Source organism: Sylvia atricapilla, chromosome 5, assembly GCF_009819655.1.
Source record: "Sylvia atricapilla isolate bSylAtr1 chromosome 5, bSylAtr1.pri, whole genome shotgun sequence".
In the NCBI taxonomy this organism is placed as follows: Eukaryota; Metazoa; Chordata; class Aves; order Passeriformes; family Sylviidae; genus Sylvia; species Sylvia atricapilla.
The window spans coordinates 29,313,228-29,601,585 of NC_089144.1; the positions used below are offsets into that span (position 1 = coordinate 29,313,228).

The 288,358-nt window shown below is 37.9% G+C and overlaps 3 protein-coding genes across 4 annotated transcripts in view; 1 reads left to right on the forward strand and 2 right to left on the reverse strand.

Moving 5' to 3' along the window:
- Positions 1–2,573: 2,573 nt before the first annotated feature.
- Positions 2,574–177,855, forward strand: TMEM117 (transmembrane protein 117). Of its 2 annotated transcripts, none has more exons than XM_066319056.1 (8): positions 2,574–2,621; positions 4,536–4,840; positions 27,639–27,771; positions 73,017–73,116; positions 110,692–110,789; positions 143,144–143,303; positions 168,025–168,154; positions 176,199–177,855. In XM_066319056.1, exons 2-8 carry the CDS (start codon positions 4,564–4,566, stop codon positions 176,834–176,836), a joined length of 1,536 nt encoding a protein of 511 aa, XP_066175153.1. In that variant the 5' UTR covers positions 2,574–2,621; positions 4,536–4,563; the 3' UTR covers positions 176,837–177,855. The 2 variants fall into 2 exon arrangements, with proteins under 2 accessions (XP_066175153.1, XP_066175154.1); XM_066319057.1 differs by lacking the exon at positions 2,574–2,621 and adding an exon at positions 2,747–2,817.
- Positions 20,359–25,889, reverse strand: LOC136360867 (P2Y purinoceptor 1-like). Its single transcript, XM_066318477.1, has 2 exons — positions 25,820–25,889; positions 20,359–21,335 (listed from the first exon to the last, which is right to left on the reverse strand). Exons 1-2 carry the CDS (start codon positions 25,887–25,889, stop codon positions 20,359–20,361), a joined length of 1,047 nt encoding a protein of 348 aa, XP_066174574.1.
- Positions 177,856–207,954: 30,099 nt separating the features above from the next.
- Positions 207,955–288,358, reverse strand: part of NELL2 (neural EGFL like 2) — a 136,951-nt gene continuing 56,547 nt past the window's right edge. The window contains exons 11-20 of the mRNA XM_066319061.1: positions 287,369–287,471; positions 284,310–284,438; positions 270,205–270,330; positions 248,094–248,216; positions 245,780–245,875; positions 225,194–225,334; positions 214,935–215,128; positions 213,778–213,954; positions 211,444–211,668; positions 207,955–208,751 (exon numbers count right to left, since the gene is read on the reverse strand). Coding sequence (XP_066175158.1) covers positions 208,701–208,751; positions 211,444–211,668; positions 213,778–213,954; positions 214,935–215,128; positions 225,194–225,334; positions 245,780–245,875; positions 248,094–248,216; positions 270,205–270,330; positions 284,310–284,438; positions 287,369–287,471 — 1,365 coding nt within the window. The 3' untranslated portion in view covers positions 207,955–208,700. The remainder of the gene's footprint in view (positions 208,752–211,443; positions 211,669–213,777; positions 213,955–214,934; positions 215,129–225,193; positions 225,335–245,779; positions 245,876–248,093; positions 248,217–270,204; positions 270,331–284,309; positions 284,439–287,368; positions 287,472–288,358) is intronic.

Sequence of the window (288,358 nt, forward strand, 5' to 3'; positions counted from 1 at the left end):
GTACTTTTAATGAGACACAAGCCAGGGAAGAGGCATTTGTGCATCCACGGATGAAAGGAGGAGGACAGCATGAGAAAACTGCGACTGTTTAACCTTGAGAGGAGGAGGCTCAAGGTAGAGGATCTTACTGATGTGTCTGGAAGCCTGATAGGAAGAATAAAGACGAAGACAGACTCCTTGTGAAGTTCAGTGAGGGATGAGAGGCAATGGGCACAAACTGAAATATGTGAGATTTCATATAATTTATGACAAAAAGAGAACATTCCAGTTACAGACTAATGTGCTGAAGACTGATTCCTCGTATCTGAGTGTAAAATGACACTACAAAAATTGATACTGTAATATCAGTTAGTTGTATCAATATATGGTTAGTTGAATACTCACAGCTCTGCTGGAAACCGGGTGTAAAACCAGCCTTTACAAAAAGTGTAAAAAAGGTAAAAAATTGCCTTTACAGAAGTGGTATTTCGTAGTAGAAGTGTTGATAGGTAAGTTTCCTTCACAAGTATCAAAACTAACATTTCAAGATGACTCATTGTCCTGATTCAGCCTGCTTTTTAGCTTCCACTTCTGGTTTTACTTCTGGCTTTTTCATATGCTGACAGTTTTGTAGGTAGGAGTTTGTTTATATTCTGTTGCAGGCAGTCCCTGGCTTTCAAGGGAGCAGGCCTGATTAGTCTTGTCTACTGAGATAATTTGTTAATTGTTGCTATTCAGGTATGTATTTCATCAAGGAAATCTTGATTGCTTGGTTAAAAAGAAAAAATAGGAGCAGTCCATTTTTAAAAATATGAGTGAAACACTACACTTCTAAAATATATATTAGCTTCCTCTTAAGACAGCAAATGCAACATGAAATTTGGGGGAGATATATGGAGCATTACTCTTTTGGTTATTTTAATAGAAAAGCAGATGATTTTCATTTGACTTCAAAAACTTGCTCACTGATTTATTATCTGAAAGAAATATTCATGGATGCTTCGTAGTATAGTATGGGTTTCAATCTAAATTGAAGAGAATATTTTTTGGTGTGTAGGTGCATGGAGGAGTGTGATCTCTTTGTAGTGCATGCTGCCTCCCTCTCTGTGGATTCTCATTAGCTGAACATAAGGAGACAGAGTTCTGCAAGAGTGGCAGTACACACAGAACTGTTGCATGAACAGGCAGTGCTTTTCACTGTATTTCTGTACTCTCACATTGCACATGATGATTTTTCATCTGTGAATATTTGAATTTTCTTTTCACTGTAAAGATAGCTTGGGGTGTGTTCGTGTGAAATACTGAATACTGCATCTTTCTACACAAAATTGAGGGTGTCAGACTCTTCCACTGAGGAAGGTAACCTGGTGATTATGTTAGACATCTTCAATAGCAGTTACATTTATTTACAGAAATACATAAAACTGTATTGCCTGAAGTACAGAAGGGGTTCACAAGTCTTCTGCTGCTTGTTCTGGTTTTGCTGGTCTTTTGCAACATGACTCTCCTAAAGAGGCTTCCGCATTCCTCAGTGGATCTCAGCCACATTCCTTTCTACCTGGGCCTGAAGCAGCCAGATGTCTGATGCCAAATTTCAGATTCCTGCTCCAGTGGAGTTACCTGATTTTTCCCAACAATATATTGAGGCTGTGTCTAGCAACTTCAAGTTTGTTTTATCTGTCTTCAGCAATGACCAGAACTAGTACACACTGCATTAAAACCCAGTCATAATGCAATGCTAAAAGCATCCTGTAAACGTTTTCCTGGGATGTCAGCAATACCACCACACTGACACTAGGGACCACATCCCACTTTAAAAGGCTTTGGTTGACAATTCGGCTGAAGTGCAATGTCAACAACTCTGGCAGGCTGCACAGGGACATTTAGCCCGACACAGTGACCATACCGACTGTGTGTGCACCCTGGAGCCTCTGCATAGCCCCTTCCCAAGTAAGTAAATTGGGTGTAGACCTCCTTTCCCTCCCGAATACGAGGGTTTTCATAGCTCGTCCTGAGTGATCTCACTGTTATTGCTAGCCCTGTCCTTTTGCTTTGGGATATTAAATATCCAGATTTGACCGCCTGTTTCCCGTGTTTGTAAATTTGCATAATACTGGAGTCTGACCTATGGGAATTGAGTGCTGCTCGGGTTTCGTTCACCTCGCCGGCTGGATAAGCCCCCGTAGCACCCCGGCCACCCTTTTCCAGGGTGAATAAAGACCCCCGCGGCACACCGCGCACGTTTCGGGTCCTTGCGGGCAGGCTCCGGGGGAGGGGCGGGCACGGACGGGCACGGGCGCCGGGGGCGTCGGGACCCTGCCGCAGCGGCGCCGCCCGCTGCCGCCGCGGCTGCGGCACTGCCGGGGCCGCTCGCCCGCGCCCGGGAGCGGAGCGGAGCCGAGAGGAGGAGCGCAGCCACCGACCGCCGCCGCCGCCGCCGCCGCAGCCGCTCCCTCCCCGCGGCGGCCGGGGGGCGGGACGCCGCGGCAGCCAGCGCCGCTGTCAGCGCCCGAGGGGCTGGGGGCCCTGCCGGCCGCGGGGGGCAGCGGAGCGGGGCCGCCCGCCGCCCGGAGCCGCACCGGGCCCCGCCGCAGCGGCAGCAGCAGCGGCACCGCGCCCGCGGCGCCGGATCCCCCGTCGCGGTGAGTGCAGCGGGCGGCCCGGGGCTGCGGGGGCCCGTGGCCCTGCGCCCGGCCGGGCGGTGGCGGCCGCCGCCGGCTGAGGCGGCCGCGGGTGCCCGGGTCCGCGCCGCGGGCAGGGGGGACGTGGGCCGATTTAACAGGTTGCGACGGGCGTGTGGTCCGCGGCGCTCTTGGCGCCCGCGTTTTTGGCGTTGAGGTAGGTAGGAGCAGGATTTTTTTAGCAATTTGTCGCTGCCGCTGTTGCTAATATTGCCTTCTGATGCTATAAAACGCTTCCTAGGAAGCCGCATCTTCAGCTGGGTGTTTGATAACTCTCGGGGGTCCGGCAGCTGTCAAAAATACCAGGACATGTAGTTGTTTATCTCCATCCCCATACGGGCTTTAAGATGGTTCATACACGTAAGGAAATACCAAAACTTTTCTTAATGGTAACCGAACCAAAAGAGAACAAGAAATAGCTTTGGGCATCCTTATGGATCTAAAGGCAGTTTAATCTCCCCTGAGTGGTATTTTCTTCGGCAACGACCCTTACTTTAAATCACTTTTTTTTTTTTTTTCATAAAGTTTTTGAAGGACTGACACTTCCTCATGCTAACTTTTTAACTCGGTAATGTGGTATTTTTTTTCTTTTTCATCTATAATTTATGCATAATGGGTCATTATTCCTTTTTGTTATTTATTGAATGCGTTGTCTGAATCTGTCGAGAGGTTCTTTTACCCTTCTCATTTAATAGGTACAGAATTTCTTGCAATTTTACTAATATAAATTTGGTTATGGAATTAAATAGTTTTGGGACTATCTAAAGGGAGACACTGAAAGTCGTGCCAATTCTAAGTTTGCAAGTCCTAAGTTAGAAGTCCAGGAAGGGATGAGTAAGTGATCTGTGCTTTAGGTCTTTTGTGGGGTGTTTTTTGTTTGTTTGTTTTGGTATTTTTGCTGTAGGGCATATGACATTTGCAAAAATTTGTCACTGTATCCTTCAAGGATCATGCTGTAATAAACAAGCAATATTACTAGACATATTTTTTTTCTTCCTACACACTGTGTCGCTTGAATAATTTTTGTGCTCTACAACACAAAGGCCTTGTATCTTTGTGCATACAAAGTGGTCCAGGAGGATGAAACAACGAATTGTTTGTGAATAAAAGAAAAAATAAATCAAATGGCAAACAACTATAATGTTAACCATGCATTTTTCTATAGAAGTCCTTAGTAAGTACACAGGTTTCAAAATACAGTTTTTGTATTCATACAGAACAGTCTTTTTTCAGGGTGTCTTATTTTATGGTTTTGAAAACATGCTTAGCTATAGGTGTACTCCCTGAAGTCAATGAAAAGATTTATACAGGCTTGCCTGACTTCAGGAATTAATTCTAGAAAATTTTCCAATATGTTATTCTTTTGTATGAGCACACGTTTCTGATGTTTCTGGGTCATATGCATTTAAGCTTCCAGTAGAAGACCCCTGGACTTCTGAGCTGCTTCCATCCTTCTCCTACATGGAGAAAGATTCCATTTAGGCTTAGCACGAACCTTTGTGAAATCTGTGTTGTATTTTTTGTGTGGCTGGAAAGGCAGGCTGAGTTTTAGGTAGCCTGCCATGTTCTTATATCCATTCTTTTCGTGCCTCATTTTGGGGGAGGCATGAAAACAATAGTATATTTGAGCCTGAAAATCCTGGCTACAATGTTTGGTTGTTGTTTTTACATTGGAATAGGGAGAAATTTCAGGTTTTCTCTGCCTGGGTCTAACAATATCTTTAGATTGAAATTTTCGTTTTTACACCAGTCTGAAATGTTAAAAATTACTGACAACAAGGTAGCAATGATTTGATTCTTGTAATGTGTGAGTCTCTCCTAAGCTCTGAGAATTTGGGTATATGTAACATTATGCATTTGTGTCTTTACATACAGGCAAAACCAAGTTCTTCAGTATCTGAGGATGGATAAAGACTTCCGCTACTACTTCCAGCACCCGTGGTCTCGCTTAGTTGTGGCTTACTTAGTGATCTTCTTTAACTTCTTAATATTTGCTGAGGACCCAGTATCTCACAGCCAGACAGAAGCCAATGTTATTGTTGTTGGTAATTGTTTCTCCTTTGTAACAAATAAATACCCTGAAGGAGGAGGCTGGAGATTTTTGAAGGTGTTTCTGTGGCTCCTTGCCATTCTCACGGGACTGATAGCTGGGAAATTTCTCTTCCATCAGCGCTTGTTTGGTAAGTTAAAAGATGCATCTGCTGACTTCCTGGTAATGGGTTTCTGACTTTTCCTTTTAGCTTTTTATTCGTGGCAGTTTTGTAAACTTTGCTTTTAATCTCTTCTACTGTTTAGAGCTGTATAGAGCTCAGTACATCAAAGCTTACGCCATCATGAAAACTAATACTATAGCATAATTCTCAATGATTTCAGTCAAAAAAGGATAAAAACAGTGAAAGCTGACAATTTTTAAATACTTCGGACATCAGTATTTTTAAATTTTTCCGTGTTACATATGTACTTCTTTGCACCTTCAGACAAGTTTTTAGGTCTTATTATGTAACTTTCTCAGCAGTTTGAAGAAAATGAATTCTTCCTTGGGGCAGCAACTCTGCATGTCTTGTCAAAAGACACTTAACTGGAAGCAGAGGCTCTTGTAATTATTAGCAGAGCTGTGCTGAAGAGCTCCCATGTGAATATGGGAATTCTAGGGAGGTAGGGCTTGTCTCTGTTTTAGTACAAGAGCAAATCAGTAAAATGGAGAGGCGGGAAATGACAATGAATGTTTCCATACACAAGATACGACTTAACTGAGGAACTGATGACATACTGTACATGGACCAACTGAAAGGAATGAAATGGCCCTGGAATAAATTCTGAGACTGAGAACTTAGATGCAAATATATAGACATGCAAAACTATCCATTTGTTGTCTTAATTTACATGTAGAGAATGTTGCATCTGAAGGCCCAAGGCTGTCTCTATGTTCTTGAGATAACTAGAAATCTTCAGTAGAAAAGATTTCTTTGTTCCTGCCATTTGCATTTTCTTTGAAACATCTGATTCTGGGTGTGCTGCTGCTGGTCTAGATGGACAACCCCCATATTCTTATACTGGTAGCACTGCAGGATGGATGATTACTGGAACACCTCGAAGCACATGAGCGATAGGCCATTTCCTTAGTCTGTCTCATTTTATTAAGATCAAGAGAGAGCCACTATTGTTCCAGTAAATCAAATGTAAAGCTATTGTGTTGAGGAATGAACAAGCAAAGCCACATTAAGAGACTTCTTTTAATACAAACTTCTCTTGAAAGACATATTCTGGAAAATAATTAAGCATCGTGAAGCCTATTTGGCTATTATGCCACAAGGTAGTGGTAAATATAAAATGTTCCCATAAAGAGGACATTTTACCTGGAACAAGGTCTATCACAAGAATGTTTTCAATTCTGGCTTCCCCAGCTGAGAAATTATTTTGTTAAACTGAAGACATTTAAGGAAGAATGATGAAACTGATAATAAATTTAAAAAATTAGTCTAATCGTGAGAGGATTGAGAGGATAAAGGGAAGATTAGAGAGTGACTTGCTCAAATTTGAAGGACAGAACTTTCAGTTCAGCATATGTAATGCAAGGTCCAGTGCTTGGAAATGGCAAATAGCCAGCTTGTTTTTTTTATCTGAAAGGCTAGACAATCAGTGGATCAAGTTTTTATAGGATATGACCTCATCAAGACATGAATTTTTCTCTTTGAGAACACATTTTTCTGACTACAGAGTAATTATCTTCTATCTAGGTAGGTTATTATGATAATTCCTTCTGGATTTGTAAGTTAATATCATATGTAGCTAAACATAAATTTTAAAGTGGCTTGATTCAGTCTTTCTGCCAAATGGAGAAGGTCTGTCCAGCCTTCAGTGTCTGCTGCTTTGTGCCTTTGTGCAGTTGCTCAGTGAAACAGGATAGGGAACTTACCCATATTAGCAGTACCCACCTTTTATTTCTGTAAGGATCACATGTCTGACCTGACCACACTGATGTTTGTGGCAGCACTAAGATGGGGTCAGCATTCAGAGGAAACCAGTGGGCAAGAAATTCCTAACCCTGAAGGCCATGCTGGTTTGTGGATATTTGTAGCTGTGCTCTGGGTAAGCAGCATGGGTGTGGGTACAATCTGATTTGAGGGTAGCTACTGCGTATTGAGTTTCATGGCAATCTGAGCCAATGTAGATCTGTCACAACTCCACCCTCCTAATGCCAGCCACATCATTTTGGTGCCTCCCTTGAGCCAATGCTGCTGTGGATGTGACAGTGCAGCAACCAGCTCAGGCAGCCAGTCTCATGGAAAATCAGTTCCTTCTGCTCTTGTCTACAGCAGCTCCTTGAACTGATGTGATCACTCGAGTGCCAGTGCTGATGAAGTGGCCAAGGACTGTGCAGCCAAGACAGCTGGGGCTGTGGCAGCCATACCTGGTGTTGGCTCGAGTGCTGTGGGACTGCACCCACACAGTGTGAATGGAAATGTGCTGCTGCTCGTGATACACTGCGAGCAGATGGCAGGCAGTGTGACTGAGGAGCTGACTGTATTGCTGACTGATGTGGCTGTGTAGCTGGTGTGGATAGAGATTGCTTTGATGAGAATGAAGTTTACAGCTTCAGTCATCTCTGTGTCTCCAGAAGATTTGTACAGCCCATCCTGAAATATTTTCTTCCTGTTACTTGCTACTGCTTTAATGACTTCATTGCCTAGAAATCACTTTTTCTTGAGATCCTCATCATATATGTCCTCTGGATCTTCTGGCATCAAGCAGTTCATGAATTCAGCCCTTTACTGTTTTGAGTCTATTTTTCTAAGCAGTTGCTACTTCTGTGATTTTTTTTTTCTATTCAACCTCTTTTTTTTTTTTTTTTTTTTTTTTAATGTAGAATTGCTTGGGACAACTGTGGGTTTAAGTCCATGTTTATTTATATTGTTTTTTGCTCTGCTACGCTCTGTTTGCAGGGGAAATTGTGACTGGTTGTTTCTTGTGGCCTGTGTATAACTTCCTGCAGTCATGAAACCAAATAGCACCAGTCAATCTCCCCCTCCCTGTCAGATCTTGGCTCACAGTGGAGGCTGCAAATTGAAAATGAAAAGGATTAGTCTGCACATCTTACTTTAAAGGAAGAGGAAAGGATTTTCTTTCTCTATGCCCTTTCTGCTTTTTTGTCTTCTGTATTTCTTGATGCTGAGTTTGCATAGGAACTAGAAAAATAGTGTAGCTAGAACTGTGTCAGAATACATTTTACTGTCTATGACAGTCACTGCTTGATAGCCTGATAACCATGGCTGTCACAGACTGAAAAAAAAAAAAAGTTCAAGCATCTTATGTCTAAAAAGGGAAGGAGACAGTTGCTGGAAACCTGATTTAGGCTTCACCACTGAGTTTACAGAGATATAAGGAAGTAGGTAAACTGTATTGATGAGGAGTAGAAATCTCCACTGGGGGACATAGTGGGATGTTTTTTGTTGCAACCTTTGAGCGGTATCATCTTCAGGGAATCCGTCAAGACACTCCTCATGACTTAAGATTAGAAAACAATTACTTTTCTTGTTATTTGGTCAAGAAATAGCTTAATTCATTTGATAAACATCTCCCATGATAAATATTTCAGTGGAAAATAGCCCTTATCTAGTACATTCTTTATATCTTCCCGACATGTGGTCAGAACAAGTAGAATTTAACATTGTCTTTTGGCTGTTATCCACTGTATTATTTTGATCCATCACTAAACATATCGTCTATTTGGTTAGCTGTTGTGTTCTGCTGTGCTTCTTACTTTGCAGTGGAAAGTGAAAGGTCATAGAAGAATATTGGAAATTTGGGGAAATGAAAAATAAAGATATATACCCCTGGCTTTTGTTTTTTTTTTCTGTATGAGAGAATTACTTGACAAAAAGGAAAATGGTATTTTCTTGATTAATCTTCTGCTTTATTTAAACCAGAGGGAGCTTACAAAATGACCCATTTGATGACACTATGTATTCAAAAAATGCATTCAAATTTTGACTTAAAAGATATTCCTGAATAAGCATTTGCCTACTTTTCATCTTGCTCTAGGGCATTGTATAGAAAATAACACAGTGTTTAAGGTGTAGAAAGAGTATGTTTTAATTGGCATCTGCTCAGAATATGCACAGTTGATCTTCTACACTACTTTATACCTAAATTCTGAGTTCAGTTGGGTTTTTTTTGGCCTAAAGTTCAGGCTGTACATTTTGCATCAATATAGATAAATATGATCTATCATGTAAATCTAAAATAGTCTTCAATTTGAATAGACTTTTAGCAGTATGCATAAATTGGCAGTATACTTGGAAATATATGTTACTTTTCTCAGTCCAGCATTTTTGCTTTGACTGGCCTTTTTGTTGCTAATCCTTATCTTATGCTGCATATTAGATACATCGGTTTTTAAAAGCTTACTTACTACAAAACATACATGTTTCTATCTTCCCATTTTTCTGATTCCAAAGATGTGTTATAATCTGGTGAAAAGGCTGATTACAGAGACCATATTGTATTTCTATTGTACTTGTATTTGAATCAATTGTCAATGAGTGTGCTTAGATTTATACTTGTAAGTTCCTTTCCAAATAGTGTGGATGGAAAAACCAAATACTTAATTTAAAACAAGATATATATAACTAAATCTGTATTTCTTAAAATGGAGGAATCATAATACAGCAAGTAAATTAGAGCTGTTGTATAAATGTTGAATTTAATGGGTTGCTGTCTTACAAATGTTCACAGTTTGTTTAAAAGTAAATTATAATCCCAGCTTTGCAGACACAGGAGTAAATGAATAAGTAACTCATAGAACTAATTAGTAAACAAATAACCCACTGAACTATGGGTGCACACAAATGTTGCAAATTTTTTAATGGGTAGTAGTGCCATGCTGTTAGCAATTTCATGATACATGGTTTCAAACAAAACACCCACCAAGGTTATGCTGTCTGAAAACATTACTCTTTTTGTCAAACATCTGATCTGGAAGGCTTTAAAAGATCATACAAATGTCTTAAAAGCAGACTCTTCAGTGTCTGCTTTTATGCTGAAATTTAAGGGATGTAATAACGGATTGAAGATTGCAAGGGGAAATTAGGCAGACTGGGATTTAGTCAGGATGATGTTGCACTATATAGGAAAAGTGGACGTTAGGTAACAAGATAAATTCATACAATATTACATATATGATTAGTTAGTATCTTGATATATTTGGGATCATGTTAGTGTAAAATCTGGGCAGTGTTATTGCTGCTAGTGTTGGCATATCACTTTCATAGTGGTGCTTGTGAAATAGCTAATGAACCGTGTGATCTGCTTTGCCAGAGAAGCTTCCCATAGATCTGTTAAGATTTTCTCATGCTTGTTTTTCAGCCAGATTGTTTCCCATTCTTGTTTGATGGTAGTGATAGGAACAGTTATACCACCATCTGTAGAAACAAGTGGTGTGTGTACAGCAATACTTGCATAAAATTTGAAGCTGATTGATAGAGCATATTCTTCTCTGTTGTCAGCTCTGTGTCTTACATTACAGTAAGGACTGTCACTTAATACCCAGCAACTTTGTTCCTGCCCTTTCTTTTCCATTGATGACTTCAGCCTAATAGAAAACAATTAATTTGACAGCTGGTGAAAAATATTCTTTTCAAGAGCCTGTTCAGTATTTTAATGACAATGACCAAGTTAATACTGTTGAAGGTATTCAAGGTCTGCAGTGATTGCCTCACGGCCAATTCACCTCTTTTGTACCAGTAAAATGTTGAAGCAATACAGTAAAATTATTTTGGTGCTACAAAATGTGTGCCAAGGGGCCAGTCTAACAGTTTGCTAATAATAACGCACAAGTGACTGTGAGCAAGCAATTCTGAGAGCCAGAACCCTCAAATTAAAAAAAAAGAAAAAAAAAAAAAAAGGTAGCATAAAAAGAAGAAGCTCTCAGCCAGCCACTGAATGAGTTGCAGGCTCATCAGATTCCAGCTCTGGCAAGCTGACAGTAATTCAGATATCAGTTTATTTAAACCTTTGCATTATTCATGAGGGAGACCACAAATGACCTTTCAAATATAAATGAAAAGCATGGAAGTAACCTCCTAATTTCTTCTCTTATGCCTATTTTTACAGGAGCCATAACATCTCACTGCTTCCTCTTTTCACACTCAATAAGAAGGCTGTTGCTGTCTGCACTTAGCCTTAGTTGTGGAATCAGTCTTTGGGTAGTAAATTATAGAGTTTAATTGGAGAGATTCAAGCAATAGCTACAAAAGATTATTCTCTCTTCGATGAAAGCTTTGGTTCTACTGGCGGTGCATATCCCACTCCCCAGGCAGTAGCTTAAGGGCGTGAGAAGAGCTACGTGTGTCAGATTTTCCAAAATGGGAAAGCTCTAGATAATATTTAGCATCCAGTGACTGAAAACTAAAAATAGGTTCATTGCTACTTTGTATTGATGTGTCAAATCTGTGTTTTGATCTTTTTGACATGACTTTCAGATTTTTCTTTCTGTTTGAAGCCAGGAGTGATTTTGGAATGATGCCTGCCACTTATGGGAATGATATGTCTCCATTGCCCAATTTCCAGAAATAGAAGTGAGCTTATTCTTAGTAGATGCGTCCTGATGGGCATAGTGCAGGTGCAACCTAGTGCAGGGGCAAATTTCATGTGTCATTATCCCATACAAGGAGGAGATGGAGGAGATATTACTGTGGAACATCACCCTGCCATGTGCCTGCTGCAGAGTCCCTAGGAGAACATGATTTCCTTGGTCATGCTGTGTCCTTTCGAAGGTCCCCTGAGGCTGTCAGAGTGGCATGAAGGTCCTTCACATACAAACCAACATTCCTCTCTGTGTGATTCTGCAGAATCCAGCCTGTGCACTCCCCCAGCCTGTGCACCTGCCTTATAAAGTTAAAAATATGTATACATACACACACACACACACACACACACACAAATACACATATATATGTATATTTAATTCCAGAATGAACAAAACTCCTCAACATATTCTGGTCCTTAAAAAACTTTAAATACATTACCTATGTAAGAACTATTTAGCAAATAGTAGGTGTGGTGTATACATTTCTCATAGATATTTTACATATGGCAAAAGTCAAAAGAATTTATAAATGTATTCACTAACCAGAGTGACTTTCAAGGAGGAGAGAGTAATTGTTCTCTATGACACAGGTAGGGCAGAAATGCAGGGTTTCTAAATATTACTGCTGAGATATGAGAGGCACATGCCCTAATTTCAAATATCGGAAAACAGAATTTTCTGCATTTTTCTCTTTTCATCAGAAGGGGTAATGTCCCTTTTCCCATTGAGTAACTCATGCCCAGGGATGGCAGGAACAGCAGAAACTCCCCTACATTGAGCATTCACACTCTCCTTGGTGCCTTTATGTGGGAGTCTCCCAGGAGCAGGCTGGACATCTGAGTAGAGGTAGCAGCAGAGCCTTGAATTCAGCTTTCATCTGCAGCACTGGGGTATGATCTTTCAAAGTGGCCAGCTGTTTAGCGCTTTTTAGGCTCACTTAAATACATGCTAAATAATGTCTTCTATTTCTGGGACACTGATGCAATGTCTGTCTGCTATGAAGCATACTTTCGTTTAATTGTAAAGCAAATAAGAAATTAAATCTGTGCAAGATTCAGGTAAAGTCAAACATGCTAAACAAATAATGAAAAAAATAATTAGGACAGTGGGGGAGTAAAGAGATGAGGCAAGACAGAGCAAAATATTCCTAGAGAAGGACAGCAACAATAATATTTAATTTTAGCTTACTTGAGTAAAAGGCCTAAAAATTGAGAGACCACAGTTTTAAATAACAAAACCCCACAAATATCCTAGCTCTTTTGCTAATCGATGCTAATAGATGTAAGTGACAAAAAATATGGATCTTAATTCACACCTAATGGTGTAACATGCTAGAGGTATAGAAAAGAGAGGAGGAACTGAAAACTAGTATTTTATGTGGAATATCAGTGGAATTCCTGATCCGGGAAATTCAGGGCTTAGCAAAACATTCAATTTTGTGTCACTTCCATGCAGCAAGTAAAAAGTATTTACAAACACTTTTCTCCATACCTACCACTTTGCTTCATGTTATCCTTGATAGGTTCCAACTGAGATTACTTTGAAGTGGTTTGAGGTTTATGTCCCATGAGCCTTGTCTCTGTGGCAGCCAAAGGTAGAGTAATTTTTATATAAATTAGAGGTCACTTTTGTATGACTTGTCTAAATTCAGAGAGTAAAACAGGAGTGCTACTCTCTTGGGGATGTCTACAGATTTCCATCTCCTAGGCTGTAGATAAAAAGCCAAATTCTCTTGAGGCTGTGTTTCTGCTTGCCTTGCTAGGGCACACATCAGAGCAAATGCAGGCAGTCAGGGGTCTCTGCAGAGGTGAGGGCTGCACTGCCTGTGCAAAGAGCTGACCATGGCAGCCTGGGTGTACCCTGAGGTCATCAGAATGCCACTCTGGGTGTCAAACTAAACCAGAACTTGGTTCAGGCTCATATAAGTTTGTGTATAAAAGAAGAATTATCGATCCTTGTACTTCTAGATGCAGTTTGATATCACAGTACTGTTGGTGGTGTGGAATTGGTGCAGATCATGTATTTGTATGTTTGTCTTAGTTTCGTTCTGGGGGTGGTTTTTTTGTCTGTTTAATGTTGGACTCTCCTTCAGACAGGGTGCAAATTCTCATGAGGGATGCATTCTGCCTTAATTTAGTCCAGGAATGGGTTTGGTGGTGTTAGGTGTATGATTGAGCGCAGTTATCATATTTTCCAACTTAATGATTCTGTGATTCCTAACTTTACAAAACGTGTGGTTTCTTAGTTCCTCCACAATTTTCATACCTCACCTTCCAGCTAAACTAACTAGAGTCCTGCTCAGATGGGATTTTGATTTATCAGAAAATGAGTGATAACAGATCTGTTATTTTCATGCTGTGATAATGGCTAGAGCAGACGAGCTCCAGCTGTTTTATAGCTGGGTAGTGGCTGCAATTACAGTCTGTGTAAACAACTGGCCAGAGCCACAGTTATCGGAGTAAAATTAGCTTTTAACAGCAATTCAGACAGAAATAATTATCTTTCAACAGAGGAGCACCTTCTAGTGGTCTCGAGTGAACATGGCAGGTAGTTAAACGGAGAGGTAAATATGCTAGATAAAGAGTCGCAATGCATATTTCTATAGACTATTTCTATGATTAAATTCAAAATTCATTTAAAAACAAAGGGAAAAACCCAAGCGTATATTGGAAAAAATTAACACATTTTTCAATTATATTATTTTCTGCTATTCCCATTCTCCCTGCTGACCTAATGGTTTACTAGGTTTTTATACAGTTACCTCGAAAGAGTATTTTTGTATGTTCTACTTGTAACCTACCCACCCTTTTGCTTTCTTAGTAACAGAAATTTGTCTTCATTATACAGCAGCTCCAAAGGAAATTTGCCATGGAAATATTACTTTGTTCAGTTTCACTGATTATTATAATACAGTTTCTCCAGCCAGAGTGTTTCTAGTGAACAGATTTTGCAATGTATTATTTGCCCTGGTTAGTTTTGAAAATAACATAGTAGTAAATGATTTAAAATACAGTTTTTCCTAAGTTACTACTTAATATAGTGGCTATGACAGTTTGGTCTAGTTTGTGGTGTCTTTCAATCTGTATGTAGTAGATAATCCTTTTTGGACACGATTATATAGTGTACATAATACAAATGAAGGATGTACTATTTCTAGAAAGGCAAATTAAGATTCATAAGCAGTACTTAATATTATGTCATTGCAGGATATTTGTGCATTAGTGGAAGCTAACTGAAACATATTCATACTTAGATTTTCATTACATTTCTCTGAACTTTGCAATTGAGTGAAAAATGTCAAGTGCAAAAACTCGGATTTTCTTGTGCTTAAAAGAAGACATAGCTATTCAATTTTTGACTCTATAAACATCATAAATGTATTCCTGAGTTTTCAAAGTAGAGAACTTGACCCTTTTATTTCTGAAGAATTTTTTCAGCATTTTGAAAAATTCAGCCCAAAACTGAAATAAAGTCTTGTAAAGATTTAACCCATGAAAGAGAATTTTGTATAATTTGTTTTAGTGGTGCCATTAAAAAAAATTATTGAAATAGTAGTTTAGCCTCCTCCATTCTCTGCTAGAAGGGTAAAGGGGTAGTAAGACAAAGTTAATGGAGTTTTGGTGTTGTCAACCACTTTTGTAATCACAGGGACAATATTCTGGAAAATACTGCAAGTGGTACACAGTGACTTGTTATAAGTACACCTGCTGACTTTAAGACTGGTCCAAGTCTGGCAGAATAATAATCAGCCTTCCCATGTAAGATCTGTGCAGATGGCAGCACATACTAGTTCTGACATGGGACTGGATTAACTGATTGTATCCTTTTGGTGTTCAGACAGGTGTTGATCAGGATGCATACACAGGTGCCAGTTGAGAAGTGTATAGCTTACAAAAAACCAGTTTTCACTGAGTCTGGAAGGGCTCAGGTCTGTGTGCTTACCCCTGTATTCCACAGTGAGCTAGAGAGTGTCTCTTTTGTCACTGGAATTTGCTTTCTTTTTGGCCCACAAGACCAGTTCTTGACTTTGCTTTACACTGGAAATACAGACATGCTCAGTAACCCCTGGGGTGCCGTACTTTCAAATCTAGTCACAGTCTCCATAATAGACAGCAGAGTTACAAATGTTTATTGAAGACAAAAAATAACACTAATGCTTAATCTACTTGGTTTTCAAAATTCTTTATAAATGTTTATTTTGAAGGCCTCTGTAGTAGATATATAGTAAGCAATTCTATTTACTATTAAAAATAAGCTTGTGAATTGGCTTCAGGAGAAAAGAACAAACAGTATAGAAAAACCCTGATTATTTTGACAAATTGTTGCAGAGCACCATTAAACTGGTATTGAAGAGCAGAGATTTTAGCACTTCCCTTCAGAGTTCAGCATCAGCATTATACAGGCTAAAAATACTGCTGTGTTTCTTATATCTGCTATGAAGTTTGGATTCCGAAGAATTCAGAGAAGGAAAATGTAATTTCTGGAGGCATGACATATATGGTGATAAAAAATCTTAGCTCTAAAATTAAAAAAATAAAGAGGATCATGAAATCGCTTACATAGGTTTGGCAGTTAAAACCCCAGGTTTCTTAAAAATTCTAAAGGAATAAAGAGTGCAAAAATATTATTGAATACTTACATGCCATCAAACTAACTTTTTTATTATTATTCAGTGACGCCATTTAAGAAGGGAATTATTTTTTCACATTAGTTTTGTAACCTGTGATTGAGTCACATAGGATTAAAAAATCTATACCTCAGGAACAAATGCGTTAGCATTTTCTTTTGCTAATGCAAGGTTTTCAGTTACTTCCCCACTAAAAAATGTTCTAAAACATTACAAGAAATCAATATCTATTTTTACAGGTTTCCTTTTATCTGCATCAGCACAATTGTCTAAATCTGAAGTAATAACGTCAGTAATAGTAAAATCTAAAATTAAAATTATAGGCTGAATCTCTATAATAGAAAGTGAGAGGCCCAGAAAAATTCAGAATTAAGCCTGCCTACACACTAATTCTGGCATGGCTTTAAGTCTTTCCACATTATCTGCATTTTACAACTCTTCCAAATCAGCAGCCTGAAGTATTGCTTCTAGATAATAACAATGACATCAATGTAAAGCAGAGATGGGGTACCTTCAGGACCCCCCCTGCAACGTGTGATATGGTAGATGGCACTGACCATCACCACCTGCCTCTTTCTCGCCTTTGGGTTATCCATAAGATAAGAAAATGTCAGCTCTTTCCTTGCAGCAGCTAAAGTCCATCCTCCTGTTCTTGTTTTGGTATTAAAAGATGAATATAAATTCTTTTGAACAATTCTATTATTTACTTCTTTGAGAAATAGCAAAAAATCTTAAAAGGTTATGTGCCATTTCTAAAGTGGCATTTCTTTTTCTAAGGAAGGCAGAGTGCTGTGCATTTCACCTGTGTGAATTCACCTGCAGTCTCTAGTTCAGATAAGGCACTTCAGACCATGAAAATCAGTAAGACAGGCTGCACAAGAAGGCCGGTGGAAAGACACCTGGCTGTGGACATCAGTCTTTTGACCAGTGTTGGCTGAACTGGTGGGAAACCGGAGATCCTGAGCTCCTCTTGTCTTAGCACACGATGTTTTGTGTGAGGACATCAGTTTTTGAGCTGGGTCAGTAGCTGAGACCTTGACTGTTACCTTTTGTCACATTAGGCTGCATTTTACCTTAGACTGCAGAAGCTGAGAACTGCAGTGCTCCTTGATCAGGGTTCACCTTTCCCAGCTGAAGGAAGCCCCATTTGTGCTGACTCAGGTGAAGTGGAAGGGACCGAGCTGGTATGTGCCAAGCTGGGAGAACTCCTGAAAAGAGAACTTGGGAGAGCTGTAGGTTTGATAGGTCCCTGCAGGAGGTCAGCACGTCCCATCATCTCTTGGTTACAGGCTCCAGGCAGAGCACAGGGGGACTTGGGCCACTCAGAATCTTGGATGTCTCTCTAAAGCAGGAGCAGAGAAGCCATATTTCTTTACAAAGCAGATGATGGACTTAGCCATATCACCTGCTTCTGCTGTGGTTCCTCCAGCTGTAGAATCACTTTAGGCAATTTTTTTTCCTCCTGCCTAAAGAGATTTGGCTACCACAGATGAAAGCAGTGTATGATAGCAAAATATTTTAATAGCATTGTGGTATTGTTTGTTATAGTTTTTTGCGAAGTGAGGTGATTCTGAGGCAGGACAAAGAAAAACTTTGATATCAAAATACATTAATTTATGTATATTGAAGAGAAAACCAAACTTTTAGGCACATCTGAACATTTTTATTTAAAAGAGGAAGTAAACATTTCAGTAGTTTCTCTGTGAGATGAAAGTATTACAAAGAAAAATACAGACTATAAAGATTGCTTTTCTTAGCAACTTCAGGAAATTTATAGCAAAATTTCAACTTAGAGATTTTTGGTTTAACAATTTTTGCTTACAAAACATTGCTGAATGTACAATAGTAAATGGGAAAGTTGTTTTTTTGACAACAGCTGAGCACATAAAAGGTCAAATATTTCAGGCTACAGTCTACCCTGTGTCCATTGAATGTGTTATGAAGATGTTAACATATCTAGATAAAAAAGCTACCTAGACCTTGCAGTCAGTTTTGTAGGCTAATACATTATTACAATATACTATAATGTGTTCAAACTCATAATAGTTAGGTATTTAACTGGATAGCATGCCCTCAGATTTAATACAAAGATCTGTGAGAAACCAGTATTGCAACATACTTCTCATAGTAGAATAAGTTTACTTCGGCTCTTGGCTGTTTAGTTTATTGTTCACTTATTATAGCAAAATGGAATAATTTAATTTTATTTGTTTATGTCATTGTACCCAAGTAATATTATAATAAAACATTTTAGGACCATGTATTTCAAAGTAAAAATATAAGTAAGTAAATATGAACAGATGTCTTGTGCCTTTTACTACGCAGAAAATACTTGGTTTCAATCAGGGCAACATTAGCATAAGATCAGCCTAGTTGAACAAAAATGCTTTTTAAAAGTGTGTTTAATTGATTATATAACCATTTATTATCAGGAAAACAAATGTCTAGAACCCTTATCAGCTACTAGAGTATATTCACTGCTAAGTATAATGAGAAACAGGAATAGCTTAGGCTAAGAGATGGAAGGATGTTTTTTAAAAGAGTATCTAAAAGCAGTGCCTTTAGACTCAGTCCAGGACAAAGGCATGTTGTGTGAGAGGTGTCCAGGCCGGGAGAACAGCCAGCAGAGGCACTGTGCACAGATGTGTTTTGTAGCAATGCCCTTATCTGTTTTTTTTCCCTTCTGTTCTTCATTATTCATGGTTGGTTGAGACTAAACTTTTTAGAAGCATGAGGTTGATTCTTATCTTTTTTTCCCCCCTTTTCTTCTATGTGTGTGAGCATCTTGGGACCTCTGTTATAGATGGCTTTGTTGATAGATAATGAATGAACTTTGTAGAACTTGTGGACACAGACAGTGGAAGCAAGCAGACATGGAGGCATGTTTCCAACAGACAATTAAATTAAAAAAAGAATATTTTTCTTTTAATGTAAGTAAAATTGAAGTAACTGGAAATATCAAAGGAAAGAAGCAGTACTTAGAATGACGTAAGTACACATAGGCATGTAATTTTTCCATGGGATTTTGTGAGTGTAGCAGTACATCCCAACACTTGTAAAGTGTTTCAGATTATCAGGACCAGATTATTTTCTTGTCACCGTTACAATTTAAAAAAAACAACTGTATTTTATATCTATATATTTAGTAAATACAATTGAAACATAACACAAGAGAGATTGAATATCCATGTAGAATAGAATAATTTTCTAATATATACAAGGAGAAAATTATATTTAAACTGTGGAAATTAAAGAATTAAGACCGTACAAAGTATATTAAAATCTACTTCATCATTAGTAACTTTGAAAGTAAAGTTAACGTGCTCACTGTTGCATGTGGAACTTGGCAAGAAAACAAGTCAGCAGGTGGCTGATTATTAGAACATGATTATTTTGCCCATACAGTGTGATGAATGAACACATGTTTAATGACTCTTGAAGGTGGTGGTTGTTCTGATGACTGTTGGCCTGGTTGAATGACTAAAATGTATTGTAGCCTAATTATCTTGGACTATCCTGAAACTGTGATGCTGAGACCTGAAAGGAACAGAAGAAGAAGCGTTCTCTGTAGTGGCATCTCTTACCCTTCTTGCAGCTCAGCCACCGTTTTATTTCAGGGCTTTCCAAGGGCAGACTTCTGCCTGTAGGGGAGTTCTGAGTTCGTGCAGAACGCAGGCTCCCCTGGAGCAGAGCACTAATAACAAACATCTGTAATTGCCGGGGGTTTGGGGGAACCCCTGCTGTCTGGGAGAAGACTTAGCACAGCTCTGCAATCCACGCTTATTTATTTCATGAGCAGATTCACTGTGTCTCTGAATATCCTCAGGGACTTTATCTTACTATTTATTATTTGTTTGTTTGTTTTTGGAAATGGGCTGCGCTTTCCTGGGTTAATGAGGTTCCACTGCCAGTGGAACTCTAGTGCAAGCAGCATTAAAATGAAGTACTTGTAGAAAGCCTCTCTGCAAATGCTCGAGCAGTTCAGCTGTAAGCATTCTGACAGTTATTAATTGCACGATCACAATCTGAGCAGCACTTACAAACAGATGAAGAAATAATTAACAGAAACTAAGGAGGCTCCTCAACACTGTCTGCTGTTAATCTCTATTTTTCCCGCCCAGAATTAAAGGAGAGCTTATAACTTTTACTCAGAACTTTTCATCATTTTATATTCTGTGTTTCATGTACGTGTACAGATAGAAGTATTATTTCACAATAAATTAGGGTATTTAACAACAATATTCGAAATGCCAATTCTGTAAAGCTGGGAGCTGCTAGTGTTCCTTGTCTTGTTAAGTTTTACTCTGCATTTCTGTGTGTTCTTGCTTATTGGAGAGATATCTGTATAATACAGGACACTAAACATGAAATGGGTCTGATGACACCAAGCCAAAGGAGCAGTTGGGAATGCAGGTCTTAAACAACAATCTTTGTTGTTTAAGTTATTGTTCTCAGGGACACACTGATGTCCCTTACCCTTTCTGTCAGACAGCAGCAGTACTGGCATTTGGGATGACATTTCTTACATCTAATTTTTGACAGAATGTCTTGTTTGCTATTGTAAAAATGATTGGGTCAAGGCAACTGTTGATGCTGCAGATGATCTCTGTGACTTTGTAAATGGCACTTAATGTGCTTATGTTCCCACAGGGTGGTTGACAATTAATTCTGTAAATTACTACCACCATCATCATAACATGGAAAGGCATGAAAGAAACAGCAAACACTATCATAGCAGCTGAAATCATTAACAGAGGCCTAACAAGTCTGTTCCTTCTTTGCTGACGTTTACTCAATTTTAGTAATGCTTTGAGAGTCAACACATAGCACGTAAAGATGACTGTGACTGGAATTAGGAATCTCAGTACAAGTTTGGAGAATGTGAATGGCACAGCAAATTGTAGTGGTTCATCAGTGCTGTCCAGGTAATTTATAATGTTGTGATATCTTCTAGCTGCAACCATGGTGTAGTAAATCTCAGGCAGCGATGCAATCACTATGAAGATCCACACCCCAATGGTGCAAAATACAGCCTTTTCTTTGTCCCACCATGTTAATGAGCTGATGGGATGAACAGCACCTATGTATCTGTCAAAACTGATGAGTGTCAGGGAATATACACTTCCATAGATATTAATACTAAAAAATAGTCCTATGATCTGATAAAACGCTTGGCTGAAATAGGCATCAAACTTCTGGATATTATAATATACTGAAAAAGGTGCCAAGAGAGTCCAAGTAAAGTCACACAGTGCCAAATTAAAGAGAAATACGGTATTGGTAGTCCATGTCTTCATGCAGTAAACATAATGTCGTAGTGCAAGTATGTTGCCTAAAAATCCTGTCAATAAAGTGAGAAGGCAAACCAGAACCAGCAAATAACAGTACCACTCCAGGTTAGGATTTCTGTTGCAAATGAAAATAATGCATGTACCATTCATCATCAGTCCATGGAGTACGCCTGAAGGGAAAAGAGAGACCAACAGCCTTTAAAATAAAAATTGAGTGTGATACATTACATTTAAAATTCAAATATTAGCAGTTAAATTCAGTGTGTTTGAACTGGTAAAAGAATTCAGAACATAGTATAATGTACAAACTCTCTCCTCTATCTGAAAAAAAAAAAGCAAACTCCATATAGGTACCACAGCTTATTCTCCAGCACCCACACGAGCAGATCTTCATGAACTTATATGCAAAGCTTTATATATATGTATATATATGCTTTATATATATATATATATATGCTTTATATACTTTCCTCCCTGGCATTTACTGCAGTGTATGATGGATGCAAGAAATGAAGTGTGCACTCCTAAGTGAGGGCAGTGTCCCTTGGCTGCTAATGTATCTGTATCTATCTTTAGAAAAAGCAGAGGAGGTGACAGAAGGACAGTAATTGCCCGTGCTCGTTCCATCATTGCTTTGATTGCCCTGAGCATCCATATGGGGCCCAGGGGCAAGTTTCATATGGGCAGCTGTGCAGTGAGCTGTGACTGAGATCAAGAAAACAGCATCAAAACAAATGATGATGAATTTCTGCTTTTGGCGAGGGCTGCAGAAACTTTTCAATCTAAAGTGCTAGACAAAGTGCTTTTTTGAACCCTTTTATTTTTTTTTCTTCTGTAAATATTTGCCCTAGGATTGAAAGATTGTGCTTTAGTAGGGTTAGAGAATATTCTTTTTGTCTAACTTTATGGCCTACTTTGTATCAATTCTTACAGAATATAGATCTGCAATGTATTTTTCAGAACAAGTTTTTAATGCTTGTAAAGTCTTATGCTTAATTCTAATGGATTTTTTACTCCTAATGAGTAATGATCCGTCACCAATTGCAGTTTGTTATGTTTCTAGAAAATTTCCAAGTGATGATGAACTGTGAGGTCTGTCCAAGTAGAAACTTTGTAGGGAGATCATCCAAACATCAGTTTATAGATCAGAGTCCACTACGGTGCTTGCTAGGATGACAGAAGAAAATTTTCATCAGTACAGGCCACACTTTGAGTGGAAGAAAGAACCTTTTCAGAATGTTATTGATTCATGGAAAATTTTGAAACATCTTCAACCATTAGGTTGGCAATACTGGTTTTTTCCCCTAACGTAATGCTTTGCTTTCATGTCAAACTTAATACAATAGGATAATACCTTTTCCAAAGGTATGTTCATGTACATGGGTCAAAATATAACAAACAGAAGCTGCAGTGAAGACCTGTTAAATAAAGACTGCATTATTGTGCTTTGCAAATTTATAGTCCACTCAGTTACCTGACAAAAAGCTAGTTTAGAATGTACTCAAAAAAATTAGGAAGGAAGGTGGTTTCTCTAGAAGCTCAGCAACAAAGGCAAATGACTTTCCAGGAAATTATGTAGATAGAAAACCATCTGTTCTACTTACAGCGTATTTCACAGGTGGGGAGTGTTTGTTCTATAAATGTATTTTTTAAAGCATTGTAGCACTGGACTTTAGCCTAGAGTAGCTATACTTTCCCTGCTCTGTAGCCTTTATGAATATAAAAAATTATGCAAACTGTGTAATTGTTTTCTTCTGCTGAAATTTATAAGATATCCCTGTAAATTCTTTAAAATGTGAAAGATAGTTAAGTAACATTTTCTCATATATATATTCAATTAAAAGTAGTTTGAAGAGGTATAGGAAATTTATATTTTCCTAAAATCCTCTTAGCTATAGTTTGTGTTTCTTGGAATGAAATGGCATTTCCTGCCTCTCTGCCTTCTTTTTCAATACTTACAAATGAAGGCACCAGACACTTGATTCCAAGTTTTGTTTGCAGCATAAATAAATCCTAAACTGGCTACAAACAGTATGGCCATAGCTGCATGAGGGAATTGTAATGCCAGGTTCCTGATCTTATTAATCTTCAAGGGGTCAAGGGCTATAGGTAGGTCTAAATGGAGGGAGGCAAACAGCTGGGCCACCTACTCTGCTTTAAGTTGGCTGGATAAAGCCTGGATGTGCAGCCTTATAACTGTGTTAGCACAGTCACAGACTTGAAGAAAACAAAATCCCCTCTCCTTCATCACCTTCAGTTTGCTGGGCTGCACTCAGGGCTGAGCTGTATGAAATTGGTTTTGTAACTGGAGGGGATGGAGCTGTCCAGCTGTGTAAGGTGCATTTGGGGCTCAGAGAGTCATTAGAAAATATGTCTGTTTGTGTCAGCATTTCCCACATCTACCTTGGGATTCCTGTTTGAATTTTCCAAATAGCTTTTCCTGTCTCCTGTTAATTCTTTGTTTTGTTGTAGAGCTTAGAGACCATAAATAAGACTAGATTCTTGAAGCTGTGCTTTGCAATTGAAGTGAGTGACTTACAGGGTGGACACAGGGGAACAGGTGCAGAGATAAGAAGAACCTTTCCTGGGGTTAACTTAATAAGCAAGAGGAAAACACAAGGGGTTTGACTGCCAGCTTGGTGCTATTCCAGGATCTCCTGGTCTTCCATCAGAAGAATTTAAAGCCTTATACAATCAAGGATGCAATCTGTCTGCATGCAGGAAGACAGGCAGCATGCCTTGCTCTATGGTGAAGCCATTGGAGCTACTTGATGTCCGGAAGATATGTGCTGTAATAATTTTCAGAAATTACATTTTTTTATATCAAAAAATAGCAGGTTTTCTGTCTACTGTCTTAGCACCAACAGAATAACTCAAGCTGCAGGATATGACTAGATTGTCTTCACAGTTTGAATCCAAAATTTTGCATCTGTATTTCAAGAAAACTTTTTCTGAACATTGCAGCATTCACTGCTAAGTCCATATATTCTTAAGCAAAGCCAGCCAACACACATATGCACATTGTATTGGAGCAGAATGAACAGCAGCACCATGACATTACAGTGTGCATATATTGTTACTATGGGCTAAAATAAGACCTGCCAAACTTCGATAAAAGTAGGTTTTCAAGGTTAAAAAATACTTCCCATTTACTGAGGTTAATTTTTCAGTTGAACAGTTTCAGTCATTGGTGGAGATGACCTTGAGCACTAAGTGGGCAGAAAGAGCAATCCCTTGATGGGGCACCCAGAATTAAAGGAATACACCTGATTCAGTGGAGAGCCTGGCATTAGAATATTACAGCTATTCCCGGGGGATGGTTGACATTTATGGTTTCCATGACTCATAATTAAGACAAGAGAGCATGCTAAATGCATAGGTAAGAACTACTGTTTCTCTTGTTTCTGCTTCTGCTGTTTAATCAGTGCAACCATCTTATGGGCTGTGCATCTAGAGATACTAGAAAAGCTTTAGTTTTTAAGAAACTGACCTGTTTAACTCAAGGTTTTGTGTCTGCCTATTGAGTTCTTTTCTCTTGGACTGGAAAAAAAATACTGTTTAGCTACTGCCTTGTTTGTTGCAGGATCTTAAACGCTGAAACCTCTGCTATGCTGTGTTCCTTTAATAAATTATGTGCTCTCCAAAGCCTTGGAGCAGATAAAAAGACATTTTTCCAGTAAAAAAATTACATTTTGAGGAAACATCTGGTGGAGCTAGGAAACATTATGATAGGAGAATCTTGATTTTTGTAAATAGTTAATTCACAGCTTATTACTGGCAGTCATTCATATGGCATTTAATTTGCATTTGCAAAGGTCCATTAGGCTTAACATATTTGGAGTTTTTTAAGTATATCTTTTTTATGTGTAAATATATCCTAATAACCATGTTCTTCTCTGTCATACCTGTCAGGGTTTATTTTACATAAGCTTATTTTGTGTAATATTATTCTTTATCTACTGTCTTTTCCCCTTGCTACTTTTTGTTTGCTGTTCTTTATAGTAAAAGCCATAATTTTTCATGAACTGTTTTATTTTTCTGGAATTACTCTGAGAATTTTGTCGGGCTGTTTGGAATTGTACTTTAATATACTTTAATCTTAAATTTAATTTAAGTAGAACGTAATTTTTACTTTAACAACTTACTTGCTATGTAATCATCTGATGTAACCCATTTTTGTTTCAACTGAATTGATATGAAAGGATATATAAAGCAATGTGATTATTAGGTGGATCATTCAACATGTGTTAGTTTAACTGCATTTAGCATGCTATATGTACTGGTATGGTGGAAACAATAAGTAATATCTGCAACATTTGTATGCAGTTAGGTAAGAAGATTGTGCTAACATCCAATTCCTTTTGTTTTTGTGATTCAGTATTGTGATTAAAGTACTATTCTTTCATTAAAAAGTTATGTTGATGAGCCATACTTGAGAGTGAATGAAGTCCTATATGGCAAACACAAGCTACAGTAGAAGGAAAGTTGAAGTGGAAAAATTTGCCTACCAAAGACAGTATTTATGAAAATATTCTTTTAAAAGTATGACATTTATACATATTTTTAGGTATTAATCAGAGTGTAGTAACTAAATAGGGAAAAAGCATTGCTTTGGACAGTACAGGTGCAAATATTTATTAAATCTTTCTCTTACCTGTTTTAGTAAAGTTGGAGTTATCTGTTTTACAGAAGTCTAGATTCCAGGCTGTGTTTTTTCTCTCCATTAATCTGGACCTCCTGAAATCACAACTCTATTTTGCAAGCACTGGTTATTATCCAAGGTGTTGGTAATATTCCATATGCAATGGCAGCTGTTCAGAGGGCAGGTATCAAACTGCAAGGGAAATGTCTTTTATCATTAAGCCCCTCCTCTCAGTAAGTCAGGATAATATGCCATTGCCATAGCAGCCTCCACTTGCTCTTTAGGGAAGGACAGACTTATGGGACATCCTCGGTCTAGCTAGGCCATGGCTGCCATGGTTTACAGCAGTGAAAGCATAGAAGAGTACAGGGGCTTAGGGCATGTGTATGTGTGTTTGCACTTTCCCTTTCTTCACCTTCCTTCACTCACTGAATCCTTGTTGCTGCCCTACTATTGGACTGTACTGCGGACCTATGTTGCTCTTGTCCCATCACACAGCTTCATTCGGCCCCTCTGTGCCTGCCTGTCACTTCTACTGCTTCATAGTTCCTGCATCATTCCAAAGTCTCAGCTTTGTCAAAGAACTCTCATGCTCCAGCTGCTTAATCCAGAGGTCACATAGCCCATAGCCTGTGTCTGCTCCAGGTCCTCAAGCCTTCCTCCCCTAAACCTGCATCTCCATCTTCAGTAGCAAACGCCAGTCCTAGGATCCTCCTGTCTGCCTGAATGAACACTTCAAATTTTTTATTATTTTCTCACACTTTATGCATTTCCCCTGTGTCCAGCCCTAATCAATGCTAAATGTGGACTTGGTAATTCAACAACCAGCTCAGAGAAATCACCTCCATCCCAGACCATTTTATGTCTCAGTCTGCTATATCACTTCTCTTTACACCTCCTCTCCAGCTCCTCATATTACTTCCTGTTCTCCCTGTTTTGACATCTTGTAGCACCAAACTGCACTGTCTCCTTGTTAGATGCTGTCCTTCACCTTGTTGATTGAATTATCCATTGTCTTCCTTTGCCCACTCTTGGCTCTGGTATAGTAGTTTCAGCCCTGCTAAAGCGAATTTCCATCTCTTGTACTGGTGAGGTTTTCAATATTCTAAACAAGTCTTTAAAGGTAAGAGATGACAGAGAAGAAAAGCTAGTCCAGGAAAAACATGTTTGCAACAAAAATATCATAGAAGTTTCACCTAACAGCAGTGGTGAGAGCAAGCAGAGCTTCATTTGGAGTGGCAAGACACACCAGTGTTCTTTGAAAAAAGGTATTCTTTGCAGAATAAAGTATAATGCCATATCATGTGATTAAAGTGATTAGGTCTAAGAAAAACATACAGTACAGGATTCTACACAGACTCATAATTTGATTTCCAAATGAAATTAGGGAAGCGAATAATGTTTGTCAATGGACAAACCTCAAATAGTTCACACTGTCTTAGACATGAAAAGCTGTCTTAGACACGAAAAAGGAAAATTATGTATGAGTCAGTAACCTTTTTTAGCATTTGAAATGCGTTGTTATGGCCTGTGGTCTTTCTCGTAATCTCCTAACAATACTGCTATTAATGAAGTAATTGTTGCATTCTTCCCTCCCCCCCTCCCTTTGTATTGTAAGTAATCTATAATTTTGTAGCAGTAATATCTGTTCATGCTGAACTCCAGAAGGGTAGATCATCTGCATGATGGTAAGTCTGTCCTCCTCACACACAATGGAATAATTAGATATATGAAGAAATACAGTTTTGTACTTTATTTTGGTTTTATTACAATGTAAACGTGTATTTACTGACTGACTAAAATACACCTTCTCATCATTTTTGTACCACAGGTCAGTTGCTCCGTCTGAAAATGTTTCGTGAGGACCATGGGTCTTGGATGACAATGTTCTTCAGTACCATCCTCTTCCTCTTCATCTTTTCTCACATTTATAACCTGTTCCTCATTATGGCAGGGAATATGAGGTAGGTTCCAGAACTTATTTTTGTCTCTTTTGCTCTAGGATATACTTTACAGTAAACTTTTTTATTCCTCTGCTTTTTGAATTTAGGTAGAATAGTAATTTAATTGGTTGATTAGCCAAGAGGATAAAAGTATAGAGTCCTAGACTAATGTTAACAACTGTTAAATCATGGTACTAATAAACATTATATTTTTTTTCTTTAATTTAAAATTACAGCTAAACAAATTTGATTCGAAGTTAGGGCTGAGTGGTTTACAAGATTAAGCATTACTGTGTCTGGAGAGGAAGTTCAGAGTTAAAAGTAATTGAAATATCTAAATTTTAGGAAGCTCATGGATATTAAATGGGTAGTATAGTTCTGTTTTGGTTATGTACAATAATATTTGCTGATCCAGTTTGTGTAGAATATTCTTAATTTTTTTTCCCATAAGGTACTCTGACAGCAAAATTGTGTTTGACTGAGGGATGAACAGCCATCTATTAGATATGAATTTATTTTAAATGGACATCTTTATATTATTTTTCTGATTTAAGACCTGCTTTCTCCTATTATCTCAAAATTAACACCACTTTCATGTGTTGATTTTCCTGAGAAAATCTATATTTTTAGTCATCTAATATGTACAAAATTAGTTAATTGGACAAAAAACCCACAGCAATATTGTTTGTGAAAGGCAAGATAGCATCTGAAGACTTCCCAGCAGGGAATATTAAATCCAAAGTATTTATGAGTTGAAGAATAATGCAAATAATGAAATTCGTTGTTCCTCCTGGAATATCAGAGCCATACCAACAGACTGATGATGAGTTACTTAATGGGCTGTGGTGTGTTACAGATCTCAAGTCAACAAAAATGTACAGCGTTCAAAGTCCTTAAACAATGGGACATAAAGCAAAAGGTGAGTAGGAGGCAGAGTGTCTGTCACTGAATGAACACAAGCACAGACCAGCTGGGATAATGGTGAGATTGTGGCATGAGAACCAAATGTATTGGTTTGAGCCAGGGAGGTAAAGCAGCATACTCATCAAATGTTTTATGAAATGATCACACTAATGACGTGGTAAATTTGAATAGGTGCTCAATAACTGGTGCATAACTAGGATGAGGAAGCAGGGAGCATTGCAGGGTTCTGGCTTCCCTATTTACCTAATCATACTACTACTGGTATTATGTTAAGAGTTATATTTGGTATTTCTAATGTTCCACAAACTAAAACCAGCTAGCTGTTAGACAAAGCATTAAGAATTTTGAAAGCCTGACTCATGTCTGGAAATCAGATTTCATTTGTCCTTGTCCACATTCCTGCTTCCTGTGTCTGTGACAAGCTTCCATTAGCTGCACTGAAGAGATTGTGTGGCCATCAGCATCCACGTCCATGGAAATAGGCACAGCCTAGTACTAAAATAGCTGTGTCAGACAATGTGCCCTTCTCCTTTCTGTGGGGTAAAGGCTCTCCTTTCCTGGAGCTTATGCCCCAGCTCTGGATTGGTTGTGATTCTTTTGGGAAGTTAACCATAATGTGCTCATGTAATTGCATGGCTTTTTTCAAAGTGGGCTGAGGGCTCATTACAGACATGTCAGCTCTCCATTCCAGCAAGAAAGGATATGGAACAAACAGTTTCAGTTTCAAACAATGGAACTTAAATCATCAGTAAAACAGAGCTCTTGGAGCAGTCCTCTCAAAGTTGGGGTAGAACAAAGTGTAGTACTTCTGAAAAGAGAGTTTCTACAGTAAGCATTGTCAAAGCCAACTGCTCCATGTTGCCTTAATGAAGTGTTTCAAGGAGTGCATTAATTTTTACTGAGTAAATGTAATGTTTATGAAAGCTATTTGCTTCATGGTTTGTACTTCTGTGCAAAAGAACAGCTCTGTCTATATCTTTTACCACAGTGCCTTACAGCAATGACTGTCGCCAGAGAGACTGGTTTCCAGGATGAAGGTCAGAATTTGCCTGCATGAAGGTTATGGTGTTTGTGGAGAGGAATTGACCTTTGAGCCTGTGGGCTCCTAGGAAACACAGGCAACCTAGATTATACATCTTTCAATACAAGGGCTATGAAGCCTTCCTGTCTACAAGACTAAGTGAAAAACATTCTTTTTCTGTTTTTTTTTTCTCCTTAAAATGTCTCTGGATCACCTTTCCCTGGGTGCTGGCACCAGAGGGATTCTCACAAGTTTCTTTATGTCAGATGTTTGATCTCTTCAATGAAAATCCCTTTCTGGCACACAAGTAGGAAAGTCATACATCCTGCATTATGCCAGCATGGATGGTTACAGCATAAGCCCTTTTAACGGCTTGGGAACCCTGTGATTGAAAGCTCTGTCATATAACCATATCTAAAAAAAGGTGTATTTTACAGTTGCCAAAATTTGAGATTTTTTAAAAAGTATTTTTAAGGACACTTCACATGTGTCTTAGTGCTACAAACCTAAAAAAGTGTGAATATATCCCTTAAAAAAGGGGAGCAGTAGGGACTGTAGTTTGCAGGGAAGAGCACAAGCTGAATATTGTGTTCAGTTTTGGGCCCCTCACTACAAGAAAGACATTGAAGTGCTGGAGCATGGCCAGAGAAGGGCAGTGAGGCTGGTGAGGGGTCTAGAGAGTAAGTCATAAGAGAAGTGGCTGAGGATGCTGGGGTTGTTTAGCCTGGAATAAAGGAGATTTAGGGGAGACCCCGTCACCATCTACAATGACCTGAAAGGAACCTGTAGTGAGGTGAGGTCCATCTCTTCTCCCAGGCATCTACTGACAGGATGAGAGGGAATGGCCTCAAATTGTGCCAGGCTGGTGTGTATTGGATATTAGGAAAAAGTACTTCACAGAAAGGGTTGTTGAGCATTGGAACAGACTGTCCAGGGAACTGGGGGAATCACAGTCTCTGAAGTGTTCAAAAGACGTGTGGCTCTTGGGGATATGGTTCAGTGGTAAATACACTGGTTCTCAGTTAACAGTTGGATTTGATGATCATGGAGGTCTTTTCCAATGTTAAAAATTCTATAATTTTATGAACAGGTTGCTGGTATTTGAATATATATTATACAGCTGTCTGCTGGGTGAAAGTGTGACTATTTGAAATAAACATTTTGGGCCAAACTGGAATGTGTCTTTTTAAATTTAAAGTCACTATTTTTATTTCAGTGGTGTTTTCTTTTAGGTAATTCGCATTGTAGAGCACTGATCCACCATACATACATAAGGTCACTGTTCTTGTAGTCAGAGCTGAGTATCTGGTGACTCTATCAAAATACCACTGAATAATTTTTTAAAAGGTGAGGCACTTGGGTGTCTTAGGTCATTTAAATTCTTGAAATTAAGCAGAGATTTTGAGCTGTGTTACAGATAAGCAGCATGCCTTATTTATTAAAGGCTCTATTTGAAACATAAATGAAAGGAGGAAACTGAATTTTACTTTTCTGTATCAAAGTGTCTTGAGGCAAGGCCACGTGGTGGCAGCAAAGGGCACCGTTTAAGAAGCTAAATCCCGTGAAAGTATGCGGCATCCTTGCTATCAAAGATTTTTTTCTGGGTTTTTCTGTGCCAGAAGCAAATTCAGAGGCCTTTATTTATTTTCTCTTTCTTTAAAGAAATTGCAGGTCTGGAGCTGTCCAGGGAATGTCCCATGTTTTTGTCATTTATATGTGACTTTTGTACCCTTGACTTAGTGAGGTATTCCAAGTCTGTACCTACACACATTGAAGTTTCCTGAACTGTATTCCTTCAAGTAGAGAATGTATCACCAAAAGGGAATCAATTTTTCTCTTTTGGGAGCCTACGTCAGTAAATAATGCTTTGATGTTTAACATTGCAACAAAGTGATGTATTTCTCACATGACATCTAAAAGTCAAAGTTACAGCTGCTTGTCTCACAAATGTCAGCTGTCTTGTCTTAGATGAAGAGATTTTCAGTTGTCCGAAAGACGTTCAGCTGCATCATTATTTAACACTGTAAAGTGTCACTGAGGTAACAGACACAAACCCATTTTCTCTTCAGCTGCAAATTGTCACATTACTGTAGAAATAATACAGTTTGTTGGGATGGTCTTCTTTGAGTGTTGCATGTGTCAGGAGACAGTCTGGTGTGAATTTATTACCTGTGCTGTCAAAAGGTCTTGGTTATTCTTATTAAGCACTAGGAGAGAGGACATCTTTTTTTGGCGTAGTTTTATCTTGCTGCTCATTTCTTTTGTAGAAAAAGTGTGAAGTTTCAATATAGTTTACATTACTTGCAGAAATTCCTTAGGAGTAAAGACACAACTTTAATTAATTCTAGTTAGGGTGATTTATTGAATTTGGACCAAGTTACAGTCTGCAGCTAACAAATGCTTGTAAAGAGGGCTTGCATTTTGTTTAACAAGCTGAAACAAGGAAACAGCTATTTATATATTTAAAAGCCACAATAATAGCTTTCTATTAAATACTTTACCCTTATCCAAATTAATTACTGCTCCTTTTCCTTTTTCCCAAGATGCAGATTATTGTGTCCCTGGAAATGTGTATTTTGCTCAGAGCTTTAAAAATACATGTTGTTCAGGATTCTGAGCTTTAGTTTGTTTGATTGCTCATTAGAGTCAAGGATTAGTCATCATTAGCATAATTTCAGAGCAAGATTTAGGGACGACAAAGACTTTGTTTAACTAACCATGGTTACTGTTATTCAGAACTGTGAGGCCCACAGTGGATCTATATTAAGCCTCTAGTGTACTTTCATAGCTGTGTCTACCTGGCCATATGTGGGCTTTATGTTGATGTATCCTCTGTGTATATTTGGTGTAGCTGTGTATTTATACCATAGTCATGCTTAATATTTGGCAAAGATTACAGTGTTATACTGTGAGCTTCAGAAAGTTCTAGCTTTTGTGAACTGCTGGAGGGAAGGGTTCCAAATCTGTGAGGCCTCTATGCTTTTCTCAGACACTAATCCTTTGGGGACATCATTCTTAAAATGTATGTGGAAATCAGGAACTCCCTTAGAATGTTTATAACTTCTTAACAGCATAAACTGTCACAAGTTTACATTATGTAAACATATTTAGAGGCAGAAAGTTGATTATGGTTATACAAATTATGGATGTAAAATATTGGTCTAAGAATGTAGTCTGTAAGAAGTTTTGAAGTTAGCCTTTTTACTGCAGGTTGTCCTCTCAGCTGCAATCTTAAGGCACAGGTGAGATCACAGCAGCAGTAGAAACCGTATTTTCCAAGTCACTGTGATTGGAAAATGTCTTGAGCCAGAATTAATACTTGAAAATCAAAGTAATTGAAAATTCCAAGCTAGTTCATGGTGTTTCAACTTTTATTGCTAAACTTACTCCCAGCTGGTCAAAAAGTACGTCTCCATGTGCTAAATCTGCCACATTGCTTCTGTCTTCTGTGAAATAGACTTCATCAAGATTTTCCTTCTTCTAAGCCAGGAAATGGCAAAGAACAGAAAATGCTTAATTTAGGTGTAATTACAAGGTGATGATTCTGAAAACCCAAACCTTTTAACAATCAAGAAATTCGTTCCCCAAACCACACTCTCTGCAGAGAAAGGACAAAGGAGGTCTTGCACATCACAAAGCAGTTGGCATAGAAACATCATAGATCCCAGGGAGGATGGCATCCCAGGACACCAAAGGGCTCTCTTATCCTTAGAGCTATCCCTGAGTACCTGCTGGTTGTTGGTATCAAAGGCTGCCAAAACTCCTGTGGCTTAATTGGCTCTCTCATAATGCAGGTCAGTCAGGGTGAGAGCAATGTTAATCACTTTGATAGAATGACTGAAATTAATAGGAATTTGTGTAGAACACCAAACAGTGAGAAAAAAATTAAAATCAAAGCCAAATCATTTCCCTGTAAACTCCTTTAGATAGCTTACAGGCAAAGGCCAAACCACAGAATTTCAAGTGACACATATCAGTTTTGGAAGGAACTCTTTGTCAAGAGACAGGCAGAAGACAGCTTGGGGCTTAAGTACATGCCATGTGGGCTGACTGAATTAGTCTCAGGTACTTGTGAGTGTTTAGGTAAGAATTACAGTTGTAACACAGTTGTGAAGCCCCCTTCCTCTAAGAGCTTTCTTCCTATTGCCCAAAATCAATGACTCTGGTTTCAAGAAGGTTGTCACTGATAAGAGATGTCAGAGGGAGGAACTGCAAGTGCTGAGCACAGCCAGACCTGTTAGCTATGAGCAGCAAGCACAAAGGATGCTGGAGGCTGCAGTGGGAGAAGCATGGGAAAGACGAAGGCATATCCAGCACCAGGGGGTCTTGCTCAAACCAAAGACAGAGGGACGAGTAGCCATGTGGCTGTGTCCTAGCTGTCCTGTGGTGTTGCCATGGTGAGGCTGAGCACTTGTTCCTCATTTTCTTTGCCCATGACACACATGAATTGAGTCCCCTGAAGACTGAAAAATATTTTCCCTAACCCAGACTATTGGGTTCCAAAGAGAAGAACAATCTGGGGAACAAGTTAGTGGGTTGCCCTGCATTTGCAGCTCATGAGGTGAGGCCACATGTCTGAGGATGATATCTCTGTGTTGGAGGCTGGACTCCAGAGACACCTCCTGAGGCCTATTAAGATATAGTCCTTTCAGAATGCTCTGAGTAAAAATAGTTTTCTCATCTATAGGATGTCCTGTCTTTAGGTCATCTCACCTTGAACTAGAAAAACTGTAAAGCTGTGATCTGCACTTCTAAGAGATTTTTCCTTTGCCAGGGAAACCAAAAATTGAGATTTATGTTCTGAGAGGACCTACTGCCAATTTCCATTAGCTGAGGAGCTGGTCCATTACTGTCTTGTTTGCTCTTAGCTTACAGGAGGACATTGAGATAAACATTGTTTTAAAAATAGAAATTCAATAATGAAAAATTACATAAAAATCAGTTCTTGAAGAAAAAAAGGCTTCTTGACACTTTTTATCCTTCTTCATTTTGGCTGAAAACTCTAAAGATACCAAGTACCTGGAATAGAAAAATCTGTAGCCCAGCTGCCACCCTAGTGAGACATTTGCTTGCTCTCAGTACTGCTGCTGTATTCTTTTTTTTTTTGTCACTAGAACAGAAGTGGGGAGAAGAGCCCACCTGTCCCCAGCACGCCTGCCAGCAGCGAGGTAGGTGATGGCAGCAGATGGGCAGGCAGCCTGTTTCCCTGTTGGGCTGATGGAGGGGAGGCTGCAGTTATGATGGAGGCTGTTGAACATGAAAGCCAGGGCAGGGAAGAGAAAGAACTGAAACGTGCAGGAAGAGACTTTGCAGGAGTTTGGTCTCCCTTGGCAGCAGCTGATGGGATTCAGACAAATCTGGCCCACGTTGTGCTTTCAGCCCCCATGGGCAACAGAGCATGGTTGGTGGTCTCTGCCCTTCTGACAGTCCTGGGTACATCAGCTGCCTGGTGTGGGGAGGTGACTGCTTGAATTAAATTGAGCATTTGAAGTAATTCTTGCCAGATTATGGCCCTAATGCTGGTAGTTAACCTGCTCTTGCTGGAGAGGGCAATTTAAAGTATATTTCATCACTCTTTAGTAGCATAAGGGATAATGGAAGAAAATAGGAAACCAGGTTTGCTTTCTGAGAAAGTATGACTTGAGTTTAGTTAAAACGTTTAAGACTGTAGTCTCTCCCAAAAATACATGCATTTGTATGACACGTTTTATTGTCATCTTGAAAAATCACTGCACAGACATTTCTATAGAAATGTCTGAATTTTGCAAGTAAAAATGCATGGCTCCCTATTGCTTTATCTGATGGTGTAACCATCAGTCACCCTAAAAACACAACTGTAACAAAAACAAGTAGTCAATTTAAAAAATATTTACCTGCCTTTTTCAGCAATCGCCTGTTTTCTGTGACTTCTTAAAGAAAATCTCTGAGTGTGATGTAAATAAAGCAATGCTTTAGTGCTTAACCTGCACGATTAATGCAGTGTTTTTAAAACAGGATATGACTTGTAGGTCACACCTCTTCATTAATATGTTCATACCTCTATGAATCAGCAGACTAAGAAATGTGCTTGTACATATGAAATGATTAATGTTTGATGGCAGTTAAAAGTAACTTTTTCCAAACTAGAAAATATCTATTTTCTTAATGAAAGTCTTATGGGTTTTTTTTTCACCCAGACTTATGAATTCTAACATTTTGGTTATAAAATGGAAGCTACAAACAGTTTTTGAGTTTCTAGAAAACCCCTGGCTATATTCTTGTGAGAGAAAAAAGGTTAAAAATATCCAAGTGTTTTAATCTCCATGAATGACATAGACAGATTGGAAATAGTTACCAGATAATAAAGGACAAAAGTTAAGATGGTAAAACAATACTGCATCTCATTCCTGCTTCTTGCGTTATTTTATCTGATGCTTACCTAAGTTAATCTAAAACTAATCTAGCAGTATTTTCACTATGGAACTGAACTTGTATCCTTAGTCTTCTCTTTGCAGTACTCATAGCATGGAGAAACCTTCATACTAGGCCCCTAAAAGGGAAAAAACCAGTAAATTTGTGGAGAGAGGAGAAATTTACAAGATTTGATAGAGAAAATTTAGTCTACAAAAATAGTCAAGACCCTAAAGACCGTCTTGCTTTATTTATTTTTTTGCTGTTGATTACTCAGATTGCTGTTTTTTTCTCTCTGTGAGTCTTTGTGCCAAATCTTGAGTTCTTTAGTCAGAATACCCTCTAGATGATCCAGGATTTTTTTGCTTGGTAGTAGCTGCAGCCCTTCTACTTTCTTTTGCACATTAACAATAAATAGTGTCTTAGTATGTCTTCAGTATTTTTCACAGCATTACACATTTTAAGCATTTTCCTACTACACTTATCTATAGGTTTTGAAGTAAATGTTTTTATTTGCTGTGCAGTAACAGTGTACAAAGTTTCAAGGCAGGAATCACTCCCATTCTTTTTTTTTTTTTTTTTTTTTTTCCTTTGTGCCAGAACTGCTTATTCTGCAGTTTCAGTACCCAAAGGAACTTCACATTCAAATAGGTAACCAAAGCACCAGTTACAGCAAATTGAAGCAGATATTTTCAATAAAATGTTGAACGTTTACTGTAAAAAAGTTAACAAGCAGTCTAAAAGTCAAGAATTCAAAAATCATTTTGAATAATGTACAAATAAGTGGTACCAGATGGCACAAAAAATTGCTAAATTAAAGAGCTTTTTTATAATTAATGTGCCAAAAGTGTTCTCCATGTTATCATTCTTCAATTAAATTTAGTGTTAAAGCTTTAAAATTAGCATGAAAGTTTCAGTATTATTTAGACAAAATGCAGTTACATCCATTCTTGTCCATTCTGCAGGAATATTCTTTGAAAGAAGGAATGGACAGTATATTTTAGTATGTAAGTGTTTGTTTTTGTATTGGTACCTATATATATATATCTGTATATATGTAGATTCAGAGGAATTGTGATATACTACTGTTTCTGAAAAACATTAAAAGATACTCTTCTAGTTCTATAGGCGTATAGCTTTCCTTAAACAAATTACTGGCTTTAGTTATTTAAAGATTTTTTTCACCTTTTTTAAGTATGTAAAACTTTTAATGCAATTCACCATTTTAGGAATGAAAGAGCTTAAAAATAGCTGAGTACGAGTATTCTGAATTTGCATACACTAGTGGTATTCGTATAGGCATGCAAAAAAGTTAATGTAACTTAGGATACAAACATTTTCCAATCCAAAATTCTCCATGGAAAGGGTTTTTACAGAAAATCGCTAAATATAGGTTAGAAATGTTTTGCCACTTACCAATGCTTACCAAGGAAAGCGTAGGTTAGTAATTTATTTTTAGAGACATTTTTACTGTAAGAGAATCAGCATGACTGTGATGGAGAGCACTGCTAGTTGTAAAAGTTATAATGAAACGTTGAAAATGACATGGTTAGAACCTATCTAAATGCAATCAACCTGTAAAATACATTGTGAAAAAATGACTTTCAGTGACATAGGCTCTGAAAAGTAGAGTCAAGATGCACAGTAGGTTCTGCTTCTTTCAGGTGACCCATTTTAAGACCTCAGGTCTATCTAACACATAATGGTAATTGAGAAAATAAATTTGTGCTAGGTAACAGCATAATTTGACATGTACAGTTAGTCCTACAGAGATGAATAAATGATAACAGAATCAAAAGAACCTTTTTCAACCTTAAAATGCTTATGAGGCTAAGAAAGGGAATATTCCTTTTGTACTCTGCAGTAGCAGGAGGATGATGCCTTGCTCTGCACAAAGTACCATGAGGGAACTTGCAGAGGGCTTTTGTTCTTGTCCTAGAGGAGTGAAGGCTGGTCCTGTGTGCACTTCCTGGGCCTCCCTGGGTGGCAAGTCCAGCCCTGAGCAGTGTGACAGCAGAGGCAGAAACCTGCAGTTGTGACTGTGACACCAGCTATGAGCCACCTGCCTGTGCTGTGTGTCCTGGGCTTAGTACTGAGGCTTGCAAGACTGTCTTGGGGCTAAACAAAAACAACAACAACAAAAAAGAAATGCCAAATTAGAGACTTCAGAAGTAAATCACAAAAGTCTGAAATTTTCCAGGGCTGAAAGTATTCTTCTTAACCTCTGGTCTTATGTAGCATCATGTAGCACTTGGTGACAAAGATATCTCCTAGTCTTTTTCAGAATGGTTTACTCACAGCATTTACCTACTAGAAGCATTCCATGCTGAAATGATTTCCATATATGCATACAGAAAGTTGAGTGGAATAAGGATAGGAAAAATGAAGTGAAAAAAAACCCTGCCAGTAAGGTGATGCCAAAATTCTAAGCTGGAGCATAACACCATCACAAAACCTATGGTCAGTTCTTGTGACTCAGAAACACTGATCTTTTTAGATATTTCAGTTTTGGACTTTTTCAGATAAGAACTGTCTACCTTCTCAAGGAACTGTAGAGTAGATGCTCAGTTCTCATATTAGCAGGGTTGAGGAAGACCTTGTTTTTAATCTATTGCTGAAAGCATCCTGTGTCCAGGAGACAGGGCTTACCCCAGGGTATTTCCACACAGTGAATGTTAAGATCCAGGTTCTCCTAGTTTTGCTTTGCCTTATGTTGCAGCTCCATAAATGCAGCATAAGCATTAAATAAGCAGAGTGCACACAGTGTCAGAGATATTTCTTGAATTCTGTAGCTCTGAACATTGCAAAGAATTTAATGTTCTCATCTAGTATTACTAGTTCCAGCTGCTTTTCATTTAAAATGAGAATGGAGGGAAAATGGCAATTGAAAAAAAAAATTGTTTACCACAAAGTTATTCTCAGGATTTATACATTAAAATTACAGCAGGCTGGGATAGAGAAATTGAAATGTTCTTAGGACCTCTGTGCTTGTTGACCTAAGATTTTTCAATTTCACCCCTTCTTCTCTCACCTTTCCTGGAAAAAAAGAAAGCTAAGGAAGGAACTTTGCTGTGTCCAAAGCACAGGTCAGCCTTCAGGATTACAGAGGGACTGGAAGCACACTGCTGAAGATGATTCATTGCAAAATCGTTTAAATAGATCCTTATTTTGTGAAGGACTGCAATTTCCTGGTGTTTTTTTGAAACAAAAGTGACTGTGGTTTAAAAATTCCTCTATGTAAGTCATCTTGTCCATTGAAGGTTAAGAAAGAAGCTGAGTGCATCTTGTTACAGAGAATAAAGTTGTGAAAGTGTATTTAAGACACTGAGTATATCAGGTTTTAGTTGAATCAGGTTTTAGTATGATTTAAGAGGTCTGAAATAGGCAAAGTCTAATCTCAAGAGAAGGGAGAAGGAAGAGAATATCAAGTGTCCCATCAGAGAGTGTTTCTGGAAGACACAGCCTTTGGATGTGATCCACTTCCCTAAGCCAGGTGGATTAGAAAAATACATTCTAAACTGCCCCTTATCTGTTTGCAAGTGACTGGTGTCATGTGAGAAGGAAGCCTGGCCTTCATTATTTTATTCATTATTGGCATTGATTATTATATGTAACCCACCTTTCTAACCACCCATAAAAGGTGGGCTTTTATCTAGCCCACCTTTCCAGGTGTGCCCAGCTGTGCTGCTCTGTACTGGTTCTTTGAATTCAAAACAAAGAGAACACATTTCACACAGAATTGAAAAGCAGTGAAAGGCAGAAAACCACTCTTTTTGTTGAGGGTTTTTTTGGTCCCAATGAAAATTTCGTATCAGCTTCTATTTTCTTCAGGCTGGTTTCCTGATCTGTACTTTTCAGGCTGGGAAATTCAATAAGAAAAATATATTTTGTTCATTGGATGTTAGAGAAAGGGTTTTTTGGGAGTGGGGTGGGTGGTCTTCATAATAAGGAAAACTGGGCAGATGGAGAACCCATGGCAATATCTGTACCTCTATAGCTGGTGGTTCATGCAGAGATTTTTTGATTCCATGAAAACTACATTGAAATTGTAAAATAAGAATTAAGTCAGCTAGAGGGCACTGTGGCTAAACATTTGTAATCTGCTGTTTAGGACCTGATTTATTTGCCAGACATAAACTGTAATTTGGAATTAACAATACCTGTAAGTTACCCTTCATGTATTTTGTCATCTGTAGAATGCATCAAAATTACTGTAAAAATGCTATTTCTGTCTTTCATGAAATTTTCAATGAAGAGACAAAAATACACTGAACCGAGTATTATTGAAGTCCCACAAAAGAATATATTAACTATAAGCTATATGGTTATTTACAGTACATCTGCATATTTTCAGATGCTGAAATCTTCTATCCATTACTCACAACTGTCTAATTGATAGATAATTTTTAAGGAAGTGGGTATCCATATGTTATGCTAAAATCTTTATGTATGTAAAGAAGTGACAGATGAGATATTGCTATGAGATGAGATGTGTCCAAAGTTGCTTCCCTGAGGAGGAATTTAGTGCAGTACATGAAACATTGCATTTTGAGTTTGTTTGGCCATTAGTCTAAATGTTTGGGAAACTGAGTAAAACAGTAATAATTTTCTGTAACTGGCTCAGATCCTTCACACAGAACTACCAATATTTCAGCTGTGAGATGTATTTCTTGGAAATATTAACAAAGAAGGGTTCCAGACTTTGACTTACTGAGAATGGGAATTACTGCACCCACAAGGCTGGATTCAAAGTCAGATTTTGTTGTATTGATTTCCTTGAGGAATGCCTTAGCTCTCCTGTGATCTCATTTAAAACAGTAGAACAACCAAATGTGACTTGGGTTCTCATCCGAGTAAAGTACACCAAGCCTGTCCATAGCTAAACTGCTATGAATTAATCATTCAGGGGCCAGATAATCCACTCTAAATCACAAGGTAATCTCTGCTGCATGAGTGATACATGCACAACTGATGGAGAAAATACGTAATCTTTACAAAATGTGTTTTTAAATATATACAGAAAACTTTATTGAGATACATAAGGCTGTGATGAAATTTAAAATTAGTGTTTCAGAGCACTAACTTTTGTTTCCTGGATCAAAATGTTGAAAATCAAAGGATGTATAACATTATTTTTCACAGTTCCAGAGTTCTTGGCTTAATACTTCATCAGGATGCAAAATGGCTATGTATAAGGTTCATTAATGCAAGGTTTACATCTGACATGTCTGAATGTTTTTATCTACATAAATCACGTACCAGTTAACTGCTGTTATTTAATTGCACCATCTATTTGATGGAGTCATTTATTAATCCCACCTAATTGGGTGTGTGCTGGTAACTGTTATCAATTGTGCAGTTCAGCTGGGATTAGTTTCATGCTGGGTGTTGCAGCTGCACCATGACTCAACTCTTCTCTTTTGTCTCTGTTTTATTCAGGGAGATGACAGTATAGGTAACAGCTGAGCCAGTTATTGGTCTTGGGTTTATTGGTGACTTGAATGCATGCTCAAGGCAAAGATAAAGTGATTCTGTCCTTAGGGAGTAAGTTTTTTTCCTTTTGGGCTGCTTATGGTTGAGTTTATTCCTGATTTTTTGACTTGTTTTTTCCAGTGTCATTGAAAAATGTGTGTCTGCTCCTTTACAGCAGCACTAAACATATCCTGTAGAACATCTGAATTTCCACTAGGCTTGCAAACATTAAATATCAGTATTGAATTTATGTCACCCTACCAATAGTTATTCTACTTCTCTGACTATTGCAGAAAGCATGCTTTAAAAATGTTAATTGGAACCCACTGTGCTGACTTAAACAAATGGTTGCACTAAGTATTAAATTCATGATTTGTAAGGTTTTATACCACCTTAACCTTCAGTAGCTTTAATTGAAGCTAATTTTTATGAGTTTGGTTGTTCTTTACTTTCAATGAGAAAATTGCATAATAAACCATGAAAAAGAAATCAACATTTATTGAGATAGGTATGAAAAAATCAGATTGACCTGCTCAAACCCTTAGATTACAGGGAAATTACCCTAATAATTGATGAGGATAAATTGATTTCTCTCATTAAAATCCAGAGTCTTCAGGTAAAAATAAACTCTCTGTATTAATGCTTTGCCAATTCTAAGCTATATTTGAGACAATTTAACATACAATGGATTGATTTTCTCTCTTGTACCTTCCTCTGTCCAACAGGAAACTTGTTAGGCTCTCCTCTGTATTGTGGCATAGAGATCAAAACAAGAGTAACTCAGGGATTCAGTACAGTGCATGTTTTAGATAAAAGTCCTCCTAGCAGTTCATTCTGCAAAACGTGTATTTCATAAGTGTAATTTTGTATAATCCCAGAAGTCCAAACGAATTTGTTTTCCTTTATTATTTAGGAAAATTAGTGTGAACCAGGAGAGTTATTTCTCTGCAGATATTTTTTGTGACTACCTAAACCATGATTTCATGTACATGTAATGAAACTTGGAAATTGCTTTTATTCTGCTATTTGATAATCTTTTAACCCAGCAAGCAGTTTTTGTCCCTGTAATAATTCTGTGCCATTGCTGCCAATGAACTTTACATCTGGGTATTATAAGACCAAATGTAGAGAAATGCCTTCTCTTGCATCTGTTCTTTCCTTGTTTGGGCATCATCGTCAAATCGATGGCTTGAAAGGTCTGATTTATACTGATAAAAGTCTTTCCCAGGTAAATGAGGACACACAGAGATTGATTGTCGGGCCATATTTTTAATAATAAATTGTCAGAAGAGAAGAGTGTGTATTCAGTTTCCTGTCTTGTGTGTAGGTGGTATTTATGTAGGTATGAGTGCCCCGTCACAGAGTTCTCATTACACTGCAGCCATTGATTCTGGTGAAAGACCTCCCTTCACCACTCCTAGCAACGAGCCTGCTTCTCAGTCCACTGAGCTTTTTCTGGGAAATGTTGTTTACCCCTTATCCAGTCCTACTGCCTATATATTGAGGCTATTAGATATCACCTTGTTCTGAAGAATAATGAGTTTGGCAGAGCTCAAATATCCTCCACCAGAGACACCTGTTCTCTGTTGGTAGCACACACTAGGACTGAAAGATGTACTGAAAGAGGAGGTGCTTGGGGCACCTGGCACTCTCAGTGTTTCAGTTGCTTCCATCATTGCTCATCAAACAGTTGATGCATAGTGCTATGCATAGTTGATGCATAGCACCTTCCACTGCTCAACTTCATTAATTTCTTCTGGGTTTTTTTGATGGCCAGAAGGACTTCTAGATTAAACCTGTACTGATGTCTGTAACGAAAGTGCCTGTGTTTTGAAGAAGAATGAGTGTCAGCTGTGCACTGCGTTGTATGTTGTGTGGTTACTCCTGGAGCTACAGAAGGAGTTGGAAGGTAGGAGAATAATGAAACTTGTAGACTCCATAGATGAGTGTCTTGGAGGTGGAGCACAGTAGTTGGCTTCCTATAACTTGCTTTAATATATGATAAACAAATACTGAAACTAGTGCAAGTCAAATGCCTTCAGTGCCCAGCAGTTGACTGTGTTGCAAGAGCATAGGAAAGAGATAGCAATAAGATTTATGCAGAAGGGGCACAAAGCTCAGGCAGGATGTTTGAATCCCCTATACTGGCACTCCCCATGCCAGTAAAGAAATTTGGGGGTAGTAGTTTCTTTTGGATTGAATGTATTCCTGTTTGATAAGGGGGTTTTTCTATGCAGAATTGTGTTTCCTTCATCCATGAGTTTCTCACAGTGTTTACAGTTACAGGCCTTTTGAAGCTGTTTACAGTTATGGGAGATTATTTTGTTCCCTTCTGCAGGCATTTGGTGTTCAATAGGAACTGTTTGTTTTAGTTATTCTCCCTCCTGGTTTACTGTATAAAATAGGGGGGTTTTTTTCTGTTTCCTGCACTATAATAATGAAAAGTGGCCTAAGTTACTAAAGTCAGTAAAAATCCAGTATCCTGACAGGTTCCAGATAGTTGTAAAATGAAAATATATTATTAGGAATGTCTTAAAGGGATCTGCGTTGATGTTTTCATTGCTTGGTGTCTGGAGAAGTGTACTGGAAAGTAGCAGAATGGCAATGGTTTTGATGGTCCCAAGTTACTCAGTGTAGCAAAAATGAAAGCTCACTGCAGAGATACAGAAAGATTTCACAATACTAAGTTAATAGATGACAAAATGGCAGGTGACAAGCTGTTCCTTCTCAGAGCTAATATAGGTAGTTCTATAAAAACTGTCTGTGTGAAGGTGAGCAGAGGGCAAGGAAGTGAATGTAAAGAATTACTAGAAAAAGAGCATAGAGGTAAGAATTGCATTGAGAACAAAATAGAAATTATTGGGCAGCTCCTCATACCACTAATGCTCTGGCATCTTGGATGATATACATGGTTCTGCTCCCCCTTCAGAAAATAGTACAAAGAGCTCAAGAATGCATAAAGAAGTGCAGCAAGGATGGTCAAAGGAAATGCCTTCTATATTACAAGCTGTGAAGTAGACTAAAGTCTATGTAAAGGTCTGTAAATTCATGGATGGCACAGAGAGAATTAATTAATGACACTGTTTGTCCTGCTATAAAATTTAGACTATATCAAATTATATCAAAAACATGCTGTGGAACTCATTGCCACAGAAAACTTCAGATGTCTGTGGAGATGCAAAAGCAATTAATAAACTCATGGAACAAGAATAAGCTAGAGTTTTACACACAATATTATCTCCTTGGACAGAGAAAGCCCTTGAAAGTCCTTCCATCTGGGAGTGTTTAATGGGTAGGTATCACCTATAGGGTTTCTTTATTCTAATACTTTACTTGGTCGTCTTACAGGGGTGAGATACTGGGACAGACAGATGTTTGGCAAAGTAGAGCCATTATTGTTACATCCTACAGCTTTGATTGTCTGTGTCTCTCAAATGTTTGATCATAATAAAAGAGGTATTAAAAAAAGTAATGTTTGCATTAAGCTGTGTAAAAAACCACTGAAGACTGTTACAGATCACATCTCCAACATGCCCTTTCTACCATTCTCTGAACACAAAATTGATGCTTTTTGAGGTTTCTTCTAAGTAATCTCATGAAGGATAGAAATTGTCTTCTACATACCATCATGAAAGATCTCATGAAAAATCTCATGAAGAAATCTCATGAAAGATAGAAATTCTCTTCCAGGTACTATAAAGAGTGATGACCTTGAAATTGGGAAATGCTTTGGCACTGAAAGGAAATTTAGGAAGAAAGTGGGGAATGAAGTATATTTAGATTTAGAAATAGGAAAATTGGTGAAAAATGCTGGCCTGTGTTTATTTACCCATCTGAGATTCTGGTTGTGTGTCTAATTCTATTTCAGATTCTGTTTCTGTGCTGTTCTATTTGGAATAGTAGCTTTTGATTTAGTATATATTATTTAAGAGTTGCATCAAGTACAGGGCTGGTGTATCGAACTTAACTAAATATCCATCAGAGATGGAATGAATATTTCGTCATTCACAATGCTGCTAATCACTTAGGAAGGATGATATGCAAAAATGTAACAAAGGTGCAAAAGAGTAAGTGAGATTGTGAATGGCTAAAGCGTGATGTGAGAGTGAGATCAGAGAGTGGTCAATGCTTCATAAAGATATTTTAGTTTTGTCAGCAAACTTATGAATTGACTTCTGTCAGACTGCTTACTACTATTTTTGTATAAAATCTTGTTCTTTCCTTTAAAAGACACTACTAGTGAAAGAAACATGCAAAACATGTATGTAAGAAAGTGAAAAGAGAAGCATGTTGTGAAGGTGTTTTTGTAGCACAACAGAGATAACATTGTACATTCCTTGGGGTACACTGTATTCTAGTTCTGTCTGAATTCTCCTTTCAACAAGTCTGTACTAAAGAAAAGGTGCCAGTTTCATTTAGTCTGTCTTCATTCATTCACTCGTACAGCACCTAATGGACACTGGACTGAATATTTTCAATCAAATGTTTTCTCTGTAATCATAAATTTTTAGCTAAACAAGCCATCAGTACCCTGACCCTAAGGAGAGACATCATGTTATAAATATCCAAGGAAGGAAACATTAGAAAGCTTGACAGTATAAATCAGCTCCTCTTAGTTTCTCTGACATGCACACATACACAGGCGCATGTGTTGTGGAACACATTAAACATTCAAATCCTTAAATTACTTCAGTATCCATCCTTATATTTGCAATTTTTATACTGTTTATCACCATGACTGTACACATATTATGGCTTTGTTTTTCCAAATCCTGTACGTAACACATTTTTGTCACATGTCACTAGTATAATTTTGGTTTTGTTGTCAGACTTCTAAATGACAGTGAAGTGTCTGCAGTATGCATAAAGCAGAATCTTGCAGGTCCCATGTGAGAACTGAAGATGAATACATTTAAAGTTGCAACAGTATAGCCTGAAAAATTGTCATCAATAATCTGTTTGTGATGTGTGCATGTACTACTTTTTGACATGCCTGTATGCATGTTGATGTAAGTCTTCCATGAAGACTGGTGACAGTATTATGACCTCCATTTAGCAGCCCTGGCTGTTACTTAACTAAATTATATTAGCTCACAAAAAGAGTATCAACAGTTCTGCTCCTACTGGAGAAGATGTAGAAAACTGGAGGTCTTGAAACCTCAATCTCACTATTGCTAGTAATGTGTAATTGTGTTTTCAGGAACATGTGCCTGAGTCCCAAGGATTAGCTGAGCAGGAATAGGAGGCAGGACAATAAATTAAATTTTAGCTACACTTGTGTAATATAAACACAGAGGATTAGTAAAATATGACAGAAGTGCAGATGAAATTAAGGTCTTCTAGATTTTTGTTCGCTTATACCAAAATGTCAGAAAGCTTTTTGACTGATACTATTCTTAAAAAAAAATGCAGGTTTGAGATCTTGGGAGGCATCTCTCTTTGCCATCATAAATTCTATCAGTTTATATTATATATAATTCATAGACTTACAGAGTCAGGACATTTCCAAGATTAATGATTTTAAGAGTAAAAGATTGCTACCTTTATTCTATTTTGGTATTTAACTTAATCTTTCCATCATTTAATGATGTTACTTGCATTTTGACTGGATTAAAGAGCTCTCTACTATCAATAATCTCCCATGTAAGTACTTGTATAGTGTAATCAAGTCCCCTCTTAATCTTCACTTTGATCAGATAGACACAAATTCTTAAGTCTGTCATTGTAAGGCAGGATTTACAGCCCCTCTGATTATGTAGTAGTTCCACTATATGTGGTGGTTGTTTTTTTTTCTTTTTTCTTTTTTTTTTCTTCTTCTGGTATTTTCCTTCAGAGCATCAGAACCCAAAACAGCACTCTGAAAATACACATGCTGCCCAAAAATACTTCCATACTGACAAGGAACACCATGATTGAACTCTTGATAGGTATTCCTTTGCTTATATTCCCAGGGATGTTGTTATCCACTGGCTGTAATACTGCATTGGGACCTTGTATTTTGTTAGCAGTAATGATGCTCATAGCGTGTTTTTTCAGATGACATCCGTCTTGTTTTACAGATTAGGATTATTTTATTGAATATTAAAATGTTATTTGAATGAATGCAATGTAATGTGTAACGAATGAACACATCTGTAAATCATACAGATGATATAATTGCACCTCTGCTTTTCAGTATAGCTCTATGTCATCCGCAATTTTTTAAACAATAAACTTGTAGTGTTGCTGGGTCAATGATAGCTGATCTTGTAGGACCCCAGATCAAAATGTACACCACTGCATCTTATAATGCAAAATAATTCACTGCACATTCTTATAGATATCACTTGTGAAAAATTGATTTGGTTTTGCATTCAGATGTGATCGTATTTAAAGGGTCATATTCTGTTGCTGCTGAGCAGGATGTATGTTTTTGCTAGATGGCTGCTGGTTGATGGGGCTCTTGAATCAGAATTTTTGAAATGACTCACTTGCATGAATATGTTGAGAATACTTACCTACTTACATACCTATCATATGCTGAAATGGTCTTTTTCACGTTGTTAGTGATGACTGGTAGAGTGAAATAGTGATGACTAGAAAGTCATTGGGAGCGTTTTCAAAATATGGATGGTGTTTTGTTTCAGTTTTGTTGGTTGTTTTGGGGTTTTTCTTTGTTAAAAATTTTACCCAGCTGTTTATGCATAAGGTACCTTTTTAAAAGGAATCAAATTCATAGGAAGTATTGTTGAGAAAGGTGCTGTCTTGACTCCTTGAGAGCTCACTTCCTCTGTTGCTGAAATCACTGGAGCTAAATAAACTTTTATCAACTAAGGATCTGGCTCAGCTCCTGTAATAACTTTTCCGTTCACTGGTTAAACTGACAATCAGATGTTTTGGAGTCAATCTTTTGAGAGAAAAAAGAAGTTTCTCTGGAGATATCTGTCTCTCCTTTATCCTTCTTCCTCCCACTACCTCCAAAAATACTCCACTTGCTCTCCCAGAGCGGGTGAAGTTTCAGAGAACATGAGGAGGAAAACAGAGCTGTCCTTTGCAAGGCACCACACTGATGAAGATACCCTTTTCCTGAGTGATGTATTCCACTTCTCTAGGCTTTCTTCTCTCAGTCTGTTTTTTAAAACTCAGATGCCCTTATTGCAAAAGAATATTTTTTCCCCTGAAGAACCATTAGACTTCTTTTTAGACATGTATTTTTAGCAGTTTGGGATTAGGTACCTGGCAACCTGTGGTTGTGGATGAAGTTCTGCATGATGTTAGGCCAAACTCACAATGGCAATTAAGTGATTTGACTGATACTGTGGTACAAGAAAAACTGTATTGGGAATTTTGTTTTCCTTTCAGTGGAATACCAGTGACTGCTAAAGACTGCAGGCATGAAATACTTGTCTTTTAAGAGTGTTTTCTCCTTGCTACCATCTGTGAAAATTTGAAGCTTTAAACATTTGTCTCATGCATTTCTGTGTGGGAGGTGTGATACTTTCAGTTTAATAAATGAGTCTTAGCTTGTTTACAATATATCAGAATTGACTATAATTTGGACAGTGTGCATCTGTTCTGGAAAATGTCTAGTGTACTTACTTCATAATGGAGTGTGATTATGTTTAATTTGATTTCTTCTGCACAATGAAGCATAATTAATATTTAATTTGTAATCCTTCGGTAATACAGTATGAGGCTGCTGTCAATTAATTGGAAGCAATTAATTCATTAAGTAGAAGGGATAGTATTACAGGAACAATGAGCATACATAGCTGGGCAGTGAAAATATCCGTGGGAGACCAACAAGTGTAGCGCAAGCCTCCAGGCCACAGATTTTCTTCAGTAGTAAGCAATTTGCTGCAAAGAGATGTGCCTGTACTAGTTTTAAAATCTGTTTTTGCATTGTTAGCTTCTCCTTGGAGTCTGACTTTATGTGTGAGTTGTCATTTGTATCGGAGATTTCCTTCAGAGTGCTGAGCATTTGGTTTGGCCACTGCCCTGCCTGTCAGGAGACAAGTACTTGAGGGAAGGTTCAGGGAAGGAGCAGGGACAGGCACGCTGCTGAGGGTTGCTTGATATCTTGGTTAATTGAGGAAACTTTTTTTTTCATTTCTGGCTAGAGGTGAGCTTTCCCACCTGAAAAATGGAAAAAGAGATTGAAAGAGGAAGGAGTAGAGCCTGAGAAGCAGAGCCCTCTACTACCAGCTCCTAACCATTAGGCAAGAAATTTGAATGAAATATCCAGGTTACAGAGCTGCACACAGACCACACAAGGTACCAGTTTTTCAGACAGATCAATTTACTCATCACCTCAAGAGAAGAAGGGTTTAAAAATGTTTCTTATGTACTCAAATAATTAAAGGACTTCATAAGACTCACCTGGTGCCTTAAATCTAGCTGAATTCTTAAATATAGACATGATAGACTCTTTTCCTATGGTCTGACTTCTCTTCTGAGACCACCTCAGGGCCACCAGATTGATTGTCTTCTCCTCATCAATATTGCAACAAAAAAGAAATATCTAATACTCTCTATAGGTGTTTCACATGAATATCCCAATTTATTGATGTGCTCTGGCCTATATTATCTTCACAGGACCTTTTTAATTGGCACAGTCAAGAAGTACTGTGATTGTCTTGTTCCTCACTGTTACTTATTTGATGGAGGCTTTCTTTCTGCTTCCCCACATCTGTTTGCATCTTCCAGAAGACCAGATCTTAGGCTGGTCCTGCTGTGCTTATGCATCGTGGACTCAACATTGCATGGGTGGGATCTACAATTCCTGAAGAACTGGCCCTTATTGTGACACCCACTTTGAAAACTTGCTTCCTGATATACTATATATTTTTTGACCTTGGGTATCAAAAGCTTTTCCTGTAGAGAACACCCATATCTATTCTGAAATACTTTTGCCCAGTTTATTTTGTCAGGTCAAAATTTGTCCTTGCTCAGAAAAGGAGAAGTCATGGAATAGAATCTCTTTCACAGTTGGAGAAAGTCAAAGTGACAAGAACAGGCTCTGTGCTAAGCTAGCACTAGCTGCTAGCTTTCTCAAAAGGATTAGAATAAACACAGGCTCATCTTGCTTCCAGCTAGTCAAGAGGTACCTGTACAGTCCATATCTGTGTTAGCAAGTTGCTTAGCAAAATAGGATTGGACCTGTAAAGGAAGAAACAAGAAATGCTGAGGACTGAGCATCCTCAATACATGTGATTTGGGCGGTGTGGGGGGTTCAGCCTGGCTCTAGTCTGGTACTGGATTGAGCACCAGTGGCCCTACAGGAGTATAGAAAGTGGGAGCTGAGTAGAAAGCCGGGACTTCAGAAGTGGTCAGCCTTCCCTTTCAGTCTTTTCCAGTAACTTCTGTATTTCTTACCACTGGGAGGCAGCTGATGTCTAGGATCCAAAACAGCACCATTCTGCACAGCAGTCTTGAAAATGGTTTGTGTTGTGAACAAACAGATGTTCTGTAGAGAGATGTCAAACAGCATCTGATCACGTACAGTGAAAGCTCCAGTTTTTTTCTGTCTCAGGATAAGAAAGGCAGCTCATTGCTTCCAGGCCATTAGGCTGGTTGTAATAATTTCCTTTTGTGCCATTTCTCTGAAGTTCTGTGAATCAACTAAAATGAGACATCTGAAAAACAGTGACTCTCTAGTTGCAATTCTGCAGAGAAGAATATGGGCTAAACTGAGATAACTGAATTTTGATTCCTGTCTACTTACAGTGTTTATTTTTTGTCAAAGTATCTTTTTTTAAATAGATGCACCAAGTTATGATTTTGTGTTGCTATTGTGTGCAAAGACTATTACAACTTCAGAGGAACTGTACTGTTCTGCCATTTCTTCGAGGAGAAAAAGCTCTTTAGTTATTGGCATAATTTGCTATGGTTAAAATGTGCACAGTGGTACCACAAAGTATTAAAAAAATGTTCTGAAACTGTCTGCACTTTAAACAAACAGTGGTTAGTTGCTCTGTGGAATTTTCTGAAGTGTCCTTGGCTGAAATTGTGTTGTACCAGGAGGAACATTAAGACATTAATAAATTATTTGTCAGTGTTGTTGCCAGCATATACATAAATAAAGCGCTGTTCCTGCATGTTTGTTTTCACTGGGACCCAGAAGCAATAAAAATCTTCTCTGGTGATACTATTTTTATAGCTCTCAGACCTATATTCTGGATCTATATAGTAGTACGTAATACTACTTTACCCTATACTACTTAGAGTAGTATGGGTTTTCTTACATGAATTTAGAATTCCATTTTTTTCAAATTACCTGCATTTTTTGCTTACATTAAGCACCCTGGAAAATGCTTACTTATTTTAAATTCCTGATAATTATATTAGCTATTTCCTAGATTTTGTGTTAGGAGGCAGATTTAATGACACCTTCTTTTCATATTGTTTCTCCTTTTATAATTTTGTAATTTATAATTCTCTGTATCTCTGCTGCTGCTGTTTACTTTCTTTTCTCTTAAATGCTCAACTTAAGCCTCAAAAATGACATTATCTTCAGTGGTATCCAGGAAAAAGAAGGGAGGACTAATTTGTTAAAAAAAAAAGGAGTATGAAGACAGGGAGGACAACTGCCATCTTGAATTAATGATGTTATTGCACATGCAAGGTCATCACCAGGTGAAATTTCAGTTTACAGTGAAGGAAGAATCAGATGAGGAAATGTACATAAAATGGAATTTACTTTCTGGGACATACAAAATAAAAGTAAAATAAAATAAAAAAAGAAAACACCATAAAAGGAAATTCATAGATGGGTGAATTCCCTAAATTGTCTCCGTTTGGATTTTTCTTCCCCTTGTTACATCTATATGCAGGTAACTCCCTTAGAATTTATTATTGCTCCTTATGTATTAGAATAGCAATTTAACACCAGACACCTTGCAAAAGAAAGCTAAAATTCTGCTTACTGCCATTGAAAAAAGAATTGGTATTACACCCAGATAGTAACGGAGCAGAGCGAATGATTTTTTTTTTTTTTTTTTTTGCGTATTTCCTCTATTGTATAATCTCTCCTATATATCTCTTGTCTCATCATCACCTGAATGGAGTTATTAAATCTGCTGGACAGCAGTGCTGTTTTGATTCAGGGAAGAATGCTCCCATTGAAAGCAGCACTTTAAATAATAGTTTACTTTTCACCTCTTGTACCGTCATTTCTAACTCTTAATATACAAAAGCCACATGAAGTTGGAATTGTTGCTCCTTTTCAAAACATTTTAAAATTTTCTTCAATTTGTCAATCGAATTTAAGGTCTGCCACCAAAACGTGACCTACTTGTGGTTTGCATGGTGGGGAGATCTACACCAAAATATCCACACTTTTTATCTACACTTTTCCCCACCTGCTTATATCCTCGTAGAATATTAATCTTAAAGAATTTGATCTTGATGCCAGCTGGTGAAACCAGTTAAGGCAACAAGAAACTTTCATGAACAAATTACTTGAACACAGTGCAAGACAGTGAAATTCAAGGGTAACACTGTACTGTTGTTACCGTTTTGAAACTGAAATAAACTGAAATACTTAAGTTTAAACAATAAAGTTCAGAGTGGGGTAAAAATACAGTATGGTCTTCTATGAAGCTGGTGATGAATTCTGCTTACACCAGGGTTTCTCTGTGCAAGCACATCAGATGACTGAGTTTCAGAACAAAGCATTAATTTTGCAATGTATGTCCTCTCTTCAGAAGTTTTGCAGGAAGATTTAAGGCTTTATTCTATCTACTGTTCTGTAATGAAGGCTTTGAAAAGAACAGCCTGACTGAAAATACTGCCATTCCCAAGGAGATCCTCCTGCCTGTGGACCACTGAGAAAGAAAAGAAACAGCATCTGTTTGTGAATTTTTATACTCAGGAGAGGGAACGGGAAAAAGAAACATACATTTATATGTAATTGTGCACATTGTTAAAATCTTACTCATGCTTTATGTACATAGAATTCATGTTTCATGCTGATGTAAACAGAGAACTTACATCAGCAGCTGTAAAACTGGAATGAAGATAGAAAGCTCATTGAGAAGCCACTTCAGACATTGGAAGCTAGGAGAGGATAACTATGTGAGGCCAAGAGCGAAGAGAGGAGGAATGGAAATAGTAAAGTATAAATATTTCAAAATCAGGTTTCATGTAATGGAACTTCTTCACATGTCCTCATAAATAATGTTCAAAATGTCTCATTTTCTGCTTTTTCCTAGTTTCATTTTGACTACTGCAGTGGACAAAACCCCAAGGTTATGTCTGCTTGTGTTTTCTTACTGATACCTTAGTAATGAGGCCTTACAGCAACTTTGAATAATTCTAATCTCTTGATAAATAAATTTTATAGTAATAAAAGTAATTCACTGTAACAGTTCTGTGATTTCTTTAAACCACAAGGAGATGCATCCTTTATGTAGCCGAATCTTCTATCAGCCACTAAATCTACTGCAGAAACTGTGGCAGAGAACTTGGGTGACGTTCTGTATTTACAAAAGTTACTTGTTTCAACAGCAGGTTGAAACTCTTGAACTACTAGTTTTCAGCATTCCTGCAGTATGTCATTAAAAATGTTTTCACATTGCCATTCCTGAAGTCTTCCCCAAATTTGTTCTGCATATGTGTCTGATTCCCCTGCGGCAGATTTTTCTTGACGTCTGCTGTCAAGACAACTGTAGCTAAACTGAGGTGGAAAATGCTGTGGCTCTTCAAGAGTGCTGCTTGACCAAAATCTGATACTCCAGGCAGACTCAGCAGGGGGAACAAAGCAACCAACCAACCTGACCTCATAAATTTGTATTATAAATTGGATAAAACTTTTAATTAAGAATTTCCTACAGAAACTGTATTTTCTGCTAAATTAAAATTTTCAACAGGATACTACTTTATTTTTTTAACTTTTAAGGAACTATAGTTTTAAAATGGTGGCTTTTAAAAGGGTTTTCCATTACTGCTTGCATAAATCTAGGTCACTGTAATGGTTTATAGGATTATAGGAGGTATAGTTTGGATAACTCCTGTCTTCCTTCTTCCTTGTCACCAGTATAACTTTCCAATGTACTGAATCTTCTCTGGTAGCAGGATAGTCCACAAAACAGCATAGAAGATGTTTTTTTCAAAACTGAAGTTTGGAACTGAGTTTTTTGATTTCATCTTCCATCAGAAAATTTTCTGATATCAATGTTTTGCCCCTATTTCAGGGAAAAAATGAGTATTGAATTAATTTATTTATTAAAAATTTAAAAATTGTCTTTTTTGCCTGCTTAAACATGCGTATAAAGTTAATTGATTAATTCATAACTTTTCCAGGCAGCTGTAGGAAGACTTGGCAGGGCATTCACTGTCTTGCTAAAAGTAGGCACAACCAGGAAGCTGAGGTCAAGTTCAGGCCCTTAAGTACTGAGGAGGAGGAGAACTAGTTACCTTTAAAATATAGACCATTTATAAAATCAGACTTTTAAGCTGCTGCCATATAGGTGACATGCATAATTTATTAGTAATCTCAGGCAAATAGTTTTTACCTGCTAACCAATGATTAGAGAACGTAAAAACACATTTACCATGGGACACTATGACAAATTCTTAGAGAGATAACAAATCTGTCTGCCATACTTGGCAGCAACAAAGGATTAATAGTCTTAACCTGCTTCAAGTGATGCAAACAGCTCATTAACACTGTTGCTTGTATGAAGCATGTCTGTATGTAGTTCTTTAGTAAGTTTTTTTGCTGTCAGTGGTTCTAAAGCTAGATATTCTTGTAAATAAAAATGTTGGAAAAATCTCTGGGTTTCCTTTCTTGCATTACTAGAAAAAAAGCCATGACCCAGCAGCGTGCACATGCATCCCAGAAAGCCAGTCTTACTATGGGCTGCATCAAAAGATGTCTGGCCAGCAGGTCGAGGGGGTTGATTCTGCTCCTTTACCCAGTTCTCCTGCCATCCCATCTGGAATACTGTGTCCAGTTGCGGGGCTCCGGTAAAAGACAGTCATGGGCCTGTTAGAGCAGATCCAGAGGAGAGTTACAAAGTTGATCAGAGAGAGGGCTGTAGCAACTCTCCTCTGAAGACAGGCTGAGAGAGTTGGGATTTTTCAGCCTGGAGAAAAGAAGACTGCAGGGAAACCCTATAGAAGCCTTTTAGTATTTGTGCCTGTTACATGTTAGAATTGGCTCCACTGGAATAGCACCATCAGCAAAGTATTGATGGTGGATCATAAGAAGTAGAGAGAGAAACATTACCAAGGTCTTTAATGATAGGAGAAAGGTCAACACTTTTAAGCTGAAAGTGATTGGATAGAAGGAGGAATTGTTTTGTGATGAGGGTGGTGAGACACTGAACAGGTTGCCCAGAGAGGTTATGCATATCCCATTACTGGAAGAGTTCAAGGCCAGGTTGGATGGGGCATTGTGCAACTCAGTCTAGTGAAAGGCGTTCCTGCCTGTGGCAGGGGTTTGAAACTAGATGATTTTTAAGGTCCCTTCCAACTCAAATCATTCTGTGATTCTCTAGTCCTGTAGAATGTTCTCAAATGCCCAACTGCCTGTGACCTTTGATGTAGCTTTGCTGTTTTTCACTGCATGGTGAAACCCAGGCTGTCATGTATTGAGAAAAAAAAAGTATTTTGCTAAAGATACATAAATTCTTTTCTGTCATTAGAATTAGTTTGGAATTGATAGGAACATAAGCAACAACTTGAACTGTTCTGAGATAAACACATCAAATGGCATATCCCGTTGGGATGTAGAATTTGACTAGAACTGTACCTTTATCCTGGTATGTATGGAACCAACTTTTTTTTTTTTTTTTTTTCTGTAGCCTTAGAATTAATTTAAAATGGTGTCTGTTAAATTGCTCGACTACATTTGGTACTTTTGTGACTGAATGTCTGTCTACAACAAGTTAAAATAAATTACTTCTATTTATGTTTGGAAGCTTGAAATGTTAGTGGGAATGTCAGCCCTTCTCATTTTGGCATTCTTCTAGAGCAAGGCAAGTGATTCTAGCAGCATGATCCTATTTATCTCTTGTCAGCTCCATGTGGTTTCTTTGGTCTGTCTGTGTCTGGGATATTAATTCATAACAGAATTATTTCCTCCTCAGCCAGGCATTTTTGCAGTGTCAGCATCTCCTGGTTCACACTCCAGTACTGTAATTCACAGTGTAAGCAGGCCTAAGGCATGGTGGCATAAAGAGAAATAATAGAAAACCAAAAGACTGAGATGATGGAACTAAGTATGTAAATAAAAAGTGTAGATAACGATTCAGGAATTGGAATGTGAATAAAAGAATCAATATAATTTCCCCCACACTTGTGTTAATAACAGAGATTTGTACACAGTGGCAGTTGCTGTAAAATGCAGTAAAAGAGGGGAAATTCAGTAGAATTACTGTTGTTTTTAGGTCTGAATCAAAAAGTATATGTATTTAATTCCTAAATTATAGTAAGTTAAAAGTGCACTTGAATACTCTGCTGATGAGGATGTTTCAGAAAATTCAAATGTGTAATAGCCCCAGATTTGTAGATATTACATTCTTCACCTTGCAGCAGTTTTCTTAAGTATTATTGTTTGAGCCTTCTATTATATGTTAAAGCTAGTATTTGGTGAAATCTGTATGTATGCAGTAGAACAAGGTAATGTGCACTATTAATGACCACCATCCATCTCATCCTGAGATTCTTTTCCTTTACTAGATAATGAAATGAGATAAAGGTGGGGTCAGCTCATCACTGAATGTAAATTAGACCAGTCCAGTTGGTACCTATTTACAATACTTCATGGCCTTGTGCAGAGATTCAGAATTACACACTTGAGCATTAAGTTCTTGATAGTCTTTTTAGTCTGTCATTTCATTGGATCCCTGCTGCATATTTTGTCTTAATACTTGTTCTTATTTGTAATTAATAAACCCATGGAAGTACTCTAGTTGCTGGGATATTGTTTACTTCAGTTATGTTATGTTTTTTTTAAGATATTGAGTGTAGGCTTCGAAAAGGTTAAAATGATGGTTTGCTGAAAATTTCAAAATATTGTAAAAATTATTGACTCCTGTAACCTGATAATACTAAGCAAAAATCTTACCTATTTGTAAGATTGCATTGACTTGAAACTGTTCAGTTGAGCTTCTAGAATTATTGGCTATTACTAGTTTGGAGGAAATAATTCTCAGTTGGACCTGTTTCAAGGCTGGAATGGATCCAAGATAAAAGCCTTGGGACAGAGTATACGCATAAATCCAGGTTATTTTAGGGAAGGTTATTTTAGGGAAGCCTAGCAAATGAGTAACATGATGCCTTTCAATTCCATTAATGAAATCCTTTCAGAATAAATTAATGACTATCATGCTGATATTTTAGGCTATTTTATGGCCATGTAATGCTGTTGTTTAAAAACTCATTGCACAAACCGTTCTAAATGTTGTTGACATTAAGTAGCAACCAATGCAGTTGCTATGTTGCTCAATCTTTCCTGTTAACAGCAGTATTGATCCGGCGAAAAGCAGAATTTACAAAACTATTTTCCCATGAAGTTACCTGTATATGACCAAGGTTGGAGTCCTACTAACACAAGAACAGTGTGAGTTCTGTATAGGATTGGCTTAAAGGAACTTATGTTTTGAGATTTTGGGAAACATTAGTTTTGATCATAACAGCCTTTCTGTCCAAAATGTTATAACAGAAGCCTGTTTTGATTATATCAGTCTGAAATTAGCTTAAATAGCCCTGTGCAGAAGTGAATAATTTATTTATTGCTTTTTATAATTTGTATTTATTAATGCAAGGCAATATTTATAATTGTAAAAGGAATGAAAATGTGCTGTAGTCAATATTGTTCAAGAAGCTTTTGAAAAATATTGTCAGGAAGAGAGGAGGGACCGATGCCATTGAACAGAGATGACTTGGTCTTTTTTCCATAAAGTACTTACATAAAATCAGGCTCAGAATGCTTTACACATACTGATGTTAGAAGGTAAGTATGAACATTATTCAGGTAATTTAGATTATCAAATATAATTCAGGTTAAATGTGTGTTTGCTTCATTTTTGGTTTGACTTTACAAATCCATCTTTAGTGTGGTTCCTCCTCCGATCACCATGTGAGTTGTCTTTATAATGCTCAAGACTGTAAGAATGCCAATTAAGACAGAAAGAGCTGGACCTCCAGAAACTAGTTAATGACCACAAAGCACGTTTGTTTCTAGAACCTGTAAACAAAGTAAAAGCCAAGGCTCTGAAAAACAGTGATAATGATATCTGCTATTAGTATTTGCATCTGCTGTTGTACTCCTATAAATCTATTTTATGCTGCTTTAAATATTATTTCCAATTTTTTTTTTTTTTTTTTTTTTTTTTTTTTTTTTTGTTGCCACTGCAAGTTCTGCTCCAGTTGGAAGAATTTGGTTCTAGGAAGCACTTTCCCAGTCAGAAGTTGAACCCTCATCTGTTTTAGTAAAAAGCATTTGTCTTAAAGCAAAACATGTTGGCTTATACTACCTACGTTCTCAGAGGCAGCTTCACTTTGCTATTTCACAGTTTTACCTTCAGGATCTTAGTCTAAAAAATTCTCTGATGGAAAGTAGAACAGTAGCAGATTGGTGTTTCCCTGTACTGAAAATGTTTCACTCACCTGCAGAGCTCATACGTCTGCTCGTGAAATGGCAGATTGATCTGAAAAATGAGCGATCTACTGTGCTAACCTTTAACCTTTAACTGTTAACCTTCTCAAAGGTCAGTGCTGGGATAACAGACCAAACCTAAAAAGGTTTCCACTTTTTCCCCCAAAACTTCCGTTTTGTAAGTTCTCCATCCCTTCTTCCTGTTTAAGGAGTTAATGAAGTTCTTATCCATTACTCAAAAACTATACTGCTAATCAACATATATGTATATTTAAAATTGAAATTCAAATATTATAGTTAAAATATTGTTTTGTTTTTAAAAATTTGTTTTTAAAAAGCGGTTTAAAGCATGAAATATTAAAGAAATTCATCTCAGATGGACATCATGCATAAGGAAAAAGCTATGTAAGCAACATCTGCAAGGAAATAGTAGTCAGAGCCTGAAATTAGTACTACAAAACTCAAGGTGCATGGACATTGCTTTTTCTCCAGCTATAAACTGATCAGCTCTGGGTAGGTTCCCTCCATTAAGAAAAGACTCATGAATGAGACTAGAGGCCACACAATGTCTGAAATACAAATATATGAGTTTTTCTCTTTCAGCACCGCTTCTCTTTTTGGCACTTGCTACACTATTGTTTCATGGCTCTTATTTCAGTAAGCAGTAGTCACTTACTCACTTGGCCTGCCTTAAACGTAAATTTCTTATTACAGCCATAGTCATCAGCTCTTGAAAGAGCTGCCAATTAATAATGAAGGCCTATATTGTGGCAGAAATCTCCTTGCAGTAAGGAAGTTTACTGTAGTGCCTGCATTGCCCAGGAGAAGAGAGCCTGATGGCAAACATTTTCATTGCCATTTTTTTCTTATAGCTGATCTCTTCAGTATCCAGTCAGGTTCTTTTGCTTTATTGTACCCCTGCCCAGAAGTATTTTGGGACAAAGTATAATGGATATGGACCTCATTTTTACCTTAGATTTTGTATATGTGTTATTCAAGCTTACCATAGTGCTTATAATTATTTGAAAATGCCTCAGAAAAATTATTCAAACATTCTTAATAAATGTATGACAGCAGCCTCTTACAACAGTAAAAAATAAAAGTGTCAGCATTTCAAACTTGGCTTGTCAAACATGTCATCGTATATTACTTCTCTTTCTCATCTTTTGGGGAATTTATCCCCAGACTATCTGGGGGAAGAAAGTTCTCCCAGTAACACAGGATCCATTCCACTTTCAACTCTCTCTGTGCCCTGGGGGTCATCTGATATTATTGAAAGCTAATATTTGTTCCAAACTGGCACTGCTGGTGGCATCAAGAAAACTCTTCTCTTTTGATTACTTTTTCTCTTGAAGGACTTAAAACACTGACTTGTCTCTACAGTGTATTCAGCTTTTAAAGAAATAGGATTGACTTTTTGGTCTTACTCCAGAAATAATCTTTTCTATCTTCATTGTTTTGAAATGAACTGCTTGTGTCTGTTTAATGAGGAGACACTTCTGTCATGAAGTTTCCATAAGGGAAAACATCATCTTTTTAAATGAAAACAAATCCCTGATAAGGAAGTGCGTCTGAAGCATAGCTATTTTGTTCCCTGCTGGTCTGGCCAAATCATATGGGGTTTCTTTACTTCTACATGACTAAAAGAACAATAATTAATTTGGTTTAATGATCATCTATTTTGTGGACAAAAAAGGTCTATTTCTGTATTTTTTATGAATAAATTTTCATTTAAAGTTTCAGTTTTATCTCATGGTAGTCATATAACATTTTCTGAGAACAACAATGATTTAAATCTTTTTTGAGAGGCATAAAAAGAGGTACATGTAATGATAAGACTCTAAAACAAAATAAGAAAAGTAGTGTAAAACCCTCAGAAAACTTCTGTTGGCTGTTTCTCTTGCAGACTGAAGGCATGATACCAGCAGAGTTCATGCACTTCTTTTCCAAACACTAACTTATTTTGGTATCTAGAAAAAGGCATGTGGCTTGTGCTGTCTTCCCACAGGCACCTTTGCATAGGAGGGCAACACTGTGCCTACTGTCACAGCCAGCCATACTACATACAGGGTGGATATGGCTGTGCCAGGTATTGTCAAGCCTGCAACAGATTAGAGAGAACACAAGGTGAAAAATATGTTGGAAAAGTAAATGAAAATGTATCATATCCACACCGCAGTAAAAGTCCAGCTGCCCTGCAGAGGACACACCCTATGCTCCTCCTCCGTGGCATGGTTTCTTTCACTCCTGAGCGGTCTCTTAATAAGGAGTTCACCTAGCCCTAGGAAAGCTTCCTGACAATGTGATAAACTAATGCTAAAGTCTCGTTTTCCTTTAAGGGGGATAGAGAAATACTTACTTAAAAAAACCTATAATTGCTGTCTATTTCAGCAGTTCAGTTAAAGCCTGATTAGTGAAGATGTCTTGTTAACTATCCAAAAATTATTTATTTATCATTCTGTTAGTAAATCCTTGTTTAACAAGAATTCTTTGTGGGCTTCTCTGTCCAAAACCAGTTAACACATTTGGTCGTACTTCCAACTGTGCTTTTCTTTATCTAACAGCATGATTACTTCAAAGGTGAAAGTTTGGGCTGTGCTGTGCTGCTGAGGGAAGATCTCAACATCCCTCAACCTGTTACGGTTGAAATCAACCCTGAGTTGAGCAGGAGTTTGCTTTAGGTCATCTCCAGAGTTTTCTTCCAACCTAAATTATTCAATGTGTTCATGAGAAGTATAAAAATAGGAGAAAATGTAAAAGTCATTAATTTGCAGTGTTACTTTTCTGGGTTTTTATTTGGAATAAAGGATCACCTGTAGAACAGTTGAATTCTGGTCACTACAGAAAAGAGTAAAAATCCATCATCTTTGAGTGCTGGTAAATGACCTCCCTCCAGAATAATAGGAAATGTGAAAACTGGATACGAAACAGTGGAACTGGATTCCTGCAAGGGGGAGATCTCCTGCCAGTTCTGAGATACAATCTTTGGGGAAATTAAAGAGATGACTCAGTGTAATGCACAGTGTGCCTGTACAACCAGTAAATCAAAAGAGACAGTGTCAAAATCCATTCTCTTTTCTCTTATCTAGCAGAGGATTTTATTTTCATTTGTAGTACAGAACAAGAAATGGGATTTAAGTTCACAAATGTGACCGATTACTGACTGAACAGGATTCAAACAAAGACAAGAAAATGTTCTCTAAACATTGCAGGAGATAACTCACACACATGGTGATGCTTATTTTTAGAGATTTTGTACATCATCTGCATTGTCATGTTAATGTTAAAATTTCTCACTAGATTGACACATTTATCATAAATATAACTGTGAAGTTTTCTGGTTCATGAATTTCGAACTGAGGATGTAAATGGTATAAGCGTCCCAGACAGTGGCCAGAAGGGGATGATACAAACTTAATCTCTATGTAAGAATGCAGTACTTCTATCTAGATTTAGAGACTTTGGAAAAAATATGAAAATTAAATTTTATGGAGCAGTTTGGTTTGGTAAATAATTGGCATTAACAAATGAAGATAATTAATTTTAATAAATTTTAATAAAATCTTAATTGAAGTTTGCTCATTCTTTGAAAAATTTCTGGTTGACAGTGTTTTACCACATAATCTTTTATGTGATTTGGAAATGTATTTTTCAGTCTTATGTATGAGTTTAAAGGTGATTTTTTTCAGTTAGAATGGTATTTTCCACACTACATATTTTAACAGAAGTCACTGGTTTTAGTTGCAGTTTGGGATATGTGTAGGCCTACAAGGAATGTTAGACCTTCACTCTAGAAATTGGAACTGTGCCAGTCTTAAAACATAAAAATCCATATTTGGTCACATTTCATAGTTTAAGAATCCAATAAAGATGAGTTTGCATTTAACTAACTACTTTTCATTTAACGGAACTGAGATCCCCAGAAGATGATTAATCTGATTCAGAGGTGTTCTTGCATGTTAACAAGGTAAGCTAATAGGTAGGCAGCCCCAGTGTGTTATCAGCACTCTTTGGGTCACAAATCTAAATGACAGCACTATACAAGATGCTCTAAAGAAAATTCACTCCATCTCAGCCAGACCCAGTGCAGATGTTTAAGATAAATCAGATGAGTTATGTCTAAATGTCTGTAATGTGCTTATTCTTCCCCATCTGCTCTGGGGAGAAGTGAATTCTTTCAGGGAATCCTAGAATTACTAGCTGAAATTGAGACTTTTAAAAAGTCTGAACTGAGATGAAACTCTAGTATTTGTAACTAACCGGCCTTAAAAATGCAGCCAAAAGCATCAAAGCTGAGTGTCAAAAAGTGACAAAAGCTGAGTGTCTGGGTGTCAAAAAAGCCATGTGCATATATCTCTCTCTCTGTCTCTCTGTCTCTGTCTCTCTCTCTGTCTCTCTCTGTCTCTCTCTCTCTCTCTCTCTCTCTCCCCCTCTCTCTCTCTGCGTTGTTTGAAGATGTACTACTCCTTAGTAGGAGTATGAAAATTAGGAGAATATTCTTTTCAATGAAGTTCAGACCACAAAGTGTGCATTTTCTTCATTTGTGTGTCTTACTGTATTGCAAGTGACAGTGGTGGAGCAAAAACCTGAGCAATGTGTGGTTCTGATATATCTGTCTTCTGATAACTCATTTCAAGACATTAAAAGAAGACTGTTGTGAAATGGAAAGTCTGCAATAGAGAGCTGTTGATTTGAGGATAAAATCAATAAAAACCTTCTGTCACTTTTCCCTCTGTATATAAATGCTAATTTTATTTAAAATGCTGAGAATTGTAGGGACCAGAAAATAAAGCAGCCAGTACAATACAGAGCAAAGTTATATCAAGTGTTGGACTGGTATCAACCATTGGATGGTTTAGAAGTCACAGCAAAGGTGTTTGTCAGCCAAGGAGTGGAAGAACAGGCTGTCTTCTTTGCTGTGTTTTCCATGTGAAAATCTCTTCTGCAATTACGTGCCAGCTCCTGTCAAATGATTGGCCCTGGACACAGTTGTTCTTTATATACACTTTTCAAGTAGTACGGTAAAGAAACAATCTCCTCAATTTCATGATTTGTGCGTTGCTTGAAGTCTAGTTCTTTTCCATCTGCTCTGCAATCTGTTGCTGGTAGTACATTATGAGGGAAGCCAACCAAATCCTCAGACCAGCCCCTGAATTGTCAAAGCTCATTTTCCTTCCATTTCTTCTCAAAGGTACCTCTGAGCATGGTAAATATTTTTTTTTTAACAGCTCTAGTTTCTATATCTCTGTCTGGTTTTATAGACTGCAGCAAGACTGATACACACCAGACATCTTAAACAGATTCAAAGCCAAATATACATAGCTGAATCATGGGATCATAGAAAGGTTTGGGTTGGAAGGAAGCTTAAAGATCATCCAGTTCCAATCCCCCTGTCACAGGCAGAGCTGCTGTGCACTAGAACAGCTTGCCTAAAGCCCCATCCAACCTGAAAGATATTTTCTGTTTACACCTGTAAGTAGTTTTAAATAATAACTTTTCCTCCTGTGACAGTTTCCAAATTAATTAATTTTGATTTATCCACAGAATATTGGTTATGTGTCTGCAGGCTATGGAACTGTTTAGAACAAACCATTTGCAGAGGAAGTGTTTCAGAAGATTCTTATTTAGGGCTCGTTTGTAGCTACATCAGATTATAGTATCCCTTTTAAAGAATGTGGCTTACAACTCTTTTCAGATCACTTCAAATTCTCTTCAGTTATGATCACTAGTATTGGTCAGCAGAGATTCTGTGTCAACATTTCTTTTCCAACTCATTAACTTACAGCATATTTTTTGTAGTTTTCTGGAGTATCATTATTTTTAAATAAAAAACTCCAATTTTTTCATCAAATTTCCAGGGAAGTTTAGTAAGTTAGAGAATGATTAATATGCAAAGTTGCATCATCTGCTAATAATTGCAAGTTATTAATTAATTAATTAATTAACTTTAATTAAATAATTAATTTACTTAAATTTTTTTTTCCTCTGCTTTCCCAGTTGCACTGCTGTTTACAAGCAGAGTCTATCTGGTGTTTTGTAAAAACTGTAAATTGTCCTACTTTCCCCTTTCTGAATAGCAATAATACTGCAGTTACTTGTTTATTCATTGTAATAATGCTTTTAAACTTCTCTGTCATCCCTACAGCTGAAACAGCTGATAGAAAATAGAAACTTCGGCTGAAATTCACTAAACTTTTAAAGTTATCGAAGCACTTGGTTAGAATGATAGAGTTCCAGCTATACTGTTTTATTTAATTTTGTTTATATTCTAGAACAGTTCTCTCTTTTTTTTTAAGTGAATAATATTTTGTCTTTGAACTTCCATTTCTGAGAATATTGCTACACATCTGTCCTTTTCCCTTCTTAGCCATATTAAAATGTCAAAAACAGGCATGGATGTGTGTAAGCCATGGCTCTTTCTGAAGAGTACAGCCAGTGCAGCAGTACTCAAATCCATTCTTAGCAGTATCTCACCAAGTTTAAAAGCTAACCATTATTTATTAAAAAAAAAACTATCACTACATCTCTTTTTTTCTAAATTAGTAATCTTGCTTCACCTTTATAAATGTATTGCCTGATATATTCTTTAGTTTCTGTGGCTTTTTTCAGATATGTTAATTAATTTTTAAAAATCTGTTACTTTCAAATTCTAGTAGCTGAAATATCTGAAATATTTTGAAATACCACACACCAAAAAAAGTATCTGTATTTTAAAATGAGCATATCTGCAACACTTAACAGGTGCCCAAGGCCACCTGTCTTATTTATGTCCCTGGGCACCTCTTTTATCTCGCATTTTGGTACTTTTAACTGTAAAATTATTCTGATATCATACTGTTATAGGCTAATGGAGTGAATCAAATAGGTCGTTTAATATACCAGGACATAGTACAGTGTTGCAGATTAGTTGCAGAATGTTAACTACCCAATTAAAAAAAATGCTGAAAATTGGCATGGTTCTCTTAACTTGTCACAAGTTCTCCTAACTTGTTTCATTATCCACAAAAATAATTTTCAACAAGAAATTCACTTAGCAGTTAGAAAATATCTTAATCCTCTCCTGCAGCATCAAACTGGCATGTATGGGGCAACCTTGTGTGTCAGTGCTTCAGTGAAAACAACTTCTTCAGTCATAGAGTTGAAATGGAAGCATGAGCAGCTGCATATAATCTGCAGTGCTTGTTTGAGTGTGTGGTGGGGACAGGTAAGGCTGTGCTATGTGTGAATGGGTGAGCATTCATCTGTTGGTGCAGAAATAGAAATGTTTCTGCAACCTTGGCTGAGTATTGTAGCCTGTATTTGCAGCAGAAAAGTGCTATATGCAGCCTTTTTCTTCTTTCTGACTAAACAGAATATATATTTTTGTGATACACATGAATAGCAAAAATCCTGGAAAATTTGTAAAAGATACCTCATTGACATAATGTATTTGAAAACTCAGGGGTTTTTAATTCTCTTTTCATGCACCTTTTATGCTTTTCCTCAGACTATCCTGTCCATCATAAGTGCCTTGTAGAGGAATCTGTAGGGTTAGTACATAATTTTCATCAGGGCCCTTAGGTAATGATGGAGAAAGGTGCTCATCTGGGGGAAGAAATCTGGGTACAATTCCCTGCTTGTCCTTTCGTTGTCTCTAATTTTATTTGTCATTTAGGGTTTGAGAGACACACACAAAAATGTAGGTGTGGCAAATCCTGTAATTTAAACTCACTGAAAGTATGTGCCAACAATCACCAAAGTTCACCTTTACCCAGGGAGGGCCTGCATTCCTCCCAAAATGGAGGTCCTTACTGCTTTTGAATTTGCAGATCCCTTAAATTTTCCCAGTAGAGATGCAGACTCTCACAGCCTCTGGCAGTAGGCCTGTCACTGTGATCTACATTTTGCCACTCCTTTAGATGTAAGCTATTGGCCATTTTCATATGACATCACTATGCCGTAGAAGAAAATAATCTAAATTAACATCCTGCTTTGATTTGCTGTCAAATCTATTGATTGTGGAGACAGCCTAGGAAGATTAGCATAATTAGGTAAAAGTTAACCTGTATGAGTACCACTTGAACTCCTAAGAGAAGTTCAGACTCTACTGGAAATCAAGTGCTTAATGCTTGGTTTGTTGGAATAACATCCACAAAAACCCACACAGAAAACTCCTACAACCAGCAGTAGAAAAAACTACATTAAGAACAAAAATATGTTAAAAATCCTGCCCCAGTTTGCTTAGGCACCTTAATTTAGACTGTGGTTGTGATCTAATCCAAACACCTATACTGTGGCATGTATTCTAAAGGTGAAGGAAAGGTAATATTTTTCTTATATGTGAAAGATATTTATACAAAATACAGAATATACAGCTTCAGTTTCACCTCACCTAACAGAGTCTTGAAACAGGTATTTCTCGTCCTCTTATCTCATCATCTTTGCATATTGAGAATGACAGAGAGGTGCAATTCTCTAACTATGAAGGGCATTAAACCAGTGTCCCTTGGAATAGGGACTGGATCTTGTGTATACCCTACCATTTAAGTTCTACCATTTAAGTTCTACCTCTTCTGCATTAACAGACAGAATTGAAATTGCTGCATTTTTCAATGGGCCTTGTCTTAAAGGCAGGCTTGCAAAGCTAGAAACTAGATGGCCTGTTCCGGTGGACAGTGAGGAGCTCCTGTGTATCCCAGCAGCAGAACTTCTAATGGCTTGGGAGCCCTACAAGCAGAGTCCCCAGAGAAGGTTACATAGCCCTCAGGCCTGTAGACTGATGAGCAGAGGTTTTCAGAATTGCAGTTCTGCTGTAAAGAAAAAAAAAAAAAATCATGAATAAATAAAAAAAAAGCGTGGATAAATAAATTACCAACCAGTGATGCTCAGCTACAGTGATGCTTGGTCTGTCAGTCTCAGGTGTTCTGCACTGTGCCATGGATCTGCCTCACTATAGCCAAGCTGGTTTTGCTTCTCAGATTTTTGTGTCTTGGAGATTAGCCTGCTGATCCTCTTGTGGCTGTTACCTCTTTGATGTCTTGTCAAGCAAAATCCCTGGTTCAGTGCCTCTTAATTCTCTCTGTTCTGGTGTCATAGAAGTTTCATCTGTATGTCTAAAGCATGCACTGGGGATGGTTAGGGACTGAAAGAATAGCTGTTGTGCTCTCTATGCTGTTTGCTGGTAGCTGTGCATTATGCCATCTCCTCATTATGCTGTGCCAGTTTATAAGGCAGCAGGTCTTGATGTCTCTGGGCATCTTCCAGTTCCCTGTGGCTCTGACTTCAATTCCTAGCATTAGAAGAATAGCTTTTCAGCTGAGTGAAGTGCTACCAAGTGTCTCATTTGCCATTCTGTCATTTTAGAGTGACAAATACAGATCAGGATCTGTATCTGCAGCCTTTTATGTATGTTTTCAGTTATTCTGACACTCTCTGCCTCTTCTAAATTGAGAGTAATGGAAGCTTGTGGTGCCACATCTAAACACATGGTTCTTTGCAGCCTGTGTGAACTCCCGTGCTTTTACTTGTTTGCCAGTGTCAAGGCATTTCACTTTGTCAGATGCACCAAGGAAGATGAGCTCCATATAGATAATCAGCTATTTAGGGGGAAGGCCAAATAATAAAACCATCTCAGAAAAGTGCATATCAGAATGCAGAACATGTGCAGACTTTTTGTTACTCAACATAAAAGATATCAAGGCCTCCCCTCCTTTTTAAAGAGCATTAAATTATCAATCTCTGTGAGTGCAGTTCTTGTTGGCTCTATACAGAACATGCACTGTGTGCTGTGTGCCAGCCCAATGCCTTCAGTACTCTACAATGTATAAAGAACCAGCTGAAGCTTAGTTAAGATGCATCAAGGTTGCTAAAATTGCTTTAAAAGGCAACTAAAACCTCCTCAAAGTGTCTATTATCTCATTGCTGTCCCTGGACACCCAGGGTTCAGGTCAGATGTGTCTGGATTGTCAGTTATGTCACAGGCCTCACAAGAGATACAGAGCTCTTTGGATTATCATCTGGAGATCAAGTTATGTCACATCACTGGGAATCACTTAGTCACATAGGTTTAACAATCCCTTTTAATATGTGAACATGGGTTTTTTGACATGCTAGCCATCAAGAAGTAATGTTTGGCAAGTAAATCCTTGACCCAGCCTGACCAAGCTCGACAGAGTGTTTGATTTCCTGGTTTACACTTAAATTTAAGTGTCTGTATTGAAGCTATAGCCCACTCTTAGATTCTGTGATGGTCAAGAAAACACAATCTCAGCACTGAGACATGAGTCTCAGTTATTATGTTTTTTCCAGTGCTTGGAACAGTTTTGATACCACCAGATATATTTTGATATATCAGTTTTGATACCACCACAGATAAAGATGCACAGGGATTTGTGCATCTTTATCCAATGTAAAATTTAAAACCTTCCATTTGCTTTCAGACTCTTTGTCATTTTAGCACCATTGTCCTTTGAAAAAATCCTCTGATACCTTCCTTTGAACAAAATCTCTGGGTTAGTGTGGTTGTTTCTCTCTTTATCCATTCTGTGCACACTTCTGCTAACTTCAGAAGCTGTAAATACACTGGGCTTATATGTCTTTTTACTGACTCATGGTTATTAACAAACCTTTTGTGTCAACATGGATGTAGACAGTTACTTATGATTTTTATTTTTTTAAATCAATTTTAGAACTTTGTTTCTCAAATCTCCTTTGTCTTTTGATTCCTCTCTTTTGTCCTATTCTATTAAAATATTGCTCTAACTTCCTTAGACTTTGGCCTGCTAAGAGCAGTTTCCCTGGAGCTGCAGCTTCCAGTCATACTGTGAAAGGCTCCCAAATCCCAGTCACAAATTTGTCATTTATTTATAATATTCATAAGTATTGGCTCCTCAGACTTTGATTATTTACACTTATCCTGTCTCTTTAATAAGAGCCTTCTTACTCTGTGCTTTACCTGCTGTGCTTTGTCACTCAGTGTTTCCTCAGATTGTTCTGCTCATGCAATGTGCTTGTGCCTTGCTGCAGAATTCACATATGGCAAAGCAAACAGAAGCTTTTTGACAAGGTATAGAAAATCTGGGCTGACCATGACAGTTAACTGGAACCCAGGAGACATTTGTCCTCCTGCAAGGTGCAGACATGGGTCCTAGCCAGGAAGAAGACTAAACAATTGAAGAAAACTACTCTTATCACTAGCTAAAGCAAGAAAAATGTGAGGATTTTCCACAATAGAACTAATTTTACTTTTGGTAATGTTATAATATATATCCAGATAGTATCGTCAGAAAAGCATGTCTTACTTGTAACACCTGTGAATGAAAACTGGAGGGTTTGGTTTCTTTTTTTTAAATTCATTTTTAGCAGCCCCAAATCCCTATTTTAAAATAGTCAATTTCTCTTTGTTTTTTAGAAGAAAAATAGTTCTGCAGAGAGCATAAAAGACACAGGATGTAATGCTAACAGTTAATGAAATAGTAATGTATTTCATTACTATTTCTAATAAGATGACAATGCTAAAAAAAATTCTTCCTGTTCATAAAAAGTTGTAGCTGTATTTTAATCAGTAAATGCACTTAAAACATGCACAGATTATATTCCTAACAGTTTCTTTATAATAATATGCTATTTTGATACTAACCGAATTTAATTAAAGCATTATTTACTTGTAGACCAGAATGCACAATTTATAGACTTCTTTGATGCTTTCATGTTTGAAATGACAAAAAGAACTGTTGGGAAGGTATGATGTTTTCAAGGTCTTTCTGTGTATATAAGTGTTATATCCAGTTCATTCAACCTTATTATAAGCCTTCTGATACTTCTAACATTCGTAAAAACAAGTGATTACACTAAGAATTTCAATTTCCATTAAAAAGAATCGCTTATGTCTGGGTTGATTTCTCTTCTACTAGGTAATACCCATATTCAGAGATCAATGGCACCTCAGCCTTTTGGTTAACCCTCCTTGTGTCCTGCAGCCTGCCAGGGTGACTGTGGTAGGGCTGCTCTATACGCCAGGGCTATAGGAGTTGCCCAAGTGGCCTGTTTTCTGGGTGTTTGCTTATTGTACACGTGTAATCATGCATAAAGCATATGAGAATGTGTAGTGCATATAACAAAAGGTGAGAACTCTGGGGTTTTTTATATGTTTCCCACTGATGGAGAAGACTAAGGTGTGCTTTGCATTTGAGGGCTGTTCCTTACAAACAACACTTATTGCCATACCTTCTTTGTGAAGAAGACGCCTTCTTAAGGAAAGCAGACTTGGGTATTTTCTCCCTTCTCAGATGCTATAAGAATGGCATGCCCAAGATGCAGGAAAAAAGGAATTCCGAAGGAATTTTCCGGTTCTAAAGCATCTAGAATATATCTGGGAGGGGTGTGCTTGCCTGTTTTCTGTCTTCCTTTGTTTGTGCTGTTGCCCTTTCTTGGAGACAGCATTGAAACAGGGAGACTTCAGGCTGACCCTGTTCTTGGGTTCTTACCTCCTTATTTATAGCATGATGAATCTAGGATAGTTTTTGATGATCTTTTAACTACATGGAATGTTATTAAAAATTGTTTGGAATTTTTTTTTCAGCAGAAAATCAGAGTGCTGTTCATTTATGTGCTGTTCAACAGGAAAAACAAACAGATGGCATTTTTGTTAGTGACATACCAGCTGAAATGTCATAATGTGTATAATAGAAAGGGCTGTTGCAGCATGACATTTTTCATGTGTCATGAAACTATTCACTGACAATAATATTTCTGTTCTACAACATATTAAATTGTCTCTAAGAAATTATACCATGCTGCACATGGATTCATGCTAGCAAGACCTTCTGTCTTGATCAGGTATTTAGATTTTAACAGAACTGGTCCAGAGAGGGGAATCAGTTTGCACTGGTCCAGATGCAGAGATATGGTCTGTATAGCTCCTAGACATTGCAGTATTTTGTATGTAATAATGGTGAGATTTGAATAATGGATAGCACAGTGTTCAAGGACACTTTTACATGTGACTGTGTCACTTACGCACATATGTAAATAGGCATAACATTACATAAAACATGTAACATAAAACACTTATAAAGTTAAAATACAATTGCCATTGATATTCATTATCATCATTATTAGCTCTTGAGAAGAGTTGCCTCTTACTGACCACTATAAAAGTCTTTTAGAAAAGGATACCAGTATGTTAAAATTTATGGTTTTTTTCAGAAAAGTTTTAATCCAGAACAAATAACTTTAACTTCTTAATTGTCCTTATAGCATCTTGGTGAACTTGAAATCAAATACCAAGTGATGTTGTAAATCCTATCTGTTGCATTATTTGGGCAGAATGGAAATGCTTCTTTTGGATTTATGTAAAATATATCTGTGAAAATAAATGGTATAAATCTAGAAACAGTGACATCTCACTGAAATTTTGTAAAAATTGCTTGCACTGATGTGTTAAAAAGTGTGGTTGTATAACTGATAGAGTGAAAAGTCAAGCAGCTCAATTATCTTTTTAAAGATACCCTTAAGATTTTTATTTTTCATGAAGATTTTGCAAAGTCACCAATTTGAAGAATGTTGTAATTCTGTTTGTATAAAGAAAAAAGATGAAAAGCATAAAACATTTTCTACTTTCAGAAGCTTTACATAATCCTAACGTCTTTGCCAACTGTTATTTTAGCACCTTCAAAAGAGACATGGACTTCAGAATCAGATTCACATTGCATTTCTAATTGGAATCGACCCATATGGGTTCAGTTCTGTGTCAAGGCTCAGATCTAGCAGAAAAGTTATTATGAAAGCAATGGGAAATCTTTCACAGATAATCATAAATTTTGTCACTAATGCAAGTTCTTTGTAACTACATTGAGCAAATGTGCATATCTTATGTTTGTGTTCTTGTTTCCACAGTGCATACATTATAACAGACTTCATGGGCATCAGGAATGAAAATTTTATGAAGGTAGCTGCAGTTGGGACTTGGATGGGAGATTTTGTCACAGCATGGATGGTAAGAAACAATTACATTTTAAAAGGAAAGGAATATATTTGCTGCTTTCAAAGGAAAGAGGAGAGGAGAAGAGAGAAAACTCAGTTTCTCTAAGTGTTTCAACCCAGAAAAGTAAAAAGTTAACAAATGCATAATGGCAAGTATCCAATTGATAGTCCAGAGCAGTTTCAGTTAAAATATATCAGACTGATTTTTTTTTCTGTGAGTGGGAGTTTTGCCACTGACTTCTGCACGGTGGCCCTTCTTTGCTATGAAGTAGCATCGCAACTTGCTACTCCGTGAAACAGTGAGTAACAGCTAAAGACAGATAAGTCTAATGAAAAGAATTAGAAAGAGAAGAAAAATTTAAACTGAAAGACATGATAGAGGACAATGGAGTGAGAGAAGGAAAGCAAGCCAGTTACATGCCAGGGTTTGAAGGTAGTCTGATGTGAAACTATCTGAATAATTTTGTATCTAATTTAGGACTTAGAAAAATAAAATTTTTACTTGTTAGAAAAGCTTTCTTCTGAAATATGTGAAAGCCAAAGATCAGCTTAGTCAAAGAGAACCTGTAAATGACAGCTAATTTTTGGGAACGAAATGAAGCATCTGCACATTTTAATTGTTCAGAAAAAGCATTTCTTAAACACAAAGTGATGAAACATGAATTTAATTATTTTTTAAGACTAGGTTTTTAAGATTAGTGTAGGTAAGATTTTTAGCAATGGTATTTTAGCAATGTCTTCTACCCTCCATACTTGGAACATACTGTACAACAGACAGAAGGGGGAAAAAAATGCATCAAGGATTTTTTCAGGATGTTGTTCAGAATGTGTCTGTGGTTGTCCAGGACAAACTGTACTCTGTGAAATGGTGACCATGAAAAGCAAGTACAGAGAAAATAACTTGTATATGCTTTACAGTAAGGACATCATAGAATTGGTGCCCTTGACTGATTTTGACAATTAATGTGAGCTTCTTCTGAATTGGTAATAAAATTCATGGATACTTCTGAATACCTTTTTTCTCATGAGCTTCCACATCTTTATTCCACTATCAATGAGGAGATGATGCTTAAACTAAGCTGAATTGAGAGAGATCATGTATCATACATATGCAACTTAGGGCTCCAGCGATAGATTAAGGACAAGTTGTACTACATTAGGTAATGTGAGGTTTTTTCAGTCCCTCTTTTCTCGTTTCCTTAAAAAAACCCTGTTATATGCAGTGCTGTCTAAAGCATGGAAATGGTTGATTCAAAAGGCGTGAGAATCCTGATCATTTTCTGGGTACTCAAAGCCATCTCAGGTCTCTTTAGCAGTGAAGTCACAACTGGACAATTGGATTGTGCCACAGCAGATTCCAGTGGCAGATGGGGTATCACTGAAGAATGGGAGAGAGACTGGGAGAAACTGCAGAGCTGATTTGATTTAAGGAGTCTTTTTAAATTAGTCTGGTTCTATTAGCTTTCAGGAAGAGTAGGGAATATGGGATTGGAGAGTCAATGTGTTTTAGGACATGCTTTGATTGCATGAAGAGGATTAAGAGGTGTAGTGATTCATGTTTAGGTCTTCAGAGTGAAAGAGAATAGTGATACTGCTTCTGCAACACAGATTTCTAGGCAAAATATATCAACCAGGCAATGAAAATGACAGTGTACAAGGGCAGCTAAGCCTGAAAACATCAAACAAAACTACAATTTCAGGTCTCTACCTGTGTTAGTAAAAGAGGAGATTGGACGTGTATGCTGGTGCATGGGCATGTATATTGGTGCATATCATCTCCCATGGCATCTAACTTAAGTAATCTATCTTATTCTATATGAACAGAAATTGCTGTGGTTTTTATATTTGAATTTGCTTGGCCTTCTGCTTATAAAGCCCAGCATGGAATTGATGTCAAAGTGATTTGAGTCTTCTGTGGTATTATATTTTGTGAAGTTTCCCCATCCTGTTTCGAAACAGAAAAGAAAAAACAAACCTGTAAAGAAACCTTTGCACATCTTCCCATTCATAGCAGTGTTTATATTTTCTAATGTTTAAGAAGTCTTTTTAAAGAAACCATCCATCCATGGACTTCAAAGCAGAAGATAAAAATGAAAGATGTAGCCTTCATTTCACTGTGTTTGAACCATAAATTAGGGTCTTATTCTATTTAATTGGAAACTTTGGGAAGAAGCAGAAATAAAATGGATGGGGTTCCATTTTAAAAATGAGTAATCAATAAACAATAGTATTACCCAAGGACAGTGAGGAGTGGCTTATTAAAACAGGAAAATGATTGAAATGGGAAAATATACTTTGGATCACTGTTTTGGATTGAAAAGACATAAGTAAGACTTTCTCGTCAACACTTCCTAGCTCACGGACTAGTTTGGTGACAGGATCTGACAGTTTCTAATAAAATAAGCAATATTATTTCCATTTCATGTAATGAGAATGGGGCCATGCTATGGGAGCATGGAACCTTCTCCTTTGTAACTCTTGACGGGAGTGTCTGCTTCTTTGCTGAAATCTGTAGTAAGTGTTACATATTCTGAAGTCTGTGAAGAAGGGAATGGGTTCAGCACACTGTCTGTCTCTCTGCACTTTTCCTTCTTTGAAGCAATGGAAGAAGTGTATCTTACAATCTTGTACCTGCTTTGACATGCCCTCCTGCTCCCATGAAAAGTGTATTGTCCTTATGGACAATGCTTTTGAGGCAGACACCACTGATACTTGCACAGTACGACACCTTGGAAGAAAGGCTGGATTCCACCCAGAGAAGCTTATAAAGTAGCAATTATGGCTGCTTTCTGGAAGAGTGCAAGCACGCTGAGGAAGGAGCTGATTTGAGGGCAGAATCTCTGATCATTAGAGTGGCCTCTCTGTGAAGACAGCCTGCTGCAGCTGTATTTTTGTGAGGAACACAGTCCTCAGCATGTGGGGTAAGGCATGCTCAGAGGATAGCTACAGGAATAGGTAGCACTGAAGAGTGACACAGAGAGCAAAGTAGTGTTGGCTTTTAGACTGTCAAAACTGGTGTTCACTTTTGGTGATGGCCTTTTGGACTCCACAGAGATTGGCCCTGAGCTGTGAGCTATGTACCATTCCATCGTATTCCATTCCACATGGAGAGCTTTGCTTACTAACTGCCATTGCCATTTGCATTAAATACATATTGCTGCCTACAAACCCTACATACGTGTGTAAGAATCTAAACAGTAGAAGTTTAGAAGTTTGTTGTATCTTAGATGTTGCTTGCTAGGATTATCAGAAGCTGAAGCAGTTGTCTTCAGCCGGTGTCTGGTAGTGATTTTTATGAATATACCGGGTTGATCCTCCTGACAAGGAATTCTATTCCTACTTACCTTCTTTCTGAATGGTAATTTAGTTGGGATTCTCTTCTCCCATGTTAGTTGCTAGAGAGAACTGGGAACATTTGAGAGATCACTGAGCAGCAGAGACTCTGCCTGCTCCTGTTATCAGAAACAATGATAAACTCTAGGGATGGTTTAGTATATCATTCATCAAACTAATGTTTACTGCATATGTACCAGCATATTCTTTTTAAAAGGAAAAGCCAGGAATTTTCTCATCACTATGCTTTAGCACAGTACTTGACACAAGGAGTGTGAAGTGAATCATTGTAGCAATTGTCTGTTCTTTTTGACACCTTTGCTTGATTTCAGTTTGACTTCTCCCTGGTGTGGGACGATGAAGATGTCTGGGACTATTTCTCTTTCATCATCTTAGCAGATGAATTAGTAGGAAGTTAGGAAGCAGTACTTTCAGCACAGTCTGGATGGCAGAGTGAGAGATCCCTGTTGCCCTGCTGATCCAGTACTGACCAAGACACGCTGTATCCAGTTGGATGGATGGATGGTTATGGAGGTAGAGACCTTCTGCCTAAGACTTCTTGTCAGGACATAGTTCTGGGATTTCAAAAGGTTAGTACTGAGTAGTGAATCTACACCTCCCTTTCCTCATTAGTGGAACTGGATAATGACTCCCATTGTTGGGAGTTGCCTGGGCTTCTGTGAAGTAATTTAGGGGAAAGAGTCACTTCATTAGGTGACATTCTGAAATATAACTTGTGGTGGAATGCTCCTCCCCATGATAAATATTGTCTGATCATATGCAAGAAGGATTTTCTGTCCTCTGAGATTTTCAGCATTAGCTGTAAAAGCTTCAGTTTATCAGCCTTGTAATTCCAGAGGAAAACCTCATACCATTTTGTGTTCTGGCTTTGCTAGTTATGAAAAATATTTTGTCCATGGGTTTTTTTTTCATTTACATTCCTCTGTTAAACATTTTTGTCTCCATCCTCTGGTGGAGAAAATTCCTGTATTTTCCCTTTTTATATGATTAACATGTCTTATCTGGGCAGTCCTGGTGTAACCAGTAGAGGGGCCTGTGGCTGATTTATAAAGAATACTCTAAACCTTCCTTGGGATTCTTAATACTATTGGCATCAATAGTTGACAGGTTTAAGATAATGGTTACTGCCATGCAAGGACAAAGTAAACCTGTATAGTCCTAAACCAGAATGCTTTTCTGTCACATGCACCATATTAGATCTCAGGATACATCTGTAAAAAAACCCAGTTTCTCCACCTGGTCAGATCAAAAATCCATCCAGACTAGTATCCCACCTCAAACTGTGACTATAAACAAAAGCCAACCAGGAGAGTAAGAACAAGCCAATAGTATGTGGTAGGCCCTCTAATGCTCTCTGGAAATGCTTAAAATTTTGTGTATATAATGACTCTTAATCTTAGAATTGTTTTCCGCTTTTTGCACCACTTTGCATTCAACTACAAAGAATTTCATCTGCCATTTTATTGCCTAGGGACTTTCTTCCATAAGCACCTTTCCTAATTCTTCACATCCAGCAAGCCATCATCCTTTTCACTGTGCATAAGTTAATATAATTATAAAGCTTTCTCACCTCACTGCTCATTCATTTTCCCAGGTTGCTTAGGAATATGACGAATAACTGCATCCCCTGCAAAAATCCCTGTGGAACTCTGCTAATGACCTCCCTCCATTGCTAGAGCTTCTGGCTAACCTACTTACCTTCTGTTCCCTGTCTTTTAATCAGTTATTTATCAACATAAAGGCCTTCCCTAAAGCTCTGAGTGTTGAGTTTCCATAGAAGCCTGTGACGAGGAATTTTTCAAAAGCCTACTAGAAAATTCAGCTTTGCCTGTTTCAAACACATCTCCTTTATCCATGAGTTTTGTGACCTCATTCAGTAATTCTGTTCTGAAATATCTCCATTCCTGTTGTTTACAGTGCCAGCCACTTAGCACTCCTTCTGCAGCCTCAGATATTCCCTCTGCCATTAAAAAGGTATTTTAACAATGTTGGCTGGCCCTGAAAATGCTTTTGTAGAAAAGACAAAGTCACAGCTTAGGAGCTGTGAATTTGTGAAAGAGTATGAAGCCATCTTCATCTGCCTTATCAGTGAAAGGCAGTGAGCTTATTTCCTCATGTTCATCTTTCCTCATCATTTTCTCTGTCCTTTTTCCTCAACACCTCTTTCACCTTTTTGTCTTATGGCCTTATTATTTTGCAGGTGGAAAAGCATTAAGCTGTGAGTATTTATTTTGTATGTTCTTACATATAGCAGAATGTTCAGCAGAGCCTGAACACAGCTGTTATCTCAAAGACAGAAATGTCACTGCTTGTGGTGAGACCAATAGTCTGAGTGTGGGCCTGGATTCCCTGTTTCAGAGAACATCGACTGTAGATACATAGCATCTCTTTCCTGAAAGCTTACATAGTCTGTACATTTCTTTGGCTGAACAGGGTTGCTCTTAAAAAGGTTTTGATATTTTCATAATTAGATTGAATTGTTGAATCATGATTTTGAGCACAGGGACATATGTCTGCTAACATAACTGTTTGAATCTGAGCACCTCTTGGTAGTCTCGCTGAGAAGCACCTTTTTTTCATCCTCTGCTGTACAGAGATTGGACACAATCTAATTGCTGTTGTTTAGGATAGAAGAAGTCAACTGCCTCAAATATATTCTCATGTGGCAGTTCATTTTGATTTTATAAATGCTGTTCTGGTGTTTCTTTATAAAATATAAGCATAATGATCTAACACACTGTACAGTGCAGGGTGAAGTAACAAAGCCCATGCATTACATGTTAGTAAACCTGTCACTTGATAGTTAGTGTCTAGTAAATAACTGGTACTTGTAGAATACACTTTGTATACTTCCTTCTTTATTAATTTTTGTGATTAGAATAGATGTTTACTTATTGCCATTAAAACATTTTCAGTGGCTTTTAATCTCTTGGCAAGAGTTTTAGAAGTATTTGGAAATATTTGCATTTGACTGTTGCCTCTGTGATCATGACAAACAACAAATATTTGCAGAGTAGGAGAGCAAGCTATTCAATGATTTTGAAGTGTTTTCCTTGTGTCCATTAAGAGAGAATCTTATTCTTGTCATCTTTTGCTGAGATGTAACTATTTATGTCAGTCAACATCCTAGAGTAATGAAAGGGTTCATTAGCACTCTGCAAAAACTAGATTAATTTACCTCTTTATTTTATTTAATCTCAAAATGTGTATGTGTTGCTAGGGCATGTTCACATAAAGGGAGCAACACTGATGTTAGAAATACTATCATATTGATGAAAATACCAGACACTAAATTATTGCAGTGAAATTACATAGAAAATGAAATAATAATGTGACTAAAAAATGAAGTTTACTTTAGTACAGGGAAGGACAGCAGTATAAAATTTATGTTTAAAGAAAACCTAACAACATCATTAAAAATAATAAAGTTTCTGGGATTTTGTATTCAACTTTTAGACTAAAATAATAGCCAAGAGTGTTCACTCTTAAATTTACATGATTTTTGGAAAGTAATTCTTCTCTCCAGGAAATTCTGTTTAGCAAAGAATAGTGGATAGGTTTATTTGCAAGCAGTGAAGAATCCATTTTGATGCACATTAAAAGGTAGTTTGAAGAGTCAGGCGTCTTGAATGACTGGCACCTTTTTTAACTCATGCCTCTGTCAAGGATTGGGCATGACAATTTAGATTATGATCAGTGTCAATCTTCTTGATTGTTTCTATTCCACTGGCATATCAAATGACAAAATAAAAGTGTAATTGAATTTGCGGCAGCATCTGAAGTGGCGTACAGCTAACAACTCTGCTGTTCTTGTGTAGTGGAAATGAAATTGAACTATGAAACATGAAATGAAGGAGCAAAATGAATGACACCTGTTCGTAAACTCACTTGCCAGGGTTGCGCAGAAATGTGATTAATAACATTATTAGAGGCAATATGTTTCTTTCCATTCAGAGAGGCATTCAAAAGCAAGTTGCTCTTTCTCTTCTCCTATGTATCTTGTTTTTGTTTTCGTTCCTTTACTTAAGGGTCAGTCCAGTTGCAGAAGCATTCTGTAGCTAATGGTTCTATCTCCAGGTGATAACCACAAGTAAATTCATCAGCACAATGGCAGTCCAAATATATCCAGTCATATGAGACCTGCTAATTTTGTTTTTTCCACTTTCTGGGGCATGAATGTTCTCATTTCCTGCTCTGCTTCATGACTGCCACTTAGTTATATAAGGAGTGTGCTTGGTGTCGTTTGAGTTCATCCAATCATCCCATCAAGTCAGATTGCACTATTATTTATTCATTGATTGATGGTGTTGCCATCTGTTCATATGCTCTAGATTATAATTATCTGCCTTTTCATGCTTGATCTTTTTTTGTATTCCCCCATTACTTTGTCATTTCAGTTCTGACCAGGCATTGCCAGAGGTGTTACTTCATCCCTGTCTGTTTCCCAGCCAGTGAGTTCTTTTGACTTGTTACAGCAGTTACCTTTGTTGGTAACCATTTTCTGGGCTCTAAAACATGTGCTTAGTATATCTATCAGTAAAAGCCTTAGGATTGTTTTTTGGAGAAGGCCACAGCCAACTCCACCTCAGAGCTCAAGAGTAAGAAATGCAAACCCCAAGGCTGGGCCCCAAAAGATCTCCTAATGTTTCTCCAAAGCAGCTACTGACATCTTCCAATGACAAGCAAATGTAGTAGGAGTTCTTTAAAATAGGTGTGACGTTTTCCCAACTATTTTTTTTTTCATTTCAATGCTTATGGACTCATACACATATTTTTGTGACCTTGTACACACTTTTCTTGTAGTCTGGATCCCATCTAAAAATACAGGAAGGGTCATAGCAAATATCAGTAAGAAAAATTCTGTTCTCCGAATATCATGGAAGTCAAAAGACAAGCTGTAAGAAGATATGTCTTCCTGCAACTCAAATCTTGCTTGACTGATTTGTGTTGTAGCTTCAAGCAGGCATACAGCTATAAACAAGACTGGGGGGGTCCTCTATTTTCTCTTCCTCGTTGTCATACTCTCCTTTGCTCTTTTTCATGTGGAATGGTATTTGCTTCTTGATGATATTTATGCAGATCTTGATATATCCTGGTTACATGTATTTAGAAACTGAAGTCAGAGTAACATATAAATTAAAGTAACTATGCAGCAATTCTGCATTCTGACATGATGTACTCCTTAGAAATGGTGTGAATGAGTGGGTGTCAGAAGTGCTGGAGAAGTGGGACTCTAGAAATAACATGTTCTTACTGAAGATCTTTGAGTACAGATGGCAAATGTTTAAACTGTTGGAGTCTGTAAGATGGACACTTCCTCTCTGGAACGGTGTGGTTCTGGATGAGATTGCAGCACAAACCTTTTTCACTGACTGGGGGAAGAAAATAATTCTCTTTCTGAAACTGAAATTGAAACAATTGTCTCAATATATCACCTAAGAGGTGCAATCAGGAGCTCTATGATAAAAGGGGGACAAATGGTTTAAAAAGTATTATGAAAGGAGTATTGGACTGACCATGCACATTCAGCTGAAGATCTTTACTGGATTAAATATATGGTGAAGTAAGGCCTTCTGTACCCACAGGGAGAGGTTAGCAGCAGATGGCAGTGGTACACAGCAATACATTTCTTTAATTCTGAATTCCTTCTGGATCTGTGGGAAGAACTATTAGACACTGTGTAAAGGGAAAAAAGAAAAGAAGGATGTTTTATTATGAAAAAACATATCACAGCACTGTTGCCTAAAATAATGTTGAGAATGTTGTACATAATCCATTCTTCTCTACAAGGAAGAGCAGGATTAAAGCTGGTAAAATAAGGAAGACACTGTTGCTGGTTCTAAATCACATAATTTTGATGGGTGGGTGTTCAGCTGAGAAACTTTATCTCTGATGCTGTTTCGTAGCATATTTTGAATATGTCCAGGAAGTAATGGCCTAAACACTCAAGTTACTACAATATTACTCATTTTGTGTTGCATTATGCCTAAAAACTAAAGATTATTCTCACAGCAGTACCTTAAAAATTGTATTCCATGTTACCACAGGTCAGGTCAGTCCACGATATAACAGCAGAGCAATTAAGCAAGTGATTGGGTAAATACAGCACGGAGTTAATTTTCCAGTGCAGTACTGCACAATATATGAATGTGAGAGGTCTTCACTTAAGAACGTTGCTATGAACCCTTGGATTCCTTGAATTGATCAAGGAATCCTGAATTGTAAGTGAAATCACTAACTCTGTCTTGCATGCATGGAGAAGTCTTAGGAACTGTCAAACTTAGGCTTATGATACTCTAGCTGGAAAGTAATTTTTTTTATTTCCATACTTGTGATTGTGCTCAAGAAAGAATGAAAATTCCGTATATTCAAACTCAGTTTCTACAGGAAAAAATCAGATAGGTTGCCTTCCAAAAACTCTTTACTGTCAAAACCCAAGACCAACGTGGGTGCAATTCTGCTGTTTGTATCAGACTTAAAATATACAATTGCTTTTTAAAAAATGAGATATTAAAAAAAGTTTCAATGGATTTGAATTAGAATTCATTATAAAACTTCATTTAATAGAAAGCACTCGGTAGGATGAGTCTAATCTCTTCTTGGTCTCTTTTTATTGTTATTTTACATTACTTGAAGTGGGAACTTGAAGTACTTTTTTTAATGGATAGAGAGATTGTTGAGTTTCACTTAAACTTTTCTAAGTACTTTTAAAACCTCCATTAAAAAGCTATTTTTGAAATTTCTTACAGTACTATGCTTCTCCAAATCACAAAAGAAATCACTGCCTCCTACACTGGCAGTAATAAAGAAGGTTTTGCATTTTGCAGACACTAGGGATTGATCTTTATAGGAACTCATGGAGATATGTATGCTAATGTGCCCCTGTTTTACAATAGAGAGCTGAAACAAAGGAAAAGGGACAAGAAAAAAGGGAATTGGTGATGGAGCTGAGACAAGACCCTGCTCTCAATTTTTTAGTCATCCCATCCCTGCTCTCCTCAAATGTTTAAAGGAAATTATTTTCTCTATCCCTATTGATGACAGCATTCTAAAAGGTATCTGGTCTGCAAAGATGATGGATAATTTCTTCTATGGAAAATTGCAATGGAATGTATGTGCACTGGAGATACTTCCAAGTGATGAATGCCCTGGACTGTGTTTCCCTTTCCCCTGGTTTTAGCTGTTTGTGAACCTGGAGTACATGGTTTTTTCTATGATGGTTTGTTCTGGGCTCGTTTCTGACCTCTTCTCTTCAGCTTTGTATTTCTTTTATAACTTGTATATAGCTTGTATAACTGCACCAGAGGGATGAATTTCATACTAATGTATGGTTATGGAGAATCAAGGCACGTATTCTCTTTCTTTTAACTTGAAGAAATTATTTGCTTAAATTTTTTTGCTCATCACATAATGACACAAAATTACCTTTACCACCCAACACCCCAATTTTATTGTAAAGAAACAACCTAAGTAGGGTTATTAGACAACATAATCTACTTCATAATGGAATCCTGTCAGGAGCCTTATCAGAACAAGGACAAATGGTGTAGGTGTGATTGCACTGGTGTATCACTCGCAAAAGTCCAGCACTAGTGCAAGGCACAGCTCAGGTTGCAGCATTTAGTGTTATATTAGGCAGGGCCATAATTTTCAGACTGCAGACATATTTTGCATGCACTTCCTTTTATATTTCATAGACCTCCAGGATATCCAGGGCAGATGAGGAGCAGGCTTTTTACCTGTACGGCTTTACAATTGAGTCAACACTTGACCCAGAGAATGAAGGTAGGATCTGTGTGACCAAGTAGTGGTTTGGTCTCAGAATTGCTAAGATTTACATTTGGACAGCTATGGATTTTGATATTTTATTCTGAGCTGATTTTTGGGTTGTCTTAGTAATCAATGAAGAGAAAAAGGCCTGTACTGGTAATAAAAGGAATTATGAGGCAACTCAGATTTCGATACTTACATTTAAGGTATTAAGTTTTTGTGTCCTGGGCAAACCCAGGACATTTATATAGGGGGTATAGATATGCCAGAAGTTGTCTCACAAACCGACAGAGTTAAAACATGTAATGGTTTACTGTTTAACACTCCTTGGGAATTAAGGAAGGTAAAATAATTCCAGAGTGTCAAGGCTCTCCTGATGAAATTGTAAAAGAACTTCACATGAAGGCAGAGGTTCATGCAACAGTGAATAAATTAAAACATAATACAAATAAACCAGCAAGAATCCACATGTGACAGCAGTAGGAAATCAAGGATTTTATGGACAGTAATGAGAACAAGCATGTCAGGGTATCCTCCAGAACTTTAAATTTTGCCTTAGGGTTAGGAGAATTGCTAAGAAGAAATGTTAATTAAGTTATCTAAATTTCAAGACTCATTTCAAAGGATATCGGGCATTAATAGATAAAATCATTTGTGTGTGTGTGTTCCTGAAAGGCAGCCTTTTTGTGTTCTGTTGTTACTGATATGAAACAGCCATAGTCTTTACAAGGCAGTTGAAGGCAAGCATATGACTAAGCTATCTGTGGACAGAGAAAGCTTTGGTTCATTGACTTCCTCTGACTTTTCTGTCCTGTGGTGATTTCCATGTATATTCTCACTGGTATGACCAAAGCCAGACTGGTCCTGTTTGTTCATGCTTTGCTAACCTACTATTTTTATTGATTTAACCTATTGAAAAGGTTATCTTATGCTAGTTGGTAGATATCAACACAGTCTGACTATTCCTCTGTGAGGTTACATCTCTGGATTCTTGTCTGGTCAACTCTACACCTTCTTTCTCCTTTGGAAATGCATAGAGATTTGAAGCTGAAAATACGGTGTAGTGAGACCTCCGAGCCATTCTAGTACTACATGGTGCTGCCCTGTTGGGTTATTGAAGACTGTTTAGCACTGGAATAAACCCTTGTATTACAAAAATGAAATCTGAATTACTAAGAATTATTACAAAAATCCTGTTATTTGACCAGAAGGGATAATGAGGAGGGTACTGAGAATTTATCTGTAACATGGGGTTTGTATTAAAAGCTCCGAAATCTAATCATTGAATGATGCTGTCTCTAATTGTTACCTCAGAAATCAGTTTTTTCCTCTTAAGTTTCTTATTTTAAAACTCATTGCTTGTCATTAATTTCAAGCTGTAGATGCTAAAAAAAGATTGTCTTTTTCTATTCTTATTTCTATGTGTCAGTATTCTGGGATATTCTTAGTGGTTCCCAAATATCTTTTTATTTCTGGTTCTGCCTGTTTCTCTTCCTGCTGTCATCCTTTCTGTGCACCACACTGTGTCTTAAACTCCTCATATTTCCTTCTGTCTTTGTAATTCGTTCATTCTGAATCTCTTTCCCAGTATTTTTACACTGATAAGCCTCTCAATACACATTATACTTCTGTTCTTTCACATGGAATAAAATTCCAACCACCATCAATTAATGATGACTTAATCAATCTATTAATTTATTGTACTTCTATCTTCTGTGTTTCATTTTTTGATACCTCTGTGATGTAAGAAAGGTACTGAACCTCTTTCACTGGCTGTGTGGGGTTTTGCAAGCTGCAATTCTAAGGCTATGCTGCAATAATAAATACTAGTGCCAATAGAACTTTTTAGCACTAACACAATTGCTTCACTCTCCTCCTGTATCATGGGCAATGGAGTAAATCCTGCACACCCCCTATGATTGCTGTTTTCTTGTTGCAATGATGTAGTTTGTTTTGATGCTCAGTGTACAAGCTTACAGCTCCCACTGGCACCAAGGACTGTCCTTGCTGTGCAGTTCTGATGCATATTTTCTGATATCTACATGCTCCTCTTCAGCCCAGGAGAGACCTCTCTGTCAAACGGTCAATATTATGTAGAAGCTTAATCCCTTTTACTGAGGTTTTAATCAGTGCCCACCAGACAATACGAAAGAAACTGAAATTAGAAGATTCGCAGGAACACAGCAGGGGCATGACCACAGCAATCAACTAGCCAGTTCTAACAGCTATACTTTTATAACACTGTTAAAAGAAGTTGCAGGAGACAGTGTAGGCTGAATTAACCATAGCTGTAACTTTTATCTGTACAGAGTTGCATGAGATGGGCCTTGGTGAATGTGGTCCTTTCTCTGTGGTTAAACTACATCTTTACACCTGTTCTTAGAAATGAAGCACAGATGCTGGTAACATACATCCACTGCAGCATGGTAATGTAGGGCAGACTTGTCAGAGAAAACTCAGATTGGTGTTAGAAATTTTGATTAATTGAACAAAATTAATTGCTAAAAGCATAATGCATTTCAGTATAAGGTGCACAATTGCCAAAAATCATCAGTTTATTTTTGGAAGAGTAGTGGACTGAAGAGCTTGTATTTAAATAAAAATAAATTCTAAAACTTAGTAGTAGCACATAAAAATGTACTCCCTTTGCTGCATTGATTTGTGGATAGTTCATTAATGAACATTACGAGGCAGCAAAACATGTTAACAATACAGAAGCACTCAGTGTGCCATTCATGCAGCTATAGCTTGTGAACCTCCATGCAAAGTGTCCTAACTATCAGCATTAATAGTGATAAAGTCAGAAAAAGCATTTTATTACTGATGACATTAGAGCCAAGGTATTTTTAAGAAAAAAAATCTTACTCTGCATGCACTTTTATAATAGTTTAACTGCACCCTCATCAAAACTAGTTTGACAATGTGAGAATGATAATCCCACAACCCTTACAGCAGTATTTGTATAAAAAGTGGTGTACAGGTCGAGCCCACAAACCAGTAAATTTAGAGGAGCCCTTTAAGAGTTTTAAGAGAGCTCCCACGCCTTGTGTGTAGTACTAGTAGCTGCTTCTGCAGTTTCAGTTCACTTATAAATATTGAATCCATCCCCCAGCATCATTTCATAGGGTCACTTGAGGGAAAATTGAATTATTCATGGGTTTTAAAATTTTTTGAACTTCAGATGTTGAAGTCACAGTCTATGCTATATAATATACTGAATGACTTCAGAGAGCAGTGATGATTTTTTTCTTGGGGTTCTGCTGCTGTCCATAAAGCATTTAGGCAGTGTTTTTAGTGTATGATGCCAGAAATTTAATCTCTTGAGTGAATTATATAAATTTGTATTCATGCCAGGTCATCTTATTACCCTGAGGTTTTTCCTCAGTCCAGTTGCTTCCACCAGCTGACACATTTTTGAACTCTGTGCAGCACTTTCTTCAGTAACACCCATATCACAGTTAAGGATAAAGTCCCAGGACTTAAGTGTGACATCGTGATAGTACGAAAAGAGTGTTAAAAGTTCAGTCTCATTTCTTGTGATCCTAATAACTGCTTATGACAGACTGTACTATTTTTCTTTTAGATGCTGAAAACACTTGTTAAAGTGAGTTAATTTTTTTGAGACTGAATGTTCCTTTCCTTTTTACAAAAATATTCAAGAGGATATTTTTCTGTCCGTCTGAAGCACTGCACTTATAAGTGGGCTGCTTTGAATTTTCTATCACTGTTGAGTTCCCCAAAGTAAAAGTAAAAGTGTTTTATGGGAGGAGAGAAAAGTGTCCTTACTGGTGGTGAGGCCCGTCATCTTTCTAGGGAAAGAACTTAAATTGTAATTACCAATAATTCTAATAATTCAATGAGCAAGAAATTGAGAAGAATGACTTGAAAATCACTTTTCAGTTATTTTTATTGGCCCCAATATATGATACATTTGAGACAGAGTAGGTAGGCAGTTTGCTATGCTTTTTTTCTAATCTAGGAACCACAAAAAAAACGAGCAATTATTAAAGTATTACACCTCTCACTATGTGTGTCTGTTTTATATTTACATCTGGCAGAGATTATACACTGAAGACTGGTATCCTTTCCATCCACCCATTTTGCAGGGTTCAGTTTGGTGGGGAAGAAACTTACTTGGGGAAAGTCTGAGGATTTCACCTGGTGAGATTTAGTAATTTCTCTCTCTTCTGAATGGTAGCACTCCCACCAAGATTTAGCTTCTGTAAAGTTAGTTCTTCTGCATTGCTGAGCTTCTTCCCCTTGGCTGACAGCTTCATTGTTCCAAGGGAACAGAGCTGTCAGAAGAGGTCATCACTGCAGAGGGGATGGAAGCCTCTCAAGTACCTAAGGCCAGTCCCACAGAGAGTTTTGAGGACCATGGCAATAACCTCCACCTGGACTCTGAAATCTGTGAAAATCTCTGAAAATGTGCCAGAATGATGCATTCACAGTGGCTTGTGTTGCTAAGCAGACTAGCAGCTGCTTTTGTAGCAGTGGGAGTTCTTTTCACAGTATGTATTTTTCAGTTTTGGATACAGTGAGATGTGGTAATCAATCTGGAGGTCATACATTTGTGGATCCCTGCTGCCAAGTCTCTGTCTGATAAATTCTGAAGAGAAGTGTATTTTTCAGTACTTCATTCAACAATTTGATGTAGTAAGGTGGCAGATTTTCTTCATTTCTTTGTGGTCTTTGTTGAGAGTGAAGAGGAAGAAGTAGTGGCTTGACAGAATTTAGGAGAAATTCCATCTATTCCATCTTGTATTCCATTTATCCCATACATTTTCAGAATCGTTTTCATGGGTACAGACTGAGGTTTATGGGTTCCCCACTTTGCTCATAGAATGGCAACTGTTGACTAGATGATTAAGAATTTCCTGTTAAGAACTGCAGTTCAAATTTATGTCTCTATTCATGTCTGTGTAACTAAGGAACAACAGTCTGTTTGTAATTTGATTTTTTTCTGTGCTTCTCCAGTGTTTTCTTTTAATTTGCATGAAAATAAAAACAAAACAAATATATTTATATTAAAGTGATTGGTGCTTTAAGAAAAAAAACGTGTATTCTTTTTCTAAATGAAAAAAGAGGAAGCTCACAAGCATGTCTGACAGCTAGACTAACTACTATGTGCAATTAGCTTTCATGTCATACTCTTGAAATATTTTTACATAGAGCAGTTAACAGGACCTTGAAGGATTATTCAAAATCATGTTTCTGCAGAGAATGTATTGCCACACATAGATACTGAATAAAAGGAGGACAACACACAACTATAACCTCTGACATTACTGTAGCATTTTATGGATGTTTCTGTACTGGCTTCTGTTGGTAACAATAAACAGATCACTTATTGTCAAGTATTTGTGCACCATACTTGTGCACCAGACTTTTATGGGCAGCCTACCAACCGTTCATTCATCATAAATGTTAAAATCCAGGAGAAAGAACTTTTTGTGAAGAGCGCTGATTAGAAAGGACATGGAAAATCAAGGACTCTGTTTCCTCTGCTATATTTGGCAAGCCAACTTGCTAAGTTAAACATTTCACTGCAGCACCTATGTGCTACTAATGATTACTGCCTGTGCTAGTAACTAAAAGGTGTTACAAGCAATGCACGTAGCATTTTTACTTTCATCTAGTAATATATTGCAAGTATATTTTGAAAAACAAGAACATGGGAATAAGAAAATCTAGCCACAACACAGCCATATGTGTTAAATTAGTTATCCAAGTCACCCCATTGCATCTTGGTATATCATGTTATAATTCTTTTGCATTCTCTTGCCTTGTCTACGAAGATAAAGCTTGGAGACAATTTAATGCATTTACTGAGGAATTCAGTAATAAACCCAGAAGAATAATAAAACTGTGTTTAAGTCAATAGCTTAAAGGAAACAGCTGTGCAGGAACAATGCTTTTGAAACAGGGTGTATCTTGACAGAAGCTCAAATCCTGTATATTTCAGCCTTGTTCATTTGTCAACATAAAGGCAAGATAAAACCTTGTGGGATTAAGTAAACTCCATAGCTAAAAATACAGTTTGACACTGCTTGTATACACATGACGGGTCTACAAAGATAATATATTGGTAGTCTTTTCATCTAGAAAAGAATATGGTTTTAAGAAGGGTGAATGCTTTTATTGAATTTAGATTCAAGCAGTGTAGTATTAGTATCTTCAAGTAATTTTAACCAGATGTTGCATTTTTCTTCTTCTCAGGCTTTACAAATACAGATGGTAAGGAAATCATGTGTGAAATACTTCTAAATAGAACCTTTAATTAATATTTAGAAACTATTTTGCAGTTGGCGTAATTTCGAAAACTGTTTATCTAATTTTTTAAACTGTGTCCCATGATTGGAATTTAATTTAGTTAATGAAGATTTTTTGTAATTTTAAGTTCTGTATTTCATACCTGCTTTCCAGCAACTTTGCAGCATACATGTTCCTAAATTGAGGGTGCCATCCCCATTGATGCCAGTTGTGTTAAATGCATTACATATTATTAATGAGGAACAGTGACAGGCACCCAGTGTCAGATCTGTAATTTGTGTTAAACAAATCTCATGAGAGTGCAATAAAATGTGACAGGAAAGTCTGCCTTGTGAAGGACAAAAATGCAGGCAGAACAGTAAAGTCTAGGCTGAGGTCTGTTCTTTTAAGTGAATATAAAATAAGGGTCCTTCTTGACATAAAATCACATTAATGGATTTATTATAATCTGTACAACAGAGAGCAGAATTCAGCTCTTTCGTCCTTTTTCATAGTAACTTTCCGCTGATTTTGGCAAGATGCAGTTCCTGAGTCAGAACTGCTGTTAACCTTCAAAATGAGCAGCAGATATTTTGGGATCCCATGTGAATCATAAACTTCTCCAGGGTTTTTTTTTGTTTGGAAAAGGAATTTCTATTGCCATATGTAGAACAGCTGAGACTTTTCCTCCACATCAAGTATCAAAATGGTAACTTTGCAAAGGGCCGTTCCAAAGAGATATGTTATACTTTTCCTGCAACATCCTGGACTTTACTGGGGAGACTCTCACACTAGTTCACCCTCCAGTAGGTACCTGGATGGTAAGCCATACTTCCGTTATCTGTTGTATTTGCAGCCTCTTGTTACTAACATCCCAACAAAGAAAAGATGTTGTCCTTGGCAAGCCATAGCTACACCTCATCAGTTCAGATGTGTGAACCTCACTGCTCTTAGAGGAATGAAGTTTGCACATTTGTAGCTGGAGCTGCAGGTGTTAGATGATCACACTTTTTGCCTGGCAGATTGACAGCAAATTGATGTGATGGTGATGCTTGAAGAGGTGATCAGACAACATTGGTGTTTATCAGTCTGAATACTGAAAGCTGTAAGAGCTTCAGGATATGTAGGAGCAGAAAAGTACAAATGCAGTTTAGAGCTTTTACTGTCCTCTCATGCCCAAGTCATGGACTAGGGATCCAGGCCAAGAAATACTGTTAGCTTAGAAAATTATTTTAATGGAAGTCATGTTAGACTGTTTTTCACATAGAAAACAAGTATGTGTCTGCAAAGACAGCTCCAGAAAAAATAAAGCATGTCCAAACGATGCCCATAATTTGATATTTACTGTGATGAAAAAGCAATGAAATATCCAGTACAGCAGACTGGTAGAGCTGTCCAAGCAAGTACCTTTGAACTCTGAAATTAAATGAGCTTTGTTAATTTGCCTTCCTTAACATTTCCTTGTAGTGGGTACTGCTTATCTGTTTGTTTTTTAATTGGTTTTATCCTCCAGGAAGTATAAGGCAGCATGTTCTTATTGCTATGATGATGTGGAGGCCAAACAAAAGTCTAGAAATGAAGATGGTCATGGCCATGCAGAACTTTCTGAAATGGCCTCTTCACTGCTCTTTCACCACCCATCAGTTTCAGATATTACAACCACACACGAGTCAGCAGAATGGCTCATATGAACCTTCTCCATCTCCTTCAGTACAAAGTCAAACAGCTTAAAATGATGCCAAAAGCTTTGTTATTTTGATCTCAGGAACTAAGTACAGATTTTAAAGTCCCCAACTTTATTCATAAATGGAAAATTGTCATGAAACAATGTAAGCTATAGGAATCTTCTGCTAGTCATGTTCCAACTGACAACTTAATCTATTCCTAATTATTGTGACAAAATATTTATTGTTGCGTTTCTAATTTATAGTGCAGTTAATGAGAAAGGAGCATAATCAGAAACCACAGGACTTGTTTTCAAGATGGAATTTCGTTGGTATCAGACTACTAAAAAGAAAGAAATATGTTGCAAGGTATATATATAAATATAAATATAAATTCTAAAAACTATTTCTATAAATTAATTCTATAAAATATAGTTTATAGTTTATTCTTTAAACTAATTCTATAAAAGTCCTAAAAACTCCTAAAATAATTATGATTTATTATATTTCTCTAAAGAGTGACACATTTGTATAATACTAATATGTACAGTGCTAACAAAAATACTGCAAGAATTTAAAAACCAGAAACTTCTTGGATCAGAAAAATATAGACTCTAGAATGTGAAAGAGAACACACTCAAACTAATCAAATAGTCAAATAACAGTTAGAAAAGCAAAAATTACCAGAGGCAAAAGGTATTTATGTTCTATTTCAGTATCTTCCTACAGCAGAATGAGTACTGTGAAATAATTTAGTAAGGGCAGTCAAATGTATGCTGTCGGTGCTGACTGGGCATTTTGCTGTAAAAATAGTATGGATGTGCAAATATCATATATTTAGAATGTCATATAAGAAATTTGGCAGAGAAATGCCCTTCATAAATAGCACCCTTCAGAAATATCCTGTTTAGTGCTCAAGTGAGAACTTTTGTGATGCTACGGCTTAAAAAAATGTGTAAATATGCCTTCGTTTGCTTGTGGATGCCCTTTCACCTGATACTAATTTTTCCATTTGAAGTACTTGTTTCTTTGCTTCAGTAACATTTCTGCAGCAATAGAGTGTCTTCAGCTCTTCATCAGCCTCCTTTCTAGAAGCACTTTCTTACTGCCCATTTCTGTTTTCAAAATTCTATTTTGAATTTATTTTGCAAGTGAAAATTGCAGTGAAGTTGTGGTAGTGTAGGGGCAATGCAGATTGCCAGAAAGCTGGCATACTTTGAGCTTTCTCATTGACTCCCAAAGAATGTTTTTAGATTATTTTGTGCAATTGGAGGAATCAATGGAGAAAAACCCACAGAAGACAAAATTAATCCTTGAGCTTGTAAAAAAATGTCTTAAGCCTTGAGATCCTTTGTTCATTTTTTAGGTAATGTTCTTTCATTATAGGAATGGGAAGATACTCAGACAAATTTGAGGATGACATGCTGCTGGGAGGCAGGTGGCAAGCAGGACACAAAGAGGGTGGTGGATAGTCCAGTGTAATGGACTTCCCTGCCTTAGAGACGGGGGCAAGAGCTGGAGTCTGGGAATGCTGACAGCATTTGGCTTTGCAGTCTGTAAACTGCTGCTCACACAGAAGCCTTTGTGGCACTGGGACCTGTGTCCCAGTTCAATTTTTTCAGGGTATTAGGCTTTGCCAGTCAGATCATAAGAGCACTGAGGACAGACAGGCAAAAGTACCTCTTCTTATGTATAAATCAGTATTTTTGTACTTGCATGTGTAATCACTAAAAAGTGACTACTGCTTTTAAGTGTGCTATTAAAAATTCACCATTAAAATAAACTAATCTTTAATGTAATTTTGAAAACTTCAATCCATCAAGTAATTTATTTTTCCAAAAGCCTACATCTTCCTTTTTCTCCTTGTTAGACGACTTAATATAAGTATCTGAGAGAGGAAGTATGCCTATATGTGTATATATATATATATATATATATATAATATATGTATAACATATGACATGGGAAATCAAACACACATTTTCCGGTTTTATACTACATTGATTGTTACTCTGAAACAGCTAACAAATAATCATTTTTCTGATTATTTTAATCAATTTTATGCACTAGGTTGCAAATATGTTTACTGTCATTGGTAATTCTCAGCTGTTTTGTTTTGGGTTTGGGGTTTTGTGGGGTTTTTGATAATTGAGTCAGAAATTGAAAAAACGGTTTTAAAAAATGGTGGAAATATTGCTTTTTAATAGTGACTGTGGCTGTAAATTTTAATACTGGCTGTGGCTGAAGAACTGAGACTGAAGACTCTGATTCTGCAGTCACTCCTTCCATTGCCTGATTCCCAGCTTGCATGCAAATTCTGTGTATAAATTGTTTGCAGGATTGTCCCAGATATTTCATAGCCTTACTTTTATATTGAAAATTACTGATAGTAGACACATCTGTGTGGAAAGCCCGGAATAGGTAGCTTTGCAATACTGAATTCAAGAGCTGTTCAAATTTATGTTCAACATTATTGAAACCCAAGTTTCATGGTCACAGGGGGGAGGTGAAGATACATCACCAGAGGTATCTGACACAGAGAACCTTCATTCAACAGAGATAATCACCTTTCTGTTTTCAGACCAGTATAGAAGATGCCACAATGAATCAACCGTTGATGAAACATCATTCAGAGCAAAGAAAAACTCAAGTCTTCTCATGCTAAACTAAATTTAGTTGCTGACTGCTAAATACAGGATTACAACATAGTTTAACTTATTAGCCTAGTAACTGGAAGAAAAGATTCACATAATGAATCAGTTTACGTTCATTACTTGCCATTTGGCATAGGGAAAAAACAAGTAGCAAATCCATATTTGCAAACCCAGCATAAGAAACACAAGGGTGCACAATGCATGGATGTCAGGCCTGGTTCATAAAAATGAAAGCAATGTTTTGTGGTCCTTCATCAAAAGTAAACTGCCTGTGTCTCAGGAGGCCAAAGCATATTATATCAGCTGCCCGTGAACCAAGGCTGAGTGTGTGTTGATGGCATTGCAGCCCACTGAGAAGACACATGGGCTTGTAGTGATGCCAGTTTAGAGTTTTCCTTGCTGGGCTCTAGCATTGCTCCATAGCAGACCAAAGATTTTTTGAAGACTCATATAAAGTGTCTTCATATGTTTATCCAATGGGATTGTAAAGCTTATAAAGCACTAAGCAGTTATCCATTGCTACTCTCTGTTTCTTCAATGATTCACATGACAGCACTGGATTATCTTAGTTACTCATGAAAGTGAAACATCTACAGACTATTCCAAATAGGAGTATTTTATATTTAATAACTTCAGGAAGTATTGAATTTTCTGCCTGTCTCTCAAGCATATGATAACAATGGGGTCTTAGATGTGAACTTTCTGCTCCTGGAAGTTGTGTCTTGGTGTGCCTTGACTTGGTTCTTGTCCTATGGGTTGATATTTTGTCTCTACTTGAACAGCTGTTTGGATTCCCTTTAAAACACTTCAGAAATTAATAGTCAATCTGAGATGTCTTATGAAGTATTTTAGTACCTGGTTTAAAGCTGTAGTTTTCTTTAATCTGGGGATAATCTACCTGTCAGTGTAAATCCTTCTTTCTTTTGAAGAAAGTGTAAACAGCTCTGAATTGGAACTCTGTTCTTTTGCAACTGTGCATTACTATGTCAACTTACTAAGTTTATTTCAACTAATACTCTCATTTTTAGTATTTTATCTTTTCCACACCTCCCACTCTCTGTCTTCCATCTCACTCTCTTTCTAGAATCTCTTTCAGTCATCTTGGACTGTCTATTTTCTCGTTTCATTTTCCTATCAAAAAAGGAAAGAAATTTTCAAAGCTGATAAGGGTCTTTATTAAACTTTGGATTTCTGTAGTATTCAGAAAGCCCTATTGCAAACTAAAATGCCTGTATATACTGTATTTTTACATGAGAAATGCTTCATACTAGACCTAAGGTCATATTGATTTTAGCTAATCTAGAACTGTAATCATATTTCATTATTCATCTGTTATAAAATCTTTTTGCCAATAAACAGTGAGAAGCTGCAATTTTAATAAAAGTATTTACAGACATTACTAATTTTCAAGCATATATAGATAAAGTTTATATGCATGTATAAACAAACCTTAAAATTCTGTTCCAATTTTTTGCCAACTGTCATGGACATTTTCATGAGATTCCTGCTTATGTGACAGAAGGCATCAGGGAATGTGTATTTCAGCTTTATGCATTATACATACACTGAGCATCACCACTTATATTTGTCATTTATGCTTGAAGTGTTACCATGTTAATTCAGCTAGGTAGTAGTTAAGCCAGCAGAATGCATCCTAGGTTAATGTGCACCTGGGTTAAAATGCAAGTGCATCAGCACTAGCTTAGTTCTCAACTGACTGTCTTTCAAACTAGAATTAGAGTGGAGTTGTCAGGTGCAGTGTCATGGTGCTCTTGTACAAACAGCCTACATAGTCCTGGGCTCAGTAATTTTAACTTTTTTTTTTCTTTTTTTCTTTTTTTTTTTTTTTTTTTTTTTTGAGCAAGGTGATAATTTACAGTGAGAATTCAGAAGCATCGAAACTATAGTCTAGGGACTGGTTCAAAGGTGATCTAAGGTAGTCAAGGCAGGGACTATGAAACTTTAGTAAAGCAGGACATACATTTTTGATAGAGAGGTGATGTAATTTAAAGTAAATCAGCTGTAGATATAAATTTACTTCAACTATTGCAGTAGTGGATATCCAGTAAATATAATTTCTTTATCTCTCCCCAGTTAAAGTGAATTTTTTGTCTCATATCACTCAAGAGTATGTAGTTACTATTTGAGAATACTAATGATCTAACTGAATCTTCGCCCTCCCTTTACAGTTATAAGGTAAAGATATAAAATTTTTGAGTCCTTCTGTTTATGTTCAGTCAGAGAGCTTTTGTTTCTCATTTATCAACAAAAATTTCTAGCAGATATTAAGAAAATATGATGTGGGCTCTGGAGGGCAGATTTACATTTTCCCAAAATAGGGTGGTTCCCTCTTTGTGCTAAGAGAGAAAGGCAAAGAGCTGGAGCTCAGCCATATGGTCTACTCAGAAAAGCCCAAATGATAATGCTCCTGGGTTATGTTAATATTGTAAGATATATATATATAAACATAGACAGCATGAATAGAGTAAAGATGATTTCAGGTTGTACATCAAAGCTAGTTCAAGCATGTAAATATAATCTGAATTTCATTTCTTGAGAACTCTGTGAGAAAAATCAGAACTGCTTTGTCAAAAAAAAAGATCAAGACACCTGATCTGGCTGAATTAAAGGGGCAACTTAACAAAACAGTCAGAAGATAAGGGATAAATATTTTACTAAACACATTATTTTGGTTTTTTAGAAGCAAAAAGGTCAAAGTTTAAAGCAAAATAAGGCAGTCATGTTATATATTCTCCACAGCATTATAATAAACTAAAAACCAGCTTAGCAGCTTCATTGGAAGCTGCTTACTGTCATTATCAGAAGAGAATTTGCAGGTATTGGAGAACATTCATTATTGTTTTGTAAGAAAGAAAGAATTGAAGATACTAATTATAAACCCTTCAAAAATTATGGCATGAGAAATGGACAAAGTTTAAGTAAGATATTGAGAAGTCAACTAGTTTTCAGCTAAATACCAGTCAGACAATTTTCAACAGAAGGTGCATGGTTTTAAAGCAAAACACTGATTAAAATACTTAATCAAGTAAGCTAAGATGACAAACAAGACCAGCTGTAGAGCAAAGATTGTACCATATCAGCTGTGCACACAGTATGGCTCAGCCTTGAGAAATGTCCACATGGGAAGTAGTAATTGAGAAAAAAATTGTTGTTCAAAAGAGAATCTGATAAAAAAATCAGCTTTACACCATGTTGATAAAGCAGCATTTTTTAATTTGCAACATCTGAACATTTAAGCAAACTAACTTTGCCTTTCATGTAAAGTTGGTCTCCCTGAGCTTTTTCTCCTTTGTCCTTTTTTGAAAGAATGTATTGGTTTTTCCTACAATGTTTCTTATAAATATGTATAAAGCAAAAGTATGTTTTAATGAGTGACCATTAGCTGATTTCCCATGGTCTTGTGTGTAGACAGTAGATAAAAAATAAACATGTCTCACTAATGGCAAATAACTGTGCAACCATGATCTAATGTCACTTTTTTTCTTCTATGTGGCATCAATCTTGCTTCCCCATGGGATGAATGTTTGCAGATGGATAGGAAAAAAAAAAAACCAAACCAAAAAAACCCACACCAAAAAAACACAACACACCAACTAAAAACATCCTGAAAAAAAATCTTGATTCTTTATTTATATGAGATATTAAATTTCAAATGAAAGTATACCAGGTCCTGAAAAACAACTGCATTTTAAGGATTTTGCTCTCAAATGTGCTTAGAAGTTGAACAAATTTCTTTCCATTCTCTTTGAATGTTCTCTTTGCCCAGAGGTCCTGGTATTCTCTCACTTCTTATTGAACAAAACCAACAAAAGTACAAAGTTCTGCCTATGCTCAGTAACTAAGCATTTTGGTTAAAGACTGCTATTTTCTATAGCCAAGGGCATGTGAGAATGCAATGTAACTACCAATCATTTCTAGCAATCCTTGACTTCCCAGTCTGAAAAGCCTCTTATCTACTTACTGTCAAATTGGCTGTGGAACATATTTCAGCACAAGTCCAGAAGGGAGTGTAAAATTCTTTCCCTAGAGATACTGCAATTTCTCTCAGCTCTCTTTTTGCTGTACCTCCTTTTCTGAAATCCTCTATAGCAACCCACCAAGTACTTAAGAATTCTTCACAAACCCTTATCCCCTGTGTGTCTTCAATATTCTTTCCAAACAAGGATCAGTATAAAACATTTTCGGTTGTATTCATTAATGTTTAATAACCAGCTTCCCCTTTGGTGCTTACTGTACAAAAAAAATATCAATATTTGCAGCTGCTAAAATTTGTAATATTATTTCTTGACTCTGCAATAGCAGCAATTTTATCTGAAAGCCAAAGTGGTGTTTTGTGTGATATGAGTGTCTTATCCCCTACTTTATTTCAAGGCATCAAATTTGGTGGAAAGTCTACAAAAACATGAAACTTCAAAATCTGAGTGAAAATAAAATGAAACTTAATGGTAATATCTTTCTTAATTTGGTATATATGAGCTGAGCCAATCACACAATTTTAAGGGAATGGCAGTATCACTTGAAATCCTCAAGGCCTTCAATATTATGATTTTTTAATAGAGACAACTTTAGTTATGATCTCAATTTTTGAAAATCTAATCCCAAAAGTTCCCTATTCAAGGAATAGGGACATTAATTTTGTGTTCTTTCAGCGCTGAGAATTCCTTGAACAATGCCAATACACCTTATCATTATTTCTCAGCCTTTTAATAAGAAGCTACATTCTCTTGTGAATTTTTGATGGGTATTTTTACATTTTAATTATAATCTGAATTGTTAAAAAATTGCCTAGGTTTTCTTAAAGAACATAATCCAACAGAAAAAATCAGTGACTTTTCAAATCAAAATATTTGTTATTCAGAACAGAAAATGGCTTTGCAACAGAAATCCAGGAGACTTCCTTCTGTTGAATTGAAACTGGTACTAATCACCTTCCACTGAATACCTTCCATGTGTACTCTTTATTCTGGAAGTAAGACCCAAGTAATTCTTTACCATTCAAAGAGGATTGAGCAAAACTGTGGCCACGCTTGCACCTCAAGTGCAGAATTGCACAGGAAATGGGGACAGATAGAAGGGTTTATAACTTGTTGATGGATTATGTTCTCAGTGTGATTGTAGCTTCAGTATAAAAAGGCAATTAAAAACAATTAATGATGCTGCCCATAAATCTGTCAAAGAACTGGCAGCTGCACATAAATATTATTCTAGTTGTATAATCCCTTACAGAATGATAAAGAAAATATGGTAAAGAGCCAGTGAATGGTTTTTCAGAAGTGCTTCATGAATTTTTTCAGTTGTTTTCCAGTAAGAGTTTTCATGAGAAACTTGTTTTGTGCAGAACTGTTCTCATTCTCTATTTAGAGGGAAAATATTGTCATGTAGTAGCTGTGTTTGCCTTGAGTGCAGAAAAAAAAAGGCCGTGTAAAGGAAGTTTCAAGTTCCCCTTTACTTAAGTAAAGGCTTCTCGTAAAGGAGTGAAATGGATTGAAACCACTCTGAGCTGTCAGTACATCACAGCTTTGAATCAACTGGAAAAGCAGCACGGTGTCTGCAGCATGGAGATGGATTTTCATTTAATTAGGGGCCTTGTTCTGGCAAGAGGAAACAGGAGAGTGTCTCAGCAGAGTGGCCCCTGTGCCTCCTGCCCATTGCTGGGGGCATCCCAGTGTCCCGATGGTTCTCCTGGGGTTGTGTGCCTGGGTCCAGAGAGGGGAAAGGCAGAGGGTAAACATCAGAGCTTGAAATCATATTTTTCATTCAAATGGATTAATTCGTTTTTACTAGGTTCTGCATTATGTGGACACAAATATGGAATTTTGAAAAATATACTGTTGTAGCTTATATTTACCCTATTTAACTGTTGATTTAGAACAAACTGTATAAAGTGAAATCAATTTGCAAAAATCAAGTGTCAGAAACACCCACTGTATCTCACATTCACTCATTTATAACAAGATATTCCCTCATTAGTTGCTAAAGGGAAATTAAATAGAGAAGAAAATAGCAGCCTTCCAAATAATTCATTAGAAATATACTATTGTCACGAAGTATTCTCACAAAGGTTACTTTTTTTGCTTCCTCACATGTCACAGAATCACACTGACACTGTGTACTCAACTGTTGGACAAGTATTACTTATACATTTGTTGTTCTTCTTTCATCCCTTAACTCACCAAATATAATTAAAAAAGTATTTGTGGGAAAGGAGAAGGCATGTGAAAGGGACCAAGTGACATGTGTGTTGTCATTTCTTCTCTGAAGAGCAAGAACTTCAAATCTACGATTGTCAGAATAGCAAATGATGACCTTCTGGCACATCAAAACATAGACTACAGAGACGTTGCACTGACAGTTTACAACTCTGAGTCTCTGAGGGCATCATGATACAAATAAAAATGATGGCGTTGCTCAAGAGTATTAGCTAATGGCCCATGCAGAAAGCTGTCTGCATCTGTTAGAGCACACGGGTATGTGCCAAGTGTTACCGAGAAAATTGTTAGATGGAGATGTTGAAAGAAGACAGGCCTGAAATTAAATTTGATCAGTAGAAACCTTTGTCTTGTGAACCTGTCTGGCATGGGACTCCTTCATGTCTTGGGAACTGATATTTATTCCATGCCTAAGCTGGTATTCTGCTCTACAGCAGGTACTCTGGTAAGCTTCCTGTTTATTAAGTCCTGAAGAACTGTCTTGAGAGACTACTACTTGTCTTTAGAGACATAACTACTACTTGTCAATATATCCAGAATGGCTTGCAATCTATCCAGAACATCTCAGCATCTGTGTTGTATTGCTCCAAATCAAACCAGAATTTGTTCTCAGTTTTTTGTTGCTGCAGATAGTGACTTTCCTGAGTTCTCTGTCTTTTATGGGACCAGGCAGTTGAACTTGTCTGTGACAGCTACATTCAGATATCAAAAATTTTGCTTAGATTAAGACAGTCTCAGAGGATGAACCATACCTTAATTACTGTGTGCTACCATTTAGTTTCATATATACTAAAACAAAACCTCTATGATTATGTGCTGCTCAAAGCTGAGAACATGTAAATGATGAGATAAATGAGGATATGATTGCATTGCTCCAATATTCCAAAATGTTTTGTATCCAACCCTAATTTAAAAACTCTGACTTGAATTTTGCATAGAAGTTTCCCTTTCAGCATGAATTAATTTTGAACTTTCTGCCACAGGCTACCTCTATTCTAACTGGGTGCTGGCTCAATTCTCTCTTCAATGCTTTGGTCTGTAGATAGCTGTAAAATGTAATTCACAGGACTAAAGAAAAAAGAAGTTGTGAAGAGTCTGATTCTGCAGCTACAGAAGATGGGGAGACTTGAAGGCTGGTACTTTGCCTAGGTGTGTCTTTAGAATTAAAGTCAATGGATAATGCCTGTAACATTGGTTAAGATATTAGCACTGTTAAATCCAAGACTAAAAATAGGCACACTGATTTGACTGCTTTAAGCAATAGTGTACTGCACAAAAGAAAATCGATGCACCTTTGGCATCATTCCCTAGAGAACTTTGCAATTTTAGTCTCAAAAATACAAAAACACATGCTGTGGAAATCTAGGAAAGTACCTCTGTCTGATATTTGCATTGGCTGGCTCTGTTCCCTAGGTTGGGATTCCCTTTTGTGATATAACTTCTCCATTCTCTAAAATCCTTTGCTTGCTTCCCTGCAGGAACTGCCAAAGGAACTCTAAGGAATCTCTTAGTATCTTTGTTTGAAACAGCCTACTGAGGACAAAAGCCTAATTTTTAGGCATAGAGTTTCCCTATGACAAAAACCCCATTACTTATGAGCCATCACATATGTCATTAACCAGGTTAATGACACTTTGGTGAGAAACCCTAAAAAATTTAGGAAACCATGTTGGGGTCCATGTTACCAGACTTCCAGTGCCAGCAGTGTGACCATCTGGGCAAGTTCTGGTTTAGGGTGAAGAAAAATAGGTACATCTTCACAACAGAACCTATTTTGAAGTGAATTTCACCCCAGAAATGCCTTTTCTTTTCACTGACTATAAAAGGAATCTACATTGATTTAGATACATATGCCACGTGCACCAAGCATGTCTGTCTTCTGTCTCTGACCTTTCACCAGAACCACCAAGCTCTCTAAATGAGTAAAGGAAACTTTCCTGCCATGACAACCTAAAATGGAGCTGAGCTAAATGCCTTAAATGAAAATCATGATGTGGCTTTATGTCTCACACTTTGTAATATGTGACATTACCCAGACCTCTGCTTCTGCATTTGTAACACTAATAAGGAAGCTGTAAAGCAAGGAAAAAAGTCTTCTGAAATGTGCTGTCAATGATTATATAAACAGCAAGTGCTTGCCACATGGCAGCCAGCATATTTTGTTGCACATATATAGTGATTTGTGTGCACAGTAGGGACTTGAAACACGTTAGGAAATGAAATGGCACAGCTTAGAGTTTTTCTGTAGAAACTCTGCTTCAGTTGTAAAATTGATCCTAAACAATTACTTATGTTTATGAACTGTCAAGGTATTTCCAGTTAGAAGAAAATTCTTGGGGTTTTTTTTATTATTGTTTTTCATTTTTTAATTTTAGAAATTATTTCTCCTGGTATTGAAATACAAAGTATAATTTCCAGAGTAAGTTGAATAGATTCAAAATAATTGCAGACCAGATTTCTTCCTAACTCACCTTTTGATATCTGAAGTTTTTTACCAGAAATTTTTGTGGGCTAGATGTTGGCTTTGTGCAGCATTCTGTCCTAACTGAATTTGGAAAATGAAAGGAAGTGCTGGCAGAAATGACTTTTCTGAAGCTGAACCTGAGGTGTATATATTTTTAGTGATTCTTCCCATCTTGTTGAGTTGTTATCCCGTCATGGTTGTGCAGAAAACATTATGACAATATTCAGAACCAAATCAAGACACTTTAGCTAAAAAAGAAGAGGCTTGCTGCTTCCTCAGTGAGGGGAGAAAAAAATTTGCATGCATCAATAAAGACGGCAGTAATTAACATAAGCCTCCTCCATGTTTATAGAGAAGATGGTCTTTAACTGGTTTTGGTGGATATTCAGATGTAAGGCAGTACACATCCAAATGTTGTAGATCGGGAGAATAAGGGCTCGTAAGAGCAATACTTAGGAAACATAGTGGGAAATAAGCAAATACACAAAGTTGCGCTACAGACCATTGTGGGAGCCACAGTAGTGAACCGTAATAGTCTTTATCAGTCATATTGGTCACTGAATTGTGACAGCAATTTGATGTTGTTTTTCAGGATTTACTTATTGTTAGAACAGTGTGTGTTGGTAAGACAAGAACAATGTTCTGTGTCTGACTAAAATGAGAAAACAATAAAGAGTATAGCGAAGGGGCCATTTTGTCTCTGTGATTGTTGCTGCTTTGAAAATGCAAATATGAAAAGAATATACTGCAATTAAATTGAAGGAGAAGTAACCTAAAAGAAGCTTTTTTTTTTTTTTTTTTTTTTTTTTTTTTTTTTTTTTTTTTTTTTTTAGGGTAGAAATCAACTGAATTAGGAATGTTCCAAAACAGAGGAAGCAGACAAAACTTTAAAATCTAGTAGTGCATTTACAGCTGACTAATAATATTTAGCTTGAAAAATATTGGCCCCCTTTATAGATCTGTAAGCCTGATTACAAATATTGTTAAATTTGTTTTCAAACACTTACACATTTTGTTTACTCCAAAATGCAGCAGAGGGGATTGAAATAAATTAACAGTTATTTCAGAAAAATATGTAACAAAGTTCTTGACACTTCTGCTCAACTGCCAAAACAATTTCAGAATTAAAAGAGGGCATTGCATATTATCATGTGTAAGCTGTGTTACAGTTGAGGTATGATCACAGAATCACAGAACAGTAAGAGTTGGAAGTGACTTCTGGAGATCATCTAGCCCAAGCCCCTGCCAAAGCAGTCACCTAGAGCAGATGACACAGGAATATGTCCAGATGGGTTTGGAATGTCTCCAGACGGGGAGACTCCACAACCTTCCTGCGCAGCCTGTTCCAGTTCTCTGCAACACTCAGTGTGAAGATGTTCTTCCCCATGTTGAGGTAGAACTTCTTGTTGCTCAGTTTATGGCTATTGCTCCTTGTCCTGTTGCTGGGTACCACTGAAAAGAGTCTGGCACCATCCTCTTGGCACCCACCTCTGAGATGTTTATAGGTATTAATGAGTTTCCCTCTCAGTCTTCTCCAGACTAAACAGGCCCAGCTCCTGCAGTCTGTCCTCATACGGGAGCTGCTCCAGACCCCTCATCATCGCTGTGGCCTCCCATGGACCTCTCCAGTAGGTCTTTTTCTTCCTGAACTGTGGAGCCCAGAACTGGACACAGCACTCCAGATGTGAGCTCACTAGGGCCCTGTTGAGGGTCAGGATCACATCCCTTGACCTGCTGGCCACACTCTTCCCAAGGCATTTCCAGGTTTACTGTTGGCCCTCCTGGACACAAGGACACTGCTAGCTCATAGTCAACTCTCCAGGTTTTCCAGGTCCTTCCCCACAGAGCCGCTTCCAGGAGGTCAGCCCTAGCCTGTGCTGGCACTTGGGGTTACTCCTCCCCAGATGCAGGTTCCTCATTTTCCTTCTCTGAACCTCATTAGGTTTCCTTCTGCCCAACGTTCCAGCATACCAAGGTCCAGATGAATAGCAGCAGAGCCTTCAGGTTTATCAACAACCCCCACGGTTTCTCATCATGTGCAAACTTGCTGAGGGTACATTCTATCTATCCCTTTGTCCACATTGCTGATAAAAAAGTTAGGACTGATCCCGGTATTGATCCCTGGGGAACTCCACTGACTACAGGCTTCCAGCTAGATCCTACTCAGCTGATCACAACACTATGAGTTCTGCCATCCAGCCAGTTCTTCATCCACCTCACTGTCCATTCATCTGACCCACAATTTTTGAGCTTATCCATGATGTTATTATGGGAAACAGAGTCAAAAGCCTTGGTGGAGCTGAGACAGAACATCAACTGTCCTCCCTCCATTGACCCATCTTGTCATGCCATCATAGAAGAGTATCAGATTGGTCACCGTCCACAGAAGACAGTTTTCTCCCAGCAATCCAGATGAAAAAGGCATAAAAACATTTTCCCTATAGGTGACTTTTATACACAAGTGATCAGCTCCACAGTTTTTATGTATCTTTAAGAAGAAAAAAGTGGTGGATAGAAACTTTTAATGACTGAGTACTAAATGCTTCCCTATTTTGGTGTATGATCACTGTAATGTAGTCTAGTACTTAAAGACTCAGATATGATAAAGAATTGATGTGCAGTTAGTGGGACACCTATATATAGCTCTTACCTAAAAGCACATAACAGCAAAGCAAGGGGAGTGTATCCCCTCAGCGGTATGCATTAGCTCTCATTGACTTCCCACTCTGACTTCAGAAAACATAATTACTTTAACCTGATTTAGCCCCTGTTTTTTCTAGAAAAAACCTCACATACTTTTCAGAAACACACAGGCAATGTTCAGTCTTTGCAAAACTACTGATGGATTATTTTGAAGAGGAATGAAATGTTCATGGTCTTACCATGGGAAACTGCGCTCTGGCCTGTCCTGTCGGTATGGCATCCTTACAATTCCTAAAAGGTTTAGAATTTATGATATTCACTCTTATCAATGAAATGCCTCAGTTGGAGGACTAAAAACTTCGTGTTTAGAGTTTGGGGTGAGTGGAGATGTGCAAGATGTGCACTATTTAAAGGCTGATTGTCAAGTGAAATTAATATAGTGCTACTTACAAAGAGGTTTATGATTTAGGATAAAATATTTTAGATTGTGAAATTATAATTTTTTTTAAAAAAATTAGAACTTCTAATACTCGAGTCATGTATTTCACAGTGGTGAAATAGATATATTTTGATAGATATATTTTGGCAAATGCAGTTATTCAGGGTACTCTGTTTTCCAGCAGTAACACTGGGATGTCACATCCTTCTGGCTAAGTAGTTGCACACAAACAGTTTCTTTACTGATAGTTTATGTTGGAGTCCTACTGTCCATTAGACTTTTTACTACTCATTGAGTTATCAAAGTAATACAAAAATATTTCATATTTCACCATTTTGTTTGTGTTTTCAGGCTTTACTTGTGGATCTTAGATTCTTCTACCTTCTGTTGAGTTCTAGAGGGCTGCTCTTACCCTCTTTTGGTGACTTATCCAAGTATGAATAAAGCAATGAAAATGCTCTGTTAAGGGCTTGTCTTTACTTCATGAATATTGCAGCATAGAATATATTGTGTCCTAAAGCCCATAGTCTATTTCTTTAGTAAGAAACAGTTTCTGCAGCAGCTTATATGAGGAAGAGCTACTGTTAAACCAACTGATGTGCTTTTAGATTTTTACGTTTCTAAAATGCAATTTGTCAGATGAAAACAGCTTGGCCAGCAGCCTGTGCCGCATCAGTTTTCTGTGGGTTGTCTCTTTGTGCTCAGAAGATGGTAGCATAGCTCCTGCTAGTGAAGTATACGAATGATACTCTGTAGGCATGAAAGTATGAGGGAATTTTCTTCCTTTTTTGTTATTTTTTTAAAATTATTTTTAGGGAAGTTTCACTTGCTGTTAACTTAAAATAGAAGAGATACTTCGTCCCACCTGACACTCACAGTGCAGAGGTTGCCTCTGCTGTGGAGGACCCTGTGAGGTACAATGTAGCATCATTTGACATGATTATCTATGGAGAGATGTAATGTGCAGAGTACCCTGAACAATAGGCTCAAAGAGTAACTGCATGGAAAGAAGGAGTGATCCTTAAGGTGTCTTACTGCTCCACTGGGTACATCTCAGGTATCTTAGGTATCTTACTCTTTTGTCGTTTTTGTTTTTAATTTTTTTATGATTTTGCTCCCTGTACTTCTTCTTTAAGTTACTAGCTCTGAATGGCTTTGAATCCCAGATTCTTTCTTCTATGTGATACAATATAATTTTTCAAATTATTGTATTACATATAGTATAGTAGTATCTATTGTAAGCCAGGTTAGAATGGATTCTGAACAACCTGGTCTAGGGCAAGGTGTCCCTGCCTAAGGCGGGGTGGGGTTGGAACTAGAGGATCTGTAAGGTTCCTTCCAACCCAGGCCTTTCTGTGGCTTGACAATTGTATCAAACATCAAAAGGATCATATAAAAAAGAACGATTTTATTTTTCTGTAACAAAAAAATGGGAATCATAACATTTTGCTACTAATGACAGCAATAAATCTTTTTTAAATCACTATGAGTTTGCCTCATAATTAATATAAAGTGTGTAATATGAATAGTTGATAAAGTAATATTTTATAGGGCAAAATGAAAATTACAATTCTAAAATATATATAAGACATACTAATTATTAATGGAAATTGAGTTTTTTGTGGCATTGGTGTAACTTCTAAAGTCAGGCAGTGTGTATGATACAGCTTTTGTTTTGCAGTTTAATACAGTGTAACTGTTTCTCTCATGAGGCACTAAATAAAATGAAAGTGTATACGCTCTCTGTATGTAGGGGCCATTCCTTTTTGAACCAAAGCAGTGTAATTATAGATTAAAGTATATTGCATCTCCTAATTCGAGAAAAAAATACATTACTTAATTACGTTGTAAGTGGCTTTCTCTATTTTATCTTGATTATGTAAGATGCAGGCTGACATTTACTAAAGTGTCCAATTTTTTTTATTCCCATGTCTCAGCAATGTTTTCAAACATTGTCCAGTAAAAGCAGAGATAAATGTTTGCTGTCCAGCAATTACATTGTGAAATATGGATAGAGAAACAAAAACACATGCATTTCTTTACATGAAGTTCTGCAAATTAAATTGAATTTTATATTTTTCTTTTTCTAAAAACAATGGGTATTTGATATATATTTAAAACTTGTCTGCTGTATGACAGTATTGAGTGTTTTTCTCCTGTGAGCTGTGTTCCACAATGACTGTCCTTGACCAAATCAGAAAATGAATTTGATTTCTCTAATGCAAAAGGTAATTGGATTTCTCTTTATGGAATGCATCCCTTTAATGACTGTCTCTGCTTCAGCCAATTTAGCTGCAACTGACTTGACATTGATCTGGTGATATGACTTTAAATAAACGCCAAAGTTGGGAGATGAAAGACCAACTATTTGATATCAGAAAGAACATTTCCTGCCTCATTTTGCCATTTTCCTCAGAAAATATCTCCATCTCGAATGTCATTCTTATGAAACATGTTCCTCTAGTAATTTGTCATAGAGCTATAGATTGCATCCTTCTCCCAAATATAATAATTTCTCCAGAAAGCATCTGGAGAAACTATTTTGAAACTTGAAGAAAACCTCTTGAAATATCTGTTCTTCTTTGCAAATATTTGTTACTATGTAGACTCTTCCTAAGAGGAAAAAAAAGGTGTTTCTAAAGTAGTGAATTGAATCTCTACAGAGGTCTTGTTCAGCATTAAGTATTTATTGAAATATTTATTTAGATAATTGGAACCTTATAAAAAAGTATTATACCTTGCTGATCAGAGAAAATATTTACCCACATAAACCAGTTATTAAAGGTGGGGTTTTTTTCAGTGATCTGTTCTTTGTTAAGGTTAGGTTTAATGGAATAACGAAATTTTAGAATGTGCATTTCTATTTATTTAGCCTAGTCATTATTATCCTTTGGACCCAGCCCAGGCTACTACACTGAGCACTTTTAACCCCAAATGGACTCAAAGCCAAAATTCAGCCGTTGAATCCATTTTAAATTTATTCATTGGCCATGTGGTTTTTTTAATAAACAATCTTAATAACACTGATTGAAAGCGGCAGCTTACACTCTGGATGATAAACTGGATTTTAAAAAAATCTGTGAAATTTTTTCTTCAGTTTGATGTTGTTTCCTTCTGAAACCTTAAGATTTATTTTCATTTTGATCAAAACACATAGTAATTTCCTACTCTTTACTGATAACGGTGAGATAGAATTTGGTTTACTTATCTGCATTTTGAAGCAGGTGGTAACCCCCATTTCCTTTATCTGATCAATTAGTTCTTAAATCTTTAAAAATGCATCAGTTTTCCACTCTGGATCTTTTGCACAACAGAATTTATGAGTTTATTGTGATGTAACTTTTGGTGCTTTTTCGTACAGTTAATTTGAAGTAAACGGATATGAAAACACAGCTTCCCAAAGAAGCAGGTGCCTGAGGGGTATTCACCTCCCTCACTGAGCTGAAAGTCATTTTTAATACTTTCATGTACCACCCAGAAGTACTGCATACATATGAGTCTTTGGACAGAGAAACAGATGGTCTCTTTAGATAGGAATTATGAAAACGAGAATAAATATTTCATACTTTTAAAATTTTTGCAAGTTTTATGTTTTGGTTTTTTTTTTTCTGTTGCTAGTCCCAAGTGTGCTTTTTATACTGATAGCAGGAACTGAGAGGACATTATAAATGTTAAATAATGCTTAATTCACAGGCTTCCACTTCCTAGCTGTGCAGTTCTGATTTCAAGAGTGGAAATTCCACTGATGCTCTCTCAGGGAAGTGGTTCCCCTCTTCCAGATTGGGCCAGAAAGCTTCACAGCCACAGAGGAATGGAACTCACATCCTGTATGTTGCTGTAACTTTTAGACTGGTTCCTCTTATCTTCTTATCTTTGGATCACTACAGGCTTCATTGTTTCTCAAGGAGTTGCATGCACTTCTAGAGGCAGAATATGTAGCCCAATATTTGTTATCTTCATTGCAAATAACACTGGACATACTCTTAGTCTACTGTCTGTTATTGTTATCAGAACTGATGCAAGGCTGCCACACAGAAAATAAAAATGTTCCTGAAGTCCTTGCGAGTACTGCCTTATGTAACAGCAGTGTAACTCTGCTATTTCTTCTTTCCCTATAGGTCACAGATATGATGCTTCAGGACAAACCCTACCCAGACTGGGGAAAGTCTGCCAGAGCTTTCTGGAAGAAAGGAAACATTAGGATCATTTTATTCTGGTAGGAAAATAGTAAAATCAAATTACTGTAAACAAACCTTTTATAGAATGTTGAAAAACATACTTTCTGTGACCATCTGTGACAGAAAGAGATATGATTGGGAAAAAAGGCAAATCTGGTTTAACAAAGATTAAAACATTGCAAAAATGCTACATGAATGAGGAATTCCTAATCAGAATAGCTGGTGTAGAAATATAATTTTTAAATTATACATCTTCTTTTATTCTATTTTGACACTTTCTAATTGAGTTGCAAATTTTTTGCTATATGTGATAATATTTGAGTGTCCCACTGTAATTCCTTGTAATAAAGTAGATATTTGAACATCCTTTTGCTGCCATGAAATTAATTTTAGCAGTTTTTTGAATTACCACATGGATAGGATTTAAAACATCACTGCAGTCTCAGATGATTAAGAAAAATATTAAAAATCAATGCAAAAAGTTGTGAGAGTTAAGAGTTTATCTCACCTTAAATGTAGCCTCTTCCAGCTAAATTCCAAACAAATGTAACTATTGGAAAAGAACACAAATTATGACAGGAAAAATGGAAGATGGAGAATATATATTCTGAGATGCAGTCTGAATACCTTATAGCTAAAGATTTAAGAAATAGCAAAGATATTTTCAATTATATCAGAACTGGAAAAACTCATGAAAATGTCATCAGACCTGCTGTTTTTAAAAGAACAGATTTCAAAAGGACTCTTACAGAGAAGCTGAAAGATTTATTTGTATGGAGTCTCCTACAAAAAAATGCAATGAAGTATCTTACACTTTAAAGGAGTAAAAAGCAGCTATTATATTAAGTTAAGGCAATAAAGGAAATAATAAGAGAAATTTGAAAAGAAGGCAGAATCAGATGACTGATTGGCTACACACAAAGCTTATAAGGAATTGGAGGGGTTGAGCTGATGTAAGTTTATTAGCACTTAATTGCCTATTGAAAAATTGAATATTAAAATTTGGATATTGTTTTGCTTTTTCTGCCTTTTTTTTCCCCCAGCAAACTGGTATTATCCTACTGGCCTGTGAGTTCAGTTTTAGCTAAATGGATTGAATATGTTACATAATTATATATTATATATAATTATACATCAATAAATGGAATTATAAACGAAGCTCTAGATAAATTTCTTCTAAAGGAAGCTGGAGAATCTTTGCTGAAAGAAAACCTTCCTTGATCTCTTAGAACTCTTCACACATGTCGTCAAAGTAATGGATGGAGAAGAAATGCTTGATCTAATTTATTTGGGCTTTCCCAAGGCTTTTGACAAAGTTCTTTACTGAATGCAATTAAGAAAACTAGTAAGACTAAGTGTGCTAACATTTAGAAATCATCTCAGCAATGTGCATTGAAAGTAATGAAAAAATAATAAAATTTTGGTACATTGATAAGGCCAAGGAGTTATGTTATTTAATATTTGAAGTAGTATTCATTATTTATATATATCATAAATATTAGTGATGTGACAGAATTTAAAGATTAAGTTAATAATTTGAAAAATGTATGAAAGAGGGCTCTTAGAAAACTAGTTGAAAAAATAATGTGAATACTTGAGTTATGGGTGGGGGCAGGGGGATTCAGGCAGCTCCTTGTCATCATTGCAGGATGTGCAGAGGAAGATTCTGTCTCAGTGGGCAGGGATGGGCAGAAAGGTAAAGCAAGTGTATCAAAAAAAATTACAGACAGTTGCCAAGTGGGCTACCAATGATTACAGTGTCATCTGAGCAAAAAGCTCAGTCTAACATCATTGATTTTTTTTCACCCTTGTCTGGAGAATAGCTTTGTCTGAAAGACTGAAAAGGAGATTATTTAAGATTTAAGAAAAAACTTCAGTACATGAAAAGACTGGAAAAATGGGAAGCGAGGTGACATGATAGTGTTCAAATTTATGTGCCAGTTGGGGAGACCAATAAAAGAGTATTAAAATTACTTAAATATTTTTGCAAGCCATTTTCTTCCACTCTAAAATGGTAAAAATCAGTATTTTATTTCAAATAATACAAATCTTATCAAAAGCTCAATATAGAGATGAGTAAAAAAATGGGTTTTCATGCAATAGTCTCATACTAAAGGTTATGCTCAAAACCTAAAGGGTGACATAAATGTCTTTATTTTTAGCTTTAAGCAGTGAAATAAAATGGCCCTGGATGACAGTCTATATTCTGTAGATATAATTTATATAGTGCAATGTAGACATCAGTAAAAGTAGATTTTTTTTTGTCCACTAGGTGGAAAAAATTAAGGAGTGATAATGTTATGCATGGTAACAGGGAGTATTTGTATTTACTTGATTGATTCTTAAGCAATGTGATGTGTACAGCCTCATTTCCAAAATGTCCTGAACGAAGCATCCTCAACAGCTTGTCCTATGTAGATACTGGCAGGTCAAAATCCATTAATTCAGGATGTTTTCTAGTAGCAGACCTGTTTCGTAGGGCTAGTGCAACACTGTGCACTGTATTTTAATTATTTCTAGTATAGATATGTGATATGCAGTCTAAAGTGGTTGGTGAAATGAAAACATCAGGTACAAACTAGACTTGTTTTTCTCCTAATGTCTTTTTTATTTTCATTTTTACTTTGCAAAGTTAGAAAATTTCTGTAGATGTACCAAAGATGGATGGATTGAAAACGTGATGAAGGCACCATCCACTTATTTATGATAGTTAATTATATGACTGCTTTGTTTCTCATTTGAAAGTGCTTTCAGCTCTCCAATGCAACTAATTCACAGAGGTTTTGATTTGTCTTATCATTTCCTGTTTTAAATCATTCTCTGGAAACACTGTTTGCAACTGCTTAGGTGTTGCTCCTGAGGATTCTGGCTGACCTGAATTTCTTCACAATATAGTTCTTCCACAAACAGCTCATCTAGCTAAAGAATGATCAGTTGCTATTTGCCTTAGTGTAGTCCATCACTAAGGAGTACTTTGAAGTGCCTTCAACTTCTTTTGAAGTCAGAGGTTGTCTTTTTTTTTTTTTTTTTTTTTTTTCCCCATAAAAAAAGTCTCCATTTGGGTAATTTCCAGCTCTGCTCATGACTAATTCCAGCATTGTGGGGCAGCTTTGTGTAATGCTGTTATACTGCTAAGTGATACAATGCAAATACACTTTCTCATGAGTTTAAGAAAGTGTGTTGTCAAGAGGACTTGTAAATAGCAATGAAGAATCTTCAACCCCGATGGAATTATTAAGATGTGCCGAACTGTTTGTTGGTCACAAAAGAAAGACACACAAATACCTGCACCACCTGCAGTCAGATGAGTCTCTCTGCAGACCACTGTCTCCAGTGCTCTGTCATCACCGTCAGTAATGCAAAATTATAAGCATGAGTTGAAACAGGCTGATTTTTTTTCATATGTTGATAACTTGGCTGATTTAGGAGAGATAAATTATATATGACACGAGAGGACTGGCATTTGAAAGAAGCAAAAAGAAAAGAAGTTTTTTTGAATAAAGTCAAATAAAGATCTTGGACAAGACTGATGACAAGTCAACAGCTGTAGCTAGTGGTAAGATAAATAAATAAGACAGTATAGGACCATATTTAATTTTGATGTTGGATATTACATGAAGCAGGGCAGACGTAGAATTTGAAAAGACTGATTATTTCGCAAATAAGTTTTTTCCTTCCCTGCAAACATTTAATAAGTCCAACCTGCACTAGAGGTGTTCTCTACACATCTGCAGAGGAGCGAGCTCTCCCCAGCAGTACAGGCAGGTGATGTTAGAGGAGCCCACCCACACCAGTGCCCCAGAGTGTGCTCAGGCCGTACAGTCATCACCCATTTAACATACTGCTCTCTGCCACCGAGGCCTGGGGGCACCTCTGCCTGCTTTGTGCCTGAAATCTCTGTCTACTCCCTACAGTGTTTTCTGCAGTGACCTGCTATATGCTGTGGAGAACTGAGCATAGTAATTGGAATAAAACCATAAGTTGGGATAAACCATTTCAGGAAATCTCTGGGCTCTGTGCAGTTTTCTCAGTAGAGGCAAGACCTGAATACTCTCTTTTGACAAACTGCTCCAATATTAATTATCCTCAACATTTTCCTAATAGAGTATGGAGGGTTTATAATAAGCAAGGCATAAAGAATGTGAACTTTTAGCCATAGGGAAAAAACAGAGCACAGTGAAAACCAAACAGTTTACGGAAATAGAGGAAAAGAGCTGCTGAGGTCTGTGTAACCAGGTAACAGAGAATTGATATTCAGAGTTAGATTATCAAAATGGGGGATTGTAGAGATAACAGTGGATTGTGCAGCTGAATCTTGATTGCAGACAGGGTGACAGAACAATACATACAAGCTGAACCTTTGAATATGCAAGTTCCATGCTGGAATCCATTTCTGTGGTGTCCCTGGCTAGGCATTCATTGCATGTGTTCACAATGATCAGTCTTTATTGGTGCAATAAAGGTGCAATAAAGACAATTGTCCTTTGACACAGGATTCTTGTCTGAAATAATGGAAAACAGATACCAATATGAAAAAGAAATAAAGTAATATGGATAATTGTAAATTTTTGATTCTCTACGTTTGCTGTTTGAATTCACAAACTAAACATTGTTCTTGTGTATTTCCATAAGCTCCTGCTAGCTTTCTGTAATAAAAAATACAACTACACTTGCTCAGAAATGTGTGTTAGAAAGCATGTAGTATTTTAGTTTAGCAAATCAACTTAGTAATATAGATTTAGAAGCTTTTATTCAAAATAATTGTGCAGAATTGCTACAGAGTTCTAATTTATGTACATATGTTTATACTGGCTTGTGTCAAACATAGCTTAGGTTAGTATTCTTAACTGGACAATATTTTGTACCCTGGAAGTAGAGAAGGCTTCCTTATGAGATAGATAGCCACATCTCATACAAAGAAATAAAAGCAGTTTCTGTAAAAGATTTTCTATCATGCAGTTATTTGAATGTTTGGTTTGATAAATTATATTTTTGTATTCTATGTTTTCACAATCTAGATTATAAGTGTATACTGGAAAATTATGTTCTTTTCACATATATGAATGTTCAAAAATGGCTTCTAAAAACATTCATTCTTCTCACTATAAGCTGCATTGAGAAAAACTAACTACACATTATAGCTCAACCAATTTAAGTTGTGTACTAACTGAAATAAAACAAACACTTCATTAAGTTTGAGTAAAAGTTTTTGGGATACATTCCCACAAATAAAACTGCATGAAACAATGAAATAATTGTATCTATAATATATATGCATTTAGATACACATACAGTATTCTCTCCCTGATTTGGAGGTTTTTAAGTTTATCTATTAATTCTTCCATATTTAAGTAATTTATCTTGGGATAAAGTACTGACCACTGAACAGAAACCTGGAATCATCTAAAAGGTAAAGCAGACTTCCTGGTAAATAGCATAAATAGTATAAAAGAACAAATATTTTTCAATATAATTGCTCACAGTAAATCTTATACTATAACCCAAGTGAATAATATCACTATGGATAAGCAAGACAATACAGAAGTTTCTTATTATTTCGTTTTTGTCTCAGTACAAAATATACACTAAGGTCCTCCACAGATGATTTATATTGAGTGATCTGACTACTAATCTGGTCTGGCATTGTTAAATATGTCAGGACAAAACTGTCTGTGAATAGTAATTGTTACATTTCATCTGGCCATCAAGACATATGATTATAATTTTTCAAGAAAGGACTGAAATATTTTTGAGAGCACTTATTTCATTTCTGGGTGTTATTGGTAAGCTATGCTGTGAAATGACAAATTTTTAACACAGAAAAATGTTGAAAATAATTAATCATAATACAGAGTGCTGAACTTTCTTTCATGTAAATGAGAGTTAAGGTTTCTGCCTATTTTTAGTTTTCATTATTTATTATTTTGAATATTTTAAAACATCAAATAAATACAAATATATTGTATTATCAAAAATATTTGCAGGAAAATTTTTCTTCAGCTTGGTCCTGTACAAATTCCCTGGTTCACGTCCTGAGGAAAACTTTTCCACTTGGATAACAAAGTACTTTTTTTGCACTTCTAGTATGAAAACGTAAAGGTGGTCTAAACTCACCAGAATGGTTTTAGATCTTGGCAACCACATCAGTCAGATACATTTTTGGACCTTGTTCTCAGATGCCCCCACTCCTCAGTGCATGAAAACTATTGTGTCAGCAATTCAGGATTCTCCCACCAATCTGCTCTCCTGAGAAGGCATTACTTTCAGCTGGAAGTGTTTCTCAGTCCCTAGCAGAACATGTTTGCCCTTCCCCTTCCCTTGTCCCCTTCCTCCAGCACAGCAACAGCCCAGAATGCTGTGGTGTTTGCAGAAGCAAGAAGGAAAGGTTAAGGATGAACTGGAGCCCTAGGTCAGCTGTGGGGAGGATGGCTTCCAACATTGCATTTGCTGATCTAACATTCTGGTCTGTGTCAGCTTTTCCCTGGCTTTTCTGGGAGCATCTTAGGGACTGCAATCACTGCACAGGCCTCCCATGTGGCCACGTGGAGTGTGTTCTGCATAGACTACTAATGCACTGCATGAGGGGTGGATGCTTTGCACGTCATTATTGATGTATGAGCAGAGAAAAGGTATGCATATGGGAGGGCATGAAGGTAGAAGTCTCCCATCTGTCTCAACTATCAAGGAAGAAATCTGTAGCTTGCCTGTGCCAGTCTCTATTTGGAAAGGCTGTGTCATGCATTTTCCCACACCCTAGTCGTGACAGGAAGAATGGTGAGACAAATCACTCTTCATCTCACTTTTCTTCTCAAGGCAAAGCATTTGAGGGAGAGATAATTAAGTTTAGGGAGCTCTGAGCTCTGAGGTTAAAATAAAACTTTAAAACCAAGGCAACAAACAAAAATTGTGGGATCACTTTAGCTTGAAGATTAAGTTCTTTATTTTTCTTATTCAGGTCACATTGAGTGGTCTCATCCTATTTTTTCTGATGGAGACTCCTACAAATCAAACAAAAACATATGTTGCTTCTTATTTATATTTGCATGAATAAGAGAAGGGTTGGCAGAGGAGGAGAGTGAGTGTAGTGTGGCAGGTTTCCTCTCACACGAAGTAGAACATACATGCTCATCTACATCCACTCACACAATCAAACACTTGACAGGGCAACAGAGGGAAGGAAAGGAGTTCCTAACACCCCTGCACTTACACCATTCCCCTGGTAAGCTCTAGAGTGGGAACATTTAATGTCCTGGGGATTTAAAAAAATATTCACAGACCAATCTGGCTGAAAGATAATTATACTGAAGAGAGAAAAGCACCATCCATTAGCTACAATGGGATTTTGGACTGGGCTCATAGACAAAAATTTCACCTTTCATTTGGATTTAAATTCTCTGAACCACTGTACTATGTATGTATTTTATACCATTTTTTTCAGTTCCTCAGCCTGTTTAAGCTTTTTGAGTTATATTTGGTAGATACTTGCAATTCAGTAGTTGATTGCCTGTTAGTAAAAAAGCCTGGTTTTATTCTTATATAATTGCTAGATTCCTAAGTATAGCCTTCATAATTGGATGGATATGGCAATCCATGTTCACTTCTTTCTAAAAGTACATTTTCTTCCATCTCTTTTACTGAGAAAGAGGTATATCATGAACAATTACTAAAAATATTTCATCTCATGTATAGCTTTAATAAAACTTCTTAAAGTGCAGTGTCTTCAATGTTTCAGTAATAACAGGACTGCCAAATTGCAGTACTTTCACAAAATCACATTCCATGCCAAAACCTGAGAACCTCTAATTCTTAGATAAAAATTTTCCTTGGGAAATTCCAAGAAGTTCTTTTCTCTGAATGGGCAGTTGCAGTTCTTGGTTCAACCACAGTTGGAGCAAGTCGTTTTTTAGCATGTTGTTTCCACTTTCTGCAAAATTCTTGCTGAGCAGAAGACACCTCTTCCCCCACTCAGGCACTGGAAGATTTTCCAGAAGAGCAGAATCAGTGATGTGGTTGTTATTGTATCCTTGCCCTCTTTCTGCTTGAGTCCTTTACCTTTCTTCCTTTGTTTGCTATTAGAATTTTTTTTCTGTCTTTAGCATTTACAGCTAGCCTAGGCCTCATTCTAGGTCCACTCGAAAATCAGGATGAGAGCAGCTGTCACATAATACTAACTACATTACTAACTACATTATGTGATGATATAGGTAGAAAAAAAAAGTGCTAAAATATAAATAAATATATAATATAAAAATAAAAAATATGGTCAGATAGTTGAGATAGCCACCTCAAGATAGAAGTTCCAAGTATTTATATCAGCATGCACATTGTGGACTATTGTTCTTACAGTGGAAGTCAACACTTCAGACTATCAATGCAGAAATTCAGTCCTGCATCGTTGATTCAATGTGCAGAAGCCTGGCAAAATCATAGCCCAAAACATGGTCAGTTCAACTGAAACTCATTTCTTTGGGAAAGCTGTAAAGGATCCATCACACCAAAGACTGGTGCATAGAGAAGTTGCAGTGTCAGGCGGTGGTTTTTTTCAAGATGTGAACTCTGAAAGCCCACAAAGTTCAGTGGAGACCAGAAAGTGAGTGTTTCAGCTGCTCATGCTTATAGCCAGAGTTCATCAACTTTGTCATGGCTGGATTCCAAAAATCAATAGAGTTTTCTAAAATAAATGTGATGATTAGAGTAATGAAATTACTTGCCTTCCTGGAATGCTGGAGTATTTTTTTTAATTGTATTTCTCCCTAATGGCATGTTTAAATTTGTGACTTAGAATTTGCTGATGTACTTAGCTTAACTTCTGACTCATCTTTCTCATAGAATCATAGAATGGCATAGGTTGGATGAGAATTTAGAGGTCATCTCTTTCCAACCTTTCTGCCAATGCCCTTCACTACACCAGGTTTCTCAAATCCCCATTCAAACTGGCCTTGAACACTTCCAGGGATGGGGCATCCACAACTGCTCTGGACAATCTGTTCCAGTTCCTCACCACTCTTACAGGAAAGGATTTCTTCTGTATGTGTAATCTAAACCTGACCTCTTTCAGTTAAAGTCATTCCTCCTTGTTCTATCACTACATGCCCTTATGAAAAGTCCCTCCCCAGCTCTCTTGTAGCCCACTTTAGGTTCTGGAAGGCTGCAATAAGTCTCCCTGGTGCCTTCTCTTCACTGTTTTGAGCAACCCAACCTCTCTCAGTCTGTCTGCACAGGAGAGCTGCTCCAGCTCTTTGATCAACTTTTGTTCCTCCTTTGGACTCCCCCCAACAGGCCCATGTCCTTCTTTTGGGGGGCCTAGAGTTGGATTCAGCACTACAAGTGGGGTCTAATGAGAGTGGAACAGGGGGGCAGAATCCCCTCTCTCGGCCTGCTGCCTGTGCTGCTTTTGATGAAGCTCAGGGCACATTTAGCTTTCTGGGCTGCAAGTGCCCATTGCCAGGTCACATTAATCTTCTTGTCCATTAACACCTGCTAGTCCTTCTCCCCAGGGCTCCTCTGCCAAGGGGAGGAATTAATCCAGTCCATTCTCTGCCCATCTTGTACTTGTGCTCGGGATTACGCTGACCCAGGTGCAGGACCTTGCACTTGGCCTTGTGGAACTTCATGAAGTTTGCAGTGGTCCACGTCTCAATCCTGTGGAGGTCCCTCTGGGTGCCATCCCTTCCCTCCAGCATGTCGATTCTGCCACAGAATTTGGTGTTGGCAGTCTTGCTGAGGTGCACTTGATGCAGCTGTCCATATCACCAACACAGATGTGACACAGCGCCTGTCCCAACACCAGCCCCTGGGAGCATAACTCATCACAAGTGACCCATCACAATTCTTTGAATGCCATCCAGCCAATTCCTTATCCAGCCAGTGGTCCATCCATCAAATCCACATCTCTCCAGTTTGGAAAAAGGCTGTCATGTGGTATGATGTTAAATGCTTTGCACAATTCGAGGTGGATGATGCCAGTTGCTCTTTCCTTATCCACCAATGCTGTAAACACCGTCATAGAAGACCACTGAAACTGTCAGGCACCAATCTTCCCTTAATGAAGAAAAACTAGTATTCCTGTGTTTTGTGTAAATACTGAGTATTTACACATGATCATGTTAAATGTTGTTTGGCTTTCAGATCCATCTGAAGAAGCAATTCTGAAACTGATTTGTGCCCAGTGAAGGTCGGCTTGGAAACTGTTTTTAGGTCCTGTGGATTTCATGTGCAACTGGATGCACTAACACAGTAAAACTGTTCTACCACCATTAATGGTGGGAACTGAAATCAGTCTCCCTGGGGACACCCTGGATGAGATTATTAGTCTTCTGCAGTTTTCAGAAGGATATGGCAGTTGTCATCCATTGAGTGTGTAATTTAAAAAGTTTTATTCCTCCTAATTTCCCGATAGTTCTTCATGATGTGACTTCTGCTTTGTTTTGGGCATCAATTTTTCAAATACAATTAGTGAAACTCTTTACCATATCCACCTGTTTTCTGATGCAAACAGGCTAACAGCCACAGAGTAATAATGGTTCCAGTGAAATGACATCTTGGGATTCAAAGTGCTGCACAGGACTAGAATGTGGTTGTACATTCTAACTTGTGATGCTGTAAAAGAAAGAAAAAACAGCTTGGTGTATCCAGATTCAGTTATTCAGGCCTAAGAGAAAAATTAGAACATTTTGCAAAGACTGGACTTAAATTTGGAGCAAGAAGTTATTATTTGAGTGCAGCTAGACTTCATCCTCACTCAGATTCTTAAATCCATGACCACTGTCAGAATGAACCGTTTCAATAAAAAAGAAAACTTAATTCAAACTATTTTTAGGATGTGCTTAAAACAGTTACAAATACAAATGTATATAAGCTTATTTAGTTAATGTATAAAACCTCAATTTAGATGTAAGGAGCCTTTCTTTTGTTTCTTACTTGCTTTGAAAAAATCAGCATGGCCATAAAATTAAAAGCATCTGCTGACAGTTATCTTAATCAAGGTTTTCAGCTTCATATCTTTTTTAGGCTGGGTACCATAATGAGAATATTGTGGCTGTATTTTTATGTCAGATAATTGCATGTTGTCTGACTGCAGTTTGTGACTGTGGAAAAAGCAAGGCCTAAAACAAAGAGTAGATTAAATTTTCAATGAAATCACAACAAAAGGTTGTTAACAAAAGGTGCCCTGCAGGGCTTTTGTTTCATAATGTATGTTTCAATACTTTAGCATCTTTGCTTGATTTCTCTGCTTTTAACACAAAAAAAAAAATCATGTTAGCAGTTAAGCTCTTACAAAACCAGCTGTCAGTTAAATTCCAGACCATGCATATTTTGAGCATGCTTTGTCTAGTAGGAAGTTATCCTGATGAACGTAGTGATTTTGTGATATTGACTAATCAAGGAGCTTCAGTAAACTGTGTAAATAACAATACTTTTAATACTGTACTTGACATTTTTCATCTTTTCAGATTCTTTATGTAGTGAAATGCTTGATCTAGTCCTTCAATCAAAACCACCTTGACTCCAGTTTCCTGCTGTTTGCTTTGTATTACTGATTGTGTTGGTGCATTGGTGAGCACAGTGCTGCTTCTCATGTAGACAAAGAGTAAATCTTTCTGAATTTCAGTGGAAAGGGCATCAGCCCTTGTCTGTGATGGCCAAGGGGTAAAGCAAAGCCAATGAAAACAATTGGAAAACAACTTACTCAGCCTTGGGAAAGGTTCATGTTTTTAAAAGCTTTGTTTACTGCTTTTTGCTATTGTACTCTTGTTTGCTGCTTCCCCATTTCTTTTTAACACATCCTACCAGATTCTGCTGGTTCTGCTATAGAAAAATTTGAATTTGTTTTCATTTATCAAAGACTATTTTATAATTGAGAAGGTAAAGGGCAAGGGCCAAGAAATTATCAAATTATTACATTAAAATGAAGGAGGTTTTCATTTCAGTTTTGTGACTTGCTATGGCAGTTCTAATTTATTCAATGCTAGGCTTAAAATAATAATAAAAAAGGAAGGTATTTCTTATTTTAAGAATACTTGGTACAACTTTGTCCCAGTTCTGAATAAACCTTTTTGTTAGCTCCCATGCAAGCACCTTTTTCATACATGCTACTTTTCATTTAGATGGGTTGGTTTGAAATTTTATTTGAAGAACCTCTTCTATGAAGGCAGACTGAGAGAGCTGGAGTTATTCAGTCTGAAGAAGAGAGAGTTCCAGGGAGGCCTTTTAGCAGCTTTGCAATGACTAAAGGGGCTGACAGGAAAGATGGAGGGGGACTTTGTAAAAAGATGTGTCATGATGGGATAAGGGGGAATGGCTTTAAACTGAAAGAGGGTAGGTTAAGACCAGATGTAAGGGAGAAATTCTTCCCTGTGTGGGTGGTGGGGCACTGGAAGAGATTTTCCAGAGTGCTTTTGGAAGTCTCATCTCTGGAAGCATTCAAGGCCAGGTTGGACAGTGCTCTGAGCAACCTGGTGTACTGAAAGGTGTTGGCAGGGGAATTGGAAAAAGATGATCTTTAAATTCCCTTTCAACCCAAACCATCCTGATTCTGTGATGTCTACTATAAACTGAAACAATAAATTAATAACTTTTAGAAAATTAGTTTTTAATTAAATACTTTATATTTTAAAAAATTATTTAACTTAATGAAACGATTTTTTTTTATAAACAAACACCCATTACCACGGTTTGAAAAAACCCATATAAATGCTCTTATATGGGACCTCCATTGTGCCAGCATTGCAGAGACCAGGAGAAGTGAACTCTGCCCCAGGGAGGTTACTGTCTGGAATTCTAATTTTAAAAAGAAACATGACACAGAAATGTGCTAAATCCTTTGTCTATAAACATATATTTGCTGCTTACAGAAGTGGTGTGCCAATAAAAAAATGGAGCTCAACACATGCTCAGCTTCCAGTTATTTGGAAGCTTTGACCTGACCTCATCTTTTGAAATATCCAAGGCCAATTGGCATAGCACAGGAAGCATAGGTCTTGGGAAGATGATGCATGTTTTCAATGACAGTAAACAAGCTGGAAATATCTTATTTGACTTTTAAATTATACAGCGAGTTGAAAGAGCTGAAATTTAAGTGGGAAATAATCAGTTTTAAATTTAATAAGTTTGATCTGGAGGGTCTTGAGGAAGACAGCACTGTCAATGTCATTTTTAATGCATTAGTTCTCAGAATGAAAGTTCTCTCAAAGACAGGTCCAGATTTCTTGTCTAAGCTTCTCTCCAGTATTCTAGCACATGAACATTATAGATAAAGTATAATATGAATATAAGTGTCTCTCAAGTAGTCTTTCAGTGTCTAATACAAGCTTGACCAAGCTGCATGAGCATACCTCATAAAAAGCATTTAATGCTTAATAAAGCATTTTCTCTTTAAAAATGTGGTATAACTGATTTTAATGTCTTACATTCAATGTCTTAAGGATTTAAAACTGTCTCTAGCTTTCAGGTTGATCATAGAATCATTTCGATTGGAAAGGCTTTTTAAGCCCAACCATTAACCCAGCACTACTATGTTCACCACTAAACCTTGTCCCTAAGTGCTCCATCTACATGTCTTTTAAATACCTCCATTCACTTCCCTGGGCAGCTGGTTCCAATACTTGACAACCCTCTTAGTGAGGAAATTTATCCTAATAGCCAACTGAAACCTCCCCCGTCACACCTTGAGGTTGTTTCCTCTTCTGTGGCTTGTTAGAAGAGACTGACCCCCACCTGGCCACAGCCTCCTGTCAGGCAGCTTAGAGAGCAGTAAGATTTCCCCTGGGCCTCCTTTTCTCCAGGCTAAACAGCCACAGCTCCCTCAGCCATTCCATATACTTGTAATATGGACTTGTGCTCCAGACCCTTCATAGGTTTTGTTGCCCTTCTTTGAATATGCTCCAGAACTTCAGGGTTAATCCAGAGTAACGGCAGTGCTTATGGAGATTTTAAGGATTGTTTCCTCAGGGTAGCTTACTTGAAATTTTAGCAGATACACTGTATTTATACTAGCCTTTAATAACTTGAGCAGGAAAATTTTAGTTCATAGTAGAATAATTTGCAGGTACAGCATTATCTTAGTTTTAATTAAGATGTTTTAAAACTCTTTACTTTTCCTCTTGTATGCATCTGAACTGATAAAATTATCTGAACTGCTAGTTTTATTTTTATGGAAAGTTAAAAATTTATACTTTCTCCCAAAACAAATTAATTTACAAGGTGCAAGCACAGACAAAAGCATCTGTATGTGATATTTGTATTTCAAAGAATGATTGTTTTGTGTTTCAGAAAGGTGGGACTTAGAATTAATCTTCTGTTTAAAGTGTTGTTTAGCAAAGTTTGTCAACCTGTTTTATGATTTCCAGGTCTTCCTACCTGAAACATTTCTGTGTAACCACTTACTGATGTCTTCAGTTAGGAGTACCACTTCTTCTGCCACAAGATCTTTCAGTGACTGCAATATATGTTGGCTGGTTTCAAAAAGCATACGCTCTCTTTTAACCTATACACAACCTCAATTAGTGTTCAGGTCAGTAAGTGGGAAGACATTTATAGAATCAATCATTTTGGGTTAAGGAGTACACATACTGCAAGTGTACTAATGGAATGGAAATAATGCCTGGAACATCTCCAGAACAGTCACAGTCTCAATGGAGCAATTAAATATGTATGAAGAATGTTTGCAGTGAAGTTCAAACACATCAGCCTGAGGCTTATTTTTTGGTTTAATTTATTCTCTGCCTTTCTGTGTACTGCTGCTTGGTGATTCAAAAACACTTCTGCACACTGCCTCCTGCATCATCTGTGTGTACACTGACTGACAGATACGGTGACAGTTGCTATTTTTAATCACTATCTCAGGAACAAGGAGTAGACTCCACAGTAGAAAAGTGCAGGGTTAGTATTGAGGTTAACAGTTTTTATTCATTAATGAATTTGACATAATCCACAGTATGGAAAATAGTCTTCAGATTTAATTCAGGCAGTGTTTGAATATTTAGCAAAACTTCTTAGTTTGAATCTGTTGGTGTTATTAGAATATTTCATTTTATGCCTTGTATTCTGTGTCTTCATATCACTGCTTTTATCCTTCATGAAAGAGATGCTTGTCCTGCAGTTAGAGACTGCTTTTTTATATATCACTGTGAATGCCAGCACTGCTAAAGAGTGAGTGGCTCTATTTCCTGGTAATTGTTGTTCTTCGTAAAACGTGTGAAAGGACACATGCTATTTTCAGCTTTCTCTGCTGTTTTCAGCCATAAATAAAACCAAACTATCTGGGGCTTTGTTTGTTTCCTTTGATGGGTCCAAGTTCTATGATTGTGTCTGATCAGAGAGAACCAGTGTATTAGCTGGTTCGTCTGTTACCAATTCATGCGCTATGAGTAAGTGCGATTGTCATGTAACCAAGCTTAGAGCTATTGGCAAAGCAACTGAGCAAAGACAGCCTTTTAAAAGGATTACTGGTAATGTAATTACTTGTGCAAGATGTATGGATATCTCCCGAATGAAAACACCAGCATCTTAATATGTTCTTTAAGGAATACCATTAGTGGAATGAGAGCTTGTGTTCCAGTAATGGCATACTCCACTGGTGGATAATGGCACAGGGAAGCAAAGGCATTTGTGTGAAGTAAACACTGAACTAAAGCCAGATATGTGCTTTTGTTTCTTTATATAGTTTCAAGGCTATTATTGAAGCAAAATTTACTTTCCAGTGACACTAGCATTATTTTATTAAATGCAGTGAGGTTTTGAGGCCTCAGAACTCCCAGTAGATTTTGTTTAGGTCTGGAGGAAAATAATTTTTTATATATAGTCAATCTATAACTGCTAGTAATATCAATAATTTTAATGAAAGAAATATGCTGTTAATGTGACCCCTATTACCAGAAATAGCAGCAGTATGTCATATTTTTTAATTTTATAAAGAAGCAGAATGTATTTAGGACCTTCGATTCAGGCACAGAATAAGCAATCTTGGTGAAGTTGCAAAATTAACAAAATATTTGTGCTTCTGAAGGGTTGTTGACGAAGGCTTTTGGTAGTGACTTTAACCATCAAGATGATTGACTTTTCTTGGTGAAAAGATACATTTGCATATGTTTAAATAAGCACCTGTCCTTCATCTTTTGAAAAATCAATGAGAAAAGCCCAGTAGTCATCAATGAAACTTTAATCTTCTTTTAGATACTGACAGATTTTCTTCCAGTCAGGTGTAGGGGATGTTTTCCCTTGAAGTGGTTAATAAGCTCCATGGCATCCATAAAAATAGATTAGTGAAGCATACAATGATAGCTGTCCTGTTTGATTTGTTTAGTCTTAAACCCTTTTCTTACCTTTGATAAAACTTCCCTCTTAGAACTTCTATATTTCTTTCTTCACAGTGTTGGTTCATATTTTCTCATTATTCAATAAGTGAAATTCTGTTGCTTGGTGCATGTTCATATTTTTTTGTTGTTTCCCCCTAATCAGGCTCCTTTTCACATTCATTTACTGAGTTTTGCTCTTGGTTTGTATTTTTCTTAAAGACCTATTTTCTGATTTTGAGTAATAACAATATTATTAACATGCATATTTTTATGATTCTTGAATCAGAAACGTGATTGGGTTATTGATTGTGATATGTGGGCAAATAATCTGGCTTTTCAGTGTCAGAAGTTACACACTTACCTTGTGCAATACAGCCTTCTAAACTTTAATGTGTCTTATGACACATTATGAGCAGGTTTTGCCTCTCAGTGGAAGAACAGACTAAAGAAAAGCTGACACTAATATCTAGGTGTATGTAGACAGAAAGTTATGTATAGGAAAAATGATTTACCCTTCTGGAAAATCAGTCATAGCCAAAATATTCTTACCTTAACCATCTGAACTTACTATCCTATATTTATTATTTTAAGTATCCAAATTTATAAAAAGTTATCTTGAATTTGACCTACATCAGATTTGTGGGGCTTTTGGTACTCCAGATAATCACACCATTTAAATATAATTCCCTGGCTATGGATTTAGGATCCTAGCTTTAGCCACAAACTAAAGTTTTGTCATAGGGCCTTCCAGTCGACCTTGTGAAAATATTGACTATATATCCTTCTTGTCAAGCTACTTATTATGCTCATTTTTTGTGTTTTCTGATCAGTTTGGAAATAGAAAAAGCTTTTAAAAACTTTAGGAGATAATCACCACTTTGTAATGCCGTTATTCATTTTACCTGCTCAGTTTTATAATTTTTGTTTTTAAGATCATTCATGCCAAATGGATATCTGCAGTGATGTGACTTCCTGTGATTGAGGCAATTCCCAGTACAAGGACAAAACCAGAGCTCCTTGAACTGAGGGGAAGGACTCAACTTTCATGTCTCTCCCTGCATAAGCAGAAAGAGGAAAAAAGATATTATTATCCCATTTGCAAATGCCATCTAAGGTCTGGGCTTTGGATTGTTTCAGGTACCCTTTGGCCTTGTGACCCAGTTGTGCTCATTAGGACAGTGGCAATCAGGGCTCAGTTTTATAATTTTCTTTGCAACATGAACAAACTGAATCAACATTAATAAGACTGTAATCGGCAGCAGGTGTGACTATGTTATAAAACAACCTAAAATTAAAGAAGCATTTCAATTTGCTACCTGATGTTAAGTTGTTCAGTATAAATTAAAGAAAACTAAACAATCACTAGCAGGCCTTGGGTTGTAAAAAGAATGGGCATTTAAAAATCACTGCAAAGTGTAATTATGTAAGTAGAAAGCTCTTGGAGGTGTTTTTAAACAATTCCTTTTTAAAGAGCACCTAGGTCATATCTATTTGGAATGAAATGGACGGTAAGGTCCAAGGTGTCAACACAGCAGGCACACACAATACCAGCATAGTATGTTAGGCAGGAGCTAAGATTTTAATCAGCTTTCACAGGTTTTAGGGTACTAATTTGTTCCAAACTTCTGGACTTTGTGAGCTGTTCTGTTATGATCTTTCTGAAAGAGATTTGAGGACACTTTTCTACATTGTCAGTTCTGCTAGAACAAGTCTTTATTCTTCAGACTGAGTTGTGAAAATTATTATCTTTTTTGGTTTGTTTGTTTTTCCTTAAGAAGGAGGTGATCTATACACTCTCTTTGAATTACGCCTTGTAGCAAAACCCTTCATATGTTCAGTAATTCCCACTCAAGTAAAACAATAGAGGTTTGCTAGTGTCATTCATTACACATGAATGTCATCCTTTAAACAAATTTGATGCAAATGTAATTACAGAAATCTAAATATAATTAAATATGTGTTTTCCCAGCATTTAGATTTATTCAAATTCAAGGAAAGTATCATTTGATTGACAGATAAATTGGTAACAGCATCACTGTCTGGAAGCATTGTCAAAATTTATTCTAGCAGCATATTCTCAAGAACTTGTGGGCTATAGAATATTTTGAAAGAAGTTAAGGACAACTTGCTTAGAGGGCAGGTGGCCTCAGGGAAGATGTTGTGGCATTCTGCAATTGCTGTTTATAAAACAACTGATGGTCACCCCAGTCCTGTATAATCCATATCTGAAGCCACCTTTAAATGCAGAATGAAATGGTTGTATTAGCAATCATTGTTTATAGCATTTATGAACACTTTTCAAACTAAAAAAAAACCCAGCTGATCTAGTATAACATTTAACAATATTTGGAGAGTTTTAAATGTAAAGTCTATTCTTCCCCAAATAAATATCAGAATACTCCCACTGTGTGCCAAAAATCTGCTTTAACTTAGTGAAGGTGGCCACTGTCTCAGATGAAATAGATTTTTTTTTTTTTAGTAGACATTGATGGGGTTATCAACTCAGAAAAGTCTGTGATAGGTTGCCAATAATGGCAGGAAAGGTATGATTGTAAGTCACATTCATCTTTCACAGCCTCTTAGCTAGAGATGACAGCTATTTTCAGGGCTCCCAGGAGGAACATAAAGCCAAAAACTTCATTGGAGAACTGATCAAATTAATTTAATATCAACTCTGTACAATGACTGAAGGAGGAGAAAATTGAAGATAATACTAACAAAGTTAATCCAAATGACTAAATGAAACTTTCTGAGATGCTGTATCTAGTCCCCAATGCTGCCTTGCCTCTTAGAACCTTTATGAAATGGATGTGGTTATTTGCAATACAAAAGTATAAAAATGTGGCTGATTCTAGTCTCTCCAGTGGTTGATCAAAGAAGCCAAGTGCATCCATTTATTCCAAATTCTGATTTGCTTCAAAGTCTCATCAACAAGACAAAGATTCCCTGTTTAGAGAGAAAGTGAGACACTGCGGAATATAGCCCTTCCAAAATTATTCCTCTAGCTTCTCACTGTAGGTGCTTGCTGGAGATTGATTGAGCAATCATATGAGTGATGGGGTGACAGCTTGTAGGCTTTTATGCTTGTCAAACACACATGTTGAAGTGTTTTGCAGGAAAGGTCATACAGCTGTAAAACTAGAGGTGACACAATCAGTGAGGGGTAAAAGTGTTTAAGAGAATATTAAACATGGAATATATGTTTAACAAATTTGGTCAGCACAATATTTATTAAACTTGAGGTCTCTTTAGCAACCTAAACTATTTTGAGCATAGTATAATCAGGAAAGCAAAACAAAATCTGATATACTATTTGGGTCTCTGGAGATAAACTGGGTGGATATCTAACCTCACCTAGATGTGGCCCCTTGTCCAGACAGCTCATCTGTTCCTTGGACAAGATAAAAGGCCTGTCCCCAGCTTGTACCCTGGGTCTGGTGCAAGAATTATCTTGTTGGATTGGTATAAGAGGTGTGATACTGATCACTTACTCTTTAAGTCTTTCTAAAAGATGATAATAACCCTAAAGTAGATCTACGAGAGAAAACTGTTGGAGAAGAAACAAATGCCTCTGATTATATCTCAGAAAAAAAATGAAAACTGGTGGCTTTTGGGACTCCCTGTCCATCCTTACTGTCTGAACTGCAATGTCATTCAGCAGTCCAGCACTCCCCTGCCTTTAATCCTGCTGAGGTGTCCTTAGTCCTTCACATTAGTCCCAGATCAACAAAAACCTGCCAGATCTTAGGGCCAAACAGGCTCTATTACAAGTTACAAACCCCATGTAAATCTATTCAGGACTAAGTCAGGTGAAGTGGACAGATAAAGAGGAAGAAACAGGTCTAAAATTGAAAACGTACTAACTCCCAGGAGGGAATGTCAGCTAAAATGTTTTTGTTCAACATAGAATTGTGTAACTGAGATGGTAAATTCTGAGCATTTTAACATTAAGTCTTTCTTGTTAGGATGTTAGAAGTTGAAGAGACCAAGGTTGGAAGGTAAAAGATGACAAATTATTTCTGGAAGAAAAGGGATCTTTGCTTACACTTCGTTGGAAACTCTGCAATAAAACTTTTGGTTGCTGTTTTTTAGGAAAACGAAAACACTCAAATAAGCATTATTATTGGTTAAAATTTCATTGATAAATTATCCATGGGAAGGAATTTCTCATTAGACCTAGTGAGACTCCAGTCTCCTCAGAGTAGCCAGTAGCATGATGATCCAATCCACATGGATTGCTGATCTGAGCCCCTGCACTTCTCTTTGCAGGGCAGCTGTGGGACAAGCTTTAGCCTGGATTTTACTGCATCTTTGCTGAGTTCCCTGAATGTTGCTAGTTTTTCCAATTTAAGATTTATCTGGTTTCTGTTTAATGGAACAGTTTGGAAAAGAGTGCAGATTAGTCTCAGGATAGAACACAGGACTTTTTCTGAAATACTGAAAAGTTTAAGGGGGCTAACTATTTCCTGGAAAACGCAAGGTTTACCCAGTATGTATCTGGGCATCATAGTGAATTTAGCTATAACAATTCCCAAGTTCCTTTGTGCATCTTCTTCTTGGAAATTTCTAGTGTTTATCTTCCACTGAAAAAGTGACGATATTCATTTTGTCACAGAGCTGAGCATATAATTATTGGAACAGCACTGGCTGTCAGGATGTATTCTGGTGAGTCTCATTATTAACTTCTTTTTGTTCAATCTTATTTCTAGTCATGTTCTACTGTTAGAAAGGTTAACTTTCCAGGAAGTCAAAATCACAGTAATTTGCATGTGATTTTTCTTTGTTTCTTAAGAAGACAGGTGTCAGCCTTATACTGGAACTGGCTCAACTTGTGAAAAATAAGGCATATGAACTTTTATTTTCTAGACAACTTTTGAGTTGGTATCAATTATTGGCTCCATCTTCTTCTTGCTTACCACCCCAGAGGCACTTTGTGGGGGGCAGTTGCTAGTTTCTCCCATCCCTGAGGCTCTCTTCATGGGACAAGTGCTTCAGCCCCTAACCAGTAAAGCTTTAAAATACTCCATTTTTAAAAACTCCACTTTAGTTTATTGGTGATTTTTATGCATGGTTGGTCAAAAACTGGATGTGATATTCTGGATATGAGCAAAGTAATGTCCCTTGATCTACTGGTTGTGCCTTTGTTATTGCAGCTCTTGACACTGTTGGGACTTTGCTGCCAGCAGACATGCCTGGTATGCACTCAGCTTGCTGTCTACTAATGTCCTTTTATAACTGAGGTAAATTTTACATTATTTGAAAGGGTTTTGACAAAAAAATGTGTTACTCAGAAAGCAGGATGAGAGTTTTGTTTGTTTCTCATGTTGCAGTTGTTTTGGAAATACATTTAATCAAAATATAATCAAGTTGTTAGGTGAAAGACTCTGTATTTATTTAAAATGCTTTGGGAAAAAAATTGAAGAGCAGTTCAAAACAATTGCAATTATATTTTACTGTGATAGGGTTTGCACAGATATAATTGTAAAAAGCACGATATCTTGATGAATGTGGAATTATATCCCGTAGATATGATGGCTTATGAAGCCTAAAATAATGAGAAATTTCTTTTTCCGTAGAAGTACTGCATAGATAAATTATACAGCTAATCTAATCCAGAACATAGAAAACTATTGAATTGTTACATTTAGTTTATTCTGAATTCGCAATGTATTTTCAATTTCAGTTGTGGATGTAATATGTTGTCTGAGAAGCCCTGAGAATGTAAGTGTATACTGTACAGTTCTCCTACCCACTAATTATAAATTTCCTCTAAGAGTAGCAACGTGACAGTATCTGAGCAAGGACATGTTCCATATGTTCTGATTAGATAAAATAGATTCCATTTTTATCCTTTATGTTTTGTAACTCATAGAATCATAGAAACATCTCTTCTGGGAAAGACCTTTAAGATCATCAAAGTGGTATTGATGCAGGGCATGACTTAACCCTGGTGGCACCTCCATGCTGGATGAGCCATTGTGTTCATCACTGATGTGTTCCACTTTCAGGGGCTCACACCTGTTACACCCGGGGAGGCAGGGCAGTCACAGAGGAGACAGGCCTGCTGCACCAGGCAGGGACGTGTCACCACTGCCCCTGTCCCTGAAGTCACTGTGCTCAGACAGGCAGAGGGAGGGCAGGGAATCCTCCAAACCATGCACCCTGTCTGCCTGCGGGGCCTGTCCCAGGGAGGGCTGGGTGTGATTCCAGCAGTCTCTCTTTCTCTCTCTCTCTCTGATACCCCTCAGCCCCTGTCCCTCCTCCTGCTGCTGCCTGGTGCTGCCATGGGAGCCGGGCACAGGCTGGCACAGTGGCAGCAGCGTGTTCCCACAGGAGTTCTGTCTGGCAGCCGTGTCCCTCGTGGTGCCTGCAGAGGTCAGAGGGGCCGTGGCTTTCTGCTGGGTGGATACCACTGCTCCCTGGTTGAGCTGCAGGGAGAAAGTGCCCTTTCTGGACATCCTTCCAAGGACAAGTGCTGCCTGAACTGATGGTCCACTCACTCCCTGTGTGCCCACCCTGCTGGCATCACTCCTGGTCCCTGCTGCTCCTTTGGGCTTCTTTCATACAGGGAAGAACTGGATGCTGGTGCTCCTGACCCTGCCCTGGTCCCATCAGCAGCTGTAATGGTATTTGAGGGCTCTTGGCAGCTCTCTTGTCTCCCTCTGAGGTTCCCCCAGTTTAGGAATTGTGCTGGCTCTGGAGCTGCTTGATTGGTGACTGAGTGATACTTTTATTACCACACATACTATGGGAAATTTTATTGGATCTGTTTTTCGGGTTTTTTTCCAAAAACTTTCAAGGATAATTTTAAGACTGCCACATCGAAGTCCTATGTGAAATAATTTCAGTTTTCTAAAATATTTTTAAAAGCAAGTAAATCTCAACTTTTCAGCGACTGCTTTTGACAGTTTCTAAATACAAATCTTCCATTATTTTATTCAAATATGAGTGTTGTTAATTCCTACATAAAATATATTTGCGTTTCAATTCAAAAGTTCGAAGGCTTTTCACTGTTTTCTTTAAAGAAATTAAAAGATCAGGAAGTGACTTCAGTTTTTGCAGTTTTTTCAGTTTTTTCAGTTTTCAGCTCTGGGTTCAGATATCTATTTGATCATGGTTTATCAGCGTGCCAGTTCCTACTGCAGCTAATGGAGCCTTGGCCAATGCAGATGGTCATTCATCTTTCTGCAAGTAGAAACTTGTCTGTAGTCATCTGCATAATTTTCCAGACTCTTGTCATTTGAATAAAAGTGGGATTCAGGTTCCTAAACACAGACATTGACTGCAATTTGAAATGCTTTGGTATATTGACATATTGCACAGGCCTGGTGGACATGACACAATGCTCAGAGGAGACCTTCTGTTGCAAGGTTTGAAGACCAACCAAGGAACTCCACAACAGCCCAAATTGTACTAAACTACGTTTGGTTTACGTAACCAAATCTCACACTACATCTCCATTGATTGTAATGAGAGATTAGATATGTTAACTCATATTCAGACTTCTGAAAAAACAACTCTATGGTTAAGTTTCTGGCTGATTCTGAATTGCTTATAAAATGTTTTAATTGCACTAAACTAACCCATATGTAAAAATAATATCTTCTAAAAAAAGTAATGATAAGGTTTTTTGCTTGGGTCTAGACAAAATGTAGCAGACCTCACTGTGATTTGGGAAAAAAATTGAATAACTTAAATGCAGAAAAGAAATTTTGCTTTTGAAAAGAATCATTGAAATGAAAGAATCAGTTTATAAATTAATTAAATTTTATCACTTTTCTTACTTAGATGTTTTCAATTGTGTCTTCTGAAAATCAGTCTGTCTTAAATCAATCATGTAGAAATCAAAATAATGCAGATCATAGACAGGATTGAAAATGTGGTGTTAAATCCGCATTTACACTCTTCCTTGTTTCTAAAACTAGAATTTAATAATGTGTCTCAATTCAGGAAAATGAAGGAGTTGTTGAGATATACTTCTAGCTGTAGATCTGAAAAGCTTAATTTTAGGCTTTTAGAAGAGCATTTCAATTACCATCTTAATGCATTTGAAATAGGTTTTTCCTTCTAAATGTTAAAACATGTATATTTTCAATTTCAAAAGTTTTTTCCCGTTCTACATTGCAATGAACTTAAGACTTTACTGAGCATTTCATGATAACTGAAAAATGGAGGCCAACAACATTTTCTTCTCTAACTAGTTTCTAGCAGTTGCTGAGGATGCTGCAAACATGGAAGCCAAAGTCCCTGTTTTGTATGTTGTGGCATATGATCCCATGTCTTGCTACTATGATGAAAAGCCTTTAGCTCACTCTTACCAGGAACTGGGATAACTGAGCACTAAGATACTTGGGTGTGGGAAATCTGTGTCCAGGGGATTGTTGACTCATGTCATGACTAAAGTCACGTCAGACTAATGTTGACTCACTAAGTATACTGGTATACTAAGTAGACCAGCTCCAGCTAGAGAGTCTGAACAAATAGTACCCTGTAGCATGTGAAAATCTTTTTATTGCATCCAGCTGGCTTCATTAACACTAATATTCAAATAGCTGGTCTGACTTACTCAGAACAGGTAATGGCCTCTGCACTGGTTACCTGTACATCTTTTGTAACTGAGATGCTGCCCTAGCTCCTCAACCATAATGTGGTGCAGGAATTGTGCCCAGTTCTGACACAGCTTCCCTCACGTTACAGAAATCATCCCTTTTCAAAGGTAAATTTTGCATATTGATGAACGGCCCTTGTCTGAATATAAACCATTTTTGCTGAAAAATTGCCAGGCAGGTCTATCCTAAGGCATATTTGATGCTCTGAAAATATTTTTTAAAATCTTGTTTCTTTTGTTTTTTGAGCAGCTGCCTTCCATTCCCCATTCCATTGATAAAATAAGTAATGTATTCATCTGAAAGTAAAACAGAAAAATGGCTTCTCTTTACCTTAAATAGAATTGTGTTTGGTTTTCTGTTTTGGTTCAGTTTTTTTTCCAAATGCTTTCTGCTGGAGTTAAGCAATTAACTTCTAACTTTGGAAGTTGAACATGGAATTCCTTGGATATGATTCATGTGAGTTTTACACTACCTTGCATATGATATGTGGTGATTGAAAATGTTTTATACAAGTAAGACCATGAACTTTCATAAACTGTCTTTGCTTTTCTGTATCACAGATATGAAATGGCATTTGAAACGTAATGAGTTTAATTTAAATGAGCTGCTGTTTGAAATAGATAACACTTTCATTTTAGGAAATTAATGGTGTGGCAAAAAGAACCTCAAAGATGCTTCTACCTGTAAAAAAATTTATGCTCTCTAGAATTCTCATATTGCACCATGTGATTACATTACCTAATCTTATTAATTTTATTACATGAAACATAGCAAAATGTTTCCTTTATATATTAACGTAATTTCTGGCTTTACATAAATCTTTGTGCAAAAATCCCAAATAGCTCTGGAATCATATTGATATACTCTAATAAAATCGAAACTGTCACAGTCAAAAGATAGATGTAAAGCAGGGCTTGTGAGAAAGGTTTTTGGGGTTAGGTTAGCTCCAGGAACATCTAGGGCTGCAAAAGGCAAGACAAGGCAATCCTGGCAAGGCCCCAGCCTTGCTGTTCCTCCATTTTTCTCATCTGGAAAACCCATAGGATTTGTTTACAGTTAGGGCTTAGACTGGGTTTGGGGTTAGGGTTTAGTGTTTGGCTTAGGGTTAGGGTTGAGAGAGTTAAAGCACCTAGAGCTCCAGGAGCACTGGGTATGGAAAAGCCATGTCAACATGCTCCCAGCAAGGCTCCGACCTTGCTGCTGCTACAGCTTTTTGAACTTGAAACCCATAGTGTAGGGTTAGAGCTAGCCTAGTGCTGGGGTTAGAGTTAGGTTTAGGATTAGAGAGAGTCAAAGACCCTACAGCTCCAGGAACACTGGGGCTGGAAAAGGCATGCCTATGTGTTCCCTACAAGGCTCCAGCCTTGCTGGTCCTCTGTTTTTCTGATCTGGAAAACCCATAGGATTTTGTTGGGTTTAGAGCTGAAGCTGGGGTTAGGGTTAGGATTAGGGTTATACTTAGGACTAGGGTTAAGATTGAAAGATTCAAAGGGCCTCAAGCTCTAGGGACACTCTGGCTGGAAAAGGCATGCCAAGTCAATCCCATCAAGGCCCCAGCCTTGCTGCTCCTACATCTTTCTGATCTGGAAAACCCATAGTGTTAGTAAGTGAATAGATAAAAAAGCAGATAAACAGTTCCAATTTTGCCACCTCAGAGAATCCTTTATATGCTCTGCAGTGTCCAATTTCTTCAGCTCACTAGTCAGAATGACAAGAAGCATTGTTTAGAAGCCTTAACTGGCAATGTATGGTTCTCCAAATGTGCAGTATCTGCTGTTGATAAGTAGTTATGAGCCGTACACAACATAAGGAGTGTTTCAGAGTAGGTATTTCAGAACTGGTAGTTACTGACAAATGCTGAATTACTTAGACATTACTTTCAACAGGACAGAAGTCAGGCATACACTATTGTGGTGACAAGGACTTTAAAAATAATGTGATTCAACGTTTGAATTATAAGCCATTTTCTTGTAATTGATATTTAACTTCAGATAATTAAGCCTCATTGATGGTAATCTGCATTAATGTAATTTCTCCTACTTATTCATGCCTGCGGAACATGCCATTGGGAGTGTGGTGCTCTGAAATCTGACGACAGTATTGCTTCATATCTCTGCCACATATTTTTCTCCATGAGGATCAAACCCCTTATTTTAAAAAAGTGGTCCAATGTAATTAACTCTCCATATATTCCTAGATTTCTAGGGTCTCTGTGTATTACCAAGTCACTTCAGTAGCACATTAGACTTGCCGGTTTTCTCCACCCACCATTTGGTTAATGGTAGGGATTGCTCTGGGAGGCACTACTGGGATTTCCTCTGGGTACATCTGAAGTGAACACTGCTTTCTGGGATCTCACCTGGTGTGCTAAAATTATGGATGCATGCTCAGGTCAATCCACACTACACAAACACTGTAAATGTGGGATCCTCAGCACCAACTATGTCATTCTGTGGCACTGCAGTAACTGCTGATAAACACGGGAATCTCAAGTCCCCGCTCTTTCTGCTTTCAGAGAACTGTCCCGGGGGGGCAGAAGAGCAGTGGCCAGCTGGAGGTTTGAAGTTATCCTGCTCCAGGGTGCACAGATGCTTTTCACCACCAGAGCATCTGTCCCTTATATTTGCTTAATTGCAGAAGTGGTTCTGACACCAAGCAACAGGCAGATTAAATATTTTATTTTGAATGAGCTTAGAGTTGCTATTTTTGACAGATTAAATAACAGAACCCTTCTTAATTAAAACAAGGGAAATAAAAAGTGTTGGCATTTGTATATGAACATCTGCAGTAACATTGTTTTTTATAGTTATTGTACACTGTGCAACTGTATATTTGGCCAGTGCTGATGCTGAGATTAAAAATTCTGTAGAGTATTTGACTCGAGGGATGATCTTTCTTTCCTGAGGACTGGAAAACCTTTTTAAATATGAAGAGCAGTAAAATTTCTTGCTCCCTTTCTGTATCTGTTTTCACAGGATATTTGCAATTATTTGGGTTCATTCATGAGAAACTATCAAGGCAATCAGTGCCAGTGTAGGTGCATTCCACAGCAGAGTGAGGGATTCTGACAAGTGGGGGGGGACTGTTTCTGAGTTGGGGAAAGCCCAGGAAAGTGCAGAGACATGCCAGGAACTGGCAGTGTGATGTGCATGGGACAGCAATAAGGGCAGACACCCCATTCCCACAAAGGGCAGCCCTAAGGAATGTGACTGACCAATTTCTTTGGTCCTGTCTAAAGGGTCCCATCCCAAATGAACATTGTGTTAAACAATACTTGGAATCCTTGTTAACAGTGTTTAAGGATTTCCAAATGAACTACCTTAGTGACAGTTATGTGTGAAATTATGATGAAAAGTTCTCAAAATGCTGTGTCATACAAATCTAAGAACTATTTTTGACTAAGCACAGGTAAGGGTTTTTTTCTGGAAAAGGTGTTGTCAAAGGCCAAGATAATGCTTTTTGCCTCTTGAAAAATACAAAATGAAAATGAGGAAAATAACTAAAGTTTGTCTTTCATCTCTTCAGTTAGTCTTAACAGAACCCTTACTATCTATCATCAAAGTTGTAGCATTGCAAAAGATTTGGCTGAGGGTCATGTAAGACAAGAAAATTCTAAATATCTCTAAAAATGAGCAGTTCATATCACAAGCAAAGGGAAGGTAGTGTAGTGCAAAGAGTTGTGTTTACCCTTTGAATGAAAAACTTCATTTTCCTTATGTTACGGTTTGAGAAATGAGGTTCCGTCACAGACCAAAATCCATTTTTTATATACTTTTCCCTGCTGATTTAGACATGAAGGATCATGAGACTCAGATTGGAAACAGGTTTTTTTCCCAACATTAAATGTTTTGTGAACATGTATACGTGTATTAGCTTGTCTTTTATCTTTCCAGGGACAAATTCTGGATTGTTCAGTTTTTCTCTCAGTACAGACAAATAACAGACTGATTCATGAAGGTGTGGCTGTATGGAGTCAAAGATATTTCCGGTGTAGGTTTGGAGGGGATGTACTATGAATGGTTTTGTGGCACTGCCTTGAGGCTGCAAGAGAACAAGTTGTAGCCTCATGGGCTGTGCTTAGGAGTTCCTGATGAGGGAGGTAGGACATGCTGAACAGCGTAAGACAGTGTCTCCAAGCATCCAGAACATCAGATCACAGCAGTTCATTGTGTTTTCTCTCTGCAAGGTTTAGGCTGTGACCCTGTCTGCCATGAGGCAACCACCACCAGTGACTAAAACCTGCTCAGGTCTGGTCCATGTGGTTCACAACCTCTCATAATGTATAATACGCTGAATGGTAGTTTTAAAGTTGGTCAGTTTGGTCAAAGGTTATAGTGCAAGGAAGTGTTGTGGAAAGGGGCAGAAGGGAAGATGTATCTGTTTTGTACCTTGCCAAGTTTTTGAGAACCAGATTAGTCTTCTGTTGACAAATGGGCCAGTAGTATGGGTTCAGTTTGGCATGAGTGATTCGGTTTGACAAATTAAGACCGAACTCAGTCCTGGGAATCAAAGATTATTATACAGATACAGTCTAAAAAATTGCCTATTTTTTGAGAGGTTTCTGGCAGTAAGAGTTCTCTTTCAGCCTCCCCCTTTTTATTCCCCTCCCCAGTTCAATGTAGCACTGGGGATTTTAAATAATTGCTGGCAGTGATAAGCACAGTAGTGACTTTTGTGGATCTACCTAATCATTTTAACTATTCAGTATGCTATTGGTCTGGACAGTGTTTATTTGCACTCTTAAGGAGTATGCAGTAGGTTGTAAAATGTGTGTTATTGCAGCTGAATAGGTGTCCAGGGCACATAATCATTCAGTACAGCAAGCTAGGATTAGAAGTGAAATATAAAAGTGTATTTCCTTCGTGAACTAGAGACAGAAATTGCATTTCGTTAGTCCTGGTACAGAGAAGAGTCAGTCCTCTCTTGCCCTTCACCTTGTAGCCTTTCCCCTTCTGTAATGAGGAGAGGTCCTGCCAGCAGTGTGGTGAATAGTTTGACTGAGCTCTTTCTCAGTAATGTGCATTGCAGAATAAAGGGCAAACTATACTGGGCTAGATATTGCAGGGCAGCTCACATTGGTTTATCCAATACAAGTTATGTCAAGTTAAATGAAATAGTCATCTTTTTTTCTTAATCTCCAAGACACTGTACTTTTACAAGAAGCGAACTGAACCGTAACCCAAACAAGATCAGTCTATAATAACTCCAAAAGCATGTATTGAATATCTTGCTGTGTTCCAGTATCATAGGTCAAAAATACAACTAAATACTAATTACTCTGTTTAATGCAACCATTTTAAAAGTCTGTTTCTAACCTTTTTTGTTGGTCTCACATTTTCTTATTCTATTAGCAGCCCATTTTCTGCTCCCTTCCCTCCCTATTTGACATTTCAGAATGAATAACAAAGCAGTTTTCTAAGTGCATATGCATTTCCTCAAGGAAATCAGGACTTGAGCACACACATCGGTCTTTGCATGCATGCCAACAAAGCATGAATAAAAATACGCCTGCTTTTGCTTGCCTACATGCCAAAGTCTGACCTTCCATGCTTTGAACTCTTGCTCCAAAATGCAAATACATAATTCAAGAGGACTGAGGCAGAATAGTCTTGAGCATAACTTCTGGCTATATGCTTCCTATAGCAAAATTCTCAATTTGAATTATGGTTTTAAACTTCCTCTGCCCCAGGAGAGGTGGTTCCACAGAAAGAGGTCAAGGACAATCAGGGTGCCTGGTGGCTGGGGCAGTCTGCCTTGGCCAGCAGACAAGTGCTGAGGGTTGTTTTCTTTCTGGAGAACCTTTCAGGTAAAGCAAGAACAATAACCATGAGAATTTCAGATATGAAGGTGAAATAAGTAGGAAAAAACACCTTTGTGTGTCTCAAGAGGCTATATGCAAGAGAGAGAATTGTCTTTCCAAAGTAAACTGTTCTGTGTACGTGCCAAAGTAGACCTTGCAGAAAAGCCAGTCAGGTTCAGGTGCTGACAGTTGAGACGGTAGCTAAGGAAATGTTTTGGGATAAGAAGGCTGGACTATTGGTAAGGTCTAATTACATCTAATATGCCTCATCTATTGTTTTTTTCTTGCCTGGTGCTCATAATTCTTTCAAGGGAAATTGTTAGGGTGTCAGCCATAGTGTTGCACGTAACTGAGTTAATTTATTAAGAACAAAAATAAATGTTCCAAGGTAAAGGTGGTAACAGTCAAGTAATTTTGTGTCTCATTACATTCTGAAGAAGTGCAGCCCATCATGTCACAGAAGAATGATGTTTAGGAGTCCAAATGTATTATAAAATTGCCTGTGTGCATATTTGTTTTCCCTTCCTCACAGATACAGACAAGGCTGATGTATAAAAAGAAATGCATACCGACTGGTAGCCTGTGACTACTGGTGTGCAGATGATTTTTTTTCCCTCTACTGAGTATTTGTCCTGTTTGGAAGTGTCATGGGAAATATTCTTCAATTTATTTTACAACCCTTAGTAGCTGAAGAAAATGAGATATTATTGCTGTGGAAAAAAAATCCTGCCACAATTGTTTAGCCATGAGCATGCATTCAGATTTTGATATGCTGCTATTATAGCACAGATTTACTGCCAGCCATGGCTACTGAAAGAAGCCTTGCTCACCCTTAAATTACCAGCTAAATTTTCCGGCTTCCACAGAACCAGAAATTCAATCAGTCACTGCTGCCAACTCTGTAAGATATTACCAAAGTGCTGCTGGAGATGATGCAGAGTATTTTTCAGGGATAGCTTAGAAAGATATTTTCTTAAATACTGTGTTTCAGAATTGTATGAATTAGTCAAATGTATCTTCTGGAATTCTTGTAGCATTTATACAGAGGCTTTAATACTTTTGTGATTCACTCTTCAGTGACTTCTCAGAAAAGTCATAAAATTGTTGAGAACTTTTACAAAGAACATCTTAGAAACACAAAGCAAAAATCTTTCTACAATTTCCAGAAGTTTCTAAAAATTAATTTAGTGCATCGATTTTTTTTTTAATGGAGACATGTTTCTGTATTAGATTTCATAGTTAGTGTCTTAATAGCTCCTACAGCTTAGGAAAGATTTTCAAAAATTCTAATGTATTGGATGACTTAGACAATGTTCTCTTAATTTGTTGATTTCAATTTGGCCTAGATCATGCAGGCTTTGGTACATTTTACTTCTCTCTTGTTTTACTTAACTGATTTTCATCTTCAGTGAAAAATACAGAATGAAGGACCAGAGTGATATACTCAGCTAATTTTTACAACATGCTTAGAAATAGCTACTAAATTTATTTTCACTAAGGATACAGCTGACTGCTTTCTTTTTTAGATTAAAAGATTTGTTTGTGCACTTAATTTTCTTTAGCCTGTTTCTGTCAGTGGAAAACTACTGATAAAGTACATGTTGACCATTAGAAAACAGATAAAATAGAATGATGCATCTTCATTACTATCATATTCTCTCTGAACTATTTTTTCTTCTTTCTTCCAGGACAGTTCTGTTTACTCTGACCTCTGTAGTTGTGCTTGTCATCACTACTGACTGGATCAGCTGGGACAAGCTGAATCGTGGATTTCTGCCAAGTGATGAGGTCTCAAGAGCCTTCTTGGCTTCTTTCATCTTGGTGTTTGACCTTCTTATTGTCATGCAGGTACACTCTCCTAATGTTCCACTCAGGCTGTTGAGGCTGCCTAGTCTCCAGGCAAATGGTGTTTAGTTAAGGCCTCTAGAGCAAATGGTGTTTAGCTAAGGCTACTAAAAGGTAAATAAATGTTTAGTTTGCAATCACTGTTAATAATTTTCTAACATCATTCTCAGTAACTTTGCAAAAAAATACCTCTGGCCTTCTATTGTGAAAATATTGCTGATTTCTCTTCATAGAGTGCTGGCTAAGAACTGCATGACTTTCCAAATTCAAAAGTATTTTCTGCTAAAATTACATCAGGAAAAGAAACAGAAGCTGGTGGTTTTGTAAATTCAAATCTTCTCTTAGGAAGATGAGATAAATTCAGACAAACAAGAAGGAAATACTTCCGTATTTCAAGCATTTATGATATTAGATATACACACACGAAGATTCAGCTTTCCACTTTTACGTGAAAATTTTGTTACTTGATAACAGGTCCTTGTAGTGTAAATGACTTGAAAGTGTAGTGTAGTGTAATGTTTGAAAGCTTAACTGGGGAGATGAGTCAGTGTAATCTGCCTGATTTCTGCTCCTTTGAATCTAGCTGCTAAGAAAGGAATCTGGGTCACAAGTATGTGGCCAGAAACCTTCACGTGATGCTGTGCTCTCCCTTTTGCATTTGTATGTGGTTTGAGCCGGGTGTGAATATTGCACCCTGTGAAAGCTCTGTGAAAAATTACATCATTTGGGCTGAGGCAAGGAAGAGGAACATCGAAGGCCCATGACTTGGCTCTTAGTCCTAGACATGTTAGACTGTTGAACTGAAGGTCAGCAAAGAATATGAGGAGAACCAATGGGTCTTTCCTCTCCAATATATCACTAACTCTGCTAGCAGACGGTGTTTCTGAGACACTCAGTTCTCTTAAAAATCTATCTATTACTTGAGTAATTATCACAGAGGTGACCCTGAAGGCACTCAGATTTTATCACTGCTGCTCGAGGACTTGAAAGGTGCATAGAGTCCTATAGTTCAGTTTTGTTTTCCAAGGTCCAACACTATTCAGTGCTCACTGTGGCTCATGGTTAAAACTGGGAGGATAAGAAAGGAAATACTGTTTTTCTCATAATACTGAATTTCTCATAAGATTTCTGGTGCTTTGTTTTCTCTGCCTTTGAATTTTGTTTGATGTTTCAAAAAGATTGAAGAGGATGTATAATAAATTATTGTACTTTACGGAGCTGTAATGAAAACATGAATGAAAATGCAGGATGTATCAAGCTATACTGAATTTGATGTTGCATGCAGGGTAGAAAAACAGAGCTGTCTTCATATAAAATAACTATTAAATCATCCTTTGGCTTTGAAAAATGAAATTCCAGTATTTTGACCTTGGAGTTGCTAAATATAGAGAAAAGTCTTATGTGAAACAGCTTGTCCTGAGCACCCTTTCATATTTTTATAACTCAAAGCAAGAGGCTATTTTTAATTGCATTTCTAAGTGATATTTGTGTGATAGAGTTATTTATTTACTTAAAGTTATTTATTTGGACTGTGAAAATATGTTGGCACGTATTATTTACAATGTAGTTCTAGCATTGCTTCTGCAATAATCTCATGTTGAGAGAGCAAAGTATTAAATCACACAGAATCACAGAATGGACAAATTTGGAAGGAGTGGGACATCTGGCCCACACTCCCTTCTCAAGCAGAGTCGTTCTAGAACACATTGCACAGGATTTTGTCCAGACAATTCTGGAATATCCCCAGTGAGGGAGATTCCACAACTTCTCTGGACAATCTATTCCAGTGTATGGTCACCTGCACAGTAAAGAAGTTCTTCCTCATATTCAGGTGGAACTTCCTGTGCATCAGTTTCTGCCCATTGCCTCTTGTCCTATTGTTTGGCAAGAGCCCAGCTCCCTCCTTTTGACACTTTCCCTTCAGATACTGACAGACACTGATAAGGTCGTCTCTCAGAGGTAAACTTAGCAATAAGGGCAGGTGACCACTGACAGGTTTTTCAGATGAGTCAGAGTAGATGGAAATTCACCTTTAATAAAACTGATGACAGACCCAGCTCCATTACTGGTGCAGGTTTTACAGGAAGGAGCCATATACCCTGGACTAATTTTGTCAGAATTATGTGGAGTCTTTCATTCCACTCAAAGTATATTGCTCTTCTAGCAGATTTTAGACACTCCTGTCAAACAGCATTACAAAAATGGATAACCATTTTGAAGACACACTTGTACTCAGCTAATTGTGCAATGCTTGCCAAGGAATCCTGCTGTGAGGGCTGGCTCTGTTGAAGTGTATCTCCCATGGTCTGCAGATCTCTGAAATAGAAGAGACAGGTTCAAGTGAGGTGACTTTGGGAGAAACCTTTCTGTAGCAAGATGATTTTCCTTCCTGCAGTCTCTCACATAGTCAAGACCCTCTTTTTTTCTTCTTTCTACATCCTCATCTATCTATGGTTTGTGGAATGCTCCTTATCTGTACTGATGTAAAACATTCAAAGATAATCCTGAAAATAAAAGTGAATTAAAGGACTAGAAAGGAACAGTCTTGATCCACAGCTTCACTTTATTTGTACTTACTATGAAATTCAAGTGACATACCTGAGTATATTCCTAAATACCATTTAACGAAAGAATTTATGTTTCTCACACCATTATTGGCGCCATGGCATTTCTTTGTAGTGGGTCAGATTTGGATCTTTCTTGTCTATCCTCCATTTCTTTTCTTGAATCTGCCTCTGCAGCTGCTGCTTATGGATTTATTGCTGCATTGAATTCCTTAGTCCCAAAGTGCTGGTTTTTTTACCCTGAGAGTCAATGCTTTGAATGATATCAAGACTCTCTCCTTTCAATTTTGAACACAGAACAGTAGTTCTCCAGAGCTCCACTTTCATCTATCAGGCATCTGTTTTCTCTTAATTTTCCTTTATCATCTCTCTGTGACTGGTAACAAGGGACTGAGTTATTGTGTACTAAGAGGGACAAGTTAGTGTGGTCCCAGAAATGGCCAGCTCAGGAACAAGCACGTTGAAGTGGAGTGTCCTACAGAGTGAAATGTCCCATCTCATGGCAGGGAAGTGAGGCTCTGAGTAACCAGGGCATGGAGCCTCCACTTTGTTGTTTTCTGAGGACAAGGCAAAGAGAATGGAAATGAATTGCACTTACAGGTCAGAGAATTAAATAAAAAATTGGTAATCCACTGGTTTTATTTTAAAGGAGAACAGATTAAGTTTAATGAAAGTATAGGTACTATTTATGTAAAAGTATGATGAGGGGAAAAAAACCCATTGATGTGAGTAATTAAAACACAGAAGTTTCTGTTGAACTAATTTCAAGATCTAGTGAGGTATATAAATTCCTTCTAAAAATCCTTGAAACATTTTTTGTCCCCTTGCCAGACCCCACTATAAAGTACAGTTTCTTTCTTCAAATCTTTCAGTTACTTTGGGACTGTGAAAACTATAAGCAAAATAATTTTCTGCTCAGAAAAAGGTGGGTGTATTTTGTCCCTTACTGCATTATTGCCTGTCCCTACATTATATACTTCACCATTTTAACGAGCTGTCTGGTTTTTCTTGCAGTGTTATTATTCTGTGCTTGTCTAGTTTGATAACTGGCACCATTATTTTATGCTGTGGATTTTATTAAACAAGACATGTGAAGCACATTATTTTTAAATACATTTCATCCTTTATACTGATTGCAGATGGTTAAATCTTGCTCGGATGCATTATATTTATCTCAGGCATTATAAATTCAACGCCAGTGTTTTCTTCAGCTGCTGGAACTTGGTGTGTTTGTGCTGACCTGAATCTTCTTGTGCCAATTTATACTGGCTGAGGGCTGAGCCCTTTTTTTAGCTCTATCACTTAGTTCCTCATTTGCAGAAGAGGATCAACTATAGTTCTTTTCTTTCACTAGTTGTGTGATTGTTCTGCTTAAGCCCCCAAGGTGCTCAGTGAAGGAGGCTATCTGACTTGGTACAGCTTCTAGTGTAATCAGGCACCAGTCCCACCTGGATCCTCTTGGCTCTGAGATGACTACACACAAAATGAATTAGCTGAAAAAGCTTCCCATTTCTCACAGTCATTCCCTTTTACCCTGACAATGGGTACATGCCATACATGTCACATCGAGGCTCTTCTTTGGAAGTGCAGGTATTTGCCTGAAATAACAAAGCAGTTGTCTAAAAGTAGACCCAGCATTTTCACAAGCTGCCCTTGGAAACCAATATATCCAGCCCAAATTCACAGAAAAACATACACTTACAGGAGAAGAAAGTCTGGGAATTGTTTGCAAGTCTTTCACAGGACTATTTTCATCTTTAATAGCAAAGAGAGCCTTTTCATAGATTCTGCTGTAATCAGTGATAGGCTTTGTTATTGCTGGGTGTATGTGTAAGAAATGTTGCATTCCTTAAGAGTGCAGTGATTTATGTTGATATAACAGTAATGGTGACATTCAGATAATTTCAACTCTCCACAGCAATGCTCTGGAATTTGTTATTTGACCATAGAAATCTGCTTTGTTATGAGTGTTACACAGGTTTTTATCTGAAAATGAAAAATCTGAGATGAGACTGAACAGATTCAGCTGCTTTCAAAGTGGTAGAATTGCTTGCAATTTTTAAATGCAAGCAGTGCATTAAAATGGGAAAGATAAACCTCCGTTTGCCATCATTAGAGAGAGCACTGCCTTGGCAACAAGTTTTATGCACATCCATATCTTACATTTAGCTACATGACATATTGAACATACAAGACTTACAGACAGGTCGTACAGAGCATACAGATCCACCTATCAATAATACTGAGTTCAAGTAAGAAGAGGGAGCAAGACCAGCTTGGTTGCTCTTAATCTGGAGGGGAAAAGAAACAAGAATATGCTTGATATTGTTAGTTTAGCTGAATTATTTCTGCAAAGCTGATTGAATGGCAAATGTTTATATTTCCTCAAAAAGTTTGAAGCCTGTAAAGCTACTGCTTTTATTTGTATAACAAAACGGACATATTTAATCACTGAGTGTCTTGAGATACCAAATACATTAGATTTTTTTGCATCTGTTAGAATCCAGACTTTACTGAGCCCATCAATAAATAATTCGTTTTCATATGTACAGAGGAGGGGAGGTATTCCCTAGTGCTTTTAGTGATTTGAAATTACAGGTTGGTGGTTTCTGAGTTTCAACTACCATTTAATTACTCAGCTATACTGTCTTTGGCATCGTGTCCCTGTGGGTCATAGGTGTTGTGTAAGTGTGACCTTCAGTCAATGAGGTTTCTAGTTTCCTACAGGTCAGAAGTTAAAAAGTTTCCTTTTTCTGGTATCTGACCATGTTTGCTTCATGTAATGCATTTTAGGGAAAGGAGATTTTCCAGAATAACAGTAGGTCTGACACATAGATTGGGCACCAGCACTCCATAACACCGTGTAATTTCTGTGGTTTCCACTGGAGCTACAACTAAATCAACATGCCTATAGAGTCTCCCAAATAGTCTCAGTAGTGTCCTGCCGCTGACTTTGGACTGTACTATGCCTTGGCTGGTCCCCAAATAATTAACCTCTCTTTGTCTCTTCCTAGTAGTCAGACAGTATTAGCAATATAATTTTTCATTAAGATTCCTTAATGCCTGAGCCAATGGGTGCTGTAGGCATATCAACGCATCACTTGTTGAAATGGTACAAGCAGAGACAAAGGTGATGTTGATCAAACTGGGAAAGAGCTGTAGTTTTCACCTCACTCTCCCAAACACTTGTTTGATTGCTGCCTGTAGCCAGTTATGCTGAACGTGTCTTCATGCCTCTAATGCCAGAATGACACAGCCTCAGGTAGTGTGTGATGATACCATGTGCTTTCATCTCCCACTTCATGAGCAGAGAGGGCAGTCACAGTCATGGAGGGGACTTTCCATTAGCAACCAATGCAAGGTGGAGCTGTCCGAACCTCTGAAATCAGTCACAGCAGGTGTGGAATCCATTTCTCCCTGGATGAAAATAGCTGAATTGAAGAGCTGTTTTCAGGACTGGCTCTGGGGAAGGTAGTGTGTGTCCTAAGGCAGCCCACACTTATAAGGGCCATAAGGGAGAAAGAAGCCCAGGCCCAGCAGTTATGGCTGCAGCTCCAAGCCTGGCCACCTCCAGCTCATAGCAGACATTTGCAAGCAGATCCCTGTCTGCATAAAGATCATGGTGGTAGCAGGATAGTCCTACTGTGCAGGGTAGCACGTCAGCAGAGAGAAAGATTTGAAATTGGCTTAATCCCCTGAAATGGTCTCCCTCCATTCAACTGCGCTGTGCGGTGCACCAGAGGCACAGGAGGAGGCACAGAACAAAGGCAATTGGTGGTGGTGGTGCTCCTCTCCCAGGAAAGTACTCATGGTTTCAGTGACCCAGCCCTGGCAGGGCTGCTTTTCTGGCTGCTCCTTTTTGGCCATCACCTTCAAGAAGCTTTTATTCTGTCCTGGCCAAGTCTGTTTCCATCTCTTTTTCAAGATTCATAGAAGCCTCTGGAGCACTGCACTTCTCAGTGAATTCATGGCTTGCACCCCTGCTAGCATTAATTTAGTGTTACAGTCAGTCAGAAGACTGCACTGTAGTTGTTCTGGCTGGTAATGGTCATTTTGTCTGTGATTTTATTTCATCTTTCAAGAGAGACATTGAAGCTCTTCCTTTCATATAAACCCAGCTTGAATTTCACTCTCCAGCAGTTCTCGCTGAGCTTTGCTGTGATGTTGTTTCCTGCATCATGTACCACACAAGGAATTAAATGATGGAAATTCGTGGCTAGGTAATCCATTCTACTGCCTGTAGATGAAAATGAAAAAAACAGTGTACATCACTTTCTAATGTATCTCACTATGGATTTAAGGATATAATCCCATAATCCTTCTTGGATAGCTCTTTACTTTTAGTTTCGCTCAGGTGGTTTTTGGGCTTGACTATATACAATGTGCAGCACGCATTTGGTCTATAATGAAATTTCATTCCACTTCAGAACTGTGTGCCCAAAGTGGAGAAACAAATAATTCTCTACAGCAGGACTGATCCCATGTATAGCATGCAATCTATTAAGGAGTAGGTATCAGAAAATAAGTGATTAAATGATCTGCTTTATTAGCTAGAGTTAGAGGAAACCAAAAAGATTGTTGTTCCATGTCAGGAGTGTGAGTGTACATTTTTATGGTCTTGGTTTGGCCTGGTTTTTGCAGACTGTGTGTTGGAGAAAGCTGCCCAGACTTCCCAGACTGTGCTGGGTGACATTTCTGAAGGCAGCTGCTTGGTGGTGCCCCAGCCATCTGCAACTGCCACCTCTCAGACAAGAACTGCAGCATGTTCTTTTGGCTTTAAGTTGTGCTTTCTTCCTGACCTTAAGCTGAAAAGCAATAGCTACATCTTCTGAATGAATGTTAAATACCCTTGGGGATGTTTCTGGCATCTGGGCCAAACAATTACTGCACTAATCTAAATTACACAAACTCTTACTGTTCCTCAAGGACAGGCCGCAAAGATTTTTGTATCTGGACAATGTGTTCTAAATACAGGGGATTAGAGAAAGAAAAGCATGATACAAACAAGCCTAATAACAGAAATGAGCAGATGATAATTTAAGCAACACAAATACAGTGACATGTAAAAAATGGTATTTAAAATGTGACAACACCACTGAAGCTGCCGAATCATGCATTCAGGAATTAGGAGATGTCAGAATTAAGCCACCAGTATAAACTCTTCACCCCTCTTTTCTGCATGCATTATGATACAATCTTTAATTATCTATTCACATTCCACTTTTCCACAGGATCTCTGTCTCACTTGCTGCACTGGATGAATGGTGTTCATTTAATGAGAAGCTATTTTATATTTTGGTTTACCTTTTCTGTGCACCCTATGGCCCCAGGCCTTACTTACTGCACATGATTGGAACCTTGATATGAAGATGAAATCACTCATCTTCTTGTGGACTTTTTTTGTGACACTCATCACTGTATTTCCTAAGGGTTTCTCAAACATTGATGTATTTATCTTCACAAAAGCCTTCACAACAGGAGTATTATAGTCCATTATTGTCCACATTTTATACTGAGGCACAAAGAAATTAAAGTCAAAGTGCCCCTAATTTGAGATGTCTGAGGACATTATTATGAGGACATATTATTACCCGTCTCTTATCTGAGTAGTTACCTAATTGATGGAGGAGGGTCTAGCATATTATTTCATTAGTAACAGACAGAGCCACATATTTACTTGATGTAATCCTATATATTATTATACTGACAGCCTTATTTCTCTTGTAGCATACAAATGATTTTAAAAGCAGTTTCTTTGTTTGCTTTGAATGATGCCTATAATCGTGTCATATATCAGCTCCATAAAAAGTCTGGAGTCCATTACTTTTTTTATGCTGATCTTAAAGGAGTACAGTGTGGTCTTATCTGGACAGTGCTATGCACTACAGGACTTTTGTTCTCTCCATGAATAATTTAGTCAACTCTTCCTCCTCCCAGTGGTGATATATTCAGGTCCAGCTCTCATTAGTTTCAATACCAGCCATGGGCACTTGTCACTTGTACAAATCTAAGTATAGGTAGAATGGGGAAGTAATCCCACAGGGAAAAAAATAGTTTGGTTCTCAAAATTCACTTAGTATCTCTTAGATGTCTCATACTAGAGTTGGTTGAGAGATGTGTCATAGCAGAACTGGTCAAATTCAGTTTCTCCTAGCAGCAATGACTTCTGTAACAGGAGGCAAATGTTTTCACATCTGCTGCTGTCTCTTGCATTTACACCCCTCTTCCAACACACTTTCCAGCTTGTGCAGCAGATGCAGAGTGCAGGAGGACTACAGGGGTCTCTGTCACTATATATTTCCATCTCACAATCATAAGTTAGATACTCTTTAATAAAAAAAGGTTGTGTCTTCTGGAACAAACTCTGTGTGATCTAGTAACTAAGAAAAGATTGTAATATGCCTTAACCTTAGCCTGACATCTAGTTCTTGAGTCTTCACCATGAAGTATTCAGGCGGATGCCTTAATGCAGGACTTTTCTGTGTGAATAAATCTGATGTTTTTTTACAAAAAGATAGAAATCTCAAAATCAGAAGCCTGCCATATGAGTCAAGTGTGTCTTATCAGGACTCTTACCACCCCTGCAGGGATGTTTGCCATATGAGCAACTGCTATTTGCAGTGTGTGCCTTTTCTTCCAATGAGACAGTTCATAAGAAAGAAGAGAAACATACTTTGCCTCTGGACTTCACATCTGCTTGTTAACAGCAGAGAGTGGTAATAATGGTGACCAGTCCAACCTCCAGAGCCAATGAGGTACTGACACCTTCTGATCCCCAACCATGGCTTTTTCCTTCCTGTCACTTCCAAATCCTCCTCCATTTCTGTCCCCATCCTGGGTCCTCCTCATGTCTGGTTCTGTGACATATCCAATTATTTATATCCAATTCCATCTTTCAGTCTTCATGTCTCTCATTTCTAGGCTCGACATTTAGCAAATCCTACTCATCTACCCTGCAGCTGCTGTTCAAACTAGAATCACTCCTTGTCTCCCTTTCCCCTCTCCCTAATTCAGTCCCTTTTTCGTTAACCAGCCAATCCCAACCTCCTGCTCTCATCCCTACTCTCTTGTGCTTCAAGTCTCTCCCCTCTTCCCCTACACTTCTTTTGTGTAGTCTATTCCAATTTTTCTATCAAACCTTTGTGTCTCTGTGGGTATTTCCTTTCACAGCATGGCCCAGGCTCTGTGGCTGCACATGGATATGCCAAGCCTTCTCTCAGCCTCTTAGAGACGCCTGGTGGGGAGGGAGGAGTACAGGGTTTACCACAGAATAATTTAGGTAGAATAAGATCCTTAAGATCAGGTTATTAATCTAACACAGCCAAGTCCACCACTGAGCCTCGTCCATTAACATCACGTCTAAAATGTCTTTTACATACGTCCAGAGATGGAGACTTAAGTCATTTTCCTGGGCAACCTGTTCAAGTGCATGTAATATATAGTGTTGCTCTGGCTGTGTACCTATGTACAGCTTCAAAAAGGTATAAAGACCTCTACTTTGATTCAACATACTGCTATGTTGCAAAATAAAAATAAAAATAGCAAAACATTAAAATTAATTTTAAAAAACAGTCTCTGCTAGGCTCTGTCTCAAGAGCCAAGTGTCCTTCTGCCTCCATCTTCCCACAGGTCCAGATGCCTAGCTCAAGCTGTACTTGACTACCCCCAGCTGTAACAGAGTACACTTGGGATTAGTAATTAGAGGAAAGCTGGCTCTCTGTCCCTCGGCTGCTGTGCAGGGCCAGCTCAGCCCCTGTTTGAGAGCAGCTCGGAGTCCTGCCAGCAGCAGCAGCAGCAGCAGCAAGAAATCGGGATGGAGGCAAAGGGGAAATGGAGGATGATCTGTCTCTCTTCTGAGATTGGCTGTTTCACAAGAGCCTGATGCTCTAGGAGCTGAGGGACACTGGCATGCTGAGTGATGCAAAGTTTGGGAAGATGCTTATTTCTGAACCTTTAGCTAGATTCTTGTAAGTATGAAAATTATTGACTTTTCAAAGGTACCTTAAACTTTTCGGTTTGGGGCAGGTATTTACAGGGAAGCAAAAGGCACATCTCTGACACAAAGTTACTCCCTTGCTAAACTATATTTGTCCACTTGAGATTTCTCTACAGAGTAAAGCAACTTATTTTCTGTTTGTTCTTACTCTCAGAAGTGATTAAATGGTGCCAGTTGAAAATGTCAAAACCCTAAACCAGAACCAAGTAGAAAAAAGAGCCTGAGGCACACACCAGACATGGCTGTGTCAGCCCAAGCAGTTATATTTGGAAAAGTTATAAGCAAATGAGATCAGGACAGTATTATCCAGCAAATGCATTTTGTCTACTATATTAATTAATGGTATTCATGGTTTACAAGACACATACTGCTACTGGAAATTCAGAAAAGTGATGAAAATCTTAAAAAACTATAGCTAAACTTCAAGTTCCATTTGGGATAAAATAACTGTGTCTGTATAGCCACACACAGAACCATAGAGGCAAGATGGGCCTTCAGTGCAGAATTATACTCATCAAAAGATAAATGTAGATACCAGTTGTATGATTGGTAATTGCCCTTATATCATAGAAATCTGTGAAGGCTTTCAGTTTTTTTTCAGGGAAATAGAATGTTGTCGTTAGTGCCAATTAAGTAGCAAGCCTCTAATAACTCTCTTTTCTGTCAAGCAATGTGTTTCATGGGGCTTCACTCTCTTTATGAGCAAAAGGATTTCCGTGTGTCTAGTATGAGTTCATAGGAAACAATTAAGTATTAGAATTAGGCACGAGGCAATGTAAGTAAGAGTAAGTTTATCAGAAGGAAATAGTACTGGCTTGCTTCTTAAATGGTTTCTACAAGTGTTAAGTGAAAGATATTTTCCTTGAATTTTGACTCAGCATTTAAAGCAAAACGTTTGTGAGATGGCTGCAGGAAAACTCAGAAGATAATTGGAAATGAGAGGCTAAAAAATGTATTAATGTTTTACGAAGGAACATTTAAATACTGATACTGGCTCTTATTCTGAGTTTCTAACAAAAGGCTTGGTCATTCTAAGTGACTGCTAAGGAGTAGTTAGTACTTTGATCAGTCTTTATATGGGTCAAGACTACAAGATAGGGAAATGTTAAAATAAATTTTGTGTCCTTGAGCATTATGTATCTCCCTGTGCTGTGTTCCATAGGAGCTTCTAATCTATGGCTCACTTGAGCAAAACATTTTTAAAAAATCCTTTTGGGTCACTGGTTTTTTAGCCTAAATCAAGGAAGTCTGTCATTTGTGAATGAGATATGAAGTAGAAAGATTATGAGCTGGAGCTTTCAGCTCTTTTCAGCATGTGGAAGGTCTAGCAGGGTCTTCACGTTATATTAGTAACTCAGATTTTGAATTTTTGCTTGCAGAATCCAGTGAAATTGCATTTTGGGCAGATCAGATTTGGCCAACCTCTGCTGTCAGGCATGCTGATGAAGACCAATTTTCCAGTAGTTTTTAATTTCTAAATAGTACATTTATGTGATAGTAACCTGTCGTGTCATTTTATTTTTTTTCCCAGCATTGTAACTCTCTCCAACTTATAGATTCTTTGAAAATGAAGTAGTGCTTGCTATAATCTGGTTTGCTCATGCTTCTTTCATACTTGCATATCTTGAAGCCATGCTTTGTGCATGCAAACTGGAAAAACCTCAGGAACAATGTAATGTGTCTGAGGAGACATCAAAGCAGTGGTCTCTGCTTTCTTTTAGAAACATGGCAGCAAACTTATCGTTCTCTGGGCTCTGATTTCATTTACATAATTAACAGCAGAAGTACCCACCCAAGTCAACACATGGCAGGTAGCACTGCTTCAGACCAGCACATTCCTAAATATGTTTTGTAGTGCATTTCTCAGGTACCTAAACTACTAAATTTAAGTGTGCAGTTTCTATCTATTCCTTATTTTGATAAATGTAGATTGCCCAGGACTCTCTGATGAATAATTATGTGTTTGAATGAGCACAGCAACTTCAGTAGCAGACATTTGTTCTATAGACATGTTAGGAGAATTATAATTGATGCCTTTTTTATCACTGAATGAAAGAAAGATAAAAGCGCTGCTATAAACTGGAAGTTGAAATAAATTATGTAAAATATATAATTCGCATAATGACTGTCCCTTTATAAATGTTCATCTTAAGTAACCATATCATCTGGGATAATTCCTCCTTGAGGAATGCTGTGAAAGAACAGTTCATTCATTATCTTGACTCGGTGAATTGTTCTAAAACAGCTCCTTTGATGAGAAAATTGATTTGGCATTTCTTTAAACTATTGAAAATAATGCTTGAATTCTATACTTTCCTTTTCATAAAGTTTCAAAACTATATGGTTTTGACTAGTCAAACTGGAACTCCCCCCAAAAAACACACACATCTACCTGTTGTCCGCATGCTTTGCTTTAAAACTCCACCTGGTCTATTAATCAGACTGACAGAGTAATCACTCAGCTGCTGTAATATTGCTCCCCTGATTCATTGATGGCAGTAATTAAAAGTTTTGGAGTTTGGAAGTCTGGAAGCCATGCACTTATCTGCAGGCAAGATCTTGTGTCTGTTTACTCCCCTCATAATAGTGTCTCTGAGAACAGGCAGAGTTCCTAAAATAAAAAATATGTACTTATGAATTAAGTCTACCACTTGTAGATGTTAGGGAGGAAGTTGTGGGAGAAAAGACAGTAAAGAGAAAAGAATTTAAGTGTTATTGTTTGTGGCAAAGATTAGATATGCAGGGTTATATGGGTAGATGAAAGAGCAAAATTTCTGAAGCAAGAGACAGCGTAAGAGACCATCTTCCCCTCCAAAAAAGAGTGCCTCATGAGGCACTTATAATTTTCCTCAAAGAAAATTCTCTCTGAATGGAAATTAGCAAGTTGTCTTCCAAAACTAGCATCAACAGCAAGGGGGGGGAAAGGAATTTCTTGCAGATCAAGAGTAAGGACCAAATAGAAAGGTTGCAGGAGGAAAACCTTCAGAAGCATCTGTTAGTTTGGATAAGCTTCTGCCAAGAGCTGCATATATGGTTTATTATCTACACTGAATTTCCAAATCTTTTGAGCTTGTCTCGCCCTGTCTCATCTGGTTTGTTTTTTTTTTTTTTTTTTTTTTTTTTTGTAATTTTAATTCAGCCTTAACTTATGGTCAGCATAGTTGCTATATTTAGATTCAAGTCTCACTAGGAGAGCACTTCAATTCATTCCTTACCACCAGTCTTTGATTTTGTTTTTGAGATTCAAAAAGACACCTTAATAACATTCTCTCTGCTCCCAAGGATTTTGATGGGAACAGTTTTGAAATTCAGACCAAACAGTTGTGTTTGCCAACACCAGGGTGAGTTTGTGCAATTAGAACTTGGTTGACTGTGTTTTTGACAAGCTCTCCCAGGAGGTTTCTAAACACTAAAAACCTTTTAGGATGAAGTTCATGTTTTCTACATGTGCTTGGCAAAGACAGATATATTTCTCTGGTATGAAAACTGAAATTGCATTTTTCCTCTCTCATTCTCAGGAAGTGAGTTTTTCATTGGGCATCAGAGAGGAGGCTGTAGAAAAGAGTTATCTTCCCTAATTTTTATTCATATTTAAGACTATCTTTTTGGGTTATGGTATTGTTCATTCTCTAAGGGATGTAATTTATGTATGTATAACATACAGCACTAGCATCACTTCCTCAAGAGATAAGAAAATGAATGGATTTTTGGATAGGGAAGGGCAGATAGGAGAGAGCTTAAGCAAATAATCCTGCAACTATTAAGTGACATACACTCTCTCTAATAAGAGGATATGTCATGTCACTGTACTGCATGTAATGCTGTGCACTCAATGGAAGATACAGTATAGTAATCCCAGCAGCACACTGGTTTGTGTAGCCTCTTATTTACCAATAATAATAAAGCTACTAGACCTGTACTTACATAGTGAGACTTATTGTTTTCTCTTTTTTTTCTCACCTCCTGGAACAGATGTGCCTAATGGCCACACCACAGCTTTTGAGTATAAAACTGGAGGTAGAGGGGTAGCACAGAGATGGGACTCAGGAATGGGATAAGTTGCCTTCAGGAAATGAGATTCTGTTTGCAGAGAGAATGCTGCTGCTGTAGATCCTCCTAGAAGGCTAAAACTCAGGTCACAGAAAATATTTAAACTTCAACTTAAAAAAAAGAGGGAGCTGCGAAGACCAAGTATATTCTATATTACTCTTATCTCTGAAACAAAGATTAAGTGCAGATATCAATGGTTTTCAGTCAGCCTTTCTTTTTACATTTACACAGTTTCCTTTATATTTCCTTATATATTAGAACTGATATATTAATTGGCACAAATTATGAAGAGGAAAAAAATTTGAAAAGAATTACTGCCATTTTTTTAAGGAAAAGGGAATTCTCATTGACTTGTTTGCAAACCCCACATTTAAATTCATGAGACATTTCTCTCTGTGTTCCATATGCATTCAGTGTTTTTACTTTATGTCACCTTCAGCTCTATTATTTTTTCAATATCAGTCAAATGCATGTAATACTGGGGTTTTTTTTCCAATGGAAATTTAATATTACTGCTTCACTACCTTAATTGCAGCAAGCTGAACCCTGTGCATGCTATTTTGTTTAGTTATATGCTAAACCAAAACAAGCTGGATGAAAGTTTCAAACTGAGAGCATTGGTCCAAATCTACCACTTCAGATCACACTAAATACCCAAGGACAATTTATATAGTTTTCTTTGGAACCAGACACAAATTTTGGGAACTCAGAACAGGTTATGATAAGACTTTTCAGAGCACATATAATCTGAAGGAATTTTATCCAGAACAGAGTGACTTCTCAGTCATCCATTTCTAACATTGATGCAGGTGATTTACTTTCCACCTACAGTGAAAAACACACAGTAATCCTCTTGTTCCAGATACTCTTTATTTTTGTAACACCATTTTATTGGGTTGCAAATCTTATAGTGAGGAAATACCTGCTCAGGTGTTTTACAGAAAATGTCTCTTCTCAGGTTTAGGTGACACTGAAAAACACCATTAAAATTTAAATATCAAGCAACAAGAAAATTCATGTATGTGGATATTTGGAAAGAGAAGGAACAATATACATTTCAATACAGCTGAAGTTAGCTGGAGACAGTTTTCTTAATGTAAAATTAATTAAGAATCCTAAATAGAGCTTGCTGTTCTCAAATAGGTATAAATGGCATTGGCAGTATTTACAAGTCCTGAAATGCCCCAGATACCATTTTACTGTTCAGCTGCATTGTGGGTATATTTCCTACAATGCAATGGTATGTGTTTCATTGCATGTACTTCTGCAATGTTCTAATATTGTTGAAGATTATTATACAGCAATATATTTAAAATTTATTTTTATTCTTCACATCATAGTCAGATATTTAGTTTTCTAGGGCACCAGAAAGATTGACTCATCTGTCGTGATTTCCCTTGACAGTAGGATGTAGTCTCAGTAAATGTGTAAATATAAGTATTGTGTATTATTAGTGAATGTTCATTTCTCCTATTCAGCAGAGAAATGGTTTTCATAAAGTGTGTCACTGAGGTAGTTAGAAAAACCATTACAATTGGCTGGTGGTTTAGGGAAGTTTCAAGTAGAGAACAAAACACAGTTGCTATACTGAAGCTGATTTCTTTGTCTTTTACAGATACACAATATTGTAACATTAGCGCTTTGTTTAGCAGCTTAACAGACTCAAGAATTAACTGGAAAAGTTTTCACTGGTATTTCTCATCCAGATGGATTACCTGATACCTAATAAACTCAACTGAGGTCAAACATGAGTGAGACAGTAAAAGAGTAAAAGCTTACAGAAGATGGAGACACAGAAAGAAAATCAAGGAACATTTACTTTTGAGTATCTTTTTTTTACTCAGCATTGTCAGCAGTTGTGAATAGCTATTCAACAGGTGACAGTGATTTACAACAGAGAGGAGCCTCCAAGTGTCATCTTCGATGTATGAGACCTCACATTTGCTTGATAGAAAAACTGGTGGAATTGCTCCTAGGACATCCTGGGAGTAAGTGCTCAGAGGGTGTGCTTTATGTAGTCTGCCACTCCTCAGCCATTGATAAAGGGATTTCACCTCGTTCCTGTTTGACACTAATAAGTACTTAAAAATGAAAGGGTAGCTGTAGAGCAGAACAGTCCTTGCCCTCAGCAGGAAATGGTGACCACTGCTGTTCCTGGTCACTGCATATGTCAAGATTTGAGACCTTCTAGTGCCTGTCCTTTCTTGTGCACTGGCTTGCTTTCAAACACAATTTGTTCCTAATGTAAAAAAAATTAATGGATAGCCATTCACTCTTCACACTACTAGCAGTATTTGTCCTATCAAGAAACCAGCAATGATCACTAAGGACCAGAGCAGTGTTGTGCTAGATGATGCTTAAAGACAGCCAGAATACAACTCCAGTCCTAGAGAATTTAATTGTTAAAGAAAATCCCAGAGTTATAACCAGCTAGACAGGCGGGTACAAGCAATAGCAATTTTATTGGTCAGGATGACAGGTAAGCCAGGATACCTAAATGACATCCTAAGGCTTTGTCACGCAAAAAAGAATTATAAAGAAGAGTGAGACAGGATAAAGCTCTTCAGCTGATAGAGAACTGCTCAGGAGAAAAAAATCTCTAAATAGAGAAAAAAATTATAGGCTGATTGAAGGAGCAGCTGTCATATAGACAGTCTGTACATAGTGTATTCAAAGAGCTAAAGAATTTGTACTTTATTGTATGAAAGGGAGGAATGTAATGGTCAAAAAAATAGTCTAGGAGAATGGTCTTTGCAGCAGCATCTCTGTATCAGTAGAGAACAACACTCATGAAGGCCAGAGGGAAAGGTGCCAATGTAACTGAACAGCAGACAATGAGAGCCTTGATAAGCATTTTAGCTGTAGGTTTTGGTAGGAATCTTCATACCTTGGACATGTTATGCGAAACAGATCTGCAGTATCAGGGCACTACAATGTTCTGAGGAGTGAATATATGAAGATACCCAAGCCATAGTCACAGGGGTGAGAGAGAGAGGTGCCATCTGTCATGAGTCAGGTGTAGTTATGGGAGTTGGAGTGAAATGCAAGCATTCCTATTTTAGGTGGACTGAAATACTGAGCTTACTTTGAGCTTCCTGTGGAAAGACTAAATACCAATTCAGACAGTTCAGTAAGAAATGGTACTGTTTTGAGGACATGGGCATACACAGCTTTGTCTACACTCAAGTTGCATGAATGTGTAGATTCAAAGTTCAGAGAGTGCAGAGTGCAGAATGCAAAGGGCTTGTTTGGGTCTTACGTGACCTGGGAATTGTTGCCTTTAAATAAGCAAAAATAGATAATAGACCAAAGGATTCTGTAATGATTTTTTAATGGAAGAGGTCATTCAAGAACAAGCATACATTGGTGCTCTCTCATAGAGGGAGTTATTGCTGTCTTATTATAATTTTCTCAAATGAGAGAAAAAAAGCAAGATTTGCAGTGGTCATTCTAGAGAAGCTCCAGGAGCTTGGAGAAGCTAAGAGCACAAAAATGATGGAGAACAGCATGATTGTCTATATGTTCATGCCTTACATTGCGATGTAGTGCAGGGATATCCTTTCTATACCTGTGTCTGGTCCTGGGAGTTGTCTTCAGTCTTCTGTCTCTGCAGCCTGGATCTCATCCAAAGCAGGTTTTCCATGACTGCAGTGTTTTTTTCCATATTTTAAATTCTTTAAATCAACATTGAGTGGAAAAAGGTGAAGCAGTGTCGGGACTCGGTGCCACAGTTCCTGATGGGGTTTTGTTATCATTATTGTCAGTAGCAATCCAGACAGGTGAAGCAAAAGCAGATGACCAGATCAAATAAAATTTTCTGGACTTGAACACTATAAAGAGATTAGCATCAACTAATAGTTGGTAGTACTACTATCACTAGTAACTGATAGTACCAACATGAAGGAGGAGGTCTTCTGAAGAATAATGTATCATCCTTCACTGTGGGAGCTAAGTAGCCTCACTGAAGCCATTCAGGTGTACAGGTGGTAACATCAGGAGTAGATATAATTTTTTGTTTAAAAAGGGCTAAAACAAGCAGTGCCTATCAAACTTTCTTCCTCTATTTGTGAAAGAACAGGAGATCAGATGATGAGCAGTGAGTTTGATCTCACAAGCATAAAAGTGAGTTCTAGACATGGCTGCTGTCTTCCTTTCTTACTTATGTTGGAATGAAATATTATAAATATGTTTGCATTTTAGCAGCTCACAGAGATCTCAGCTGTAGACATTACTGCAAGTTGCAGCACTACAATGAAGTTAGACATAACACAGAGGAGTTGGGTCTTTGTGTCTGAATTCCAGCTGTTCATTTCTTACTTCAAACACTTGCAAAAATACAAAACCATTGCATCTCCTGAAGTTTCCTCATGATGTCTGTGTCCATCATGTTCTAAGATGCAAAGATATCTGCGCAGGAGGTTTTCACCTCAAAAAGTTTTTAATAAATAAATAAAAACGCTATAGGCAGTTTCTGAAACACTTATACACATTAATATATGCGTTTTCTCAGTTCTTGACCTGTTTTTATTTATTGTTTTGAGACATTTAAAGTAGAAATGTGCTCTTAGCATTAAATACAGCATGCCATCACTACTTAAAGCAGAAATAATCAGTGTGCAATTATCCCTCTTTCCCTATTATATCTGAACAGTGTTTATATTATTCTTAGTGTTATTTAATATTTACTGAACACATCAAGAGCTACATTCAAACAGGAAGAGATAAAACCATGGCACATTTGTTCACTATTAGTTGTTAGTGTTTTCTAATTATGGTCCCATCTTCTCTGTGGCATTTTTCCCTGGGTGGAAAGAGGCTTTTGGCTGAAGCATGTGGAGTTGTGTGTGCATGATGCATGGGATGTGGTTTGCTGAGGGCTAGCATCCCCATCCCAGACAGCTAATAATCCTGACTTGATCCTGCCAGCACCTGCCTCTCATCCTCTGGGCTCTGGGGATGTGGCCCAGAACCTGCAACAAAAAACACCAAGAGCAAATCCTGCACCAAGCCAGGACACTGGGAATCGCCAATGTGCTCCTGGGGAGCTGTGTGTCCTGGCTTGAGGTCGAGACAGGGCTGCCTTCTCTTTTCCTCAGTGGATGGCAGAAAATGGCCAGATCATATCAGAAAGTCTGGCGTTGATGCTTAGTTACCATTGCTAAAAATATCTTTACTTAAAGAGGTACCAAACTGGTGCTGCCAGCTGCACTGTAGGGTCTTAAACGAACACCTGGCATTGCAGCAGAGAGTATGTGCATTTGTTTGGCCTGGGTAGCTAGCACCAAAGGGAAGAGGATTAAACTACCTTCATCTCCTCAGGTTTTTCCTGTCCTTCTGCATTTAATGAGGTAGCTGATGGAAATCAGAGGTGCTCTCTGCCCATTGCAACACCAGGATGAGGCCCTCAGTGATCTTAAATTCATCCTCTGGCTGCCCTTTCCTCAATGACTAGAGTGAAATGAGGCAATAACCTTATTTGATTTGCACATGCCACAAAAGTTTCTGCTGAGGTTAGAGACCTCTGTGCAGCTGACTTAAGCCTGCTGGTTCTGGGTTGGCTTCAGCTCCACACACTGAATAGATGCAGTCCCATCCCCCCCTAGGCTGGGAACCACTGAAGTAGATGAATATTAGAAATCTGATGCTGATGTATTTAAAGGAGAAACAATCTGTTCATGCAGTATGAAAGGTGCGTTTATGAGCTAACAGTATGTTTGCACGGCTTTATTTTTCAAATCCTGCAATGCATTCTTAATATGGTATTTTGGGCCCAGCTCCTAATGAGATCCCACAAATGGCAGAGTACAGGCACCTCAGCAATAAGGACTGAAGCTGATCAAGTGAACGTTGCATAATTATGAGCTGAGAACTTTAAGAACATAACACATGGCTCTCATGTCCCAGTGGTGAACACAGACTGATACCAGAGGCCACAGAGAGAAAATACCATGTAGGGAAAGCTGATGCAGGCCTGAGCTGTGTTCCAGAGTGGGAAGTGTTTGGATTTATGGGCTTGAACAATTGCTCTATTCATCTAGCTGTTAACAAGTGAGGTGGAATATATCTACAAGACATTTGAATTTCTTTGAAAAATGGTGTTCTGGATATTGCTGAAATTAAGTTTTTTGTCTGTCAGTAAGAAAAAAAATAGCAGATTCAAAAGATTTTGGAGAACATTTTCTTAGAATTTGGATAGTAAAATGGCCACTTTGAGCCATGGGTTTGGATTTGACAGCCTCATATTGGCATTAGCTTGAAAATGTAATAAAAATCTACTTTTCTTTGGCACAGTAATAATACTACAGCTATGTTTCTGCAAGTGATGATGCCTCTCTGTGGACAGTTGACACTCACAGTTACCAGAGCTGTGAGTCAAATGAAGCTCCAAGCCTATTTAATCCCTGACTTAAAGCTTCATTTTCCTAACTGCTGCATCTGTTGTGACTTCCATGGAAGTAAATATTTTTAGCTGATTATTTTAGTTTCCTTATCTTAAAATTGTTTGCAAATACATTTTATTATTTGTTGGTGGATTTAAAAAATTGTTTTTATTTCTGCAATTTCATGGGACTCTTCTTAAAGAACAGACTGTATAAACAGTCTGAAAAAGGTGTTATGTTCAAAATATTATTTACGGGTGAAGGACCTCTATATATAAAGCCAAGATATTATTATAAGTGTTAAATTTAAACAGTGTAATCCAAAAATCATTATTAGTTGAGATGTAATCATTTCAGAAAATAATACTTCTATGCAGAAAGAAGTTTCAATAGTAGGAGTAGTTGGAGTAGTAGTAGTTGGAGTAGTAGTAGTAATAATAAGAATGTCTGAATGCTTATACACACACTTAGTTTCTATTGCTTTTCCTGATGTTTCGTCCAGCCTCCCTCTGTTCCTGCAGGTCTTGAAATGGGCAGTTTCAGTCTGATGGGTTCAGTGGGGGCATTGTGGCATGTCATTGGCACCTGGAGTCCTTTGCTGGGAAGGATTTAGTCTTCATCATGATGGTTACTTTTTTCTTATGGTAGAAGCTGCTTTGGGCTGTTTTTATATTTGGTAACATGTTTAGACCTTGCTGTTTCCTCGTTGCTCTGAAGCTCCATGTTACAGATAGGTTTTACAGATAGTGTCTTCTGGGAGATATTTCTTTGTTCTCCTTGTGACCACTAAAAGTAGTTTTGCCCAGCCCGGATCTGCATTTCTTTAGCTGAACACTAGGGAGTTGTTAATAACTGTGAGGTCTCCAGCACCAGCCTGTGCCCCTCTCTCTAGTTATGGCTACACCATATTACAGGGCTTCAGTGTAATAAAGGTCATGATACTATTCAGGCCTGCTTCATACTGTATTGGGCATATATGTAGAAAATGTTATTATCAGGTAATAATCATTCAGATGAGAGGAAACTCTTTTTAATAAAAAACTCAGATGCAGAGACACAGACCAGTACAAAATTCTGCATGGTGGAATTTTATCTGTAAATCAGCAAAAGACACAGTAGGAGCCTTGAGGCAAGGCAGGAGCGGGAGGCCAGATTTGTAGATCCATGTTTACTTATAACTAATGCAGAGTTCACAGTTCTCAATTTATTTATTTTCAGGAATATGTAATGTATTTCTTCCTATTTAATCTGGGTGAGAGTATGTATAAGATAACAAGCGACATCAGTCCATTGATGTATATTAGAAACTGTGAACTGAAAGTGTGCATGCATGAATTTTTTATCTCTGGGTGTATTTTGAATGCCTACCAGCTGCAAGAGGATGTCTACAGATGCAGGGTAAGAGACTGTGCGGCTGGGCAGGTATTACCAGGAGTGCATGCATTGCATTAGTGCTACAGCAAAAGGAGAGCATCTTTATTTCTCTTGTCTTCTACATCTGTAAATTTGCACTTGCTGCATTGCTGTGAACAGTAAGAACCTGGTAAAAGGTGTCAGATTTTCTCCTCGCTTCCACTCCTGGTAATCCATTTAGCTCAGTATCACAAACAGTTTGCACAAATCAGCTGTTAGTGATCAGGCTGTGCTATTCCCAGATCATAAAAACTCTTCCATTTCCCTTCCATTGTAGAAAATGTTGAAGAGCTTGGTAAGTCTTGGAAGTTGTTATGTATGCAGTGATCAATCTTTCAGAGGTCATATAATCATAGAATATCCTCAGCTGAAAGGGACACAGAAGGCCAGTGTTTGGCGGTGCACTGGACAACCCCAAGAATCACCCCATGTGCCTGAAAGTGTTGTGCAAACACCTCTTCAACTGTCAGGCTTGTGTTGTGACCACTTCCCTGCGGAGCCTGTTCCAGTGCCCAACCATCCTCTGGGTGAGAAACCTTTTGAGGTATATAACATAAACCTCCCCTGACACAGCTTCAGGTCATTCCCTCAGGTCCTGTCACTGGTCATGAGAGTGAAGAGATCAGTGCCTGCCCCTCCTCTTCCCCTCATGAGGAAGTTTTTTGCTTTTTACACTGCAATGAGGCTTCCCTTCAGTCTCCTCTTTTCCAGGCTGAACAGACCAAGTGACCACAGTCGTTCCTCAGATAGCTTCTCCTTAAGGCCTTTTGCCATCTTTACTGCCCTCCTTTAGACACACTCTAGTAGCTTTAGGTCTTTCTTGTATTGTGGCACTCCTAAATTGCCCCCAGCACTGGAGGTGAGGCTGCCCCAGTGCAGAGCAGAGCAATCCCCTCCCTTGCCCGGCTGTGATGCTGTGCCTGATGCCCCCCAGGACAGGGCTGGCCTCCTGGCTGCCAGGGCACTGCTGGCTCAAATACATCTTTCCTTCAGTTAGGACTCCCAGATCCCTTTCTGCAGTACTGCTTTCCAGGCTCTCATTCCCCACTCTGTATATCCAGGGTTGCCCTATCCCAAATGCAGATTTTGGCACGTCTTTGTTAAACTTTACAGAGTTGGTGATTGCCCAGCCCTCTGATTTGCCAAAGTCTCTCTGCAGGATCTCTCTTTCTTTGAGGGAGTCAACAGCTCCTCCCAATTTAGTAGGTGATTCTTAGTTTTGATTTTTTTTTAATATATTACTCTGTAGGGAAACTTTCCCTCCTTACAAAACTGAAAATTAAAGAATGGAATTGGTTCTTATGGGGTGATGGCCATGCTGGAATGGTTTTCATGTGAAAGAATCACAAGTCTATCAGAGTTCTTCACATTTTGGATTCCTTTATTTTATTTTTCAGTAATTCAGGTGCTGCACTGTCTTGTTGGATACAAATCCAGGAGCGTGCAGGGAGCAGGGGCAGTGTGTTTGTAACAGGAGATTGTCAACAATCTGCAGTGCACAGAGTGATGACACTGGCAGTAATCGTACTGATTCTAGCACTATTGCTTTCAGTTTGGGCTCTAACGAGCCATGCTATCATACTCATTTTCAAATGACTGATGGTGGATACAGATATCCAAGAGAAAAATTCCTTTAAATGCAGCTCTTCCTCAGCTGGGGTACCACATGCTATCAAAATATGCATAAGGAATTTCTAAGAGCTTCCACATTTCCAACATTACCATAGATGAAGTATGGCAGTGGAGAAAACTGTGCTTGGGTTGATTCTGGCAGATTATGCTGAAGGGGCCTCCACTTACAGTGATTGTTTATTTAAATGTATGAAGGCAAAATCCAGAAAAAACCCTGTAAAGCTGAACAAATAAAATGCAGATATATGTGGTGTTTGGAAGGCTCAGGCATTTGCCAATTTCGTAGCTGTAAACTGTTTGCCAAATTACAAGTTATTAAGAGTAAGTAGCATAGCAAGGTTTTTATACAGGTATTTATGTAGATATTCTTAGTATTGCCAGGTTTTAAATATGTATTCTTATCCTTATTCTGTTTTGTACTATCAGCTGGTAAGATGTGATTATTACTGTCATTCTGAAGTGAACTTTTATACACATAATTACATGGAGCTGAGATAAAAAAATATATTGTAATATCTAATATGAATAAGGTATTCTATTTCAAATGGGTCAGTCAAATTTAAAGTAAGAAAATCCAGTAATGGAGGCTTAAATATAGAACATTTCTGTTTTATTAATTTATGCCATTTTAAAGGCAAATATATACCATGAAAGCTTACTTTTAGGCTCTTGTTTTTGTTTTTTAACAGGACTGGGAGTTTCCACATTTTATGGGTGATGTTGAAGTGAATCTTCCAGGCTTGCCCTCAGCACACATGCAATTCAAAGTACCTTATTTCCAAAAGATACTGAAAGAGGAATATCACATACATATAACAGGTAGGTAATCTTGCAGGTTGTGACACAGTCACACAGTGAACTGCTTCTCTATGTGTGCTGCCAGGGTCTTAAATGTGTATTTTTGTGTGTGTCTCAGCTTTTTTTCTATTTCTTTATCTGTCCATATCCATATTCTCCATATATAGCCATCTCAAGGAAATGAGGAACCTGTATCTTACAAATCAGAGAGGCCTGCTGGTTTTCATGGATTTCAGCAACATCTTGTGACAATAAGTAATACATAATGTAACTGCAGACATCTTTTATCTACAATTACTCTCTCAGGGAAATTAGCAGGTTATTTCATTTTCAAATCTCTTATGCTTTCAGATGCCTTTGCTATGATTTATGCTAATATCTTTTCATAACTTCGGTCATTCTCATCTGGCAAAGGCCACTCATAACCGTGCTTCCATCAGTCATCTAACGAGAAGCAGACAGTTAAATAACCTCAAATGAAATAGAATTGCAGTGATTCAAATGGATGATACATATAGATAAAAAGTACCTGATCCTTGCATACTGTGAGTCAGTATTTTATTAACAGTAGCGAATGAAAAAGTGAAGGTTAAGCAGGGATAAATATTTTGGTTTTACCTTCAAGCTGTACAAAAGGAGTATAGCTCCTCTCTCTACAGTGGGAAGAGATGGATAATAATGGATAACAGAAGAATGCAGGTGTGAATTGGCAGGGGTCTTTAACTGCTAACATAAAAAGTCACAGCACATGACGCCACACAGAAATAAGATAGATGAGGGCAACCAAAGACAAGCCAAAAGAAGCCCCTGCAGATCAGGGACAAAAGGAGCGTTCAGGGATGATACAAAGATAAGGCCAAGAGTTAGCAGGTGAGTCACAAGCTCAGCAGACAGCTGAAGCTGAGGGAAGAAAATGTGTCAAGGAAAGAATGACACCAGCACTGAGTTGAGGCAGACTGAATGAGGCCTCAGAAAAAGTGTTTTCAGCAGAGAATGCAGAAATGAGATTAAAAAACAGAAAAGAAGATAAAAATAGTGTTGGCTATTGACTGAGAGAAGGCAAATGGGCCAGCAGGAATTACACATGGAGGGATAGAAGGCTTTTCAAAATTGAAGGTAGGTGCCCTGCTGGAATGCTGACAGAGAACAGCCAGCCAGCAAGGAGAAAGAAGAGCTGGTACATATCTGAGGGAGACCATTTGAGCCATTAGTGATTTATGGAACAGGACAAAGCAAATGATGGCCCAGTCAGTGACTAGAAGGTGTAGGGTGAAAGGAGATGTGATGGAGACATTCTTCTCTCCCAAGTGAGCAAAAAGAGAAAGGAGCAGAGGGAAAATAAAAGAGTTTAAGCATCAGACATTTTATGTGAATTACAGGTATGGAATTCAGGGATAGCAAAAAAATTTTTTTTTCCTTTTTCTCAAGACTAGGGAATGAATTTGGAGGGGCTCAGTCTCACAAAGTTCTCAGATGTCATGCTGTTATTCCATTGTGTAAGGAAAAGTAGTGGAATGGATTCACAGAGGAGCAGGAAAAAAGACTGAGGCATGATATGTTAGGCTGTGTCACCAGATACAGAAACTTGGCGTATAATTAATGGGTGATAGAAGAGGAATTGAAGAGCAAAGAACAGTTTTGCATTGTAGAAGAGACTGGGACATTGATGATAATCAGGGATAATCAAAGAATAAACAAGAGCAAAGAAAATAAATTAGTAATCAGAAATGCAACCACTAGCAATTCTGTTTGAAAACAAGCCAACCAAAAAAACCCAATATTTATGCATTGCAGTCTTCTGTAGAGAAGACTGAAGTCCTTTCTGATTTTCTAGTGAGAAGGCATTCTTCTAATGAGGATGAGATAATGAATGAAGGCTGAGGAAAATTTTTCCCTGCTCAGCATTAACAAGATCCATTTATTAGATTCGCTAGACAAATCAATCCATTTGACTGCACATCATGTATCCTGTATACTGAGTGCCTGTTTTATCTCAGTGCTACACAGCCCTTTAGGAGATCTAATAAACAGCCATAACACGTGGCACAAGAACGTCCCTTTGGGTAAGTTTTGCTTGAGCCATCTGTTCTTGCCATCAGTTCTTGTCTTAGGTTAGGGCATCATGTTGGATAATTTTCAAGCTCTAGTGACTGTCTGGATGTGCAAATACTTGAATATTGCACTCAAATCAAGGTCCTAATAAAAGAAAAAAACTGATTTTAAAAAGAATATATATATATATATATGTATATATATAATCAAGATTAATATAATCCAATCTAAAATGATGCACATGGATGCAACTGCAGCAGGTGACATGGGGATAGGAGAATGATAACAGGGACACCCCTCTATTTAAGCTCTGTTTAATGCATGGAATCCAGAATGTTAAATTTAACCATAGGACTTCTAAGTAACAAGCAGGAAATGAACACTGAGGTCTGAAAAACATTTCTTTTAGTACTAGCTATATAGATAAATCCAGGCTAAAAATCTATGACCTGTGCTCTAATTTTTAGAAACTGAAAACCATTTTCTCCCAAGTAGCAAGGAGGAAGAAAGCATGGATGAAATAACGTTTGCCATCATTTTCCTGGCATTTTTTATTCTTTCTCAGTTCTTACACTGTCTGTTTCAGTCACTGTTGACAGATATAGATAAAAGCAGCCCTATTCAATATTGTTTTTTCAAATAAGCGATAGCCCCACACAGGAGCAGCTCTAAGGAAAGCAACATTCTGAGGAGTCAAGGATTTCAAGCCACCATTTTTGTTAGTTTGTCCTTGATGGCTTTGAGCAAATTCTTTACAGATGAAGAATTTCAGTTACATGCTCTGTGTTGCCAGCTCTCCTGATTTCGTCACAAGTCTTGAAACAGTTGCTCTTTTTCTTTTGTCTTAAAGACTTATCTCCTCAATTCAGTGACTAAATGAGAATTTCAGCTTTCATAAAATAAAGATCATGATTACAGAGAAAAAAAATTAAGGTTTGTTTCTACATAATTCAATATCTAAAAGGCAGATAAATAGAACACTACTAACTATATTATTTTAACCCGTGCTACTTTAAACTAATAACGTGCTTTCTTAGGCCTGGCTTGTGATTTCTGAATGTTGTTGGCAGTAATATTGAATTAATATCTCCTGACTGTAGCGGATATGCTTCAGTGTAATTTTAAATTTACTATTAAAAGCTTATCTTATTTTACTGGTAACTGAGTACCTCGTTTTACTCTCATTTCTTTGCAGCTAGGAACTCCTTGCAAGTATCTACTGAGTATTAAATATTTTCATTCTGTTTTGATAGCCACTTTTTTTTATGAACATCAAAAATAACTTGAATTCCTGCATCTGCTTAGCTCATCTGGATTTCCCTTGACAGATGGTTCATTGCAAAGTGTGTGTTTTCCTTTTTAGGCTGATGTTTATGAAAATACATATTCTATCCTAGTTTCTATAATACCCAGGGAAATTTGTAAAACTTAAAAGTAAATTTTGTTACTTCAGATTCTTTCGTGGTTAAAAGGCACTGGGGGGCCTGCCTCATGCCCTTTAATGGCAGCACTGGAAATAAAAGAGCATCTACTGTCAAGAATGCCGATAATTTTCAAACTGAAAATGTTACGATTTGGGTATCGAAAGAGATGAGATATTTCTCTGGCTGTTTATAATGTTTCTGAGGGCTGATCTGGCCCAAGTGCCCTTCCACCCAAAGGAGAAATCATCACCTTCATAGCTGGGGAGTTCCCAGCATGGCTGGCTTGTGGAGTTAAACCAACAGCATGTCTAGATTCAGCCCAAGCTTAAAACAGGGTAGCCTGAGGAAGTCTATTGGCAAAAATAGAAAGGTTAGAGGTAAAAACAAAACTGTCCATGCACACAGATGTGAAAAAACCTCAAAAACCTTAACATCTTAGATCATCTGTGAGTGGTCTGTCTGTCTGCATGTATCTAGCTAATAATACTAATATGACAGAAGAAAGGAAGAACATTTCAAATGTTTTACAGCAGTATCTGAGTGGTTTTAGACACAAATTACAGTTGAGATAGAAGTCGAAAGTCAACATTTCCTACGCTTGCCTCTGGCTGTGGTTGCACAGCATGAGGCTGCTTCCATCTAGCCTTATTAAGTGGAATTTTCACATTACCTCTTGACCTCAGTAAGGTTGCTGAGGACTGGCTTCTACGTGAGATCCTTTTTTTGGGAAATGAATGGTCTGTTCTAGAGTGGGCATGCAAAAATAAAACTGCTCCAGAAACAGCAGCTGGTTTGGAACATTGGGATATATTCCCAATGTTGTGTGTGCCCAAAAATCTTTTTCAGAAAGATTTCATATGTGAAAACATATGAATTCCTGGAAAAGGGAAAAATAAAAATCCATGCTTCTTTCAAAATGAGAAGACCCCTGGCATTCATGTGCAGTGCACAGTTGTTGAGCTTCAGCAGGGAGGGAAGACTGTTTCTAAGCAGAGTTCTGTACAGGCTGGTGTTCAGAGCACAGTCCTATGATTCAAGTCCAAGCTGCCACAAGTGGAGGTTATTGCACAGTCAAGGTTTCCCTTCTGATGAGTTCTATCCAGGAGGATACAACCCTCTTCAACGTACATGCTTTCTCAGAAAACAGGAATGAATTTTCATCCCCAAATACTGGTTGTAGTCTACACTGCTTATAAAAACATTTCACGTTTTGCATCACAGCCTAACAAGGAGAATCTTTGTTTCATCAAATTGCGGTATTGTACCACATTTCCAAATACACCAAATCAGATTCCTAATTCTCCAAACATTATGTGTAGCATGTAAAATGTCAGTGCTGTGAAAGTTACTAAGCTATAAAATTATTAACCAGGTCTCTTTTTAGGTAGTGTTTCGTTAGTTTAGCATGGCTGAGTGACACAACTTATTTTCCCACACGACCTTCTTCATTGGTAACTTCATTGAAGATTGGATAAAATTCTTTTCAGTTTGCTGAAATGATTGACTAGCTTTCCAGTCTTGAGTGTTGATTCTATTACATCCTTCTGTTTCAAATTTTGAATTAACCGTTTTTCCGTTTCAATTTTGAATTAACCACTGGTTAACTACTTTCCATCCAAGAAGGGCTCGGTGGGGTTAGGTATATGCCGGTATTCTTGGCCACACAAATTTTGTTGAAGTAGAGCCAACCCTAAAGCAGCAGTCATAGTAATCCTACAGCAACTGGGTAAGAGAACAGTTAAATGACTTCATAATAAAGCGGGGCTCCATTTTCCCCTGTCACTTTTTGTCTGGAATGAAACTTAAAATATTTTTAAATAAAATTAATATCTATACCTTCCTAATATGTTTATTATGATCCTTTGCATACTTACAAATTTGAACTTGTTCATGTGCAAGATCAAAGGCTGTGATTGACTTTTAATTTACCTGGCTTAATTCCTATATAAGTTTGATAAATGACTTAAAGTTTGCTATAAAAATGATTATGCTAAAATTAAGTTGCAATACACAATCATTTCATATATATAGATTATAAACAGTTAAGTTATAGTGTTAAAAGTTGATGAATATATTAAATCTCTATATAACCACATATGAGCACAATGACATCTTTGTCCTCCAGAACATCATGGACCTAGAAGGATTGCTTGGTTGGCTTTTTTTGGCTGTCATGCCTCCTACTGCATGTCTTGGAGAGGGATAGATGGCAGAGGACACTATTCTAGAAAGAGGTAAATACTTGCTCTAAGTACCCAAGACAGCACTAACTCAGTCATTTTGTGTCTAAGGAGATTAATGCAGCCCTTGGCTACAGGGATTACTGTGTAGGAGCAGAAAGATGTCATTGTGTTCATGTATGGTTATAGTGAGACTGCTACTCATACACAGCCTTTGGTTCTGGTGACAACTGTATTCAAAAGAAAAGGAAAAGCCACAGAGCTCATCAAGCATAACAGTGATGCAGAGGATGGAAAAGTTATCTAGAAATTAGAAATTTAAGGAATTTTGAGAAAATCCACTACAGAACAGCAGCTGTTCTCAGTCAGCTAGTTGCCATTTAGACATACAGGTCACAGTTCATCTTCACTAAATGGGATGATGGACCCAAGTGGTTTGTGTGGACCACATGGACCAAACAATCCCAGCAGCTCAGGGCTTTGTTTCTGCCTGCCTAGCTCTTACTAGGAGCTGAGTGAGGGAGTTCATACTTTCTATGAAACAGGAACAGCGTATCTTTCTCAGATCAGGTGAGTGCTTAAATTCTTAATGTGAAAGAGGTGGAGCATTTTTTAATTTTCGTTGTAATTTGTGTTTAGCCTACTTTTCCTAAGGAAATGAGAATTATGTGATTTTGTTCTATGTGGGGTTGGTTTCACTCTATCAAACACTCAGCATCAAATATCTTTTGTACCCATGGCCATTTTCAAAACATTTTCAGACAGTGAGAATATGAAAACAGTGATACTAACACTGTCCTAAGAAATGGTGGTAAGGTAAAGAAGAATCATCTAAGTGCCCAGCTGAGGAAAAAAAACAAAAGTCAGCTATTATATTCTGCTGGACAGCAGCTATTGATAAGTGTCTTTTTGAAGATAGATGTGATGGGAAAAATAGAAACATGAAATACATGGCAAACATCCACAGGAAACATCAAGTTACATTGTATTGATTGTTATATTATTTCATACTTTAGCATCATTTTCAGACTCCTGGTCTTGATTTAAAAAACGTAAATATTATTAAATGTGGTGATAATAGTCTGAAAAGATAGTTTTCTTTAACATGTCAATTATAAAATTGACAAAATACTGGGGGAAAAGTGTAGAATGGTTTCAGGTGGAAGGGACCCTGAGGATCATTTGGTTCCAGCCCTTCTGATGGGAACAGGGATACCTTCCTCTACACTAGCTTTTCTCAAAGCCCCATCCAACTTGACTTTGATACAGGAGTTATTCAGGAATTACAGGATTGTCTACAAGGTCTTTTCAGTTCAGTTTAGGTTTTGGACAGGGACAATATCACAAGAGAATAAATATTCCTGTTTATTTTCAATCTATTTATTCTAAACTGAAGAGAACTATTAAACATAAGTCCTAAATACAAGAAGTTAGTCCCCTTATCCTCCTGAAGAATTCTGTTTATACAGTTTGAACACGCATACTTTCAGGAGCTGGAATCCATTAATTCTTTGCAAGTCACTAGCCTAAGTAATTTGATAGATCCTGTGATACATTTCTTTTGCATTTGAAGCATACTGAAATATGATTCCAGCAAAGACCAAGATCATTCATCACCAGCAGGAACATTCCTCCATGTATGTATTTTCACTTAATGCTGACATGTAGATTTGCCAGGTTCTTGGGCAGTGGCAGTCATCACTGCACAGGTGAGATCCTAACATATGTCCAACTAGAATGTGAGATATGCTTTGACTGTGAAAATAGTATAATTTCTTATGTGTATTCATAGACACAGATAGTAAAAAAAGCTAAGCTGGCTAGATTCTGAAGTCTACAATCAGCCCTTGCTATTTCTCAATGATCACACTGTGATTCTATAAATCACAGTTTGTCTGATTGCCCGTACCTGAACATATCTGCATTCCATGGTTGGTATATCAAACAACATAAGTATATACTCTTAAAATTCACATAATTGCCAACCTCAGGAACCTCAGTCACTTCAGTAATTTCTGGAATATAAATGGTTCAGTCAAATATGGACTTTTCATGGAAATTTTCCATATGAATATTTTTAAAGCCCTAGAATGAATGCTTTTTTAGGTTTATTGACCTATAACACATGACCTCATGATCTAATCAACTGGCCACTTGAAAACTGTAATGTCAATCGAATAGATATACTGCTGTGCTTGTGTTACAAAATTGTTTTGTGTCGAGACCTAATTGTGAGATACTAAGGGATATTCAGCATAAATCTGACTGTGGTGGAAATTTATTTACAACTTTGCTTTATAGATTAATGAAAAAGAACTCTTTTTCTCTGAGATTTTTTTACATATAATGGCATTTTTACTGCTTTTAAAATGGATATATCAGATGACAGAACTTTCTTTTTTCAAACAGGCAAATGGTTTAACTATGGAATAATCTTCCTTGTTTTAATCTTGGATTTGAATATGTGGAAGAACCAAATATTTTACAAACCTCATGAATATGGTCAATATATTGGTCCTGGACAGAAGATCTACACAGTGAAGGACTCAGAGAGCTTGAAAGACCTTAACAGAACTAAATTATCATGGGAGTGGAGATCCAATAACACCAACCCACTGACGAACCGGACCTATGCCGAAGGGGACATGTTCTTGCACAGCAGGTTCACAGGCTCCAGCCTTGATGTCAAATGCCTGGCTTTTATTCCAAGTTTGCTGGCTTTTGCTTTGTTTGGTTTCTTCATCTGGTTCTTTGGGCGATTTCAGAAGACTGACCAAGGCATGGAGAATTTAGACAAGTCATACACAAGAATGAAACGAAAGTCACCGTCAGATATGGGAATGACACGAGAAAATACACAGGTGTTAGAAGAACCATTGAATTTTCAAGAACCACATATGGTATCCATAAAATCAGACTTAAGTGAAATAGTTTTTAATTCTTCTCTCCTAACTTCTGAAAACTTGAACGCACAACTGAATGAACAAGACAGCCCTTTACAGCCAGTACCAGAGTCCTCTGTCCCTAAGAATAATCCTGTGACATAGAGGAAAATACCCAGGAAAATCAGTTTAAATAAGCAGTTACTCTAAGATTTCAGTTTTACCTTTTGTAAGTTAAGATTTACATAGTGTTTAGAATAAGAAACTCAGCCTATACCAAGAGGTGCTCAGCATGCTTTTTCTAGGAATTTTGGGTTTTATTTGTATTATAGTACGTGCCTATTGTATATCTAACATTCCTTTATAGATTGCTTCCCAAAATTGCACAAGCTATTTATTAATACATTACCTTAACTGTATAATAGTGTATTAGATGATTACTTGCAGGTATAAAATTCTACCGTGGTGGTGCCTTGAGACATTAAACTGTTTTTTAACTCAATGACAGGTGTATAGCACACTTCTTTTCATCTGTTCTGCAAAGCTTTTTGTATATGGTTGTTTCAAGTACCATTTGATGTCTTGACAGAAGAGATAAATATAGTTATTCCTAAAGAAGGTTTTCTGTTAGGACATCACAACTTGACTTTGTTATTTACTCATCTGTGAAGTCAGAGATTTTGATGACCAGACTGCAGAGAAGCATGTTGATTACCTTTTAATTTTTCTGGCTAGCTGCCAAACACAAATACAGATTTATTATGCAGTAAACAGCAGAGACATAATACAGCATGGGTCACTAGTTGTGAAAATATGAGTTCCTCCATCAGTAATAGCAATTATGTGATAATGCCTAATTATGTTTTTCTTAATTAAAGATAAACCGCTCCTTAATTTGAAGTTTTGCCCTTCACCTTTTAGAAACAGAGGTGAAAATGCACGGTTGAAGCAACTCTTTCCATCATCACACCAACGCCATGCAACATCAAAGAGCCAATGGAGTGATGACAGTAAAGGACACAAAGCCCATTAAATCCAGTATTTTTGCAATTCAGTGCAGATATGGTCTGAGTAGATGTGAAACATACATAAGAACATACTGCTTATAGTCTAATTTCTCCAAATACTGAAGAAATGTTGAAGGTTTTTAATTAAAATAAACTAATAGTTGAATTTCATTGCAACTTTTTCTTTTCTGCATTTGTTATCCATGAGTATTCATAACTTGAAATCAGAAATAGAGGGAAACTGGGGTTTTTGCTTTTGTGAAGGGGACTTTGTAATGTGAATTTCTCTGCTGTATGATCAAACTACATGCACTAGAGAAATTGCATATCTAAAACAACAGAAAGACTCTGATTTGCCTCTAATTTAGTTCTATAAAATTGTTGTTACAAGTTACCAAATAATAAGTCATTTTTAAGACTGAATTATTTCCCTGTCACTTTCTGGTGTTGCTGTATTTTGTCTTTGTGACTTTTTTATCTCTGTTGGTTTTGATCTATTTGCTTTTAAGTTTTCAGAAAGCTGAATTTAGCATGCATAATAGAAATATGCATTCATTAACTGTCACTTGAGAGCCAATTTTAATAAACATCATTCAACAATTGTTTTTTATGAGACAGGAACACACACTGTTGGTTTTGCAATTTTTTAAAAACATTTTACCCATGTATTGCCCTATTTCAATTGATTAATATTTCTGACACCAAAAAAGACAGACAGCATCACAGTGATGTCAAAACCAAAATTTTAAATGAAATATTTAATATTTTATCAGTGAAAAGATTTTAAAATCATACTTATTTTTTTATGCATTAAAAATTATGGCTAAACCCAAATCTACTTCCTTTTGCCTGCTGCAGCCTATAAACTTGTTTAATTGACTTATGATACAAAGACAAGCCATTAATAAGTAATGATAAAACAGTGTGAGATCCTGTTTGTACTATATAAGAGGTGATATACTGATGTTTGACATTCAAACAACATTTGATTTCTTAAGCAGTTACAGAAATAGCTGTTTAATTTTGCAGATACATGCTTCTCTGTATGTTTTGGACACTGTAGACCCAAGTACTGAAAATCTCTCGTTAACTCCTTTCTCTATTTGTGCAGAGTAGTAATTAAATACATTAATATGTCGGCAGAAAAATGAAATAATTACTTGAGCCTTACAGCCTGCATGATTACTTGACTCTGAAGAAACTGTTAATAAGCAACTGATTTCACAGTTAAAATAATTCCTTGACCTCATATTGAGTTAATGCTTTTAAGGTCATTATAAGCCTTCATGAAAGAGAGAAAAGCATCAAGCCATCCTAGATTCTGCATGAGTATTTAAATTAATGGTCAAGGATAGAGACTTCTTATATCGTGAATTGATAAGAAGTTTAAAGATTCAGTGTAACCACTCACCATGGTCAACTCATCTAGTTAATTAATGGAGAAAAGACTTCTCAGTCATGTAGGAGTCTCATTTGTAATTGCAGACATAGATGGAAAAAGAGAGGAGTATTTTATTCTCCGATTCCAGTGATGGGTTTGAGAAGCTTGAGCTAGGTGGCCAGGGTTGCCCTAAGCACCTTCTCAAACAGGCAGAGACTTGGGAGCTGAACACGCTAAAGTTGTTAAGTACCTCACTCAGTCATTTACCTCTGCATTACTGAGTAGTGGAACCCAGCAGGAACAGGTTTGTAGAAGTGATGCTGAGGACCCGGTGCCCACAGTTCATGCATTGCAGGGGTTTGCATCAGTTAGCTCTTGTTTGGTCCTAACAGAGTGAATCAATGATAGTGTCTGGGGTACATGCAGAAACTACATGATCAGAGTTAGAGGAGAGTAAGCAAGCAATCACAACATTACTCCTGAGCTGAGCTGCTAATGCAGAGTCATTCTCAGTCTTCTTCCCGAAATGGAAATATTCCTCCTCCAAGCATTGTGGTCAGCTGTTGTTCACTTTTAACATTTTGAAACACTTTGCTAACTCTGAACAGTCTGAATTGCTTTCTAGTCTAGTATCCATAACTGGGACCTTAATATGCAAAGTTGTCCTTCTCCTGAAAGCCTAACTATTGGACAAATATTTTAGGCTTCTATTTCTTTTTCTGAGGACATTGAAAAATCCATAGGAGGGGAAAAACTTGAGGAAGTGTCAGTTTTTTCACAAACTACATATCTCCATTCTGCCCTTTATAATGAACCATCTAGCAGCTGCCATCATGACAGGGCTGGCTGGTGTCTGCTGTGTCAAAGATCAAATTTTTACAATACCTTTTTTTTTTTACCAAAGATACAGTGATGGATGATAGAAACCACCTGATAACAGTATATATAGAAGATACATCTCTAGGATAAGCACATAAGATTTACGAGCCCACAGGTGCCCATAAATTGCCTTACCATTCTCAACAATTACCTTTACTGAGATGGAATTGACATGAAGCAAATAGAAGGTAAGAATTTTTGTAATAAGTACCTTAAATATAGTATTCATGCTTATGGAAATGTATAGATACCTTCAAAAACCACATATATAAAATGTATATATGTATGTACATAAGGAGCCCAGGGATTCAATGATTTTGCTGGTGAAACTGCTGAGTCTTTCAAGGCAGTTTACTACTGCCCTTTCTATGCTACACTGCTCCATCAGTTACTTATTCAAGGTTTCATCTCTGCCTCTACTTATTTTTTGGAGAAGATACAAGACCAAAGAAAGAGCATTTAATTGCACTGCATCGCCAAGTTATTTCTTTGTCTAATTTATGCAGAAACTAATTTTTTTTCTGTTTTAAAAGATTTCTTTCCTTTCCAGCTAGTATCATTGTACTTTGGGCTACTGCACTATTAAATTATTGCTTTTACTGAACAGTGGTGCACTGAACAGCATCCATCATGACAACCGCCTGGAAATAAAGAGCAGACACCTCACACAGACTGGGAAGGCAGCAAGTCAATTCCTTAGTAAACTGGCAAGCTCATTTTCCCACAAGTGAACAGGTTATGACTCACAAGTAAAAAATGTAACAGATTTTTAATACACTGGCCCTAATTTTAACAACCTTCTAGAAGAGGCTCAGTGGGAGAGGACTTTTTATCTCAGACTATAAATTTGAAGTAGTTACATCCTGCATGCAGAGTGTTTCAACTTTTTAGGGTGTGTTTAAAAGTAACCAACTTAAACTTTGAGCAGATTCCAAGAACCATAAAAATTAGACCACACTGTGAGTAAGAATATGAAGGTGATTTACTTTGTACTTCCTGGCACAGGATGGAGAAAAAACAGTTTTATCAGCTGTTTGAGTGGCCCTGTGCTTGGATTTGGACATGTAAAGGCTCAAACTACATTTATTTACTAACAGTTGCAGTACCTTTATCAACAGAGATGTCAGTGCCAGCGCCAGACAGACCAGCTCTTCTGCCATACACTCTCTGTCCTGTCCAGCCATTCTAACTTGCAAATTACAGAGTTGTTCCTTTTCCTGTGCACTGAAAACTGTCCTATGGGGTGTCTGGGCTACCTGAGTGTGCTGTGGCATATTACTGCCATGCCTAATATACAACTCCAAGGACAACCAAGGGCAGGCAAAAAGGGGGAGTCTGGTCTGTCAGTTTTATGGCCTTGAGGTGAAGAATGTCACTTATGTGACCATTTCAGAAGCAAATCAACATAAATAGAACTCCTGTTTCATAGGAGCACAAAGGGACAAATGGAGATACAGGCAGTCACTAGAAATCTTTTCCATCCCCTTCAGATATTCAAACAGAAGCAGCAAGTACCTGTTTCCAAGTGCTCATAAACAGTTCCAGTCATACAGATGACTTCTGGGTGAGTAGCTGTTCTGGGTAACTAGGTTTTAACACCATCATAATTCCCTCCTAACACTTCCTCTGCATGAGGGATGTCAACAGCTTTTCACTGTTTGGAGGAATGGAGTAGTTTTCTGAAAAGGAAATGGGAAAGAAGTTGGATGAGGCTGGTGTTCTCCAAAGCAAACTCCTTCTTGGAGAAAGGAAAAACATAAATCTAGCTGCTTTGCAAAGAGGATTGAAGTAGCAAAATCAAACCCTTTCAGAAACATATCTCTTATCAGCAGCACAGTCACAGAGATACTTCTAATCTCATGCTTTTCCTTTAATGTGTAGCAATTGGGGTGTGTAGAAGAGTAGCTTATCTGATTCCTGCAGGCAGGTTATAGACCCAGTTCTCATGCTGTTTGTGAACATCTGGAACACTTTGTATTGAATTCCTTCTTCTCTTCATTTTTCTCTCATTTTTTTCCCCACAAAAGTCCATTTCATTTCATTCTTCTCTTTTTAGTTCCAATAAACTTTTATTGTTAGTGACCTAAATGACAAGTTAACCTCCAAAGGCCCATAATTGCCGTTATTGATGTGGTACCATCTGTATCTCTCTTCCTCCCTTTCAATAGGGATAAACATCGATGGTGACTGCTCTGAGACACTGCATGCCTTGCTGACCTTTCCTTTGAGAGCTTTGAGGGCACATAAAGGCAGTTGATGTGCTAGTGGCTACTAGGTCTTTTGGTCAACAAAACATATACTCAGACATGCTTAAGTTTCAGTATTTAATCCTTCACAGAATCACTCCCTGAAAGCAGGTATAGCTTGAGCCAACAACAGCTAGAATTAGTATATTCTGAAACTGCAGTGGCTTCAGCTGCTCCAGATGTTTGAGGATTTTTGCAAGGTTCATTCCCTGTTGGCTGTGGCAGCATTGCTTGAGGATGCACGTGTGGCTTAACTTTAGTGTCATCCAGTGAGTAGAGATAATTTCTAGTAATCATTGTTTCCAGTTTCCATGGTTACTGGAGAAATTTCTATTTTTGCTTCATGAAGCTATAAGAAGCCAGAATGTCTCCCAAAATCTTTGCAAGGTTAAAGTTAAATTATGAGTAGGCGATCCAGTCATTTTTTGCTTCATCTGTGCCACCTTCTTACTCCCTTTTCACCCTTTCCATCAATTTTGACCTGCTGATCTACAGCAAAGCTACTCCTCAAAAATAATCCCAAAGGGGACAGCAGTCAAATCCTTTCCTATGCAGTCCTGGAGAGACTTCAGATATCATTGATTCAAATTTGAAAATAATTGATTTTAAGGGCTAAAGTGTTTGTTATTTATATTAAAACAGTTAAAACAGATGCACCAGAAGTTGGCAGTAACCTCCCGCTCCATTTTAATAGCAAGTCTGCCTACAGGGGCCAATATAATTATTTGTCAGGTACAGGTAGGTTTAGTGTGTAGTATTTAATGAAACCTCCATGGAAATGTGTGTTGTTGTACTTAAAAAATTGAATGTTTTTTTTTCAGTTTTGAAGCTCAAGCAATACCTATATCACCTAAGAGAGTGCTGTGACAGGTCCTTAGTCAGCAACCAGTCTGTACCAACAGGTTCTTGAAAGTCATGTAGGGCCATTCAAAGATAGAAGCTCAGCTCTATATGAACCATATGGCTATTTTAGGTCACTGCTCCTGAACAGTGTAGCCCTGTTGCTCTGAGGATTGTCACAGAGACACAGTGTAATACTGGTCTGACTAGACTTCAAAGGTGTCTGCTTCATTTGGATGTACTTCAGTGCCTTTCAAAGTGCACACAGAAGAATAAGAACAGGTAGCCCAAGTGTCTCTCCTGGTGTTTAAAGGCTCCAGCTTTACATCACAGAAATAGCCACCAACCTTTTGGAGAAGTTAACCAGAATGTTTACAACATCTTTCCTAGAGATCTTTCCCTTATATTCTGTGGTCACTGGAAATTGTATTTTACTAAAACTACCCATTCATTGTATTGCACTTATAGTGACACCACTGTCACATATAAGTGCCTGAGACAAATATAACTACAGAGATTGGAAGGGAACTGCTTTAAGACCTTGCAATGCAAAAGAAATGCAAAATTAGAGAGGAAAATTAAAAGGCTAAAATATTAAATCATTTGTTCAATTTCAGACATCTCAGATATCCCCCTGCTTGCCTATTTTATTAGGACTTTAGTCTTTCTAGTTTGTTGCTGTCAAATGTTTTCTTTGCACCATGTGATTCACATATACATGGACATGGCACAAAATATCCCAGGAACAGAATTAGGTGTATTTCACCCTTGCATAAATTTCAGCTGGAGCAATTAAGTTTATGAAATCAGAAGGCAGTTTTGTTAGCATCAGATCCCCATTGTCTCATGCCATGAAACTGCCTCGGGGTAACTGCCACTGGAAGTGAAAAGACCTCACTCCTTCCTCAATTGCCTTTTGGAGTTTCCTTCAGAAGAAATCAGTCTGGTTTTTGACACTGTGATCTGGAAAACAGACTTCAACAATGCTTCAAGTAACAACAGGTAACATGCAAAGGAGTTACAAAGCCACTTTTATCCCCTCAAATGGTGACATCCTATTGTTCCTTTGCAAATGACATTTTGCAAAAAGGAAGTAGTTAAATTCTTTTTCATGGTAATAGCAAAGACTGCCAGTGGTTTTGTGATGGAAACTTCAATATTTATACTGGATTGTGTTTTCCAAGGCATCACTTCAACTCTATCAAGTGTCGCTGAGGAGTAATTCTGGGAATTCAAAAGACAAGCAACAAAAAGTATTCTGCTAACATGTTCCTGTCATGTACATGGTGAATGCATTAATTTTTTCTTGAATGATGAAACAAAGAGACCTGTAAAGCAACAATTTATTTGTAAAGGGATTCTGCACATCTTGACTGAGATGTGAAAGTCTGCCAGTATCAGTCATAAATACTGGTTTTAGGGACAAGCTGAGGGGAAACATTTGTCCAGTAAAAGCACTCATGAGCAGCAGAAAGTGACAAGTACTGTGCTACATCTCTGCCTGCACAAAGCAAGGCTGGAGTGTTTTGCCAGTCAAGGCCAATCTGTGCAGATGGAGGGAATGGTGAAATGCAGGTTGTGGGACAAGCACTTTTAAACACATATACCTGCTGGCAGCTTTATCATCCAGACTTAGGATTTTCTTCCATCTAGTTGTTTGAGCCAAAGCTTTACTTTGAGGGAGATGTGAGGCTGCTGGTATTTTGTCCTGCTGACTGAATCTTTTTGGAGATTAATTCAAAGATGCCTTGAGTTTTAATAATATAAACTGGATATTCTTGTTGAGAGAAAAGCCTGGATATTTTTTCCTTACAGATTGGGAGGTCTACCAGATAGCATAGCAACATTTTCAGAGTTCTAACTCTGAAGGAAAAAAATGCCTAAAACAATCTAAAAGGTAGGAAATTAAAACACATCAGTCCCTAAGATAACTGTTATATAAAAAATTATGTTCTCTATTCTGACAGTTTGCAGAAACATGAGGAGCTTACATCATATGGCACAAAGTTATTTCATCAATGTTCTTGTTTTTGTAGAAAGAATGACTTTGAACTGTGAGTAGATTCACACTTTCATTTTCAAAGAAATCAATGTTCCCTTTCCCAGAATGATCTGTAGTTGGGACTGGTGTGAGTGGTCTGGCTTGCACTCCCAGCAGTCCAGGGATTTACAGAAAAAGAGCAAATTTCTCAGTCCTTTCCTGCAAGTGTCAGCTTTGTGTGCAAAGCTTATATAGGTCCTGTGGTGCAAAAGGATTTGCAGACACTGATTGCATTATATGTATAGCTTTGGTCACACTTTCTCTGATTTGTTTTGCATCACTTCTTTGAATTGTGCCTGTTGTCTAATCAATGATTAACTTCCTACACAGACCATTGGACTCAAAAGGATGGTCTTAAGCAATGGTCTTAAGGGCCTTAAGCAATGTCCCTGAATTCACCCTAGATACAAAGGTGCACTAGTGTTTATTCCTGACTCCCTTTGACTGAGGGATGTGAGCCCCATTACAGAGAAGCATCTCCTCACAAACCCCCTGAAACTATGCAACAGAATTGATTGCACCTTATAAAGTTTCTGAGGAGCTGCGTGGGTTGGAGGATGGTCCCAGGAGTCAGCTCCCAGGAGGCACTCAGGAGTACCACACACTTGGTTTCCAGCAGCACCCAGGAACTTCAGTCAAAAAAGAACTGGAAAAATTAATTCCAGATAGGTGAATTCATTTCCTAATTCAAAAAGTGCTGCACCTTGCATATCCCAGCAAGGGAGATGATGGTTGCAGCCATGGGGAAAGTGCAAAGAGGATGCTTGGTAGGAGTGACTTGAGGGGCAATCTTTCTATGAAGGATGTGAGGGATTTCCTGGGGTGTCACTGATGCTGCACAGCAGTGCTTGAAGAGTTTCAAACTGCCCATAGTCTTGTGAGCTCCCACTTCTGGTTTGCTCTAACTGGGAGGTTTCTGCTGGTGAAGAAGATGGTTATCCCTGGTAGTACTGAAATTCATCTTTTCCTTTTCTGGATCTGATTAGGCTAGAGATATTACCAGTCATATCCTGTGACTTGCAGGAGTCAGTTGCCTGAGCAGTCTTTATCTCACAGACAGACCAAACTGAACTTCTTGTGCAGTGTCATGGCTTACCAGGGTTAAAATAATATGTCAGCAGGCACCTGGATCCAAGCATATATACTCTTCTTAGAGAGACATCAGATGTGACACAAGTAGGGCGTGTAGGAGGATCAAACACCAGACAGTAACAGCCTACCAAGAGCATTTCAGCAGCTGAGTGTCTAAAGCAGCAATCTGTTCAAACAGCAGTGAAGGGCACAGAGTATTCAGGGTAAGAAGGGTCAGATCCATAACTTCTTTAATGTTTTAAAATGGATTTCTTGGACTTTTTAGAGTACTTCTACAGGCAAGTAAGATGTAATCAATGCTGGAAATGGAGGAAAAGGACTGAGTTACAGTAGTAAAAATCTGTTATAAAAGTGCACTGCATTGGCATGTCTTGATGGATGTGGGTGCTCAACCCTTTTGAGAACATGAATATATATGTAGGTGGCAAAATACAGATTTGAACTTCAGCTGAAAAGATTGTGAACTGAAGTGTTTTATAGGTACCTGTTCTTATAATGAAAAAAAATACTTCCAACTCTCAGCTTTTCTCCCTCTTTTCTGTCAGAACTGTGACATCTGGTAGCCTACAGAAAGCATCAGCATGCTGCAATACATCAAGGCTAAGACTCTAATGCATGTGTAAGAGGTAAATGACGTCTGGATGAGGTAGAGCTTCCAAGCTGGAGAAGAAATTAATCTGGCCACTGCAGTTTTTAGCTCAAAAGCACAGTTTCCACATACTGGCCCAATCTAACTTCAGTACTGAACTAGGCTAGGGTAGCAACCACCTATGACCTGTAGACTAAATTTCAGGATTCCCAACAGACCCTATGTTATTCCCCAGCCTGCTCAACAGGTTCAGGGGAAGGTAGTTTGATTCACTCTGGGTGATATGTGGGAAAAACAACAAAACTCTCAGGAGGCTCCATAACATTTACCTGTAGACTTTAGACTATTGTAGTGGTTTGAAAGCAAACCGAGTGAGAGACTCCACATCAGAAATACAATTTAATGAGAAGAAAAGGGGGGGAAAAAAGGTAAAGTAAAATAAATGCAATAATACAAAAAGACCACTGACAGAGTCAGAATACAACCTGAGCAGGGTGGTAGAAGCAGTCCAGGCGAGGTGGTCTTCCTGAAGCAGTGATCTTGTAGAAAGGTCTGGCAGCTCTGGTCCTCTGGGAATCCAGTGGGTAAGAGCTGCTTCTACAAATCCCAGCTTGTATCCAGGTGAGAATGCTTGGCTCCTCCCCCTGGGTGGAGCATCTCACAATGGGATGATGAGTCATACAGGAGGTCTTTGATGGCCCATTAAAGAGAGAGAGAGCTCCCGGAGGGAGTTATCTATGAGTCATGCACAAGGCACTGATGGGCCATTAACAGAAGGCACCCCAGAGGGAGGAGGACCTGGGAAGACACTGCTCCAACAATTGGATTCATCAGTTCATGAAGATGGTGATAGAATACATCCTATGCTACAACCCAGGACAGCTATTATGGTAGAGAAAGGTACCTGGCAAATTTTAAAATGGCATCCAGAGTATGTAAGGCACTTCACAAACTTTAACTCAGCAAACTTAAACTTAACCAACTTTAACCTTACCCAGACACAACAAGGAATTGACTGGAACTTTTTAAAATCTGGCTTACAATATTTTGAGAAGTTAGGAGAATAAAGAGAGAAAGAAAGAAAAGAAAGAGAAAGAAGAGATGACTAGAAAGATATTAGTACCCATGGATCCAGTGATGAGAGTTGATGGTTGAAATTTAGATGTCCCTTGGTCAAAGCAATGGTCACAGTCTTGATCCAGCTGAGGTTGGGGATGGGGGAAGCCTGTGAAACACAAAGTTCAGTGGGTTAATATATGTTCAATTATAGGTGGGAACGCCCATGCACCTCACCTGCACAACAGGGAGTTCAACACTGTCTGATGCAACACTGTGGATCATGTGTCTCTGATGGAAGGTCTCTGATGGAAGGCCCCAAGAAATGAATCTGTGGGTGCTTCAGAGATCTTGACACCTTCTAAGACATGACAGCTGCCTGTCACACCAGTATTGTTAGCCAGTTAAGCCCCCTCAAAAGGGATGAATACCTTCAGGCCTATGTGTCAATGTCCTGATTCCCTTCCCCAGAGGGAACTTTTCATACGTGAGCCAGTTGTGTAAGGGAGGACATGATTAAAAGCACTATTACACCTGGCAGGATATGCATTTTGACAACCTCTTCCCTTACCTGGCTCAAAACTCTGGTTTTTGATAGACAAAATGTGATTTGTTGTGGTCATGCTCTGGTGCTCATCCCCTCTGCACCTGGGTTATTACCCTGCACATTGACAGCAAAGCACCCCTGCTTTTGCAAGTGGCTGATTGTTTGACCCATTAACCATTACATTTCAGTCTCTCCCTCCATAAAAAAGAGAAGCTGAGAAAGCAGAGTACACCTTCTAGGAGGCTTCTACTTGCTTTAGCATCTCCTGGAATAATCCACTGTCTTACACCCTACTGTTACATCCCACTGACTTCACTCTTTTTATTTCATTTGTACATTTTCATAGTTAGCTCTGGATTTATGTGTATGCATGATGGTGTATAGTGTCTGAAGGGAAGGTGCAAAGATGATAGAATTAGGCTCTTTTCAGTGGCAAGATAGGAGACAATAAGAACAAATTGAAACACAGGAGGTTCCCTCTGAATGTCAGGAAACAGTTTTTCACTGTGTAACAGGTTGCTCAGGAAGTTGGTAGAGTCTCCTTTTAGAAATTTAGAAGGCATCGGGATATGGTCCTGGGCAACAGGTTTTACATATCCCTGCTTGAGCAGGGAGTTGGACCAGAAAATCTGCAACCAACCTAAACCACTTAGTGATTCTGCAATTCAGTGAAATTATCACACTTTTACAGGTGTTTTCAGTGTTTGTCTGACACTTTCCTTCTCTCTTGGTACAGATGCAGAAGTAACTCTAATAATGCCTTTACTGTAGTTGCAAATAAATCAAAGCTTATATACCTGATGGATACTTACTGAGATGCTGCTCAAGAATGGCAAAGCATTTTAGATGACCAAAGAATGTTTCAGTGATCTGCTTGTGACTGAAACTTTCCTACCTGCTGCTAGAAAGGTTATTGTAGGTTTCTGTGCAACAAATGTTCACTTCACAGACACTGCTCATGGGGAAGTACTCTCACTGTCAAATACTGCTTTCTGTACAACATGGCTGACTGATCATTGCAAAGCCCTGGTTTGCCATATGATGTATGTGAGAAGGAGAATGTATGTGAGAAGGACAAAAACAGACCACATGGACACTGGCAAAGGAAGACTTTCCGCACTGGAAAAATTCTGACCTCACATCTCCTAGTCTTCAGTGCAAAGATGCTGTTCAGTTAGCCAGCACCTGACTCCAGTGTTTCACCCTCTGTGGAAATTCCTAGCTTTGGAGATGTAGACAGCCTAGTTGGTGCAAGCCATATTCTTGTCATAGTCCAGCTCAGGATTACCCTCCTCAAGCCACCTCAGGAAACCTCTTCCCTACAGGTCCAACTTAATGACATAGTCCACCAGGGTACTCATGAGATTCAGAACCAGTTGGCCATCTGTTCTGGAGCCAGCCAAATGCTCCTCAGTCTCAGCATCAAGTTAGTTGCTCTCACTGTCAATGTAAGGGAAGAGTGGAAGCTGGTGCTGCTGAGGTCCTAAGGTTGAGTTGCAAGGTCATCTTCTGCAGCCCCACTCTCTGACTCTCTACCAGTGAGAACACACCCACAAATCGCCTCCACAGCCCACAGTGCCCAGAGATGTCACCATGCTGGCTGCACACAGTTGGCTCACATCATCTGGGAAGGCTGCTGCTGGCAGTATCGATCTTGCTCCTCAGTGCAGTATGATTAGCAAGATTTTATTGTCGTGTAGTGAGGCTTTGGTGAGCATAGCTAAAGGCAAGGTACTGAGATGAAGCTCAGCCTATTTTGTCTCCTGAGCTCCTCTTTGTTGTATCAGAGTGATTCCACCTAGCTGGAGCTGCTGCAATAAAGTTAATGGGAAACACATTCCTTCAAAAAAACCCACCCCAAAACACTGCAAAAGTGATTTGAGATAGACCAGCTCAGAATAGTGTGCCATGCTTGGGTGCAGGTAGATGTGGGAAAGGAAGAAAAAGAGTGCAGCATAGGAGATCAAAAAGAAATTTTCAGCCAGAGGAGCAGGGATAAAGACAGCTCCAGCAAGGGCTGCGGTGAGGATCATGTCTGTGGCTGATCCCAAGTGACATCTGTGAGCAACTGAAGAGTTGTGAGTTCAGTTAGAAAAAGCGCTGGCGCATGTTCTGCAGGACCCAATTCCAAAGGAAATGTTCTCAGCTGCAGGTTGAGGAGGAGGGCACATGCTAAGAAATGCTGAAAAGTAACTGATCAAGACGGCCAACAGTTTAGGAAGCAAATCAAAGAAGCACAATGAAGTTTAAGTATTTCCTCCTCCATGCTAATTAGTCACTTGTTACAAGGGTGTCAAGATTCTCTTTCACAGCCTTGGTACCCCATCCTCACTTACAGTGTTTTCAGGTGTTTCTTCTTTTAAGAAAATAAAGAATTGAATTAACATGCTGACTGCAAACTGTCACTCAGTCTCAATTCTTGGCTGTTGAATCTCATTCTCAGAATCTCTGCTTGCCTTGCCTTGTTTAAAGATAAACTTTTTGGGAAAAGATCTGTTCAGTGCCCTGAGCTGCAGTGAGAAGAAACAGTTTCTCTACTGGGTACAGAATTACCAATAACAAAAATAGCTTTTTCCATATTTATGCTTGACAGTTTTCAGGAGTCATTGTCTCGTGCGCAAGTTGTGTGGTTATGGATGAAAAAAATAGGTTATAGCTTCTTGCATGAGTGATGATGCATTGTCAAGTCAACAAATTATAATTAGTGATTAAATGAATATGAATTGAATGCTAGACTCCCATGGTTTGGTGCTCAGACATTGATTTATAATTTACAGAAATAGCTTATAGCTGTGATCCCCATGCTGCCGTTACACCAAACCAATATTTCATCTCAAACTGTACATCCCCCAGGAATTTTAAGTGCAATCTGAGCATGCAATCATCAAGAAAAGGAGGAAGCATTGCTTTCATGTCATGTTTTATTTTCCTTTCTTAACTCTGATTTCTGCCTTGAAGTTAGACCAGCTAAAAATGAGTTGTGCAAATGTTGTTTCTTTACACTCTGTGATGTCTTTGACAAAATGATCTTTAAATTTCATTTCCAGAAGAACAGTACGGTTCATGCTTAACAGAAGTAAGCGTCAAAAAGTACAGTAGAGAACATTATATTCACTCTTTGCCTGTGTTTATGTATTGTGTCGTTGATTTTGAGCTTTCAACTGATATCAAACAAAAGAGAGCCTTTCTTCTGAATCAGCTGCATTTCAGAAGTAACAATTAGAAGGAAAATGGATCCATACTTCGCTATACTTAATTTCACAAACCTAGATTGGATCCCATAACTTTCTCTCAGTCATTTCAGAATCTTTATGCAGTCCCACTATGTTTCATAGTTTTGTGCAGCCAGCAGAGAAGACTGTGGCATTGTTTGCTCCTGGTTTCATTCTTTGAGAGTCACAGGAATACTGCTTTGTGTTTGAGTTTCCTGTTCCCAGTTTAACATTTTGGACCTAAAAACTCAATGGGAAATGAAGGGCAACACCCCTGATCTTACAGAGTGGCACTTCAATAAAGCACACAATGTAGGGTTGTGTTGACGAGGCCCTGGAGTGACCAGGCTCAGCCCAGGGGGCTGTTGTCACTCTGGGTCTGCACATGGGCTGGCTTCCCCAGACATCTCCAGGTCCGAGGGAACTGCATGTGCCAAAGCAGAGGGAAGACCCAAACTGAGGTTCTCTTTCATCACAGAACTCAGACTGGTGGGCATTTTAAGAGGATTAATATAAAAGTATTACACAGGTCTGGTTTGTATTCTGCTGCTTTCCGCCAGTCTGTGAAGGGTTTGAATTTGCACACAAATTCCCTTTGTGAGTTGAGCTGCCTCTGTAGCTCTCCTGAGGGTGACATGTGGGAAATGGAGTACCTTCATTGGAATTTTAAATTTCTTGTATTACATGGGAATTACCATTACTATTGCTATACTGATAGTGCTTTAGATTCACTAAATGCCAGCACTGGCTTTCTTGAAGCCAACTTTACAACCATGTCATATGCAGTGACAAAACTGTGAAGAAACTGTTGTGGAGAACTTTTCTTACGCTCAGCCACTGTTAATAGAGAGAGAAAATAATTTCAGGGGTTTTATTTTGACAAGCATTGTGTCTGTGGAAAAAAATAATGTGCAATAAGCACTATGAGTAGAACCGCTACTAAATGAGCTAAATGAGTAATTCTTATTTGATATTCCTGTATATTGCATAATTCACTTGGCAACCACAAGTCTGTTTTATGGTTAATAAATACTCTCATTTGGATGTGATTATGATATATTGTGCATAAAAGGAAAAAAACCCCAGTGCTTTCACTAATAATATTTTAAATTTAGTCAATGAATTTCAAAATATAACCTTTTTCATTTCTCTTCTAATTTTGAAAATACTCTTTATATGAATATTAGTATTCTCCCAAGTCGTGGTATTATAAGTTACCCTTTATTAATGTGTACTGTGACATCCACAGAGCAGAAAAGCAAACCTTTTCTACTGCCAGTTGGTTCTCCACCAACTTGTTTTGCAACAGATATAAAGAGCTGTGCCATACAGCCATGCAGGGAAACTAATTTCATTAGCAGGCATGGCAGTGTACTTGCCAGGTTTTTGTAAGCCAAAATCTCCTGACACCTTTTTTTGGAAGGATCAGTATAAGTCAGGCTGATCGTAAATTCAGAACACTTTACTATGTGGCTAATCTCAACATTTAGTGAGCACATGCAAAAGTAACCACTTTAAGGATTTATAGCTGTACTTGGTAAGTGAGGAGGTATAAGAAATATAGCCGAGCCAGCAAGACTTTAAAGTTCTACCGTGATAGATCTTTCTGAGAGAAAGTACTGCAAAGCTGTCAATAGCTGCTTGTAAACAGTAGAGCTTGAAATAGGGAAAACATGTTTTTTCCCCTGTCAGAATGGCACAAAGGCTTGGCTGAAGCCTTTGCCTGGCCTATCCATCTGGCCGATGTGAGAAATGAGATATTGATTTTTCTGATGCCATACGATCAGAAACTAACAGGAGCCACAAGGCTAGCAAACAACACAGTTTATTACACTCTAAATGAGATGTTGGAAAACTTTTGCAACACGTATCTTTTTATTTACCAAATAAAACTTGATTCACATTATTAACCAAAGAAATGTAGAACACATACTTCTAGACTTGCTTCTGGTGAGAATTGATGTAGTTAGGAACTGGCTTGCATGTTGTGGCTTGACATGCTACAGAGGATTTGTTCCTGAAACAAAATAATTCCTTTGTTAAAAATAAGCTGTTAAGTGTGCAATTTTTCAGAATCACTCCATTAGATTAGAGACACAATTGCTGCTCATTTCGAGGAAATGTGTGCAGCCAAATCCATTCTGTATGCTTGAAATTATTAATCTAAGCACCCAAAATGATCTCTTATCTAGAAAATAGTGTACAAGAGCAACTCAGAGTGGAAAATATAATTTATTATATATTGCATTACATTACATTATATTATATTATGACATATATTATATTATATTATATTATATTATATTATATTATATTATATTATATTAATTATATATATTTAGAGGGTAAAGAGTACCTGTATGTACTTACAAGAAATTAAGATCTTAATATATAAGAACATAAGGTGCTTCATTCTTTCTACTCAAAGTCACTTAGCTATAAGAATCAGAACAGATTAGTCTGAAGATCCAGAAACAACAGCGGGAATGAGAACACCATGCTCCTGGCATCAGTAGCGAGTTTGCATTATTTTATCTCTGCTAGAGAGATGTGGTAGCTCAAAACTTTCTTAATAAGCCAAGAAAGTTCCAGAGGGCTGCAGTTTCCCATAGGAAAAACATCTTTTAATCACAGACCATATCTTTTAATGATAGTCCAGCACTCACGTCCTAAGCATCTGTTCTGCTGACTGCCATTACTTTAAATAGCTGCAGTATTAGCCTGTCTGCATTTAAATGAGCAAGGGGATAAATAGGCCTTTTTCAGTTTCCCAAAGTGTTGCCAGTGAGGAGGACAAAGGCCCAGCAGGACACCTCGGTGAAAGGCACAGGTGCCCACGGGTGGCAGGCAGGGAGCCACTCTGCTCACAGCACCGTGGAGAACACCATGCTCTTCCTGACAAGAGGCTTTCTGGGAGTTGTTTTGGAGCAAGCCAGGTCAAAAGGGGGAACCTTCCTTGATATTTCCCCCCCAAAAAAACCCAATCATAAATGCAGAGTGATCCTGACTCTGCAATTATATGGGAGGAGATAAAATATGAAAAAACAAGTCCAGCAATTTGCATAAACAACCCTCACAATGAAAGCTTAAGGAACAAGCCTCATCATCTGTACATGTAACTAATGTGAAGAAAACGTGAGAGATGGAGTCCAACCCTGACCAGCACTAAGCTGATAACATGGAGTGGATGAAACTCCCTTCTTTGTGCCCTTCATTTCTGTTCAGGGCCCTGTACCCCATCCTGGGGCATATGCTGGCTAACCAGGGGCTGTGGGTACCCCCTGCGCACAGTATGGACATCCCCTGTAAAAAGGTCAAAAAGCCCACCATCCTTTCAAACCCTGTGCTTTCCCATGCAGGTTTCCTGCTGGTTCAAACTGGGTCTGAACTCCATGAATGCAGGTAGGGACTTCCTGTGCCCATGTCACCCTGGGAACATCCACTCAACTCATCAGTGGTTTGCAGACAGGCATTACGAATGAGGTCCTTCGTAGCTGGACTGTACAGTCAGGTTTATTTTTTGTAAGTGGGTCCTTCCAAAGCCAAGGAGGAGTGAGGGCTTTCCCAGGAACAGAAGAATAGATCTGCTGCATGTTTTACCTGAAATACTGTGTCCAAAACACTGTATGCCTACTTTGATGAATTGCCCTTCTACTCTGTTTTGCTGTTCAGGAGAGAACAACTGTTAAGCTACAACCTGTTCTGTCCTGGAGTTTCACAGGACCCGACACTTGCTTCCTTCTATGGAAACACATTCATTCTTCCTTAAAAATTCACTTAAAATTATATCAATGAGAGGTTCATAAGAATTTCTTTTCTGGTTCATTTTCAGTGGCATTCTTTGGCATTACAGAGTTTATTACAACTGACTTCTGATGGGAGCATTTTAATCCAGAGTCCCACAGTGCTTCTAGCGACAATAGCCATGTGAGATCCAACTGGAAGTCCCTCTGAGCCAACAGTCATCTAGTGGGCTCATGAACAGGAGAGGACAGAGAGTATGGGATTACGTGACAACAGCTGCATGCACACTCTCAAGGAACACCACAGCTTGGGGAACACCAGTACCTCCCTGGCCAACTCATCCTGTTACCACAGGGACCTCTGCCCATGAAAGGCTCATATCCACAGAGCCAAGAGCACAAAGCCTGAGTGCCAAGGGTGAACCAGTATAGAGCACAATGAGGGTGTGTTATCAGTGCTTGACCTTGACCAGCACCAAAACAGAACAGCAGTCAAGTGAAGCACTTGGCCTGGGGCAAGAGGAATGGCTCTGGGAGTGGGGTGCATGGATCATGGTGTGGAGGCAGGGAGCTGTGGCAGGTTCCTCACTCTGGGGCTGCCAGACTCAGAACTCTCTAAGAGGAATTGGTTTACTCCAAACCTTGCTTTTGAGAAATTCTCACAGGCATCTTCCAAGTATATACAACCAGGTCAGACATGCTTGTTTTGGCTCCCATCAAGGCTTCAGCAGGAGCTAGTTACTGAGTTGTCTAGCACATCTAGTCTGGCAAGTTAAACCCACCCTATTTGCTTGGGAGATAAGCATGTGTTTGCATGTGTCTCAGCTGTACTTCCAAATAGAATATTAGGAATTATATCAGGATGGCTTTGTTTCAAATGAGCACTTTGAACAATGTAATGAAAACCAGAAGCTTTATGTTCCCCATGACTTGCTGTCCAACAAAGGCATACTAGGAGTATTTCTATTTTCCGGTGTGGTGTTTCCCAGTTCAAATGAGTTGTCAGGCTATTTTTTTCCCTTTTAGCTTACAGATTCAGGCCTAGAAGTGCATTTTTTCAAACCAACTATCATAAATAATTGAAATACACTAAGAAGTAGAAGTTTTTATCGGCTGATTTGTACAGTGGGGAGAGTAAAGTGGTTGTGACCTTCTGGCTCTATCTTTGACAAGCATATAATTGGGAGGCAAGAGAGAAGCTCGAAAGCATGCCACTACATGGAAAGTGAGCCACTCTTGCTTATGAAGAAGAACTCATGTTCTTCTAAATGGCCTCTCATTTGTGCAATGTACAGTCTCTTTTAACAGCTCTGTTGCTTTTTCCAGATATTCCTCAGTGACTTGTTTGGTTAAATTTGGTTTGGTTTGGTTTTAGTGGTCAGAGAACCTGAAAGCCATGCAAGACAAATGAGTGAAAACACTGAGCACACAGGGCCAGGAACCTCAGCAGATAAACTTCAGGAACACAGGAAAACAAGAGTGGGGAAAGGAAAAGTGAAGAGGAAAAATGCCCCAGATGAGTTATTGGTTTATTTTTCTGTCCCGCTAATGGTCCTCAAAGAAAGGTGAGAAGTGCTTCACACAGAAGTGAAGAGAATGAGTTTCTTTGTTTTAATCATGATGCAGAATTGGCTGCTTGAATTGGCAGTCACTTGAGCTGCCTGTGAGTTCATGTCCTCTGCAGTTCTATCACTGGCTTTAAGTCTTCCATGTCAATATAAATAACTTGTCATCAGAAAGGGAGGACCAGGTTCCTTATCTACCTGTCACTACCTAAACATGGGAGGGACTCTAGCAAAAAAATACCATGAAGCCACTGATTCTGCTCATCTGCACTGATCTAGTGCTTTCTAATGGTTTATTATTTATGGAGAAAATTTTAGGCCAAGTGAAAAATACATTGTTATTTTTGAAAAATCAAACCACACTATATTAGGCATGAATTGTATAGAATTTTTTATGTTGTTAGCTCTTGATGCATACTAGGATATGCACTTTGCAACAGTCCTTGTAGTCTTCAGTGTCAATTTTTTATTAATGCTTTCCCTGTAATTCTGAATTTGTCTCTAATGTAGGTTGGGAATAAAATGAGAGCTATCCAGTGACTATTAGGACATTTTTGAAGTTTCATGGATGTTAACAAAAGACTGTTTTGTCCAGTAAGTAAAAGTTACTCAGTAAGGTATAAATGATGCTAAGATTATATCCCATGTAGATTTTTTAAATGAGAAATTATTTACTAAATGATTGTGACTTTTCTGTAAAACAGTATTTAAAAAAAATAAAAATTTAGCAGTCCATAAATTAAAATGGCAAGTGCTTTATCAAGTGCTATTCTGCTATTTGATTTGCTCTGAATCTGTATGCATTGGCAGTCCTGAACGACACTTGACACAGGGCCCTTGGTCTGTGGTATTCAGCTTGCTGTCTCCTCAGAGGCACTCACTAAAGGATATTTGAAAATCCCCCGGCAGGGAGGAGAAGTGGGCATTTCAAAGGACATTTGAAAGTCCAGCTGCAGGGCTTGGGGGAGGGTACATTATTGGGAGGTCCTTCCTCTTGTCCAACACATGCCTTGCAGTAACTGGACATCCAGGAATGCACGTGTCTTGGGAAAAAGAAGACTGAGTAGAGACAGCACAGCTCAGCTCTACGCTATGGCATTTAGCTGGGAGGAGAGATGGCTTTTTAAAAATCAGGCTAAAAAGAAGCATAGGGAAAAGGAAAAGGTGAGAATGGGACCAGAAACATGAAGGAGGCAATGGTTGGTCACTTATTTCCTGGGCAAATGAAGAAGGAAACAGAGAATTGTCTCACACTCCAGTCTCCTCCACCCCAGAAGAGCACTGAGACATGCAACTGCAACACAGGTCATCTGTGTACAGCTTCTGTTCAGGTGAGTAATTCTAGATCTTCCCAAGGAGCCCTTGAAATCAAACATTCACCTGATTAATTACTGCCATTACTGCTCTCAGAAAATTTACAGTGCTGCAGCAAACATTTCAGAAAAATGAATTCTCTCTTTCTATGCATTTCTTCAGGCTAAACATTTTCTGATATAAACCTTAGAAATTCAGGCCATGATAAATGCAGTTCTTTAAAGACAGGCTTTGGTTGGGCACATTATGTCATTGTCCCATATCAAAAACATTGCCAATTCTCACAACATGTATTGTCCAGTGACTTACATATCTATTTTCTTTAAATACATTGAAAAAATATGTTTGCTGTTTTAGTGGGGTACATATGTATAATTCTAGCATACACCTAGTAGGAAAACAATATAGATTTGAGGAACTACTACTGTACTGTAGAGATAAATGTACAAGTGATTAAGAAGAAGAAATTATATTCAGAGTTCAAAAGAAGTTCTGCCCCAGAATAAATGTAAATTAGCTTTCTGCTGTTTCAGAGTTTGGGTTTTTTTTCTGGGTTTGAAGCTATTATTCTGACTATAAAGGAGGGACAGTGTACGCAGCCATACAAGCAGGATCAAAAAATTGTTCCATTTGAACTTCGGCCTATGAACTAAAAAGGATGAGAATTAACTGAGGCCGCATAACTTAGCAGAGTTAGGACATGTCAGCTATGTTAACAAGCAAGCAGACATTTATCAGAGAACCACTCTGAAAGAAATCTTCTTGAAGATAAACCAACAGGTTGCATCTGTAATTAGGGACACCAAGGCACACAGCTGGACCACCCAGACCCATGACTGTCACAGCCGTGGTATTTTGGTCATGTGTCTGCAAGGCTTGTTCTTTGTGTCTGTAATTTTTTACATCACTGCTCCTAACTGTGCACTCTTTGAAAAGCTGCCCCACATCAAATGGATCCTTTCCTTTAGGATACTTCAAGAGACACAGACAGGGCCTTCCTGACATTACTAGCCAAGTTTCCCCTCGGAAACCAGAATATATTTAAGACACATTTGACTTATTTTCTTTTTCCCCAGTCAAACAAAATAGGCCAAATGTATTTCCCACTGTCATAATTTTAGGTTTATTTGTATTTATAGCCTCTTAGAACTTCATCCCAGTGGAGAAGGTGATGGAAGACCACATGTGCACTGTGCCAGATATGATGTGTAAGTGCTCCAACCATACTAAAAACAAGAGGTTGGTAGCATTCTTTCATTTAGGACGTGAATAAATATTTCAGGGTCTGGGTCTGTGAGAGACTGAATGTCTTCCACCAGAGGGCTGCACATGACCCACGGTGTTTCAAAAGACTGTAAATATAACCCACTCTAGGGGAGGTACATAGATTTTTCCCACATACAGTTGAACATATTGAACTCCATGTTTCATGGGACCTCCATGACCAAGAGGACCAGAAGACCAGAGAGAACCAACAGGACACCTACTGGATCCATGGGTCATGATACCTTTCTATTCTTAATCTGTCTCTGTCACTCTCTTTCTCTCCACCCCCTGCTTTTTTCCTATTTCTTTCTACCTCTGCCTCACATTTATAATTAAATAAAATCCTTGTTATAGACTTGAGCATATGGTCTGTTTCCACCTTTATTCAGGGGGCACACTGATGCGAGATCCTTCTTCTCTTATTAGAGATCCTCTCTCCAAAAAAGAAAATAATCAAATCTTAAGACAGGTTGTAATATGAGGGAAAATCTCCACTTCTCTCAGTCTTGGTTCAACTCTCTGATGTCTGTTGGTGTCTCCTTGGTTAGAGGTCATTGCCCCTCAAGACAGCAAGTTACCAGTTGCCAGCATCTGTGCCAACTCTCCTTCTGCCACCACATCTCCATGGCAGGAGACTTTGTCAGAACTAGGTGTTTTTGTCCCAAACCAGTACAGAGGATGTGGCTACACAACCAGAAGCCGTGACCCCCTCCTGAAGACTTTGAGCCATAGCACAGCACCTGTCATGTGCCTGTCCCAAGCCCACTGTAAGGAGGCCTGAAGAGGAGTCAGCTGTACCTGAGCAAAGAAGGGGACAGCAGCATCCCTAAACTGCTCCGCTGCCATCACCTCATCATGTTCAGGTGCCTTTAATCAGTCGTGCAATTTGTCTGAAGCTCAGCACCAGGAGTTTTTCATTCAAAGAAACTTTTTTACCCTGAGAAAGTTTTTTAACCACTGAGCATTATCTGCACTATTCAGTCAGTGCCATCTCAGGATTTTCTGGTGTAGACCAGTACAGTACTCAGTAAATACACTATAAATTCAGCTCTGTTTTCCCTGATTTTGCTCTAAAAAGCTGGCAAAAAAATTATTACCTAATTCACTCAAAACCATTTCATATATTTATTTTGGAACATGAAAAGCATTTTGGTGACAGTGAAATCTCTGCTTCTCTATTTTCTTACAAATGTCCACGTTTCTTAAGTTTTGATTCACATCAGGCAAGCAATGGCTGCAGTTGACCTTGTACTCATTGATTGTTTAGAATCCAGGTTTATACTTATAAAATAGATGATTGCAAACCTGCTGGAACACAGCTGAAGAACACAATAAAACACAAAACCAATTTCAAATACTAGATCAAGCACAGTTTTGCCTTCACTATTATGTGTATTGGGCCAAATTCATCTCTCTGTAGGATTTTCTTTTGCTGACCAGGAGTATATTTTTCAAGAATACATTTTGTATATGAACCCTAAACTCTAATAGCTGAAAAAAATTCAAATTCAACAGCTGAGAAGCTTTATGTGCAAAAGGATATTACCCACAAAAAGCAATTCAAATACATGAAGCATGCACAAATCACTCAAAAGCTACACAAATAACAAAAACTTGCTATATAAGAAACAAAAATATCACTTGAATAGGCTATATAAATATCTGAACATCCATAGCTTTTTTGGGACTTGATGAAGCATTTTAAATTTTGGTGTAAGAAGATTCAAGAAATTAGACCTGTAATTGTGAGGATGCAAACTGGCTTTCTGGGCTGCAGATTTTGGAAGCTGCTTCTATAAAAAAAATCCAGAAGCAGATTCTTGGTTTGCTTTAATCCTCATTCAAAAAGAAAACAAAGTTAATTAGAATTTCAGCAATCACTTACTCAGTATGGTTCAATTACCAGAGCAGTAGAAAACATGGATGACCCTGAAGTGTGAAAACTGGGACTCAAATAAGAATCTGACTCCAATATTTACCCAAATTCAATGACTTTTGTTGTACAGTATATCAGCAAGACGTAATAAGCACAGCAGGAATCATATATTTAGTTTTCCTAAAGGGATGGTTAACACTGGCTAAAATCTCTACACCAACATGTGTGATTTCTAGCCCATTCAGTGATACTTTCCATGTAAGAAAGTTTGAAAAGGGGAGAGAATAACATCATCTTTTATGGGAGTTTCTTGGTTTGGAAAGACAGGTATGTGCTAGGGAAAGCTGGGGCTTTCCTTGGAATGGAGAATGTAAACCTCCTCCCTCTAAATCATTATAATTTTGAAATTAGGAGCTTTCAAGCAAAGATAAGGGAATAAGAAAAATAGTTTTTTACTAGGAATATTAAAAGTACAAATGTAGTACAAAAAAATCCAAACCAAACCCAAAAAAGCCCACAAAAACCAACCAACAAACAAAAAACCTAAACCAAACCATACCCAACCCCCCCCACCCCCCCCAAAAAAAACCCAACAAAAACCAAACCAAAACAAAAACCAAAAACAAACAAAAAACCCGGCAAGCAAGCAAGCAAACAAAAATGCTAGAAACTGTGACAGAATCAGAAATATGACCTGATACCCTCTTGGTCAAGGTGTTGGAAGCAATCTGAATAAATCCTACTGTATTAACAGCTGTGGTTCTATTGGAGTAGAGATGATCCTGTAGAAAGGTCCAGTGGTGGTGAGATGGGACCAGTCTTCCTATGTAATCTGCTGAAAACCAGGCTGCCTTGGTGTTTCAGAGTGTTATTTTTTATTTAGGTAAGACTGCTTGGCTCCTCCCACTGGGTGGAGCATCTCACAATGGGATGATGTAATGTTATCAGTCAGGTGGTGAGCCTTAATGACCCATTAACAGAAGATACACCCCGGAGGGAGGATGGGCCATTGGAAGAGATAAAGAACATTGCTTTACTTGGTTTTGGCAGCTTGCCCATTAACAGCAGGCCCCTGCCCCCTCCTCCCTGGAGTTATGGGGGTTATACAAGAGAGAAAGAAAACACCTCCCCAGCCAGTTTCAACAGATGGAAAATAGAATAAACATTTCTGGTTACATACTGTAACTCAAGACAGGGAGCCATGCAGACAGAGGCCAACACTGAAAGTGATCTGCCAGGTACTGATACTGGCAGCCACAGAGGAGATGAGGGTGGGAACAACACCATATAATTTCCATTATTGTGACAGGGATGTTAAAAGAAAAGTGTTCTTTCTGCTGAGGCTTGAGGCTGCCTAGAGCAGGCAGGCAGTGTCACACACTGGTCAGTGTGCAACGTGTGTTTCTGCTGGGTTGCATTTCTCTTTCCTTAGAAGGCAACAGCAGCTGAGCAGCCTCTCAAGCTTACTAAGCGAGGAAAGAATAATTTCTTCCTCACCTGCTGTGTTCTTCAAAGGAGCATCAGGGCCCATCAAATGTAATTATTACTCAATGGAAATTTAAAATATAAAAAGAGGACGATTTTTAAAAGATCGTTTAAGTAATATCAGTATTATCCTCTCAGCTTGTCACCAGCAGTGTCTGCAAGGCCAAATTTTAACACCATCTTCATTAACTGACTTTGACATCCATTCATCACCAGCCTGACCCATCTGGGCAGGGGAAGAGGAGCTGCCCAGTCCAGGCCATGCAAGCACCAGCTGCAAAGCTGCATCCACAGGCATCTCCCCGCAGAGGTCCTGTGGTGGGGAAGCTGGCCATGGCTTGGGGCTAGCCCTCGGTTGACTGGGGTAACTTCTGCAGAGCTGCATGATAATGAAACAGCAAAGCAGGGAGAGGATTGTATTTTGAGGTGTGTTTGTGAGCACTCACAGTTTGTCCAGTGTGAATGAGGTGAATACAAGCATTTTGCCTTGGAAAGCAACTAAAGGGCCTAGCTTCTTGCCAGACACTAAGGACATTTTTTTCCTGACTTGAAGACAGACCTTGCCTTTCCTGAGCTGTGAGTTGCACATGTTGGGGTGATATGGGAGCTCTTGGGACAGCACCAATCCCACCCCTGTGTCTCTTTGCACTGACAAACCACTTTGTGACTTGCAAAATCCACATACAGCAGCCTAAAGGGAAGGCTTTGCCTTGCAAGGTTGCAAGAGGAATCAGTAAGAGCTGCGTCATTCTGGTCACAGCTCATAGAGCACCCAACTACTATCATAGCTGATAAAAACAACAGGATTACACCTTTAGGTAGAGTGGTATTCCCCCCATCCTGGCTGGCTGGTGCCTGACGCTGCCTTGGACAGGATGCTCCAGCTGTGATACAGCGCCTGCTTCAAAGGGGGCCAGACCCATCCTGCATTGGCCTTTTTCGGCACTTTTACATTTTCTCCAAAGGCACTAAGAAAATAAATAGGAAAAGGCTGTGGTTCAGTCAGTCTGATGAAATATTCAAAAGCAGCATCAGCTGAGGAGCTTCTTGTAAAAACTGAGGTAAGCATGCACAAGGCTGCATCCCTCTTCTTGTTCAGATCAGCAGTCTTTAAAAGACGACAGGACCAAGTTAACATCAGTGGAATTGGGGTTTTTTGTTTTGTTGCCTCTTCCCACTATGAAATTTCTTTCCCCACCATGAAATTGCATTGGAGTCTACTTTTTTTCTGTTGTTCTATTGAGATGGATTCTCTCTACCTGTAGTGATGCAATTCTAGTTATTCTGGTTTTCATATACGACTCAGTCCTAAAAAAAAATCCCTTAAATAATTTAATTTTATAACTCCAAGCAATACTGGTGATACATAAATGACATACTGAGAGTTAACATTTGAAGTCTTAAATGGCAACATGAGATTACTGAAAAAAACAAATTTTGAGATTAAGCATAATTACCGTTTGGCTATCTTATGGATGAAAATCATGGGATCAATAGATCGTTATGGTTAGTGGCAGTTAAAGTTGGAAGTTATAGAAAAAATCCATGAATACATTAGTAGGATATAGGGTTGTAAATCGCCTTATATAGTAAACAATACCTGTTTGGTATTTTACAGACTATATAAACTCTGAAAATAAGAACACACTGATTAATGCAGACCTAGATGAGTAATTGATTTCAACAGTTGATTTTTTTATTTTTATCATTTTGCATTAGAAACTTACTGTCAAAAAGAAAAAAAAGTGAAATACACTGACATGCTAGTGGCCATTCACAAGGCTGATTAACAGCCACAGAAATGAAAACCAGTTTTTAACATCACCTTTTTCTTTTCAGGCCCTCTCAGAAACGCTTCTCCTTACTCAAAAAACCAGTGGTACACTTTGCCTTTTCTCCCAGGACAGAGGTTTGGCCACTATACTGAATCAACAAGAAGCTTTTAATCTTTAATTAGAAATTAAAATAGCAGCAGGAGACACAGCCAGGATTGTGACTTAGTCAATATGACTGTTACTTGACTCGAAGATATGACTGCAGTGGGCATTTTTACCAGTGCACTGAAGAAGAGATACAGGCCACCCACTCAGGAGATGCCAGAGCTGTTCTAGCCTTCATACTTGTATTATTCCAAAACATTTTCTTTATAGAGTTGGCAAAAGCTAGCTAGTGATTTTTACCTTAAATTATTAACTGCTTTGGGGACAAGTTAAACTGCATTTGCCTGTGAGCAAGTCACACTATTAAAAAATAACTAGCAGAGCCCTACTTTAAAGTTACTGCTATTTTTATCTGCGAAACCAAGGGAGTTCCCTCCTGTTGAGAGGGCATGTGAGCTCAGCACTGCCATTTGCTGCATTGGGAGCCTTCTTCACTTTGGAGAAGCTGTGAAGGGGGAGATCCTACTGCATACACATCCTGCATTTGAAGCCAGCTCAAATGTGGCTCATGAGATTGTGCCTCTCTGAGATGACCCAGGATGAACCTGCCGTAGGCCAGTGGAGCTAATGGCAAGATCTTATGCTGGAAATGAAGGAGGGCATTTTTACAGGCCTCCCTGCATAAACACACACTTTTAGGCATGCTATAAAAACGTTTCAACAGTTTTACAATGCTGCTGCATTTTGTAAACCTGTTTCACCCCAGCACTGAATTCAGCATTATAGCTGAACATATCTCTACCATTATATCTGTAGGTCTATTAATTAGGGCAATTACTCTGCAGCAAGGTGACAATTCCTCTATGGAAGTTATTCAATTTTGATACTGCAAACACTGCATCAATAACGAAAGGCCAGTAACAGAGCACAATGTACCTGCATCATTCAGAATTGTTTTTTGTTTGATGGGGTTTGTTTTTTACATTATATTGTCTAACAGATAATTTAGGCTTGGAAACAAGACATCAATTTTTAATCATATTTAAATTTACTTTTCAAGGTAAATTGAAAATGTGAGCTACTAATTACTGGCTGGGCTGAACAGGAGGGAGATGGGGAAGAGGGAGTGAAAAGGAATGAAAATGAGGGTCACTGATATGTCTTCTTGGAGTTTGGTGACCTTTAGAAGAACTCCCAACTGATTAGTAACCTTAAACATTGATAAATTAGACAATATTCACTGAAACCACTCTCATTTTTTATTTAGTAGAAACTTCCATCTTTGTTCAGTAGCATGACTTCTGCTCTTTACATACATGCAACACTGTCTCTCCAAGGATCAGATTCAAGTTTTAGCTATTACCTTATGTCTCAATTTTTGGCTTTTTAGCCTAATAGTGTACTGCACTGTGCTTCACAACCCATGATAGTAGAAAGATCCTTCAACACTCAGGTCAGGGTAGGCAACAAAAGAAAATGGATGTTTGTTTTTCATCTATACACCATTTCAATTTTGATTAAAAGCTAGTATTAAACACTAGTATTACTCTATTAGAAAAAAGAATTGAGAAAACATTTTGGAGATAATTTTCCTTAGAGTTCTTATATTTGTCATAGCCCTGAAACCAAAGTCAGAGGATGCAGACAGCCAGATTAAGGACAGAGACACTTGCCTCACATGCAACTTTTCTATTCACTGCCAAAATTGGGATGCTTACAGTGTTGCTTAAAATGTTCTGTAGATACTTACTCTACCAGGTCCAGTGGTTCTCTTCAGAGCTTTGTACAGCGTTTGCAGAGCTAAAGGATTCTGCCCTTGAAAAATGTTCATTCTTTAAAAAAAAGAACCCTCTGGTCTTCATGCATTTTCTATGTCGATTTTGTACCTATTCTTGAATGAAATTCAAGTGCAGTTCTCAGAGGGTACACATCTTCTGCTAAACCTTCTATCAGAAACAGGCAGGCAGCTGCTCATGAAATCCACTGGAGATGTGCATCAGTCTGAGGCGAAAACATGACCTTCTGACAAAGACTACCAGGCAAGAAAACATTGCAAAAAAGCATCATTTTTCTGGGGAGTTAACTCTCTTCTTTAAAAACTGTGATTGCAGCTTGCCACAAATAGGACAAAACAGAAAAAAACAACCTTAAATACCTCTTATTTGTGGACTAGATGAGGAAAAGGTTTTATTTGGTTTGGAAATCTTCATAACTTTATTGGTTCAATGTAAAATATCCATCCATTTGGGTTTGTTTCCCCCCCTCCCCCCGATTTTTAGTTTCTTGGACTTATTTAGACTATTAGCATTTGGTGGCCTAGCATCTCTTGTAGCCCTAATCCAAAAACATCCAGTCCTCAGTAGACACTGAGGGTTCAAGGGAATGCCTGTTGGATCAACACGTGGTTGCATGAGTTTCCTTTGATCTCCTGCAGCACTTGAAACTGAGGTAGCATCTGTTTGCAGGAAATAATTCTGTTTCATAAAACCACAAACTTGGACTTCCCTTATAACTTCATATTACACAGAGCAATATTTATGGAAGTTTTGCCTCTTCAGGTTTCATGAACTCCTAAAAGAGATGCCAAAGAGCAGTAAGGCACTTCGAAAAGGATATGAGTACTAAAGTAGTATCTAAAGAATGCTGTCATCTTGGAAATCTTCCTCCTCTCCTGTTGTGTCTCCACTGTTCATGATGCATTTTCAGCCTGCAATTTGTAAGTATTACTTCATTCTTTATTTCTCTTTGAGAATAACATAGCTTTGGTCAAGCAGCCTCCTTTATTTACTTTCCCAACAGAACAGTAGTGACAATAGGGTTTGCATTTTTGAAGTAATCCCCATGCATTAAGATACTTCACAACAACAGCAAAAACATCTACAGAGCTCACAGAAGACAAACAAACCCTTGGCAGCTGGAGAGAGGAGGAATTTGGAGAAGATCCCCTGTAAATCTGAACAGATCCAAGTCACACACAAATGGTCTCTACTGACTCTGCGTGACAACACTCTGCTGGTACACAGGATCTGATCCTTAGGCATGTGAACTTGCCATTTAATCCACTGTAATGACAAATTACTTATGTGTACCTTAACAAAGACATGACAGGCATAAGGCTGTGCTGGGCATAAGCTCCCACATGTAGAGGAGCTAGACAGGCAACACTTCACCTGTACTGTCCACATTCTCAGGAATACTGGCAAAGAAGTAACAGCACACGTGAAAGCTAAGTCCTTGAAAAGGAAAGATGGCACAAACAGAAACTTAAGGTAAGAGAAATATTTATTTAAATTTGCACAAGAACGAGCTTATACTGAACAAAGTCAATCAAGAAATAATAGTAAGTGCAGTAAAACAAGGAAATATTGATGACTTTTCCCATCAGAAAACATTAAGAAGCCATGCCTGTGCATCACGGGTTTTCTTTTTTTTTTCTTGTTTTGTTTTTTGTTTTTTTACAATAACTTCTTTTTTTTTTTTTTTTAGCGCACATACTGTACATATCACATCTTAGCTGCTAGGTTCATTATTCCTGAAGGCTTCATCCTTTTACTCAAACATCTGCTAAGTTCTGCAGTAAGCAATCAAACACATTTGTGCAGTTCCAAATATGAATATCTGTAAATCTGCTGCATCTGGTCGAGCACTGGACTCTCAAAGATTTGCAAGACCCTGTAAGAGCTCCTAGTTGATTTTAGATCTTGACATCATTATGTACAGCATTACAATGTGTCACTTTAAACTAACCTAAACATTCTGCACAAGGATGCCAGACAGACAAATAGCCAGAAGACTTGGGCCTAACCTCATACAAAGGTTTACATATCTGAGCTTGAGTCCCATAAATTTCACTCTGATTCAGGTAACCGAGTTCATCACATATCTGCACTTCAGATAGACAAAACCAACCTAATTTTGCTTTAATTTTGAACAATTTTTGGTTTAAGGGTCTATTTCTGTGAAGGAAAATTCTTTATCCAGAAACTGCTTGTGAGAGATAGTTGTTGGTGTCACAGTTCCTGAAGGCACTGTGGATCCACTGAGCAACAGACATGGCCATTCTAAAGGATGAAAAACAGAAAAAACAATTGAAACAATTTTCATTTTGCACAAAACAAGTAAATTTAACAAGCTCAGCTGTTTGCAAATACCCATCAGATTTGAACGTACAGACTTGCAAAATACAAAACATGTACAGACTTGGACCAGATTCATGACATTGTCCTCATGTCCTCATGTTGCCCGAGGGAACAGGCTATTATGATTCCTCTAATTGCTTGGCTTGTTGTGGTCTCTGTCCCAGAGCTACAACACTCAAACTGAAAGAAGCTGGGATCAGTGGAAGGAATGCTCCCAATATAAAAGTACCAGGCATCTGCTCAAATTCATAAAGCTGTTGAACAAGACAAGGCACTTGGGAGATTTATTCAGATCAGGCAGAAGGGATTCTGGGTTTTATTTAGCCCTGAATGCTTCAACTTCATACATCCTGGTTGTAACACCAGCAAACATTAATCCATAAACTTTTTCCAAATAGTCCAGTAATATGTAAAAAGGGCAATTAAAGGAACAGATTGCCTATGGACATCATTAAAATATGGGAGAAATCATTTCTGCATCTCTACTACTTCTTAACTCTGATTCTTACAAAGTCAATAAAAAATGAGTATTATTTATAAATTAGTCCAAATACATTCAACTAACTAAACCAACAGGACTTATTAAAACCAAGGTCTGAATAATTCAAGCATTTTCTTTCACTCCTGTTACAGGAGGTTATAATCCTACTCTCCCCCTTCTTTGCTTGTGATTAGAATTTTTTTTTGTGGCTAAGTCTGCTTTAGCTGATGCCCAGGTTTCTAAATTCTTAAAGGATTTGTGTAAACCTATTTTGCTACAGCTTGTTTAGAGAGGCTTAGACTGGTGCTTTGACCTTCCATGAGATGCTTTACAAGAGAAGAGTGGGGTGACACAGGATGAATGAGAAGGAACACTATACAAACTGGGCACACCACTATCCTGATCTGGAGAGAATGGGCTGCTTGCATGCAGAACTGCAATACTAAAATGCTGGCAATATGAGAAGATAGAGTATTTCAAAATGAACATTGCTCTGTAAGGAGAACTGGGTAAGATTTGGGCTTGTTTAGGGACAAAAGTGGTACCTCATCTTTGTTAGGCAGAGTCCCACCCGAGTCATTAAAATTATGGAGTTTGGCAGGGTTATCTGTTTTAATCCTCACCATCCCTCACAAGGCAGCAATGGATTTGATAAGCGTGTATGTATTTACACTGAACTAGTCCATGCTTAAGGTTCAGTCTTTGCTTAACACAAAAGGCCAGATGGGAGCAGCACTTAGGTGGCCATGGTCAGAACTGACACATGCCTTCTGCATTGCCACTCATCAGCAGCACAAGAAAAGCACACTTCCCATCTCTGAGTCTCAAAAGTGCTTTAGACACAACAATTTCTTCTACATAAGAGGCACCAGATGCATAAGAACCTTAGCAACTTGCCTGAGCAAAAAGTAACTTCTAGCGTTGGAGCTGGTGTATAGCACCAGCTACGGATCCCAAAAGCACAGGTGTCTGCCTGTAAGCCTGTTTGAACATCCCCTAGGCAGCAGCTGGCTTTCTAACCATTAGCCAGTCTGTCAGATTGCTGCATTTTCTTCTAACCACTGACCCATTCTGACACCAGGACAAATGCTGATACTTGGTGCATACCACTGCCCTTAAAAAAGGACTATGCATTCACAGCAGCAGCTATTGCACACAGCATTGCATCAGGCAAAGCAGAGTAAGGAAGAGATGCTTGACAGCTTCAGAGTTCTCAGAAATCACACAGAATTCTCACAGAACGAGGTGTTGAAGATAGACTTTTTTTTTTTTTATGAGCATCTTTTCAAATAGTTAATTGTACCACGTATTGGAGTTTGGGAAGCATCTTGCTTGGGAAGAACATAGGATAAAGCCCAAAATCAACTGTGAATTTAAGTAACAATTAAAGAACTATGCATGAATCCTGCTCTCTCCCCTTGGCTGCTGTGGAAACACATATTGTCAATGTTCAGTATTGGGTGGCAGAAAACACAATTCACTTTATGATCTTATTTTGAATAGAAATACCTATGTTAAGCCCTTTTTCTTTTTCATCCTCAAAAAGAGATGCCAGAATTCACATAGTGAATAGACATTAATTTTTCTCGTCAGACAATCAATTTCTTTGAATACAAAACCAGTAAATGTTCTAAACACATGGATTAATTTTAAAGTACAAAAGCTATGTAACCATATAACTAGTCCTTTTATTCTGAAAACAATTACTATTCTCAAAAAGCAATTCAATCAGTTCCAGTAACACTATAGTATCACACTGTACAAATTTCTTGTGCCAAGTCTAGGCTTACACAGCCATACTCACATGTTTCCAAGATAGCAGGGAGCTTGGAGCTCCACGTTTAGACTCAAATTGAGCTATTCTGGTGGAAAAGCAAAACCCAGGACCGTGTCCACAGCACTCTGCAGCATGAGCTGTTGTCCTGCTTCAGATCTGCTAGCACATCAAACTGTGCTTCTAGCACTTTCAAGAGTATAGTTAACTAAGCTGAACACTTTTACTGTCATCTCTGATGCTTTAGAACAAGTGTAGACGCCAACTGTTCACTGACCAGACTCAGTGCATTAATATTTATGCGCCACAGAACAAGCTGGGAAGAAGCATCTCAGCTTCATCTTTATAACCTTCATTACCTTGCACTGGCAGAGGGTGCACTCGGTGCCATGCTTAATCCAAGAAGATCCAGTGAAGCGAATGACATTGGTTTCATCCAGACACGTTTTGGTGATGTCGTTGCGAACGGTGTCGGCCTGGCAGGGGTCAGTGACACAGCGTGGGCAGCACTCGTTCTCGGGGAGGACACTGAATTCACAGTCCACCTCCGGGCATGGCAAGGGCCAGCAGTCAACTTCTCCTTGCTGTTTTCACAAAGAACAAGGTATCATTATTAGCTCTTATTTTGTTCCTCACCCATTCCTCTGAATCAGCATTATGGTTCCTAGCTGGCTATTTTTTCCCATCTGTTCAGAATTTCAGCACAGAAAACACTGATATTCACTAACTGTGGGAGACACAGATCAGGTGTTTTTTGCTGCATGCCATTCAGGAAGTATATTAGATTTAACTTAGTTCAGTACACTCTCCATCAAGCTGCAGCTGAAAATTCTCCATAAAATTATGCAATACAGGACTGTGGCCTGTCCTTGTGAGGCCCTACTTCTACAAGGGACAGAAACTGTAACATGACTGCACTGCAAAAGTGTGCCAGAATCTCCAGTTTCACCTAGTTCTTACTCACAATTTGCACTGTTGGCTTGCCATAGAAAGTTTCTAAGTTCATCTCTGCCATGGTTACAATTGCATTGGCTGGATTAAGGCTGTCAAGCCACCAGCAGCCCAATGTAATGGGGAACCACCATATTTTCAATAAGAGGATCTCCACCCACTGGCCATGCACTTAGGATATTATAACCAGACTACCTGAAATTCCAGACTTTATCACACCTTCTGCATGGTGGTTTTAGTACAGTCAGGGTAAGAAAAGGTTTGAGCAGAGGCCTGCATATCCTTAGGGGAAGTTACTTTATGCCCAAACACAAATCTAGAAATGTTTAATGAATCATATCAGTTACTAGAAACTGGAATCAGCTTCCCTTCACTCTGACAAAGACCAAAGTTGCAGATCCATTGGTCAAAGAAAAGACTTCACAAAAGTCAATAATGATTTTTTTTTTCCTTTTTGAGCAGGTCCATCTCTGACTTCCAATTTATTCAGCTCATTTGAGCACAGATTTAATAGTCTGGACTTAAGGGAAGCAAAAAGAATAGCATTTAGCTCTAGGAAATCAGTTTATTCACAAAAAAATGTATGCAAGTCTTTGAGAATGAGGAGTTTGCTATCTTCAAAGCAGAAGCTGAAAAAAAAAAATCACTGACACTTGTAATAGTTCCAAATTTCCTCCACTTTTGCAGAAAGTATTGTGAAGTTAGTCTTTTAAAATATTCTCATCTGTGTCAAATTTCTTCTTTGTGAAATGTGTGATGGTAAAAATGAAGGCAATCTTTTAATCCAGTCATTGATCTCAATACTTCAATCTATTTTTTGCAGTGCTGGACAGTACAAGAAGTAGACAATATTTTGCCACCCCAAAAAATCCATGATCACTGAAAGAAAGTAGACTTTTGCTACAGAAGTAGCATCTTGAAAAAAAAAAAAGAAGCATCTATTGAGATCCTAAATTGTAGGTTGGTTATTTTTTCATTTTAAGGAATTTAATGAAGCACATGGAAAACTATTTCATTGGATTTTAGCAGTGGTAATACTGCAAGCACAGTCTACATAAATGGGCTTCTAGGTGTTATTCATGACACCCCGACAAGCCAAAGCTGCTACATGGACCAGCCTTTATATTTGGAGATAACTTGTGATAAAAGATAGTTGTTTTTATCTTGGGATTTTCTCTGATACAGAAACTTCATGAGCAGAATTATGCAGAATATTTTTTGCTCAGACTCCAAAATACATGCCTAGGAAAAAGATGACAAACTTTAACAGATATGAGTTTTTTTTCATATTTCATTTCACTATTTTGATAAATGCAAATGTCTTACTATTCTTCTGTTACTCAAAATGTCTGAATGAATAAGTAAGTTTTAGTTTACCAGCATCCTTGAAATTATCAGCTGTGATAAATAAATATATATTTAGAATTTCCTTATAGAGCTTCATGCGTCTCTGAATATGAGATCATGAGTGTTGCTGTGTAGGTGCCATATCCAAATGACCTCCACTCTGCTGGAACCATCTTCATGATTAAGTAATTTTTTTGTATCTCTATTGCACCAAAACACATTTTTGACGAAAACTGGACAATATGGACAAAATTAGGAAAATCAGATTTTAATTATGCATGTACTTCAGGGAAAGTTAAGTGGATGCTAATGCATGAAAATAAAACTATTCACAGATCAGAGTATCTCATATGGTTTTCCCCTCCTGTCTCTGCTGCTGTAATCAGGAACCTTACCAGACAGCGGCACTGCTGACAGTTCTGTATCCAGGAATCACCACTGTTATAGGAAAACTCCCCACTCTGATGTAAACATTGACTGCTGAGCCTTGGGTCACACTCAGGACAGCAGAAGAGGTCAACGGTGGGATTTTGGCAGTCACAGACCATTCGCCGGCACATCACATATCCATTCTGTTTTTAGAAGAGAGACACAGCAATGGCAGGAATTTGCACAACACTAGCCATACTCCAGCAAAAATTTTATTTTTGACCATGATTCTAAGCCATTAGCAGATCGCAAATTTTCCACTACACCGTATCTTTGTCAAAATACAATTCAAACCAAGCCAGCAACCCCAGTACACACTCAGTAACAACCATAAAGTTCCCCTGTTGCCTTATACACATCCTTCATTCAACCAATCTCCAGGCAGCCCTCCCCTGATGTGGTCAAACCCAAGAGTATCTTTCCCAAGGGTTACTTTTTAATAGATTCCACTAAGTTTGCAATTTTCACATAGATGCTTGATGAATCTTGCTTTAAACTTCCTAGAACATCATGGTTTCATAGAATACCAGATTGCAGGGTGTCAAGAAAGATCAACCCCTCTGTTCTGTAATTATTCACATAGGAAGATGATAGGTGACCTGAAACTAAACCATGTACACTAAAGTCGAGCTGCTGAAATGCTCACAATACTCTCAGCAGTGTTTTGACCCTTCATTCTCCATCAGCATTTAGCTTGGGACCAAACTTCCCACAGCAAACATTTGAGAAAGTTAAGCTGAATTATTCTGCAGACACAGAACATACTTCTATTTATAGCCATCTGCTGGAGATACTAGCGTCAGTCTCCAGCCCCAATAGGTGTCTAGACAGTGTATTTGCATGAAAATGCTGTTACTCCCACCCAGAGAACACAGGTGGCATCTCTGCTAACAGAACAGTACTATCATCCTTCTCCCAGTATCATATAATAAACTTCCAATGAATGTTTTGCTCATGCAGGTTGGAGAGAAAAGCTATCTCCAAAACTCTACGTAATATATGATTTTATTTCAGTAGCTCCATGAATGCACCTGAGAAGGCAGGAATTTCACTTGAATCCTGATGCTCTGCCCTTCATCCCTGCCACCACCCTGCAGAGGCAGCTACTTCCATTTGTACTGACCTGGCACGAGCAGACAGAGCATCTGTCATTCTCCAGCACCCAAATCTGACCATTGTGCTTGACTTTGCCTTCATGGATACAGTCTCCTGTGCAGTTCTTGCCATGAGGACATCGACAGTCGTACCCGCCATCCAAGTTAAAGCACACAGTGTCATTGGCACAGCTGTGCCTTCCAGTTCCACATTCATCAATGTCTGCAAATACATGACATGGAATGCTCTTAGACCACATCCAATTAACAAAAATGTTCTTGTGGCAGTCAATATAAATGATTCTTAGCCATTAAGGCCTTCAGCTGAAAATTTATTTGTACTTCACCAGAATGGGAAGAACTTAAAAATTCACGAAAAATATTTTACAAGTCACATCAGCTTTTTTTGATCATGTTTTAACCTGATAGTTTGACTTTTGCTACATGTATTTCCAAGTGAATGCTATTGAGTACGGTGGATAGAATGAAGAAACCACAAGAAACACAAGAGAAAGAATAATTCTTAGCTCTCTAAAGAGCCTTAGGTTGTGGCAACCATACAGGATACATCTTATGTGAAACAAGAACAGCTTCAGAATCTTGTTCTTAAAACCTTTTGCTGACTCTGTCTAACACATTGGAGTTCACTTGCGAATTTAATGTGAAAGGTGATGTCTGACCTGTAAGCTCATTTAAGCAAGCACACCATGCTTTACATTTCATCATTCATTAGAACGTGAAAACTAGAATATATTAAATATTCAAGTAGCAGTGACAGCTATAGCCCATGTGTCTAGAACAGAAAATAAAGAAAAAAATTAATGTCTCCAGTGAGTAAAAATAAATTACTTCAAAACAAATATATCTCAAAGAATTTAGAAGTACTTTAAAGGCCTACTTCATCAAGGTACACACAACTATTTTGCAAAGGCAAGCTTGCAGCACACACTACCTTCTACTCAAATAGTCTTTATTCAGCTTTTTCAGTTGTTCAAATGGAGAAAAATGATCATGGAAAGAAGCTTCAAAGGGGCATGAAGTAATTGGATATATGCAATAAAAAGTGGAAAACAGAGTAAAGACTAGAACTACAGTGATTGTAAATATTAAGATACTGAGTTAAACTCTAAATACAATTTCTCAACAGTATGGCCCAAGTTCTTGATTAAAGTTCATTTCCAAAAGTGTTGTTATAGTTATAATTAAATGTTCACCAGATGAGTGAGATAAAATAAGCAATATGGTCATACATGTATCTTTCACCACTGGCATAAAAATCTCATAAAAAAACCCACTTAGCTTTGGGTTCAATAATGGAAATGAAACCTCCAATCCACCTCAAGCTCATTCAGTTTAAAGCAAAATAATTCAATCACCATTTCAATTCCAAATGTGGCTATGGTCAAAAACATTAAAAACTTAACAAGCTGCTAACATGAATATGAACTGGGATAAAACCAGCAGGGAAATTATTAGAACTCCATTGTAGAAATCAGCAGCATTGTAGATTTCCTTCCAATACGTCGTGCAGCAACAGTGGCATCATCTTAAAAAGAATTGCAAAATTACTAGGACTTACGGGAAGATTGAGAGAAATACCATTTGAGAAGAAATGAAACGACAATGGATTGCTCATCTCTAAAAGATCAGCAAGAAGGGATATAAAAAAAAAAAAAAAAAAAAAAAAAAAAAAAAAAAAAAAAGAATACTCTGAAGAAGACGTATTGGTGTATTGGTGGCTTTTTTTCTCCATATTGGCTAACACACTAGACAAGAGACGGTGAATGGAACTGAAAGACAACAAATTTATGCCTGATAAAAGGAAATAACTTTCCATACAATGCATAAACAAACTATGACACTTACTGATCCAGAATCCTAAGAGGCAAAAAACAACTGCGTAGCCAAAAGTGTATAAAGCTAGCAAGAATATTCAGTTCTCAGTGCTAACAGATTTTGGGAGAGAGTACATTTCATGCATTAGGGCCCAAGGTGCACTTATTTACATATCAGATAATCCAGAACAGGCAAATCATCTCAGATCTCTACATCTTTTACCTCATTGCCTTCTAAGGCATCTGGAGGAAGACACTGTTGTAACAGGGCAGAAGATAACTGGGACCATGAACCTAATTCAGTGTGGCTGAATAACTGAAACATCACTGGCACATCAGACAGGGAAATCCACCCCAGCAGTCAGGATACACAACCAGTGGAACAGGCAGCCCTGCAGAGGCTGTCCAGACTCTGAACTGGAAGGTTTTTAGGAAAGTAGCTAATAGGAATGGTTTGAGTGATGCTGGTTTGGACAGGGCAGAGGGATGGAAGAGCTGCTCTCTCCTTCCTATATTTTCTCTTAAATCCAGCTGGAAAGTAATACAATCCGGTAATTTAAAATTAAGGTATAGCTGTTCATAAGTCATGCAATAACAAGAGACACAAATTCTGTTTAAATATAATGTTTCAGATTAACAGCAAGACTATCTTTATTATCAAAGTAATTTTAATAAATTGCTTTCCAAAACTTGCATTCATTTATTTAGAACACTCTTTCATATGTAACTTTCACACAGCTGTCATAAATTTATAATGTCACTTCTCAACAACCTAGATACTTAACAGAAGGCAGACATACTTAATGAGATAACTGGACAAAGTTCAGCTGTCATGTAAATAAGAAAGGTTTGCTTTAAACAACAAACGATGATCCTATAAACACTGACTCTGCTTTTGGCACTTGTATACAAGTCTATTTCACAATTTTCCCATGAGAAAAAGGCTTCTGAGGTTTATTTTTCAACACAGTCACAGTAACTGAAAATAATTGAGGTTTCATCATTGACTCTGGTAGCGAGCTGAGCTTATCTGGCATTGAGAACTGAAAATTCCCAATCTTGTTATTTTCAGTTGTTTGATTCATGAAAATAAATGTTCTGGATAGGGCAATTTAAATATCCCTAGTCACAGCAGGAGCTATTTACATTTTGATTCTAACCTAATCAGAAACAGCAGTGTGTTTATGATGCAGCAAGAGAAACACCAACTTTTCATGCATGAAACTCTCATCTGCATTATTCATCCACATCAAACTTCAGGCATTATCAGCAAAGTACTTGCACACAAATCATCCATACCAAGCAAAACTTTGTTCAGTGGTTTATTTATTTATTTGTTTATTTATTTATTTATTTATTTTAGGCTTTTAATAGATGGCAAATCATGTTACTGAAATTGTGTTTACAGCCATAACCAGCTATGGACAAGGGACACTGGGTGCTGCATCTTTTGTGTTTGAAAAGGGAAGTTGGTAAGATTACAGATTGCATATTCCGCTATATCCAGACCACAGAGCTATTTTATTACTGCTCCCGTGCTGCTAACAGAACACACATACAAACAACCCCCAGCCCCCTCCCAAAAGAAACCAAAACCAAACAAAGCCTCAAAGAGTCCCCCACAAACCACTCAAAAACTAATAGTTCACTTCAGGCTATTTACAGCACACTGCTTAAGAACCAAGCAGCTTGAATGTTAGGACATTAGAACATCATGTCTCAAAACACTTGGAGGTTTGCCTCAATAAGAAAAAAAAAAAAAAAGAAAAAGACAGAAATTAAATATAACTAGTTATCTAGTGCTAAACTGAGAAACAGTTTTTATTTATCTAACCTACATGAAAAATTACAGCAGCTTTGATCTGTCCCATTTTTAAGGATTTTCCTTTTTTACCATCATCTCCAGGTACAACTTAACGTCGCAATAACAAAGGAATATCACAAGAGAAGAAGTAGTGATACATGTTACAGAAAACTAGGAGTGAATTCTATTTATTAATTTAATAATTTACTGCCTACACAGGAAAAATGCTGTACTAAAGCCATTCAATACAGTACGTAGAATGACTAAACTGCATTTGCAGTATTTGTGAGACTGCAGAGATAGAAAACTCCATAAAAAATGGGAATTTCAATTGCTCCAGGTTGTGACTCAAGGTTGTATTTAAGACATGTACTACCTGTTTCTTGGAAGAGGTAGTCAAAGAAACCCAGAGGGACAAACCACCATTTCACTTGGCCCTGAGCAGCAAGTAGCCTCTGATTCAGAATGTCTCAACCAAGCAACTCCTCTACACTGGTGACCAACAGTGACCACAAGTTGAATATCCTTCAAGGAACTTAAAAGGCTTTAAAAAAAAGCAACCCTCTGTGGTAGTCTAGATTCAAAGAGGCTATTACATTAAAATGAAGTTTTAAATATGAATTAAAACTAGCAACCAAAGGGTAACATTTCCAGATAGAAAGATGACTTTTTAAAGATACCACATCACAGATTCAAAGTTTACTATACTGTATTAAAAGTAATTTAAAGAGAAATATATTTTAGGTACTGTAATACTTTTATTCATGACCTTCCTTGCACAATACATGCTTTTAAAGGAGCTATGTGCCATTGAAGAAAAGTGGGTATTGACTCAAAAATTAATATTAATTATATTCAATAGTAATTAATATTAATGTTAAATACATATATTTATAATGAGAGGGATAAAATGGAATCGTTATTGTGTAATAAAAGGCAGCAAAAATGGTCAGCTTGTCACAATGGAGAGCTGTCCCAAGGAAGCTCCCCAAGAATCTGTGCCAGAATGTGTACTGCCCTTACTTAGTCTTATACTTAGTCACCTGGAAAAATGGATGAACAGTGCAATGAGTAACACTGTTGATAATAAAGTACTAAACCCAAATATTAGAAGTGAATTATAGAAGTATTTTTTGATATTGAGTGAGCAAACAATAATGTGTCAGATGAGATTCAATTGAAAAGCGCATGGGGAAATAGCTGTTTAAAAATCACATCAGTCCTTTGGATGTATTCTGGAAAAAGATCTTGGAACTACTGTAGATAGCTCTAAAAAATAGCTGAATTATACAGAAGAAACCCTTCACAAATGGCAGATGCAAAAATTCATCATAAACTCACACGGAATATAAACATGACACCATTAGAAAACAAACAAAAAAAAACCAAACCTGTGCACACCTTGCTAGGAAGCGACAAAAGGCTCAGACACTCACTGTGATATAGGTGATGGAAAGTTGCAGCTATCTCTCCTCTGATGAACTATCCACGCATACATGCCCACAATGCCCTGAAGGGTCTGCCTGAGACCAGAATCATTCTGATATTGGTTAGACTCTCATTTTTGTAAAGAAAAGGTGAAGATTTGTATCACTGAGAAATATTGAAAGACATGTCTTGGGAGGGTGGACAGTTCCTTTGCTCTGCAGCAACTGAAGTTTCTCAGTTATCTTTGCTCTGAGGAATAGGATTAGCTCAGCAAGGTGAAAGTACCAGGATACCTGAGTACTTTTTGCTTAAGGCAAAACAGGAAGGAGTGCATTTGCTAGGGAACCCAAGCTCATCTGAGCAGAAAGTTCTATTTCTGTTCTTTTCTGTCCTGAGTAGATCTATTGACTGGTGTAATCATTCTTCAAAGAGTGAGTGAATTGTAAATAATTTATGTGTGGGCTCATGTAAGCTACCTGTGAGAGTGCTTACCAGATGTGGAAGATGAAGAGCTGAGACTTCAGATGTTGGCAACATCAGCTTGACAGAAATGTTGTTTCCCTATACAGTAAATGTGTTCAAATTGCTGTCCTATAAAATACAGTGGTCAAGCTGGTGTTTTATCAGTCCTTTTATAAAAGATGAGAAACTCTGAAAATTTTGTATTCTCCCCACCTTCCAGAATATTAAAATACTAATGTCTCCATATCTGCCTTCTGTTTGGTGATGCTTAAGTTGGGTTCCCAAATTCAACACTGAAGCCTTAATGTCTAGAGCTCTATTTGAGATAAATGGAAAAAACAAAGTCACTTTATTTGCTGACCTTTAATTAACATGAATAAAAGCAAAAGGATTTTGATGGAGCTTTGTGACTGATAGTAAGGCTTGCTTACTACTGCTGAAGAGTAGTGATTTTTATTTCCTGTTTCCCTTAAGTGCTATCAAAAACAAAGCTTCTGATAAACCTAAGTGTAGGAGTCCAAACTGACAGTGGGTTTCAACTTCAAGAAATCTCATGTGCTGATTAAAACACAGGATGCAGTGTGAGATAAATGGAGACATCCTAAGAGCCAGCAATTCCTCTGCCTTCCAGATCCAGAGACATAGATGCTGGAGTGACTGTTTTGGACTTTGCTCAGTCAGTAGGGCTGGGGAGCATACTGAGGCTTGAAATATGCCTCCATCCCTCATTATCCTGGATTGCTGAAAACAGACTTCAAGTCGAGCTTCAGCCTCTGTGCTGTTAGGCAGGCTGCTCTGTCACACAGAGAAGTAAGCGATTCTAATTCTGGAAGCAGGATGGCAGAAAAAAAAATACAAGATACCTCAGAACAGAAAACCCAAATGGGAGTTCACATATGGATAAACCCTTAAAACCAAAAAGGATTCTTTTATGAATTGGGCATTCTGGATTGATCTATCCAAACCTTTCATTTGCATTTGTCTCATTTAAAGAATGCAATACCTGCTGAGAGTGAAGGCACATTGATCTCATGTTCTATACTAACAACAGCTGGTACCTGACAGATACTCTGGAAGTCCTAAGGGGCTGCCTTAATTAGGTAAGCTTTCTTTGGATGTGGACGTGTGCCAAATGTCCAACAACTGATGAGGCAAAACCTGCACTATTCTGGTATGAACCAAAATTGCCTCCCTCTTCAACTGATTATAGAAGCTTTTAGACATTGCAAAGGCCAAATTCAAAGGAATCAGAATGTTACACAGAACTGCAGGGCAAACATTAATGGGGTCTGAACTTTCTTATTTTAGGATTTTGCCCTCAGTTGTTGCAGGTTTTTTTTACTGCAGTGAGGCCTGAGGATGCAATATCTACTCTCTTAGCCCAGCTCTCTTCATGAAATGGTTCATAAGAGACAACCTTCAGTACCAATAAAACTGTTCAGAGAAACTATAAAGAAAAGCTGTCGGGTGCAAAGAGGAAGATATCAGTTATCATACCATACTGAATGCTGTATTTACATATATAAAATTTAAGACTTCCCAGAGCCATATGGTCTCAAGGACTACATGGCTGATATTTCACTTTCCTGGAAATACAATGAGGCATAACATAATTCTATTTCCAAGGGAAAAACAGCAAGTGCTGCTAAGAGGTTGAAACCCTACAGTTGCATTTCCCATTATTTCTCTCAGTAATTTTAACAGACATCATAGGTCTACCTAGAGATATAATGTGAATCAAAACTATTAGCAAAGGGATCTCTAGGTCTTCCATTGCCTGTAGGTACAATAAAATGGGATTATGAATTTTTGCATTCAAGTACATTAGTCAAAATACTCAATATTCTCAGTTGTGCCTCAGAAGCAGCAGTAGCCAAGGTCAACAGATGTGTAAAACAGGCAATTCAGTAACTATTACTTCATTATCAAGCACGGTCAAAGTCTAGTGCTACCAAGGAGCCCAGCTGTAGGAAGGAATATTTAGTATGATGTCCTAAAAGGGGTAGGTGCAACTTCGGAATTCTGTTAAAATAAGGCTTTTAAGGAAATGCTCCTGTGCTTCTGTGATTTTAAAAGAGGTGCTTTCACATGGATTTTTAAAATCAGAGGCTTTGCTGAAGGAAACGAAGAACTGATTACACTGGTCACTGAAACACTCTGTGTTGTATTATCAGCACCTGTCCAGGGGACACAAACAGACACAGATTTGAGGAAGACAACGTAAAACAATAAAAAAAAAAAAAAAAAACAAAAAAAAAAAAAAAACACCAAAACAAAAAAAAAAACACTAAACCCACGCTTCCTTGACCTTTACGGTTTTTTTCCTCTAAAAGAAGAAACTTGCTTTAAAGCAACTAAAACTTACAAAAGATGAGTCAAGTCAAGCCTATTATGCACTCTATATAAAACACTATTTTGAAGTAGTTTGCACTTGGCTTCTACAGCTTGTGTAAGCTGCAAGCACTTGCACAAGAAGAAAGTTTCAGAGGATGCTGCTCCTGGATAGAGTCGAAAGAGAATTGGAGAACTGCAATTTGAAATTTGAGATTAGTACAGCCTGGAAGCTGCTGTCCCATTAAAGTGACTGTCTAAAAGACTATTCACCAACAGCTCAATCTAATCATATCTAACCAGGGGTTATTGAAAACTATCAAAAGCAATCAATTTTCTTCTGTCTTTAAACCCAGTAGGGAAATCTCTTACAGTGGAAAGATCTGACAGCAGAGAAGACAACTGCTTCTGCACTACTCAGTTATGATACTGCAAGTTCAACTTTCCACACAGCAATGGATTTTAGGTTGTCTCTTCACACCCTTTCTGGTTTTATTTTTATCTGAGACAACATGTCCCAAGTTCCAATCCAAGAAAAAGTGATGTGGTAAAATGAATCAAATATCTAACACCTTCTTCCCCATCAAGGTCATGGATGGGGTCCTGAGCAACCCGGTCGTGGGAGATCCTGCCCAGGGGGGTTGGAACTACATGATCTTTAAGGTACCTTCCAATCCAAGCCATTCTATGATTCTGTGATCTCAAGCTCCAATGTGTGGAGCTGCAATCAATCAAACTGAAAGCATTCCACTGTTAGTCACTAGGGTTATCGGCAATGAAGATAGTTTCCTGGCATCTTTGATTTAATTCTAATTACTTGTTATCCTCTGTGTACGTTTAATAAAGAGCTGCTGGCTCTTTGTAGAAAAGGTCAAAACAGTCTAATAATTGCTGCTTCTGTATACTTGTAGCAATCCCCACATTTCTTTTCCCTTGGCTTTTCATTTGTTTAGAAATTGCTGCTTAATTGATTGTTGTTTGCACACAACTTAACACAGTGTCTTTGCATCACGTACCTCCCTTGAGACAGCATGTGCCAAACCACTATCTTCAACCCATGAGATAAATGTTATACTGACACTGAAGATAAAACTTGGGATATTGAGAATATTTCCATAAATGCCTGGCTGGAATATTTGTTTCCTGTGCCATGAGTGACAGAAGTGCAATGTTATAATCAGAGTGATCACAACTTATTCTTTGCACCTTCCTGTCCTAACTCCTGGCCAGCTAACACTGACATTTAGTTAGTTCTTGACAAAGAAAGCTCGACTTATGAAAGCAGTGGTTGCCTTAAATTGCTGATTCCTCCTGAGAATACAGGCTTTCAGCTGTGATGAAAATGTGTTGAAATAAAGTATTGATGATGGGTATACCAGAAAGGTCATTCTCACTTCTGGAGAACTGTCTGTGTGTCTGCCTTAGAGAAATTAATTCAATTGCTTCCCTTTGGGGCTGATGCAGCCCACCAATGTGAGTTTAAACAGCAATAAGAAAGCTTACACTGTGAGCACTGAATATTTCAGCACTCAGAAGAAGGGAGAAAGGGTGATAATTTTGCCCTGAGAGGTCCATGGCAAAAAAAGACAGGTTTGTTCTGTTATTTAAGAGCAGTAGTATGAAATAACTTAAGAGCTGCATAACATTCAGCTCTTCAGATCTAAGAGATCTGCATCTGAAAATAAATGTGTTCTTAATAATCTGCTGTTGTCTCTAACATCATTCATGAACACAGAAAACCTTTCCATCTCCTTGTCCCCCTTGTCACTCCCTCATCCCCTACACACCAGCCCTATGTCCACTGAGCTTCCTAGTTTGTAATGTAATGCAAATTGCAGCCTTCTAGAAGCAGTTAGCCATTACACAGGAGAAACACCACAGTATTAACCAAGGTATAGGTAAGGGTCTCAGGGATGGATAATAATTTTTTGCAATGGGAAATATTTTTATCATTAACTATTTCAGTGTATTACCTCAGTGTACGAGGAAAATAAAGTGGAGGAAATGAGGTCTGGATTGAGACCCATTTCTATATACAAAGAATCTGACATATAAACAGATTACTGTGGAGTGACAGATTACAGTGCATGCTATCAGCCCACGGGAAATCACTTATGCAAGGGACAAGCACAGAAGCAGATGTAGGGCCAGAGAAACTGCATTTTAATCACCATACCTGACTTTACACATTATGTTAGTAAAACACAGAAATGCTCCACTAATGCTCCACATTATAGGAATATTCCTACTTTATATTCTTTTGCTTTTGATGATGATGCTTATTTAGACTGTAATTCTCTTGCGTCAAGATTTAAATTTCACTACAGTTTTCAAGACAATGCTTGACCAAAACAATCTGAAATATTAGACATTTTCTGGACACTTTCATGCAAACCATAACAGCACCCCCCCTTTTTCAGACACTGACCTTCACAGGATTCTCCACTTGGTGAAAACATCCCATTGTCATGGTAGCCATCTCTGCATTCGCAGTGGTACCAGCCAGGCAGGTTAATGCAGTTAGCACGGCTGTCACACTGAACAAAGCCATCCGAGCACTCATCAATGTCTGTTTATTGAGAACAACAAAACAAGAAAATTCACAGAGAGGAAATGGCCATAGTCATCCAAGGAAAGAACAATATCCCTGGTGTTTCTGGGTTTCACAGAATTATTTTCATTACTGACACTTGAATTTGCAGAACTAATTGCAGTGAAGTTTTGAATTGTTTCCATAAAAGTACTTGGCTAATGATTTTGGTCCTAACAGCAGCAGAGGTACTGCTAATTCCAATTTACTGCCTACATAGTAACAACTCATTTTGCAACAATACATGACAGGTAATCTGACATCTGTTTAAACTGCCCATAATATGAAGAAAAGAATCAGGTCCCAGTTCATATATTAAGATGTTAACCCTTTGAGTAATGCAGGCTGCCTGGTAAAAGAAAGGGGTTTTTTCTAGGGATGTATAAAAATACTAAATATTTACTCCGGTCCCTGCTTATGCTTTTGGTAACACCAACTTTAGGTTAGAACGGCCTCCCTGTCCTCTGGAATTCCTGTTGATTTATACCAGCACCTCTGAATCTCAACATAACTGACTGCAGGCTCCTCTCTAAACATCACAAAAGACAACTGAGTTCCCAAACAAATGCTCAAATCATGAAGGTGAAACACAACGCATTCTCCTGCTCCTGGAAATTCCTTTGGGAAGTGCTCTTAAATGAACAATTTCCACTGGCTATACTTTACAATAACAATTTATCAAAGAATGATTTTTTTATACACTCACTAGATCCAAAATCCAAAGTATGTTCTAAAGCCACCCAAACTCATGGACTTAGCAGAGATGTAGAGAGCTTCACGACATGTTCACTTCCAGTGTCTTCAGGTACACAGTAAGCTGTACTAAAGAATGGGCCCCAGAGTGCTGTTAACAGTTAAAGAATACCAGGAGTATAGAATCAAACAGGAGTAAAACTGAGTTGCTCCCTATCAGATTCACTGCCTTATCACTGTGTTTAATGCCAGAAGTTGCATACCTATCTGAGCATCAAGCTGACTGAGAGGTGCCTATTGAATCAACACAAAGGGAGGCACAATACATGCAAATTGCCTTCAGAAAAAAAGCTCTGTTCACCCTCTACCATAAGTTTGAACAATGAATAAACTCTCAGTGTACTGGCCACTCTGGCCAAAGCAAGGATTCAACCCCTCTTTAAAAGCTGAATCTTTAAAACTAAGAACTGAAGCAACAAATTAAAACTCGAACTGTTAAAGTCCATCAGCAGTTGACCTAGTATCCTCTAGGATGGAGATATGAAGGAGAGGTGTGATGTGACCACTGAGATACATGTGAAATATGTCGAAATTCTGCCCAAAGTCTCTGTTACCTCCCATTTATGTAATTTGCTATTTTCATAGAAGGAAGTGTAAACTGGCTAAGAAAATTAGCTGTGAGCTACAATAAAGTAATGAATCTCTTTTCTGAGAATAATAATGTGTGGCTAGATAGACATACTTTTATCAAGTAGTTTGCGAAACCTATTCAAACACAAACTTTATCAAATCCAGAGACTTCCTTTTTCCATTGAGAATATTACCTTCCACATTTGAAGGTAATAAAAATCTTACTGTGTGGGGAACACCTGCATAAACTACAAGGTATAGTGCAGTCACTCACATTGGTTTTTAGTTATGTTTTCCTTCTACATGAAAGGGGGTATGTGGAATGTGTTCTGGGTATTTTTTTTTACATGCCAAATAATTGTCATAAAAATTCCCTTGGAATAACTGTACAATGGTATCATGAGTTGCATTGGTTTTTAAAAGCTTTACAGATCCTTGACAAAAATCTCATTAGAAATTTTCACCATGATGTATGAGTCTGCTTTTCTATCAAAAGTATTTCTAAACAGGCACCTCTGATACACATTATAAGTATTTATGATGATACAAATTACCAATACTCCTGCTGCAATATCGCAGCAAGTTTATATTTTGCTGCTTTGTGCACCACAAATATAGTCATAAGTATCTATTGGTTTAAAACAGAATTTTCAACTCCACTATGAATTCCAAGATAATCATCTGAGCAGTTGTGCTGCAGGACTGAGAAATGGCAAACCTTTACAATCTTCCACTGCTCAGTGTGTTTCTTTCTAAATCAGTATAAACTCTGGCCTTTTTCTTGTGAGCAGCCAGGAGCCAGTGGGACCTCAGAGGTGTTTGAGAGATCAGAGAAAGATCAATGAAAATTATGTCACAGTAGTGAGAAAAGGTTGGCTTGCAGTCTGTGCCTTATCTACTGCTACTCACCCAGAAAGTCACAGATTACTCATGAAAAAGGAGAAGAAAAGAAGGAAGGGCTGCAATTTGGAAGTTCCCTTACCGCTGGGGAATACGCTTCCTGGCAGACAGCTTGCCAGGCAGAACAGAAGTGACTGTCTAAACACTTGGGATCACAATATAATTTGTTGGGGTTGGCTAAAGTTACAAAACCCAGAGAACCCCAGTGTATGTCCACTCAGAGGCTGAAAGAGAAGAGCTGTTGTTAATCTTTATATTGGCTACTTAATAACACTGCATGAAGCCACTGGATGGCATATACTTCTTTGGGAAAGTGGAATGTATTTACTGGTGACGAGCTGGAGAAATGAGTGTTATTTAGGTCAAAGTAGAGATATGAATTAAAGAAAGCCTGTGTTCTTCTCTTCAGAAAAATTTATTTGTGAATCTATAAGCCTTGTAGGTATAAGCAGAGTATCACACGCACAAGTGGAATGCATTCAGATGAACTCATTGATTATTCAGGAAAAACAAGCTGTGAATGTCACATCAGTATCGGCAAAGTGACAACAAAAGCAGCTTCCCTGTATTTATTTGCAAACTAGCTGATGAGTCTGTAACACAAGAAGTATTACTTGGGATGAAATGCTTTATCTATTGTCAATAAACAAAGAAATACATTCTTCTGGTTTTGTTATGACTGCAAGCAAAGTTGGAGTGGAGTTATGTAAGAAAGCCTCCCATCATAAGCATGTATGGAAGCATGCTGCAGGTCTTGAAGAATGTCTTACTCCCCATATATTGTTTGCCATTGCATTGCTGCATCCATGCTGAATAAGCCATTACTCCTTTCAGGATTTTGCAGCAAAGAAAAGAAATCCAAAACACTTCTCACCACTAACATTTTAGGCAAATGATAACTTAAGCACATGTCAGTGGGTTTCTGAGTATAGATGTTCCTTATGCACAGTATTTTAATTCCCACAGCTAATGTTATTAATTCTAGTAGAAACATGCTCTGTAGTGGGACAAAATATGACTGTTGCAACTCTGTTAAGCAAGAAACTGCAGCAGAAATGTCTCTTACAAAGCAAAAGCACTAATTTAATGGAAAAATTTCTTGACATTTGGATAAAAAGATTTCTGTTTTCAAATAGGCATAGCACAGCTCAGGAAGTGCTGCAAAAGTATCTGCAACAGAAATTATCTTATTAGTATGGGAAAAGCAGACAGAAATAATTTTCCCCTGTCCTACGGTGAAACCTTCCTTGTTGAATCATGTTGCAGCTGCTCAGTCAGAGGTATGAGCTGACAAGAGAAGAAAAACTGATTGAAGTTTTGCTTGGCCAGTGGCTATGGTGTATCAGTGGGCTATATGGAATATTAACAGTGATAATGAAGTCCTGTTTGATGCTGTACTAGAAAAGCATGGAAGATGAAATATTACTCTATAAAAGAAAGTTAGCAAAAGGCTTCATATTTTCACTTATACCAGTCAGCTTTCTTATTTCCATATTTTGTTACCCATTTTTCAACTCAAAATTTTTAATTTGTCTTGCAGAGGCCTTGTTCTAATGAAGTAGACATATAATCAGAGGCATTTTGAAAGTAAGAGCTGTGTACACCTAGCTCCCCTTGACATGAAAAAGCTTTGCTCTCCCAAATACCTTCCTTATACCTCAGGATCATTCATTTCCTTAACCGTGGCAACAATTTTAGCTATTATACTCTTTTCTCTTGGGAACACTGAGAAAACTCTGCTCCCTGAAGAGTAAAATAAGATCATTAGCAAATTATCCACTGGTACAAAAAGAAGAAAAGTAGAAGCTCTCTGATTCATATGATTAGAGAATTTCTGTATAATAAGTCTTTTTGAAGACTGAAAGTGGTATAAAATTGCCAATTAGAAAGATAGCAGTTCTCTTTCATTCAGCAACAGGACCAAGCTCTAATGTAGTCAAGCTGCACTCAACAAAGAACCACGGTGTGGGGGACGGGTGTGGCATTTTATATTATTCACTTCAAGACTTAAATGTTAATTATGAAATCCTTCTCTTAGAAAAGCCTGCATTCACAAACTTACAGACACAGAGTACAACACAATCTATAAATATTTTCTGTCATAAACTGCTTTATCCAGTCAATACAAACCAAAGTCCTTGCTTGTCAGGAAGTCAACACCACAGATGGGGAGCTGTGAATACTTAGAACTTAGTTGTCTCCACACTGGAAGTTTTTCTGCATCAGAGAAACTAGCTAAGACTATTTGGCTAGCTAAAACTGCAAATTAACAGAGACTCCCAATTGCAATAATCTGTCCCAGTGCTAATTGGGTTTTATCACTGGATATGTTTACAGAGATTATAAACAGACAACATCTTCCAAAATGTTCAATCACTCATGACTCAGGCCAAGTTTGAGATCTCATTTCAATGGCAACAGCCTTTCCAGCCTAATGCTAAACCTCCTAAGCTCATCCCAACCTCCACACATCCTCTTCCACATCCCAACCCCATACACAGCACAAATAAAATGCAAACAACTGAAAGAAAAGTAGTTTCAGCAACAGAGAACTGAAGAAGTGGTTTAGGAGACTTTGAAGTAGCTTAAACAGATAAATCTTCAATGTTTGGGGTTTTTTCATGGGTACATTTGGAACAGTCAGACTCAGATATGGGTTTCCATATGTGAATACAATTCCAAGGATATTATGTCTGGCTTGTATTTAAAAGGTCATGTTTCAAATATTCAGATTTGTGCTCAGATAATAGAATATACAGTAGGATTAAGATGATGCCTGGGTTATCTAATTTTAGTAAATGTATGGAAGGAGGAAAAGGCCTTATTCAGTAGGACTAAATGAAAGTTCACTGTACTACATTAAGTATTTGATATTAATGACTCAGTTATCTGCACTAGCCTTGAAAAGAGTTCATCTCTACTGCAAATTCTAGAGTCCCATCTCCTGCACTTAAGAACCAAAAAGTGTTTGTGTTGGTTTTCATGTGACAACAGATTTCTGGTATGATGATACTTGAGAAGACCCTCCTGTTCAACCAGACCTTTGGTTTGAGACCTAATGCAAAAAACAGGTCAAGGTGGAGAAATTTAAGATCCTGAGAGTAGTTTAATATACAGGAGCTATCTTACTGTTAAAACAAATACCCAACTTTTGGAATTTCCATCCACTACATTCTCATATACCATATGCATATAAATATCATAAAGAGGAATAAACCCCTCAAGAATAGAGTAGCTAAGAATGCTGACATAATCCTAGAAGATATCAGTCATACCAGAAAACCTAAGTTGTTTGGAACGACTTTTAAATCTATTTTGTAAAGTTTGATCAGCTCCTTTGTTCTCAAACACTGCACTTGACTCCAAAAACAACTTTCTTCCTCTGTCAGTCACGGTCCTGGACCCTGATTTTTTTTACAGTCTCATGCTGATTTGTCATCTTCGAGGAACTCTTTAAAGATAGGATATCCTATCTCGAGTACTAAGGCATTCTTTCCACTGTATGGGTTCTCACATCAAAGTTGTCATAAAACCACAGAATAATCTTGATTTTAACTACAATTTCATCCTAGCATTTTATTCAGTTACAAGTTTAAATCATAAAGGGCAAGATTATAGATGGCCCATGGAACACAGCAAGGAGAGAAGTCTGCCACAATTCTATCCTACCATAACAGAGTTCCATGAGCAAAAAAACTTTATACGTATAGCAGTAAAAACACCAGTTCTCTCATGTACAGCCTTCAGAGAAGAGTGAAGACCATGGCACTTCCTCTCCCTGCTCCCCTGGATAATGAATTGAGCCCATTTTGGCGAAAAAGAAAAAATATCCAAACTATTTGGAACAGTTTTGAACTATTTGGTCTTTGGAGTTGCTGCTTCTATCTCAACACCTCCCAGATCGAGTAGAACTTCTGGTTAAGTCATCTTATAATTGCTTTGACATGTGGTGTTGAAGATATGTGCTGCAGAGGATATGTTCTTCACTAAAAATTTCCAACTGTCACGTTGCATGAAAAAATAGCTACTATTATAATAGGGTTGTTTTGGGTTTTTTTTTATCCCAGCAAGACCATGATTGCAGTTTATAAAGTACCCTGTCCACGGAAAACTAATTTAGTTACATTAATGAAAAGGAAGCAAAATGTGATTGAGAATGTAATACAGAATTATAGTTCATTAATTCTTCAAGTATGCAATTTTCCAGACTCCTGATCCCCCATTGATTTCTGCACACCCCCATAGGTCCTGCTAAATGCCAGCAAAAAGAAATTCAATCATGTTGGTATTTCATGTGTGGCAGTGGCGGTGTTTCAAAATTAGATAGAAACGTTATCAAAGGGAATTTTCCACCGACTGCTTCACCATGTGGCCCTGCTTACAATTCTTTGTTGTCAAAAATTGATCAATCACAGATCACACCAATAATTGAAACTATGTCTCACATTGCACACCCAATATCATCAAAGGAAGTGATATTTGTAGCAATTGAAATTCAGAGCACCCAATTTGCCATGATGAACAAGGTGCATTCACAAATACTGTAAAATATTTTTCAGCTCTATTGTGTGACACTGATTGTGCCAATCCTCATTAGAAAGACTAATTAAGAGGAATTGGGCCTGTATTTGTAGTTGTTGACAAAGAGGTGTTTTTGCTTTCACTGTGTTCATCATTCTCAGTACAGCATCTCATGTTAACTGTAACACATGCTTCTATTTCCTCATTAGCCCTATCTTCCTAAGAAGAAAAAGAATAGTCCTTATTTTCTCCAAGATAGCAAAAACACTTTTATACCTGGAAATACATTGACATACCTGTTTTAGATACCTGCTAGAATCTGAAAGTTACGCTGCTCCATTTGCATATGAAAAAAAGGACTAACACACTAGTGGCTAGCCACTAAAAATGGATAAAAGTAGTTGAGTTCTAAACAAAAGGGAACCAATATGAAAAGAGAAGAGCAGTTTTGCTCAGTGTGACCTCTTTTCCAGTGGGTGTGAAGGAAGCCTTCACTTGCACAGTGTATTGACAAAAGTGAGGAGTCAAGTCAGTCATAACCATGAGTTAGGATGTTTACACATATGAAAGACTGATGCTACCAGCATATTCACAGCCTTGTAAAAGGTGGTTTCAGATCAGCTCTGTTAAGAATTATGGTTAATTTCCAAGCACTTAGTTCAGAGGCAAAAAAAATATGAAAAACAAACAAAAGAGCCCTCAAAGCAACTCACAGTTTGAGGAACTAAGAATTGGTTTTTACACCCTGATTTGAGCTTGGTCTCCTGGTACAGTTCTCTACTCTTTGGTCAGGGCATTGCACACAGTAAATGTGTGCTAAAGTTTAAAACATTCTTACCTGCATTTTCTTACCAGTGGCTTCTTGCCAGGACTCTTAGTCCATAGACACCTAATCTGAATTGCTACTCCTGAAGTGTCAAATCATGTAGAGATTGTACAAAATTGCTGAAGCACAAAAAAGGAAAAACCACACACATCATTCTTTCATGCTACAGTTGACAACAACTCATCAAGAAAACAATAAATATTCTCAATATAAATATGAAAAATCTGTAGAAGCAGCTTGAAACTAAATCACTATTCCTTTACTTAGGCCATAAACATATCATTGGCATGATATGTGCAGAGACTGCAGACGTCCTCATGTCGACAGCAAAAGAAAGAACTCCATAGGGATACAGGACAATGATTGGCAGTGTTACAGATTTTAATTCCACTAATAGTTGAATGACTCATAATTCATGAGAAAGCTTACAGTGAGTGATGAAGGTCATCCCTATCTCCCTTATATAACAGAAGAAAATTCCATTACAATGCTGCCCAGCTGCACTATTCATATTCTATTTATAGCCCACTGTATTTTAAGAATGTAGCTGAAACTTTAGATTTCATATTTAATAAAGGAATTTTTTCCCCATAGCAAATAATATGTAAGTAGTGGATGCATTTTGATGTTTTTACAAATAACAAGAAAATCCTGTCTCCTTAGAGCTCTTTTGTAATATTCTTTCTTCCCTGGTTTCTTTCTCCCTTTTTTTTTCTTAAGGTGCTACATATAGGATTGTAGTTTTGCAACGAGCTAAAGAAAGATATAAAGAGAAAAAGATTAAGTACCAGTATGTGACTCTTCAGCAAAGAAAAAATCTTTTGTGATTTAAAACTGATGACATTGAGGGAGGAAAGAAATTATATTCACCTGAGAAACTATGTCAGGCAATGAAAATGGAGAAAAAAGAGAAAAAGACACAGAAGGATGAAGCAGCAAGGCATCTTTAGCTATAAATGAGGCAAGTAGAGTTCATGCCAGAATCTGGAATGCAATAATATTCAATATGAGCATTTTTTGTTTAAATTCTGTCAAAGATTTTCTTTGTAAATAATGATAAATAAAAATCTAAAGCAAGTAAAACAACTAAACATTCCAAGCTTCTAAAGTCACCAGTCCTTGTCTCACTGCTATTTTTGAGCTTATTTTTCATCTGAGAAAAAACCAGGTGAGAACAGGGAGAATGACCTCTCTTTCAAACATTGCAGCCAAGAAAAAGTATCTGATCTGCAGAACCCTGGCTTTCCTCTTTGCTTGCTGCAGATCTAATTTGTTTACTCACAAAGACAGATTTTAAACCTTTTTTTCTACATAATGAGATAGCCATTTTTGAATACGTCCTCCTTGAAGGTCAAAGGGATTTTTAGGTTTTACAAATTCACTGTACTTCCCACTAACAGAGAATATGCTATAAACCCCGCCATGTTTTCTCTCAGCTATTGAGAGAAATATTTAGCAGAGGGTCAAGGGGAAAAGAAATGAGATTACCTACATCTTACCTGGACTTCTGCTGTATTATACTATACTGTATTCTTATGCAAACTTTGTCACCTATTCAATTTTCCTTGTATGGCTTGATTCCAAACCTGTAAAATGGGGAGAAAGGGCTTCTACCATCTACCCCTTGCCCTTTCTCTCCCACCTGCTTTATTTGGTAGCACAGATAGATCACAGAAGTCACAAGGACTTCAATCACTGACAGTAATTGTCTGTACTGGGGGTGATATTATTTAATGCCTTAATTAAATAGGCATCAAGTGCACCCTCATTTGCAGATGACACTGAGCTGAGTGGTGCAGTTGACACATCTGAAGCACAGGATACCATCCAGAGGGACTGGGACAGGCTTGAGCAGTGAGCCCATGGGAATCTCATGAGGTTGAACCAAGTGCAAGGTGCTGCACCTGGATTGGGACAAACCCTGGTACCAACACAGGCTGGGGATGAGCAGATGGAGAGCAGCCCTGTGAGAAGGACTCAGGGAAGCTGGTGGAGGAGAGGCTGGACATGGCCCAGAAAGCCAAACATATCCTGGGCTGCATCAAAAGACACATGATTAGACAGTCAAGGGAGGTGATTCTGCCCCTACTCTGCCCCTCTACTCCACTCTGGAGATACCTCACCTGCAGTGCCACATTCAGCTCTGGGGTCCCCACCACATGGACCTGCTGAGGTGAGTCCAGAGGAGATCCAACAAGATGATTAGAGGGATTAAGCACTTTTCCTGTGAGGAAAGACTGACAGAATTGGAATTGTTCAGCCAGGAAAAGAGAAGACTTCAGGGTAATCTGATTGTGGGCTTCCAGTACCTGGACGGATTGGACAAGACTATTTACAAAGGGCATGTAGTGACAGGACAAAGGGGAATGTCTTGAAAACTTAGAGTAGGTCTAAATTAGATGTTAGGAAGAAGTTACTTACTATGAGGGTGGTAAGGCTCTAGAAGAGGTTGCCCAGAGAAGTTGTGGATTCCTGGAGGTGTTCAAGGCCAGGCTGGACAGAGCTCTGAGCAACCTGGTATAGGGAAAAGCATCCCTGCCAATGGCAGGGAGGCTGGAACTAGATGGTCTTAAAGGTCCCTTCTAATCTAAACCATCCTATGCTTTTGTGATACTGTGATTGAAGTCTTACATTATTTGTTTCAGACAGATCTCACAACATAGACCACAAGTGTTTTTCATAAAAGTATAATAGCCCCTGTACAGTTCTGCTGCCCTCTAAGGATCTTTGATTTTTATGGATACTTGAAATACTAGTTTGATATAGCACCAGCATTGGTCATTAACTTCATATTATTATACACTTTCAAGGAAAATATTTGGACAAAGGGAAGAGCAGGAAGTTGTTTTGTACACAAACATGACAAGTTTCAGAATCTCACGAACAGCTTATCTATATCATTTATTTAAAGTTTGCAACCCATTCATTGGCTACACATCTATTTTTCTATAGCCTCAATTAACACCTGGAACATGGTTAACATAGAGCGTTCCTTGCAGGAAAGGCATTTTCTCCAGGTGTTAGCTGAACACAGTTTCTGGGATTGCCAATGTTTTCTTTTCATGTTTCGTTTTTCTGTTTTGAACTTCCTCTTAACAGTAAATATAAAGACTTGGCTTTTACTGGAACATAGTTAGCTGAAGTTGGCTGAAATTATTAATTATATTAATTATAATTATTGATTATAATATCACTTGAAATTACAATAATGAATTATTTGCTAGATTTTTATCAGTATTGAGTAACATTGTTTCTCTTTCCAGCAACAGTCCTTTCTGAATCTTAACTTGGACTATAAACATCACAGACACAGGTGACTAAAAGTTTCTAACTAGAAACCTTCAAACCTATTTTTTTCCTCAAAAAAAACCTCATGGAGAAGGGTTTCAGCAGAAACTCTGTACTGTAGTTTCTGGTACTCTCTGTAAAGGATCTTCCAAATTCTTTTGAGCTGGAGGGTAAACTTTAATCACTTTATGCCTTTCATACTAATGAATGGAGAATGTTCATGCAAGACAAAGGGAACACAGATGCTATATTGGGTTTGAATGGCCAGGCTTTGTAAGGCAGGGTGGCTACAGCAGTGGGTGCTGTGAGAAGATGCCAGAAGCTTCCCCCATGTCCAACAGACCCAATGCCAGCTGGCCCCAAGACGGACCTGCCACTGGCCAAGCCCAAGCTGGGACAGTGTATTTAAGAAAGGGAAAAAGTTGCAGCACACTTAACAACTGTACAGCTTATCAACAGAACAAAAGTTGGAAAGATGATGGCTCCTAACCTCATGATTTATTGAAGGTTTATCAAGAGGAGCACAGGAACAAAAATACAGAAAAATCACTCTCTGCTCTACAGCAGCCAAATGAGATTTTTCAGAAACTTTCTAGGAATATCAGATCTGACAGAACAAATTAGGCCTGACTGCCTGGAACAGTCACGCTCTGTGAGTGAGGCTATTTCTCCCTATTTATCTCCAGTCAGGAACAGATACAGATATTGTGCCCTAAGCAGTACATCAGAAAACTACGTTAATCAGAAGCATGTAAGCAGTGCAGAAGTCTGAATTCCTAGAATTACTGTTCTGAGAAACTATTGCTTTGAAACTGAGGCAAGGGGTTTAAAAAAAATTATATATATATATATATATATATATATATATATATATATATATATATATACACACACACAATTTCCAAGTTCTGAAAGGACTGGGTGACACTACCAAGGTATTGGATTAGATAGTTCATGAGATAGTTCATGGGAGCACAGTTCAGTATTTGAGATATTGCTCTTTTGCACATACAGTGCCTAAGCAGCTACTATATACAGTAGCTCAGAAGGTAAAATTTAATAGTTTTCACACTGGGCAACACAAAAATTATAATTCACAAAATTCACAAAATTATAATTCACAATTCACAAAACCAGTAAACTGACTGTGCAAATTACTGTGTTGATTTTAGCCTACTCCTTACAAGTTCTTGCTTAAATTTCAAAAGTCACTTTATATTTTGAAAGCATTAAAATGTTTTGGAACCACAAGGAAAGCAGTAATGTTATCAATCAGATGACTGATACATTGGTATGGCTTTGTAAGGCAACACCTCATGCAGTCCTATCCTGCTAACCTCTCCTCAAGTCATCAAAAAAAAATCTAGCTGAGGATGCTTGTTTCACATTGCATAACAGTAGTTCAATGATAGGACAGCAGAACACAAATTATATATTCAAAATTAATTTTTAAAGTTCTGTATCAACTTACTGGAAATTTATTGTAGTGACATATTAGTCTAAGCTAGGACTAGTAACTATGCTTAAAGAAGACAGAGAAGTTGATGTTATAGGATTCTTCCCATAAGTTTGCTCATGATTCTACCATCTGCTTTTCCTGTGGGCAACACTAAACACACTAGTTATGCATTACCTCAATAAACCAAGGCCAGCTCAAACACCTTCCTAGCTTCTGAAATAAGCAGTTGACGTGCAACATAGCCATATTTGAGAAGGACAAGGCTGTAATGCAGACTACTCATTAGTCAGCCTATGCTAGCAGAGTAGTGACTTTATGTAGCAGAGATTCAAGTTATAATGCATGTTTCAAAATCCTCAGCAAAACCATTACATTATTTTTAGCAGCTGGGTCCTGTCTCTTTCTGCTGAAATGGAAATCACAGAAGATATTAATTAAATGCAGGCATAATCCAGAAGTGTTTTCATTTCAGAGATTCAGCTCCCAAGAATAAAAAGCACAGTTAGATATTTACTGTTAAAGTTTAAGTTAAGCCAGTTTAAATGGGATACTGAGAACTCTGTGTTTTCATCTACATTTCAGCTACGCCTGGAAAGGTGAAACCTCTGAACCCAACATGCCACATATCCAAATTTCAGCAGGGCAGGAAGCTAGGAGACTTGCCAAGGAAATGGAGAGCACTTGGAAGTACTCAAAGAAGAAAAATAGCAGTGATTCCCCAAGGCTATGGAAACAAAGGCCAGCAATGAGTGGGACATGTAATTCCAGAACCTCTCCTTACTCACTTCTTCCCACAGCCAGGGCCTTGGGTTACATGGACCTGACAAAGCATCAACGCTGCTGGCAGGACAGTAGCAGCAGGCAGCTCAGCATCCAACTGAATCTCAACTGCTCCATCCTGGGCAAATTTTGTGTGTGTGTGTGTTGTTTTGGGGTTTTTTTTGGTAGGGGTTTTTTTTTGGTGGTTTTTTTTATTTTTTTTTTTTTTTTTTTGGTTGGTTGGTTGGTTGGTTTTTTGGGGTTTGTTTGTTTGTTTGCTTTTGCCTGAACCAAAGGAAAAGTTTATAACAGCCCACAAACTTTGAAAATTACTTCAGTGACTCCAAAGGCCTGACTTTCAGAACATAATGAATTCCTATGGCACACTGGTATTTATCAAAATGTTTTATGCTACAAATCATGCTTAAGAACTATTTGTTTGCAGAAGTTTTTTTTTCCAGAATCTATAGAGTAGCTCAACTTGCTCTTATTTCCATTAATTGAAGTCAGATCCTTAATGTAAATAAAACATTCCCCGATAAAAGCATCCTCTAACTTCTATGTTTCAGACTTAGGAGCTCAAAACCAGGAGTCTGAATACTCAAGACACCAAACTCCAAACAAGTCAAGTGGACTATGAAAACAAATGATATAGGGGAGGTGTCCCTTCTTCCTGTATCTCTTGCTTTGGACAGTCCATGCCTGTGCTGCCTTTCTGTTTATTCCACTTCTCTTACTCCCTTCTTTTGTTTGTTCCTTCACTAAACCCCCCAGTAATCCCTTAAGGATTTCAGAGGATGAAAATATTAATCCCAATATGCTTTCTGCTCAAAGAGTTCATTGTTATACTCATCTACCCCAGGACACAACTGGCTTCCCCTGCTAGACCATGAAGGGCACACCTCTTACTCTAGCTTTGTGCAGGACCTTGCATACTAATACCACCAATATGAGCCTTTTGATAGTATTGTTGTAAATCCCAATCTGCTACCAGTAATTCAAAACTGAGCAAATGGCAGATTCCTGAGTTGCTCAGAAAGTTTTGACTGTGACACTCTCACAGCTTACTGATACTGTAGCCAAGAATTCTTAAGAATTCTGCCAATTTTGGTAACGTTGGTTCGTAAAGCTTTGGTTCAAACTCTATAGGCTTCAAATACCATTTATGTCACAGCTTTACCTTCAGAGCCTACCTGGCACAAGATGATTGTGGTTGTTTTAACTGAATGCAAAGGATCAAGACATTAAATGGAAGCAGTTCTCTTGTCATGCTAAAAGTATTAAACCTCTTCATTTTTGCAAATTCAGCCAAGTTAACAAGCTCTCTGGTTACTTTGACAAAGCATTCTTTTCCAGTACCAATAAAATATTTTTCCTAATAAATGGGGAATCATAATCAGAAGACTTTAACAAGCTTTCTTTGAAATAGGAATAATAATAGCCTTTAGTAACCTGAGGTCTTTTATTAGGAGGGTCAGTGCACATGAAAAAATTAATTTGGATTTGCTGAGAAGAATAATAGTCATGCATGTTAATTATTTCGTTTATATAGAAAGTAGCACGAAACTGACAAGATCTGATCTATAACAATTATTCATCAAAATCACTTCTCTGAGTCATATTTCAGTATTTTGAACTACAAATGTTGCATGAATGTATTTTAGCGACATCCCTTGAGGGGAAAGTTTCTATACGTGGAAAAGAAAAAGGAAAAAAAAGCATAGATCCAAATAATATCTTTTCCTTGACTTTGGACATTTCTGATATTTCTGATAAGAGCTCAGGTTCTTACCTGAGTGTCATCTCACCCTCATCCATCACTCGTCATTTTTTCCCATAAATTCAGTTACACCTTTAATTAAGTCAAATTAGTAACAATGTATGGCTGATTTAATGTAGAATCTGTAAGCTAAAGTTTTTCTCAATTGTTGCTTTCAAAGGTAACAGCTTTGTCTACCAGTTTATTTTCAGCAGCTTGAACATGGATTGTTTAGAAACAGGTGGACATGATTCCTGCAATAACCAAGGAAAATTCATTAGCAGGAAATTCAAATAGCAGAAAATATTCCATAAGCTTGCCAACTTTTTGTTGACACCTGTAAACAAAAACTACATCAAAACACTACTAGTAGCAAAACTCTGCTTTTTGATCTCACGCATAATTAAAACTGTCCATAGGAATACTCAAAGCACAAAACAAGTGTGGGAACTCAAAAAAAGAAGCTGACAAGCAGCAAAAATGCAGTAATCTTGTATGCATACACTAGCAGATAAGCATATATAGTAAGAGAACAAACCCACTATTAAAGCTTTGTCACCAAATTAAAGGAGAGTTGCTATCATCAAGCAAATCTAACAAAGTCATCCTGTTTTGAGTTCTAAAATATAATACACGTCAAATACAATTTAAGACAGCATTTTAAAAATGACAATTGAAGAATTAATAATTTTGCAATTACAGGCATTTTGAAAAAGTTTACCAGGCACAAATACTTTTAGATTTGCATGGTAGTCTGTCTCTACACTACACAAAGCTGCTCTACTTGAAAAACAGCTGGTGTGCCTTTTAAGACTTAAAATTTTTTTAATATATAAACCCCACGTCCCTATGGCAATGAATGCATCCCCAGCATTAACAATATCTTGATCTGTATCCTCTGGGAGGAGACACAGAAATTCTCCCACTCATTTTTGTGACTTGATGACTTTTAGTCCCATTTTTATGGCTTAATACCAATTTTTTAAAATGGTGGTATAGGATGATATATCTGCATATGATTCTTCCATCTGCTGCCTCATTCCACGGGTCCATTTCCACATGGCACAGGTCATGATTAACCTAAAAGGCTCCCAACAGATCATTCAAAGGTGTTGTAACAGCTCTGTGCTCTGTTAACTGCAAGACAGTCCACAGTGGATACGGCACAAATAGCCGACCAGCAGTAACAGTTAATTCTCCTTCTTATGTTTCCAACAGAAATGAAACTCCCACTGGCACCCCAGAAACACCATTTTGGAATTAAAAAAAAAAAAAAAAAAAAAAAAAAAAGAAGCCACCATTCTTATTTACACAGGATTTCACTTCTCTTTGCAAAAGCTGCACTGAGTTTAGGCTGCACAGGCAGGACCTAAGCATGGGCAGCATCATCCCTCTCAGGCTTTGGGAGAAATATAAATACTGATTGAGTATGCAAGGATAGGTTTTGGAAAGGAAATGCTAAACAGTGAGGTGCTCAGTGCCTTCTTCACTTTGGTCTTTATAGGTAAGACTGCCTTCAGGTGTCCCAGGTCACCTAGACCAGTGGAAAATACTGTCTGAAACTAAAAATATCTACCCCTGGTGGAGAAAGATCAATATCTAAATAAACTCAGGAGTGCTGAGGAAGCTCATGTCACACCTGAGGCCAGCCTCAACTGTCTTTGAAAGGTCATGGTGACTGAAAGAAGCTCCTCAGAAATGCAAGTAAGCAAATGTCCTTCCTGTCTTTGAAAAAGGCAAGGATCCAGGGAACTACAGATGAGCTTGCCTCACCTCTACCCCTGGGAAGATCATGGTATCCTCTAAACAGATTAAGGACAAGAAAATAAATTGGAACAGCCAACACTGATTTATGAAGAGGAAATCATGCCTGACCAACCTGACAGACTAGTAAGATGACTAGGTTTGGTGAATGGGAGAAGAGCAGTACACATCGGTTATCTTAGTAAGGTTTTTGATACTCACATAACATCCTGAGACAAGCTAAAAAGTGCAGCCTAAATAAATGGACAGTGAAATAGACTGAAAACCTGCTGAGTGTCTAGTGTCAGAGAGCTCTGATCATCTGTACAACATCCATTTGGAGACTAGTCACTTATCAATACACACTCAGGTGAACACTAGGTACTGGGCCAATACTACTTAACATCTGACAATAAGGCAGAGAGCACCTTCAGCACATTTTCAGATTATATGAAATTTGGAGGAGACATTGCTACACCAGATAGCTTTACTGACATTCAGAGGGACCTTAACAGGCTGGAGAAACTGGCCACTGGGAATACCTTCAAGTTCAGAAGGAAATGCAAAGTCCTACAACTATTAAGAAACAACCCCAGGCACCAGAAGGGAAGTGGAAAAGCTACTTGATAGGAAACAATTTGGAGGTGCTGGTGGACATGAACACGAGGCAGCATTGTGCACTTGTAGCAAAGGTGGCCAACAGCCCCCAGAGTTGCATTAGGAAGAGTATTGCCAGCAGGTCACGAGACATGATCGTGCCCCTCTATTCCATGCTGCTAGGATCCCCTCTGGAGTACTGGATCTTGCACTATATTCCCTAGTACAGGAGAGACATGGAGCAAACCCAGTGCAGTGCTGTGAAGATAATTAATGGAGCAGAGCATCTTTCATGCCAGGAGAGGCTAACAGAACTAAGATGTTCAGCCTGGAAATGAAAAGGTGGAGGCAAAACTTACCAGTGTGTATAAATACCTAACAGCATTGAAGGAAGCTAGAAACTCTCAGTCATGCCCAGAAAAGGGACTAGGGGCATGGCAAATTTCATGCGACTATAATGAAAAAGAATTTTTTTTTTTGTACTCTGAGGGTGATTGAACACTGGAATTGGTTGCCCAGAGAACTTATGGAGTCTGCAACCCTGAAAACACTCCAAATCCAACAGGACACTGTCCTGTATGCCAGCTGTAGAAGCCAGCTGTATTTGACCCTGCCCTGAGCAGGGGGATTAGACAAGATGATCTCAGGAGGTCTCTTCCAACTTCATCCTTTCTTTTCTATAATTCTGAGAAATTATTTAAGTGCAACTCTTAAACCACATTTTACAGAAGGAAACAGTAAGAACTGATGATTGCATTTTCTAGGTTATTGCTGGGGTGTGGATTCAATCTCCTGCTAATTAAATAATAGGTTCAGCAGCTGCTGACAATGTCTACATAACTGTATATTTTAACCTAAAAATCCCGAGATTCTTCAACAAGCAGTTTTTTAAATATGTGTAGCATAAACAGAAATAAGTGATGTGCAGTTTTAGAATAGATCTGGCATCTTTACATCCATCCTCCTCCTCCTCTTCTCTGTATGCAAACGCAGTGGAAGATATCTGCCTAGAGAAGATTGCATCACCTTTGTAGATACAGAGACTGTTCAAAGGGAAGCTTCCAGCATAAATTATTTGTAGTACAAACATCTTGAAACATTTCAAGCCTAACAAGAAGTACCTCTAGCAAACTCTGCTACATTCACTAGGAGTGAATGTGTACTGTTTCAAGCTCCAGTTTTCTTTTATGGCTGTATACAGCACCATTTTTCTGACAGTGCAGTCTCAGAAAAAATCAGCTTTTGCTCTTTATCCACCAGATAGTTCTTCCATTTGCCATTCTGACTCTATTTCAGACTGTATGTTTTGAAGTCACTCACAAGTAGATGACAATCCTACTCTACATATTAGCCTTCAGATGAGGTAACCAGACCTATGCTCCTGTGGCTAACCTCTAGCATTATTTATTTCTACAGCAAGAAAAAAATAATATGTTCAACAGAAATTAAACAGGAGAGAGGGTCTTCTCCTCACAAAACTGAGCTATGAATCTGGTTTGGGGCTGGCAAATTGGGTCCACATCACAGCAACATTATCACTAGCTATGTCACAGGTCATCACCATACTAACCTGATGTTAAACAATGAGATAAGACATCCAGAAGACCACAAGATGTGCTCCAGGCCTCTGCCTGCCTCCCTGTATGTTTCCTGAAGGGCAGGAAGGATGGGAAGTTGGGACAGCAGTTCAGATTCTTTTGAAGGACATTTGAGGCTGAATGCAGTTAATCTAACTTAAGTTAGTTTAAGTTACTTGAATTTACTGGATTGGTGACTGAGTTTCCCTGGACTGTCCAATACAGAAGGGAGCACAGATAGGACTTCCAGGGTCAATTCTGAAAAGCCAGTAAGATCTCTCTTTGATAGTGGCTATTAATGTTGACTATAGAAGGAAACTAAAGCAAAGATGCTTCTAGTCTACACACTTCAGACAGGAGTATAAAGCTGCAAAGATGATTATGCACTTTGAAACTATACTGTTATATTTAGCTGAGAGCAGGAGAGTGATTCAAGGAACATATAAGACAGCTATTACTAAAACAAATTTACTGCTTTAATACTTGAGCATTATCTTAGCATACAATTTATTCCAAGCAGTGTTACAATGCAGAGACCTTGGTACTCTGTACTATGGTATTTGCAGTCTGTAAAATAGTGGGCAATACTTTAAAACTTGCTCTTCTAACATTGTTTTGGAAATACATGAGCAATTAGAATTCTGCTTTTCACATAATATCCCTCATGTACTCTGTGGGAATATCTGCTCAAATACAGAAGAATGAAAACAACTACATTTCTCACCTCTCAAATAGACCAGATAATACAGAATTCAGACTGGTCTGTGTTTTTCATTAAACTGGATATGTTTACAAGTCAGATGAAAGCAATACTTGCTCAAATGACCTCCTTTCTACTGTTTGGAAGATTTATTGAAGGCAATATAGAACAGCAACAATAGTCAATCATAGGTGGCAGACTGCCCTTTTATTAGGCATACTGAAGCCAATTAATCTAAGCAAGCTTTCTCTCTTTACCTCCTGGAGGCAAGTATGCTTAGAATGCATTTAAAAATTCTGCAGCAATAAATAAAGGTGCTGAAGCTGTTCATTTGAACTTTGAAAAATTATTTACAGGCACTTGAGATGCTAAGAATTAACATTCTACATACTCTGCTGGGCAATATAATTTGATTAGATCCAAGATTAAAAGAGAAAGTTCTAAAACAAAGCCTTGGTACTGCCATCCTCAGGGGTAGCAGGGGAAGATAAAGGAATGCTTGTGAAAGGAGGTAAAAGTAGCAAGAACACTGAAACCTGCCCTAACACTGAGTAAAGTAAGCTGGGTTAATCACAAGTCTTCAAATAGTGTTGCAAATGAAGGTGGTTTACTGAACCAGGAACAGCACAGAAGCAATCAGTTACTTGAATTTATTTCCAGATGTCAGATTATCTGTTATTTATATGAGACACCAAAGGCCATTTGAGGTGACAAGCAAGTCCATAATAATCTTATTAATTATGAAACATCAAAACCCAAGATGTCTTAATTCGTGTTCTAATTTTTGCAGTCCATGTGCTTCTAATTAGAATTGCTGTAATATATTCTCTTGGGAAGCATATAAGAAAAGTGAATAACGTTTTAGTGGCAGCTTCCTCTTTCAGGGCACAAACTTAAATTTTCCTTTATTCTTGGATTACTTCAAACATCCTCCTTGGATTATCTTCACCGTAAATTAAGTTATAATCTTACCAGTTTCACAGCTGGGCCCAGTGAAGCCTTGTGGGCAGGCACACACATTGGAAGCAATACAGGCTCCTCCGTTCCTACACCCGTCTTTGCAAAATGCTGCAAAATGCAAAATCACAATAAGAGAATGAATAAGAGAATGAGACTCAGCAATCCTGCAGGTGGACACAGTCCAGCTGGCAGGCTGGCACAGAATGCCGTCCATGCAGCACGGAGCACAGAGACCGCCTTCTCCTAAGGACAGAGGTCACAAAGAGATGGTTTATGGCCCCCCTGCCTCACTGGCCAGATGGGCTGACAAGCTACAGAAGGAGATTACAGTAAATCATCTGAAGACAACAGCTCCCATATGTGCTCCTTCGCATGCACTGGGAAGCAGTGAAAGACACCTTCCCTCGGAACAGACTCTTCCTAGGGCAGTGCTGGTCTGTTCTGTTGCCCAAAAAAAGGCCTGAACATAACAGGCACAACTGAATATTAAACTGTCTGGCTACCTCAGTCCTTTATTATGTAGTTTAACAGAAACAATAAAAATATTAATTCTATCTGAAGAGATTATGAAGAACTTCCAAACTTTTAGCATTTACAGCTCCAAGTCAATCCTTGGATTTTTTTTGGCATGCCGTGCTTACGTATTTTTGTGAAGCATTCTCCAGGACTCCATGCTTTAATGAGTCACTTCTGTGGACCCAGAAATGCAACCAGCTCCGACTGAAAACATGGTAGCTGTTAGTTGCTCTGATTGCACCTGCATTCTCTGGCCAGAAGAAACTGTGTAGGTTATAACTTCCATCTGCCTACACCTTCAAAGAGTTTCTTCAGGGCACTGGTCTAGTGCTGCACTTGTAACCAGCCAGAGGTGCCAGGCTTTGGTTTGCAGCTGCCCTGTGTAATAGCACCACTGATGAGGTCTTATGGTTCATCTGAGAGAAAACAGTCACAGATTTGAGCTACCCAGCTCTCAGTTTTGAGACACCCGCCTTGTGGTGTTGAGACCATTGTCACTGACATCAAAGCTTCCTGATCCAGGAAAGCATGGTGCACAGGACTGCACCATAGCCAAATTTGCAGAGCTCTTATTCAGAAGAGCTGAACACAGTGCTGTAGGGTTATGCACCTTCTCTTCAACCCAAGGAAATCTTTTAGTAGCTGACTCACTTTCAGCAGAAGAATTTGGGACTACTACCAAGCACAGCACAGGAGTGACCTGTGCTCTTCTGAAAGAAGATGCTTTGGGTTTAAACCTCATCAGGAAAAGACTTTCTTCTAATTCCCCAGAGAGCTCAGAACAAAAAGACATACTTGCTGACACATCTCCTTCTACTTGTGTTTGACTGGAAGTGAACCAAACTGCCGTGTTTTACAAAGAGCTTGTCTTTGGAATATATAGAGAAAAGGTACTGTTAAATCAGGTGATAGAATAACTAAGTGCTAAGACCTTAATCATGCCTAGCAATTAAAGAAATTCTCAGTTGCTTAAATTTGGCAATAGACAGGAGCAGAAGGCATCAATGTGACATTACCAGTGTTAGCTCTGGACCCTTAGATTCTGACATCTAAGAGGTCAACAGTAACGAGGCAACCTCAAGGAACACTGGGTATGATATTGCTGCATCTGTCCCACTTCTCATGTCTGAGCTCATTCCCCTACAGCTACACTACTTTTATTTTCAAGCACTCTATATCCTGTGCTCAGAGCTTGAGAACTTCCAAGGATTTGGGCCCAACTACCAAGTATAATTTCTTCTGATGTGAAATGCAACAGAAATAAAAGCAGCATTGTACCTCTGGGAAGGCATCTTTTTAAGATTAAAAATTTAGGTTCTAATGTTTAGCAGTGAACCAGAATGTCAGAAAACATGACACCACCTCACTTGTAGTGAAGGTTTTGTTTGCCTGTGTCTACTGCTTTTCTCACGATAACAAGACATACCAAATAATTTTTAGTTTATGCAAGTAAAATAGCAAGTCATTGACCATGGACAATGCAAATCTGACAGTGTTTTCACAGACATAACTTTCTTGGTAACTGTAGGCCTCCTTGTACCATATATAGAAACTGAAGGCACAAAAAATGAAATGTAACTATTTCAAATTTTAGAATCTACTATCAATGTATGCATCATCTTCAAATTACTGCAAAAAACGCAAAAAACCCTCTGCCAAATGCAAAGTCAGTGTATTATATGCCTGTAAAGATCATACAGGTGAAGGACCCAAGTGTCTAGCCTAGCATTTCGTCTGTCCTGTTCCAGGCAAACTACCAGAACTGCACCAACCATGACAGAGCACATCACCCAGGTTATCAGCAGCTCACCTTTGCAGATGGTTCCATTTCCCGTGTAGCCTGGCTTGCAGACACAGTTGTGCCCACCCACGGTGTTGAAACAGAGCGCATTTTCATCACAGTTGTGCTGGTTTGTTACACATTCATCATGCTCTGAAAAGGGAAGCAAGAATTGGATGGTCCTGAATTTTTAAAATCACAACAAAATTGGAGTTTTCTATAGGTTTCCAGATTAACAAGAGAGAAACACAATTGTATTTACTGGCAACAGGTAAATATTCCTATCTCATGGTTACCATATGAACATGTAACCATGAGATAGCCAAGGATATTTATTTTTATCACATACTAGTACGTGACAACTGCACTGCAGCATAATTCCATTTTCATTAACAGCGAGCCACCATCATTACACTTTCTATGTGGGCTACAGTACTCACATAAACATTTGTCAAAGAGCTGGCTAGCACACTGAAAATCCATATGCTACTTCTGCTGTATAACTTATTCATGCAGGTTTATCTTATGCAGGATTCTTAGGGCTTCCTTCAGAAAGCTGACTAATGGTGTGAGACACATGATCCAAACTGCAAAAGGCACGGTTAGCAGAAGGCAGGTCTTCAAAGTGCAGCCCATGTTTTCCTTCCCTTCAGCCCATACAAAGAGCTTTATTTAGATGAAATAAATAACCTGAAAATAGAGGTCTGCCTGCTTTTCAAAGGACTTCTAGCATGGCATGTCCTAGTACCGGAGCGTGATGGATGAGACTCCTCAGTCTGGTGACTAGGACATACTACGAAATAGCCCTTTTGGGAATAAATTAACAGCCTAGAGAATGTGACTTTGTGTTGATTTGCAACACACTATGTAATCTGAAAAAAACCGCACTGCTTAAGCATTTAGGTTACAGAACATTTTCATGTTTTAGTTTGTAATTTTTAAGAAATGGTAAATGGAATCTCAAAATAAGATGCCCTAAAGTGTCATTTCAAAATGAAACAGGAAAAGCTTTATTATTTTCAAAATGCAATATCACAATCTGTACGCATCAAAATAAAATGCTTCCATCTTCTGGAAGTACTCCTTGCATTTTTGTTAAACCAACAGTATTCATCTAGCCACATAAAATTTCAGAGTCCTGTAATTTAAATTTCAGGAAAACCAGCTGTTTAGGGAACATAATAAAGACATCTAATTTTAATCAGCACACATGGACTAACCTACATGCAAAGTTTTCATAGCTATCATTCTGCCCAGGTTTTAGTGGATTTTATTAGTGCAGCTTAGACCAGTTTTGGCCATTTAGCACAAGCATTAAATCTGGGATCAGATGATCTTTCTTCCCTCATTTTAAGTGAGAAGACTGCTCTAAATCTTCCTCTTTATAAATAATGACTTCACATATCCCACTGAGCTGTCAGGAAAATTAATTTCTTAACATTTTCAAATCACTATGGAAATGTTCAGCTTGCTATTTCAATATTGGCTATTGCCAATATTGCTCAAATTGCTATTTCAATAAAATGTAGGAGTATAAAACTGGCAGAATGGCACATATCCAATCCATCAGAGGTAAATTTTCCTCTAGCAATGGCAAAGACCTGTTGTTTAAAAGGGGGAAACTCCTCAATCTAACTAATAAATTTTAAATGCTACACAAGTTTATTTTTATTTTTGTCGGTTCGTTGTCACTGATTGTTTGTTTGGCTTTTAATAACATTAACCTAATATCCCTCTTCTAAAAAAGGACTTGTGTCTCTTGTATCACCAGTCATGCTCTTTTCAACCCTCACTGGATGTAGCAGAGTGCAGGCTGCAGGCCTCTGCTCTTCAGCACAAGATTTAATTACTTTGCTCTCAGCAGGAATAACTAAAATTGTTATTGTTCACCAAATGATACAGCCCCTCTAAAATCCACTTAACAATATTTGACTCTGACCTCCTAACATAGTAAAATCTCTATGCTGGCTGAAACAGTATTTATATGAAATCACTGGATAACATAATGGTCACACAAATTAGGTAAAAAAGTATAATCTATATTGTAACAGTATCCTGGCTTTCTTATTTTAGGCTAATATTATGGCATTGTTTAAATATGTTTTTATTTAAGTATTAATTACTAATTATTTTGTAATTTTTAAACAATACACAGGAAGAAAATAACTATGGGAATGTGTGAAATGTATTCAGCAGGCCAAATTATCCTGCAAAGCCATTATCTTGCTATCTTTGGAGGAAGGGTCCCTACAACAATATATCACACTGGTAAACTCAGCTTAAATAACCACATTTGACAAATTAAGTATTGTGCTCAAAGAGGAAGCACAGTCATCCATCTTGTGCCTTAGGAATGCAGAAGCACCCCTGGCATGTACAGCAGCTCTTTAAGAGAGAAAAGAGTATATTAGAGGGCAGCAGGTGATTGCAGACTGCCACAGCAAGAGGAAGGGCTCTTGTGTGTGGCTGAAGCAGCTCTGAAAGCCCACTAAGGATTGCAGGACCAGAGCCTTGAAGATCATTTGCACAGATGTATGTCTTTCATACAAAGAGATGACTGCCACATTTGAGTGTACGTTCCTAACATTTACTATTTTGGGGGTAAGAAAAACTACTGACTCTTTCCAGGTGGATTTTTTTTCTTAAAGCATACAATATCAATAAAATTAATTTTCTACCAGCTAACCAACAGGGCTTGGATGCAAAAGTAATATGCCTGGTATCCTATTCTATGTAAGCTTTGGGGCTTCTTATCCTCCTGTAAAAAAGTTCATGGAGGATTTTTCTGTACAAACTAGCTTGAAGCACACATTACTATTTCTTCTGTGGTTATACATATATGGTTAATACACATCTGCTGAAACTTTAGGTGTATTTTTATTGAAATCACATATTACTGACTCATGAAAAATTCATGGCCTGATAAATGATTCCTGGATTGAAGTTTACATGTCATTTTTAGGAGGAAAATGTTTCAGAGTTAGGAGAAAATCTGTGATTCAAGTAAAGGAGATTTTTATATGATTGGAATACAAAAAAAAAAAGGCAGCAAAAAATGGATCACTGTGTTTTACAATCCATCTAAATTTGTTTTCTGTATCATCTGATCAATAACACACTTGAAACCATTTAAACACAGTGTTTCTTCATATTTCTTTCTACAGTGACATCTAACAGAGCAGACAGCTTAAACTTCAGGAGCGGCTCTTTTATGGACTGATTACACAGTTAAACTACACATGAATGTATCCTAAATAAACTGTCACTACATCTACTCTTTCAGCTTTTGGCACACTATCCACACCAGTTTAAACAGACCACCAGAAACAGGTTTATGACTAGTGATAACAAGACAGGTTGTTCAGTTTTATTAAAACAGAAATACTTATTAATAATAAAAAGGGTGGTGTTCAGTTCATAATTCTTCATTAATTCATGCTTATCACTTTGGTTTCTTTTTTTAATAAAACTATTGGAAAGTCATCTTAAAAGAAAAAATAGAAAACTGCAGAGCCTGAGTTGAGCAATCTTAAATACCAAATCAGAAACTGCAGAAGCAGACAGGACCATGTGTTACAAAGAAGCAAAAAAGCAATTTATGGAAGAATCCTTAAAAGAGAACCTGCAATATGTTTTTTTAAGTTCAAAAACCAGTTTAGAAACATTATCTGCCTTGTTTAGAAATGTTAAAATTTTATTTCTCAAGGCCATTTATTTCCAAAAATCTTTAGAAATCATGTGACACACTTAATGAATGTTCCATACTTATTTCACTGCACAGTGAAGACAGGAACAGGCTGGGTACAATAGTATTACAGAGGCAAAGAAATAAAAGCTTATTTTTGCAGAGACATTTTAACAATTTACCAACCTGGACTTGCATAAACATCTTGTACCAAATGCACTGGTTTCAATGATGAATTCTAAAGTTTATTACCTAATATATCTAAAATCCATTTTGCACCATCCTGGACTTATGCTCAATAGTGTTAAAATTCATAACATCTATGGTCTGGGAATCAAATGAAGTTTTAAATACTCCATTTATATTGACTAAACTATCTCTGGAATGAGATCTTTCTAGAGTGAATAAAAAAAATTTGACTCCAATATTTGCTATTGTCTCATAGTAATAACAACATGAATGAATTTAATGAATGTCTCATTAAACAGTTCTTATGACACAGACAACTTAAAAAGGCAAAAAATTGTGTGACAATGCAATTGATTGACTTTTGCATATTTGCATGAGCAAATTCCTTATATACACACACAAAAACATATATACACATACATATATATATCTATACAGACACATACAGTAAAGGTGAAGAATTTATTTTATTCTGATTTATTTTGAGATACTATTTCAGAATATTCCATACTGCTTGCTTGCGAAAAACTTTACTTCAGAAGGGTATCTAAGGTGAAGTGAAGTATTGCACTCTACAAAGTGAGACTGGTGGCATAAACTGACCAGAACCCACTGGATGGCTCTGATGCATCTCAATGCAATGACAGCTGGGGACCTGTCTTACCAAATTTGTTACCTGTGCAGAGACTCTTGCTGAACTTAGTAAAATTTAACATGTTGTCCACAAGGTGCGGCACCTGTCTCCTCATTCGCACTATGCAACATCAGCCCCTGTGCTTCCTACTGTGTATTTTATGATTAAAAATAAATGTCTGTATAGCATTTCCTACATGCATACTGCAAGCCTTGCCAATATTTGCCTTGTGGATCCAAATTCTGCACAGGTCTAAGAAAAAATAAATAATGATAATCCAATCCAATAGCAAATAGGAATCAAGACCGAGCTGCATCCCTTGCTTAGGGATGAAAAATTCTATGCTGGCAGTTTTCCTGACCCATCCATTAACAGCACTGGAAAATAACAGCTGAGATCATCTTTAAGACGCAGAAATGCATAAAGGTTCCCAAAAATATAAATAGAATACATCCCTGCAACTGTAATCTTGTAACATGATGCAATAGATATTCATTGCTGAGTGAAGAACTTTTAAACCCGTACTAAATTAAAATAATTTAAACAAAGATAATATATTAGGTGTTTTTCCCCATTGATCTCTCTGCATTCAAGAACTCAAATTACTTTGGCCTTCTGTCTCCTTCCCATAGATCTGGTATAGAACTACAGAACCATGGTGACCAGCTGGCCATCTGATGTGGCAGTGACAACAAATAAGATTTACTTGAATTACCAATGCCCAACACACTTAAATGCCCACTTACAGTTTATCTTAATTACAAGGCTTTTCCCCCCACCTTTAGTTCACGTACAAGACAAAAATTACGTGTAGCAATTATACGTGTAATATGGAAGACTTATTCCATTAAGATCATTTGAGAAATGACAGATGGTTAATCTCTTTAAGACTTTATATTAACTCACTTAAACTCTAATTGGCAGAGTTAATTTAAATCACAGTATATGCACACTATTTTTAAAGACCAAATGCTGTAAATTTATTGAACTATTTGCTGGCAAGTGTCCAAGGCAGGGCACTGAAAACCAGTAAAGGGACCAGAGAACAAGTCTTATGAGGACTGCCTGAGGAAAATAGGATTTTTTTAGCCTGAAGAAAAGGGGACCTGAGAGGACCTTCTCTACAACTACCTGACAGGAGGTTGTACACAGGTGAGGGCTCAGTCTCATCTCCAAAGAAGCAGGCAACAAGACAAGAGAAACTGGCCTCAAGTTGTGCTTGAAAGTTTAGATTGGATACTAGAAAAATATTCTTCTCTGTAAGGGCTGTCAAGCACTGGAACAGGCTGCTTGGTGAAGTGTTTGAGTAACCATTCCTGAAGGCATTTAAAGACATGCATATGTGGCACTTAGGGACATAGTTCAGTGGTGACCTTGGCAGTGCTGGGTTGGACTTGATGATCTTAAAGGCCTTTTCCAACCTAAAAAAGTCTATGATTTGATATTTTCCATATAGTTATGTTTAAAAATTTGATTGATATTCCCCAATTATCTTTTCTATAGATATTTCTTAATTTAAATGTAAATTAGAATCTGTGTTTTAATTACTCATAGCATTATCATCGCACAGTTTACCCTTAATTAATGCTTAAGTCATTAATCATTAATGACCACCAGCAGCTTCAGTTCAAAGCTGGGGACACCAAAAGCCATGCCTACAAGAGTTTGCTCCCTGCTAATCCTCCTACTTGACTGATTTTTATCCTCATCTATTCACATATATCCATGCTGTTGTTGGTCCTCATTTTCTCTTTCTTCAGTGCAGACATAGATTACAATTTCTGTAGAGCAGCTGCTTGCTCCCTCCCCCAGCAGGATCAGGGAGAGAATCAGAATGGCAAAAGCCAGAAAACTCATGGTTTGAGATGAAGACAGTTTAATAGGGAAAGCAAAGGCTGCACACACAAGCAAAGCAAAACAAGGAATTAATTCCCCACTTGGCAATGGCAGACAGGTCCAGGAGAGCAGGGCCTCATTACATGTAATGGTTACTGGGGATAACAAACGCCATCACTCCAAACATCCTCCCTTCCTCCTCCTTCCCCCCAGTGCACACACTGAGCATGATGTCACATGGTCTGGACTCTCCCTTGGTCAGTTTGGGTCACCTGTCCTGGCTGTGTCTCCTCCCAGCCCCCTGGGCACTCCCAGTCTCCTCCCCAGTGTGGCAGCACCAGAAGCAGGAAAGGGCTTGGCTTTGTGTAAGCTCTGCTCAGCAATAACAAAAACATCTCTATGTTACCAACCCTGTGTTCAGCACAAATCCAAAATGCAAGCCTGTACTAGCCACTGTGAAGGAAATTAACTCAGCCCCAGCCAAATCCAGCACATCCATATTCAGAACTTTCCTACTTTTTTCTTTTAATTATGTAGAAAATAAAAATAGCCCAGGCATGTGCATGTTCTATTCTCAGGTCTGTTTTAGAGATCATCCTGCACTCTGAGATGCTCTTTCTGTTGGCAATTGCTTAGTCCATTGTTGCTCTTCAGGGAGAAGAGCTGTCATTAACTCATCCAGATCTCTTTTCTCTCTTCTAGCTATTAGCTTATTTACTTATTCTATATTTGGGTTAAATATAGTAAAAAAGGAAAAATAAGGCAGCTGTCAGGAAACTTGAGGAAGATAATCCACTTGGGGATACAGCTGAAATCCAGTGTTCTTTTTCACATCCACATGAAAAAACAAAAAGCTCCTGAACAGCATCCTAGTTATACTACTGAGAAAATACAAAAGGCAATCTATATAACCGCAAATACAAATTCCAAAAAATTGGGACATTCTAATTCTAGTTAACACTAGTTTTTTAAAAAAATCTTTCTCTAAAATTTTCAATTTCATGCTTTATTTCACAACAGATTTTCATCTAAAGAAAACTATTTTGCACACCAAAGACTACAAGAAGCATATTTTTTTTCTCCATCCTTTGACTTTGAGACTTTTTTCTTTGCAAAAAATCTCTTTTCTTTAGTTTTTGGTTATTCCTGTTCTGGATTTTCCTCCTAAACTTATGGAACACTTGACTACTAGTTCTAACTGCCTTTGAATTCTCCGTTAGTAATTTCAAATTCTGTTGCTCTAATAATAGATTTTATGGCTCTAAACAGGCTATACTCTCATCTAGGACTCAACTTGAAATGACTAACACATAACTTGGATGTTGACCAGTCCACATTTTGTGTGGGATCTGCACACCAAGAAGTCTGTGACAAGATCTCTTGGAACACTGGAAAGACATTGATATACTAAGTAATTTCAGACAAAAAAGTTGATGGATAAAATGCATATTTCATGGTAGGCCTATCCTTATTTTCTCTATCTTCCTCTACATCTCTTCATCAAATCACTTATTAAACCCAAGTAAGATTCATCTTCATCTAAATGTGTTTTTTAATATCCAATTTCATGGAATAATGCATATTTTTACAAAATAAACTCCTCTTCATGGAGGCTTCTATTGCAATATTAATCAGTGTTGCTCCATTTAACATCCTGTGAATTTTTATACTTTTCAACCAGTTAGGCAGAGTAAATATATTGAAGAATATTTTGCCTGACAGCTAAAGTTAAAAAAGCTTTAATTTATCCCCACTTTCTTTCACATCTGCCATTTTCTATATTCCCTCTTGAACAGAAAAGTTTAAGGGAAGGATTTTCTAAAGCATTTAGCAGAGACCCAACTGTTTCCCCTAAAGGAATGTCTGTAACTCCCACTGATTACAATGGCAGGACTGTAGCATAAATGCAAAATGATTTTGAAAATTCCACCTGAAGAGATTTCAGTCTAGACCTTGACAAGGACCTTGTCACCCACTTCTTTTTTTTTTTTTTCTTTTTTTGCTAATTCAAACTGATCTCTTAATATTGTTTACCAGGGACATTTTTAAATGAGGTTTCTATCTTTTTAAAAGGTATTTCATTGTGTACACTTTCTAGACCTTCTCCACAGATCCATCTTTCTCTTTTTTTCTTTGTTTTGTTTGTTTGTTGTGTTGTTGTTTTTTTGGGTTTTTGTTTTTTTGTGGTTTTTTTTTTTTTTGGTTGGTTTTTTTTTTTTTTTTTTTTTTTTTTTTTAATCTAGCCAGATGCACTACATATTTCTAGGTAAATCTTACTTAATTTCAACTTTTATTGTACACAAAACCTCTCAGACATTTACAATAAACTGATGCTTTCAAAATTTTCTATTTTGTGGTCAATGGTGATAATGATCACAAATTCTGCATCTCTAGTGGTGCTCCCTACTTTACTGCTAGTAGAATAGTCAGAGTAGAGCTGAAAATACAATTTCCTCAGCCAACTGAAAGATACTTGTTTTAGTTCTTCTAATTACAACCCCTTTTATTTACTGCTTCCTTACTAAAAGGCTCCATGTTATAGCAAGTCTGCCACTAGCAATAGATACCCGTTGGATATTTGGCCTCCCTCCCACACATATTTCTGCTACACAAATAAAAGCTGTAAAGTCACCTGACTGCTGTTGAGGCTGGTAACTTGCTGCCTGTTCTCATATTTCATCAGTAACAACTTAGAGATTACCCATATGACCAGAAGGCTCCATAAAAACACCTCCAAACACTTTCTCAGCACAAAGTTAACAGAAGGTGGATATGCACTAAGTGATAGAAGAAAGATGTCTCAGCAATCAAAACTGCCAGAGAACAGTAAGGTTCTCAAAACTCTCTAGAAACAGCTGGTGCTGCTTCTATTCTTTTTGGAATAGCATTGTGACCAGGGTCTGTCAACACATTTCAGCAGCTTCTGGAAATCAGTTACAATATTATGGTACCATTACCTAAGTCAGCACTTGTCTGGCAAACAAAATGAGAGTGGTGGATGAAATGCTGCTGTTGCTTTGATCCTGCTCTTGTCTGCAGGAATCTGGAGCAACTTACCTAACCATAAATGTTAGGAAACAAATGGGCTTCTTTTCGGTCATCTCAGGCAGCAAAAAGATTCTTAATGCATGAAGTAGTTTCTCTCATTTCCCTGGCAGTGCTGTGACTCAGACACTCAGATCGCTCACTGTATATCAAGGACATTTTTGATAACACAAGCTGTTTGAGCTCTCTGGGGAGAGGAGGCCTTCTTTAGGCGTTGCTCACCTGTTTTTGAAGACAGTTCTCTACTTGAAAACAGGGACAAAGTTATACTTCAGTGATGGTAAGGTGGAGCAATATTGCTGCTTTTCCTTTTGGTCAGCCTTGATGCCATCTCCAGTGATAGACCAAATTTTCCCCAGCATACATCCCCCAATAGTTTATAAAGGCATACCAAACGTATCCTTTGTGAACACTGCATGCCAGCTGCCTTCCCTGGACACAAAAGCACGTGGGGAAAATGGTACAGCCAGTCCTCACTGCTGGGCAGTGTCAGGGAGGAGCTAACACCCATACCTGGCCTTGAAAGCCATGAATGCTCCTGGCTGCCTGCTGCAATTCAGACAGTGCCCTTGATGCCAGAAGGTAACCTGCAGAGCTGTCTGAGCTCATTCTAACAAAAAGCTGCACAGCACAATGAAGGAGGTGCAATGAAATGTACTCCCACCTTCCTTCCCTCACCGCTGTAATGGTATGAAACTTGACACTGGCTAACTTGTTTCATGGGTAGATTTTCCAGACCAGACCATGTTTTTGTTGCCACAGTTCAATTGCTAGTGTCTATCAAGCTTACAAATAATTATTTCTGTATTTGCATGCTTCATAAAACCATTAAGGTTGGAATACCTTTAAGACACTTATGTGTATTTTATATTGATAAATATTTGCATAAGTGCATCTAAGGAAACTTTGTGTATCTGAAAAATTCTGCCATCACATTTACTGTCTTGTTTAAGAAGACCATGAATTGCTCTAACAAGCAGAAACCCAGATAGAAGTCTACAGTATTGTTCAGGACTCCAAAAGTCAAATTACGAATTTAGAATCAATGAAATTAAGAAGAAAGTAAACTTTGACCAGATATTCCATTTTGCAACTATTACTATCACCTAGAATGACCTGTGTAACCCTGCTTCCTTCACAAGTCTGCTCTTTGGAAAAGTTAGGATTTAAGCAGAGATGCTGTGAACAACTCTGGAGTACTTAAAACTTAGATGATGCCCATCCTATGGAAGGTGTATTAAGTTAAACCCAGGGTATTCAAAGCAGACTGTAGTATCTGCCCAGACTAACCAGCACCAACAAATTTTATTTACTTCTCAGTCATTAAAACTATGCAGACAGAATTTAAATGCATCCAATTTCACCTTCTGAAGGATTAGGAACAATGTAACAAACTTTTCTTTCCAAGTATTTGCACACTCCAAAATTTTAAAAACGCTAGAAAAAAATTAGAACAGATACTCTTGATGAATTCTCACCTTTCTAGAAATCAATCTTATCTTGAGTAAGACTGACCATTTATCCCTGCTTTGAGCAGCAGGTAACTTGTAGTTTTGTTTCTTTAAATGCACTGTCATTAAAAGACTACTACAGGTTTCCAAATCCTGAATCAAAGTTAACACTGTGTGACAGCTGGTGTGTTCCAAACTCATCAAATTTACTCCTCTGTAACAGGGTAAATGACACAATTACCTGCTGTAATTACTGTTGCTGACAATATATTTTTCCTGGTGATTGGTCTGTGTGACTCAGAGCTGCTTATCTTTGTCAGTCCAGTCCAAATCTCCATTTCCATATGACTTGGACATTAACTTACAAAGTATTTACAAATTAGTTCCAATATCTGCCAAGACAGATATTTGGGTTAGTATAAAACCATCTTTTATTGCATGCTTAAGCAGTCTAGCACTCTAATCTTATTTTGCATTAGAAAATAACTATTCATGATTAAATTCTGTGCCCCATTCAAATTAAATACACCTTTAGTATTGGAAGGGAGATGCGCTCAAACAGGTGAATATAATGAAGAAATAAAAACTAAATAAATAAAGATTTTTTTTAAAAAATGCTCATTCCTAAAGCAAAACCTGAATTTAAAAAAAAAAAAGTATATAACATATAGATACTTAATTCTAATTGCTTTCTTATGACAATTTTAAAGAACAGCTATAGGAGACAACAGTGACTTTTGATTTTGAGCACAGGCTAAGCAAGCTAGCTGACCACTATTTCCCTAGAATACCTTTGGCTTTAAAAAATATTAAATAGATACAATTCCTTGCACCATTTTTCCAAACAACACATTTTAGAGGATGTTAAAAGACTGCAGCACCTGACAGAAAGAAGCAGATACTGCCTTCTTGAGATGATTTGGAAGCTTGTCAGAATGAAAAAATACTCCCACAAAAACTCCTATGAAACATTTAGATAGAGCAGCTTCCTATTTTATTGCTAAGCTTGTTGACAGAGCTCTTGGTCCTTGATAGAAACATCTATATATTCCAAGTTTTTTTGTTATTTGACGAGGTGGGGGATATGTCAATTTTTGCACAGACTACATGAACAGTAAAGGGCAGGTTTCAAGAAGGCAAATTGATTGTTGTTCCTGAAATAATTTTGATTCTTCATCTTGAAGATGCCACAAACCCACTAGTGTTTTCTTAATAAAACAAGACAAAACAGTTCTGAGAGTTCTGTGTATTGATAATGCCCTCAGGAAAAATATCAAGTATCTTTTATAGACACAGTACTTCAGAAACATTACCTCACAAAATGCAACTTCACTAACAAAAGTGAAATTTCATCCAAATCCTTTAGGATTATATTGTACAGTGTCACAACATAGACACCAGTGTTTCCCTTTGTATCAACGTGACTTTTCACATTACTGATGATGATTTCACTGATCTCCTTCGGGGCATTAGCCAATCACAACCTTAAGGATGGCCAATATCTTATCTCAGTAGGTAGTATTTTGTTCCTTCTTGTGATCCGTTCTTTTTGGCTGTTGCAGAGAAGTCTTGCCAAAGAGTCTGTTGTCTTTATTCATTTACACGAGCTAGTAAACACTGACAGAGCAAATTCAGGAACTGAAACTAGTTTTAGACAAAACTAAGAAGGGCAGCAGAAGTGAGAATTTAACTCACACATTATGCATTTGTGTATGGCAAGTCACAGCCTGGCTGCAGAATCATCAGCACATTTCAGTCTGAATCAAAAGTTACATGTAAAACTAAAAATATAAGCCCGTCTTCGGGACTACGCATAGTAACACAGACACTGGGTAAGTCAATGAAGTGGATTAATCCAGTATGTTTACTTTGCATTTCAAGGTAGACTTCAGCATAATTCTGTGTGCAAAGGACTAGGAAGGATCAACTCCTGCAGTGGTTGAGGGGTCTGTACCACAAGAAAGCAGTTTGGTATGGTGAAGTACAAGGTTTGGCAAGTCGATAATCACCAGTCCAAAAGACTGACAAAAGGCAGCAATATTGATAGAGAATTATTGTAGAGACAAACTGTCAAAGATGACATATTAAATTGCAATAACTGACAGTACTAAACAGGAGTTAAGGAAATAGTCTCCCATTATCTTAAAGCAGATTAATCTCTCAAACGTTTTATGGAAAACAAAGGACACTTTAAGTTGCTTCAGGAATCAGTGATTACAAGATATGCCATGTTGCATGCAGTAGGAATCAAACTGTAAAGAACAAAAGGTTTCCATGCCCACAGATTGTGTGAACAGAAATAATTCAGAAAGTCCTATCTATCTAAACAGGAATCTTCCGTATTCATTCAAAGAAAAAACTCACAACTATAATATTAAATGAAAAAGCTTCTAAAACCCAGGACAATATTAAAAAACATCATGTCTCCCCTTACCTGTCTTGGAAGTCAGCTTTCTTAGCCTCTATCTTTTCTAAAAACTGTGTTGTCTTAGATTAGAAATGTTTTTCAACAGTAGAATGCCAAAAGATAGACATGACATCTATATACAGCCAGCAGCACTCGCTAGTCTTAAATCCCAGTGAAATGGTATCATGGCTGTAGACAACTTATTTTACTGTGAAAATGTATAAAACCACTGATATACAGCATGATTACATAACCTTAAAATAATTCCACTGTTCCTGTTTTAAAAACTGTCTTGCATCATGCAGTAGCTCCAGTCTCTCACTGACCTTGGCTGGAGTCCCTCTGCGAGCAGGCAACACTCTCCTGGCATGAGGCAATCACCAGCTGGCTCAGACATGAGAGATGTGAGCCATCCAACTTCCCTCACTTCTGCCTTGCTCAGTGAGACAGCAGCAGATTCCCATCTCCTGAGCCAGAAAGATCTTTATGACTTCAAACAAACTGTCCTCAAGGCTGCCTACTGTGTTTCCTGATCTTTGCACAGTCTATCTGTCACAGCCTGTGATCATCCACAGAAGGACAGGCCAGGGGAAGCCCAGCTGTGAAGGGATGTCATGTTGTAATGAATCAAGGTCTTGGGTTGGATCTGCTAATCCTGTCATGAAGATTGGCTCGAACTTGTAAATAGACAACTGAGTTGGGTTCAGCTGAATTCTTGATCTCTGTTGATTAGAATGTGAGCTTAGATGAAGATACGTACATTGGAGTGTCTAAATTGCATACTAAATGCTACCTCCTGCGTCAACGCCAGTAAAATTCTAACATAAAGAGTCAATGAAATTACCATAGGAATTAATAATTCATTTAGTGCTCTATGATTTTTCAGATTTTCTATTCTTACAATATACTGTGCTAATTTTGCTATACTCCTCCACTTCTACTTTCCAATCATATTGTACTGACACAGCACATAACTGCACTGTAGAAGCTGGTGAGAGATGCTGGGTGATTGAAAAGCTGTAGAGGGCTTCAGAACACTGAGAAACAGGAGGTACACTGGATGTCTGTCATAATGCTGTGATATAAATATCAAGTAATGTTAATGCTTGGAAATACTGTAATTTCAAATTTTTTACATTAAAAAAGGTTTTGCTCTTTTCTGAGTTAGTTGTAAGCTGAGTATATTCTCAAGTTGATATTGGAACTCCTTTATGATATTGAAAAATTCCTCATTACACAAAAAATGCAAAATATATTCCTTGTAGAACAAAATAATAAATTCTGATGTCTGCTTCTGCAGAAAGATAAATTTTAAACAGAATATAGAAACTGTAGAAATGCAAAATAGAGACTGTTTTTGATACAATGCCTTTTACCAACCTTTGCTCCCAAGGCCAATAAGGAATCCATTCTACATAATACATTGATGGATACATAGAATAGCCCATACACACACATATCAAATATATATGTATTTCATAAAATAATTATTTCTGTAAAAGAAGTAAGCATTTAGTACTGAAAATCATACATTGCCATCTTTGTCAAGGGAATACATTTTCTGTTTAACAACTCAAATCATGTTCTACCAAGGACCCTTAAAAATGTGTTGGATTTTGATCAGCTGAGAAATCCATCCTGCTATAATTGCATAGCCAGATGAACAGTTGTCATGAACTGGGTCAGTAACCAAGGAGAAAATGGGACTAAAAAGTATCCTCTAGGGAAAAAAAAAAATTCTCATTCCAAGTTCAAACAGACTCCAAACTAAGTTGCCAAGGATAACCTGATTCAATCCAAATAAAGCATAATTGAGTTCAATTGTATAAGATACAGCAGATATATTAAAATTACTTGTGTTGTTATCTTAGTAATGTGGTCGCATAGCAACAAGCACAGTCTGAGCGATCATTCCTTTATTAGCTTTGTGAATTATTGTACTGCTAGAAAGTGGGTATCGGAGAGAATTTATCCTCAAAGAAGATTGAGAGCTTCGTGTAGGCTGACATACTATAAAGCAGAATGGAATCTGGGCCAAGTAATAGAAACCAGAATCAAATAGGCTTTGAGTTAAAAATGCTCCATGCACACAAAGCTGACTTCTACAGTGCTTATTTCTAATAGCAACCCTGGCAGTATGGCTGGACACCATCGCCCCTGAGCAGTTTGCACTGCTCTGGGTGATAATGCATGGACACACTACTTCTAACATAACTGGGGTGAGGGTGTAACCAAAATCAGAGATGGAGAGACAGATGGTTCATTTGCCCATGCCCAAATCATTATATTCTCCAGTGGTTTGCTGACTAACACATTTCCTTACTCAAGGCGCGGTATGCCGCTACAGTGATGTTACAACCAGCTCCTGTCAGTATACTTGTTTATTGCTCTGTCCCTTGCACCACACTGAGCAATTATTCTGCTTTTATTTAAGCACTGCCAGTAAACTCAGCTCCTATATAAGCTGCAGAACTTGAGGAAAACTTGAACATTGCTGAATTCATCTAAAATAAGCCAAGGGAAATAAACAGGAAGAAATTAGCTTTTTTATTGTTATCATGTCTCACATTACGGCATTTTCATGTAGCCAAGTTGGGACACTGTAAGCCTATGACTCCTCTGAGCTAACATTCTATGTTTTTTAACTTCTTTGCAGCAGTGAAGGGTAAAGGACATACAGCAGTGCTGAATAAAGTTGCATCTCAAGGCCATATTTGTCACTTATTAAAATGTGGTCTCATTTACCAATGTACTAAGCACTATCAGTTCTTATTATCTTCAAGATGACTTGTGGATACACTTGTGTGTCTGAAAAGGCAGGCAAATTTTATACCTTAATTAACTGAGGACAAGCATGCAGCTTTAAACAGAAGATGGATGACTTAATTCAACTCTGGATTACATCAGTCTTACAGTAGATTTTGTCTATGGAAACTCAGAAAACTACATTCCTCTTAGAAGTGGTTAGTGCTGATGCTAAAACAGCACAAATGCCTCATATGTAAGCCAGATTTTATTTATCATTTCAAATACATAAAGGTAAGTATTCATAAGGTATTTATACCTATTCTCCACCCAACATCAGAACACAGAAATGAACTTTTCTTGAACCGTGAATTGGTCTGTGTTTTAGGGAATAAAGATGGATTTTACCTTCAGCATTCTCACAAGAATTTCAACAATTTTGTTTCTCAAATATCCCTGCCATTAAACACCACTTCTACTGCAAAGTATAGAAAAAAGTACGAGATTGCTCAGACTGTTTATGTCCCAAAAAATTGATAGATTTATAAGTCAAAAATAAACAATGAAATCTGAACAGAAGCCCAAAGGCAGATGCACTTTTATGAACTTGAGTTTTTAGATGCCAAGAGGAATCATTCTTCCAAAGTGTGTCAGAGTACTATGTTAATAAAAAAACCTCATGTGACAGGAACTGTGTTTCCCTTCAAAAATAAATGTAGCTTGCAAGAAACACAGGATAAAAACTGGGCAAAAAGCTAAAGTCCTGATAATCTGAGCATCTGAATTACAAATGGTATGAGCTATAATTCCAACAAAATTGCAAGTGCTTATCACTGTCATTTTTTAAATCCTTCCAGATACTAGACTGCTGGTTCCCAAAGTCGAGGTATCTGCACTTGGGGCATAAGAATGGGCTACATTTGCACTGCAAAGACAGCACCTCTGCTTTCTCATGAGCACCCTCAGAAGAGTTATATTGCAAACAAAGCATTAATGAAGGAAAAGGAGACAAGACCCACACTTTGGCTACACACTATATGGAGAAAAAAAAAAAAAAAAAAAAAAAAAAAAAAAAAAAAAAGGAGCAGAATACCAAACCAAAAGGTGTATTTCTTAAGGAGGGACATCACTAGTGGCATTAGCTGAAATCCAAGCAGATGTGTAGGGTGTTTATAAGACACAGATAGCTAGAAGAATAGACCCAAATAGGAGAACTTAGGAAAGACACAGTTTTGATTCCTACGGGCAAAACAAATGTAAAATAAATCCCAATGATGTAGGCAGTTGGAAAACATTAATGGCTGTATGGGAAAAATGCCAGAAGGGTGGACAAAGAGTATCAGACGTCTGATAGCTGAATGGGCTAAGCATGGCAATCATTTCTCTATGCATTATGTTGAGGTGAATTTTCCCAGTCATCCAACAGGGTCATTAGAGAGTAAAGAACACAGGTCAGAATTGAAAAACTAATGTCAAATGGTACTGGCCTGTATCTGCAGGCCGGTACTTCCCCCTACATTTTCTTCTTACTACTGAAACATCTCAAGTAATTATTAATTAGTATTACAGTTATAATTCCTACTTTTTGCTCATTCATCATCATTATGCAGCTAAATGTGTAGTTTTCTCCTTAAATCTTTTCCATACGGCAAATCAGTCTCCCCAGACTCTTAATTATTTTAATGTTGATCTTGGAATTCCTTCTAATTTGCAACAGATTTGTCATTTAATTTGATTTGCAAAATAAGCAGAGCTGCCAGTATTCCCAAAAATTAACATTTCAGGTGTCACTCAACTTACCACAACCATGTTTCTTGGTAATTTATGTGAAAACTATTATTAGACTTCAGTTTACTGTGAGAGACTACCACAGAAAAAAATTATCCTGAAAGCATTGACATAATTTTCAGAAAAATGTTGTTTGGAAAATCTCTGAGTCTCAGAAAGATACACAAGCTGGGGCAGAGGAGGAGGGAGGTCCAGCTAGATACAGCTAGTAATTGCCTGGTGAATTCACACACTCCTCACTGCTTTGAGTAGCTATTTCCATATGACTAAGTCAAAAAGGCCAAAGATCAAAGCTGTGGGCTTTGAGTAACCTGATGTAATAGAAACTGTCCATTTCCATGGCAGAAGCATGGAACTAAATGGTCTCCAAAGTCCCTTCTAACCCAAAACATTCTATGCTGGCATGATTCTAAGGAACTACTTCTTCCCTTCTATTTTGATTCTGACAAAGAAAAACCCCAAATGTACCCAACATAGTGATGAGATGCTATATCAAAATCCTTCACCATTTTCTTTAGAAGTCAGAAAATAAACCCAGGAGCACTAACACGATGGTACTAGGCTGTAATGCACAATAATGGCTTCACAGACTTAAAAACTCCACTTAGTTTGCCAAATCCTTTGGCTTCTACATTACTGTTTTCTAGAAACAAGGGAAAAAAATCAGCATGACTTATCTTAAGTAGAAATTAAAAGGAAAGACAAAATAATCTGAAATTGATTCACAAAAATGGTTATGAAAAATCATTATATGGTCTGCAGACACCTAAAACACAAATGTGAGCATATAGCTCCACATGGGGCAGTGGTCCCACACATCTCAGATGGATATCATTGCTAATGTGGCCAGAGCATGCTTGGAAGTAGTAGCCCACAATTTCCCACATGCCCAGTGTGCTTTTAGCAATTAATCAGTGAAGAATTCACATGAATTTTCTGCCAAAGTAAAGTAATCACATGCAAAGTAAAGATGTGAATGTTATTATTTCAGAAAACAATTAAAGCATTCCAATTTGATCCAAGCTAACAGCGACGGTGAGCAGCACACCAGTGCACGTATAAAACTACCCCAGCAGACACTCAGACCGTTATCTACCTCCCTTCCCCTGGCACAATATCATTACATTCCAGGTTCTGGAAAGCAAAGTGGAAGGGGAATGAGACAATATCATTGTAGGATACAAAAGCATGGTAGCCCAGGGCATGTTTTCATGCCTGTAATTTGCAGTTTGTGCACCCATTTGGCATATGGAAGTCATCTCTCCTTCTCATAGCCATGATTGATTTCTGAACATAAAAATCAGTCATGAACAACAGATTTCTGTGTAAATATGGTCGTGACTAACTCAATCCAACCCTGAGAATCTTGGTTCCAATATGAATACAAATAACAGTATCTGAAACTGATGTCTTTATTACATCCTTTGTTGTGAAAATAAAAATGTAATTCAGATCTATTGTAAAACTTGCAATAAACATGCCACTACAAAAGAAACTGGAGCTGTTTTGAAAGCAGCTATAGGCTGTCTAAATCAGTCTTTTGTGTGCACAACTCTGACAGAGATAGATAGGACAGAATTCTTTTCAAATGTCTCATACAGGAGAAAAACTCTTCAATGTCACTGATTTTATGGCTCTTTTCTATTTTGATCAATGACTGCTAAATTATATGTATGTTCATAGGATGGAACAATAAGGTATATTAGTGTGCCAGCAAGCTGTGGACATCAGTTACATCATAACCTGCCTAATCAAGGTTCACATATAATTTTTCAGCATCTTCCTGGGCTTCAGCTATCCTGGGCAAACAATGACATTTTTGTGCCAAGCTACAGAACATTTTTTTTCCTGCTTAGTAATATTCCAAAGGATAAACTACCAGACCTTCATCTCCAGTTTATAACGTCAGGTATTTTATGCACAACTACAATTCCATAAGCAGATTCACTTACACAGCATTACAAGAAACTGTGACCTGAAATATATTTTAAAAATTTAACACTTAGAGTCACGATTTAACAATTTAAAAAATTTAACACAAAGGGTCAATTGTTGTTTGTTTGCCCTATTCTGGTTATTCCTGAACGGGATTGAAAACCAGGTTTATTAATTGGTTTTTTTAAACAGTTTTTTTTCCCTTCTCAGTTTCCTTGATATTTCAGCTGGCGAGTTAAACCCAGAATTGCCAATAAGGCAAATAGAGACTCATTAAGACCTTTAAACTCTGCAGAGGGAAAAAGAGGATTGAATGACTATATTTATTGCAGACATTGACAAAATTCAAAGTGCACTGGACTCTGCACATGAGTATTGAGAGATCTGGACACATATTAACTTAATTAATAAACCAGTACCTCCACCGGAGGTGCTCATACAACAGCTGTGGAACCAGAAAAAATAATGCAGTTATTTTGTGACATATACACTTTATGTTAGGTTGCCATTCATTGAAATTCTATCATCCAGCAGGGGCTGTATCCTCATGGTCACCTGTATCCAAACTTCACTAAAATGTAACTCCAGAAAAACTCCAGGTCTCAAATAATATTAAGTGGCATTGCTCATACATACAGTCTTTGACATGCACACACAGCACATGCCTTACAGTTCAGATGGCCTAGCAAGTCTTAAGATTTGAAATCTTACAGAACTTTTTCATCTAATTCCCTTTTTTTTTAGCATTGACTTTTCCCAGCTTGATCAAGACAAAGATGGAAAAGACATAATTCATTTTGTCACCCATCAGGCTGATTTCACAGGACTATGATTTACAAATGTGGAACCACATTCAGTTTGGAGTGTGAGATCTAAAATGGATAGATCTAAAATGGATTTCCAACACCTTTTACAGAAGCTTGACCATCTAAAGCTCTTAACTACTCTGTATTTCAGGACAGTATGTTTCAGCAAGTATGAAGAATGCAATGTAAGGAGTCTCAAGAACTACCTTTATTATATTTATAGCACCCAATACCCCTGCAAAGTTGGTGATGGTTTACCATTTGCAAAGTTCAATCAGAACAGCAAGTTAAGGCAAGCCAAGCAGAAAAAGTATGACACGGATTTAGATACAGTTGGTTTAAAATAATCCCAATATTCACACTCAGCAGGTAGCAAAACTATTTCTTTACTTCACAGAGAGTGTGGAAAATGTAAAAGAATGATCAGAAACATACTGGTTGCTTCAGAAAGGACCTGCTGTGGGCAGGCTTTATAACTTGGGTCTTCAAGAAGTGGGCTTACTGCAGTAAAACAGTGCTTGCCAATGCATGAGAGGAATGACAAGAACAGGTAAAACAGCATTCCCAAAAATCACATGTATGGATTTGAAATCTATGTCACTGAGTGTTGTGCATATTCAGGCAAGGAAATCATGCCAATTCATGAAGAAGCTGTTTCTGTACCAATACATATCATTGATGCTAAAAATTCCAAGACACAATGGACAGAACAAAATTAGAAATGAACTTCACAGTGCTACCTTAACATTCAAAATACTCTCATACATTTATAGCCAATTTCTCTTAGATAATATGAACTTCAAGAAAGCTTTACTGAAAAAATGTAGCCTTTTATAGAGAAAGCAAATTTTTCACCCTGTGAACACAAAATGGGGATACTGTTTTGTTCACTGAATAAACATACCACATCATTGATCCATATTTTCTTTATCTATGTTGAAGGAAAAAAATATAGAAACACTTACAGTCAGCCTGGGTCTGATACCAAAGGCTGTTTTAAATGACCAGTGTTCATTCCATAACCACAAATTACCTTGCAATAAAAGAAGAGTAGAAGACAGATAAAAGTAAACACATCCAATGGCAGTACACCAAAAAGGGAAGATACAGATGTAAGACTGACCATGTCGCCCAGTCGTTCAAGGCAAGCAGAACTCCTGCCCTCTGAACTCGGGAGAAATGAGCATGGAGAGCTCAGAATAAAGACACAGCCACTCTTAACACGTAGCAAATTTAACATCATCCAAAGTTTGCAGAAGAGTTGCTATACTCCAAGAGAAACGGTACTGGTTCAAAACATGAAAATCAAATAAAACAGCACTATTTTTGCTTGCTTATTTTTTTTCTTCAATCTCCTCCCTTCACCTTTTTGATCAGGACCCAAAACAATGCAGACCCATAAGAAAATCCAGCCCACTTTACAATTTCAGGCAAACAATATGACCTACGCATAACGTGTAAAATGCATTAGGTTTTCTGTACCAGATTTTGGTTTTATTCTGTTTAACATTTCATTTAGATGTTCTTTGACTCCAACAAACATTAACTTTAGAAGAATCATATCAGTACTCCTAAATACCACCATCCTGTTATTTCCTTCCAGAAATACACAGCCCTTACCTGTACATGAATAATCATCAATGCGTATATATCCCGTTCTGCAGACACACATGAAGGATCCTGGTGTATTTACACACATGGTGTTCTCACGACAGTAGTGCCGCCCTTCAGCACACTCATCAATATCTGTGAGCAAGGCAAAGAGGAACACAAGTCAAATCCAGCAGTATTTTTTGCAATCTCTCCATACACTCTGTTCACTTCCATCAGTAGCGGGCTAGACTAAAGAGTTACTTAAATACCAGCGTGTTTTGGAAAGTTTTTTGGCTTTCGCCCTTCAAAAGAACTGCTTGAAATATTCAAACAAGAGAAGCACCAAGAGTTTCTGTGAACAACTGTTAGTGAAATTACAAAGAAGATCACACTAGCTTGCATCTTTCCTTTTGAAGTGCCTCAGATGTTATTCCTATGGTTTAAATAGAACAGGGGAAAAAAAACCAGGGTCCCAAACAACTAACCAATGGCCTCAGCACTGCAACAGCATCCATCACTGCACCCTGTGCAGTCACCTCAGTCATCAGTACACAAAGCACACAACTATATGCACACTTACACACCTTTGATCTAACAAGACCTGTTGTAATAGGAAGAAACTGTAAGGAACATGGCAAAATCTCAAAAGACCCTGAAACAGTATTAATTTCTCTTAGAAAGATAAAGTAGTCAATTAGGGTTTTTTTATATATATAAACACATATATATTTACATATAGATTATTGTTCATATCTATTTTAGATCTATAGGTATATATGCGTATATAACACATCTGCAAATATCTACATACATATGTATATAAATACATATACACACTGTACCTGAAAAGAACATGTCAGAATCTCATTCATATAAAGATCTGCTCTGACAGAATAAAATACAACTTGATAAAATACTTGTTGGGACAGAAAAATACTTGTTGCAGTATAAGGTTCTAGAGCAAACTCCCAACATAAGTGACTGTAGGCATGGAATTCAAAATCCAACTTGTTTTGGTACTCTCTTGGGCTTCAAAATTAGATCTATTTCTTGTATCAGATTGTAATTCAATGGTAAGACAGAGAAAGCACTACAAATAACAAAAACCTTCTGCATGGTATTATATGCAAAAAAGTAAAGCTATATTAACTTGGAAGTGCTCAGTAGCACACTGTTCTTGTAATAGTAATGACAAAGACACCATTACTGAGATGTTCAGTACACCTATTTACATGGTCATGCAATGTGTCACTGAACTTGCTACCAAAGTTCACTAAAAATCAAATGGGCGGACTGATGGCTTGGTTTTTTTCTTGCTCATCCATTTTGATTTCTTTCTTGTTTTCAATGATGTTTATAGCTTTCATTGTTGAAAATAAAATCTCTGTATGGAAAAGCATCATGTTGCTAATGATAGCTCAAGACAAAAGACTGTCTATATAAATTCAAATCAGGGTTAATTTCTTAATGCTGCAATCCTAAATGCCAACATTATTAACTCCTTTACTTTACTCCTGCTTAAGTTGCAGGCTTATCCCTCATTTCTTCTTAGCTTCCCTGTATTTTTAAATCAACAGGAATTTACCATCTGCACTCATTGACTGCACTTCTCTCCCCCCTCTGCATTCTTTGAAGATAATTTGCCTTCCTGTACAAAACAGTGTGACACATTGAATACTAGTGATTCTGTAGTAAGTTCCTAATTTCATTCAGTTTTGAACAAAGAACTTTGTTCATAGGTCCTCTGCCCACTGGATTCTGCTGAAGAAGCTGGAGGCAGTTGGCTACCAAACACAAAGGTGTCCACTGCAAAAGAATTTCATGGCTGATGTACTTTGGCTGGTTTCCTTCCCTCTACCTTGTAAGTTCATAGGTCTGTTAAGGTGCTAGTTTAGAAAGGCTAACCTCGCGAATTTTATGTACATGCGCACTTGCATAAACGAGCGTGCATTTACAGTGAACACAGTGAGCACATTAAGGTTCCAAACACATCTTAGAACTTCATCTAAGAACACCAATAAAAAGTGAAGGTATCATAAGACTACCACAGCTGGTTTTGCACAGAGAGTGGAATAGGGCACAGATCTTCTGACTTACAGATGTTCTGCAGAAACACAAGCATGCCATTCACAAAAGCAGCCAGCAGTTACAACATATGACTCAGCCCCTACAACAAATGATGCAACTTGTGTCTTTCATAATTCCAGTTAACAACTCCATATTAAATTAATTCTGTTGATTTGTATTTAAGTAACAACATCAGTCTTCGAGTAATTAGAGGTCTTATGTTCTCAGCATCAACAGACTGCCTAGAAGCCAGCTCTGGCACCTTCAGAAAATTCTACTTAAAAACACAAAGCCTCAGGACCATTAAATAGAATTTTCTGAAAACTATAATCATTCCTTTGGCAGGTAAATACCAACAGGAGACCCAAAATGCCAACAGTTTTTATTTTGCAAGGAAAAACTTAAAGTCAAAGCTCCTTTGATTCAAACCTCCTAATTTAGAAGTGCTCTAAATAAAAGCTTTCACTTTGCCAACATACCACATATAGAGATTTTGAAAAATATTTTATTTATAATCATCTTTTTTTTTTTCCCAAACCTGGCTTGTTCAACTTATATTAAAAAAAAAAACAAAAACAAAACAAAACAAACCCCCCCACAAAAACAGTAACAAACCAACACCCAAAAAGCCACACAACCCACCACTGTTCAAGTTAACTTCAAAGTGTTCATTTGGACAGATCTGATGTACTGTTTTTTTCAAGCTTATTAGCAAAGATATTGCTCACATTCTTTAAACGTTCACAAGAAATCAAAACTCCCACCCAACTCTGTGTTATCACTACTATCACAAGATTATGTTATATTGGCACCTAAAGACCCTCTACACCATGCAGACACTGCAGATAAGAAGATGTTTTTATAAACAATTTGCAATGATATTACTAAATAAAGATAATTAATACAAAAAGGTAGAATAACAGTCAAATGACAACTAGTCACACAGAGATTGACCATACAAAAAGCCTGAAATTCCTTTGGCACTCCACATGCAAGCTTCATATACATTATGTAAGGTATTACAGATCAAGGAGTACTGAAGTAGGGCAGTGAATGAACCCAACACCGGTTGTCTTTCAAAGCTACCAAAATAAACGCCTTTTTATCCTGTCTACTGGTTGAAAACACTGGTGTAGCCTTTTATTCACCTGTCATGGTGTAAGCCCAGTCAGCAGTCAAGCCCCAGGCAGCCCGCAAACCAGCACCTCACTCTCCAGCTGGTGAGATCAAGGAGAGAATCAGAAGGATAAAATGTAGAAAACTTGTGAATTGAGATAAAGACACTTTAATAGGAAAAGCAAAGGCCACACACACAAGCAAAGGAAAACAAGGAATGAATTCCCTGCCTTGCAATGGCAGGCAGGTGTTCAGCCAGCACCAGCAGAGCAGGGCCCCATCATGTGTTATGGTTATCGGGGAAGACAAACTCCATCGCTCCAAACATACTCCCTTCCTCCTCCTTCCTCCCAGTGCACACACTGAGCATGGTGTCACATGGTCTGGAATCTCCCTTGGTCAGTTTGGGTCACCTGTCCTGGCTGTGTCTCCTCCCAGCCCCCTGGGCACCCCCAGTCTCCTCCCCAGTGTGGCAGTACCAGAAGCAGGAAAGGGCTTGGCTCTGTGTAAGCTCTGCTCAGCAGTAACAAAAACACCTCTGTATTATCAACCCTGTGGGCAGCAAAAATACAAAACACAGGCCTGTACTAGCCACTGTGAAGGAAATTAACTCTACCCTAGCCAAAACAAGCATGCTACCTTGAGACAAGCACAATGGAAGCCCTATGCATTTTGCATATCTAAGAAATCCTACAACATTTATCTTAACTTCCTTCTGCCAAAAAGCCTAGTTAGCATATTAATGCATATTCAGGTCTTACTGTTCAGCCAGTACGATACTGAAGTCAATTCAATAAGATGAATGCACCACTCCAATGGCTCTACGCATTCAACAATAAAGACTTGTGTGCTTGAAGTCTGTGATGTGATACTGAGCCATCAGCTGTGATGTACTGACAACAGTGTAGTCATGGAGATCATCAACCTGCTCCACTCCCAGTGGAAAAGATAAAAGGGGCACCTCTGGGAAAACTGGTTAGTGCAAAGTGTTTGGAATCTGCACTTCAATGATTTATTTATACTTGCAAAAACAGAAAAAACAGAAAAAAAAAACCCTGAAAAACCTGCCTTTCTTTATTTCCCCAAGCACTCAAACAAAATTTATGCTAAATATATAACCAAGGAAAAGTTTCCCTGTATCCATTCCTCCTGCACCCTAATGAGTTTGCTTCTCCAGAGTAAAATTCCCAGTCGTGTTTTACAATCCCCTTAATAAGAAAAGAACTTGACCTGCAATCTATAAATCATTGTTGACCAAAGCCTCACACTAACAAACAAAGCCTCTCCTTTAGGCCCCCTTATACATCACAGTCTTTATCCATCACAAAAGCCTGCCAGAACAAATGAGTCTGGTACTAAGTCAGCAATTATCGGCTGTTATGAGAAGAGGCTACTCCCAGAATTGAGGATCCTTTATGGATAGTGTCCTGCCTCCAGCTATTTCCCTTAAAACTCAATAGTGTCTAACACCAGTGATCTCCCTGGTCGCACTTAAAGTGGTATATGGTAGCCAGGGAGATCACTGGTATTAGACACTATTGAGTTTTAAGGCAAGTGCTAAAACTCTTGCAGGATTTTTTTGCAACAAATAACATTAACTATCCAGGTAGGAAGGGAACAGAAACATGAAAAGCTTTATTTATTTAAAAAAATTATTTAATGAACACATTAAATATTATCCGGAACACAACAGCAGAGTAGATTAGACCTACAATTTAAAATAAAACAAATAAAACCCCCATGGGTTTTATGTTAATAAACATGTCTTCACAGCCTATAAATATTAAGCACTACATCACCTGCTCAAGAGGCCAATGATTTTTCACCTCTCACACAGCTTCATCAGCACACCTCCATCCTGATCTGAGGGCTCTGCTGGTAAGAGCAAAGGTATTCACCACCCTCGCTTCCTGTGAATCCTGGGCCTCTCCACTGAGAACCCCAAGGACGGATACCAGTAACAATGATCACAATACAGGCCTTTCAGGCCCTTAGCTTTGTCACTACCAACCTGATTCATACAGAAAGACAAACAGGAAAAGACTCAGACTCTTCTCTGGGCTTTGACCTAGAAAAAGCGCATCACAAAATCAGCAGATGCTACTCAACAATTAAGGGAAAATGAAAATTAAGTGACCGATCACAGCAATCAATACCATTAAAAAGGTAAATGCGGGTTAAAAACCTTTAGAACAAACATAACCTGTTCTGCACCTGGAAGAGGATCACAAAGGAAAAAATGTTCTGCCCATTTACTTTCTCTTGGCCATCCCTCCACCAAATATTACTTTTCTAACTTTCTACATCCATCATCAAGCTTCTCTGCTCTTTTCCTCCCGCAACCACTTTCTACCTAAGTTTAGCCCTGTCTTCAGATCTTGCTCACTTTGTCTCCCCTCTTGTACTCAACTCATCCCTTCGCCCATCAGCTCTTACTCCTTAAAAGAAAAAAAAAAAGAGCATAACTCTGAAGCAAGATCCCACCAGCTTACCCATCTGTGAAAGTACTGGGCATTTTATTTCCACCACCAAACACACTGCCTTCTCAACTACTCAGATGTTTAGTAGGCTAAACGTTCCTGCCTCATTAATCTAATAAAAATATTCCCTGTAGAGTCTCTCACACTTCCTTGACCATATTTCCAAGCTCCTACTCTCTTCAGCTTCACTTCATTTTTACCTACAGCCTGGCTTCAATTTGTGTGTTTTCATTTCCATAACACTATCTTCTGTGTCTCTTTTTGTGCAAACCCTTTCTCACTTGCTGTCTAAGATGACAAAATATCTTGGGGCTCTAGCACAGCCCTTGCTCCTCCTCCTCCCACTACTATTTCTAGACTCTCCATCACTGGTCAAGCCTATGGTTACTACTGCTGTTACTTCCAGTCAGTCACAAAACAATCACTGCACTTTTGTTTGGCTTTGCTCTATCCACTGCAGCAGTTTTTCCAACTGACATATTCCCCAAAGGATGTAACCACCAACTTCAGTCAAAACTGTGTATTTTTTCAGTGTCCCACATTATTTATTCCAGCTGACAGCACCACCATAGTTGTTGTCACTCCTACACTCTACAGATAATTTTCAACTCTTTCTTCTCATTACGCCCTGTGCCTTTTCTGCTACCAACAGCCAGTAAAAAGCCTGGTTCCAACAGCAAAACTATCAAGAGTTAACATGTATATAATCTACATCCAAAATTGTTCTTTGTTCTTTGGGAGTTCTATTACTTTTATTTTGCCTGCCTTTCTAGACCTGTGTGTCTCTTCTCCAAAAAGCACTAGAACCTAAGGAATCACAATCTAGCCCTGTGAATCAACTCTAAGAACAAACCCCTCATACTGAGTTAAAGCATACAAAAATCACCTCAAGCATACACAAATACCAAGAAGAAAAGGGTAAAATAACCCTCCATTATCCACACCATGCTGGTCCCAAAAAAGAACTTGGTCACTAACAACTCACGTAGCAATGCATTGGGAGGGTAAGAAGAATTGGGCCATTACTAGTGTATATTGATTTTTATTGAATTATTAACAGATCTGTAGAGAAACTGGGTGAGTTGGATTATAAGCATTAGTCAGCATTCTCGTAAGTAAACTAATAAGATGTTGTTATATCTTGACTAGACAGATAAAGCATTAATTAGACTAAAAATAAATTCTGTTGGTTCTTCACACAGGGCTTGTTTTTTCCTAGCCCATAACTAAACTGCATAGATAGCATACTGTACACATCTTGGTGCTTTTCCCTTTACACTATTTTAAATCTCTGATCTTTGCTTAAGTTTATGATTGCTCTGTCCATCTCCTGCAGCCTGTGAGGAGGCCATCAGGACAAAAAATACTTGAAATAAAAGCAAAGTCACTCAAGGTCTACGTTACTAGACAAAAGTTCTATATAGCTTTGCAAGGACACAATACAACATGAGAGCATTTCAGAAATATCATTTTTTAACAGTACAAAGAGTTGCTTTTATTTCAACTTGCCCCAGTTTTTGGAAAGGAAGGCAGACTGTTGAGATAAAACTGTCCTTGTTAAAACATGCAGTAGGAGATATTGTCCTACAGCCACTCGTCAATGTGAGACTCTTGGAAGAAACTGAAGTCTTTATCTTGGTCTTGTGAAAACATCACTGGACTTCACACGCATTAAATTGTTTTAGAAGTACATACCACAGGAAAATTTTGAAAACGAATGTTGCCTGCCATCAATATTTTACTTGGGCAAACTGCATCCTCTTACTATTTAATATCTTATAATTAATTGATATAGTAGTGTATATGTGATGAAATAAGTAATTATATATAGCTATTTGTCAGACATGAAAGCAACCTGGGGGCTTTTCCTTAGGCTCCAAATAACTAGCCTGATACAGCGGCATACTGGGAATAAAAATGATGTTATATATGACTAATTAGTCAAATCCAAAAACCAGAACAACTTACTGGCACTCCAGCTCGTGATCCAATCCCCTTCAGCACTGCACTTAGAAATAGGTCTTCAAATCTGAATTGCAAAATAATATTTTTCTTTTCTTATTTAAGTATGACAACTTCTCATCATTTTGAACTGTGGATGTCAAGAATTTCAAATACTTGCCACTCATTGTGTTTTTGTTTTCCCTTACTTTAAAAGGATAATAAGGAGCATTAATATTTTTATACATTTTTTACAAATATCTCCTGGGTTCTTCTCAGGAAGACACAGCACAGATTGTACTGCAACAATGTATTTTAAAGCTCCCTACTGAAGGCAGTAAAGACAATACCTGTAAGCAGTGGAAAGGCCCCCATGTGTGGGTTAGACTGTATTTGGGTCTATGCCATGCAGCAGATTCTTGTGAGTTACCTGGCAGATTACTGCCTTTTTTACAGAAAAGTGCTGATATCTCAACTCCGCTGACTCTCAAACTGTGCCAAACTCCTTACAAGTACCACAAAGATACAAACACTGTGGCTGCTATTGCTCTGCCCTCTTCATGAAAGAATATTTATTTTAAATTCTGTTTGCCTTAATGCAATGCATTTCTGTGTCTTTGTTACAACTCTTGGGAATCCAGTCTTTATGCATTGTTCAGATCTGTGGCACTTTTTAACTGACGTTTTAAAAGGTACAAAAGAAACCCAACCATTTGGCTGTGGGTACTTTTCACACAGTGGAAGCTCCCAATTTTTTCAGTAGCCACTCCCCAGCTAACAGTCAAAACAGGACCAAAAGTAAAATAAGTACAAAACTAAGGCTTCATTTTCTTTTCTCTTTTGCTTTCAGGTCTACTTAATTTGTATAGAAACTTTCACCTTAATTTCTCATCTGAAGATGTATCACATCATATGTTTTTATTGCTAGTGGAAACAAATACCAGTAGCAAAGTTTAAAAGAGTTTTCAAGAAGTTTCCTTCATATAATTAGTTTCAGCTGTTTGATTTTTTTTTTTAATTGTAGTAATATCATTTTCAGTCCTGGCTTTGGCTGGAGGATAGAATCATTCCAAACATAATCAACATAGAAGTAAATAAAATCAAGTAACACTGAATCACATCTTACAATTTGTACATATACAAACTGTCCCACTGCTACAAGTGGTGGCAAAATCTGAACCTCAGTATAAACCACAATTTATGAATTGGTGTCAGGGATACTGCCTGTGCACTTTAAGTTAGGAATCAATTTTATTATTTTCCTCAATTAAAGCCATGGTAGACAAGAAGGATTCGTTCCGCTCTGACACACTGACACATTAAAACTGCTTTTTTAATTCTTCATATGAAGATTACTCACTAACATAATGATGGAAATAAGCACTTAGTGCTTCTGAGGATAAAATATTAATAATTGATAATGTATTAATACTATTTCATATTAATATTTCGTTTTAATATTAGCACCATTTAATTAGATTTTAATAGAAATTTGGAAATAAAATTCTGCCCTCCTGGAGTGAAAGTTTTTCTTTCTGCTTCATTGGTTTTGCAACCCAACTGCAAATGACTAGGTATTGACTCAAACACTGCCAGCTGATGGAGATGCAAATCTTTACTTCTTAGCTATATGTGATATTATTGACACTTTTCACTTCCAAAAAATACTTTTTCTTTGAAGAGGGAAGTGTGAGTAACCTTCCCAGGTTCACAAAGCTCACAGTACTTTAGAGCTTTTAAGGACTCCTTCTCAAAAAAAACCAAAACGGTGCATACCATGAAGACAGCAAAGCTAGCAAATAGCCTAGTACTGTCTATTAATGACCCAGAGGACATAATAGAATATATTCTGATACTCCAAGGTTTATCTCCATCATGAAGGTCTCTTACACTCTCCCAATATAATAATATAATAAATTATTATATTTATTTATTATATTTATTATTAATTTATTATAATAAATAATAAATACTTAATATAATAAAAAAATACTGATAACTGTACTTGGCCAATACGATGCAACACATATCCCACTGCAATTTGATTATAACTATTCTTTGTAAGATTTCTTCTCTTCACTACAATTCGTGAAGTCAGATTAATTTTGAAAATGTACTCTATTTTTGTAATCCATTAGTTCAAACTAACAAGATTAACAAGAAGACTAACAACAGATTGTACTAATTAGGTAAGTGAAGAAGTGCAATATTCATACTGCTGGAGAAGAGTGTTAAATAATGCATTAGTATTTTTAAGCATACACAGAAATATGCTTAAACAGAATAATAACATACAACTGTGAGCTAAGGGACACCTGATAAAGTCTAACCAAGTGTCATTTCTGACATGCTCCAGAAATCTCTGGAAAGAGGCAATTCCTCCTCTAAGACTGCTTACTTTCCTTCACTGACAATGATTCAAATCAAGCCAGCTTATTCAAAAGTAGATTTCTCAACTGAAAACCTTCTCCCCTCAAGGGACAATCATCAGTGAAGCTGATGTAATTCTCAAATCCAGACAAAGTCATTCAGTCTTTGGTCTAATTTCATCTGCTTCACATGAAACTGGGACAAACATGACAACAGCAGAGAAACAAGAAGAGTTACTGAGAAAAAAGAATAAGTAAGAATATAAACGGAAAACTGTTACACAAAGAATTGTTCTAAGTTAACTATGTTGTATACTGTGTTAATAGCACAACTAAATTTCCAACTATGAAAAAATAAACATTATGGTCCACACACCTATAACATAAATTTGTGATGCGTAGAGGGCTGACCCTAACCCAGCAGCTCCTTTCTTGCTCAACCCTTATATGGGATGGAGGGATTAACAAAAAGAGTGAAAGGGTGAAAAAGCTCATGAGTTGATATAAAGACCATTTAGTAAGTGAAGGGAGATAGGAAGAAAAAGGTTTCAAAGCTCTCCAGCTACCACCAATAGACTGATGCCAAACCAATCTCTGAGAAACAACCACACTGTATGGCCTGTTTTCACTACCGAGAGTAACACCACAAACCTAAACCACAGCACCACAGGCTGCTACAAAGAAATTTAACTCTATCACAGCCAAGATAGATATGTGATGTAAAATAGCCCCTGCATCAGGCAAAATCCTTTTGATAAAGAAGTAAATATCACAGTATTCTCCGGTCATGTTCTGTCTTGGTCTCTACTATTGTATTCTCCTGTCTTCTTTCTTGAGCTTCTTCTGCTCTCTATTTATCAGCAATCCTTGGTAGTACTTCTAAACTGAAATCAGATTTTGCACAGAGACAGTTGAAATATGCTCCTCTAGATGCATCAGATTACCCTGGTAGCCAAGAGTCACAATCTTTATCCTGAAAAGCTTTTTCAGCATAACTCCACCATCATAAAAACAGTGGGTATTGAACACTCTTTGAAATATATTCCAGAGGGTAATCACCAGTTTGAGAGTACTGCAGATGTGGCTTTGGGAAAAATTAATTACACTTCATCAGAACACCTGTTTTATTAAGCTGTTGATTTTAGGTAGGAGGCTGTATTAAAAGTACCTACACCTGGGCAGCACAGCAGAATCGGTACACAACCTGCCCAGAAAGTATCTCAAACTAAACTCAAATAATAGCCTGGGGCAGAAATAGATTTTTTAAAGTATTTGGAATAACACTTCTAGCATTATTCCAAATAATGATGTAAATTAAGAAATTTACAGTAAATAAAGAAATACAAATTCTTTATGTATTGCTTTCCACAGTACTCTGAGGGAAAGCTAAATGTGATGTAAATATTAACAAATAATATTATAATATAACAAAGTTAGCCAAAATAAAAGTGTCTATCACACAGCTTTGGAAAAGCACTGGTTCATTCTAGGACAAAAGCCAAACTCTTCCATCATTCACGTAAAATTTATGCAGCTTTTCCAGACCAACACTGAAATCAGCTTTAAGTGTTCTTATTTTTGTTCTTCTCTTTAAGGAGAAGTTCTGCAAACAGGAGCATCATTACTTCTGTTTATTCTTTCAATTTTAATAGTGCTGGAGCACAAATCAGGACTGTAGTGAGATTTGGCTCTAACACAGAGCCAATGACATCCAATTTTGCAGTATATCTGAAGTTTTTTGCAGTGCAAACACAGAAACAGCTCTCATATCTATGGACCCTAGCCATTACAAAAAGCCTCCTCTGAAAGGCTTAGTGTTAACTCAACATTTCTGTACCTGGCATTGCTTGCAATTAAAGCCCAAATAATAGCAGAGTGAAGTAAGGGCATCCACTGAGAAAAGGAGGCTGGGACCATTTCAGCCTTTCAAGATGAGGCACAAGACTCTGAAAAGACTTGGTGTTACACTATTGCTATTGTGCCTTTTGCTGTTTGTTAGTTTTGTACATAAAGTAATAGTCTCTTTCCAGAAATAAAAACCTCTGCTCAAAGAGACATTTGAACTGGGAAAGGGATACAGAAATAAAAGCACAACTCTGAAGAAACATGGGCATTTCAGTCCTCTGTCCCCATTTTTTATTTTGTAGCCTTATTTCCCATCCTTGCAGCACATGACCCTCACAGTCAGCCTGGGATGGACACTCAGTGCCAAGTCTGGACCCGTGTACTAGCTGTGCACAGCCCAAGTGTGGTGCCAACACACAGCTACAGCACGAAGCCAGCAGCAAAGCCAGGCTGGTTTGCCTCTTCAGCTAACTTCACCTCTGGCAGGAACAACCTCTTGGGAAGTGACCCAACCTCCTGAGATTTGCCCATGTGGGCACATCTTCCTAGTGTAACTTACTCCCATTACCTTCAACATGAGCAAGTGTTCCTAGATCAGTGACAATTAAATGACAATTCAGTGCCTTCAAATGTAAAAAGCAAATATAGTATTTTTATGTAAATAACATGTCCCAATCTTTTATTCACTTATTCATGTTCCCTGAAAGAAGTTAAGCGGATTCATAATTACCATCCAAAATCAAAGTCATCTGCCCATACAGAAATAACTGGTCCAAGAAATTCTCAGAAAATCATCACATCAGGTACTGCACAAACTGGCAAATCCTCTTTTAATAAGAATGCATCAGCCTCACATATGATAATCTACTGTGTCCTCAGAAAACATTTCAGCCTCAAAGCTGATAAAAAATGTTTTTCCTTTTTTGCTTATGGCATGCCTGGCAAGTTACACACAAAGCAACAGACTCTAATGTGAGAGACATGGAGATCACTAAGGAAGTGTAATTTGTCTTTTTGCTTTCATTCAGCAGAGTGACAATAGAGCTGTAGGAAAGAAGACCTCTTAAAACTCCTAAATTCACAGTAACTCCCTCAAATAGGGAATGGCTGATGAGTTCCCAGAAACACAGATCCACAGCCTAAGCCACAGCAGTCTCCAGGGACTATGGGATAAAAAGTGGTTGATGCTATGAGTTACACAGCAGGTCCTGATGTCAGATACCTCCTGGAGCATGATGAGGGGAAAGGGATTTTTTTCTGTAAGATTTTTAGTTCTGCTTCTCAAAACCGGCTAACATCAGAAGGCTTACCATAAAAATTAAGTAGAGATGTACATAAAGCTGAATTAATTATATGCTCCCCTCCTGAAAACAGCCACAAATTCTCAAATGTAAGTCTACAGATGAGCATGCCCACTGACATTAATGCAGCTGCTAACTCAAGCAAACTGCAGGCCTTTGGCAGAGTTTAGCTAAAAGAACAATCTTAAAAGGCCTCGATTTATCCCATTTCTTGTGCATCACCAGAGAATAATGCAGGTATTAGGTGGGACTGCAGAGCACCTTAAACTACAGCTACTCACAGATGCTTGACTTTCAATTTAATCTGAACAGAACTGCTTATTAGTCAAAGCCCATCCTGCTGCCAACCTTTGAGCTTTATGGTAAGAATGGCCTGACAGCACACTGCATTGTGTATTTACAGAATCAGGGTTTTCATGAGGCTGAGCAACAGCTAGAACAAACACTGAGAGACTGTGCAGAGGACTTTGGCTTTCACTGCTGGAGTGGGAATGGGTTCCTTTCACCTGATGACACTAGACTGTATAGATGATTCTCTTCTGATTAAGCAGCTTGTTGCTCCCTGATACCAATAGAGCAATTCAAATAATCAATCTTTACTCAGTGTGATTAACAATACCAGAATCTAGTCTATAGCACTTCTTACTTCCTGGGGGGAGAGAATAGGAACATGCAGCAATGAAAAGAGAAACTAAATGTTATGCGAATACGTTTTTCAAATGGTTGAATTTAGATTGCCTAAATATCCGAATACCATGAAAAAAAGGAAAATTTTCCTATAGAAGAACGTTTCTACTTCAAGACCTCAGCCATGTTAGCTGGTCCCCTCTATGCCGATCAGATTGTTTAAAATTTTCTTTTAAAGAACTTAATTGGGGAGATTATTTTAGTTGATGAACATGCTGCACATCTAATTCACTGTATTGAATATGCCTATCCCTTTGACAGCTTATGAATTACTACACTCATCCCACAGTAATTCATACAGAAGTGCTGTGTACGAGGTATTTCACCTTCGCAGTAGGCATTGTCCTCCCGAAGGGCTCGGAAACCATCCCGGCAGCTACAGACAGCTCTGTCCTCCAGGTTTCGGCAGACAGAGTGCTCCATGCAGTTATGTCCTTCAGTGCAAAAGTCATGGCCTGTACAGAAACAAGCATGATTGAGGGTTAAAAAGAATCCAGGGATTACGAAACATACCTGTCAAAGATAGTCCTATCTTTTTCTCAGTTAGGTCAAAGAATACCTTTCTATTGTCTGTGAGATACAGAAAAATAAATTGTACCAAGCATGAAATGGATGAGAGGAGTAGTAAAGGCCACCAGAACAGTCTGTCTCTAGGTCTTCAATTTGATTTCAGGTTATAGCACTGATCTGAAGCAGCTGGATAGGAGGCTTGCTTAAATCCCCTTACTGTCTCCTTGTCATTGTTAATTACTTTTACAGGACATGTCTTAATTATATAGTTCTTGTCATTTTCCTTTTTTTTTTTTTTTTGTTTGTTTGCACATTTATAAAAGAGCTTAACAGCTTAGACACTCAGCATCTCATTTATTAGCGATATTACTTTTAGCACTTTTAGTTCCCAGATGTATTTAAAAAAACCTTCTATATTTAACCTAAAGTCTTTGATTAACATTGACTTGTTCTGCTTTACTTTCCCCTTATCTCTTCCCTTCCTCCACTAACTGAATACTCTTCCCTTACTGCATCATTATTTCCATTACAGAGGATTTTATTTTTAAATCTCACCTGTTATCCATCCCTAATTCCTATTTTCTTATTTTCTCTTTTCCATTTTTCCTGAGTGTGGCCATTTTCCTGTGCACCTTAATTATAATTTTTAAGACTGTGAAGTTCTGTTCTAGGCTGGAAAATTTAGATTGAACCTTTCAACTCAGTAGGTTTCTTTTTAAATTTCTTCTGTTTGCTCTCATGAAATTTAATGATTTAATGTTGTTGAACAACATTAGCTGGTTCTAGAAACTGACTTGAAGCTTCCACAGTTTCCAGATCTGTACATAAAGGTGTGGAGCTTGTCTCCTTCCCTGTTTTGTCATTAATTTTATTTGTTTCAAGTTTCCTTCTTTCACTGAAGTATTAATTGATAAAGCAGCAGTAATGTTTTCCAATAATTACTTTCTTCTCTCAAAACCACAGGAGACCTTGGGAACGTGAGCCAGGCTCAGGGGACCAGGACTGGTGTAACAGCAACAGCTCCAGAATGCAAACTGGCCTCAGGCTGCAACACAAGCCTCTTGCAAAATAGCAAGAAGTATTTTTTGGCAGTAAAGATTACTAGGTTTATCATTCCAGTTTTATCACCTGGTTTCTGTTTCATATTTTGCTGTGAAAGAGCTTCTAACCCTAACCTCACATAAGCTTAGTTAAACAAGGATCCCAAGAAGGACAGCAGCAGTAGAGATGCTTGGAAGTCAGGTCAAAGAAGTCTTTTGCACTTGGACAGCTCAAGAACAGTGTTAAGCAACAGGAATGAAACAAAAGACAAGGAAGCAGAAGATGCCATAAAGACAAAATGTTTCAGTACTGAGACCCAGTGGCATGGTTATGAAACATCACAAACCTACTGTGATACAACAGGCTATTGGTTTTTTCCCTCCTGCTGTGGGTTGTTCCTTTCACTTAAAGGTACACTTAGGTAATCTTACTTAGATATTATCATTCACCACAGCTACCACAGTGATGCCATCTAACATTGAACAATAAAGACCCTCTAGACTTTAACTGTCCTAGAGGATCTCCAATACTCCTCGATGACAGCAGAAGCCTGTGCACCAAGAGCAACCTCTGACCATGGCAACATCTACTTTTTGCCTTTTTGCTGCCCTCCTCACTAAACCCTGAGTTTATGGAAAAGCAAGAGGCTTATTTCTGTATTTCTTGGCCTGTATTGGATTGTATCAGATTTTGACATTAACTAGGAAGATACATGTCATCCATAAAGCATGAGGGTTTCCATACTGATTAATATTAAGATTCTCAACACTCATACAGCAGCTGTGTTAATAAACAAATACATGCTACTGAATAATAGCCTACAGCAGCTTCTTGTTTGAAGAATAAGCTCTTCACCTCAAAAGAAGCCAAGCTAGCATAGTTCAGTGAGGATTGAAAACATTCAGAAAGCACTCAATTGACATATATAAAATTTTCTAGCTATACCAGGCACAAGAAACACAGAATCCTTTTCTCTAAGCTACTGAAGATTTTATAGAAAATTATCATTAAAAAATCCTTTTGGACTGTGACAGACTTGAAGACCTGTCTTCTCTTTACCCTCATATCCTTCATGTTTGTGCAGAGTAGCATAGAGATATCCATGGCTGCAATCTTGGCTGATGTATACCTAAAATCAGTTCAAGTGCCTAACACATTCCTTCATGCCAGGTATCAATTTATCTTATTTAGAAGCTACAGAAGAAACAGATGTAGCCACTTGAAGACGCAAACACTAATAGCTTTGAAGATACCAGTGTTAGTCCAGATCAAAAGGGTGGGTCAAAGACTCAGAGCACTTCCTACATCTCTTCTTTGGGTAAGGATCAGACCGGGTGTAGCACACAAAGGTGCTACAAAAATATTTCCCAAAGTTTCTGCTTATAGATGTAGACTATGTTCAACCCCAGAGAGGTGAACAAGTTACCCAAGTACTTGAACAACTGCATAGCACAAACAGTGCTCTGAAAGAAGTATCTCAAAGCACCCCCAGACAGATGCTGGCAAACATGAATATTTCTCCAGTCTATTTAATTTGGACACTGAAGTGCCTGAAGGGTAGAAAAATTACTAATTATATATTTGACTTCTTAGACTTTCCACCCATTTTTGGCTGGAATAAAACACAAAAACTTGTTTCACAGAATTCACAGTACTAAACATTTTACAAACAATCCAGATGTCACACCGCAGTTGTTACCTATTCAGCTTCCCAAGATCTACAGTGATCATCATGCATAGGAGTGTCCTATTCAAAATTATCAGAAAGTCTATTTGTAATCTATAAGAATGAAAAATCATACTGAACTTATATACATCCTGCTATTACCCTTACCTTTACAGACTTTGCAGCAACTGTGAGATAAGGGGATCTGTTGAGATTCTGGGCAGTTCAAAGCTGGACAGCTATCTTTTGGAATTCTCTGCATTTTGTGGTCCTGTTAAATTGAGGTAATTGATTAATACTGTGAGATAGGAAATAAAGGAAGTTATAATTTTAGTGGATTTTCAGCATTATAATGTTTCAAAAACCCATGCCTAGGCCAAAATCCATTTGAGAGGACAATATAGCATGATAAAAACATCAGGAACTCTCCTATACTCAAACTTTTTCAAGCAAGCAGAAAGATGGCAACAACTCTCATTCTTCTCTTATCCTAGCTGTCAAATAACTCGCCCCAGAAGTTTCTCTTAGCATTATGCCTGAAAGAGTTAGAATTATTTCTCAAAAACTGAGGCAGTGGATTCCAGAGTCAAGGGTCTCCATAATGAATACACTAAAGAAGCATGTTATATATACAGAAAGTAAAATAGAACTTGAACATCTCTGATCTCACAGCTGTGGCAGTAACACTGAAAAAAAACTGGCACTGAGACTCTATTAGGAAAGACAAGGTTTCTCAGATAAGTCTGGATCAGGCATCTGGAAGTGCACAGTACCACAAGATGGTATCTAAGTATCTTCAGGCACTCAGTGCAGGTCACATGAAATCATTGCAGTATGACCACACAAAATGCTTGCATTAGCAACCTGGCTACCCCAGGTGTACCACCTTTAGGCTCCCTTGGGCCATAAATAATGAGTCTTGCAGTGCTCCACTCATGATAGGGCAAAGAAAGAAAACAAGGCAAACAACAGCATATTCCTCAGAGGCATCTGCCAGAAAATAAGCAATGTAGTTAAAGTAAAACCTCAATGAACTCAGGACCCTGAGTTTCTAGATGCAAGAAAAGCATATAAGATAATTTATTTGCCATTGTATGTATGTGTGCACTATTATTATTATTAGTCTAGCATTGAATTTTAAATCCTCTTCAAGAATGA

Bases quoted from the DNA above. Each gene is read 5' to 3' on its own strand.
- TMEM117 (XM_066319056.1), top strand. From the start codon at position 4,564: ATGGATAAAGACTTCCGCTACTACTTCCAGCACCCGTGGTCTCGCTTA. The intron at 73,117-110,691 runs GTAAGAAACAAT...CTTTCCCTATAG, and splicing joins ATTTTGTCACAGCATGGATG to GTCACAGATATGATGCTTCA. The intron at 143,304-168,024 runs GTACACTCTCCT...GTTTTTTAACAG, and splicing joins ACCTTCTTATTGTCATGCAG to GACTGGGAGTTTCCACATTT.
- LOC136360867 (XM_066318477.1), bottom strand. From the start codon at position 25,889: ATGGAGAGAAAAAACACAGCCTGGAATCTAGACTTCTGTAAAACAGAT. The intron at 21,336-25,819 runs GTAAGAGAAAGA...TTTTCCCTTCAG, and splicing joins CTCCAACTTTACTAAAACAG to GCGTACTCCATGGACTGATG.